We start from the raw sequence: 269,443 nt of genomic DNA, 5'->3' as shown, positions 1-269,443 counted from the left end.
GTGTGTGTGTGTGTGTGTGTGTGTGTGTGTGTGTGTGTGTGTGTGTGTGTGTGTGTGTGTGTGTGTGTGTGTGTGTGTGTGTGCGAGGATGGGGATGGGGGAAATAGAGATAGGGGTAGAGACAAATAGAGAGGTGGTTGAAGAGGGGGAGAAAGTGAAAGTGAAAGTTTGTGTGTGTGAGAGAGAGATGCTGAGAACGAGAGATAGGATAGAGAGAGGGAAAAGGGGGAGGTAGAAGAGGGCTGTGGAGGCGTGCTGATGGGACTGTGGGGTTTCAGTGGGAAGCTGTGGGGTAGTGCATTGGGGTGGTGGGAATGGTGGAGCTGTGTCGTAGGATAGTGCATTGTGGTAGTGCAGTGTGGTGGTGGAGCAGGGCAGTGGGGATGGTGGAGCAAGGCAGTGGGATCGGGGGGCAGTGTAGGGGTGTAGTGGTGTAGTGGTGTAGTGGTGTAATGCAGTGTGGTGGTGGGGCAGTGTAGTAGTGTTGTGGTGTAGTGCAGTGGGGTGGAGCAGTGTAGTAGTGCATGGTGGTGGAGCAGTGTAGTGGGGTAGTGGGGTAGTGGTGTAGTGGGGATGGTGGAGCTGTGTAGTGGTGTAATGCAGTGTGGTGGTGGGGCAGTGTAGTAGTGTTGTGGTGTAGTGGTATAGTGGGGTAGTGGTGTAGTGGGGATGGTGGAGCTGTGTAGTGGTGTAGTGTGTAGCGCAGTGGGGTGGTGGGGCAGTGTAGAGGTGTAGTGTGTAGTGCAGTGGGGTGGAGCAGTGTAGTGGTGTAGTGGTGTAGTGCAGTGTGGTGGTGGGGCAGTGTAGTGGTGTAGTGTGTAGTGCAGTGTGGTGGTGAGGCAGTGTAGTGGTGTAGTGCAGTGTGGTGGTGGGGCAGTGTAGTGGTGTAGTGTGTAGTGCAGTGGGGTGGAGCAGTGTAGTGGTGCATTGTGGTGGAGCAATGTAGTGGTGTAGTGGGGGTGGTGGATCTGTGTAGAGGTGTAATGTGTAGTGCAGTGGGATGGAGGGGCAGTGTAGAGGTGTAGTGGGGTAGTGAAGCAGTGGGGTAGTGGAATGGGGTGGTGGGGCAGTGTAGTGGAATGGTGGAGCTGTGTAGTGGGAAGCAGTATGGGTGGGGGGGTAGTGTTGTGGAGGTGAGGGGCAGTGGGGTGGTGGGGTAGTGTAGTGGGGGTGGGGGGGGGGAGCAGTGGGGTGGGGGGGGGTAGTGTTGTGGAGGTGGGGGGCAGTGGGGTGGTGGGGTAGTGTAGTGGGGGTGGGGGGCACTGGGGTGGTGCGGTAGTGTAGTGGGGGTGGGGGGGAGCAGTGGGGTGGGTGGGGGGGTAGTGTTGTGGAGGTGGGGGGCAGTGTTGTGGGAAGCAGTGGGGTGGTGAGGGAGTGGAGTGGGGGTGGTGGGTGGGGGGGCAGTGTTGTGGGAAGCAGTGGGGGCTTCTCACGGATGTGAAACCACAGACAGGACTAAAGCAGCAGGGAGTGGGCCCCGAGGCTTAAACCATCCCCACACTCATAAACACTCACACGCACACGCACACGCTCTCTCTCTCTCTCTCTCTCTCTCTCTCTCTCTCGCTCTGTTTCTCTCTCTCTCTCTCTCTCTCTCTCTCTCTCTCTCTCTCTCTCTCTCTCTCTCTCTCTCTCTCTCTCTCGCACACACACACACACACACACACACACACACACACACACACACACACACACACACACACACACACACACACACACACACACACACACACACACACACACACACACTGTTTCCTCTACAACAGAATCAAGCTAAAAATGAAAGGTGACAAACACCAACAAAAAAACTAGAACTGGTGTCTCTTTTCAGTATTTCCTACCACAGTACTACTACAGTATGATGAAGACCACACTCTAAGAAGAACAAGGAGTAATTACCATGCGCAAGTCAAGAGCCCCAACATTTTGGGTTTTGGATGCACCACCAAAACCGAGGTCTTGTCTACAGATAAGTGGTATATAAGGGGACAAACAAATTCTAGGTTGTTTCGTCCGGAGGCGGTATTACGTGCCTACGTCACAATAGCTTGTTGCAGACGACGTTTGATTCGTCGCCATGACAACCGTCCATACCGTCCCTAATCTTAACCCTAAACCTAACCTTAACCCTAAACCTAATCCTAACCTTAAATCGCTTGTTTGAAACTAGTGAGTCCCAGTGCAGTGCCCACTGCAGTTCGGCAACGAGGACGCGCATCACTAGTGACGTAGGCATGTCCGGACGAAGCACCCTAGTTTTTGTGAGTCCCGGTACATAAGATTGAGTATTTTTGAGTAAAAAATGTTTCTGTCTATCTCATCCCCCATGGCATTACATGATGGCATTATGGCCTCCTCACTAGGCCAGTGAAGACGTACCATCAGTCTTCGTCTTCGTTCATGATAGGTGGGAGAAGGAAGATGCTTACGACAGACATTTTGTTGTCCAGAGTTTTTTTTTTCTTTTGAAGTTGCTTGTGCTCATTTGTCATTAGTCAAATATCAACTGCAAATATCCCTTCACTTCAGGACACATGTCAGAATACAGAACCATTCAAAAATGTTGGAGGGTTCTTGCATTTCTTTGCATGATTCACTCAAGTTTGCTTCCGGGATGTTCTCGGTCATTTACAGTAGGGCCACATTTTTCTCATTATTGTATCATATTGTTTCCTGGCTGGATTACCGACTCAACAGTCTTCATAAAAGAACAACAAAAGGGATTTTAAGTGTGACGTGCCGACTCCTCACTTTGAAATCTATAGTCAGCTTTTCTCCTGCATCTCTTCCTAGGTTGTGCATCTTCACCTTCAACCACATTTTTCTCATTGCTCTGAACTTTTATTTTGAACCCCTTAAGACACTACCCCTGTTATAAATTAGCTGTTACCAGAATGGAAATGATCAAGTTGTGATGCATTACTAAAGGCTCTGTGTGCTGTCACAGTGGTGTGGTACTATGGTAGCACTGTAAAGTTTATTCAGTGACTATTAAACATTCAAAAAATGATGGGATGTTGTCTAGTAGTAAGGGGCTTCATACTCCTGCAGAAGGGCAAGAGCTCACACACATAGCAAACTTGTTGCTGCCCCCAGGCAGCACCACAGGGCCTATTCAAACAGCCTCCTATAGGAATCCAGCGTCCATGTCATGTCATGCCTACAGTCTGGAGGGTGATGGAGCACAGTAGAATGCAGGGGAGTGGCTCTGGGGGGTGGGGGTGGGTTGGTCATTATGCCGGTAGACGTGGCCTGAATAGCCAGTAAGCGCTCGGTCAGCCGTGAAGACTCGCGGACTGTCTGCCCTATACAGAGAAGGCTGTTCTCATGGGCATCGCTTAGCCTATGGCAGGGCCCAGGGTGTCAATCTCAAATTCACTCACAGTGGGCCAAAATCTAACTCTGGGGTGAAGTTGCGGGCCGAATTCAATGTTTATTCAAAAATGCACTGAAATTGTGCATACATGTTAATTATTGAAGCAATGTAGATAACACATTCCTGTTATACTGATACCATCGTCTACCTCTACGTGCTAGCATGTGCTGTTACACTAGTGTGGGCCCACTCATAATTCTTGTGATGCACAAAATGTTGTGTTCCAAGTAATATTTTCTATATATTTAATCGAGTATGTGCGCCAACTGTGATACATTTCAAAGATCTCGTTGGCCATATAAAATTGCTCCGCGGGCCAAATATAGCCCCCGGGCCTGAGTTTGACATCCCTGGCTTAGCCTATGATAGATAGATGAAATGGGAAAAAAAGTGAGAGATAGGTGGAAAGAAAAAGCAAGAAAGCAAAAAAAAGAGAGGGAGCGATTCCAAAATCTTGGGGAAGGAGATGTCATCAAGAAAACGCAAGGAAGAGAGGAATGAAAAAGCCAACATGGCCAGCACTAGGGCCACTGCTGCGGATCCAAAGTTCATCCAAGGTTTAGTAGTGAATGCGCTTGGAAGGAGCTCTCCTTAGGACCCTGAGAGAGAACCTGAGAGACATTGTGTTCCCCGTGTTCCCTTGAAGAGAAAGACGGCTGATTGCATAACAAGGTCCATGTAAAATGCTAACTGAAGCAGGTTGATTCAAGTTAGAAGATAGTCACAACACTTAGTTGCCAACTCTTGCTCTGAGAACTTTAAAGGTCTCTTAAAGGTAAACTTTGTAATATTTGCTTTACTTTACTATTTATTTCTGGAATTCATGCTGCCCATTCACAAATGCTACCTTTTTCATCAATATTTACCACCACCATCAAATTCCAAGTATTCCTTATGACTGGGGAAATTGCACTTTTCATACGTCAAAAGGGTGACCTTCTCCATTGTCCGCCATTTCGAATTTCTAGATATATACATTTTTAGCTGCAAAACTTGCTGTACTTTTGTCATACTAATAAATATTCATGTATTACTTAGTACATTTTCATGAACAGATCAAATTTGGAAGTAGGCAGTACAGTAGACACCATAGGTGCAATACAGTGGGGCGCATAGGTGCAATAGCCTACCTACTCTGGCCACCATCCCACACAGTGCACCTTTAAGTAAATATGCACATATTCAACACATAATGTAGTGTGGATCATGTGCCGTCACTAACACCATTATCATCAGACAGACACAGTACAATGTAGCCTACTGTTATGTGCTGTGCCCTCATCATGTGGTAGGCTACATGACCTTAGCTGTCGTCATGACGTCAATATTCCAGCTAGGTCAATGCATATGTCCACTGCACTGACCCAGATTATCATTTCAATACGCATACTTTACATTCCTGATATTTTATTGATTTTCACACAATTCAGACACGGTTCAGTAGTCGGATGTGTCTGTTGACCTGCTTGACCAAAAACCAAAAGGATGACATTCTTCGCATGGTGATAACAGAAATACTGGAGGCAGGGTTGCCGACAGGAACGGACAAGGGGGCAGTTGTCCCGGGCCCAGGAAGAGAGGGGGCCCATAATTGGTTGCTCATTACATTGTCTGTACTGGGTTGGGGGGCCCTTTCGGATTACTTTGTCCTGGGCCCAGCCAAAGCTGTCAGCGGCCCTGACTGTAGGTGCCAAATCAATGTGCTCCAGATGAATGTGAAGAGGACTGTACATGACTTTGTCCTCTGGCTTGATAGAAAATGATACAGCTACTCTACTCTATAAAAGCAGATCCCACAAGCATGTATGGAGCAACAGGGTATACGTTTAAACACTTTAGGTTTTCTTTTGCCTTAATACATGTAAAAGTTTTTATCTTTTTTATAGGTAAAAGATTAAAAAAACTACAGTGTTTAAGTTAAACAGTTAGACATAATGAACCTAATACATAGGGTATATGTTCAACAGGTACTAAAACTAGTTCAAAATTCAAAGCAATACTTGGCCCAGCCGGGGCTCAATAGGCTGGGCACTGCACTGGCGCACCGGCAACCGGGTTCGATTCCGGCCTGAGGTCATTGGCCGAGCCTTCCCCATCTCTCTCCCCACTCGTTTCCTGTCACCTCTCTAACTGTCCTATCATAAATGAAGATACAACCCCCTTTTTTAAAAAAAATCAAAGCAATACTTTAGTGCAGTGGTTCCCAACCTATGGGTCGGGACCCAACTTATGGGTCGCCAAAGATCCACAGGGGGTCGCGGAGCCCTCTTGATTTTAAGGGGATTCATTTTGAAATGTAAGTTATATAGCCCATGTTGAATAAATGACCTAGCATTTAACTAATATATGCATAGAAGCAACAAAATCTAAATGCTACATTAAACATTAATTCTATATTTGACCGAAGATAAGTTGAGGCATGAATTAACTAAATGAGTTTTCGCAGGAAAAAGAGGATATCTTGTGACTCCGTCTCTTGTGGGCGCTCGCGCGGTTGGGTCACCAAAGCTTACAATAGTAAAAACATGGGTCCCTTGAGAAAAAGGTTGGGAAACACTGCTTTAGTGAACTCTACTACCAATAATAACTTGGTCAGTCATTCTTTTAAGTGGACATAACAGACATCTGACAAGTGACACAGTGGGACACCTTTAGGAGACTATAGCATTCTCTTGCTGACAATCAGATTGGGCGTCCATTAAGAAAGAGTGGATTGGCCCATGGGTGGCCACCTTGTCCATTTGGGCAAATGACCATGCTGAGAGAAAGAGAAACCTAGAGAGATTTACAGTGATAGGACAGTTCCTCTTCCTACAGCGTGTCACATGAAGAAGAAAGTGGGCAGAAACAAGGCTAGCATACCTCTGCTCTGCCCATGCAAACAACACACAATTTAGGCTTTGAGATATTTGTTATGTCTCCAAACGCGGAGTGTTGTTCTCAGCTGACTAAAGATAGCTGAGTTATTTACTTGTCTGGGTCTCTGTGACACACGTTCCAGATTTCTACATTCCGCTTGAAACATCAGACAGGGTACAGCTCTGTTGGAAAGCTATAATATTTTCATGTAATAAAATATAAATGAGAGCATTGATTGGCCAATGAATTCTCAGAAACCTGAACAGCAGATGCCTCCAAGTATTATTCCATACACGTTTCCTACTCCTCAATTTTGTCACTTTCTACATTGTATCCAGCTTTCTCACTAAGATCTTTAACATTTTCAGATTCCTGTACAGAGGAAGCCATGTCTAATATAGTCATAGGTAGAGAGCAAACTGAACAACTGGCATGCAATGCACAGAAATCCATCTGCATTTTTTTTGTTACAGAGGTCAATAGTATTTATACTGGATTTCAATGGAAATTATACTTGTGGCTTCTTGATTTGATTTCAGGGGCACATCATTCGGTAAAATGCTACATGAGGGCTTTGTTCAGATTTAAGACGAGCCCTCTAATTGCTAGTGTTTTAACCACGTAATCTCCACCATGTCTGACTCAGCACTCCTATAATTGCATGTTTGCATTGCACTCGCTTCCAGACTGGAAACAAAACTCCATGCTTGGGGCTCACGAGAAGTTTGCGCCACATGGCCCGCCGTTTCACTGCACATGTGATTTCACACTCTCCAAGTGCTTTGGCACCTCTGCGGAGACTCCGCTCCTGGCTGAGATGAGACCATAAAGAAGGACGAGGAAGAGGATAGGCGACAAGACAGAACCACAGATGCTTCATATTATGTGGCTTCCTGCTTCATGATGGAAAGTGCCATGAGACTGCGACGGAGGTGAAGAAGCTTTGTTTGTGATGGAAGATGAAAAGGCTTTTTCACTGACCAAATCATTTAAGGACACTACAGTTGATCACTGTTACACTATAAGCTAATTGCTAATCACTTCACCACATGCTTGTGTTGTAAGCCACATTCGTTGTCATGGAACATTCTAGGATCCAGAATGTTAGATTCTTCACTGAAATTCTTGACTCTAAACCTCATGTCAAGGAGGGCATTTAACCTTCCATATCATGGTTTGGCACTGAGGCCTTTCACCTCATTGTGGTGAATCACATTTATCAAATACCACTCGCAGCAAAAAAAGGACCAAGGTTGAGGGATGAATGTTTTCCAACATGGTTGATTGTGTCTATGCTCTACTTTTACTGAGGCATGAGAAGAATCCATATGATTGTAGTACTTTTATGATACTCGGCCTGACCAATAAAATCTGACCTTATACAAAAGTCTAAAAGAAAAAACAACACTTTGACAAAGCCACAGACACATTTCTCACATCAGCATTCTGTATGAAGTGACTTAACATGCAAACGGGGAGAGTTTGGGATCGGTGCCAGATCCGAGCCAGACACATCTTTAGCTCAACAGCCAGCTGGAAGCACACCTCCATGCAAATGAGCGCTGGAGAGAGATTTTCCACTCCACAGGTGGCTACAGCAATGGTATTCTTGCTTTTTCAATAAACTGCAATATTTTTCCCTCAAATTTCAGCCTGTTATCTCGACAGTTTATTTCCATAAAAGGGTAGGGGAGCTAAAAAGATTTGTTAATCCAGTCGATTTATGCAGTACGGCTGGCCCTAGACATTTTTGTAAACACTTTGCTGTAGATTTATCTTTCCGGTCATCAGCAACAGAGGCAATCCACCAACAGTAGCATTAAATCTGTGCTTAGAGATCCTTGAAGACACCATCAAGCCAACAGAAGCTTTTCGTTTTTATACCACCAGCACTTGTATTAACATTATTTGTCCAAGTCAAGCATACCACTATGCTAAATTTGATATTACACACAACACAGTCATCCTCCCTCCAAGTGATCCCCAAAAAACTCCCAGCACGGCGTAATTTGAGTGGGATCTCTCAAATGTCGAGTGAATGTCTTCTAAGAGGCCTTGAACTGTGTTAAAACAATGGGAAGCTGAATAGTTAAAAAGGTTTATGCCTTTATGGTTCTGACCCCTGTGTAGAGGCTTCTCCCTAGACTAGACTTAAAGCCATGCTGGGAAAAGCAGCCTAGGGAATGATAATTCACAGCAGACTCTGCCATCAACACACTTCATAGACCAGTGTTGCCAGATTGGGTGGTTTCCCATCCAATTGGGCTGCATAGGATGGCCGTCTGTGGGTAAAAAGGACATTTGGGTGGGGTTTCAGCAGTTTTATGGGCCAAAGAAATCAATTGAATTTAGTTCAAATTGGGCAGGATTTAGTGCTTCCAGGTGGGATTTGAGCATTTTATGGGTTGGAAATCATCAGTCTCATCTGGCAACCCTGCATAAGACTTCTATGCAAGTTTCTAAATGAACACCAGCCAACTGACCAAATGCTGGTGAAATGTCAATTTCACTGGTAGACCAACACCAAGACCAACTGACTGAGTATGTGTTTGGCTAGTAAGATTAACATCTTCTAGCCATTTGGGCTGGTGTTGGAAAAAAAGTAAATTTAGGGCCCTGCTTCATAAGACTTCTATGTGATAAGTCTCCGACATGACCTTCAGAGAGTGTGCATGGACAAACTCCGCTGGCCATGTCAGTCAGTGGCTTATGCCTCTTTCCCACTGCCATTTTTCTGGTAGGCCTACAGCTCGACATAGCCATGTAGTGAAGGGGAGTAGAGTTGCCCAGCTGGGACTCGAACCCAGACCTTCTGGGGTAGTAAACTGGGGCTCTGACCGCCACACCAAAGAGCCACCACTTTTTGCTTTTCGATAGGGCACGACACAGCTCAATCAAAGAGCAAAAACTGGCGGCCGAGTCGCGCTGTGTCGAGCTGTAGGCCCACCAGAAAACCGGCAGTGCAAAAGAGCCATTAGTTAGCCTTCCCTCAGAAATAACATTGTAGGATCTTAATTAATGTAACTTTGCCGTTGGCATACTCATACACAAACTTGACACTGTTGTTCAGTCATATGAATAGCACTGAGAACTCGAGAACACAACTGTGTCGTCGGGTTCATGAATATGCATGACCATTAACAGCTGCGCCGCTGAATTCATTATAAACAAGGTTAAATTGAATGGCTCGCTTCTACATTGTTTGGCTGTGTGAACGCGAAGGAGCTGGGTTTTTCTCGGGATACCCCCAAGAGAATGACACCAGGACTCACGTCTAGTGGCATGTGCATGGGGAGTTAACATGCACATTTCATTTTATCGAAAGGTTACCAGAACGAAGGCTAATGCCAGACTCTATGGCATGATGTGTGTGTACTCTACTTAACCCTGTGCTAATTTACTAAAAAAAACGATTTAGCATCTGCACTTGTTGTTCTGTATATTTCCTGTGCACTTTGTATCTGCTAGTGATGTTGGCTATGATTATGTCCTCGATTGTAAGTCGCTTTGGTTAAAAATCGTCTGCCAAATGCAATGTAATGGAGGAGGTGAATATGAGGAGGGGAAGTTTTTTGTTTCATTTCCGGTCACCGGTCAACTTTAACTGAAATAAATGAACTAAATCCAAAACAATCAAGTCATAATGACCTTTACTACAATGTCTGCTACCCAGCTGCCTTTACTCTAAGGACAGAAGTCTTCTGAGATGGGAGGTGATCTAAACATGAACATCTGTCTGACTCTGCATGCTTTCTTCTACGTCAGTAGTTCTCAACCTTTTTTGAACAAATGCCCCTTGGACTTCATCATAAGCCTCCAAACGCCCCCTTGACTTTATCTCAAGCCTACCAAATATTAAAAAATATGACTGGACTAATGCCCCCAATGGCAACTAAGCACCAACTCCCCCCTCTCAACTGTTGCCTTCTCAATGCCCCCCTAGGGCTCCCCAACACCCCCGTTGAGAAACACTATTCTACATACTGCTGCTGGAGTGAGGTCCAATCAAATCTCCTTCTCCTGATCCCTAACCCTTAACCCTCTGCTCTGCCACACACAAGTGTAAGTGAGAGTGTCCAGCTTAGTGGGCCGAGACTAGCAGAGACACAAAAGGCATCCTGACTCTGGCTGGCAGCAGCATCCAGTGGGCCGTGTAGGCCCTGTAGCTTTCCCATGACCACAGGTTCACACGGCCGGCTCCAGCTGCAGTGTGCGACCTCTCTTCTCTTCTCTCTTTCAGCTGATGCCTCAGCAGCTCCTTTGTGTTCCCGACTCCACCAGTGCTGCCAAACTCTCACCCCTGACCCATCCCCCTACCCCCCACACCCTAGCCCACCCCCAAAAAAAGTTTTGTAGTCTACCCTAGGCCGTCTGTCTTTCACCTCCAACCCAACACCACCACCACCACAGCAGCAGTCTGTCCCACCACCACCACCACCACCACCACCACCACCACCACCACGTCTCCTTTAGCATGCTGAGAGAACTCTGTGGGCTCTGCACACAAAAGAGAAGTGACAATGCATCCTCGGCGCCATGGCAACGGAGGGGCCGACCGACTACTACGGCCAGTCTCCCCCACTCGCCCCNCGCCCCCCCCAGTCATCAGTGGCACACATTCCATATCTCAAAGATGATGCATGGCGATTTGAGGGAAGGGTCCCATTTGAACTTGGCTTTCTACTCACATCACAATGAGCCAAAGGTAAACACGCCTACCACGTAGCAGTGTAGTTAACAAGAACTTTAAAGTGTGAAGTCATGAAGGATGATCTTGTAAGCGAGAGCACAACCGTGCTCCTAATAGAAATCAAGGCTATTCTAAGTTTCTGTCCAATCTTATTTCTTCCAAATGTGCAAGAGTCAGACAGTCCGCTCTGAGCCCTGCCCTAAATTTATCTTGATTTTTTGGCCCTGACACTGATCGCTGTAATGTAGCCTGCAGCTATGGTTATTCCCATTAAGATAGATCACCATCCCTCACGTTGTATTAGGGACTAATGCTAATCTTCCATGCAATGTGCTCGGGTTTCTGAGCGCTGAAATGGCAAATGACTGAAGATGAGCATTCTGTGTGCTTTTGACCTTTACGTTGTTGGGGTTGTGAATATTTTCCCATTTCCAAAATCAGAACGCAATACAGTATATGCAAAGAAGATTTTTTTTCCCGGCTGCTTCCTCTTTAAAAGAGCAAAACTACTATTCTGGTGTTTTTCAGGAATGGAGAAAATAGTTTGGGCTTGACCACAAAATTTGAATCCGCTAATGAAGAACAGTAGAGGGAAAGACTGAATCACTCTCTGGCTTGACCATGCAGGGCGAACCATGAGACATAGGCTATAGCATGGTGTTGCAGAGCTCTCGACTGCCTCTCAACTGGCTAACATAACACATCAGGTCCATGTTGCTCTAACTCGAATGTAATTTGGTGTCAGCTGTGGCTTTGCAACTAGTTTTGACCAGTCATTTATTTTAATTGACAATAGATCAGTTATAGATCAATTGTTATAACGGTTTATGAGATGTACAGTAGTACAGTAGTATCTAGAGTAACATATATTAACCTCTTTTGCGCAGAGCCTATGTTATAACCCTACTGTCACCAAAATTGTAACAGCTATGACTTAACCTGTTACTTAAGACACTCTGCATTGTCGTAGCAATGTTGTTATGATGTAGTTGAGTTTTTTCAGCAAATAGTGAATAGGCCCGCCGGCAACCCCATCTGCACTGAGTGGCTACAGTACGCGTAAATACAGTCATGGCTAAATGGGGTTTCTGACACTGTTGCTTTCCTTGATGTAAATTCTGTATTGTTGTTAGGGTTTCCACATCACAAATTCCAGCAGTTCTCGGGTCGAGGCCTCATAAGTCTGTTGAGGGCCCGCCATACTTGAAATAGCTAACTAACAAGTGTGGCTTCAACCACAACATATGGCCTGTACTACTGTAAACATACTGTAGCTGTATAGAAGGTAACAGATGAACTTGAAAAAATGTCCAGAGTGGTGAGAGAGGCAACTGGATGACTCATGAAGGCAATGTAATGGTCTTTGGCAAGTTTACCAAGAACCCCCATTTTCCCACAATCTCTCATTTAAATGACCAACACAGAAGGATTAAGTGATCACATACCCCATACTCCTGAGAGTGATGGGAAATCTGGTCTTTTTTTTTGTTTTTCACCCAGCAATCTCCGTCCATTCCCAAGAAGTCGGAGTTGCACATTTTCTCCCCCGACACACTGACTATTGGGTTTCCTGCAGCTGTCACTTCATCCATGGAGAAGCTCAGCTATGCCAGAAATCCTCATCTGTTGGCCTCATTCACTTTTATGCCTGTTATGCTGCCATGCACGTCTCCAAGGTTGACAAACTAGCACAAGAGACATTTTTTAAGTGAGAATTACCACAAAATACAACAAAAAAAGTGCAAAAGTTTGTCCAATCAGAGGAGAGCATTGTGACCATGATCAGGGGTGCCGACAGAGGGGGGGATAAAGGGGACAGTTGTCCCGGGCCCAGGGAGAGGGCGCCAGAATTGGGTCCTCATTAGAGTATATCTACTGGGATGAGGGGCCCATTCAGAGGACTTTGTCTTGGGCCCGGCCAAAGCTGCCAGCGGCCCTGACCATGATGATCAATAGCCTAGGAAAACAAATTCCACAGTCACATGCATTTGAATCACCATGACCTGAACCAACAGCCTCGCGAAGATGAATCACGAACCGTGCCGTGAAGAATTCCCCAGACGGGCACAAACCGCTGAAAGATCTCCACAGCAGAGGGAAGATTAGTGAAGGCATTTTAAGGGGCCGCGTGTGTGTTAAAATGACACATCTGGCGGATGTTTGAATCCTCTCAAGGTTTATGATGTTTTGGTGTCTCGAGTAACAACAGTCATGTGTTTGTGTAGATGCATGCATGCATCTGAAAAACGTTTCCTTGCTATCTTAAGACAAGGAACATGTACAAATGAGTCTTTAATGCAAAAAAATCTCGAAGTTCAAAAACCTAACAGCCCCTCAAAGAGTTAAGCATTTATTCAGCAAGTTAATGCTCTTTCAGTGTCTCGCTGGGGATACTCGTCTGCTTTTGTCTTCCCCCTCAGCAGAAGAGGCAGCAGTAGCAACACGGCGGCAGTGGCTACAGATGAACTGGGCACAAAGGGCTATCTGTGAAGTGCTGAATGTGTTCCACGGGCACGTTGCCAAGAGCCGCGTCCTACTGATTTCTTTTAAAGCAACTTTGAGCCTACACTCTCCCAGTACAGAGGCAGCCTAATCATAATAGCATACATTTACACAATGACACATGACGTGCAGTCCTATACATAAACACATATCTTCTCCCTCTTCAATCCCTTTAAAGATGTCTCACTGTTCAGTCATTTTCTGCTCCAAAACAAAGCCCTCAGTAATGCAATTGGAGAGGAATTAGTTCAGAGCAAAGCAAATCAGGCATGGAAACTAGTGAGAGTCTGCTGGTTTAATATGGCACAGAGAATGAGCTATGCAGGCATCAAACTGGTACAAAATTGGAGCAATCTGTTCATAGATTCCACGTGAAAATAAAATGAGTAATGTTTATAGCAATAAGAGAATAACATTTCTTATTACTAATAATAACACTTTTCTTGACATTAATAGGATATTTTCTTGTTTTTCAACTGTGCAGATCAATTGACTTCATGGGTGTGGTGTAGCCCCTTAATGCACGCCGTACCTCCTGAGGCACGCTGTAATAGACATTGAAAGTTAACTACTATAGTACTACACTACTATCACAGTGCAAGGGGCCTTTAGTAATACATTACGACTTGGTCATTGCCATGCTGGTAACAGCTAATTTATAATGCCGTGTCTTAAGGGGTTAAAAAGCCACAGAGACCAAGTGAAGCCAAGCGAAGCCTCAGAAATGGTCCTCCACTTCCTCATCCCCCCCAGCTGATGAGCTACAGTCATTTGGACATGGCCATGGACACGGCCAGCGCCTGACGCTGAAGAAGGCCTAGGCCGAAATGTCTGTCTGTCATGCTAACCCACTAGAATAAAATACTAGAATTACACCCGAGAGTGCGGCTTTTCTACTAAATATGAACTTTGCTGTTCGCTCAAACCCGAAGACCTTGTGAAAAACAGTTGGGAGTTGAGAGCACTTTCTGAGAAAAAAAACAAAAAAAACAAAAACAAAACATGACCATGGACACGTTTCCCATCTCTGTGCCACGTCCAGTTGAGTTCTCATAAACAGGGACGGATCATGACTCCATGGCCCCCTGGGCCAGACAGCAAGAAAGGGCCCCCTCCAGATGTTAGAGACCCTATATCGTTTGGCATTCAGGTGTTTTCCCCCTGAAAATATGTGAAAATAGAGTTGCTAAAAGTGTGATTTTACACAACATGAGAATGGAAATTTAGAGGATTTAGCTTCAGGGCCCTCTGAACTCTTGGGCCCCTGGGCCTGGGCCCGGTAGTTCCCTGCAGTAATCCATCCTTGCTCATAAACGCTGCATGGCCCCTGGAAAACAATGCAAGCTCATGACGTCCATCCAGTGTATCACTCATGAGGATGATAATGGATGAGCTGTTATGTCTGTCAACATCCCACGACCTTGTTTCGTAGATATAATAGGGTCAATCTAGGAAGCAAGATTGATTTTACTCGTCGATGACGGCTCTCCACTTTTCATCCAGAACAAGTGTGAAGCAGTAAATGGACTTTCAGTCTGATGGACAAAATGTGTGCTGCTCATTGATGTAGCCTACATTACTATACAGTTTCATAGAGTATAGAATTGTGCTTAGTGACAACACATATCCATTTGTGGACTGTTAAGTGGCCTGTTCCATTTGCTCACGAAAACAGACACAAAAACAAAGCAAAACAAAACAAACTCACTCAAATATAGTGCCTACAGTCTTATGTGTATATAACATAATATGGCTCAATCAACTTAAATATACTTCAGTCCTCTGAAGACAACAGTATGTCGATGAAACAGCTTTTTTTTCAATTTTCAAATTTCTTGAACGATCAAATTGAGACTGACACCATTTATATAGGAATGCAAGATGAGTTGTTTGGATTGGCTATTTCCCAATAGGGACAAAATATATGGATTGGGTATTGACATGACTAAGCGTATGACCTCAAAGGAAAGTCACTAATGACTAGTATAATGATAATAACAGTACCATCCCTGTGCTTAAAACAGGATGCTGTATGTAAATAATACGGAATACCATGAGAAGACTGTAAACTGACCAGCTTAACCTTCCCCCCATAAAGCCCATTGGGAAACTCCAACTCCCATTGTCATTGTGACACAGCACTCCACAGCACACAAGTGATCACTGCACACTGCACACAACGAAATTGCATGTATGCCTCCCCCCCTTGCATAATGTGCATGCTACTACATTTACAAAAATAATCATGTCAGCACCCATTCCATACCATGGAAGGGTATAGGATATTCTTGGAGGGAAAGAGTAAAGCATGTGGATGCGCATTGCCATCTTAGCTGGCTCTGCACAACATCACTGCTCCACAGCATCACACTTGACGGTCAATTACAGGCCATGTGCTGTTCATAACTTTTTGAGTTACCCTGCAGACAGACAAACAAACAAACAGACAAACAGACAGATAGACAAAACAAACAGACAGACAGACAAACCAACGCGACCGAAAACATAACCTCCTTGGCGGTGGTAAAAATGCCATGCACAGTTTGTATGCTTGGTGAGGACCTATGAGGATCTATGTAGCCTGTTGCATTTCGAAGCTGACAATGTGTAGAGTAACACAAAGGTGTGTGTAACACAAAGTCTACATCATTTATTAGCAAGGGCATGTTCAGAGGTGCTACCATTCATTGCTCCGCTTTCCGTCTACGTCCCTTCATCAAGCAATGTGATAGACAGTTACAGCCTAACAAGGGTGCCCTCTAGTAAACAGGCAGGCTACACCCCCACCCCCACCCTAAAACCCTGCCAGCCATTGCCCATTCCTCTGCCAGCCCCTCGCTTGTCCCCCTGCCATTGGGCCCATCAGCCCCCACCCCACCCGTAGGCTCCCCAACCATGGGCCTCTCAATGGCCCTTTTAATGAAAGTGAGGGGAATTGGCCATGCTTGAGCAGACATTCCCACTAAAAAGGAACTCCCATTCCAATAATTTCATATCACAATTAACAATGTCCCTCTTTGTCAGTGCAGGCACTTATTAAGCTCGACAAAATAACCAAGAGGCTGCTGCTTCACAACAGACTCCCCAGTAAAAGTTGCCACCGTGCCAGTTCACTGGGAGATAGACATTGAAGAAGAATACAGAAAAGGTGTGAAGAAGTATGAGAGAAAAGAGAGAGAGAGAGGCAGATGTATACCGACAACCAAGCTGTGAAGGAGCTGAAGAGGACTTGTGAAGTGTGGGAAGAGACAGACAGAGAGAATGGACAAGAGGGTGCCTAAAGCGGTCTATATTCAACTGGCATCCCCAACAGGGATCAGATGCCGTGTGACTGGGCCGGCTCCATTCAGACCTCCTGCTTCTGCTTTTGAAGAGAACACAGAAGTAGGAATGCCCTGGTTCTAAAAGCAATACATGAAACTTACTGACCGCATCCTAAAATTAGACAAATGTCGGTAAGCTAACAATTCGTGTGCGATTTGAAACACCAGATGGTGTGTGTGTGTGTGTGTGTATGAATATATACATAAATACAAGTATAGAGAAGTAGTTAAGTCTTAGCGGGCCATTGATCCTTGCCCAACATCTGCTCTTGGGACAATGACCTTTTGCTCATATCACCAGTTTCTGTAGAGTCATTATCTCATGAAGTGTTTTTACAAAGTGTGTGCATCAAGGACACAGTCCTCCTCACGGTTGTATTTCCCCTCAGGATCTTTCCTTTCTCTGCTGAAGGCCTGAAGTGACACAATGTTGAAGGAGAGGATTGTGCACATCACAGGAAAAGGTGCAGGACGAAGGCCAACTGTAGTCTTCAAAGTGAAATCCTTTTTGTTGTCTTTTATTATTTCATGGCTCCAGCCATGAAATAATAAAAGACAACAAAAAGGATGTTAAGTGTGCAGAGTGTGGACTTCTGACTTTGAAAACAAACACTTTGACACAATGTATACTCACTGGAACAAAAACATGTGCTGCCTTACTTGCGCTGTTTATTCTTGTTGTGCAACACTTGATTAGGTGATTGGGGATTGATTGATTTAACATGAAAATCCAGATAACTCAAATGACAAATGTCAGTCAACCAACATGAACACCATCGTTAGTCTGAGCAGCGGTGCACAAAAGGGAAAACATTCCCGAGACAAGCTTTGGCAGATCTACTCTAACATGCAGATTGGCTAATGAAATAATACAAACAGTTCCTAGTTGTTTGACCTTTTAGACTTACAAATCATTTGGATTTGTGAACCAGATCATCTGCTCTCAATGTTTCCAAATGAAAAATATTTCCATGACTTTTTTCCATGGCCTACAACAGTGATAAACTTTTCAGTGATTGGAGACAGGGATGAACAATACCTTCCAGAAACAGATGAATGCTGTGTGAGAGAGAAACAAAAACCTGAAAACGGACTGTAAACATGGAGAAAGGTATTTTGAGATGAAGAGTTCCAGGGTTTCCATCAGGAAAAACAATTTCCCCTTTTCCAGTTGTCAAGGTCTGGGTTTAAGTCAGCATAGCACAACTATTCACAGTTCTGCCCTTAATTTTCTGAATTTGATTACCTCAACTCTTATAGTCACAAGACAGCCCTAAAACCTCTACTGGTATATGATTCAATTGCATCTCTAAGAGGGAAACTGACACGCTTGTAATTGTTCCTGCTATGCCTAAACCCAAAAAGAGTATTTTTGGAAGGAGTGAACCAAGGACTTTTCAACAATCAAACACAGTTTCTGGGTTGACAAGAGATTTAACAAGCTTGTTAAATGAAACATGTATAATGCGAGTTGTGGTATTGGAGTCTGTAATTCATTGTCACAAACCACATCTCCGTGTAGTATAATTTATGGCAGGGAAGCCAGGGGAAGGACGGGGCAGGACAGAGCTCAGTGATGCTTACAGAAATCCCTGATGCTTACTGAGTGAGTGGGCAAAGATCCAAAACTGAAGCCACACTTAATTCTTCAGAAACATATACATGTATTTGGATTTGGTCTGGCTTCATAGTGAGTCACAGTCAACCCATATTTTCCATCCATGTTGCTGGGTGGAAATGGGTCATCCACATCTGGGCCAATTGAACCGATCAATTCATGCAGCCAAAGACCATTAAGGCTTGTTATGGGTCATTGCTAAACAGCAGCAACAGTTTGCATGCATGCATGCGGCATTCGCAAATTGCTACAAGGCATCCTGTCTAAACTTGGATCCACCACCCCATGACACACACACACACACACACACAACAACCCTGCCGTAATTTAAAACAGAATGCTGAGGCACTATTTTCCACCCAACATAAAAGGAGGGCGTCGAACTACATGCTTGTATTGGTTATTGGGTTAACGCTCAGGCCTTTCAACAATACCACCATCAAGTGGATCGTAACTCAACAGAATGAAAACACGCACACTTAGTAATAGTAATCGCAAAGATGAAAAATTCAAGCTCAAAAGGCAACCGAAGATGAAAATTAAGTTATCTTGTTATTTGTTTATTTTACTGAATGGTTCTTTTTGGGTGTGTGCAGTAGATAGTGATCAATTGAGACACAACTGTGCATCGTTACACATTGGTCCACACAGACATACATACATGTATTTTTCTGACCACAGACTCTACTCTATGTGTCTCTTCACTGCTTAAACACAGCACTACATAAGCCCACTGAACTTGCCCAAAGAAGAATTGAGGAGCATATGAAGAGCACAATGGCACCACTGTGGGGACCACCACTAGAGGACCGATGAATACTCTGAGACATACTCGCACACTGAACGTATTCTAGCCCTATGTCAGCTACAACCAACCATTTACACTTTAAACACCACAGACAAAGTGTAGGCTATGCTTCAGTGCAATACCCCCAACGACTGGACGCAATACAGAAGACAGCACAATATCACATGAAACACACAATTAGGCCTACATTCAATCATAGGACAACGGCACGATTCAAAACTCAGGAATAAACATCTACTATACACTGTACTGCTGAACACTGAAAAAAACAAGTGTGTGTTGTGTCAGGCCAGGTGGAGGGAGCGGGAGTCGGGACAGAGGTTCCCTTCCATGTGAACCCTGGCCTGTCCCATCTGGCTACCAGGCTGTGAGTTCCTCAAAGCCCATAAGTCTACTGGGAACATTCAAGAAGTGATGATGAACACCCGTGGCATCAGCCTCCTTGTTCCTCACGGGCATCCGAGGGCTGGGAATAGGCTACAGATGGGTAGCACTTGGACTTGGGCTGGACGGACCTCATCAATTCACTCACCACACAAGATGCACGCAATACGTCTGAGGCTTTTTTTAATTTATTTTTTATTTTTTGTACACTTGCAACACTCAGAGCAAAGTGAGGAGGTTGTGAGTGAGTTTAAATAGTCAACTGAAGAAACATGTTTCAAATTAAATTGTCTGCCTTTTAAACACCCGCCTGTAACTCTGCAAAATGTGTTGCTTTGTTTGTTTGTTTGTTTGTTTGTTTGTTTGTTTGTTATTATTATTAAAGACAATCAAGCCAAGCAGTGCGCCAGCAAATGGAAATAAAGTGTTTTTAAAAAGCAAGCCAATCACCAGCATAAGGCTGCATGAACGAAATGACATAGTCCAAACGTAATGTTAATGCAAGAAGTACTTCATCAAACATAGCCTACACACACGCAAGTCCTCCACGAACTGACCTTTACGCCTACTGGGGTAAGGAAGGCAGCAGGGTTGCCGTCTGACAGTAGCAGGTAAATCCCTTTAGATTTAGCTCTAATCGCGTTGTCTTACACTCGTCATGGCGCTTCGAAACGAAACCGGGTCAGATAAAAATAAACTTTGCAGAAAAGTTGCAGACATTTGTGAAAGATGTCAGGCCAAACATACAGAGTCTCGTAAATAATTCCGCCAAAATATCACAGAGGCAGACGCACAAACAATTGACAAACAATTTAGAACGGCTAATCGGAAAGTATGATTGCTGACCACACTTACCCATTGCGCGTCTCTCCGGAACGTTCCCAAGTTGTGTACAAGTTGTATAAAATGTGATCCACGCTCAGCGTACGGTGATGATGAGTCCAGGGATGCACAGCGGACACTAGACTACTAGACCACAAAGTTGTTGCGCCTTGTCCCGTTTGGAGATGGGTGGGTGACGTCACTGGGTATTACTCCCGGTAGGATGGGGCACTTTCGACACTCGCTCCGTGTTAAAGCTAGGGAAACGAAAGTGTGATTGACAATCAGCACAGGATACTTTAAGCCTAAGCGCGCATCCTGTGAGAATACACGTTTTCCGGTGCAGATAACGTCAGAAAACAGGACAATTTTGAATGGCCCATAAAGAGAAGTCGAATGGACATAGCAACTACAGCAGTGCGCACCTTTCAAGCAGCCTAGGCTATATCTACATCTGAATACCAAATGTTGCAATTTTTGATCATGGTCACACAGCATGTTAGTCAGAGCAGTATATAGCCTACTCTATAAAATGCTGGTCCTACACTGAAAGAGTTTCCTATGCAAATCCCAGGAGAAAGGGATTTTGTTAGGTCAACATTTGACTGATTTTCAATTCTGAAGTACAGTAGGCCTATGTCAAAGTAATAACCTAATACAGCATCCCCTGATAACTATAGAATAATAACAAGGATATCATATCTAGCCACCAGACCCTCACAAAACTAGGAGAAGTTCAACCATCAGCCATTAAACCCCTTTTGGAGACACTCCAAAGCTGTGAATAGATTATTTCTTGCTTTCAGTTGGGCCAGACATTATGTTTTTGGATGAATGGCGTCCAAATGTTGTATATAATGAAACTGAAACAGAAATGTTATCATAAACTGACCTATATATTGAATTATTTCTTTCCCAGATATAATTCAATAACCTACCTTACAAATATACTTAATCTGATACAGTTTAAGTTGACATCTTTCAATCTATCCATTTGGTTGGTTTCATATAGGCTATGCTACCATATGTTATGTTCCTTTGAGCTTTGGAATAGTACTGTAGGAAATACATTATATTGTAGCCTACATGTGGATTGATCCAGAGACGTAGGTAGGCTAGGGTATAATCAGGCCAGGGTTTAGTTTGGAGTGCGGTGTGGTGCCGGTGGGAAGGCTGGATCCTGCGAGGGGGATATTTGAGCAGACCCAGGACGTAGCCATGGAGATGTGGACAGCTCATTTTAATTAGACCCACACTCACACAGACACAGAAACAAGTAGCCGGACAGAAAATCAAACATACGTGTGTTACTTTTGTGGACTTGTGAACACCAGTATTTCTCACACATAACATAATAAAGAAGAAAGTGGACACGCATGTGTCAGAAGTGAATCATGGCGTAGAGAAAGCTTTTTTGTCCTGATGTTATTGTTGTGGTTGCACTGCTCGTCAATCCCCTTCACGTGCCACAGTATAAAACACTGGAACAGATACAAGCAACTGAGAATAATAAGGATTCAGCAGAAGCCAAATGTAGAAAAATATGTATTATAGTAGAACAGTAAACTGTTTATGACACAACTGCGTGCCACGAACGGAGTGCAATTCAGCACAGTCGTGCTTTAAACCAAATGGAGGCCAGTTTAATTGGCATGCTGATCACTGCTCCATGCTGAAAAGAGCCAGCTAAAACCAACTTTCCATTGTGGCAGGACTTTTCTCTCTCCACAAGTAGGTGGTCTTTGGAGTGGCTGCCTGCGTGCAAACAGTGGCTGGATGGATCACAGCGTTGTGTTTCTCAAATTCAGTTTTTTTTCCCTCGCATGCAGGGACCCAAGATCCTGCTTGTGCATTTCTTTGCGTGTGTGGTGTACACAGAAGATTGCTGACCCTTCCCCTTGCAGTGTTTATCCACTGTTCTCTATACTGACATGTTACATCTTTTTTTTTTTTTTAAACTTACTTTGAAATGTGTGCATGAATAATTTGGTATAGCAAACCTCATCAGCCTGGACACCAAGTTCTGCCAACCCAGAAGCGAATTCTGAGGGGTATACTACGAAGCTGGTTCAGGAGTAAACCAGGTTAAGATAAGAGGTAAATCATCTAATAGAAGGGCATTCAGTCCTCAATTTCTATTATATGATTTACCTCTTAACTTAACCTGGTTTACTCCTGAACCAGCTTCTTATATAATAAGCCCCAAGTGTCATGTCAAACACAACAGGAACCTTTTTCTTTCAGGAAAAAAAAAACCTATTGAAATACTTGTGCAAAAAGTCTAACAATCTTGTCAAAAGGTGTTCAACGGCAATATTTTGTTTGAAAAACACAGCTGTAGGAATAGCTTACAGCACTGCAGACATCCAAAAGTGTCCTCCTGAACAATGGCTTGCTGTATTTGTGGAGTTTAGATACAGCTACAGGCTCCGCTATAATGCCTGTGTTGGCAGTATGACCTCAGTGCTGTTGATTTACATCTAGGTGACCTTTAAAGAGACAGGGTGCTTCCATTATCAACCTAACCTTTACATGTGCTACACCAGGGGGAGACCAAATGCATTACTTACTAGTATGGACAAAGCAGTGAAACACCAAATTCAAGGTCAGAAATGGTTTCCTGAAAACCACCCCTTTCACTTGATCAACTGTTGTATGAATAGACTATCTGTGTAACCATTTTCTTTCTTTCTTTCTTCTTCTTCTACACTTCAAGTGTGATTCAAGTAATAGGAGTTTCACCATGTCGCATTGAGAACCAAAACACTGACCTAGTTTTGAAGTCAACATTATATGAGGGGAACTCTCGAGCATAAACATCTGTTTTAATCATTTGAGATCCTATATGGGGGGAATAGCCAGGCTAGATTTCCACCCCATGTGTACCGTTTGTGAAAATCTAGAGTGCACGCTGCATCCACGTCAATAAAACATATATTGAGTATAATAAAATGCATATACAAAGTTGAAAGGCAGTGGGATGAGAACAAGTTGCCTTTTCAATATCTAAAAAGGGGGAAAACGGCCCTTGTCTAAAACAGCAAGCATGCATACATGCGTACAAGCATACAAGGTTGTTGATTGTTGTTGTGCGATGACCATACAACGTGTTCTCCAATATCTGGTATAACATTAGACATGGGGTGCATTCCAATATGCAGACTTCAGTCCTCCACTTGTGCTTGTGCCCTTGCATGTTGCTGAACCCCCTCCTCTGTGGAGAAAACAATGACGTTTTCCCGCTGTCAGCCTAGCTACAACAACTTTTGGGGGACTGTTCTTCATTCACCATCCCAATTGCAAATGAGGAAATGACATTAGAATTGTGCTTTTGCAAGATATTGAATTAAGTTTCTGACGTCGGTGACGTCATCATGAGGTCACAAGCAGGCCAGTCACCAAGGAAGGACGGCAGTCTGCATATTGGAATGCACTCATAATCTCATGGCCCTACCGTGGCTCTAGCGGTAGGGTACTGTTACACTGGTGACCCGGGTTTAATTCCGGCCCGGATCTTTTGCCAATCCTTCCCCGTCTATCTGTCCCCCCGATCGTTTCCTGTCTCTCTCAACTGTCCTGTCACAAAAATAAAGTCATAAAAGACCACAAAAAAATCATGACCTCATAATGTGCACCATTCCGCCAATGGAACTCTTCTCCATTGGTTGAAAAAAACATTTACTACCATAGTAACCATACTACCACTACTATGACATGACACAGAGGCCACAGTAAAAAAAATAGGACTTGGACATTGCCATTCTGGTAACAGCAAACTTATAACAGGGGCTGTGTCATTAAACACACATTGCACATGCAAAATAGTGACACAATTTAGCACTGTGGTAGAGGATGACATTTTTCGGGAATTCCCGTGGGTCCCGCGGATCTCGCAGGATTCCCGCGGGATGGGAGTCAAAATTTTAAAGATGAACGGGATCGGGCAGGAGCGGGAATAAAGATGAATGGGAGCTGGCAGGAACGGGAATAAAAATGACGATAATGAATGATTTTGAGTGGGAGTGGGCGGGATTTGGAGACATTCTTACAGGATGGGACGGGATGGGATTTTTTTTCTGGGACCGGGAAGGGACGGGAGTGAAAATCCACTGTGTCATGCTCTACACTGTAGCAATGTCCCCGCTCCTACCTCTCTCCCTCCCGCAAGGAGAAGAGTGGGGACAGGGCATGAGCCGAGAGGTTGGAGAAACAAAACGAGACGGGCCAATATCTGCATCTATATCCCCACAAAGCCCCCCAGGACAGACGCCATATTAAAGCATGAGCTCTAGGGATACATGAAGACCGTCTTAGAGTTTATGAAACGGTAGTTTGGGATAGCATAGCGGTTCTGCTGGTTATCAGGGAGGATGGGGGGGGCAATGCAAACACTCTGGCAAATGACAACATCCATGACAAATGACAACATCCACAACACCAACAACAGCTAAGCCAACAACAACACCTACTGCAATTGTTTGGTAAGCCTTCTGAAAGGGGGATGGACGTTCAAGTGGCATTATTCACTTCACATTCATACATGCCCCCGGCCTGCATAACAAGCTGATACAGAAGGCCCTTATTGTGCAGTCCGGCCAGACCACCTGCGCTACGGGAGCGTGTCTATGTTCCCGCAGCCCACTCCTCCCACTGCCCATTGGTCCCACATCACTAAGATTTTAACGTTGATTTTCAGGCCCATTGGTCCCACAGCCCATTGGTCCCACAGCAGATTCCTGCTGCTCCATGTTCTCACATTTCTAAGAATTTATTCAAATTTAGGCCCTATGCCCTATGGCGGGGAGAAAGGCATGTTCTCTTAGTTTACTCGGAAATGTGGGAACATGGAGTTGTGGAACATAGGGCCTACATTTGAATAATTTCTTTAAAATGTGGGAACATGGAGCAACAAGAATAAGCTGTGGGACCAATGGGCTGTGGGACAATGGGTGGGAACATAGAGCTGACCCTGCCAGACCACCTGCACTACGCACACTGCATGGACAAATCTCTAAAGGAGGAACAGTGACAAACTGAACTGGAGCACATGAGACTCAGAGAGTAAAACTGCTACTGCCTCATATCCTTGTTGTGCTAGGTTTTCTTTTGTTGAAAATGTATCTGACAGACATGTTCTGAAGCGCAAAGAACGGGAGGCCAATGAGAGACAGGCATGTGACTATGACAGGGCAGCTATAACTAGGTCACCGTAGCGGAGCTCCACCACGGAGGACAGGACACCATGAGTGCGTCTTAATATGCGACCTTGCCTCCTCCACTTGCGCTTGTCTCCTCGTCCCGTCTCCTGGCCCCTCCTCCGTGGAGAAAACGATAAAGTTTCCAATATCTGTGCAGCCACAAGCTCAATTGTTGAGGGACTGTTTTTCATTCACCATCCCAATTGCAAATGAGAATAAAAAACAGTCCCTACAATTGAGCTTTTGCAAGCTATTGAAACTTTATGCGTTTTCTCCACGTGAGGAGGGCCAGGAGGCGAGAAGCAAGTGGAGGAGGCAAGTGGAGGAGGCAAGGTCGCATATTAAGACGCACTCCATGGGTAACGAGGAGCAGGAAGGATTGGATTTTGCTTCATTAAAATATCCACACTGTACAGGAAGCTGCACAGTACAATCAGTTCCTTTCGAAAATACAACATTTTGGCCACTTACCACCTCTTTCAGCAGAACTGCCATTCTACAACAACAAGAAAAAAAACACAGAGCAGTCTCCACTCAAGAGCATCAGTTCATGTGATCAGTTGGCAGTCACTTACTGCTTTTTTGTTTAGAATTTCAAATGTAATCAGCACTTATTCATATGGACTCACCATGGATGGCTATCATTCTTGCTCTGGGAACTGGCAAAGATATGGAGGTTTATATACAAATGCGTTATGCAGGTTTACTAACTGAACTAAAATCTATCATCATGTGGGTAGGCTATAACAGATAAAACATTTTTTTTGCAACTGGCAAAAGCTTTAATCGAATCAATTGTGTACCAAGGATGTCAAGCAAAGGTTGAACTGAAACATGAAAAAAACCATGTCAAATTAATTTCACTTTTTCATTTAACTTTCTATAGGCCCACATGTGCTCTAAACAAAACTTCAGTGTTGGTCTGGAAGTCTAGAAATATCCCCAAGGTTTCAAAGGTTATAAGTAATAAAGCAATCATAATTGCTTCTTAATTACCTCAATTATTTAAATAATAATAATTTTCCCAGATTATCATCAGGATAATTTCTCCATTTCCAAAAGAAATGTCTTGGGTAATTTGTGAGTTGAGAATCGAGTATATTATTATTTGATGATATACTGCCCTCTAGTGAAAAAGACCAACAGCCTAAGCCAGTCTTTCTCAACCTTTTTTTAGGCGAGGCACCCTTTCAATTCATGAACATTTTCAACGCATCCCAAACCAATAAGCCGTAACATGGCATTGCATCCGATACCACACAAGCTTAGAAAGGTAACACATTTGGAGACGTCACACGACCTACGTTCGAAGTTACAGCTGACGGGGGCGACCTATTTTTACTTTATTGTGCGTAAATGGCAGATGAAAGATTCCACTGACTAGCATTAACTTTATCAATTTAGACAAATATGTATTATATTACATAATTTATTTATCAACCACGTTTCTGCGGCACCCCTGAGGTGGGCCCGTGGCACCCCTGTTGAGAAACACTGGCCTAAGCCACGGGTTCCCAAACTTTATCATGTCATGTTGTTGATGCTACTCCCCTGGTTGTAGAATAACATTTGTGACATGTTTACATATTTTTATTTTTGTTAATGCTTCTGGATAGGGTACTACAGAATGCATTGTGTTCAAAATTCCAACAATTCAAAGCTGACAAGATCATTATTAGCTTTCTATTAGATTTCAAATAAAAATCTGTGCACTTCACTTCCACAACATGCGCTCAGAATTTCATCTGACCCATAATACAAGAAATGTGAAGGGCGTGCACTTAACTGCCGCCGACAAGTGAAAGTGATTTTTTTTCTCCCCCTGACTTCAAATGTTGCTGTTCAGGAGGACTGGCATTTATCGGGAAGCTTGGCTGCAACAGCTGGGGACAGATTAATAAACATGCACTTCTACCAGACCTGGGGGAAATCATGAGCATATTGGCTTGTGGAGGACTTTTGGCCGTGTGAATGGTATCACCTCCATGCAGTCAGTCGCTCTCTCTTGGTGCGTGTCAATCCCCTCTCTCCCGGGCATAGCTGGACTGGCCATAAGGCGCACAGGGCATTTGCCTGGTGGACTGTTGATGATTTTGGCCCTCTCCTCAATGTAGTGTGATCAGTCCTCATGCCGCCACAGCTGACCTCTCCGAGTCAGATTTGCTGTTGTAGTCCAAATAGCTGGAAACAAATGACTAAAAATGTTGTCAAAGGCTTCATTGTCTCTCTCAATGCCTGGCAGACTGGTCTTGGCAAAACATTTTTTTAAAAAATGTTTTTTTTTGTCCCAGTCCAGCCTTGCTCCCGGGTGCTGTGCCTGTGCTGGGCGAACATGGAGATTGGGCTTGGGGATGGGCTTGGGCTTGGGGTTGGCTTCCCGACAGCTTATGATCAGCTAGTATGGCTGAGCTGATGGAGAAGGCAGGCAGCACATTTTGACATGGTGAATCGACGTCCTAGAACAGTGGTTCTTAATCTTTTTTTTAAGACATGCCCCGTTGGCCTCAGCACAGGCCTCCCCATGACATCATCATAAGACTGACAAACCCCCCAACACCCCCCCCCCCCTTAGTATTAGAAAATTAAATGGACTAATGCCCCCTAATGCCAACATAGAACCGCCCCCTCTCAGCTGTATCCTTATCAGGGGATACTGGGAAGGGTGGCTAGAGGGAGGGGATATGTGCAATGTTTTATGTGTATTTATGTTTTTAGAGTGTGAGTTTTTAATGGAGTCAATGTACATTTATGTTTTTATGGTGAGACGAAAGATAAATTTCATGCATGACAAATAAAGTATATATACTGTATATTCAGGCGAGTGGTGGCGGGGCTTAGTTTTCATTGAGTTGCATTAGTCTATTTAATTTTTCAACACTAAGGGGGGCGTTGGCAGGATTATGATGATGTCAGTGGGGAGGGGGGCGTTGGGAGGCTTATGATGATGTGAAGAGGGCTTTTGTTAAAAAAAGGTTGAGAGCCACTGTACTAATGGAGGCACACCAAAAGCAAGCCAACTAATGGAGTCCATATCTCATCTCACAAGGATCTAAATCAGCGTGTCTCAACATTTTTCAGATGGAGGACCACTCCCCCCCCAAACATTTTTTCAGGGACCACCTGTCAACTGAAGTGACAGTTGACGGGTGGTTATTTCGATGCAGATCACTTACTTTTTATTTACATTTACAAGCCTGTCTTATTGTGGTGAAAATATGACTTCAACTATTTAGCTTTGTAATAATGTTACTAATATATCCTACTGCTAGCTCGTCTTGCAAAAGTAGAACTCCCCTCGCGGACCACCTGAGCTCTGTCGCGGACCACTAGTGGTCCCCGGACCACACTTTGAGAATCACTGATCTAAATGTACTGTATATCACACAAATATATTTGCTTCAGGTGTGTTTTTCCAAAACTGAACAGCTCAAACAGATACATGTAAAAAATGACTAGTGTTCTGTTTCATTCTATGGTTGTTGTTTGATTAGTTGAAGTCTGCCATGGACCGATTGGTATAATTATTTGTAGATTGATTGATTGATTTATTGATTGATTGAGTAAGTCACTCATGCTGCCATCCTGTTTATTGTGGTCAACAAAATTGAGGTTAAAAAAAAAGAAAGAAAGAAAGAAAAAAAGACTCCAGCGTTTTGGGCCGGGGCATTCATGTCCAGGGCCAGACTGTCTGGCAGACAGATACTTGTCTGGCACGCCTCCATGTCCTCCTCTTTTACCTGGCTCCAGACTCGCCTGGGCCTGCTGTCTGCTCTGGTCTATTCTGCAGCCCTCTCCTCTCCTATCCTCCTCTCCTCTCTGAAGCCCTCTCCTATCCTCCTCTCCTCTCCTCTCCTCTCCTCTCTGCAGCCCTCTCCTATCCTCTCCTCTCCTCTCCTATCCTCCTCTCCTCTCCTCTCCTCCTCTCCCTGCAGCCCTCTCCTCTCCTCTATCTATAAAATGGCTAGATCCGCCCATGACTTAGTGAGAGGAAGCGGATCTAGCCATTTTGGGGCCCTAGGCGAGATATAAACATGGGACCCTCAAAAGTCATTCTTTAAACACGTCACCAATTGACATGGAAGGAGCGAGGGTGCTATTTTAGTCCTTTGTCTCGTATACATCTTTGATAACTTTACATATGTGACAAATTAGGATCAGGCCTACTTTTTGTGTGTGTTTATCGCGACTGGTGTGACAGTTGGGGGCCCCTATGGAGGGCCGATTTGGTCGAGGCCCTATAGGCGATTGCCTAGATTTGCCTAATGTCAAGTCCTCCTCTGCAGTCAGTGCTGGGCTGCATGGAGACTGCAGTGCCTCTCAGCAACGCTGTCTCCTCCTAATCCCTGCACCACCCACACGGCTTATCTGGGAGATGAATGAGGAGAGCCGACAGTGCTGCACATGTCACCACCGAGTTGATGCCATAAACATAAAGCAAAAAAAAAGGACGGCTGTAGATTCACCTCATGCAACTAACTACACGTACACATACAACTCTCCCATTTTATTGACATAGCAGACACCAAGAAAAAAAACAGAACCAGCTTTTAAATGGACATCTCAATTACTGAGCCAACCCCTGTTGGCCCATTCTGTTCTCTTCCAGGGATATCATGGGTGATTGGGTGATGACAGAGGCAATTCTAGGGTCACCTGGGGCCCCAAGCACAAATCATAAGAAATTTGAACCAAAATCGCCAAAATTGCAATTGTTTTAAGTGTGGGTTTTATTCACCACCATAGTGGCTTGGGGGGCCCCAAGCAGCTGTTTGCCTAGCCTGGTGACAAGATGCGCCTCTGGGTGATGGCGAAGCAAGCAGTGGTGTGACATGTCACACGACCATGGTCATTAAAAGTCACTAAATGGCCATGGGTCAGTAAAAATACTAATTCTCAAGTCAAGTCAAGTCAAGTCAGATTTTATTGTCACGTTCTTCATATGCACAAGTCATACAATTACGTTTTCTCTCTATACCATGCCAGGACATAGACATATACAGGACTGGCATTTTACAGACTGACATAAGTGCAAGACAGGACAGGTAACAATAAGTGGTCAATAATAAATACAGTACAAATGAACATTTAACATTTAACATTTAACATTTAACATTCAACATTTAACATTGAACATGTAAACAGAAGATAGATAAATATGAAAAAAAGAATGTTGACATTACAATAATAGAATAATAACAGTGACAGTAGAAAGTAGACAGTAGACAGCATTGTGTGCAGCATGTTGTATTGTCTTGTGTTCTAGGACTGAGGTTTCTTTTACCTCATTTGAAATGCACCTCGTCACAGAAGGTACAGTAAGAACAAAGGCGTAAATCTGGCTCATTTCTATGATGTCTAGGACGTCAAAGAGAAACAAAACATGACCAGGTGTCTCAGGTTCCTGAGGCCACCACTCTTTACCTGCACATCTTGTCAGCACACTTCACCTTTCAAAAAAAAGACAAACTGCATGGGGCTCATGCCTGGAAGATTATTCAAGTAAACAGTTAAACCTCCCTCAGTTTACTGATGAAGATGGGTATATATGTCACAACACAACACAACACAACACAACACAACACAACACAACACAACACAACACAACACGTGTGTCACATAACAACACAGCATGACATGACATGACGATCAGGCTATCAAAATTACTGGCTCCCCTCAACCCTCCCTATCTGATCAGGAAATCCATTCTGATCATCACAGAGGACCCCCTCCATCCCCTCTCCCAAATGCTTCCATCAGGTTGGTGCTACAATGTACCACTATCACACAACAACAGATATAAGAAATCCTTCATCTCCTCAGCTGTAGCCCTGCTCAACACAACACAACACAAGATGAACAATACCATCTATCCAGCCTGAACATACATGTATTGTCTTGTTATGTCTTGCTTTGTCATGTCTTTAATATCTATGAGAATGTCTGGAGCCCTGCCAAAACACAATTTTCTGTTCCATGTGTAACAAACCATTTAAAAAAAAATCTTATCTCTTTTTATAGTTTTTATCTTATCTCTTATCTTATCGCAACTATGTCCTTTATTAGGCCTATTAGGTCTAACATTATGAAAATAAAACAACATATTTCAAAGTATTTTATTGCAGTGCCAAAAATGTGTATGTTGTTCTCTCACATTGCACAAAGGGGAAATGTGTGATTTTTACCGTTCATAAAATTGCTTTTGACAAACCGGAAAAACCCAGTGCCCAATGTACTCAAATACACAAACATGAGAGAGGAGAAAGATTTGTTTCCTTTTTAGCACTGCCAAAATTCCGCCGACTCTGTCTTTGTTAAATTCAATTACAGCATTTTCACAAATTGCCAAGACAGGGCATTCTTATTCAGCTGAGTATCGAACTGTTGGCAGTGCACAAGTCAACTACAGTGGCCTAGATCTCACAGTCAGCAAGTCAAAACAGAGGAGGGGGGGGTGGGAAAATAATGCTCCACGTCTCCTGATTCTTTTCAAGCTTTATGAAAGATTCATCAGCACGTCTCATCTGAGTGTAATGCGCACACACTTTGCTCTCCTCTGCAAACACGCGGAGTGAAAACGAGACGCTTATCTGGAGCATGGGAGTGCTGTACAGGGGTGAGTTTCTCAAAAGAGAAGTTGTTAGCCTGTTAGCAACTCCGGTAGTTGCCAACGGGAAAATGCATTGAAAACAACAAAGTAGCTAATGTAGTAAGCAACTTTTCAGCTCTGCTGAATCCTATGGTGTTGCATTGCGTTGCTGTCAGGACTGGCCATAGTAGGGCATACAGGGCATTTGCCCGGTGATGGACTATTGATGATTTCGACCTGGCCTTCCCCTTAATGTAATGGTATCAGTCCTCATGCAGCTACAGCAAACCTCTCCGAGTCAGATTTAAAGATTAATTTTGGCATGGGGTCAAAATAACTGATATTAGATGACTAAAATTGTTGTTATAGGCTTCATTGTCTCTCTCAATGTCTGGTGGACTTGGTTGAAAATGCCCGGCCTGGTTTTTCATCCTAGTCCAGCCCTGGTTGCTGTTCTGCTGCTGGAGGTGGTGGTGGGGACATGGTGGCATTGGGCTGCAGGACAATCTGCTTCATCTGTGGCTCTGAAGACTCCACTGAAGACTCCTAGTTTCTTTCTCATCCTATTTCATCTGCCAGCCACCGCCGAAGATGACACTGTAAATCACATACAATCTCTCTATGTCTTTCTATACATCTCTCTCTCTCTCGAGATACATCTCTCTTTCTCTCTCTGTCTCTCTGTCTCTCTGTCTCTCTCTCTCTCACACACACACACACACACACACACACACACACACACACACACACACACACACACACACACACACACACACACACACACACACACACACACACACACACACACACACACACACACACACACACACACACACGTCTGAATTCAGCGCGAAAAGATAGGCACGCCTAATTAACCAGCTGCGTCTCATTCTCCACTGTGCCGTCATTTGGTGGAATTTCTGCGCACTGGAAGTTGGAACGCCTCTTTATTAACTATACAGCATTTATTCTCCACTCACTTGTCTCCTGGTCAGAAATGTTCTTTCTCGCTCACACCCACCACCTCCCCTTTCGCCTCCTTTCCACCGCTGTTCGATCGATTCGTCAGGTGCCTTGCCCTAGCTTCCTTCCAGTTCACCTTTCTCCTTTGCTCTCCAACAATCATCTGCCGGGGGGTGTCCGCTCAGAATTTGCACATATCTGCGGGCTAGGGTGCATCAAACGCCTCCTATGAAAAAAACATTTCATAGGGGGCATTTGATGCACCCTACTGCGGGTGCAGATACTGCCCAAGCTCTCAGTGGCGCCCCGTACTCCCGAGCTCAAGAATGTCTGCTGCATAGACATTTCTCGGCCGTGGCAGTACTTCAGCACCATGGCCAGCGATCTTGCCCAATACGCCACGTAATCTATCTCAGCTTCTTGAGTGCAGTGGTCCCTGTGGACCCCGTGAAGCACTTTAATGATCAGTCCACCGCGTGGACAGCCACTCTCCTGCGAGAGCGGCACGATCATGAGAAGTCTGTTCTCCAGCGAGAACAAAGATGTATGCATACATGCTCAATCTAACTTTCAGAGAGTGAACCAATGAACTAAGCCAGGGATTGATGAATTTGTTGCAAAATTGTGCCCAGACCAAAACCATCCCTAAACGTAACCTCTAACGGGGCGTTGAGGAGCTACACGTTAACTCGCAAAGGCGTAGTGCACACACGCAATAGCCAGTTCAAAATCGGCGTGTTATCTCACTTATTTGTCGTGATGCCATGTTGACAGGTAATAGGTAGGTTGGAGTGACAGCACTCCAGACTGTCTGGACACCCTGCACCACATGCCACCCTCTCTGCTCCCCCACTGCCCTGCCAGGTGCCAATAAGGCATTGTCCTCTGAGGGCTGGCTTTAATTAGAGAACAGAAACACATCAGGTCGCCAGTGGAGAATGATGAATGTGTTCATCACAACTACTGGGCACCACCACTGCTCCCTCTCTACAGGATCCAGGGTTGGACTGGCCATCTGGCATAGCAGGCATTTCCCAGTGTGCCCCGCACCCTTGTGGGCCCCTATTTTCAGAAATGTTTAAAAAAAAATAATAATAATAATTACATTTCTGAAAATAGGGGCCCATGAGGGTGTGGGGCCCACTGGTGAATCAGTTCTGCGCTGGTAACTATTAGGGGCCCCTTTAAGCCAAAAGTGCCCAGGCCCTATTTCTCCCCCCGTCCAGCCCTGAAAGGGGCAAAGGAAGGGGCAGCAGGCCAGACAGTGTGCCTCCAGAGAGGGGTGAGTGTCTGTGTTGGTAGGTGTGTTACAATGTGATAACTTTTGCCTCTTTTCCACTGTTGGTTTTCTGGTAGACCAACAGGTCGACTCGACCGCCACCTTTTGCTTTTCGACACAGCTCAATTGTGAAGCACAAAGTGGTGGCCGAGTCACGCTGTAGGCCCACCAGAAAACCGGCAGTGGAAAAGAGGCAATATTGTATGTAAAATAGTTAAATGTAGACTAATGGCTCGTTATTGGACACGTTTATTTAAATAAACAAAACAGTCTGTTAGTTTGTTTGTTTTTAATTTTGTTTATTTTTAATTTGGGCTACCTTACAAGGCCTGTGACATGAAATACTATACACAAGAGCAAAATGTTTGCCAAACCTGCCAATATGGTTAAGGCGATAGCTGCAGAAATGGTTGCTTGGCAACCACCAAATGTCAAGCTGCATAGTGACAACGAGAGTTTTCGAAACCAGAGACCTGCCTGTAGTGCCGCCACTAATCACAAAGCTGTCTGGGACCTGGCCCACACTCAATGTGAACTGCTAGTGTAAATGAATAATTCTTAACAGCAGGTATTTGTTCATGATAATTATGCATGATGATCATCCCTATAAAAAATAGCAAAGAACAGGTACATCACTTCCATTATGTGGCTAAACCAATAGGCCTACATCAATCATTCAAAACTAATCATTAAAAAGTAACCAATTATATCAATAGTCTACCAAGTCAGTCTCTCAACAATCATTTCACTTTTTTCAATTCACAGTATTATTATTTTTTCAGCATGGAGGATTTTGCACATCCTGATAGTGTGTTGACGATCCGATTTCTCTGACATAGCCACAAAGATACTGTATTCCTTAGCCTGTGCCTCGTGTTTACAACAAGACAGGCATTTCACCACTTTTTGTTGTAGATCTGACTCGCTGCATTCATTGGCTGGAGTTAATTGTGTTCACCAGCTGGGGCAGGCTTTGGCGCCGAGGATCCATTTGTCATCAGAGGGAGCGCGGAGCGCCAATCCGCTTATCAATGTGTGTCTTGGTGAAGTTGCCATGGCAACCATGTTTACGGCCAAGGCATTGGCTCTATAAAGGGAAGGCAAAATGATATTGGTGCCACCCAGGCCTGTGTGTGTGGTGTAACAAGAAAAGGAGCATCCACAGCATCCAGCGTATGCTCTAATATCAGGAGTCTGCTCTGCTCTGAGCTATTCACAGCATATGTGACGTGTTATTTAACAATGAATATGCCACAAAAAAATGTGCAATTGTCCACATGAGCAAATAATTAAGGCTGTCATATTTTGATGAGTTTGCTATAGTGAGTGTGTAGCCGATTGTGGGAAATGAGAGCTCAACGACCCTTTTAGCACTTTAGGGAATGTAAAGGGGGAAAAAACACATTTGGAATTGGAGGAGCTGTCGAGTGTCTGGGAGACAGCCAATTTAGATAGAGGCAAATGAGTAATTAAAGTTGACCTTGTGGTATAAAGACTAGCCTATTAGTGTGGCGCGCCAATTGTCAAAAGGAAAAAAAACTTGAAACACCATTACTTCCCTCTCCTTTGCAGACAATGTGGATTTCGCTTCATCTGTCCATTATTCAAATCATCTCTCTCTCTCTCTCTCTCTCTCTCTCTCTCTCTCTCTCTCTCTCTCTCTCTCTCTCTCTCTCTCTCTCTCTCTCTCTCTCTCTCTCTCTCTCTCTCTCTCTCTCTCTCTCTCCAAAGGTAGTACTTTTAAGATGGATGAATTCACTGGAAATAATCTATAGTCTCATGTAAGTAAGGATAGAGAGTATACGTTAAAAAAAGTAAAGTACAGAGACTGACACAAGGAACAACAAAACACAAAAAACCCAGAAGTAACAGGCACTGAAAAGCTGAAAATAGTCCACTTTGAATCTCAGTGGAGATGGTCCTCAAAATATGCTGCCAGCTAGGCTACCCATAGCTGTTATGATAACGTTACAACATGCAGTATTTTGGGAGGGATATTACAACAGAAGAAAAGGAAATGAAAAATGCCTGTGAGGTCCCACCAGCTTGTTACCTCCATTCTCTCTCTCTCTCTCTCTCTCTCTCTCTCTCTCTCTCTCTCTCTCTCTCTCTCTCTCCTCTCTCTCTCTCTCTCTCTCTCTCTCTCTCTCTCTCTCTCTCTCTCTCTCTCTCTCTCTCTCTCCTCAGCCCCTCGTCCCTCCACCCATCTCAGCAGCCTCTATACTGAAGCCAGTCATTCTTCAGTCACAGCACTGAAATGTGTTTGATGTGTTCAGAAAGCACACAGCCCTTTTCCCTGACTGTGCAGAGAACAAAAATAGGTGTCCAGGTTTAAGCCACAGTAATAATTCATAAACAAAACAAAAAACACCCAACATGCCTGTTAGCCTTTTTTTTCGGGAAAATGCTGAGAAAACAGAGCTGATTAATGCTAGTTTTGAGACATATACAAAAACATTGTTTTGAAGTCGGAAAATTGTCATATAATGATCCAACATTGATTTCAACTGTCATTTTCTGACACTATAATGGTCTTGGATTACAAACTGTAAGGCAGTCCAGTTTAGCTTTTGCTTTGTTTTTTGGTAAACTGAGTTCTGTAATACGCATGAGAACAATACTCAGAGATTGTCAAATCCAGTCAAGTCAAGTCTGTTTTATTGTCAATTTCTTTACATGCACGGGTCATATGAAGAATTTGAAATTACGTTTCTTACTTTCCCATGCAGACATAGATATACTTTAGGTATGGGCATAGACAGTATAGACATAGACTGTTTAGACATAGTACACATACAGATATTTAAAGTGCAAGACTGGACAACAGAAGACATGTAGAGAACATACATTAAAAGAGGTATTTGTTGTGCTTTTCTAAAAGTCCTATTGTGACAATCTGACATAGTAATAGTAGCATTGTGAAAAGAAAATAGATATTATTGTTGTCTGATGAGATGATGAATGAGATCAATATACCGACGGACAGACACAGTGCCAGACAGTGCAGGCTTGAAACCGTGACTCGTCCGACCCCTCGTGGGCTTAGATGGACGTCTGCCATAGGAGGACAAATGGCAGCAGAAGCGAAGGCTTTGCGGAAGCTATGGATTTAACTCTGCACATGTGTCGGGCATGCAACATGACACAATGGGCTTGGTGAGGGATTCCCTATCTGCTGTGCTTTCCCTGTATAGGGAAACACATAGGCTACTGGGGTCAGCACATGGGCTAAATTGTCTTGTTACAGTATGTTGTATACGTGGGGTTGGACCATAGGCAGCTAAGTGAATAAAACTAGCTTCAAGACAATAACAGGGCATAGTCTGCTTACTGAGATGGTGAATCACACTGCATGCATGTAGCAGCGAATCGAAATAAACTCAAAGTTTTGGGGTGTGTTGCCATAGCAACCCTTATCTTTTTTTTTCCTGCAGTCAAATTTGTTTCATTCTTGCACTGCTGTGATAATTTAGTCAATTAAGTCTGCAACAGTTCAAGCCCACAACTCTAACACTGGGAAGAAATTAGCCACGCTTGCCTTTTGACTGTTTTGGGTCTGTTAGGGGAACACTAATCATCTTATTCATTTCTGTGTGTTGGAGCTGCAGACATGTGAATGGTGCCATCTCACACTCTGATTCTCTTAAGCGATCTGTTATCTCTTGTCCTATTATAAGCCTGTAAGCCCCTGTAGTTCACATTATGACAATCATGAAAAATTAGGGTTTTTTTTATTTTTTATTTTAATAGAATGTTATATAACACACAAGTCATACACTGTATGGGAAAACTCAGCAGGAAAAACATTCTTACTCACACCCATGTTAATTTAATTTTGTCAGAATGTGATGTGAATGATCATACATCAGATTTGTTCCACTTAAGTGTCAAAAACGCAACAACATTGTTCAAAAAAATGACTACATTTGACAAGATTTAATTGAAACGCTCATGGTCTGCGACTCTGCCGAACTGCCACCATACTGGATTTAATATCACCCTCCTATATGGTGAACACAACAAGACAGTCGCCCATGGTTACACAAGCAATGTTTTCTCCAAATAGAACACACCGAGTGGAGATATCTAAAGCCATGGTATGGGGCTGTATTGTGTGTGTTTCAGAGATCCCCCCTCTCTCTCTTCCCTTGAAATAATCTGACAGCAACTATCAAGGGAGGAATTTCCTGGCTTCCTCTGGCAGTAGGAGGCGGATGTAACAATCAGTTGCATCAGCCAGCGAGGCTCACCGTTGGGATTCACACACTGGAATCATACAAAATGACTAAGGCAGGTTTAGGAATATCCAACTGGAAACTGCTTATTGTCTATTTGAATCATGGTGTCACTCAGACAGACGGTGCATCCACCAGTGTGGTCTCTTTTTTTTTTGGGGGGGGGGGGATTATGGCTACCACCATTATTAGTCATAACATGCTTGCAGACATGTCCAGAAAGATATCAGGGTTGCCAGATGAGGCTGATGATTTCCACCCCAAAAAATGCTCAAAACCCACCTGGAAGCACAAAATACCGCCCAATTATATTGATTTCTATGGCCAACAAAAAATGGGTGTTTTTTTCTGCTAAGTGCCATTTTACCCACAGATGGCCATCCTAAACTGCCCAGTTGGGCAATAAACCGCCCAATCTGGCAACACTGCAAGAAAGATATCAGGGATATGATCAAGGGAAGATGTTCCATCTGTGATTTCTTATGTTAACAGACTGTTCAGTTCAATAAATTACCAAGTTCCAAGTTGTTAAGCCAATAGATACTGGGCAGATATCGACCCAAACAGTGTTTAGTTTCTGTGTGAATCACTATAAACTCAGACATGCAAATAACAACGAAAACCTTTGGTGACAGGGGGCCGGTAACATGTGGAGATCCAATAAGAATCAACAGTGGAGGCAAAAATCCTCAAAATGCAAATATCACCAGGAGCATCTGAGATGCCCATGGTCCCTCCAATGAACCACAGGATTTTTTTTCTCGTCCACAGGGGCCCCCTTCTGACAAGGGCATGGTCCAGGCTCTATCCTCTTGATATCTTGAATCTCATGAATGCTGAGTATCATGTCTGTCTAGACGGAAGCTACTAAGCAGCCGTGATGGAGCCGGTGTCAAGGCCTGATGGGGCCCCTGAGTGAGGGGGAAAGACGAGGGGAGCAGGTGAGAGGGCACTGTGATTGACAAGTGAGTTTCACAGGAGACTCGACGTCTTCGCCAAAACTGCCCAACCCTCCCTCAGGCGATGTGAATGGTTACTCACCCAAGGTGCACTGGTGGTGCCGTAGATGTTTCTTGAACCATCACCCCCACAGAGGTAAAAACAATTCCAGACAAATCTCTAATCACGTTCAGGAATAAATAAAAAGACTTTAATACACGTGACGTATGGGTGGAATCAGTGCCGTGCAAAGACATTTTGGGGGGCAGGTGCTGAAGGGGGGTGTTGGGGGCATGTGGAGTTTCCGATTGCCTTGCTAGGCTTATAGAGGCTATAGCTGTATATTATATCTGGGCATTATTGCAACATGCATTTGATCGCAAGGCATTTGTAGATTATCATGTCCACATGGACCACAGTGCATTGTGACAAAAAAAAAAGTTTTTTTATGTGAAGTAGGGCAAAGGGGCATGTGCTTTAGCACCACCACGTCCCTATCTATGCACGCCTACAGTATGGATGGAATACTGCTTGACAAGGTTTCACTGCATGCCTGTATTGTGCAGTTCAAACTCAGGTCACAGAACAATAAACACAGAACACAATGATTGGCTACGACGCAACAAATGCCAAATTCAATTCTAAATAGCAAAGCATACAGAAGGCCTACATTCTACCATGGTATACCAAGGGGGGCTGTGCTGCCTTATTCTCGTCTCGTCTTATTATATGAAAATGAACCACATGAGGGAAAATCCTGCCACATCCTACTCGCATTGCAATTCCTGGCTAGAATGAAGACAAGAGGAGGAGGAGGAGGAGGAGGAGGAGAATCATTAAGAGGGATAAAAATACAGGCGATCGATGGTGCAATGGATACACTCCAACATTTGATTTGACCCGCACTACTGCACTCGAGCATCAGTGGCGTTCAGCCGTGTGGAGCCGAGCGCGTCGTGCTTCCAGGTGAGCTCATCGGCTGGCTGGTTGGACGTATCTTGCCCTGTACTCCTCTCCTCTCCTCTCCAGCCAGAGACCAGGGGCCGGATCAATAAAATGGAGGTTTCCTTTGACTGGGGAATGAATTAAGGCTTTCAGCAGGTGACTGCCTCGAGTATGTTTTGCTCCCATGATAATGTCTCACTGGTTTAAAGCAACACCGATCAAGCGGCTATTTTTTCCCCCAGCGTGACAAACTGTTGCCTCCTGACCACCCACCTGCCTGAGCAGTAACACAGCAGATCCTTTTATTTAGTAGGCTGATGGGACACCTTTAAAGGTGCACTGTCTGATATTTATAGCAGTTTATTTCTAAAATTCATGCTGGCCAAGTGGCCATTCATAAATGTTAACTTCATAACTTCAAAACCATTTGATTTGATCACTATCAAATTCTAAGTGCTCTTTATGACCAGGACATTTTGACTTTTCACACATGACAAGGGGCTTCTCCTCCATGTCCACCATTTTGAATGCCCAGAAATAGACATTTTTGTGGCAAAACTTCCTGTAATTTGGTCATACTAGTAAACATTACTTTATTGCTTAGTAAATAATAAATATTCTTAAAAAGATCAAATTTGGCAATAGGCAGCACAGTTTCAATGAGACGCATAGTTGCAATAAGGCTTCCTCTGACAACTACTTCACCGAAAGGATATACCTCACTGAAAGTGAAAGCGTGAAAGCCCATTGGGAAACTCCAACTCCCATTGTCATTGTGACACAGCACTCCACAGCACACAAGTGAACACTGCACACAACAAAATTGCATTTATGCCTCACCGGCCCGTGCAAGGAGGCAGCCCTCAATGGCGCCCCTGGGGAGCAGTGCGGCGGGACGGTACCATACTCAGGGTACCTCAGTCATGGAGGAGGATGGGGGAGAGCACTGGTTGATTTACTCCCCCCACCAACCTGGCATTTCGGGAGTCGAACCGGCAACCTTTGGGATACAAGTCTGACGCCCTAACCGCTTCGCTTACCCACTGCCCTTAGGGAGCCGGAGTTCCTTTGCAGGCCTAATAGGCAAGTCATCTGCAAGATGGCATTGACAGATGAAGATTTTCATGAAGATGAAGATGCTTCGATTGTTGGCTGAGGTTGTTTTTCCCCTTTGCTCAGAGATTTCCCTCAAAGAAAAAACAGAAGCCCCTCACTGCTTGTACGCTATCAAAACACAAGACTATAGAAATCAGGTGGCCGCCAGACCGCTAGATGCGTTTTAAATCATCAACAGTCTGGGATTTTACGGTATTTCTTGGCTGTTTATACAATTAATCTGAAAACGGCTTTATGATAAAAAAAGAGCTTTCAGGTGGATTTGAGTGTCTATCTTTAAATAATATATCAGGGTGAATATAAGGGCGAGTTTTGAAGGCAATTACCACAAAGAAGTCTATTTTCATGACTAGGAATAAAAAGGGCACACAACCCAGTATGACATGGAAGGCCAACCCTCAACTCTAATTGTCGTATTCCACTGCCTCAAACGCCATTACATATGCCACTTAATGACCATCTGAGCCAGCCTTTGGTGGATGTTAAGGTGTCTAGACCAATCCACCTGTCTAAGAACCCAAGGACACCAGCCCTTTTTCCTTGCCGAAAGGCAGAGCCTTATCAAAGAAGGGTAACGTGTTTAATGAGGTAGATTTCTCTGTGGTTGACTGGAGAAAATCTTTCATGCATACAGGATATTTTTAGAGTGGTCACAATTTATTGACAATGACATGTGTCTGCTATATTCACGTACGCACACAAACACACACAATCCTGTCATCGGCTCTACGCCCATGGATGTACACTGTAGATGTCAACCTAGTCTACACAATTATTGTCTATAAATACCCATCCACACAGACTGACTGACAGGCAGATAAGTCAATGTTATTTATTTTATTACACTCTGTTACTGGTCTGGTTTTGCACTTTAATGTCGGTCCTGTTAATGACAGTCCTGTATGTCTATGTCTTTACATGAAATAGAGAGAAATACAATTTCAATTTCCTTGTATGATCTGTGCACAATAAGAAAATGACAATAAATCCAACTTGATTTGACTTGATTTTACTTTTGGATGGTGCATAAAGATTCACCACAGTTCAAACACATTTGGAACATAACCCACTTGCTGGTCAAGTATCAAAAGAAACATATTTGAACTATACATTATTAGGACAGCAGACGACTACAAGGTTTACCATAGCCTATTAGGAAATAAAATATTGACAATCAAACCACGTCCTCCCACTTTGGAACGGTTGCGCTTGCGCGCAAAGGAACTTGGAGCTCTCCAAAGGAGGGTATTAGAAATATTGGACTTGCCGGTACTGGTTCAAGATTTGACACCTAGTGGATTGCTAAACATACGTCAACCTTGTCACGCCTACACCATGCGTGACGTTTCCCCGCGCCCGTGGGCAAGTCAAACCGTTCCCACCCACCGCTGCCACGGTACTGGATCCACAAGGAGCGCACCTTACGAGGTTCAAGGAGAGTGCAGTTCACGGAGAAATTTGGCTTCGCTGCTTGAAGTGATTTTCACACTGGCGTAGCGCATATGCATTCATTCTTCGTTGGCGGTTAACACTGGCAATATTGCGTCCTGTGCTGTGGCATTGTACAGGTTAAACTTATTTGTTTCACTGCAATTACGCATTTTGGTTTTTGTGGAGATTTAATTCCTCGGTCGAAAATAAGTCACCAGATGTTTTGGCAAACATCGCACACAGTTCAACGGTGCCGGGAAATCTGCGTTTCACTAGTTTAAACATGTTTCGTATTGGAATACAGCTCATCCGTTTTGTCTGCTCCATAAACACATTTTGCGCTTTGGTCCGAAAAAAACTACCGGAGGTTTTACCACCATTTTCATATGGAAGAATTAAATAAGTGATTTAACATCTACATCGGGAGGAATGAGTCGCCTTTTCACAAACATCTTTACGGCCTTAATTGCATCTTTAATTGGAATGGTCAACTACAGGTATGTACCCCATCATTACGCGCGGTGATTTATTTGGAAGATTACCGTTGGTGATCATTCAGACACAGTATTGGCATTAAGATGCACACGTTTTGAACACTAAAAACGGAAATCATTACAAATCTCAACATGGAATCACAGACGAGCTTGACACTATGATGTGATACTCTTAGCAACCACATCAAGACATTTGAAAACGGAACTTCGTGTCATGTCTAACTAAACAGATGCGTACCACACACACACTGTTGCATTGTTTCGCACCAAGCTTGATTCTTGCTGAAATGACACCTCGGTAATTCCTCAATAAAATGCAGTAGGCTACGAAACGTTCCGTTCGCAGCTGAGCTGACGACCTCACCATGAAAATGCTGTTGATGATCAAGAACTATGCTCAACCCCCATCCCAATTGCATCATAATAATTGTTCCCGGTCATTAAAAGTTATCAGCTGAAACCCATAGGGCCTACAGTACAATCAAGACAATCAAATTCGTTTTGACTTGAAGATCATATTTAGAAAACATGTGGACGTTGTCAATAAAATTGACGGCAGCTATCAAACTTTTCATTGCACTTAACCTTAGGCGCAAAACAAAAACGTTACCCCTTATCTCTTCTCATTTCCCTTCTAAGCATGGCAGATGCAAAGGAGTATGACACCAGATCATCAGCAAGAGCCTCAGCCAAGCAGCTGTCCCCATCTGACTTCCTCGATAAACTAATGGGCAGGACATCGGGCTATGATGCCAGGATCAGGCCCAATTTTAAAGGTATGGAAGTGCACACTAGAGCATGACATGGGAGTGGATTTTCACTCCCGTCCCATCCCGGTCCCAGAAAAAAAATCCCATCCCGTCCCATCCCGGACTGGAGTAAAAGAAACAAATCCCATCCCGTCCACTCCTGAAAATAATGTTTCCCAATCCTGCCCACTCCCACTCAAAATCAATCCCACTCCCGTTTCGTCAAAAAACTAGGCTTTTTTTAATGAAAAAATAAGCGAGCATTCCCGCTCCCTTTCATTTGTATTCCCGCTCCTGCCCACTCCCATTCATCTTTATTCCCGCTCCTGCCCGCTCCCTTTCATCTTTAAAATTTTGAATCCCATCCCACGGGAATCCCGCAGGACCCGCAGGACCCACGGCAATTCCCGAAATATGTCATCCTCTAGTGCACACCTTTACGCTTCGTTCATTTATTGTGTGTGGAGCTGAAAACATTTACAGTGACTCAGTCTCCACCTGACTGCCACAGGACACTCAGTGAATAACATTGGCAATTTATATAGGCCTGCCGTATGTTACACCAGTGTTGACCCTTATTATATGGACCACTGCAATTTCCCAAATCAAGATGGGCATGTAGATCATCCCTGATACTGTGTAATTAGCTGGTCGGAATGTTGTAGGCCTACTACAGTAGCCTACATCCCTGTAAAGGCATGACTTCAGTGCACAGAATTCAGGCTGCTGTGAGGCACCAGACCTTGGTGGGTTTAAGCACCCTGTCCATTTCACCCTGGGGATGAGCAAGAGGAGGAGAAAACAAGCACAGAGAGAGAGAGAGAGAGAGAGAGAGAGAGAGAGAGAGAGAGAGAGAGAGAGAGAGAGAGAGAGAGAGAGAGAGAGAGAGAGAGAGAGAGAGAGAGAGGCAGAGGCAGAGGTAGAGACAGACAGGTCTTCAGCATGACACATTTTGGAGCTGACTGTGAGGCTGTAACAGATCCTTGATCTTAGCCTTCACATCGCCATGGAGACTATATGGTTTAAATGAGCAGAAGGAACTCCTCCTGAGAGGGCCCCTACAATCAGACTCCAGTCAACACATCATCAAACCGGTCACAACTGTGCTGCCTACAGTGGTATGCCTGCCCTGGCTATGCTGAATCACAACACAACACATCTTTCTGTGTTAAATCAACACAGTGAGAACAAGGCCAACTGACAAGTGTTAAAATCAACCGTTTAAGTGTTGAATTCAAGGAGAATTCCTGCCAATTTACACATGCGGTTGTATTGCTCGGACTACCCTTGACTTGACAGTACCCGATGAAGTAACATTTTTTTTGTTCAGCCTTTCCTGAGATCCTGGCTAGTCTATGTTTGCTTATATTTACAGTATAATGAAAGTCTGAACATAATCCAACTATCATTCCAAAAAGCTTTTAATGTGCTTTTAAATGTCTGCCGCGCCGATGTTTCATAACCTTTGGGTGATATTTTTGTTGCTTTAAAAAGTACACAAACCATGCCCCCATTAGAATGGCTAGGATCTTGGAAAGGGCTGAACAAAATAAATAAATACAGTATAGCCTACTGCTGTGTCGTTGGGTATGAACAAGTCAAGGGTAGTGTGAGCAATACAAATGCATGTTGAAATTGGCAGGAATTCTCCTTTAACATTGACAGAATTACTGTGTGCACTGTATCTTTATGTAGGAGAGAGGAAAAACACAGACAGACTCTGTGTGCTGGACAGCAGTGAAGACCTCACGTTTTTCTCTGTGCCGTGTGGAATTCTGGAAAGGCGAGATATAAAAATGCAGACACTATATAGTGTTATCAACAGAGCAGGCTTGCTTGGTGGGGTTGGGCTGACATTGTTAAATGATAAGAAATGAATGGATTATATTAACTATTTGAGTGTAGATGTCTGCTAGAGACATGACTTTCTACATTGGTTAAAAGCAAAACACTGAGTGGCAAATAAAATGTATATATTGTTAGAAAGAGAGAGAGAGAGGGGGGGGGGAGAGAGAGAAAAAGAGAGAGAGGGAAAGAGAGAAAGAGAGAGAGTGTGTGTGTGTGACAGAGAGAGACAGAGAGAGAGAGAGAGAGAGAGAGGGAGAGAGAGAGACGAGAGGGAGAGAGAGAGCGAGAAAGAGAGAGAAAGAGAGAGAGAGACTCAATTCAACCACTCCACTTTCACCTATACCACCGCACCACTGACCTAGATTGATGTCCTTATAGTGCATGCTGCAAATGCAGTTGCCTGTCATTGCTTCTGAGGTGAATATTAATAGCAATGCACATGTAATATTTATTTGGTGAGCAGATGTAGATAACCATCACCAAGCTGAAATTGTAACCGCCCAATCACGAAATGTACGTAATTCCTATAGAGGTGGCCTTTCCACGTTTGAACGCCATATCACGTCATACGATAATCTTTACGCTGTTCATATCACGTCATACGATAATCTTTACACTGTTCAAAATGATCATCACTTTAACAAAAGTAAAAAGTAAAAAAAAATAAAAAATAAAACCAACAACAACAATATTCGGTGAAATTCAGTGAATGGTGTACTATGTAACCTTTGGCAAAGCATTATTGTGGATGCTGCCCATTACATTCTCATCACTAAACCTTATGTCATGATCAGCCATGTGGAGGCATGCATCTTTGATTGAACTAATTACCCGAACATGTGATGGATCATCAGCCTCCAGCCATGCCGAGCCAATGTATTAGTCAATAATGGCAACTAAATGAGAGAAAACACCCCACTATGGTACTCATGATCAACCAGGTGTGGTGTATGATCATGGCACATATTGATGTGTATCTTTGTGGAAAGACATGACAACAAAAAGTAATTGCGTGCCTTCATTTGGAAAAGAGATTCAGTATAGGGAGAACCAGAGGTGCAGGGCTCTAAATTAACTTTTTCCACCACCAGCCAATTTGGCTAGTAGACCTTTTTTCTTACCAGCCAAACAGGACTTCAACTAGCCATTTTTTAATCTTGCCAAAATAGGCTATGCGTTAGGCTAGTTGTGTTTTTTTCCATTATTATTATTATTATTATTATTATTATTATTATTATTATTATTATTATTATTATTATGGTTATTTTATTCAAATGTCCACAACACATAAACACTATAGGCCTACATACTAGGTCTATAATAAGCATATTATATATACTTTTTTAACTTCTTAATCTTATTTTTACCTCTGAAAACAATGAATCACATCACACAAGCCACACACACAACAGACCTTTAAACCAAACACACAGCCAAACACTACAAAACCTCTCGCTCCAAGGAATGAGAAGAGATGAGAGGAAGAGGAGGAGAGGAGAGGTCAACACACACACACGCGCACACACGTTGTGCAATAATGGATATGATGTCATGTGTGCTGTGTGTTTATGTGGCCTAGGCCTACAATATGACGCTATAGGCACCATTATTTCCTCCAGGAGCTCTTCTCTACCATGCGCAACAAAATAACAAGAAGCCTACGCTATGTTTAACTAAAAGCAAATAATATCACGGAAAAGTTAGCTTCCTTTGTTATTTCCATAGCGTACGTAGCGCACGTAGCCTACTCGCACGGGCATAAGGTCTGCCCTTCTTTCCGATGGCGTGGGCTTTCCAACTTAGTTGCGCCAGGACTTAAAACATTTCAGACGACAACTGACAGCTACGCTCACACTACTCTGACAGCCCGTTCTCCTCCTCTGCCCTTGTCGCAATTTCGTTCCACAACACTCCTGTTTTTGAAACTCTTCGGTCAGGTCCGAGCAGCTTAAAAAGGCAGCCTGCTAGAGCAAGGTGTGTCGGTGTCGGTGAATGCTAATAGTAACAGTAGGCCTAATAGTGACGTTAAAAGTGGTGGAGCGAAAGCGACAGGAGCAGGGGAGAGTTGCCTGTCAAAATACAGTAGTGTGAGCGCACAAGAGCTCTGAAATGCGTTCTGTCCTGGCGCGCGCAACAGCAGCATGAAGTGGCTGCTGCTTCGGAAAGCTCACGGTGGGGTGGGGTCATGACGGGAGTGTTTATGGGTAATGTAGGAAATCTTGCCGTATCGTTGTCATACAAGCCGCCGTTTACCGTTCACACTGTAGGCTACTCGGGCGCTACTAGCCAAATGGGCGGGTAGATATTTTTTTCTACCGGCCAAAATTAATTTTCACCCGTGTTTGGCGGGTTGGCGTGTGTTAATTTAGAGCCGTGCAGAGGTGCATCTTGTCACCAGGCAAGGCAGGCAGCCGCTTGGGGCCCCAAGCCTATATGGCGAATAACAGTTAAGACTTTAGTGGTGATTTGTTGTTCATTCTTTTGAATTTTCTCTTGGGGGCCCCAACTTTCCCTAGAATTGCCTCCGGGGATAACACAGCTGACGAGATGAACGTGGGAATAATGGAGAGGTGGAGTCAGTGGATGTTAAGTGGATGTTGCCCCTGTCCAGCCATTATTTCGATGGAGTCATTTCGAAAGGCTGTCATCCCTCGTATCTCCCAGTTTTATTTATGATGTACATTTATTTATATGACAACTGAAAACACTAGCTGCTTTGACACCCAATGGCAAAAATTAGGTCGTGAACTATTTGTTTATCTGTTGATCTGACAGCTACAATTATCATGATTATCATTTGATCTTGAACAGTGACTCCATTTTTGAACATGTCCTTCACAGGTTACACAGGCAGCCAGTTAACATAACTCCCACCTCATCAGCTAACTTGAAAACTTTCCTAATAAGGGATTCAAATGCACGAAATTGGTTGGTTGTACCGATTCAGCTTGTGTTAATCTGCACTTTCTTCCTTTTTTCACAATCATAGTCTCATTTTAACGACGCGTAGTCACTACCGTCACATACGTTTACAATTCAGATGTGAATATTGTATAAAGGTGAATGTGGTCTAATGTCACTGTTTTATTTGAAATGTTCATCGGTATGCATGGCCCCATAAATAAACCATTTCCATTCCATTCCATCCCGCAGGTCCTCCAGTAAATGTTACATGCAATATTTTTATCAACAGTTTCAGCTCTGTCACAGAGACCACCATGGTAAGTCCACAGATGTCTTTGACCTATCTGATTTCATTTAAAAAAACAATGTCGATTTGTGATTTATCATCCAACCTGCAGGTCCCCCAGTAAACGTTACCTGCAACATATTTATCAACAGCTTTGGCTCAATAGCTGAGACCACCATGGTGAGTTGGCTAACGAGAGAGAGGCGCCGTCATACTCAGCCTTGCTCATCCATCAGCCATACAGACTCATTTACAGCATCCTTTAGGGATGCTGCTTAAAGCTTTTATTGTTATTATTATTATTATTATTATTAATAAATATTTCATCAGCATTTAATTTTCTTTTTCCTCCATAGGCGTCACACAAGTGTGTTGTCTGGAATGTCTTAAGTGGCAGCTCTAGAACCCATTTAGAACCTATTTAGAACCACTTGAAAGCCTAACTTTCTTCAACAACAGTACTTAAGGCAAAAATCGAATTGAAATTCCCTCTACGTTGAAAGTGCATGTGTTGAATTAGCTTTTGTTTTAATAATTCAAAGAGAATGCCAGTGAAAGATTCACTTTAATTGCATCCAGAGCCAGGGGGGCATGATTGCTGTAGGCCTGTGATTCAAACAGATTGATTGCAGCCATGTCTGAATTTAGCCAAGTGGCTAAAGGGGTAAACATTTGGAAACCTTCTATTCAGCTTGGGCTGTTTTGTAAGAGATATCACTGAACGTTTGTGATGAACTACACTTCGACAAACAAAGATTAAGTTTCAGGGTATTTGGGTCTCAAATGTACTGTCGAATGCTGGTTTGTCAGAGCTGCCCTACCATGTCTAGTTTATGAAATATTTCACCAACTTATTATGACCATCTATAGTTACAGATGTGAAAATAAATTAGATTGTATTGTCACTATTTTAAGATATATGCATGCATAATTGAAGGAACAATGTTTGGCCATCGTGCAGGACATTATTCAATGTTGCTTTGATTCAACTCTAACTTCATCGTTAAATGTAAACACACTGTGTGTTACATTTGCCATTTTCTACGATATTTTCTAGCATGATGTATGTGAAAGGCTGTAACTGAGGAGATTTCACTAGAGGAATGTTATCTTTGATTTGCTCAAGGATTCTTTTTCAATTCGATTGAAAAACTTCATTCTTTTTACTAATGAAGTCATCAGGCTCGCACAAACAAAAAAATATAATTACACTTACCACAAATCTCTAGGTTTTGGTGGTAAAGGCTTTACTTTGCATGTTTGTTTCCCAAGGGAACTCCACCTGTCAAAATATTATGTAACTTAACTTGTGTAACTTTTAGAATATACTATGTAAACTATATAATATTGTTTTAACAGTACTCAATTCATTCACAGCTTTTAAGCTGCATGGGCATATTTCTTTCATATTACAACATAAGTATATGGAATTGGCAAGTCATTGTAATTTAAATACTACAAATGCCTCTTACTGAATGATCTCAAGACAAAGCCATAATTAATAAACCTATCACAGGTAACCTAGCGTCAGAAGCTGGAATCCAGTCCCCTACTGTATGTTAGATCCATTCACAAAATTGATTGTACCGTATGTAGCATAACTGTTGAACTCGGTAGGAGAAATCATCATTATAATCACCTGTATAGAGTATATGCACAGGTGGAGCAGGTGGGATATCTGAACCCACTTTACCCATTACTGTTGATAAGCGTCAAACTTGCTAATAAAGCACTTGGTCTCACTGTTAGCTAATAAAAGAGCCTGGAGTCCTCATTTTCTTAATCAAATGACATGTGGACGATCCATTATATATCAGTATATTACTAGGTTTATCACTTCATGTAGGTTAAATTAGTCAATTTTAACACTTAAACCAGGGGTGGGGAACCTATCGTTCTGCAGGTATTTACGATCTGTGAAGCTGTCTAATCTGGCCCCCGATGTAATTTTAACGGTATGCAGTTTCACATCAAATACAATATGATTATTATGTGTAAAGAAATTACATTTGCAATCCAATTAAGTTCAATTTTCAGGGGACTTAGCGGAGGTGGGGTCTGTTGTAAAAGTGTTCGCCTTCAATATAGGCCTAAAGTGCAGGGGGAAGTCCTGTTTGTGTTAATAGTACGGCCCTTGAAAGACTTTGTACAATTTGAAATGGCCCCTTGAATGAAAAAGGTTCCCTACCCCTGCTTTAAACCATGCCCTTGGAATACCTGGTCTCACTGGCACTTTGTCATCAGGACTACAGAGTGAACATCTTCCTACGTCAGACGTGGAATGACCCCCGCCTGTCCTACAAAGAGTACCCAGACTCCTCACTGGACTTGGACCCTTCCATGTTGGACTCCATCTGGAAGCCTGACCTCTTCTTTGCCAACGAAAAAGGTGCAAACTTCCACGATGTTACCACTGACAACAAACTTCTTAGGATCTTCAAGGACGGAACTGTTCTCTATAGTATCAGGTTCGTACAAGGCTGGCATATAAAAAGTAAAAACAAACAAATAAACCAAAAAAAGGTTACATTTTATTTTAATGGTTCAATATTACAGTGGATCTACCACATTAGCTACAGTGTAATAACCAGTGTAACAATATTTGATACCATGTAATAGCAGTGTAACACCATGTACCAATGTACTTACAACTAGGGTTAGGGTTGGTACGGTTTGTATGACACTGGTACTTACATGGTATTTAATATTGTTATATTGGTTATTACACTGAACCTAATGTGGTAGATCCACTGTAATATTGAACCATTAAAATAAAGTGTTACCAACATTTCTTACGAGTTATTCTTTAGTTATATTCTGACATTAGTAGGTGACAGTGTTTTATAAAAGGTGGCATTTATCTGACATTGTGTCTATCATTGGGCAATATATCAGTTGACAGAACTGATTGTGAGTATCTAAGGTAGGTGTTTTAGTCATGCAATGAGTGTCCTAATTGTTTGCGTGAATCATGACTGACTTGTAACGTACAACTTATTTTTTTTTAAATAAAACATTGAAAGGCACATTGGAAGAATCAATAGATAAAACCGGATAAAATGAACACAATTGGACTGTATTCCATACCACTGGTCTAGGAAAAGGTTATTGAGGAAGATCATTTTGAACCTTCCTCTCTAGGCTTGGCCATGCTGTACAACTGAAAGCATTACACTGCTATCCTATTCTGTGTCCAGAATATACAAAACGTATAACATTTTTACTGAATACTTCCAATTTTCAGTAATGGTTCTGTGCCATGGCCGAAATCCATCAAATGCATTTCCTCCCCACACACTCATTTCTATACAATCACATCTCTATGAAACAATGAAACAATGAAACAATGAAAGAGGATGGCTCAGACATCGAGTAGCACTTTCTATTTCAGCTCTATCTGCGGTGATAAGTGAGAGAAATGGCTGTGTAGAGCAGTGTTTCCCAACCAGGGGTACATGTACGCAAGCACACTACAGGGGGTACGTAGAAAAATGTAATAATAACAAATATTTGGAGCGAAGTCACTCTGAGATAGAGGAACAGATATAGAGCATGAATGAGAGGTGTACTCCTCATATGACAAAATTAAGGGGGTACGCAGGACAAAAAAGTGTGGGAACCGATGGTGTATAGTATAGTGCACCCAGGTGCAGTGTGAAAAAAAGGTGATGAGACGTGTTAAGCTGCCCTTCTCGGCTCATCATAGAGCTGCGAGAGAGCAGAGCAGAGCAGAGCAGAGCAGAGCAGAGAGGGCTCTCCGGGTCCTGCACCTCCCAGACAATAACCCAGCTAATGAAAGTGTGATAAGGTCTGGTTCAGGGCAGCCCTACATGAAAATACAGTGTGACTAACACAGGCTGTGCTCCCCTGGGGCTGTAGAGCATGCCGTATATGAGTGAACTCTACAGAGCTCTTATCAGTCGCCTGTAGACCCATGCTTGTTTAAGTTGCAATGTATTTTGCTGTTATATCTATTAGCTAAAGTGGAGCATCTTCAACAATGGCTACATATACATTGACATTTTTAATGCCGAATTAATAATTCTGAATTAAATAGTTCCATCGAGTTAACTTTGATATTTCATTTGATTCTGAATTGTGAAGTGTTCACATAATGTTTTCAAAGCGGAAATAAGCTTTATTCAGAACTAAAGTGAGTTCATTCTGAGTTAAATGTCTCATGTAAACGAGGCCAATGTGTAAGATGATGTAGTTATACTGTGCCATAGAAATATGTAAGTCCATAATGTAACATACCTTTTTTGTTAAAGTGTACCTAATTAATTGAGTGCCAGCCATTTTCAAATTCAGACCGGGGGTTGCCAGGCTTTTTTCAACGTTTGAGTGATATTTCAAGAGCCGTAAAAAAATTGAGTTCTTTGTCCATGTGAACAACAAACATACCAGATCGACATGTTAGGCCCCAACCCCCATAAAAAACCCAATGAGGGACATTAAAAAACGTGTAACTGGTTAGTCATGTAAAGTCCAAGTACATAACATTAAATGTGAATTTATGTAAATATACTGAAAATGGAATTGTAAAAGTGGAACCCATTTCGATGCAGGTTGCATTTTACTTGGAACTCAAAAAAATTTTTTTTACAACCATTTGCCGTTTGACAAGTATTGGTAATGGTATTATTAGTCTTGCCCTGACATTTTTGGCGCTTTGTTTTTTAGATAAGTCATTTATTTAAAATTAAAATTCAGCTTGTTTCCTGTAATGTTTGGTTTATTTTAGTTCTTTCTATTAATGGCTCCACTGTTGTATCTGCTGTAATTAACGTTGTCATTTCTCTTATCAGACTGACTTTGATCCTGTCTTGTCCGATGGATCTTAAAAACTTCCCCATGGACGTCCAGACATGCACAATGCAGCTGGAAAGCTGTAAGCATCATCTAATTATAACCTACTTCAAATGTCCTTCTTTCATCATGTTGAACCCCCTTTTAACCCATTTTCTGTTGCTCAATGTGATGGTTTTGCAGTTGGCTACACCATGAACGACTTAATTTTTGAGTGGACAAGCGAGGGGCCCGTACAGGTTGCAGAGGGCCTCACCCTTCCACAGTTCCTCTTGAAGGATGAAAAGGAACTGGAATACTGCACCAAACATTACAACACAGGTGAGTGGGGTTGTTCTAGTCTGTAGTGTCTAGAAGAAATATTTCATGTACAGCAAATAGGCTAAGCCTGAGACTGTTCAAAAGTGCAGCACACACACACACACATGCATGCATGTGCACATGCACACAGTGGAGCAGGGGTGTCGTTCAGGGGGGTAAAGTCTGACTGAGTCACCAGGGCCCCATGTACGTATGTAGGGGGCCCACACACAGTCCGATTTATGAAGATATACAGTACGGCTGGGGGGTCCATTGGAGCTAATTGTACATAGGGCCCACAATTTGCTGCTACGCCCCTGCAGTGGAGTGTTACATTTTGAGAGTGATTTGGGGTACAAGAGACATTATTTTTACACAATGGTTGGACACCATCATCCTGAAGTGAACCCTACTGAGGAGAATCAATCTCTGGATGGAAATGTTGAAAATATTAGGTTTAGGTATTAATAATAAAATAAAAAAAAAGGTCTACAGACCTACATCGCATGCATAACCCTCCAAAAGCAAAAAGATTTCCAATTGCAGACAACAGACCCACTGACCTACGTAGCAGTGGTGTAGTCTACGTAGAATGCAGGAATACGCAGTATACCCACCTCAAAATTTCAGGGATTCCAGTATACCCTCTTAAAATTGATTGATCCATTATTTAGAATAGCAAAAATATGCAGTATACCCACCTAAAAATGCTCAAATATACAGCATACCCACCACAAAAAAGTAGACTACACCACTGGTACGTAGTGACGTACAGACTCACTGCATGTGACTAAAATTTGCCATTCTGAGCAGAATTTGATGCAACACAGAATAATAGAAGGAGACTGGAGGCTGTGCTGCAAACATGCTGTAATGTCTCCCTCCAGACACCCAACTGGGAAACACTACTGAGTTAGCTTATATCCTAGTCCACTCCCTTTTCCCAATTGCACTGTAGGCTTTAGTCGAAGTGCAGTGCTAACACAATGCACAAAACCAAGTTGTCCTGGCCTCCCACAGACTAGTTCACCTGTATCAATGTTTTCATATTCAACCTTTCCCCATGCATACGCATAGAATGTGAACAAAATCTACAAAAAAAAGCAATGCGTTTCCTTTTTCCACTCGAAGCAGTTCACGCACACAGATGGCCCTACCCCACAGTAATCTGTTCCTTGGCCTCCCTCCCGTAGGTAAGTTCACCTGCATCGAGGTGAAGTTCCACTTGGAGCGACAGATGGGCTACTACCTGATCCAGATGTACATCCCCAGCCTGCTGATCGTTATCCTCTCCTGGGTCTCCTTCTGGATCAACATGGACGCCGCGCCGGCCAGAGTGGCGCTGGGCATCACCACGGTGCTCACCATGACGACGCAGAGCTCAGGCTCCCGCGCATCCCTGCCAAAAGTAAGATGGACACAATTAACTTTTCTTTTTTTTCCAACCCGACCTGGCCCCTCCCTCCGTCCAATAACATTGCAGACAATTGTATCCAATAATCTGGAATTGTAACCAATATAGTCAATATACTATATAGTATGTTTACTACTTGTCACAGAATTCACAATAGAAAATGAGGATTTCACCATTGTTTTTCAATATTAGACTACTTCCAGAGATTCTAGGAGTCAGACATGCTGAGTACTGTATTTACTAGGAGACAACAAATGTGTCAACATGACAAACCTGATAACAAAAGGACCCTAATAATTCTCTCCAACGAAAACCACATTGTTCCTCTCAGCACAACCAGGCGTCTTGATAAACATCTAAGTCAGCGGCCATGTTTGAAATATACGGCATAGTCTGTAAACAAAGCACAACACCACATGCATTGTGGCTCATTATTTTGTGCTCTGTGCTCTGCTTGACATTTACCTGGCTCATTTTCATGAGTATGGCAAGTTGTTCCTCACATATTTGAGACCTCGGGAAGGAACACATGCTGACTCCTGCAGTCATCCAGCAGTGCGAAATCACGCCTTCACTCTCTCCTTGGACGGCGTATGACCCACAAACAGCACGCAGAGCCCACATGAAAGGCAGCGGCGCGCTGTTAAATATTTAGAGAGCGGCCTCTTACCGGCTCACCATCCCAAACAATAAAGCTCAATATGCAGGACGTGTGCTTAACAGACTTCTCTGATGTTTCCTTTCCTCCGCTCCTCACAAAGCAAATCCTCTGTCGCCTATCTTGGCACAGGAGCATTTTCAGATAAAATTGTGAGGTGGTTGAGCGTAGAAGCTCCATTAACCCTCTTAAGATGCATGACAACAGTTTACTACTTAACCTTTTCTAAATCTAGACATACAGTATGTACAGTACATTACAGTACAGTAAGAAAGTGTAATATTACGTCACAAAGACAAAAGTGAATGTGTGTGAGGGTGGTTGTTGGTTGCTGTTTTGATGACATCCAGTTTCTTGAAACAACCCAATTTGCAACGTAATCAGAACACTTGACATCTACCTAGGTTTTGTCAACTAAGATATGAAATATAGAAATACTTTCATCATGAGCTGGTGATCATTTAAAAGGTTAGATAACAATGCTGGATAGAACCTAGAGTGAAGGGCACAGAGACGTAATTAGCTCATCATAAAATAGAACAATACTTGCATCACCTGCCTATCAATTAGTTTGCATTTCAGCCTCATTGATTGTGTGTCTTTGTGCAATTATTTAGTTATTAATTTCAGTGTTTCCCCCAGAACTTGTGTTAGTCAAGGTGGTGGGGCGTTAAAAGTATATTTTTTTGGCTAAGCAACTTTAGAAATTACATTCACAACAATTAAGTCTTTATCTTTTCAGGAGACCTAGTCAAGGTGGTAGGTGTTTCTTGTCAAGGTAGCCGCCTTAGCAATAAAGTTCTGGGGGAATTACTATTCATTTCCTCATTTCCTGGACAGGTTTCCTATGTGAAGGCCATAGACATTTGGATGGCCGTTTGTGTTCTTATTGTTAATTTCTTAATTTCCTGACAGGTTTCCTATGTGAAGGCCATAGACATCTGGATGGCCGTTTGCCTCCTGTTTGTGTTTGCTGCCCTACTGGAGTACGCCGGAGTAAACTTTGTCTCTCGGCAACAGAAGGAATTCCTGCGCATGAAGCGAAGGCAGAGAAGAAACAAGGTGGCGCCAGTCTCTCTCTCGCTCAGTCTAAAAATACACACTTATTTTTGCATTGTCTCTTCATGTTAAAAACTGTCTCTTTACCTGGCAAATGTATTCGGCAACCATCCAGTTTGACACCCCAATAGCTTCACCATCATACAAATGGACGCAGCAAAAAGGCATTTATAATACTGTCATTATTTCCTTCACCCAATAAGACACAGCGTTATAAATCTGCTGTTACCAGAATGGCAATGACCAAGTCATAGTGCATTACTAAAGGCCCTCTGTTATGTCATAGTATTGTAGTACTATGGTACTTAACTTTTCAATGACTATTACAGGGTGCCACTGGAGGTACGGCTTGCATTAAGGAGCTATGATGTACAAGTGTGTGCATTGTCAGACCCGGTTGAAACACATCCATAGCTATCTGAATAAAATGTGACAATTGTTTTATCACGCCAAAAAGGTTGGTTGTGTAAGGGTTTGCATTAGGAGTGTAAATCACATCCTCTATGATGATACGACAATATCGATTTCTTAAAGCAGGGATTTGATTCTTTTCAATACTTAAGAATTCCCTACGATACGATACAATTCGATTCGATTCGATTCTTTCCAATTACTTTTCCACTGCTATAATGTTCTGGAGCTAATGCATTGGACAAGAGCCAGGTATTCGATTATTTGCGATACTTAAGAATGCCACATGATACGATGCGATTTGATTAAATCGCCGGCCGATACATCAATGCATTTCGATTATAATTTACACCCCTAGTTTGCATGCGTTAATCATTTTCCATGTTCTGAATTTTATGACATGGCCTAAGTGTGTGACATCCACTCCAAGCGTAGTCTACAGATCCACATACAGTATCAGGAGGAAAAATCCACATATCAAGTCAAGTCAAGTCAAGTCAAGTCAAGTCAAGTCAAGTCAAGTCAAGTCAGCTTTTATTGTCACTTTCATCATATGCACAAGACATACAATGAAATTACGTTTTCTCTCTATACCATGCCAGGACAAGACATATACAAAACTGACATTTTTCAGACTGACATAAAGTGCAAGACAGGACAGGTAACAGTGATGGACTGGTAACAATGGACAATAATAAATAATAAATACAGTACAAATGAACATTCAACATTCAACATTCAACATTCAACATTTAACATTCAACATTTAACATTCAACATGTGACAGAGATAAGATAAATAAAGAATGTAGACACTACAATAATAGAAATACCGGTAATAACATGTAAAAAACATTTCTTCTCTTTCATGGAATAATAATTTTGCCTGATGTTCTTTTCTGAACATGTTCACGGCTGTGTTCTTTTCAGGAGGATCCAGAAGGTCGGTTTAATTTCTCTGGGTACAACATGGGCTCGTGTCTGCCGATGAAGGACGGTAACGTGATGAAAAGCACAATGACCAACGCAGCACCTGCGGCGCCCACGCAAAAGGAGACCGACAACATCAAGAAGAAGTTTGTGGACAGGGCCAAGAGGATCGACACAGTGTCACGAGCTGCCTTTCCCCTCGCCTTCCTCATTTTCAACGTCTTTTACTGGATCACGTACAAAATCATCAGGCACGAGGCATGACTTCACAAGAAGTAGCTCTCCTAACTAAGGACACGATCTGGGCACAAGCGGGTGTCGCAATCAGCCGTCAGTTTTTCAAGAGGGAAAACTGTACATGTGAGATGGCAGGTGAGGGACCCTCCACGTCAGCACAGGGGTTTGAAATGGATGTGAATCGACACATTCTTTGAAGAATAAAAAGTTTGGTTTGAGCTCTGAGATAATGGACAGAATACATACTGTTTCTGAGGAGATGTACACCTTTCAAGGGTCATGTTAAAGCAGACATATTGGCAAGATGTTGTAGCGCAGAGCACAAATGACCCACTGTCCAGGGAGTTTGAATGTCTGGAGACATGGAGGAGGGATGACTTTTAATAGGAGGTTTCCTAATGGGTTATAACATCGTTTTCTACACAGTGTTTTTACAGACATTTCTCCATTCACACTGTTGGTGAATCTTTAAATGGCGTTTGATTAGAAACCTAAAGCCTTAGATGTAATATGTGAGAAAGTTATTTATTTATTCATTTGTTTGTGTAATTATTTTGAACACATACAGTACATATAATATAATTTATGTTTTTGAAATGTTTTAAGCACAACTAGATTATTTTTAGTAAATGTTGGTATGAATGTTGCTATTCAGAGTATGTTGTGTGAATATGGTGACATTTTAGACAAAATGTTGACTCTTTTTCCATTTTCTATGCACAAATGTAGTTTTGTCTGCTGTAGCATGTGTTTTAAAGCTTCCATTTGTAAACACTAACTCAATCAAAATCTTCACAAATCTGTCAGGTACACTGGACTGGACCGTAGTGGTATGAGCTTCACAACAGAAACAGTTGTATAAGAGAAGTTTGGTTTTGAAAGAAATGATGCTAGAGACACTTATTACGGATATTTTGACCAATAGGCAAAAAGCTACACATCCTTCATGGAGAGACTGTATTGTGGTGATTTTCACAGCATGATTCTCAGAGGCTATGCATTATGTCCCATTGCCAATTATATGAGGAGAAATTATGAGTTGTACAAATACTGAGTGTTTCAGAGAATGTGACCTGTGGAAAGTATTATGTCGAGAGTTACTGTAACACTTTGGGTTAACATATAATTCAGAAATTAATTTATCTTTGTAAACAAACACTGAAAAACAATAAAATAAAATCAACAAGACACTACTGAATTTTGCAGCCAAGTACTCAGTGAGAATCATGAAGTAAACCTTACACGTGATGTAGCCTACAAACGCAGCCATCACGGACAACAATCAGGCTGGTCTGTGAGAGAAAAGTGAACGATAGATAGATAGCGAAAGTGCCTGCTGTCTGATCCTCTTACATGGCCAATGAATCACTTGGCCTGTCGCAGCACAGTGGGGCTGGTGGAGGGGGGGGTCAGCGCTGGTGACACGGGCGTGAGGTGACATGAGGAGCTGGATAATATCGGATAATGGGCTCCACAGCTGGCCATTGCCACCCCTGCTGCAGGGAGCGCTTACCTGCACACAGGGACGCTGACAGCTTTTGCTGGGCCCCGGACAAAGTCATCTGAAAGCCCCCCCCCTATCCAATACATACAATGTAATGGGTACCCAATTCTGGCCCCCCTATCTCCCTGGGCCCGGGACATTATACCCCTTTGTCACCCCCTGTCGGCGGGCCTGCCTGGACAGACACCATCTGAATGGGAAATGCCAGAACGCCTTCAGTGAGACGAGACATGAGATGCTGTCCGACACGACAGCCATTTAACAAGATAACCGCTTAACCCTCCCCAAGCGGACCCCGGCAGTAATTACCCATCAGACTGTAGTTTGGGCTGTTTTCTTTTTCCAGTTTCTCTTGTAGAAGGCTTTTTATTGGTGTTCAAGGTTCCACCCCAAATACCTCACTACCAACTGCTTACTTAAAGTCTCACCAAAACAATTTATATGTATGCAGGCTGTGTTGTATTTCTCCCTTATGCCACATAGTTCAATAGAGCTCAATAAAATATTGCAATTGCAATTCAGCAAAAAAAAAAAACAATCGTTTATGTTTGACTTCATTCTGTGAGCATGAAGAGCATTAAGAACTGGCAACGCCAATTACTACATGCGTTCTCTTGCACACAGACCTTTCGTCTAATGGATGGTTGGATGCTTGGAAGCCTATTGGCATGTCACTTCCCAATAGCTGCACATGCCACAAAAGTGAGTAATTTAACAGTGTGCAAGAATGGTCTGACATGACCACATATCCTCTTTCAATCACAGTCACAATTGTCAGTTGTGCAGACCTACTGCTAGGGTAACACCCACCAACATAATAACTTCCTACCAAAGTAATGAAAAAAAGTGTGCATTTCAGACGTAATAGCCTGGCCAACATAATAATTTCCTGCCAATGTAATAATTCTTGCCTCATGCCAATGTAATTCACAGCAGGAAAGTATAACGTTGGTGGATGTTACACTGCTACATACTCACCACCATTAGAGATGGCGCAGGGTGCTGGGTGACTCCTGATTTTCCCTCATCATCCTTCAGGTGTTCCACTGCCTCTGCGAAAAGGCCATGAGAAAAGATGATTGAGTTCAGTTCAGTGAGTCTGAGATGACAGAAGTGCTATCTTGTACACATTTCACTTAATATGATACAGGGTGTCTAAACATGATGCGTACTGGGTTTAAATCAGTGCTTAGTTCACACAACAGATTCAAGGAACTGTTTATGCAGAGGTGATCAGAAAAGATGGATTAAGGTCTTAACACTCGGACAAAAATCCACCCTTTTCTTCTCACGGTTAAATCAAAATAAACTTAAGATAAATTCAAATATTTCTTTCAATAGAATGGAGATGTAAATCAAAATTACCTGGCTTTCCTCAGCTTGGTTAATCCAATGTCACATTCTTCTTCTCTTGGTGTTACACGAAATCCTGTAGAAGCAATCGAAATTAAGTGGGCCCAAAATACGAGGAAGTGTGTTAATGAAATGTGGAATAGTTTGGAAACACCAGGCATCACATTTTAAGTTCCCTCATTTTACATGCAATAACTTTTATGATATATGCAAAAAAAGAAGAAAGAAAACAAAGACAGATGATGCTATATTCAATCCATAGAATATATTCATGCAAGTGACAATAAATAAGACTGAATAAAGCACAATGTTTCAAATGGTCCCTGCAACCTTGACCGTGATGTAGGCCTACCAGATCCCACCCAATAGCTTAACCAGTTAAGACACGCCGTTATAAATTTGCTGTTACTAGAATGGCAATGACCAAGTCATAGTACATAATTAAAGGCCCTGTATTATACTATGATGGTTAACTTTTCAATGACTATTACAGCATGCCACAGGCAGTACGGCATGCATTATGGGGCTACATAAATGGTGCTAGGTCTGGTGAGGGTCTTTCAATCAACTTGGGGAGATCCACTGATAGAGGATCTCAGCCTTACAAAAATGGCTAATCCATTTTACACTCCTTCCCATTTGCCATTTTGTGATTGTTGCTTGCTTCCTCTTTATATGTATTGCCATAAAACATTCTTTTAGCCATTGCAGAAATTACGTAGATAACTGATTATATTAAACTTGTCTGAACATGAAGTGCAAACATAATGTCAGATCTTATGTATTAAGTTCATTATGTCTAACTGTTTAACTTAAACACTTAGGGTTTTCTTTTGCCTTAAGACAGAAGAAGGCAAAAGAAAACCCTAAGTGGATAATGTCAGATCATCATGCAATTGAAATACAGTGCTCTTCATCAAATACCAGTGACCCTCTTTTGTTGGAAATGTGAGTGTCAGGTACAGACTAGACTAAATGAGAACAGTGAAGCGTCTCATACTACTGCTCATCATAGTATCTCACAGTGACCACGTTTACATGATGTTTTTAATTCCAAACTAATGACTCAGAATTTAATAGTTTATAGTATAAGAGTTTACGTAGCACTTTCATTTAATTTCGAAGTGTGAAGTGTAGTGTTTACATGATGTTTTCAAAACGTAATTACGTTTTACTAAGAATTTATTATTAATTCTGAATTTAAGTCATCATGTACTGTAAACGAGGCCAATGGAGTACAAGTTGAAATGAAGATATTTAACTGCTCATGTATACCTCAGTAGCGATGCAGTGTCTCCCGTGAAGCCCATCATCACCCACAGTAGCAGCATGGCCAGTAGCAGCCAGTGGCGACACAGCACGGGAGGACCTCCAGCAGGACAGGACAGAGGGCCACACGAGCAGATGGAAACACAGCAGCTACTGGCTCAGTAATGACATGGGCTCATACACCACATTCCCCCGAGCCTGAGGCAAACTCAGCAGAACAGGTCCAAATACACAGGCGAACTCTCCCACTCAACAACAAACATGCTCATCTCCCTGAAAATATTTATATATTTTTTTATATTTTATATTAAAGGGACACGGTGTGAGATTTTTAGTTGTTTATTTCCAGATTCATGCTGCCCATTCACTAATGTTACCTTTTTCATGATTACTTACCACCAGCATTAAATTCTAAGTATTCATTATGACTGGACAAAATTGCACTTTTCATACATGAAAAGGGGGATCTTCTCCATGGTCCACCATTTTGAATTTCCAAAAATACCCATTCTTAGTTGCTAAAATGACTGTACTTGGACCATACTAGAAAATATTTGTTTAATACTTCGTAAACTTCCATGTAAAGATCAAATTTGGCAATAGGCAGCCCAATTTCAATAAGCAGCATAGTTGCAGTACCTTTTTTGACCATTTCCTGCACAGTGTCCCTTTAAATATTTAAATATTTTCTATTTTTATTATTATCTATTTCTTTCTTTATTTATTTTTCATTTATATTATTTATATTTATACATATTATTTTATTATTTATATTTATTTCCATATCAGCCCACGGGACGTATGGAAATAAAAAAGAAATTCGTACCTTACATAAAATGTGTTACTGATGCATGTTTCTTTTTGTCCTCTGTAAGAAGACCACCATCAAAGACACATTATTTCCCTGCAGGTGTTAACCTGGAAATTGGGGAGAAAAAAATCAATAAGGTGTGAGAGAATCATGAACGTTTTCCAGAGGGAAGATACAAAAGATACAAAGCAAATACCGCCAAAAGCTTTATTCTAAAACACAGAAACAAAAAACAGAACCAAAAGAGCAAGAGCTTGTTATGAACAGTGCAAGTCCCACAGGGCTTCACACGCGTAATACACAGACAAAAGCCATCTCCAGATGCCGGAGGGCAGGAGCGTAGAGTGTTTCTGTCGAATGCCACCAAAATGTTAGAGGTGTGAACCCCCTTGAGAAGTTCAGCAGAGGGTGCGGTAACAGACAGCAGCGTGTTATAGTGTGGCTCCGCAGTCACGCAGACTCCCCCGAGGGCTGGGGGCGTTGAGGGGTGCCCTCTGTCAGACGAAGGCGGTTTCAGTCTAAAGTCATCACACATTATGAGGGGAATAGACGTGTCTACAAATGAGCCTGAAAAAACAGTGCAGCCGTGGTTGACTTGTCAATCCCTGCGAAAGTATATCTGGAAACAACATGGAGGAGGTTTTGTGTCGCAGGTGGTGTGAATCCCCCTGAATCTCATTGGTACATACAAGGAGACATCACTGAATAAACACAGACCTGACCTGCCTATCCAGAAGCACGTCTATATCCACCTGTAACTGCTCGCGTAGAACTCTCTGGACCAATATGTGATACCGGTCCACGGCCACTAGGGGGCCCGACCTCCTGTTGCTCCCCTCGATATCCCTCTGCCACTCCTCTCGGCGCCTCTGGAGCTCCTCAGCTGCCAGTTCGCCTGGGGCTCCAAATCCAGATGCCGTCGGCGCCATTGGCCCTGCACTGCCCCGCCCCTGCCCCTGCCCGCCCGGTTGTTGCCCATTGGTAAGAAGGGACGACAGTCCATCTCGAAGGGCCAGCACCTCCTTCTCCAGGGAGCGCGCCACTTCCTGACCGCCGCGGCCCTCTGATCCTCCCACCTTCCTCAGGGGCTGGACGTGACAGGATGCCGGCAGGAAGCCACACAGGGAGTGCAGGAATCTAAGCAAAGCCACCGTGCCACTGGAGAGAGATATGAAAAGAAAGCAAGCCAACATAAGTCAAATTCACCATGAGATTCACAAGCTGGGAAAGGTTTGTATTACTGTCTGTGTTGTTGTATTACTGTCTGTGGACCATGTCTGCAAAACACCAAGATGGTGTTGTGATATCTCACAGACATACTGTGCATACAAATAAAGACATGATATCACAGCATAAAAGTATAATAACAAGCAAAAGCGCATTACAGCATAGAAGTATAAAGCTCATTATGCCTAACTGCAAAATCAAATCTTAAAAGGTGCACTGTGCAATATTTTTAGTAGTTTATTTCCAGATTTCCCACTGTCCATTCACAAATGTTACCTTTTTAACAAATACTACTTACCAGCATCATTAATTTCTAATTCTTCATTGTGACTGGGAAAATTGCATTTTACATAAATGAAAAGGGGGATCTTCTCCATGGGCCACCAATTTCCAGAAATAGCATTTTTAGCTGCAAAACTTCCCGTCCTTTGGTCATATTAGTAAATATTGGTTTATTATTAATTAATATTCATGAAAAGATCGAATTTGGCAATAGGCCGCACAGTTTCAATGAGCAGCAGAGTTGCAATACCTACTCTGGCCACAGTCTTACATAGTGCACCTTTAAGTTTTTGTTTTATTTGTTTTGTTTTAGTTTTATTTGTTATATGTGAATGTTTCGATGGTGTAACTTCAACATCAGCTGATTTAAAAGCATGTCACATATCAACATTCATGTGTTCTCATTCTCTGATGAATACGCAAGTTACATCATCAAAACACATCAGGTAAAGACAAAACTTTTACATGTCTGAAACAGAAGAAAACTTGCAGTCACAACCTAATTTCACTCAATTTGTAACAGCTAGTCTCTGACCTGCAATAGACAATCAGTTCTCCTAGGAAGGGACTCTTCTGTCGCCAGTGGAAAACCATCACAGCAGATGCAGATGCTCCTGTGGGGTTGCACACCAGGTACTGGGGACTGGACTTGACCGTCTCGCACCCCAAGGCTTCCCGCAGCAGCTGGTCCACATCAAGCAAGGTGTGGTCCGGGGAGGAGATCTGGAGAGACCACGACTCCAATAACGCCAAGAGGCTGAGAAGGTCCTGTCTTAATTCATCTGAAAGAAAAGATGATGATAATTATTAATATTGATAATAGTAGTAGGATTAGATGATTAAAATAGAATAAAAAATAACAATAGTATTAGGAGTTTAAAATAATGCAGTATAACTGTTAGGTGTTAGCAGTGGCTGAAGTCGTTTTCACATTTCTCATGTGGAAATACTTTTTCAAATTAGAACAGCACAAAATCCAAAGCTCATTGAAGTGATTGAATAATGATTTCCTACAGTATTCCTCAATGATTCCTCCACATCCCTCAAGTCACCAAGAAGCACACCTCAACAAGAATCCCATTTTGATTGCACACTAATTTTCTAAATGAAAATCTGTGTGAGGAATACAATGTTGTTGCTTGCTATTACCTTGGGAACCATCAGTAGGTCTTTGAAGCAAGAGAGGATGATACAACCCGCGAGTCACATCTGAGATGCTGAGGGAGACCATGCCACACAGAAAGGCCTTCTGGGTAGGGGGGCCCTCGTCAGTCGCTTCTTCAGCCTGGACATAATGGAGCACCACCGAACATTTTACAGAATCGCCGGTCAGGAAAGGGGCCAGGTCACAGGCGGCAGTCAGCGTTAGTTTCTGCAGGTCACGGTCACCACTACTACTACTACTACTAGTACAGCCCCTGCCTTCAGTAGGGTTCAGTCTCTTTCTTTTCGCCACCGGCTCCGGAGGAGAGGAGCCGTGGGTGTGTGTGTGGGTGTGGAGCCAGTGTGCCGTGCTCTGGGTCTGGATAACTGCGGGGATGTAGTATCCCTGAGCAGCATCAACCAGCAGGGAGATGGCTGCACTCTTCAGGAGTCTGGACAAATAAGCAAATAAACACACACACACAAAAACAGTATTTAGTTGCAGTGCAAGGAAAGATGTTCTGTTCCTTTTCTTGTGCAGACATGCCCCTCTATAAAACACAGTATATGACGTGGAGGTGGCACTGTCCCCGTAATCTGTGAGACATCATGAGTCCTGCCAATCCTCATCACCTCGCAAGCTTCACTCCTGACCAATTACAGAGACACTCGTGTGACGGCTAAGGCGAAGCATGCAAGCAAGCCAAACTAGCACTGATTGCAAGCCACCAGCCAAGGGGGCCCTCATAAGAATACATAAATAAAGAAATAAGCACAAGAGCTCAGGCGACGGCTGTTGGAAACACAGTTACCATGGTGACGAGAAGGGCATGTCACCATGGAGCCTTTTTGGGATTTGTTTTCCCCAAAGAAGGACTCTGTCTGCATATTCACATCACAACCCTTGCCTGTATGAACACTCCACATACATTGCCCATCAACGAGCAAAACAAGATGACATCCGGTGGCGCAACGCTGTTGCGATCCAGGCTCAAGAGCTCCATTTCTTTATTATTATTATTATTATTATTATTATTATTATTATTATTATTATTATTATTATTATTATTATTATTATTATTCTTTGCTATGTGTGATCGGATGAGGGGAAGACCATATATGTTTACTTATGTTTTTTTTTGCTTTGGTCTATTCTGCCATGATTATTGCTATTTGTGTTGTCTATTGTGTTGATGTGTGAAATTTGTGAGACATTCATTGCACACAGTGCCCAAGAAAAAAAATCTCTCTTGAAGAGACAATAAAGGCTCATCCTATCCTGTTCTAAGAAATTACAAGCACAATTTGACAGAATGTCAACTGAGGAATATTCATGGTTTCTTCATTGTTCCCTGACTTAGAGTTCCTTCCAACATATGGCATCAGACCTGCCTTGCTGTAACATCTTCTGGATTCAGTTGCCTCTGTCATATCCATCAACTGGAATATCAGTTTAGCAAAATATCTAGAAACTTGTGTATTTGAGGACTGGCAAATAGACTATGTGTGACTGTAAACAAAGACATTATCATTATCATTATCATTAACATTATCATAGATTGATAATTTGTACAAACACTGTGTGCAACTGTATACAAAGAGGCGTTTTTTTTGCAGGCGCCTTAGGCTAAAATGGGTTAAATGAATGAGTTAATTGATGAATTATTAATTAGTACTTGGATGACCACATTTACTGTGTCACATGGATGAATCAGAGGAGAAAAGTATCAAAATGAAAATGTAAACTTTTCATTGAAAAAAAAACAAAAAACGTTGACGCTCCTGTAGGTCTCCGGCTCAGAATTACGGTAGTCTGTCAAACTTTTTTTGTCGCCAGAGAGAAACTGAGGGGGAAAATGATGTGGAAGCAAGAAGTCACCAGAGCGCAGGCAGGGCAACAGCCAGAGTGGAAAGTGACAGCTGGCTGATGAGACTCATATGAGCCATGCATGATTGGACACAATTAACAACGAGCGAGGGCCTACTACGTATATCATTATCACAGAGTTGGGGGCCAGTGGTCTGGTACAGATCAAGCTAATGATTCACACTCTTCACTAAACAGAAACAAAATGGAAAAGAGTTCAGTTAATTACCACCAAGCGATTTGTAATGAGATGCTCTACACAGGCTTCTATCTGCGGAGCTTAAATTGATATTTGGCTCACAATGCTCATAAAGACTGGAAAAAAAACTGTCTGCTAAGATGTGTGTCTCTACAGCCTGATTGGGGAGTAAACAAAATAGTTATCATGGTGTCAGACAGACACAGAGAGACACAGACACAGAGAGAAAAAAAGACATTTGGAAGCCGTTTACACTTATATGGATATTTTTGAAAACACGTTAGTTTTGGCTTCGCGTTTACACATAAGCAGAGGTTTAGAAAGTGCATTTCAAAAATCTGGTTTAAAAAAAGATCCCATTTAGAGGGGCAAAAACGCACCCGTCACAGTAGCGTTTTCATTTTTATCCAAATGTTGTGAGCCCTGAGGAAGGTCAGTAGACTGAAAGCTTGGCTTCTTAAAAAGAACACAAAGAGGATTTAAGTGTGCAGACATATTTCTTTCTATTTTACCCAAATGTTGTGGAAAAATTGGCATTTAAAAATATCCAGATACGTGTAACTAGCACCTTAAGGAGATCATTAGAGGACCTACATGTCATCCCGTTTCGTTAGCGAGACTCCCACCACTAGGCGTTCATCCATGATCCTCTGCCATAGCGCGTCCACCAGGAAAGGCGGTGGGGCTGGCTCTGTCTCTATCTGCATCCTCTCCTGCGGCTCTCCCTCCTCTTCCTCACCACCAGCCTCCATCCACAACGACACCAGGCCTTCCTATATGCCACACATGAAAAATAAAAACACACTTTTATCAATAAAGTGTTTTTGAATGCTCAGAGACTCATCATAAAGTATAAAACTAGTTCTACTACTACTAATAACAATAATAAATAAATGAATACATACTTTGTACATAAATTAAGAAAAAACAAACATGTTAGCTGGAGCAAAGCACAAAATCTGCTGGGTGTATCAATTCCCAGCTCATATACCGTACAGTTGCAGAGTACAGTGTTTCAAGGGAACAAAGAACTGACATTTTGTATGGCTCCAATAGAATAGTGCTGTGCTGAACAGAATTGTCACGTTGCCGCGGGTGGATGGAACAAAGATGCTACGAAGAAACACAGTGGAGTATGGGACATGAAAGAGCAGAGGAGCGGAGGAGTCATGACCTGTTCAGTCTTTGATACAGCGTAGTCTCTTCCTGACACCATATCTGACAGGGCATTGGTGGACTGCAGAAGAACCCTGTCTTTGACATCAAGATCTCTCTGAAGGTCTTGAAGCAAGGTCAGGCCACTCTGAGGATCAAAGCAAAAAGAGGAGGACGTGAAAGTGGAAAGAGCAATGCTGTGAGTAGAGAAGACTTCTTCTCAATAACCTTACTTAGTATGCACAACTTACATCGCTTAAAAAAACAAGCTTGAATTGCCAATATGTTGACGACGTCATTGTGCTATTCTGTGAATTATTCATTACAATAAACATTACATATACATATATCAGTAAGAAAATGACAGGACTTGCCTGTAATCTGGATTCTAAAGCCTGCAGAGTACAAAGGTAGTTTCCTTCAGAAGCATCTGAAGTTTCGAATTCCTCGCTGGTCTCACTATAGCCGTGCTGAAAAAAAATGTTCATTCAGTCAAAAAAACAATATAATATAGTACCATCTATCCAGAACGTGTAGGCCGAAATCAAGTAAATCCTACTAATCAAACAAAAAAGATTTTACTCACAGAATGCACTGTTCCACAGAGATCTGTCAAAATGAAGTTTGCTAGCGATTCAGGGGGATTCTGGTCTTGCAACACCAGAAGGACCTGGTCTGTCCCACATCCGACAAAATCATCAACAAGCACTGAACTCATGCCAGACCAATGTGCTGCAACCTAAGGTAAACAAGCATCAACTCATTTCAGATACACATATTTATCCCTATGCAATACCTACGAAATACCGATTATACAGTATGTAGAGGAAAAATCCAAAACAAAAATGGCTGAAAGGTCCACATGTTTCGTTCATTTTATTACTGTATACTGTACATAAGACCGTACCACACCTGAGATGGTGAATTCAAACCAGCCAGAGGATAGCTCAATTACTCGTCCATGAAATCAATATTTTATTATAAAGATATTCAGTAATCCCTATTCATATAGGCCTACCCGGAGAATTTCATGTTATTTCCTGTATGTATTCAATAGCAGCTTTAAAGTTGATGTATTCTTCCATTACATTACACTAGGCACTTTTATCCAAAGCGACTTACAATCAAAGACATAAACATAGATACAAAGTGCACAGAAAATACAAACAACAACGTGCAGATGCCAAGTAGGGTAAGTGGTTTTTTTTGTACATTAGCACAGTATGATGTATGCATCAGATCAAATAAGTACTTCGACACTGTCAGTTTTTAAAAAAAAAAGTGTATCATATCATTCCCAGCTATAGTACCTGAAAGGTATCTTTCCACACTGCACACACATTTCCATGGTTGAAAGAGATCAGGAGTAGGAGTCCACTGTTTCCAGTATTGGCCATCTTGATGCTCTCAGGTTCTTCAAATGGCAACTGGCAGACCTCTTTCAGATCCCCATTCTCAAAGCAGACCAGCTGCTTTCTATTGGTGGCTGCCAGCATGGTGACTTCTAGATGCCCTCCGACCTCCACCGCAGAAACAACGCAAGCACACTGCACCACGGAGCCGTATGCGTTTGGCATAATGCATGTTCCATCCAACACCTTTCCATCCTCAATGGAGTATGCTACTATTTTGTTTTCTTTTCTTATGTTTATGCCCTGTGGAACAATAGCTTCTTCTTCTTCCGCCACATGTGTTAGTGAGCCAAAAACGATCAACTTATTGGACAGCTCTCCCAAAAACACAACCGGCGACATCTGGACAGGAAGACTTCTGACTTCACCTGTGCAGGCTGATGCGTAGTACACGTTGCCCTCATGCCTCCACATGATGGTGGGGCCTTGGCATATTGAGATGTCATCTCGCAGTTCATACTGGGTGCTAAACTTGACATGCAGTTCTGCTTTGGTGGGGCTTGTCAACGTGATGAATTTGTATCTGTAACAGGAGCTTTTCTGCTTCCATTGTCGGAGCAAGATGCAAGGGACCACCGTTTTCTTTCTCCTGTCAAAAGCTGTAGAGCAATGTACCACGTCTACGTCTGCGGAGCTGTCTTTGTATATAGTCGTGTCACCATGTAGCGAGGAAAAACTATTGGTTTCCCTGGTGAATGACAGCTTCTGACAGATGAGGTCTGACTTCACCTGCTTGTCCCCATCTTGATCTGAGTATTTGCATTGAAAGAAAAGAATGTCACCATTTAAGGTGATCCGCTTTGTGTGTGGTCTTCTGGGGGTCATCACAAGTCCTTAACAGAACAGACACAGTTCTGGCCCCACATGCTCTTTACATGCATCATCTGAAAAAAAGAGAGACAGAACAGACCATGTGTTTAAATTGGACATGCATGCAGGTTTTCTTGCCTGGTGCCATGGTCAGTAGCAGGGCAGGATTAAAATGTGTGTGTGTTCTAGGGGCCCTACTGCACATTTTGGGGGCCCAAAACGTAAATCTTCCATGGGGCCCACTATTTTTAGTAGAAAAAACAGAGACAGAACAGCATAGAAAACATGTGTTTAAAATGGACATGCATGCATGTTTTCTGGAATAGCCTATGCCATGGTCAGTAGCAGGGCCGGATTAATGCACAGGCTAGATATGGCTGAAGCCTAGGGGGGCCCCACCTGACAGGGGGTCCCCAATTGGCTAAAAGTGAAAATCGCAGAATTGCAGATGTGATATTGAAAAAAATAATTTACAAATCGTGTTACTCCTCTCCACTTATTGGCAGGTATGTTATCTTTAAATCCTTTTCCTCGTAATCATATTGCAAATTTTCCAGGGTGGTGTGTGCACAGAAATCTGCAGCCTAGGGGCCCCAGGATGTAACACTTTCTTCCAATCAGAATCAGGAGTGATTAATTGGACTAATCCACTTTGCGCGTCTTTGGGTGATGATGATGATGTGTTGAATCAGGTAAGAACTGATGTGATAAGCTTGATAACTGTGGCCATGCAACGAGAAAACAAAGGATTTGTAATGAGAGAACACGTAGTCTAATTCGCTCACAGAGTAACATGGTGAAGATAAAGATCACCAGAAATGTGAGGTATGTCCTAAATTATCGCCTAATCTCAACAGTCAGTCTAGGTAATTGGTCGTAGATGTTCATAACTTTATGATGCCATGTCTAGTGATTAGCTGGTAACGCTTACATTAGCTAAATAGAGAACTGTCCATACAGAATATTACACCTAAATTAACATTCATTTCGAACAAAAAAAAACCCACAATGGCGAAGTTACTAGTTAGGTTGAGTGTTGAGAACGGAGAACTCACAAGTTAGTTGCAGTAGATGACAAGAGACATGTATGAGTCTGAAGTGAGAGCGCGCCACAATCTGTCAGGGGGCTGAACCTTTCACTGTATGTGGGGGCCGACCAAAAAGTGCCTTTGAGCGACAACCTTTTTCCTTCTGCATACAAGAACGCGAAGTTCTGTTTGGCAGAAGTATCGCCGCAGTTTCGCATGAAGTTTTTCGTTCAGTGTTTTGGTCAGCTGACGTCTGGGTGACTGTTCGCGTAGGATGCAAACTTCACCGACCGCTGTATCCCTAGCCTAGCAAACAGACTCGTGACAGAAAGTAGCACAGCTAGCCAGTCTGAGCAACAAACATGGCGGAGGAGGGCCAGCCTGAATCACAGCAGGTAACTTAACATAGCATTGTCAACTCAAACTCAATTTCAACGTCTTCTTCGCTGTAGCACGATGTGACATGTGTCTTTGTTTTTGTTGACAGAAACCGGAAAACAAGATCGAAGAAACGCGACAACGGTTTAAGAATGAATATGTACAGGGTAAGAATTTTAGCTACTCCAACTTCCTTGCTAGTTAGCTAACCACCTACTTTGCTGTCATTGTTGTCAACAACACTGTGCTATATGTAACTGAACAAACTCGCATGACGTGTAGCATCCAGTACAATGCAGAATGTAAACGTCCCTCATTTATGTAGTTAGCTGATTGTAATCTGCATATCTGCTTGTGTTCAAAGTATGCTGTAGTTCTATCTATCTCTGTTGGTTAAGTTTACAAGACAGGTGGAGCATGGCAGAAAGTGTTTTGATGACCAACCTGAACGCAACTAGAGCTCTACATACAAATAAAATCCAGGACTGTCACTCCAGCACGTTCACTTTGCTTTCTTGTTTACAGATTCATCAGACAAATATGATCCCAGAGATGTGGACCGACTCATGAAAGATGACAGTGTGGTTGAAGGTTATCTGACATGGAGGCAGGATGTTGTGGAAGATGCACTGAAAATGATTGATGAAAGTTTTCAGTGGCGAAAAGAGTATACCCTCAATGGTAGGCTATGTTGACCCCTCCATACCTACCTAGCCCGCAGCCATGAACCACTTGAAATAGCTTTACATGGTGGTTGTTGTGAATGTCTGGTTGTTGTGAATGTCTAGACTTAGACTTAGACTTGAACTTTATTTATCCCCGAGGGGAAATTTGTGTCCCATGTTGCTCTGCTTAGACTTGGTGATGGTATCTCTGGTGTCTTGTTTGTGTTAAAAACAGAAATGATGACTTTCTGAAAACGGCACAGCAATAGTAGCAGCATTGTGAAACATGGTACAGAGAAGTTCCTGTGCCTCTGTCCACATAAGCTGTGTGTGTGTGTGTGTGTGTGTGTGTGTGTGTGTGTGTGTGTGTGTGTGTGTGTGTGTGTGTGTGTGTGTGTGTGTGTTTTGTATTCTATTTAGATCTAACAGAGCGCCTCATTCATTGTCCTGCTCAGTTCCTGAATTTGGCCAGTGCCGCCCTTTGCTATGTTCAAAGCAGTTGGTTGCTAAACAACATAATCAGCATGTATCACTACATACAGAGGTGTCCAAGCGTACTTGAAAGAGATAAGTACTAGAGTACTGGAAAAAGATAACAATTGGCACTGAGGACCACTAAATTGATGTATTAAGTAAGCTTACTTCCCTGTAATATAACATTGAAGGTACACTGTGTGAGATTTTTAGTTGTTCATTTCCAGAATTCATGCTACCCATTCACTAATGTTACCTTTTTCATGAATATTTACCACCACCATCAAATTCTAAGTATTAATTATGACTGGAAAAATTGCACTTTTCATACATGAAAAGGGGGATCTTCTCCATGGTAGCTGCAAAAATGACTGCACTTGGGCCATAATACAAAATGATGGTTTATTACTTAGTAAACTTCAATGAAAAGGTCAAATTTGGCAATAGGCGACACAGTTTCAATGAGCAGCATAGTTGCAGTACCTTTTTTGACCATTTCCTGGACAGTGTACCTTTTAAGTATGATAAGAAGGAAAATGAGTATTTTAAGAAAGTTAATTTGGCTGATATGGTAGTCACTATGTCACTGTATGCTACCTGATACCTATGGCCGCTATATTGGGTAACATCGATGTTTTTTCTTCAATATGTAACCAAATTTTTGTCCTTTATCTACTCTGTAGACCTCACCGAAAGCAGTATTCCAAAGTGGATGTTTGAGACTGGTGCTGTTTTCCTCCATGGCTACGACAAAGAGGGAAACAAACTGTGTATGTATGCCGGCAGCATTTTGTTCTTATTCCTATGAAGACAAGGTGATCAAGCTAAGGGACACAGCTCAGTCATCATAGTGAAATGTATCTCATGGATAGTCTAATGAAGACATATATTCAGCAAACCATCGTCAGAATTCAGCTGTTGTGTTAATAGCTTTGATTGTTACGACAGGGCTGTCTAAAGTGCTAAGAAAAGATGTGCAGACAGTTTTGTACACAGGGTTGTTGTATTTCTATTGCATTTTTCAGAAAACATGTTCCTTGTTTGCCACCTCTCTGCTCACTATTACAATGTCATGTTTTTTTTCCCTTGCTTTAAACGGCCCCTTACCACAGTGACCACAAGCTTGCCTGTGAAAGTTAGTAAGCAAGTTTATGTAGATGACTTAGAACATAGACGATCCCCAATCACTAATAGAAGGACTAGATATTTCCTTTTTTTATCATGTGGTTGTGCTGAGTTGTTTGTGCAATGTCTGTTTCGTCCAGTCTGGTTCAAGGTGAAGCTCCATGCGAAAGATGCCAAGACCTTTCAGGACAAGAAGAAGTATGTGGCATTCTGGCTGGAGCGCTATGCCAAGCGGGAGCCAGGGATGCCTCTCACGGTGGTCTTTGACATGACTGAGTCCGGCATCAGCAACATTGTAAGCCCACCTTTTGCAATTACCTCCCCTGTTTCTCCCATAGTAGCAGCAAGGCTCTCAATTGACACCAGCCAATAGGCCAAATGGCTGGTGAAATTTCAGTTTGGCTGGTAGAAAAGACTAACTTACTTTTTTTGACATGTTTGAGTCTGGCATCAGCAACATCGTAAGCCCACCTCTTGCACTTACCTCCGCTGTTTCACCCCATTAGTGACACAGTAGCAGGGCTCTAAATTAAGTCAAGTGTACTTTATTGGAAAAAAAGCTATGTAACAGGGTTTGCACAGATAAGAAGTTTGGCGTTTGACCGATCTCCAATGTGCAGTTAAACTAAACATACATATAAAACATTCACAAAATCACCTACACACACACACGCACACACACACGTGCCAGCCAACTGGCCAAATGGCTGGTGAAATTTCAGTTTGGCTGGTAGAAAAGACTAACTTACCAGCCACTTTGATGCATAAGTGTCGTGAGCGTGCGCTTGGCTTGTAAGATTAACATCTACCAGCCTTTTTGGCTGGTGATGAAAAAAGTTCATTTAGAGCTCTGCATAGTAGTAGTTGTCAGGCAGAATATTCTGGATGTCAAGTTATCCAAACCTACTGTATCTTTTTGGCTTCATCTCTTGTCTATATTTTCTTACTTTTACCCTTTAACTATTCATTTGTCATCACATTCACATGGACACAAACGTGTAGGAATTTGCTATTCACCTTCTGGCAGAAAAATAATTGAAAAATGAACTTTGTTTAGGCTTTTTTTAGCATGTAGCTTTTAATTAGCACTTGCGTGCCTTTTAAACACTGCGCCACATCCTAATATCACAGGTTGTTTTTGAATCCAGTCTTAAACGGATTCATGGTGTTCAATGGTTTGACGTGGCGGAGATTAAAGCGACCTGTAAATCCGTTTGGTCAATCCAACTTGCCGGTCTAATCCACAAACTGACTTTGTTTCAGTCACAGTGCTCTCCTTACAGAAGGCACTTACCTCTCCTGTTCCATGTTCAGAGACACACACAAACACACCTTACTTTACTTTACTACGTACACACCTTTCCTTTACATCCTCTTCCCATACCTTTCATCTTCTCATGACGCTGCTCTATCAGACTATTGTCATGTTTCTACTGTCTTTTCTTAGCTAAATTGGCCTACTTAAAAGAAGTATTATGGGTTTGGTGAAAAGGACAATTCGAATCACGCATAACTGAAGAGCAGAGAGTGTGAAGTGAAAGGATTAGTAGAGAACAGTCAGTTCACTTTTTAAGATGATCAATACACATCTGTCACGTCTTTATTTTCCAGAAGAACAAAAAGGGAGAAATGTGAAACAAACATCATGTATTGTGTGAGGCTGATAAACTTGTTAACAATGTTTTGCTATTTTGTATTTAAAACATTTGTCTCATTTTTCAACGTAAACGTGTTAAGGAGGATTTCAAAGGTAAATCTGGGGTGAAAGTGTATCTTTTCTCAGTAATTGATTTGGAATCTAATGTAAATCTGTGTGTGCATGATCACCTCTATTTCTCTATTTCTCTCTCTCTCTCTCTCTCTCTCTCTCTCTCTCTCTCTCTCTCTCTCTCTCTCTCTCTGGTTGTCTAATGTAACTTGTCCGTTTTTGGAGATATGGATTATGTGTGTGTGTGTTTTCCACAAGTTTGGGAAAGTAATATGTTACGGAATTTGCAGGATGACGGGAAGTCAGATTATATACAGCAGCAAGTCTGTTGGTTATGATTATTGATTTGGTTATTGACTAATATATGTTTACATTGTGTTGTTTTGAAGTATTGATTTCATGTCTTTGGTTCAAGGGAAGACGGATAGCACAATGATGTAGCAACAACAACAGAGTGATAATGCTTGCTCAAGTTTTTTTTAGAGTAAGCATTGCGATTGTGCAATCTCTCTCGTAAATGAATAACAGTAACATCTATCGTTTGCTTGTGTCTTGTGTGGAGTGCTTTGACAGTTTTTATTTTATTGACAAACTGGTATTCCTGGAACTGAGGAGGGTGGAAATATATAAGGAATGGCATACCAACAGTGCCCTGCCATACCACAGAACTTGTGACAGAGTTTCAGTGTTTATGAACTGGGTCATTTCACAGCTTGGGGCAGAAAATATATCAGCCTGTGCAAACGGTTTCTTCAGTTCCGAGCTTATGAAATGGTGCTTTTTAAGGCTGAAGCCCGCTTTGAGCTTGTGTTGTATATATCCCTTATCTCCCTTTTCTCCTTTTTTTTCAGGACATGGAGTTTGTGAAATATATCATAAATTGCTTCAAAGTATACTACCCCAAATTCCTCTGTAAGTATATACAAATTCATTTGGATCAGAATACAGTCATTTACAGTGCTCATCAAATGCAATAATTCAATAATGCAGTGAAGTAGCTTTCTCTTTTCTGTAAAGTTTTATTTGGGTCATTTGAAGAATTAAAGGAGCCACGGTGTTCATTGTGTTGTTTTTTACTTCTTCCACTTTAGCCAAGATGATCATGTATGAGATGCCTTGGATCATGAATGGTGAGTGTGTTATGGGTTTTATGTCTTCTGGCATTATCCATGAAGGCACGTTGCCTTTGATGCTGTAGATCAGGGGTGGGGAACCTTTTTCATTCGGGGGGCCACTTCCAATTCATCCGAGGGCCGTAAAAGTCCTCAGAGGGCCGTACTATGAACACAAACCAGAATTTCTCTCTGCACTTTAGGCCTATATTGAAGGCAGCCAACTTTAAAACAAACGCCACCTTCTCTAGGTCCCCTGAATATAACTTAATTGTATTGCAAATGCATTTTCTAAGATTCCTTTACAAAATATGTCATTTCATGTGAAGATGCATAACGTTAAAATGATATCAGGGGGGCCGGATAAAACGGGCTCAAGGGCCGCAAATGAGCCCTCGAGACATAGGTCCCCCCACCCCTGCTGTAGATACATTGCTTCTATGAAGGTAATGATACACAGGCCTTTTTTTGGGGCAGTGTGTCTGGGCAACGATTCCATACAATGTTACTTAGACTGTTAATTGCATAAAATCTTTATCAAGAGAATTTAGGATTAGCAGCAGCAGACCCCTTTTCTTCAACCATTCCATCAGAAAACTTAAGTCTCTGTTAGTAGCCACTTGTTTTTGTTCCCTTGCCAGCTGCTTGGAAGATTGTGAAGACATGGCTGGGGCCTGAGGCAATCAGCAAACTGAAGTTTGTATCGAAAAGTGATATCCAGGGCTTCATTGACCCAGAAAACCTCCCGCCACACATGGGAGGAACGGTAAGTGCTGGCTTTATTGATTATCACAAAGCTGTCCTGATTGACCTTGTGCTGTTCTGAGGCCCATTTTGTGATTTGAGCATGTTTCCTACTAGGGAATCAATTCTATGAGCGAACCTGAAGACGCACTGGGCAAAACGCCTTGATCCCTCCAAAAGATAAAGAGAAAAAAAGAACAGTATCCAGTGTGTTTCATGAACTTTTTATATGAATCAATTATATGTTTTGGTGGTTGTTCAGCATACAGTACTGTAATATCCACTAAATAAGTGATCATAGGCACTTGATAGGATCATGGGAGGAACGGTATGCTCGCAAAGCTGTCCTGATTGACCTGTTCTGAGGTCACGGTTTGTGATTTGAGCGTGTTTCCTACTAAGGAATCAATTCTATGTTTCGACGGTGAGCATACAGTAGTGTAGCATCCACTAAATAAGTGATCATCATAGGCACGTCATAGAATCATGTTGATGCCTGAGCGAACCTGATGACGCACAGAGGTGAAACCCGTTGTTCGCTCTGAATAAAAGAGCATTAAGTCAAACAAGTGTGCTGTAAACGTTTTTCCTTTTTGAAGAGTCATGTTGATGTTCCAGGACTCCTTCAAGTACACCTACCCCCCGCTGCCTGACGACGACTTCCAGTCTCCCGTCTGTGAGAACGGGCCGATCGTCAGCGAGGATGAGAGCGAGTGCAAAGACGCAGAGGTGGACTGCAAGGAGAGCTTGGAATCCAGCTTCAGCTCCGAGGTGGCCACCAAGCCCAGAAAGGTATTTATAGTCAAGGAACTCAGTCATATATACATGCAGTACAAGCACAAAAATAATTTTCATCCACAGATGTACCAAGTAGAGGTACTGTTACGGCTGTAATTACTACTCTAGCAGTATGTTATTGCGTAGTTACATTCATGTAATATCATACTATTAGTGTTGTAATTATTTACATACGTAACAGTACTTCTTCTTCTGCTTTATACATCTCTATTTTCATCATGCGTATTTGGTTGACTTTTAAAGCAAATCAATAAAAAAGACTGACTATATCTCATTTACAACATAGCTCTTCAACAATCTGTTGAAAGCTAGGCTCCTTTAGGCCGACAGAAGCTTAACGGTGCCTGTTCCAATCTCTAATCGGCATGTGAGTCCACACTGAGAATCGGAGTGTTCGGGAACCTGAAAGTTGGTTCACAATGCAACCCGAAAAATATTTGTTTGTTTTTTTATCTGAGAACCGTGAGGGCAACATGGACGTCAGCAGGTTCATCCCAGTATTCATATTTACATGCAGAAAGAGCCCGGTATGCATGCAGGTGGTTCGCAGGTGAGCACTTAGGTTCCGAACATAACCGGTGTGGGAACGGGCACCAGCACCGTTCTCAACGGTCTGAAAACTGTATAAGCGTCATTCGTAGCCCCTTAATGCGCGCCGTACCTCCTGTGGCACGCTGTAATAGACAATGAAAGTTAACTACTATAGTACTACACTACTATGACAGTGCACGGGGCCTTTAGTAATACATTACGACTTGGTCATTGCCATTCTGGTAACAGCTCATTTATAATGCTGTGTCTTAAGGGGTCAAGATTTGTTTCCACGCTACCACAGCATGTTGGATAATATATTAGCAATCAATATTTGCCCAATATTAATATAGTATATAAGGCCAAAGGCTTCTGCCCTTGTCACAATAACAGTAGCAAATGAAGTCACAGCTTTGGGCTTTTGTGAGATTGTCTCTTCTTCTTTATTTTTATTTTTTTGGTTCCCAGTTTTGTTGTTGAAGATTACACCAGGTTAGCTGCACTGAAGAAAGGCTGTGAATTAGCGGGCGGTAATGCTCTGAATTGGCAGCGAGCAGGGAAGCTCAGGTCTATTGTCTGCTCCGCTTGGCTTAATCCACACGGATGTAGCCGCTTATCCACCCATATCCTCCAGTCAGGACTGCACTGGCCATCTGGCACAGCGGGCATTTCCCGGTGGGCCCTGCACCCACGTGGGCCCCTATTTTCAGAAATGTAAAAAAATATTTATATATTATTATTTTTTAAAATATTTCTGAAAATAGGGCCCCCGGGGGTGCGGAACCCACTGGTGAGTCAGTTCTAATTATGAAGAGCCCCTTTAAGACAAAAGTGCCCGGACCCTATTTCTCCCCCAGTCCAGCCCATATCCTCTAGTCATGCATTGTCTCATGACTCCGGGTCTTTAAAGAACAGTGAAAGTGCCTTCAGGGCCAGTGCAAAGGCTTATTCCTCACTGTTGGGGAAAACGGTTTGCTAAAGGCTGATCCAACATCCATCATTTTTAGCAGTGTGTGGCCTTCCTAAACACCCTATTTAGTGGCCTGTGTTTGACCTTGCTTGAAGCCAGAGTCCTGCGCTGTGTTAAGAGCGTGTTCTCTACGTGGGAGGGGTCCCTTCAGGTTGGGTCTGTCCGTCCCTCTGGACAAGGGATGCTTTAATGTCAGCCTGCTCTCCCTGACTCCCACACATCCAGATCCAATACAGACTACGGACGAGCCTGCAGTGCTGCCGTTAGCCTGTCTGGCTTCTTATCAGTATGTAGTCAGGGCGTAAAAAGCACAGTCTGCACAATTCATCCCCTCTTTTGTGATTAAGTGCTTGGGGTTGTTGTGAACTTTTGACTCTTTATTCGTAAAATAAATAAAGGGTCTCTGACAATGTTTACACACCATGAGTAGCCGCCCTTTCTAAGGCCATTCACATTGTGTTACTCATCATCCATTGCATGGTCAGTGCTCCAGCCTTAGGGAGAGAACTCTGACACATATTCTCTACATTTTCTTTAAAGGCCAACTTCCGATAAAACTCAGTTTTACTCACTCCTTTCGAAGATCGGACGGTCACCCCAAGTTAAACTCACTTGCAAGGCTCTCATAGCGGTGCGTCAACTCTCCTGGCTGTGTTTCCCGGTGTTTCCCAATTTACATAAATAATGCAGAGAAACGAGCGAATCACGAAAGCCTTTCTGTGTTTCGTCACGTCGAAAGAAGGCGTTGCCCACAAAGGTTTATATCGACCCATTTATCTAAAAAACATGTCGAGTAATTTTTTTCTGCTTGTTTTCAAAACAAGCAACGTCTGGTGGCCCGAAACATAGCTTAGCTTAGCTATCAGCTGGTTGCTACTCTCAGGTACACACACAGCACAAAGCCTCATACATAAAGCCAGCTCACTCTGGTTGCTCCGTGCCTGCAGCTCGCCTAGGGGTCGCTGTCGAAAGAGCACAGCCCTGAATGGAGCCTGCACGCCTCCGCTGGCGCCCCTATAGTGCAGTACCACCCGGGGAAGTGGCGACTCTGTTTCCCATTACATTCTCTCCAAGAACTGGAGGACTGAGCCAATCAGAGACGCGTTTCTTCGAGAGCAGGAGGAGTGAGCCAATCAGACACGCATTTCCACGAGAAACACGGAACACTCTCTCGTTTCTCCACAAGCCACCTTGCCAGCTTGCAAAAACGTCTTGAAACAAAGCAACCAGAACGTTTTTTAAAACAGGACCAACGCGTAACACATTCAATAACAATGGGGAACACGGCAATATTAATTAAATGACGTTGAGAGGCCATCTTTAACTCGTTCCCAATGAGGTTGCTAACTGGCTAGCAACTACGTTTTCTGAGAAACACAACCCTGAGGTGCATTTCTCGAAACCATAGTCGCTAACTATGCTGGCTACTTTGTTGTTTGCAGTTATGGGTAAGTGATATGAAGCAGGCTAATGTGTGTGAATTCATAGTTAGTGGTGAGTGCATTGCATAATGCATTGAGGTAGGTGAGTATCTGTGAAAATGTATTGTGTACATCTGAATCCTTGAATTGGCATGCGGAATGACATCATAGAAAGGAAAAAGGCCGGTCTTAGGTTGAACCTTCTGGTAGATCGTCATGTTTGGACATGGCACTTGTGCAACAGATGCTTCTGTTATGCGGTGGTACATGGACTAGAGAGGGTAGTATTCTTCAATAACTTTTGTGTAGATAGATGTAGAGAGAGCTAGGAAGTAAACTCCACAGTGATTTACTATTGAAGTAATTTGATTATTTTAATTACATTTTCATGTGATCTTTTCATGCGTTTGCTCTGTCATTGAATTTTTGATGACGTTTCTTCATTTGTTAATTGTTAGCCTGGATCTGTGGCTGTTCAATTATTTTTCATTTTCAACTTTTTATGAATGAAGATCCTCATCACCCATCCCCAATAGCAAACTCAAATAAGTTATTCCTTTACGGTAAATGTCACGCACCGCTAATCAAGTGATGCTGCCTATTCAACAGGACCTCAGTGGTGATTTGTGTTGAAGTGTATTTAGTAATTAAGTGGTTTGATTGAAATTGTGGGGTAATAAGATGTGCTTGTTGCATTTTCTTTGCCATCCATTTAACTTTCCATTTCATGCTAGTTCATTGCTCATTTTACAGTTTGAGAGGATGGATCCATAAATTAATTGTGTGCGTGTCCGTGCATGTGCGTGACATTAGCCAGTTCAGCACTTACTTCATTGCCACACCAGCGTGTGAGTGGATTATTTTAGCAGTCTCAAAGCAATTCCTGCTCTTCCTCTTGTCCACCATCTAGCTGTCTGTCCAGGCCTGTCCCATCCACTTCTACAAAAATCATAATCTCCTCTCTTCATTTCTTCAGCTTGTCTGCTGTCCAAAACAATCTGAACCCAATCGGAAAAGTTAATTTCCTGTTGTTTTTTTTTTCCTTTTTTTAAAACAAGGGCTGGTTCTGGTAAGGCATTGTACGGGTGTTGAGGTGCCGCGCAAGGAGAGCCGTGTGTTCCGGATGCTCAATGCCGTCCCTGAGGCTCAAAAGTGCCCCCCCTCCCGTCCCCTCCCTGCGTCCCCCAGAGTCTACTCCTCAAGGCAGACACATGCCTTCAGACTGTGGCCACGATGGTCACATAGTCTTCTTTCACCAGCAAATGCCGTTTTGATTTGTATCTTGCTGTTTTTTCCAAGTGATTATCTGGTGTGCTTTTAAATCTATTTTAAATCATTATAACATATTTGCTACAAGCAAACGCTGACTTGGGGCATTTCTCATTAGTTGAAGCTCAACATGCCAGTCACTGATTTCCTTGACATGAGGCGATGAATAAGCCAATGGGGAATCACCTGGTCTTCAGCTCGTCCGCCTAATTGGCCCAGTAACAGGGGTGATGTCATTAACCCTGACTTACCTCAGTTTAGCTTCTTAGTGTACTACTGTGTGCACTAAATGAATTGTGTCACCGTATTAATAGTAATGAAGGGTTGATTCATTTCAGCAAAAAAAAATGAAATCGAAATGTTCAGTGTCTGAAGTTTTAATACTAAACCTCTCTTTGATATTGAATGCATTGTCTCAGAGTCAAAACGCCATGGACAGTGTTAATGGCATTACTATACCTCAAGGCCATGTTTACTTTACTTTACCAGTTATTACTCCTAAACCGTTCACTACTAATGCCCTGTGCTGCTGTGTTTTAATATCCAACTAATATATTGACACATGACCCATTCCTCATGACATTTAAAGATGCACTGTGTAATATTTGTAGAAGTTTATTTCCAGAATTCCTGTTGCCCATTCAGAAATGTTACCTCATCCACCAATACTTACCACCCCCATCAAATCCTAAATATTCAATATGACTGCAAAAATTGCAGTTTCATACATGAAAAGGGGGAATCTTCTCCAATGTCCACCATTTTCAATTTCTATAGATATACATTTTTAGCTGCAAAACTGTCTGTACTTTGCTCATACTAGTAAGAAATATTACTTTTTATGGCAGTAGACAGCACAGTTTCACCATTGAACACAGTGCACCTTTAAGACAACTGGTTTTTCAACCGTTGTGCAGCTGGCCTGCATGGTTTTAAGAGCATGGCCACTGAATACTCCTCGTTAGTGGTTTGGTTTGTTACGACTAATCAAACTAAATTCTGCACTTACCTTTGACAATACTGTTTTTGCCTTTTTCATGTATGCTACGTGAGCATTTTTTTTTTGTGAACGATGGTTCTAGATGCATCTGTTTGCAGTGTTTTGCTGGCATTGAAGAATTTTGAAGTTGCCACATGACCACAAATCCTGAATAGTTTCAATGGGACAAAGTGCCTCAACTACACTGTCATGTGATGACATGACATGTCATGCCATTGAAAACCACACTCTGTGCCTTTCTCTAATCCTGACCTTCAAACTGGGATGGGAATGCTCAACATTTCATAAGAGACAATCTCTCTCTCTCGCTCTCTCTCTGTTTTGTTTTTTGATGAACTTTGTATCAGGTTTGGAATGGTCCACATTTCAAGAGAGTGTCTTTTTTCAGCAATTTTGCACTCAACTTTCAGCATCGTATATTGTCTAACTGAACAGGCCAGCTTACCTTTTGATGAGGGACATTCTTTCTATTGATTACTCTGTTTACAGCAGAATTGTTTTGCAGTTTACTCTTTTCAAGTACTGTACCTTGTATACTCCCATACTGTAGGTATGCACTAATGAGAATTTTAAAAACCAGTTCTCTTTGCAATGTCCACAAGTCACTGTGGTTAGAGGTCAGGAGATACAGTATCTTATTGCCTTGTACAAACAAACTGTATTTGGACATGTAGGGACTGCACTGGTTTGGCATGTCATTGCATTTCATTTTGATTTTACTAATCAATAAAAAAAACATTAAAAAAAACAGTTGGACTCTGTATTCCCTTATTACTATGATAAAAGCCATTTGCCATAATTGCTATATCTTTCAAACCTTGACTGGTCGTACTGCTTACGTAATGATCATATCCTGTGACCTTTGACCTCCATCCCCTACCTTACCCCCTCCTGCTTTCACATCTGCTTCCTCATTGTTGGGCCAAGAGTCCAGTTGCACTGATAAACAAATAGCCTGCACGGCATGCTGGGTCCACTGACCTGAGCGTTGGTTATCCAGTCGCTGCACGTACATGTACTGCAGACGTTGCACAAAGCATGTGGGTTCTCATGTGGGCAGTCTTGTGGTCACTGCATGTGGGTGACAACGGTGGGAGAGTAAAATATAGTATCTGGAAGCATCAGCAACTATATTCTGTGAAGTAAGGGTTTTTGTTTATGTGTGTGTGTGTGTGTGTGTGTGCGAGAGAGAGGGGGGGGGGGGTCTTGGGTGAGGTGTGTGTGTGTGTGTGTGTGTGTGTGTGTGTGTGTGTGTGTGTGTGTGTGGGGGTGGGGGTGTGTGTGTGTGTGTGTGTGTGTGTGTGTGTGTGTGTGTGTGTGTGTGTGTGTGTGTGTAGTGATCCACATTGGAAATAGATGTAGACTATCTTTCCTGATAGATGTTACTGGATAGTGATCACAAAAACAAGTAACGGAGCACTATTAACAACACCCAATGAAAATGGAACACTACTGATATTTAGACACCAACATAACTGACCAACCCAGTGGCTGTGTTTTAAGGCCTAGTCACAAGAAAGGAAGTAACAAAAAGGAACTCAATTTGCTGAGGGTTGCTCACGTGGTGTCTCGCAGGGTCTTGACTTTTCTGAGAGGCTATCAGGTCAAAGTGTATTAATTACACAACTGCACAAAGTGTATTCATTGATGTGTTTATAGATGTGAAGTAGTTGTCTAGATTAAATTTGTGTCATCTGTTACTCCTGTGTGGTTAAAAGGTGAACTTCTCGGAAGACGTCCTGAAGCCAGATGACTTGGACAAAAGCGAAAGCGGTGGGAGAACCAAAGGGGTGAGGAGGCCGCTGACCACCTTCAAGGGCACACTGCTACATATCAGGTGGGTGTGGAGAAGTTGCCTGGTTAACTCATTTCCAGCTCGGTGCCAGCCATTTCCAAATTCAGACCAGGGGGTTGCCAGGCTTTTTTCAACATTTGAGTGTTTTTTCAAGAGCCATAAAATATTGAGTTCTTTGTCCATGTGAACAACAAACATACAAGATCAATGTGTTAGGCCCCACCCCCCTTAAAAAAACGCAATTGACTTGATATCAAGTCTTTGGCCCTGTGCCATACATTCTGAAAAGACTCGTTTTTAAGTCCATGGCACTCAAAGAGCTACGTAACACCAGGCAGACGATCTTACAAGTTAGAGTCTGGAGACAACTTATGCAATTTCTCATAGGAAAATTGTGGTTTGTGATTGCTCATGGTCATTTATTGGGTGTTAGGAATGTGTCATTTGGCATGGACAATGCCCATATGCCAATCGTGTCAATTGTATATATTCAAACAAAACTGCAGTCAGCGCATTTCCACCCCTTCCCCCAAGGTCTGGAACCCTCTCTGATGGGTAGAATCCATGCTGTCTTTTCCAATGGAAACGATTTTGCAAAGCAGTATGATATTTCCCAGGCCAGTTGAGAAGATGCTTGCTGCAGAACCACTTGGTGTGGCTTGTGCAGTAAAGTCTATTTACGTATATCTAGTTATCACATGAATGTTTGTTGTATACTTAAGTAGTAAAAGTAAATAAATCCCAGAGCAAAGGGTAACAGGAACTTCATCCGTCTTATTCTACCGCATACATGTAATTGTCCCACTCATTACCATATTGCAGCGCCCCTGGAGGCTGGGTAGATACATCACACTGTTGCAGCAATCGCATGGCACTGTATCTGCCTTTGTAAGCCAGAGTACTGTAGTGGATTTCCTTAGTCAAAGTGCAGTAACTATGCCAACATTGACACTGAGACTGAGACTTTGGTATTAGGTTGGATATTGTAGTTACTGCACATTTGCCATAGTAATATCTCACATTTGGGACACGCATGGACCATATAAGGCTTTGTCAGATATAAGGGGGGGTAATGAAGACCATTTACAGTCTGAACTCAATTCTGACAAGTTACGTAATTACTGCACTTTGCCTTTTGTAGGGCAGATTGTTGAACTGTTTTTACTCAATGCTATGTGCACATACGTATGTAACTGAGGTGTTCCCGCGCAGTCCGCCCCCTCTGTGTCTTAGACTTGCCACTTCCTAGTCAACACATTGGTTCGGGTATGGGAGTCACAGTACGATACCGCTGAGCTAAAGGACCAGTGCGATAGCCCTACACTTCCAATACTGTATGAGGCTTTGGGAGGGAGCTTTACTTAAGGGCCGTACACACACATCGCTGCTATTTACTAGCTTCTCGCTTGCTCGCCTACTCGCCTGTCTTTCATGGAACGTTCGCTGAAAGTTCCCGCGGCTTTAACTGCCAATGAACAGGCGAGAAGTACCGAACTCTGCCTTCCAATTGGTTACTCGCTTACTCGCCTCGCTCGAAGATAAAATATTTTCAACTCGGGATCCGCCCACATCACATCGCTTGTACAGTACTCGCCTACTCGCCTGCTAGTCTCGCTGGAACACATTGACATTCTATTGAGTTCATTCGCTGAGCGAGTAACTAGCAGCGACGTGTGTGTACGGCCCTTAACATTCCACACCACACTCTTCTAGTTGTCCTCCGTTACACTCACCCCCCCTAAACCTCACTCCCATCCGGTTCACGGCACCAGTGTAACTGAGGTGTTGCAGAGCAGTCAGCCCCCTCAGGATCTCAAACTTGCTACCTCTTGGTCAACTCATCGGTTTGGGTATGGGAGGCACAGCACAATACCGCTGAGCTAAAAGACCATTCCAATAGCCTAGCGCTATCGATACTGTATGAGGATTCGGGAGGGAGGTTTTAATAACGTTCCACGCCACACTCTGTTAGTTGTCCTCCGTTACACTCACCCCCCTAAACCTCACTTTTATCCGGGTCATGGCACCAGTGTAGTTGAGGTGTTCCCGAGCAGTCCATCCCTCAGGTCTTGAACGCGCCACTTCCTAGTCAACGCATCAGTTTGGGTATGGGAGGCACAGCCCCGCTGAGCTAAAAGACCAGTCCGATATCCCAGCGCTACCCATACTGTATGAGGCTTCGGGAGAGAGGCTTACTAACGTTCCACACCACACTCTGCTAGCTGGCCTCCGTTATAAATATAATAATATTGCTGTATCCCAGGCTGCACCTGAGTGAACCAAAGCTTCTTGCTCTCCTCCACCCTGTGCTTCTGCCGTTGTGGCCACGTGAACTGTTTTTAAAGCTTTAGTGGGCAGATATTCTATATTCTGCAGAGTTCTTGCTAGAAGGCATTACGCTGAAGATTAAGCTGAAGTTTATAGCCTTATTGACTTCTTCACAACAACATTGTACATGGATCTCCAGATAACGTTGACTTCGAGGTTGGTAGGAAATCTGAAACACATAAATTATTCAAAGGGACATATTCGTTCTCCAGAGCCATACTTAAAAGTCTGCCCCTGGAAGTACTGTATGCACTTTCATTTTGATGTTTTTCTCCCTTGACTCAAGGCCATGATTAAAAGTGATAAACTAATGGGAGCTTATCCTTACTCGTAAGTGAGAATGTTTCTCAGGAGAAAATGGTCACAGAGGGTCTTTGATCATTAGCTGTTATTTTCAAGAGGTTTTTGCTTCCTTGCGAAGGGACCGCAAAATTCCTGTTACCTTGGGCTAGTGTTTACCACCCTATAGTATATCCTACTTTACAATGTTATACTGCATACTAGAAGGCAGAGAGGCTCTTGGAAGGAAGGGTGTTAGAGCAGTGGGAGGTAGCAGTGAGCCCCTGAGAATTCACATCAAGGTGAGCAGCAAATCTGAAAAGTTGGCCAGGAATTGTAATCCTTTGTGATGGTTTAAACATTGTAGAAGTAGTACTAAGTGTTTTTGTTGTTGTTGTTGTTGTTAATAATGTTTGTAAATATACTGGTGTATGGTGTGAATTGATTCTCTTTTAGGGAAGATCTGTATTGGATGATGGAACTTACTGGCGATGTCTGTTTTACATAATGTCGTACACTGGATGTATGATCATGCTCTGTTTTTTTATTGTTTATATTCCTATATATTATATTTTGCATCTAAAAAATGTTATGACTTAAAGGAAAGATCACATGACTTGATGGTATTAAGCCACATATGACTAATCTCAGGTAATGACTGACCGAACCTGATGACGCACAGAGGCAAAACAAACGCGTTGTTCGATCTGAATAAAAGAGCAAAAAGTCAAACAAAGTGTGCGGTAAACTTTTTTGCCTTTTAAAGTATTGATTACTCCTGCGTTTACCAGCACCTAGGTGTGCATGGATCTTTGAACTTTTGCATTGTAGAAGTACTAGTTTCGTACTAGGCTTATGAGTGTTGCAAGGGGCCACCGCTCTCTGCCCCCAACCCCCCACCCCCCCACGAAACACAATCTCACACCACACACAGTGATGCAGCTTGATGGGGCAGTTTTAACCCTTATGTTGTGTTCGGGTCATTTTTGACCCGTTTTCAAGTTTTAGTGTGAAAAAAACACACTTTCCTTTATTTTCTTGGAATAAGGCTTCATCTAATCCTCAGTCACAATCATTGCAACACACAAAAAATATGTTTGATCATTTTAGTAAATTTTAAAGGTCCAAAAAAAAAAAAGTTACATCTGTGGTGTTCAGGGTCAAAATTGACCCGGCATAGATTTTTGGCTGTTGTATGCATTTCTGAAAAGCTGTTGGTTGCCCCTTGTCTTTAGTTTGGTGATTTATGGTGAGGAAAATATATTTCTTGCCTGAAAATTTTTTTGCCAGCTTTTTCATATTCCAAATCCAATATGGCCGCCGGACAGTCCCATACACTACAATAAGTCATATCTCCTGTTGTGAAAGGAGTACAGATGTATTTCTGGTGTCTACTCATATGTTTTCATGGTCAGGGAATCCATTTCTGCATTATATAATGAGATTTTTTGCACATTTGTTTGCAAAATACATTTTTGCACATTATTTTTTCCAAAAAAACGTATCAAAAATTCATAATGGCACCCAAACATGTAGAACTGGTCTTATACTTTCCATAAAGTTGATGTGGCAATAACACAATGGTCCATGTTCATGGCATAGGGGATTCAGATGAATAGTGTGACTTTGTTCATGTTAATTGATGTGTTCATTTCCAATATCTTTGCATTAGATTGGTGGAATAGCTGTGACTCGGACAGAATTGTTATTTTGTATATTTACCACACTAAAATCATATAAATATTGAAAAACACCAAGTCAACATATTCAAACATTGATTTTATGCACTGAAAAACTAATTTAGTTGACATTTGGTCTTTATCCTGCTATAAATCTCTTTGGGTTGGTTTGGACCTCAACACCACAAATGCCACTATTGATGATATTTTTTTAATATTAGAGAAAAACCAATAAAATAAATGTGGGGGTTGTTGTACTCTCATATCAGCTGTAATACATGGACAACATAATCACTAATTGTATCACTTTAGGAGGTATTAATAGTGAATTTATGCAGATTTTGATAGTTTTGGTCATCAAAAACGATTTGCATAATGTAAGATAAAAGACCAGTAAAGTCAAAAAGATGAATACATAAAGTAATATTTCCATGGATATGAATACATACCAAGTTAGCCATGAGATGAAAAACAATATTTGATGATAACTAGTGTTTTGGGGTATTTTGTGGCTGAGTTTTGTTATCACGGGTCAAAAATGACCCGAACACCACAGGTGTATGCAGCTTACGAACACAACACAAGGGTTAAATTGGGCTGGAGGAGCATTTGGAGTTGTTTTGCCAAGAAGAAAATTCCACAGTTCCATAATTCTTTTGATGTTGTTCATGCTGTATGCACATAATTCTTCAGGAATGCCCGGGTGTTCATAATGAGTGGAGAGGATAAAAATGGTGCCGAGTCTGACCGTTTTAAAAGTGATTCGGAGTAGATCTTTTGAAAAGACACCATAAAAAACGCCACATTTTGACAGAGTAGAAAACGTTCTTAACATATGGAATGCCTCTTTGCTTTCACTGGGTTCATTTTGTTCCTGCTTGTCACTATATTTGCGGTGTTTGTAGGTTTGTAAATTGGTGATTTAAACCTTGTCCTGGATTCCATTTCTGGCGGCAGAGATGTTCTTTGTATGTAGTTCTTTCTGCTTGTTGATACAAAATCATTATTCAGCTTGATTTGGGTGTTTTTTTCTCTTTCTCAAATATAGCCCTGCAGAAGAACTGAGCTTTGGCTCTAAAGACACAGAGAAGAAATGCCTCATCATCCTCAGCAATGTTACCAAAAACCAGGTGGCCTTCAAGGTACGTGTAACTACATCAATCTGTTTTGAAAGTGATTGCAGTTTTGACATTTCACATGTATGTGCAATGTGGAGATATTTATTGAGACGTACCTGATATTTACTGAGACGTGCGTTTGAAAACTGCACGCGTGAGTGTGTGTTGTGAGTGAATGTGTCAGAGAAAGAATAGTACATTTGTGTGCGAGTGAGTGAGATTATTGTCAATGTCTTATTTATATGTTTTCGTTAACCTGCACATTGGAGACCGGTCAGACGCAATTTCAAACTTCTGTCATAACCGAGTTTTGACAATCAAGTACACTTGACTTGACTTGACTTGACTGTACCTGCAGGTTCGAACCACGGCCCCAGAGAAGTACAGGGTGAAGCCCAGCAACAGCAGCTGTGAACCGGGGGCCTCCATGGACATCGTGGTGTCCCTGCATGGAGGTAAAGTCAAATGTCAAAGTTCTTTATTAGCCATTTGTGCATGGACTAGTAGCCCAGGAACTCTTGTATATGCCCTCTGAGTCAATAAATAAATAGAGTTAAATAGAAAAAGGGAAAAGACATTTAAAAAAGTGATTTAAAAAATCAAAGGAATCAAAAATGTTCTGTCATGTTCTTCTTTGCTATTAGGTAGTGTACATTGCAGCACTTATTTCTGTTCTCTCTCTTTCTCTCTCTCTCTCTCTCTGTCTCTCTGTCTCTCTCTCTCTCTCGGGCGCATTTCTCGCTTCTCGCTCATGCACTTCCCAGATGCTTCTACCGTAAAGATTCCTGGTTGATCAGAAAAAAAGCCTCGTCTGAGAACTCTGGGAAAGTGCTGACAAAGTGGAGCTTTCTCTCAGTTTTCCCCCTGACATACATATTTTAGCAGTGATAAAATAATCATCTGTTATCTTCCCAAAAATGTGCCTTCAGAAATCTCCGTAAGAAGTAAATAAAGAGGTTGCAGCGAAGCAGTCAGACTGAAGGCTATGGTCCTGTGAGGCTGCAGCCCCCCAAAATGTTTTTTTTTCTCTTTCTGCCAATTTTCTGCAGGCCGCTGTGGGCGTCAGAAGCAAAGACATTTACTGATAAGACATTCAAAGGCCTCTGTGCGTTGAAGTGTTAGTCAAAGCTCAAGATGTGCCAGGGCCCGCTTTGAAAAAGGCTTTAAAAATGGCAGTTTTACAAAATATAGTCTTCTGTTATGGAGTCTGATTGATTCACTTCCATTTCTTCGCAGACGGAAACAGCAACATATCGACTCCCATCTTCCGCAGTTACTCTGCGAGTGGATAAAAAGCAGCTTTTTGTTGTTGTGGTTGCCCGTGTAGTGATGTTTTGATTTTTATTTGGGTGGCAGGCTTCCAGGCGTCACCACAAGACCGCTTCCTTGTCATGGCTGCTGAGATGGAGCAGAGCCCTGGCAACGCTCCCACGGAGCTCGCCCAGTTCTGGAAGGAGGTCCCCAAAGCCAAGGTCATGGAGCACAGGTAAGGTCATGTTGGAGGACAGCATCCCTTGAAGAGACACCACTCAAACTGTCTATTTCCACTCCAGGTTCAAAATAGGTCATGGAGCACAGGGGTGCATTTCTCGAAACCGGAGTTGCTAACTACGTGAGCTTCTTTGATGTTTGCAATGCAATTTCCTATCGGCATCTACCCAAGTTGCTAACTGGCTAAGATCTATACTTTTGAGAAACACACCCCAGGAGGACAGCATCCCTTGAAGAGACACTATGAACTACCGTAGGTTGTTCATAGTTCATAATCTTTCAAAATGAACGAGTTTGTTCATAGTTCACAAAATGAACTAGGCCTAGTTCAGTCCTCGTTCATTCAACTCGTTCAGGTACAACAATGACTGTTCTACACTCACTGTAGCACTACATTGCATGTCTTGATGTAATCAGCTGATTCTGAGCTGGTTGAATCAAATTTGTGGCAGTTCTTTATTACCATTATTATTTTTCAAAACTTATTTTCAGTGATGAAGCTTGCTCTCGTATTACTTGTCTACGAGCAGTACATGCTTTGCTATAATGGCAGTCATAATAATGGAGAAATGGGAGGCAACGGTGATGAACCAGTCTGCTTCAGATGCAATAAATGCAGCAACCGTCATCACCATTTCTCCACATCAGATCAGATACAAACCCCATTTTTTTGATGAGTTACCAAAAAAATGGCTGTATTTCTATACATGTAGTACATTTCGTTTTTGGCTTGACTTTGGCTACTTGATAATATTTATTGAGAATACTAAGGGAAAATACTATTTACAAAACAAGAGTTTTACTGATCTTTCTAAAGGCTTTTGAAGGATTGTGGGGGTTGAGGGTTTTTGAGGTGTATCTGAACTCTTCCCGTCTTCCTTCACTAGATTACGCTGTCTGGTTCTGGAGAGTGCTACTAAGCCCACCTCAATCCTCAGCACAGGAAGTGAAAACCCACTGGCACCAGGCACCAACGGACATCAGGATCTTCACACTACGGTGAGTCATGCTGTACACTAGATCTTTCAGATAAATAATATCTCTTTAGAGGAAGTGAAAGCCCACCTGCAACCCCCTTTGTCATTGAGACACAACGCTCCACAGCACACTGTGCACACTGCGAAATTGCACACTGTGCACTCTGCGAAATTGCATTCATGCCTCACCCCCTTGCAAGGAGGCAGCCCCAAATGGCTCCCCAAGGGAGCGGTGCGGTGGGACGGTACCATGATTGCTCAGGGTATCTCAATCATGGAGGAGGATAGGGGAGAGCACTGGTTAATTACTCCCCCCACCAACCTGGCGGGTCGGGAGTCGAACCGGCAACCTTTGGTTGATCAGTGAGTGCAGCACAGGTATGAGAGAAATAGTGGTGAGAGCATGGCTGGATTGGCAATATGGCATACAGGGCATTCGCCCAGTGGCCTGTTGGATGATTTTGACCTGTTCATCCCCTCAATGGCATCAGACCTTATGTTGCAACAGCAGACCTCTTCCAGATAATCAGATATTAATAAAGCATTTTGGCTGTTCAAAAATAGTTGGTCAAAATAGTTCATATTAGATGACTTAAGTTTTGTCAAAGGCTTCATTGTCTCTCTCAATGCCTGGTGGTCCTGGCTTAAAAATTCCCAACCTAATTTTTCATCCCGGTCCAGCCCTGGGTGAGAGTATTGGGTTTGCACACCAGTCATGTAAAGTCAATTATAACAACTGATGTATTCCGTGTGCAGTCTTGTTCAGGGAATGTTTGGGTTGTAAGAACGTTGTTCCACACATATACATTAATAACGGAATATTCTGGAAATTGTTTAAAACCGAATGCTGACGTTCTTCAGTTTTCTACTGTAATACTCCTGTGCATGTAGTGTAGGGCTGGGCGGTATACCGTTAAAAACCCGTAATAACGGTTTTCACCTACACAAGGTTCACTTTTTGATGAGAGAAGGTTTTTTTTTTTTTTTTAAATGTATTCCAAAGAAGTGATTAAAATAGAAATGGAGATTAATTAAAATTCAGTATTTTATCTCATTTTTAAATTTAATTTCATCCTTTTCCTCAGAAGCTTTGAGATGTGGGGGGAAATCACTGCTTATGGAAAAAAAAAAATGTGCAGAGAACCGTGATATCCATTTTCATCAAGAAAACTGTGATGTGCATTTTTTCCAGAACCGCCCAGCCCTAATGTAGTGGTGCTTAATTCTGTCTTTAAATGACAGGCAAGTATGTATTTTGTTTGTATGTGTTTTGCATAGTTCAACCAACAAGTCTCTTCTTTTTTTCAGCTTGTACGGGTCATGGCGATTAACTCCCGGCTTGAGCAGAAGCTGGACTCGTGTCTTTGGATCCAGAAGGTTCTGACGGCCCTGGTGTCCTTCCTCATGCTCTTTAGCTTCTCCACCATGTACCTAATGTGGACCTCCACCTCGTAACCCACTCCCACTCCCACTCCCCCTTATCTGACCTACTCATAGAATTTCCTTTGGCCACTCTTGGACCAGAGTTAACTTCTTATGAAAACTGTGACCAAAATGAATGACAGTAACACGTAACACTCTCTCTCTCTCTCTCTCCATTTACGGAGTCTGTGGACGTGGAAAACGTGCAGGCTATTGCCAGTCAACGCTGCAAAAAAACAAAGTTTGCTTCAGACGTCATTTTTGCCAGTCAATTCCTTGGTAATCATGTGGTGCAGAACAGGAGCTGGTCTCTCAGAGGACAATAGAGGCTTTGAGATGAACTAATGTGTAAGAGTCTGACCATGTGGTTTAAAAGTGTAGGTATTTTTTATTACTCATCATGATCAAATACTTATAATTTATAATAGATGTTGTATAGAGAATTTAGAAAAAAGACATTTGATTATGTGTACAGTATTAAATGTTAATATACAATGTATATGCAACATAAATAAAAATGAAACGGTTTTGGTACATTTTGCGTTTCATTTTTTTGTGGTATGAAAAGTGCAACAGTGTCATTTGATGCCCTCACTGAGTACAATTATTGTTTCATCTATCACACCAATTCCTCAAGGCCATTTCTTGACTACATGTGCCCGTCACATATCTGTCTACTCTACATTACTTGTACTGCTGTTCTCTGCACTGACCCCAAACTCTGTACTTTCTTGAATGTTCTCCTTCTAAGTTGCTTTGGTCAAAAGCATCTGTTAAATGCAGTGCAGTGCAATCTGTATAGAAGTCTTCTATAGAGATCTGTGGTGCCCCTGTCCTAGTTTATTTCCCATGTCAAGCTATCTCTCTCGGTCTCAGAGCAGCCCGCCTCTCTCCTGAGGCTCCTTGCGACTCTGATAAGAAATAAAGCTTCTCGGCACTGGCCAGGTCATTAATTAGAAAGAAAGTTTTGGGGGGGGGAGAAAGAAATAGCCACTTTTGATTTGACTCCTCAGCTCACTTGCACCACTAGACTGCAGGACATGCAATGTTTTGTACCATCACAGCTATTTGTTTTTAATTACTCTAGGCATGCGACTATAAATATCAAAGCAATTATTGTCATCAAAGTAATTAGGAAGTGTTTTGGAAGATATGTGAGTTGAATTCAATCCGGCTGCTCAGCGGGAGGCCGTGTGTATCTATGAGCAGATCCAGCTCCAGTGGTCATGGAGAGGCTCCCAGACGATGGGGGAATCACCACACCCCGTAGCTGATAGCATTCATAATCATAAAGCATGGGGTTTCATTTCATCATGCCGTTGTAGAGGGGAAGCACGATGGAAGGGATATACCTCTTGGATCATATCATCTGATGGCATATCCCCTCAATGTTATTCGAGTTATTCGTGCTCCTCAATGCTTTCTATGTCCATGTGGCATATCCCCGCCATGTTATTAGTGTTTCTCAGTCCTGTGTCCTACCAAGACCAAAGCTTCCTCAGTTCAGGATGTTTGTGTAACTTTTCCTTTCTTGTACTAAAAGGTTCAGCTTGGATCTCTTTTTTTTCTCTGAGGAAGGTGCATCCAGGTGAAAAACGTGCATTATTTGCCGTGGGCCATTATTGAAAGACAGCGCTGGCGGCGACTGGACTGGAGCGGAGTGCTAAGTGCTGCCGCATTTGGCAGTGCATGGATGGAAGTGAAAGGTTAGGCCTCATGGGGTTGGTGTAATGTAAAAGCTCTAGGAGGAGAGAGGGAGGAAGGATGTGAGGTTGTTTGGCTCTAAACTAAAGTGCTTCCCACCACCATGCCATGGGATGGAGGTCTGCTGGATCTTGGCATCAACTCAAGCTGAAGTGGTTGCGTATGAAACCATGGTCTCTGTGAGTGAGGGAGTGGCTCAATATTGCCTGAAATGTGTGACCACTGTCAGCTTAGGGAGCATGAATGCCTTTATTCGATCCATTCAATGATTATAGTGTTCATCATCTTTCCCAGGTTTTAAAGGTCAATGGACTGCAGCTACCCAATGGACACAACAGTTGAGATTAGATGTTTGTATTGAGGGAGGGTTTGGAAGGCTTATTTGTTTTTCTTATTTGTTTTCTTTCTGTGTGCAATGATGTACCTACAGAAACATAAAGAGAAATCAATAAGAGGCCACTCATTCTCAGACCTTTGGTGTAGCTTTGTGAGTTGACCCACACCCCCACAAGACAAATATTTATGTCAGCCCTTTCCCCAGCCATTTTGTATAAATGTGAGCTGATTTAACCACAGCCCAAGCCTAATTACATTACATTACATTACACTTAGCAGAGTTTTTATATTACCCAAAGCGACTCAGTTATTTCCAGGGTATTGATTACAGTCCCCTGAGCAGTGTGGGGTTAGGTGCCTTGTCTGAGGGTCAAGGGCACCTCAGACATGGGCTGTGTTGGATAGGAGTGGAAAGGTGGGATTTGAATTGCCAACCCTTTGATCCAAAGCCCATCTCCTTAACCATTAGGCCATAGCTACCCAGCATGACCACAGTCATGACAGCAGCTGATTTAATCACAGCTTTGGCCTTTTGATACACTGAGCTTTGTGGCAGGTGTGCATCATATCCAAGTCAAAAGCACTTCAACCTCTGGAGCAGTGGATGGATGCCATGATGTGTCCATTATCATCACCATCACCTTTGCAGGTAATGGTGCAGCTTCTTTCAGTCAATTTCTTGGCACTGACTGCAGTCTGAATGTTAGTGATAGGTTGTTTTGTAGAAACGTAGGGCCAACACCAAGAGGTGGAAAGTAACTAATTACTTTACTCGCGTTACTGTAATTGAGTAGCATTTTTGTGTACTTGTACTTTTTAAAATTTGTAATTTTACTTTTACTTAAGTACATTTTCTTTCGAGTAATGTACTTCGGTACATTTTACAGCACAAGCGTTACAGAGTAATTAAAAAAAACTCCTCTGAAACAGTGGCGGAAAAAAACGTGTTCTGATAATGTTTAAAGTTTAGGATGCTGAGCGTTGTGCCCATGCGCCGGCAGCTCTAGAATTCTAGCCTAGTTTATAAAGAGTTGGCGCGTGCGACCAGTGTCTCTCACCCAAACGATGATGGCTGACATGGAGATTCACTTAACTCAGAGGAGATCAACATTAGCTGTTCTTCCTCTAACCCGTTGCACCCCTTGCACATCACAGTAGAGGCAGAAAACGCTGATTGTTTAAAAAGTAACTTTTTACTTTTACTCAAAGTACATTTTAAATTATTTACTTTTTACTTGAGTAGATTTTTTGACTGGTAACTTTACTCGTACTTGAGTACATTTTCAACAGTGTAACAGTACTTGTACTTCAGTACAATATTTCAGTACTCTTTCCACCTCTGCCGACACCACAATGCGGTTCTGAATGGATTGTGTAGTGTGCATGGTAGGACTGCCATTTGCTGCTGCTGAGAGAAGTGGCGAGAGGCCTACTGTGAAATGCCAGGTGCCAGATGCCAGGTGTCAGGTTTATTATTCTTTCTTTCTGTTGATCAATACTGTATGCGGCTCATCCAGTTCAGTAAGTTGCGTATTTAAATGTATATAAGAGATGATGCAGTTCAAACTTGTTAATAAAAAAATAAACAAAAATGGCTAATAAAGACTTAGACCAGTTTCCTCAGACTGGTAACAGGAAGCCACAATTTAAATAATTGCATTTGGAATACACTGATGTGCCAAATACCCTACTTGCCTTAGACCTAAAAAAAAATTAAAAGATCAGTAAAAACTTGAAATCAACCCTGATATTTAAAGGGACACTGCAGGAAATGGTCAAAAAGGTACTGCAACTATGCTGCTCATTGAAACTAGGCTCCCTATTGCCAAATTTGATCTGTACATGAAAGTTTACTAAGTAATAAACATTCAAAAATTCAAAATGGCGGACCATGGAGAAGATCCCCCTTTTCATATATGAAAAGTGCAATTTTTCCTGTCATAACGAATACTTAGAATTTGATGGTTGTGGTAAGTATTCATGAAAAAGGTAATATTAGTGAATGGGCAGCATGAATTCTGGAAATAAACAACTAAAAATCTCACACAGTGTCCCTTTAAAGCATGATCAGTTTCGGTGATCCTTAAGAGGTATTACACCTCCCCCTTGTGGTCAAGACAAAATAAAATCTCCCAGATGACAAAGATACAGTGGGACTATTCACACCCTACTCTTCCTGTATTCTCTCTGGTGAGGATGCAGAAGGCGAAGGGGGTTATATTTTCGTGGGATTAAATTGGGTTGCTTAACTATTGTCTCCATTTTCTCCAGGGAGTGAAGACCTGTCCCGAAACCAACAGTGCTGGGAAAGTTACTTTTAAGATGTATTCCCCTACTGATTACACTTGTAGGCCTACACGATTCAAAATGTAGTTTGTAACATAATCCACTGGATTTCTAAATGTGAGTGACTGACATAATCTGAATACTTTAGATACTTTTTGATTATTAGTTTACAAAAAAATCAGGGCTTATGTTACAGATCCTTTTTTTGTTGGGAGTTTGTTCCTCAAGAAAATTTTAACACACTATGAGAATGGAAATATAGAGGCTTGGGCTTCAGGGCCCCCTTGACTCTTGGGCCCCTGGGCCTTGGCCCGGTGGGTCTGTGCAGTAATCTGTCCCTGTTCATATTTAATCACTAGTGCTACTTCTGTCTCCCCTCTATCAACTCATATAACAGACAGTGACTTGCCCTTCTAATCAGCAACACTGCACATGGCCTATTTTAGAGTTACAACGTTCATTAAAAAAAAAAAATGCTTGCTCTGCCACGCACTGTTGGATAGGAGAATACAAAACGTGAGCCGAGTACATGTGTGGTGCATCGACGACCTACTGTATGTTCAGTGCGTACAGTCTTTTACTCACCCTGATACCTATACCCACCCCACAATGAAACATTGGGCCAATGCAAGTGTTAACGTGTCCGTGTGTCCCCATAAATGTACTGTAGGCTTCGCTGTTCATATCTCATGAATTATTGACGTTCAATCACTAGCAAGGTTCTCTCTCTCTCTCTCTCTCTCTCTCTCTCTCTCTCTCTCTCTCTCTCTCTCTCTCTCTCTCTCTCTCTCTCTCTCTCTCTCTCCATGTAAGTGAAGTGAGTAATTTGAACCACTTGGTTTTAAATATGTCCATTTTAAATTGGTGTTGTGCCACAACATGGTTTATGTATGGGAAACACTGCCAAAGAGTAAAACTGAACACCTTGTATTGTGCCAAATGTCACCTTTTGTTAGTCACTTAAGCCAGTGTTTCCCAACCAGGGGTACGTGTACCACTAGGGGTACGCGGGCACACTGCAGGGGGTACTTGGAAAGATGTCATTATAATAACAAATGTATGGAGCAGTAACATCAGGACAGAGAAAGCGATATAGGACCTGAATTAGGGGGTACTCATGGCACAACTAAGAGGTTTAGGGGGTACGCGATACAAAAAAGGTTGGGAAGCACTGGCTTAAGCCACATAAAAAAAAATCACAAACCAAAAAAGACCCTGTAAATTAGACACCAAACTCAAACCGAGCAGTAGGAGTAAGTAGGTTTTCCACAATCCATTAGGTCATTTAAGAGGAAACTGAAAAATTGCCTTTTTTGCCAAATTGCACAATGGACAGACTGTGTGAATGTGAATGAGGCTGATCCTGAGGAGGAAGAGGATGAGATGGGGTTTTTTCTCTCTCAATTGGACATTGCAAATTAAGAAGCAACCCTAAAGGTAGGATGCACATTAAAGCATGCGACAGTGGTGAAGTCTACGTAGAATGCGGGTATACGGAGTATACCCACTTTTAAATTTCAGGGATTTCAGTATACCCATTTAAAATTGATTGATCCATTGTTTTGAATAGCACAAATATATACAGTAAACCCACTTCAAAAAATGCTCAAATATACAGTATACCCACCATAATAAGTAGACTACACCACTGGCATGCAATGATATACAGCATCTGCCATATTATTCAATAAGTTCACAAGGCATTCTGAATACTGCTGTAGCTATACTATGTGGACAACTACTTGCTCCAAGCTTCTACATGCATGTGTTAGTTATACAGCATGTCAGTACGGTCTGTACTGTTTTATATTTCTGTTGACATTGAATGTCCTAGATTTCACGTGCATGTCTTTTGTGTTTCTATCTTATCTGTAAAGACACCTATCTCTCTCTTGAACTGTGAAACCAGTTAACCCAGCAAAGGAAGTTGAACTTGATCACTTTGAGTCATGACCACAAGGGATAAAAGTAACACAGGTTTATACCAAACATTTTTTAATCCAAAACAGCAGTTACAAGCAGTAGTTATCAGGCTTACATCTTGTACTCTCCCAATGTGCAAAACATACCCTCTTGTGTTGTCTATCATCTTGAAAGTAAAATACCTGCACATTTTATTCACATTTTAATTAAAATACAAATTCTCCTGTTCTTCCTCTCATGTGGTGAGTGACATCAAAGTCTTAGAAATGTGCATTCAGTGAGATACTCATACTGTAGCACAAGGGTCAGTAGTGTTCAGGGCCGCTGTCGTGCCAAAAAGCGAGTCTCTACCAGAACACGACTGCCCTCATTGAAACCAATGGAAACCAATGACCAATTTTTCAGATATTTTTTACCCATTTTTGCAGACAAATCCGACACAATTTAGGATGGAAAGCCTATCAATAAAGCATCTACATTCCTTCTGGAAGTACTACAAAGAGCTGGTTACAATTTCAGTATTATTTCCACAAAAGAATTGAATAATTGTCATAACAAATGTTACGGTTTCATTCAAATAGCTCATATTAAGTGGAGGACGAGTAATGTTTCATAAGCATATGTTTAGTTCATTAATTATGTAATTCATTCTGCAAAAATGAGTACAATTTTCTCTCAAAAAATGTCATTGGTTTCCATTGGTTTCAATGAGGGCAGTCGTGTTCTGGCAGGGACTCGCTTTTTGGCACGACACCGCCGCTAGAGTAAGCAGAGTATACTTAGGACCTCACCCACTTTGCCCCCAAAATTGGGGCCTCCTAAAATGAGATTGAGTGAAAAACGTCATAAAATATTAAATTACATTACAAAAAAACATGTATTTATTACTTATCTAAAGGCCCAATCATTTTTCTTAGAATAAATGTGTAGGCCTATTCCATTACTCAATTCTGTCAAACTAACTGTTGTGCCTGATATAAACACCATCCTACATTCCCTGAAATGGTACAGCTAATTATGAGGGGGGCCTGTTATGACCAGTTATGCTTAGGGCCTCCAAAACCTTAGCAGCGGCCCTGGTAGTCTGCCAGCAGTTTCCGAACAGGGCTGTTATCGGGCGCCATGTCCACTGGCTGCTTGCCTGCTTTGTTCTTGGCCTTATGGTCAGCGCCATGGTCCAGCAGGGCCTTGACCAGCTCCGGGTTCGACAGCTGAGATGCGATGTGCAGTGGAGCTTCTCCGTTCCTACTGCTGTTAACACTGGCACCTGTGGGGAGTTATGACATTCTGTATGTAATTTCATACATCGATTGTGACTTTGTTTAAAAGCGTCTGCTAAATGTAAAGCATTGTAATGTCATGGCATAGTGTATTTTCCGTTCATTGGCTACGTTTACATGAGGTTTTTAATTCCGAATTAATGATTCAGAATTAAATAGTTCCGTCGAGTTTACTTTGATCTTTCATTTAATTCCGAATTGAGGAGTGTTTACATGATGTTTTCAAATCGGAATTAAGCTTTATTCAGAATTGAATGGAGTTAATGTAGTCATTGGAAGGGAAACTGGCATACCTAGTTGTAGAAGTCTCCTCACAGTGCCAAGGTGCTGATTGGCACACGCCGTGTGCAAAGGCGAGCCAGACTGGCCTGTGTTCAGGTCAATATCCACGCCATGCTCTAGCAAAACCTCAACGCACTCTGTGTGACCTAAAGCATACAACACTGCGGTTAAGCCATGTGTATAGTTTTTATATGCTCCATGCAACCCTTTAAGACACTACCCCTGTCATAAATTAGCTGTTACCAGAATGGCAATGACCAAGTAGTAATGTATTACTAAAGGACCTGTACGCTGTCATAGTGGTGTAGTCAGGGGTGTCGTACAGGGGGGTAAAGTGTGACTGAGTCACCTGCCATGTGTATAGGGGGCCCGAAACAGTGTCTGATTTGTGCAGATATAGGGCTGGGGGGGTCCATTGGAGCGGATTGTACATAGGCCCCACAATTTGCTGCTACGCCCCTGGGTGCAGTGCTATGGTAGTTACGGTTTTTCAGTGTCGATTACAGCGTCCCAATGGCGGGATGACGCCTGTTAACGGGCTACATCAGGGTTTCATCTATTGGCAGGCAGTAAGTCCATTTTATTTTAATACTAAAAGGGGTGTTGGGAGGCTTAGTTGGGGGGGCTTATGATGAGGATAAGGGGGCGGTTGTTAAAAAAAAAGGTTTGAGAACCACTGGGCTACATAATACTGCCTGAGGGGTTAGAATAAAGGAGGGTAACACTTTACTTGACGCTGGTGTCATAAGCATGTCATTACAGTCTGATAATAGTTTCATAAAACTGTCATAGATAGTGACACTTAAAGCCAACGGTCATTAAATGTTTATGACACATGCATAACTGTGCTATGACACTATTGTGACACTGTAATGACATGCTTATGACACCGGCGTCAAGTAAAGTGTTACCTAAAGGAGTTGACCTTTGACCTTTGGCGGCAGCCTGGTGGATTGGGGAGGAGGACGAGATGCTTCCGGGCCGCACTGAGGCTCCGTGCTGCAGCAGCAACCTGACACAGTCTGCTCTCCCATTGGTGCAGGCCTCTGAGAGGGGCGTGGCCCCGTCCACAGATGGAATGTTCACCTGCATGCACAAACGCAGCCTGTGGTCACCCACCCGCCCGACATTCTTGTCAACTTTGGATATTCAGTAGAGATATTTGGAGTATTCAGCATTGGAACGTTTATGTTTGGCTATTTTATATTTGCAAGTTATACATAACTCTACACGAGAAAGCAACTGCACCATTTCAACTGAAGAGAAACAAGACCCTTTATTTTCTACCACGTGACTAGCAAAGTTGCAACCCAATAGAGTGATCACAGATGGAGGGTTGCAGATTACATTACTAGCGTAGCGGCAAGGAAGGCACTTTTCACAGCAAAAAAAGTGGATAAGATTAAACATTGATCCTCACATTCGCCCCATGCTCCAGCAGTGTTTTGGCACAGGCAACATGCCCCTGCAGACATGCCAACAGCAGGGGAGAAACCTGGTCAAGTGTGACGGAGTTCACACTCACTCCCTAAAGACAGATTACAAATGTTAAACTACTGTAACTGTTTTACCATGGGGATAGTGTTATATAGCACAAGTGTCATATACAAATATATAGTACAAGTGTGATATGCAAAACTCAGGGCTCTAAATTAACACCAGCCATCTGGCCAAATGCTGGTGCAAATTCAGTTTGGCTGGTAGAAAAGAAGAATTACTAGCCACTTTCACTAATAGTGAGTGTATGTGTGGATAGTAAAATTTCACATTAATAGCCAAATTGCCTAGTGATTAAAAAAAAGTAAATTTATAGCCCTGTGCAAAACACAATGAATGTTTACGCGTTACATCATAACAGGAAGACGGGTGCCGCCAGCTAAACAGGAACTGCCTGTGTGGTGTGTGGTGACAAGTGACTTTACCAAGAACACAGAGCCACCAACCTGCTGAATAGTGTTCCTCAAAGACAGCAGCCTTCCATTGTAGGCAGCATCGTGAATAGGAGACCAATCGGATTCTGTGTCTAACAACAACCCGCAAGAGTAAGCACAAAAAAGGGGGCTAAACGTGGTCCACAGTCAGGCCACATCATCTTCCTTGGTCTACAGTATACAAACACATACCTGCCATCAGTGGGTTTGATATGAACACCATTTGTCCAGTTTGGTCCCTCTGACAGTCCCTGTTGTCTTCAAATTTGGCCATTGTTTGCTCACAGGAGTCAGACAGTGTCTTGCAGCTGAGCTGTCCACTCCACCTCTGCTGTCTAGACTAATGAGTGACTACTCGCCTCGACTGGTCCTGTAAGGTTCTCCCTCTCTCCCTCACCCCCTGGGTGCATTCCAATATGCAGACTTGCGTCCTCCACTTGTGCTTGTAGCCTCGTACCAGGAAGTAATATATCATGATGACATTACCGACAACAGCATTGTTTTACAATATCTCGCAAAAGCTCAATTGTAATGTCATTTTCTCATTTGCAAACTGGATGGTGAATGAAGAAAAAATGTTGTAGCTAGGCTGACAGCGGGGAAACTTAATTGTTTTCTCCCCGGAGGCAGGGCGTCAGCAAAACGTGAGGCCACAAGCACAAGTGGAGGAAGGGAGTGTGCATATTGGAATGCGCCCCTAGTTTGTCACTCATGAAGCAGCCATCCAGGGCATATTTCCCACACACATGGACCTCATTAGGACCAATGGAAAAGCAGTGTGAAACCACAAAGATATTTACCGGTTTGAAATCTGACACTGGCATTGTCGACTCACACACACACACACACCATCGCCTGTTCAAAACAAGGCAAAAGGGGTGGGGTGGAGGAACATTAGGGGAAAACTACCACAAAAGCAGGAAAAGTCAGATGCATTAAGTGGCTGCGTTTTGAACAAAAGTATGGTCACCGCAGGATGCACTGCTCTCTTGAATAACAAGATGACAGCATGAGGCATAAAGTCAGCCCAGAGAGGTATGTCGTAATGCTGCAGTTGCATATTACTTATTTGGAAGTTGGTGTGCTGTTGTTGCTTGATACAGTATGTGATTGGCCTTTCCATTTTGGTGTTGCTATAACAAAGTTTTACTTCTTTAACTCCAACAAAACATGGATCTGTTTTTCAATCGAAGAACATTCGTATCACGCAGGACACATTCATGAAAGCTGCATGCTGAAACATTTCTTGCATCACTACGGCTGATGACAAAAAATATATATATTTTAAGAGTGAAATCCATCTTTCTTCCAATATTATGCAGGAGAAGTATTACTCACAAATGGTATCGAATGGTTACTGAATTCAAGCTGTATGCAGAGTTTCAGAACAGAAACTAATCCAGTGTTCTGCTATTTGAGATGCTGTGAGAGAGTATCTTGCCATTCCAATGTAAATACTAAATACCAAAGGTGGTGGCACCTATCTGTAGTCTACATATTAATTATTCAATGTGTATATGTTACTGAAATTTGAAGTGCCGTAGTTGTCTCTGCTTCTAGGAGTAACCCCACATTTCGTGCCATTTATGCAATGCACATTCCACCAAGTGTTTTCTGTTGTAATAGCCTATTCATTGGATGTACTTACATTAAATAGATTAATACTGACATACAGTAAATAATCAATAAATAATGATAAACAAGCCAAATACATGCCATAAGCACTCTTTGGAGGCATCCCATTGCTTTTCCACAATACGGATTGAAATCCACTAGGTGGCAGTGGACACATAAAATTACAAGTGATTGTGGTAATCACACTTGAGGCGTATGGCTCGGCCTACATCTTCTAATTTTTCAAAGGGTAACGTGACCCTGTAGACTAGAAAAGGGCCAGCAAAACATTCATTGCCACATGGAATTAACAGGCCTACGTATTAATCCAACAGCCCAATCCAATGGTTTGGTTAAGCTTCCCATTCTTAAATTCCTTTGTTATTATTAACAAAATATCCAAACACTACTACTGTGGCCTACAACATATAACAATTTGTTTAATTAATATCAAGTTCTAGATATTTATTTAGTTAAGCAGCTACAGCAGTATCCCTGCTAGGTGGATTTGGTAAATCATAATCATTTTGGAGTTTTCAACACTGCAGCCTATGCCTTGATTTTAAAGTTAAGATGTGCTATTTCAATATCTGTTTTTGACTGTTGTTTCCCTCATCTAAGATAAGCTATCTTGTAGCCCAGCCTTTGGCTTTCAAAGTGTTGCTGAACAGTTTTTTCTTCTTCTTCTTTCTTTCTTTGTAGGCCTTCTAGTGTGGCGCGGTTCAAGCCCTACTGGAGGGCTTAAGGAGAGGCACATGATGCCCCAACCCGTGATTTGACTGGGAACTCAGGCCAGGCTTAATGAATGAATTTCCTTTCCCTTTTCTCCTGACAACTGCCTTGGACACAGACCCGCATAATGGCATCTCCCCGACTGGAGACGTTTTGTTGTCCAAATCGAGATGCTACGACGGAATTTGTTATCTCTTTCCAGCCTCTCTTTTTTGGGGCAATTTGCATAGGCAGTGCGGCATTCAGTGTAGTATTAGCTATCATACAAATTTTACCAAAGCGGAGAGGATACAGGCGGCTTGGACAATACCCACTTCCAAAACCCGCCTCTTCGTCAAGGATATTACTCATCATCAGTATATGTGACATTTTAGGGAGCGCAGGTAAGGCCACCTCTACTTCTTCTTATCTAAGGATCAGTGCATGTAAAAAGCAGTACAGCAGTTAAAACAGTTTGCCCACTTATTTAAGGAGGTAACATACAGTACATGTGTATATGGAGACAATTGAGATCAGTGCAGCCAAACACTTCTTCTACTATTACTTGCAATCTTATAGGCCTATCACCTAGTCTTTGGTATAGGATGAATGCACCGATGACATCTTGAAAAAGAAATAATTGAATAGTCATAGTGTAATAGGAATAACCATACATTTGGTTGGCCTAACAAAACCATACTCACCCAATGAAAGTGATACCCATAGGTACAGGCCGATCTGTTGACATACAATGGTGATTTTCTGCCCATGCAATATTCTTAAACAAATGGGCAACTAATTGGTGAATCAAAATAATCAGAACAAATTCTACAGTGTTATTGGGTGTGCAATATGTGGATAAGGCAACTTTCCTATGCACATTACAGTCTCAAATTAATTCTACACTGGTATGTTTTTTTTTATTAAACATTTATCTGATTTAGTAAAAGTTGCAAACAAGGAGAGTTGAATGTATTGTCTTGTTCCCAGGTATTATTTTGAGGTCGTGTATCTGGCTGGGTCTGCCAGACTTCGTCGGCCAAATCTCCCTGGTTAAAAACAATAATGTGTGGCCTGAGGTCTTCTGCGTGGGCAGTGCGGTGCGTATTACCCCTTCATTTGCAACCACTGGATGCACTTCACTTGAATATGTTGTTACTCTCTCACTCTCTCACAGCAGTAAACGAGAGGAGAGGGAGAGGAGCAGTGAGAAAAAGAGAGAGATTTTGTGATTCTCATGTGGTTGGAGAGGGGGGCGTTTAGCCAACCTCAGGCATGAGAACTCAGCAGTGTTGCCAGATTTGGGCTGTTTCCTGCCCAATTGGGCTGCTTAGGATTCGGGTGAAAAACGGGTGAAAAGGGCATTTGGGCAGGATTTTTGGCAAATCTGTGGCCATAGAAATAAATAGAATTTAGTTCAAATTGGGCAGGATTGAGTGCTTCCAGGCGGGTTTTGAGCATTCTTTGGGCTGGAAATGATCAGTCTCATCTGGCAACCTCAGGCATGAGGAGGCCTCCCCGTGGCTCTGGCTCTGGTTTTGCCTCTGGCTTGGAGAGCTGAAATAGCTGATTGTGGCGGCAGGGCAGGCAGGGCAGGCAGCTCAGTAGTAAATCCTGAACCCAGTGGAATGTCAGGGGAAAATAAGAGGGAAAAAACGAGCAACTTTATTTAGAACTAGAAATAGCCTCCATGAGTGAATCACCGTTGGTATTTTTGTGGAACACTTTTGTTCTAAAGCTCTATGGTGTGATTTTGGGCAACAATAGAGGAATGACATTTGGTAGTAGATACAGTCTTGTGGATGAAAGCAGCCAGTTGACTAGAAACAGGTAGACATCGTAGTCATCATTACTGACTGGGTATTTTGAGAGCAAGAAGAGTTGTGATGTTGAATAAGTGTCATATTGTGGCCTTGACAGATGTGGATCCAGTTGTTCTTCAGTGCATCCTTTTGGTGGACCTTCTGCTACGCTGTGGATGTCTTCTTGGTAGTCAAGAGGTCTGCAGGTATCAGGTATGTTTGGTCATATTTTGAGTCTGGTAAACACATAGACACAACTGACTCATCACAATTGTACAAGTGTGTTGTTGTTATACGCATACTTGTACTGATTGTTCACATACTGTAAATCAGTGATGGGCAACATGGATTACGAAGTTATAATCCAGTGCCACATATTCCAATTTACCTGCGTTTACCTGTCCACTTCAATCAGTTGATTGGCCTAATCACATGGCCTCCGTTTGATCGCATGTTTGTTTGGTTGCATTGATTGAACAGGTAAATCCAGGTCATTTGGAATATGTGGCACTGGATTGACATTTCTGAATCCAGGTTGCCATCAGTGCTGTACATGATTTGCCCTGATGCTGCTATCAAGTTGCAACCAAACTCTACCACTCAGTACGCTGCTCACCAATGGAACTCAAGTCATTGTTACTTTATCTATTGTTTGTCTGTTTGCATATTTAGAGTGCACGAGTCTTATACCTAGACATTTTTGTATTTTTTTAAATTAATACAGTGTTCATATGTTCATACCTTGCACTGTGTGCACCTTGAAAGGAGGCTTAAAATCTCATTGTACTGAGTATAATGACAATAAAGGTTTTATGTTCTATTCTATTCTATTCTATTCTATTCTATTCTATTCTATTCTATTCTATTCTATTCCATTCTATTCTATACACAGTAATGTATTTTATTGTATAATGCTGGCTTAAGATGACTTTGAAGAAAGCCCGGCGTCTGTCTCCCTGTCTTTCTCAGCACCATAGTGTTGTATCACATGATCACGTGGGGTCTGGCCGTGTTGCTGTGTGTGGAGGGTGTGGCCATGCTGTATTATCCATCCATCTCCAGGTGCGTTACATACTAAGCAAGTTGCAATGCATTACTAAAGGCCCTGCGCACTGCTATAGTGGTGTAGTACTATGGTAGTAAAGCTTTTCAGTGACTATTTCAGTGTTCCACTGGGGGGGTCTTCTACTTAGGTTGTTGTGTGCCTATTCTGTCCTACAAAGGCAATGTGCAGTAACTACGCCAACATTAAGACTGAGAAAAATGCCCTCAAAGCTTTAGTATTAGGTTGGATATTGTAGTTACCAGTCATGAGTAGGGCAGTCATGGGTAAGCGGTTAGGGCATCAGACTTGTAGCCCAAAGGTTGGACTCCCGACCCGCCAGGTTGGTGGGGGCGAGTAATTAACCAGTGCTCTCCCCATCCTCCTCCATGACTGAGGTACCTTGAGCATAGTACCGTCCCACTGCACTGCTCCCCTGGGGCACCATTGGGGGCTGCCCCCTTGTGAGGCATAAATGCAATTTTGTTATGTGCAGTGTGCAGTGAACACGTATGTGCAGTGGAGTGCTGTGTCACCATGACAATGGGAGTTGGAGTTTCCCAGTTGGGCTTTACTTCTCTTTCATGTGTAGTTACTGCACTTTGCCTTCGCAGGCCAGTATTTAGTGCTACGTATGTGATGGAACAAAGCACACAGCAAAGTGGGGTATGATGTGCTAGAGATTCTGCTCTGGTGTATTGTGTTGTATTGTCCTGTTGTGTTTTCCCGAAAAAAAATAATAAAAAAAGATAGAAGCACTCATTAGATAGAAATATGATGAGTGCGTCTTTATTCATTTATGTTTGAGATTTGAGTTTATTCGTTGACAAAGTTAAGCACCCAGTGAGTGTAGAGCATTCCCAAGGTGTTGAGCGCGCTTCCTAATCCTTCTACTGTTGTGTTTCCCCCCCAGCTGTGAGAATGGCCTGCAGCATGCTGTGCCACACTACATCACCACGTACGCTCCCATGCTACTGGTGCTCATCGTCAATCCCATCCTCTTCTCCCGCACCGTGGCCGCTGGTAAGGCCTTTCGTGTCTCATGACAACATGATCTCCAAAAATTCTGTGCTCCTGGACACGGATGTTAAGGACACAAAATCCGTGTCCAGGAGCACGGATTTTGCCAAAATTCCGTGCTTTTGGACACAAAATTATTTTCCGTGATGGACACACAGAAGTGCTCTCTCTATACTCCCACAGTTCTATGTTTCCACAGTCTTGTGTTTTCTCAGGATTTTTCTAATTTCAAATATTTTTTCTCAAAAAAACCTTTCTTACTGACAGGTTAGGGTTAGGGATTGTTTTGGTCTGGGCACAGCTAGTATTCTTTCATTCATTATATGAATTTGATAGCCTATCAAGACTGCTCATGATTGTCCCAATAGGCTACATGCGCAGTGGCGGAACCAGACATTTAGTCTTGGGGGGGCAATGGGGTAGCCACGTGAATTTCACAGGGGCATGCTCTTACTCAAAGAAAAAAAACACTCAAACACTACAGAATAGATAAAGAGAATGATTTTCTTGGGTTCTTATGACACCCGTCAGTGTTACCAGATTGAGCGGTTTCCAATTGTCATCTATGGGATAAAAAGGGCTTTGGGCAGGTACGTATTCTGTAGATTTGTGGTCATATAAATCCAGACTTCTGTTTAATTCTGGCAGGATTTTAGTCTTAAGGCATTGTTTTTAATATCTTTGGGTTGGCAATCATTGGACACATTTGGCAACCCTAGCACCTGCTGTAAGGCACTGTCACTGAATCCCTTCTAAAGTGCACCCAATAACTGCACCCTTAAGTTTTAGGTCTCCTCTTATGTGTTTTATGAATCTATTTATTTATCACATGGGCAATAGAGCATTATAGTACTGAAATCTTAAATGACACACAGCTAACTTTTCAAAAGGAAAATGAAATTAGTCTGGACTGAAATAAGCTGGGTTTTTTTCTAAGGCTTTTCTTGTTCAGGATGGAAAAGCACACATCTGCTTCTATGAGTCATTGCCGTCAGACCATACAACACAGAGAGTTCCCATGCATACCACTCGATAGAGGGAGTTTTAAGCTTTCGAATGGTACCCCATATGCCCAAATTCACGAGGGTGGTGTGTACCGATTTATGTGCTTCCTGTAACGCGAGTGGGCGTGGCCACTGTCCATTTTCTGGGGGAGCACCTGGGGTAGCCAAGCAGATTTCAGAGGGGTCAAATGCTACCCTAGCCACCCCTGTAGCTCCGCCCCTGTACATGTGGTAGCTTACAGACCACAAGTTTGGACACACATTGTCATTCAATGCGAACGTCTTTATCGTACATTGTACATTCCCATTGAAGGCATCAAACTATGATGAACATACAGTAGGCCTACGTGGAGTTACACTGTGAAAAAAATACTGTGAAAGGACTAAATAATTCCTGTATCGTAGTCTCTTGGCTCTTTCTTGATGGTGCTTCAAAACTTTTGGTGACCTTCTCAATGAGCTGAATGAGATCGTCACATGCAATAGTTTTCACTTCATAGGTATGCTTTGTCAGGGTTACTTTCTTTCCTTATTAATGAGGTCGGGAAAAGTTGCGTTGTGCTGAAGACACATTGGTGCGCAGCTAGCAGTCCTATTGGACAACTGTTGATTTTTTTTTCTTACGTACATTCTCTCACCATTTTGATGCCTTCAGTGAGAATCTACCATGTAAACAGCCATGAAAATAAAGAACACATTGAAATAGGACTGTCCAAACAAACAGCATCTATATACCAGGGTTTATACCCTCTGGACTTTGCGTGTCCACCTCTTGTTAACCTTTACCTAATAATTTATTTACAATACTTTTACTTTTCTACATCCAGATATGTGGAAGGTGCAAATTCAAGGGAATTACTGTACATCTGTGTAGTACAATATGCATTGGGTATAATGATATCATGATCTTGTACTAGTTCACGAGTTACCATTTAAAAAAAATATCTTTGACTCTTATCCAGGTCATATGTGAGTGATACACTACAGTATTTACATCAAACCTGAAGGCCAAACTTGAGCATGTTTTTTGATGCCACACAAGAAATGCCCATAGCGAATGAATGCTATATATTGACTGACCTCGAACATCAAATCAGGATGTGAATGTACCTACATTCATTCAAGCTACAGTACATGTGATTTAGGACGTGCCTAAGGTTAAAAGTTTTAACTTTTCATTTTTAATAGTGTTCCTATTAAGCCCTGGCACTTGTCAGTGCTGATTCTCAGCATATCAAGGCAATTTCTTCACTCAGATGTGCATTTGTGCCAAAGCTGAACGCATTTGATTTAGATGTACTTGGTTCTTGTCAAAATGGAAAAATCGCACACAAAATGATGATCTATGAGTAGAGTGAAGTAGAGTAGAGTAGAGTAACTTTATTGATGCCTGGGGGGAAATATCATAATGATTAGGGGTGTAACGATATCGAACCGAACCGACATACCGTACCAAAAAGGCCTGTACCGAATCGAACAGTGCTGTACCGAGTACCGAAAGGTTGAGTAAAAGGCTACTCTGTTCATGTTTTTACATTATGCTGCTACTACATACAGAGGCTCGTGCAGAACCCTGAGAAAGAATGCAAGAAAAAACAGGTGTAGAGGCTTGGTCTTTGTGAAACCTTGAGGAGAAAGTGCTATTTCTTACACTGAGTAGTAAGTAGCAGGTTGAATGCATTTCCTTATTTTTCATTTGTATTTTGACAATATTTTGGTGAAATTAACAACGTGATGAGGAAGAAATGGTTTTCTATTTTGTTCCCATATACTGTACCGAAAATGTACCGAACCGTGACCCTAAAACCGAAAACTTGTATCGAACCGTGATTTTTGTGTACGGTTACACCCCTGATAATGATATAATATAATTGTTATTAAGATAAAACTCACAACTCTATTATTGTAGTTCTTGCCTTTCTCAGTGTGACTAATCACAAAACAATTCGTGGCCATGTGCAGCATGAGCTGTGCCTAAGATCAATGAATTCCTATCATACTTTCCCCTGCAGTATTTAACTAGAATCTTTCATAGGCAAGTATAAGTATTAAATGCCACAGCCAATCCCATTGCAAACTACATTAAGCTACCTGAACTGAAACCCTTAGATTAGTGTTTCTCAACGGGGGTGCTACAGCCCCCCAGGGGGCGTTAAGGGGCCCTTGGAGGGGGCGTTGAGAAGGATCCAGCTGAGTGGGGGCGGGCTTAGATCCCATTGGGGGGCATAGTCTGTTTTATTTTTCAATACTAAGGGGTGTATTCGCAGGCTTATTATGAGGTTAAGGGGGAGTTGGGAGGCTTATGATGAGTTCATGGGGGCGTTTGTTCAAAAAAGGTTGAGAAGCACTGAAACCCTTAGATGGAATGGCTGTTATTTAATCAGGGGTGAAGTAGATCTTTGCCATCGCTCATAAGTTCTGAACAGCTCCTCATGACTTGTGGCCAACCTCCTCTTGCAGTCACGTCCCTGCTGAAGGGCCGACAAGGGATCTACACAGAGAACGAGAGGCGCCTGGGAACCGAGATCAAAATACGATTCTTCAAGATCATGCTGGTGTTCTGCATTTGGTATGGTTTCTTCTTTGAACATATGAAAAATAATGTGTACATGTGTTTTGTTTTGCTGACGAAGAAAAGTAAAAAGATCGGACCTGCTGTATGTTTAGATGTGCTTTTATGGTCCCTTCCAATCCAAATAAAGATGAGATAATCATAGCATGTTTCACAGTGCACTAAATCCAACATTGTATGCTTATGGGTTATATCAGGTTAAAACACCTGCAGTACCTTCCTGCCTGTGTTGGATGTATTAATGGATCAGGCCGTAGTCATTTGCACAGGGTTATTATTCTCTACAAAGCCGTAGACTTTCTCATTTCAAACAATAAAATGTGGTCTCTCACAAATCTAGCATTTTTATATGGTCTTTGAAAAAACAAAGATTCATGTACTGGTTTGCATAGTTGGAAGCCATGGTGCTACCTTTGACCTACAAAAATCCTCATTAAAAAGAAAATAATTGGTGTTGAGTACCAAGTGTGCAACCTGTACGTGGTTCTTTTTTTTTTTTTTAGAACAAATATGTGTTGCCTTTAGAAAACCTTGTAATGTGCTACCAGCACTTAATTGATGATGTTTTTATACAATCTCTTAAGCAATTCCACCACACCTATTTTTTTATTTTTTTTTATTTTAAAGTAAACCATTGTGAAATGAACCATTATTTTGTTTTACAGAAAGACAAACACTTAATGTAACCTGTGTGCTTTTTCCCATCTAGCTGGTTGCCTAATCTAGTCAACGAGAGCTTGCTGTTCTATCTGGAGATGCAGGATGATATCAAAGCCAGTAACCTGAAAAACATCCGAAATGCTGTGCTCATCACATGGTTCATCATGGTTAGTGCAAACACATTACATAACACTTAGTAATACCCTGTAATAGCTTGCAGTAACTTGTTATTAACTTGTAGTTATGTGTAGCTAACTTGTAGTTATTGTAGTACTTGTATTTATTACAGGGTATTGATTACAGTCCCTAAAGCAAGTGTGGGGTTGGGTTCTTTGCTTAGGTCCTTTGAACCTGCAACCTTCCAATTCTATTAAAGCCGAACCACTGGGCCACAGCTGCCCCAAAACACAATATCAAAAATGTCATCATAATGGGACTTGAAATATAAACCTAAAAAGCTGTCATGAGAGTGTGGGCCATTTCTGTTCTCCTCGAACTAATGTCCTAATTTACCTGCAACCTTCCCATTCTAATTAAGCCTGAGCCACAGCTGCACCAAAACACAAAAAAATCATGTGACTTGAAATATGAACCTAAAAAGCTGTCATTGTTCTCCTCAACCTAATGTCCTAGTTTGTGTTGTGTTCACCCATGCAGGCGATTCTTAACCCCATGCAAGGCTTCCTCAACACGCTGGCCTTCCACGGCTGGACGGGCTTCGACGTGGACCTGAGCCTGCAGCACCGGCGGGACATGACCTGGGACTCGGGCTCCACGTCCGTGCCCACCACAGGGGGCTACAGCAACGGCGTCATGGGCTCTACCCTCTTCTACCAGGGCCACGTGCAGGAGGCCAAGAAGAACATGGCAGCCAACGGCGGCCAGCACCACCACCCGCCGCCGTCCGATGGAATCAGCGTCCTCTCAGAAGGTAATAGTGATGGAGATGGAGGGATATGGCACGACGACCACAGCACACACGTGTACACAGGCTGGTGACCAAAAGCACCACCGGTCAGAAACACTCTACTGTACAGTAGCTGACAGGATCACCATGGCTGTAAAACGTGTCTTCTTATTGCACTAATGCAGGGGTGTCAAACTCAAATTCACATTGGAGCCAAAATCTACATTTTGGACAAAGTTGCAGGCCAAACTGAATATTTATTATAAAAATGTATTGAAATGGTTCTTGTGCCTGCACATATTCTAGTACTGTATACATAGGAGGCATCACTATTGATGCACTTGTAGGTTCTGTTACATGGGCCTGGGCCCATTCACAATTCATTTGAGTCAGTTCAAGTATTATTACCATGTATCAATGGTGAATGTGGGCCAACTGTTATACACACTTAACTAACGATTTTGCGGGCAAAAAGAATGGCACTGCAGGCCAAATTTCACCCGGGTTGGACACCCCCGCACTAATGTTTTGGACTGATCATTATGTCTGGTTCTGATCTGTGGCTAGTTTATCTTCGTCTAAGGCTTTGAGGCAACACTAAAGACTGTGGTTTGGTAGAGCTTTAATACATCAGGGATGATGTAGGTTTGGTGCATCAGTGATGATGAGGGCAGAATTGTTGCCAGGCAACAACATATTTGGCTCTGAATTTTAATATGTTGCCTGATATTGCCACTGACCTAGCGATCTATTTGAATTGTCCAATGTTCAATGTCCGGGTTAAATGTTTACACAACATTGGTTAATGGCTCAGAAACTATGCTCAAATAGATGCTGTTTATGGTACCAACGTCTCTTAAGATCTTTACTCTTGCATATACAATAACTGGATTTTAAAACTTAAAACATGGGCAGTATTGCAAATTACATTAATTTATAATTCGTTTGATATGGGTTTGTCATATTATCACACCTCACATCTGCCATGTAAACTGTATTGCACAAAACTCTAAGGGACATCATTTGTGTTGTAGATGGAACTTAAAGAGACCATTATATACCAATGAAATACCTTGTGCTGCTTGCTCAATAAACATATCCTCCCAATTTGTGTAGTTTCCTTTAAGTTAATTCACTTTCCTTTTTCACTCCACTCTCTAAATTGTATTGTTATTTGTAAAGCTTACTGTTACTATACCATCAGTTATAAAGCACTGTTTATGCTTGCTGGTAGGGGTCACTATTGCCCACCAAGCTACCAGAATTCATTGAAATATAATGGCATGTCTTGCACAGCTGTCAAAAACTGTATCGCATGTTTATCTGAGGGAACATACCATAATTAACATGGTTATTTGCCCTATTTTGTCTTGCTAGGTTCAGAGTCTAGTACTATTGAAATCCACATTTCCAGTGAGCTGCAAGGCTATGAGGATGTAGACGCTGATGGCGAGTCTCTGGACAGTCCGGCAAAGCACCACTAGATGTGGAAAAGAGAGATATCCTCCTACCGCGCTCCTGTACTTCACAATCTGGTGCGTCACTGGGAAAGGACTAGTAGCTGCAGACAAGGATGAGAGTCAACGGAGCATCTTCAGATGTGGAGACTTTACTGTTTTATTGGGCAAGTGCCGCTGCCACTGCCACGACTAATGTTTCAACGTTGTCACAGTAAAATCGCCACACCTGAAGATGCTCAGTTGACTCCTCCTTGTCTGCACTACTAGATGGGGCTCAGAACAAGAACCTCATACCAGTCTGTATGGTCTTTCGATATGCATGACTTTGTCCTTAGCGGCTGCATATTTTAACTCCTCCTAAAGTACCTAAAGGACTAATGCTGTTTTTGTGAAGTGCATACCACTTCCATCTTTTGAATTTCTGGCAGAGGATTTTGAGGATTACCACAGTCCCAAAACAGGAGTGCTGTATGATCTGATGTGTTACGAGACCTTAACTTATGCGTAACCTCATGGGACTGCATACAATTTCTTCCATTACATGACTGCTCATATACAGTAAGAGGATATATGGGCAAATTTAACCCATCAATGTGTAATAAAAGGTGGCAGTAGAATTGTTAAACCCCTGTTAGGGCAGCTAATTTGACAGATGTTACCCAACAACCCTTTTATATTGTGAATGTTGTTTTGTACATGCTTTATTAAAGATAGTCATTTCAAAGTTTGTAAATATTCTTCTACTTCATGCTACACTTGATTTTATTTCAAATTGGCCAAGTGGGATACATGAAGGACCTCAAATAAATTGCAGTTGGTCTGACAAGACCATTAAAAAAACATAAGACAGACACCATGTTCTGCAATATCAAAATAGAGTGATTTATTTGAGACACTGAATGTGACTTCATCATCATCATCATCATCATCTCAGAAACAGATGCCACACTCATAGACTGGGGTGAGGAATAGCCTTCACAGCTCTTGCTTAGCACCTGACGGGCATTTCCCAGCATGCCAAGCATGTGGTTTAGTGATTGAAGTTAACTCAGCGTACAGTAAGTTTACCTCCTAACAGAATAGGGGGCCTATACAAAGTAGGTTCAGGAGTAAACCAGGTTAAGTTAAGAGGTAAATCATCTAATAGGAGAGCCTGGAGTCCTCATTTCCTGAAGAACTCGGAGTCCAGGCTCTTCTATTAGATGGTTTACCTCTTTGGTTTACTCCTAAACCAGCTTTGTAATATAGGCCCTTGTTCATGCTCCAAGCAAGCCGAAGAGCTCTTCTACCAAGAGGTTTATCACATGCTCTGATATAACGTGCCCCACATGGATGATGATTGGCTAAACCAACGCTGTGGAGTAAACCCCATGATCTCTTCACATGCCCAGCTGGCAACCAACAAGTCCATTCTCAGTCTGACACAGACAATAACAGCTCTTTGTAAAGAACAAAATCAGAAAACTGTGAACCATCAATGAATGCTGGTATTTTTCCATCTTAAAAATGTCATAGACAGTGGTTTTCCTTTTTTTTGGTGGAAACATGAAAACAAAGGCTGACCCTTCTGTCCGAAAAAAAAGTGCACTTAACATTTCTTCAAAATAACCTTGATGCACTAGTTAATAAAAAAGATGGGCCCCTACCCCAAACAAGACTATTTTTGTGGGGCATGTGGCTTCCTAAATTAAGGTCCACACATCCCCAGTTTAAAAAATAAAATAAAAAAAAGTACAGTAGAAAAAAAATAAAGCTAGACTCCTCGATGTACGCATTTCTGCATGGTCAGTTCTGACTAGGGCTGGTGGCTTCATTTCGATCTATTCAGTCTCTGGGAGCATCCTCCTCCCCTGTAGCATCCACATCAATAAGGCCATCCCAGCCCATCTACAGCAGGCATTTGTTTCGCATAACTGGTCAGAGGCCGCAAGTCCAACATGGGGTGGATTCCAATATGCAGACTCCCGTCCTCCCTTGCCTCCTTGTGGCCTTGTGATGATGTCACCGACAACAGAATCTTATTTTAATATCTCGCAAAACCTCAATTCTAATGTCATTTCCTCATTTGCAATCGGGATGGTGAATGAAGATAGTCTCATTGAGTCTCCACAAAGTTGTTGTGGCTAGGCTGATAGCAAGGAAACTTTGTTTTCTCCACGGAGGCGGGGGCGGCAGCGAAACGTGAGGCCACAAGCACAGACAGAAGACGGGAGTCCGCATGTTAGCATCCTCCTATGGCCAGTGCTTGTAAGACCATTGAGAGATGTGGGACATGGGAGGGGCAGAGATCAGAGCTCAACGCCATCATCAGTCTTTTCATCTGGCTGTCGCTCCACAACGCCCAGACAAGGCGACAAGTAGCGACACTGTTCCAACTCATCCAAGACATTCCCAGGTTGTCTGGTTTTGAAAATAAAAAGAGGACAGAGCTCTGTGAGACATTGGTCATTGTTTAGTAGACTGCAAAATCCTGCCCATGGCAAGTTAGTCAAGAGGAGGGGTGGGGGTAGGGGAATCTAAAACGGACACCGGAGGAGATAGAGGTCTCCCCAGCTCCTATTGGGTTTTCAATGAAACTGGGGCGTTACATCAGTCACATGTGAATCTCCCGAGCCAAGTCACACACACACCATCAGATACCTCAGGTCTGACTGTCTAGAATCCCAACGTGGGGTGACGTACGTCATGAGAATGTACTGAGAGCAATGATACAGTAAGAGGTGAGTCATTGGCTGAGAATGAACCTAAATGGAATGGCATGTTTAACATGCTTCAGGTGGAACAGTACTTAGATTCCAAAGAAAAGTATCGAAGCGGTTTCTGAACCATGTCATTTGATTGACCTGTACATTAGGCATATATACACAGTATATAAATCTGTGTAGTCTTCTGTCTTTACATAGGTTTACATTCATTACATTTACATCCAGTGGGAATAACATACACGTATGGAACCCCCCTATATCCTCTATGAGCTATCCTCTGAAGCCCACAGCCGTCTCATTATCCTCCACGGGGAATAAAACATCTTTATAATATAAAAAACCTTTTGCGTCAGCAGTTTCAATTTCAATTCAAAAAGACACTGTTATACTGAATACAGCACATTCTGAGCCTTGAGATTTCTCTCTCTCCCTCCCCCTCCCTGATTTCCAAACCCCCTCAGCTCAAGGACTTTTTGAAAAGTAAGAAAGGAAAACAGTGTGTGAAGGCCAATGCTGACGTCACTCCTACTCCACCCTTTTGGAAATGGTCAGAATATAGTGCACACGCACACACCCAGACATCCATCCCATCCCACAGTGCCAAAGATCTCCTTCCACATCTTAGCCATCTCCGCAGCTGCAGCAGCAGCGCCTTAAAAGCCATGGCCAGCCCCAGCTCATCGCTCTCGGCTCCAATCCCCTTGGTGATCCGTCTTGACAGCAGACTCTGTGTTCTCAGCCCAGATCGGCAGCATTTTCTTTTTCTCTCTTTTTTTCCCCGGCCACAGACAAGGTGATCTAATGCAGCCGTGTGACTAGCGCTCTCCCGCGACACACACCCCTCCAGTCAGAGACACCCGTTGTTTCCTCAGTGGACCTGGGTCATGTTTGAGGCAGAGGGCTGTGGGGATGACACCACCTGCTGCTGTCATGTCTTCAGAGGCAGGACAGCCAAATCTTTTAATTCTTGTTTTTTTGTTTTTGTTTGCCCGTTTCAAATTTCTGTCTCTCTTTCATGCTTTCTTTAAAAAGTGTCTTCCCAACTCTGGCACAGCCACCCGCTTTAGTTCCCTGCCCCGCGTGCCAGACCCTTCAATCAGCCGTTCGAGTAGAGAGCAGATGGTTGCTGATGCCCCTGATCATCTCCAGTTCAGAGAGGTGTGCCGGGGCACAGATGTTCAGCATCCATCTTGTCTGCATGTGGCACAGATGTTGAGTATCCGTCTTGTTCCTCCTTGTGCATCTACTTTCGAAGATCAAGAACACACACCTGTACAAAAAAGGGGGGGGGGGGAAAGTTGATATGGTTAGATATCAAAGAAAGACAAACCCATGACGTTTTTTTTTTTTTTTTAAACTAATATCATTTTGTTGTTGTTATGGGGCCTATACTACAAAGCTGGTTGAGTATAAGTTAGGGTTAAGTTAAGAGGTAAATCACTTAGTACATGAGTCTTTCTTAAGAAAATGAGGACTCCAGACTCTTTTATTAGATGATTTACCTCTTAACTTTTCGACCAGCAAGGTCAAGTGTCACACCAGGTGGACCTGGCACCTTACACTTTTTTTACCTCTTAACTTAACCTCAACTCATCCTGAACCAGCTTTGTAGTATAGGCCCATGGTATTGTTATTTTAAGTAACAAGCAAGTAACTTACTGAACCATCCGAGGCACTTGCTCCCACTTTGTCGCCTGTGCTGTTCCAGCAAACTTCGAAGATGCCTCCCGTTCCTCTGTAGCTGTTCACCAATGCTCCACTCTGTGCAGGGCAAACACAAAAACACAACGTTAGACACGGTCCAGCTCACAGTAGCCTGGAAGCTAATCTGGAGCTGATTCTCTTAATATAAGACACGTGGAGGTTTAGATTTCAGTTCAAAACAAAAAAAAGCCAAGGGGCACTCCGTTACAAGATTTACCACTTGTTCTGGGCCAACATAGCTTGGTGAGTGACTAAATCTGCTATCTGGAATTTGTGTTTTTCACAATGGTTACATTACATTACACTACACTTAGCTGACGCTTTTCTCTGACACTTGGAAGTTATTTTGATACAGGAGTCTGGGAGACTGTAACAAGATTCCATTTCTGAAGTCAAAAAATAATGTGACCATTTATTGCGTCAATATCAATAGCAGCTTGCATTTAGGAGTCACAGGACATATTATAGACTATTTTTGACGCTTTAGAGATCAACAGAAAACGTTTTTGAAGGAATTTGTTGATATTGAAGCAATAAATGCTCAGATTATTTTTTGACTGGAGAAATGGAATCCCGCTATTATTCTACAGTCTCCCAGACCTAGTAGTGCAACTCGCTACTCACCGTGGTGTTCCAGATGTGGACACATTTGTCAAAGGAGCCGCTGGCCAGGAACTTGCCGTCGGGGCTGAAGGCCACGCTGTAGACGGGCTCCTGGTGCCGGGTGAGAGTGTGGATACACACCCCCCTCTCCACGTCCCACAGACGCACCGTGGAGTCAAACGATGCACTGCAAAAACAACAACAAGCAAAAAAATCCCAAGATGTGAGCTGACAGATTCTGCTGAGTGCAAAAAAACCCATGTTAAATTCATCACACTGCTGAATTAATTCCACATTGCTCATGCATAAAGTAATTTTATTCAAGTTCGCACATGTAAAAAAAAAGAGAAGGCGCCAGGGCGTAATACATCTGTGACAAAATGGAAAAGGCATTTTTAGCATCGGTGTTAATTGGAATGTGAGTGCTAATCATGTGAGATTTCAGACAGTTTTTTTTTTTCCATGAAAGTGGAAAGTGCTAACACGGTGTGAGCCAAATTTATTCTGAGCTGTTATACTCTGGAGGTTGCTGGCTGAACTGACTGGAATAATGTTGAGAGGATAGCAAATAGGATATCCGGTGAGCTTTGGAAGGGCAGAGAGAGAGGGGGACGCAATAGTAATTATTCTTGTGGCCAGAAGTGACCCCAGAGACCAGTAGCCCCATTCAATGTCTGCAGTGTGTGAATATTAAGTCTTTGGCGTCCCCACCCCCCCAGTTCTTTTTGAAAATTCAGTGTGAACTATATATGCCGTACTGTCATAGTACATGTCACAGCGCTTTCCACAACACGTTAGAAAAGGTCCACACAAATATTTAAAAGTACCAATCCCAGATTCCGACATTTTAAAAAACTGTCTATGCACTGACATTACTACAGATTGTGTCACCAAGTTAGAGCTGATCTATCCATCTGATGGTGTGTGCTCATTGGCATAAATTAGGCTAAATGGTTGAATAAAAAATACATTGGGGATTTTAATTGCCTATGTTACCAATGTATACTCATTCTATAATTTCCCACAGCACACCAGATCATCCCTCACGGGAAACTAGTGTCCCCAGACACAGTGGTTGACAAACGTATGTTAACGCGTTACCTGGCAAGCATGATGTTGGAGTTGGGGTTGTTGGTGCCAGGACCCGTGGGGCTCCATTTGATGGTGTAGATCTCCTTACTGTGAGCTTGGAGGTCATGTACGCACGAGTCCTGCTTCATACTCCAGATCTGACAGACACCAAAAAAAAAGAAAAAGAAAAAGAAAAGCACATCAATCAGCCTGTGAAGCCCATGCTAGATGTCCAACCAGATTAAATGTTGGTTCTTGTGTTACGGGGTGGTATTTCTTTCAACTAACCTAGCAAGGTTAACTCAATGCACTGCACGTGTTAATCCTTCAAATAGAGAGCGCCCCATGGCTTTGTTGTATGTGGTGAATATCGGCATAAGACCCCCATCCCCTTCTGTTCGAGGTTTTATCACTTGCTGATCCCAGACCTCAGTCTTACCTTCAAAGTCATGTCGTCTGAGCAAGAGGCCAGCAACATGCCCGACGGGTCCCATTTAATGGCGTTTACTTCATTCTGAAACACAAAAGCAGCACATTACATAGAGGCAATACAGCGCTAAAAGTAGAGTTCCTGTGCACAAACACTGTCCAAGTGCTGGTGATGGACAGTAAAAGTAATCCAAGTAAAGGAGATAAATCACTGCAAAATGGTCTTCTTTGCTGGTAATTTATCAGGTGAACGATGCGCTTTGCGTTCTTCACCTTATAAACTACCAACAAAGAAGGCCAGTGTGCTGTGATTTCTCTCCTTTACTTGTCATACAGCGCTGTTCTACATCATCCCCTTGTTTGCATGGGCTGCGGGGCATGGGACACGAGGATACAAGACAGGCTGTACTCCCCCCCTTATGGGGAACGGCAGATATTACTGTGAGAGCTTTGCTCACCGTGTGTCCCTGAAAGGTCTTCAGCGGTCGATCGCTGCCAAGGCGGCACACGTGGATGCACATGTCGGTGCTGCAGGATGCAAACGTGGTGTTGTTCTGCCAGTCCACATCCAGAGCTGGTGCTGAAGGAAGAGAATATATAATATATATATATTTTAATTTAGGACTTTTTTGCCATTATTTGATAGGATAGTTAGAGATGGTGACAGAAAGCAAGTGGGAGAGAGATAGGGGAGGATCGGCAAATGACAAACCCGGGTCGGCAAATGTCGAAGCCAGGTCGCCGACGTAGTAACCCAGTGCCCTACCGTTAGGCCACGGCAGGGCGAAGGAGGAGAATATTAATGTGATACTGTCCCATTTTTGGAAAATCGGCTCATATTACACCTCCCCTTGAGTTAAATAATTGAGTTTTACCTTTCTCCTGTACTTCCTGCCGTTCTCTGAGTACGGCAGTGCAAATTTTACCTCCAAGCTAGCAGTTAACATTGAGTCCTATGAGACCAGTTAGCCGCCAGCTGGTCTCATAGGACTCAATGTTAACTGCTAGCATGGAGGTAAAATTTGCACTGCCATACTCAGAGAACAATTGAAAGTACAAGAGAAAGGTATAACTCAAGTATTTAACTCAAGGGGAGGTGTAATATGAGCCCATTTCCAAAAATTGGACAGTATCACTTTAAGCCTCATTAATTGAAGTGTACCAATAATATGTGTGAGAGGTTGACATATCACCGCTTTGGTGACAAAAATTACATTATAGTATACAAACTATGTATACTATATTCCATAAACTGTAGTATATTCTACTTTAGAGCTTGTAGTATAGTTGGTATAAATCTTGTCTACTGCTCACCTGAGTGGAAGGGAAACTGTTGCTTGGCTTCACCGGTGTGCGCATCCCAAATGATTGTCGTCTGAAAAAGCACCAGTCAGTTTTGCTTAAGCATACAACTGTGGCACAATAATGAAAATTGTGAATGACAAATGTCTACATACTTTAAAGTGCACTGTGTAAGATGGTGGCCAGAGTAGGTATTGCAACTAGGATGCTTGCTGAAACTGCCGTTTACTGCCATATTTTATTTTTTTCATGAATATTCACAATTTTTTTTACTAATATTTACTAGTATGACCAAAGTACAGTATGTTTTGCAGCTAAAAATGCCCATTTAAAAATTGTGGACAATCGAGAAGATCACCCTTTTAATGTATGAAAAGTGCAATTTTCCCAGTCATAATGAATACTTTGAATTTGATGGTGGTAGTAAGAACTCATGAAAAAGGTAACATTTGTGAATGGGCAGCATTAGTTCTGGAAATAAACTACTAAAAATATTACACAGTGCACCTTTAAATCTTTTTCCCGGAGCCCTGAGGAAGGTCAGGCCATTAAAAAAAAGGATTTAAGTGTGCAGACATTTTTCATTCACAGTGTTCGTTTTTGTTTCACACCTTTTAATCAAGAGTGCGATGTAATTTGAATACAATCATGAAGATGAAAACTAAAATGCAGGTAAATCTCTGAATCCCTCAAATACAGAATGTTGAATTCATACTATATGTAGAGTAGTGTAATTTTATGAAATCACAGGGGGAAATTAAAGTGCCCAGCAGCATACTTACAACACACATTGCTCAAATCCAACAAACGTATGTAATACATGCATTCTGTACATACATTCACAAATACACATACGCACACACAATACAAAAAAATCAAGTAATTCTGTACCTTATCAACGCCAGCACTGAGGATGCAGTTGCCCTTCTTGTTCCATTTCAGTGCAAATATGGGTCCTTTGTGCTGCCCCAAGGTGCTGGCTAGATTTCCTGTGGATAATTAACACTACATTAAAGCCTGACATTTACAGCTATTAAACATGACTTGCCTGCATATATTCGTCTATCTCCCATCAGCAGTTCTGGTTTTTAAAAGTGTCAACGTACCGTCTTTTCTCCATATCCTTGCAAATCCGTCATAGGATCCTGTCGCGAGCAGAGTTCCATCGCTCTAAGCAGAGAAGAAAATGTGGAAAAACAGAACGAGGAAACAGATGAGGTCAAATCTGTAATTGCAGGATGAACTTCTTTGGGGATCGTGATCTCCTGAAAACATTAACAATGCAGCACATGCTAAGACAAGTCAATGATATTGGTCAGAGCCGTGCCATTCTAATGGTACTTACATTCCAGTCCAGAGAGGTGACGTCCTTATTGCTGGGGACGTCTTGGCCTCCTTCTCGTATGCAGTGGCGGAGCACCAGCTGGGTAGAGCTGCCATTGCTGTTCTCATTCAGGTTCCATATTCTGGCTGTGGAGTCTCCCGACCTATAGCGTGAATAAAAAAAAAAGCTTTGTGTAAAAAAGCTGTTTGTGATGTGAAGCTTAAATGACTTGTTTTTTTTGTCTGTGAACTATGGTAACAACATAGATGTCAACAAGTTCATCCAGGTAACAAACGCAACCCAGCACACACAGCAGGAACACCCCGCATGAAAACAGAACCCGAGGCCAGCATGTAGGGGTGTAAATCACAGCCTCCATGACAAAACGATACAATATCGATTCCTTAAAGCAGGGATTCGATTATTTTTACTTGAGAATTCCCCACGATGCAATTCGATTCGATTTTTTCAAATTACACTTTTCCACTTCTATTATGTTATGGAGCTAGGGCATTGGACAGGGTCCAGCGATTCGATTATTTTCTATACTTAAGAAAGCCCCACGATACGATGCAATTCAATTAAATTGCCGGCTGATACAACAATGCATCGATACATTTCGATTATTATTTACACCTCTACCAGCAAGTCACTGGTGGGGTTCCAAAAATGTAAAATATATCTTCGAAACAGAACTCCTTTATGCAGTTGTGTAGTTATTAAAGTGAACAGCCCCTAGCAGAGGTGCATTTCTCAACAACATCGTTGCTAACGAAGTTAGCAACTTACTTGGTTGCATTGCAATATCCCATTGGAAACCCAGTTCTAAGCAACAAGAAAGCAGTGAGTGCTTTCGAGAAACTGGATTCAGTACTTTTGTGAACCCTTATGCATCTGTGTGTGTGGCGTTGCGGTGTTGCGGCCATCTCACCCTGAGGCCAGAAGATCGCTGACAGGGTTCCAGGCGCAGATGAAGACCTCAGACTCGTGGCCCCTCAGCACTGTGGCCTTGCTGGCCGGAATCTCAACCTCCCCATCGATCTCCATCGCCTCCGAGTGGTTGTCTGCCAACAAAGCAGACAAATATTTACTTACCAATACTCAACCCTTGTCTTTCACTGCCCACACTAACAGGTGAAAAAATGTAAATAATATTAAAATAATAATGATGATTTTAAAACTAATGCACCTGATGGTTCTACCACCTGACTCCCGTCTTAGCCAATTCGTTGCTTTCCTGCGTGAGTGTTAATATTAAGTTACTCTGATGATCTGACTGACCAAAATGTCAGCTTAAAAAATATATTGTCCGGTTTGACCATAATTGTAACAGGGTTGGGCTTTTCCACAGCCTAAAAGTGATTACTCTAGAAATAGATGCACCTGCTCCATCCTTTGGAAAAAATTTTTTTTAAATATCCGATTCAATTAGAAAGTTGGTGGACTTGAAAATGAATTCATATGGTCCAACTAATACTTGATTAATAGTTAATTCACATTATTCAAACATCTGATGTTAATGATGCAAAAGCTTAAAATGTCATGAACAGCTTTTAATTTCCCACATACTACGTAGCGTGATTGCTTCTGTGCAAGAGTGTGAACGTTTTAAGATATGTGCTGAGCCGAGCCGAGCCGGCATTAGACTTCCCATCTCAGACGCTGTAATTTACACATCCAAACGAGCTCGGGTTGCGCTGATGCTAGTTGCCTACACCAGCTGTTCGTGGCACAGCCAAGGCCGTCGAGGTGAACAAAAGACATCTCACATTCCCCACCACCCAAACAGAAACTATAAGCCCTTTAATGGCGTAATCCAGCGGTTCCCAAACTTTTTTCCCTGCACACCCCCTTGTACATTTCAATGTGGTTCGCGCACCCCCTGAGCGAATATTTTGGTGTGCTGATTGCCACTCAAGTATGGCTTCACTGCACAAATGCAGTGCCATAGTGGAATCCTCATTTACAATATACCTGATGTTTCTTCCAGCATACAATTCACCATACAATTCAAAACTACTTACTGTATCATTAATCATGTATAAAAACACATATATTAGCCATTGCTCAACTCTGCTCACGCACCCCCTTGTGGCTGGCCACGCACCCCCAGGGGTGCATGCACCCCAGTTTGGGAAACCCTGGCGTCATCGTATCACATGCAGAGACACCAAACACCTATAGTGACATCGGCCCACCCTGCTTCATGCAGCACTGAAGCTGCACATGCTAGTCAAGATATACAGTCATCGCCAAAAAACTTTTGCGGTTCGTCGACAGTTTAAATCGTGGTTTTCATAAAATAAATCGCAGCAAGGGAGCTTGTACAGTGTGTGGACATTTTCACATTGTCATAAGGCAGGGATGGCAAACTCAGGCCCGGGGGCGAAGTTTTCTTCGGCCCGCAAGATCATTTCAAATGTGTATTACAGTTGGCCCACATATACCATTAATGTACAGCGTAACACAACTTGAACATGAAATTTGCTGTATCACAGGATATGCAGACACATTTGAACAGACAAATATGATGGAAAAGAGTATATGTGAAATTTAACTATGAGTATGAAGTGCATGCATTGCTTGCACAATTTTAGTCCATTTTTAAAAATAATTGTTGAGTTCGGCCGGCGACTTCGTTTGATTTTGGCCCTCAGTCAATTTGAGTTTGACACCCCTGTAAGACAAGGCAATTGTGTAGCAACAACGACACACATGGTCTATGTTCTCTCACACACAGCCCATGCCCTAGAACACGTTTCACTTTGGCACTATTGCACCCCGCACGCACGCACAGTATGGCCACTATCCAATTTCACGGCATGTTATACTTGCATATGACAAATAAATCTCTTTGTAAATCTTGTTTCAGGGTGCCTACAGATATTCCTAGGTTGAATTTACTACCTTTTACTACCTTTTTACTACCTCCAATTTTTTTTTTTACTACCATTACAACATCGATCTTAAACTGACTACAGAAATGAAATAGCTTTCCAAATCCTATTAATAACACAAATTAATAATGTTTTTTATAATTTAACAAGTTCATCATTGAGTGTATGTGTTAGTACAAGTTATTGCAGGTATGTTTCAAACATTTCTCAACAATTCGCCATTTATAATGGTTAACTAATAGTGCAGTGCACTTTTAACAGAAGAAGTCGCTCTTCTCAGAGAGTAGGAGGAGAGAAAGTACCAGCAGTGCACCTTGAAGTGGATTCCTGCAGTCAATGTCGACCAGGGCTCTGCTAACTTTTTGCGCTGGTTGCACTGGTGCGTCTAAAAATTGTTTTCAGGTGCACCAGCACAAAATCTAGGTGCACCCAAATGCCCCCCAACACCTGTGTGTGAGAGTCTGTGTGTGTGTGTGTCTTTAGCAGAATCAGAGAAAATACTACACAGGATATGACAAAAATGGCAGTCATTATAGTTATGGCAAAGTTTTCGTGATTTGGATAGGGAACACAGAATCCATAACCAGCCTTGACTACCCCTTAAGCCTAAGGCACCTGCAGAAAACGCCTGCTGAACGCCTAAACCAGGGATGTCAAACTGAAATTCAGAAAAACTAAACTTAAAATTCGTTATTTTTAAAAAGGGACTACAATTTCACATTTAAAAAAACACTCATATGGTAGCTAGATCGATAGATAAGTTGATTTTTGTTTGTTTAGGTGGAAACCGAGGTGAACTTGGATTTGCCCTTCCCCATTCTGGATCGCTCCGAATGATGATTGTGGCATCTTAGCAAGCGCTTCGAACAGAAGCGTCTGCGTCTCTCTATCGTCACACTCTCTCTCTGTCTCGGTGCATGAAGGATGCCTTGTCGACAGATAGTACGTCGCTATCAAAAACATCTGCGATTTCCCGGGAGACTTCGCGTGTCAACTCTTGACAGTGACTGAAACGGCCCATTCTTTGCGCTTGAACCTTGCATTTCGTTTCCCTCGTTACCCTCTCGTCCGTTTCAAAACTCCCTGATTTGGTTGAGCACCACCTCGCTAGTCGTTAGCACATTATGAACTCGGGTAGTCGAACATGTTATTTTGAAAAGTCGGGCTGCCTATCAGCGCAAGGTGCAAGGGGTAGAAAGCCAGAGCAGCGGAGTTGAAGTTCCAAAAACTTTTTTTATTTTTTGATGGGCTAATACCTACTAGCACTACTGCAGAATGACTAATGGCCATTAAAATGGCGTTTAGCATTGTCAATTCATTTTGTTTTTGGCTGGATGCACCGGTGAAAAAACATTCAGCCTCGCATTCTTTTACTCGACCGATTTGTTACATTTACCACCAATATTACGCACCATGTTACGCACCAATTTCCACCGCTTCTAACTTCATTGGTATTGTATGAACAACAGCTAATCTCACACAGACAGTCATCATGGAATTCATGAAATTATGTTTAGCAGACCTTTCACTGTTTCACATCCAACCAGTTTAGTCGCGTCTTGCAGAACGTAGGCTACAAAATGCCTAGCAGGCAGCTTCTGTGGCGCTGCTGATGTCTGACGCCTGTCAGTCAGCTGCTAGTTAACAACTACCGGTAGTATTAGCACAAAGCTAAATCAGTTCACCCAGCGTCCGTCCTTGCCGCTGCATAAAAATCAATTTGCCGAGATTTGAGATCATGGGCTAAAGGAATCCAACCAATTGGAAAACAAATAAGACCATGTTGTAGGGAGTCAGGGAAAATTACTACCAGTTGAGATGTGGCTTACTACCTTTTACTGGTCATTATTTTGGACTTTTTCATTTACTACCTTTTACTACTTTTTACTACCCCGCGGGCACCCTGTATTTAAATAAAACACTGCATGCTGTATTTTGATTTGGTCCTTACTCAGGTTGTGGGTGCCGTTCTCGTCTCCGTTGACCACATCTCCATTCTCCGCTGATTTCTGCTGGTTGCTGCTGCTGCTGCTGCCTCCGACAGGGCCGCCACTGCTGCCGCCGCCGCTGCTGCTGGTGGCTGGCATGGCTGCATTGGCCTGCTGCTGGGCCGCCAGCTTCTCCCTGAAGGCCTGCTGCCGCGTCTGCACCACGTCCGGCATCACCGCGTCGATCAGCGACAGCGACTCGATGGGCCTCCCGTCAAATACTGTACCATCCTGAACACACACACACACACACACACACACACACACACACACACACACACACACACACACACACACACACACACACACACACACACACACACACACACACACACACACACACACACACACACACACACACACACACACACAACAAATCAAGAATAAAATATTCATATTGCATATTCACAAAGACCCCGGTTCGAGTCCGGCTGGGGTCATTTCCCAGCCCTGCATCATCTCTCTCTCTCCCAATCGCTTCCCGTCTCCTCTCATACTGTCCTGTCCAATTTTGGGCGGGGGGGGGGGGGGGGGGGGGGGGGGGGGGGGGGGGGGGTTCTGTTGCGCAGCGCGCTGGGTAACCCGCCTGTGGATGAGCCCAAGTTTGAGTCAGACCTAGGTCCTTTCCAAGCCTTGCCCCATAACCAGGGGAGGATTAACGCACAGGCTAGATATAGCTGCAGCCTAGGGACCCCCAAAGGGGGGGGAGGAGGGGGATGAATATAATTGGAGAAATGTTTGCGTCTGCCGTGTCAACTAGAGTTATTTGTATTACTCCTCTTGGTTTGGAATTGTGACGCTGTCATTTTCCTATGAAATTTGCCTTCCGTGGGGGGCCCACAGGAACCTGTAGCCTAGGGGGTCCAGGCCTTCTTAATCCGGCCCTTGCCCAATCACTTTCTTCCCTTCATGTCCTGCCAGCCCTCACACCATCCTATTGAAATCAAGCCCTAAATCTACTCTTTACACATACATTTGCACACCCCAAGCTTATCTATACAATTGTACAGATAGCCGACACCACTTTACACTGAAAATACACTGCAAGTCACCGATTCGATTCTTGCAAGTTAAGTAAGCTAAGCTAAGCTAAACTAAGCTACCTATATTACTCTATATCGGAGAAAGAGAGAAAACTCTTGGAGAGGTCTCCAGGCTTCATCCCCTATGTAAATCAAATCTGTATGGCTCCTCTGTTACTCCATTTGTACCTTTCATTGAGGCAATGTTATCTGGGTCAGGTCATCAGTGCCCTGTACTGTACAGATCGTGTGCAGTGTAATGCAGTGATGAGCAAACTGGATTCAGAAGCTACAGCCCCGTGCCATATACTGTACTGTAACAGTTTTTCTTACGATATGAACATGAAAGTGAAAGTCCACCTGGGAAACTCCAACTGCCATTGTCATTGTGACACAACACATAGTGCTCACTGCACACAAACGAAATTGCATTTATGTCTCACCCGTGCAAGGGGGCAGCCCCCAATGGTGCCCCTAGGGAGCAGTGTGGTGGAACGGTACTACGCTCAGGGTACCTCAGTCATGGAGGAGGATGGGGGAGAGCACTGGTTAGACTGCGTTTTTTTTTTCAAGGTTTTATGTTTATTTATGTTTTATTTTATTATTATTTTTACTTTATGTTGTATCTTAATGTTTTAAATGTTTTTTGACTGTAATTCATTTCCTTCTTTCTTCCCTGTTTTCCTTTCATTTACATTTGTTAACTTTGTGAAGCACATTGAGTTGCACCTGTGTATGAAATGCGCTATATAAATAAACTTGCCTTTCCTTGCCTTGCCTTGGTTAATTACATAACCAACCCCCCACATATGGGAATATGCCCACATGTGGAATATGTTAGAATATTGTAGATTTGAATTGAATCCATGGTGGCCATCACTGAATACAGTGTAGCCAGTGACGGTTTAACCAATTTGAGGGACCTAGGTGAAATATGGACACGGGGCCCTCTTGAATATTTTTTTTTGCTGGCAATTAACCCCGGCGGGGCTGACTTTCTGGGGCTCCTTTAGAGGGCAGATTTGGTGGGCCCCTAGGCAACTGCCAAATCTGCCTTATGGGAAAAGCGGCTCTGAGTGTAGCGCAGTGCTGCTCACCTCGTTGATGCTGATCTCGGCCTCCACATACTGCAGGCCCTTCTGCAGGATGGAGATGAGGGCAGCAGGGGGCACTAGAGTTCCATTGATGTTGGACTGGCTGATGTGGCTCTCGATGCCAAAGGTGTACGCTGAGTGAGAGAAACCTACGAGAGAGAGAAGAGCAGAGCAGCCCACATCACATACACATACACATGCATAAACACACACAAGCACGCAGGCAGGCACGCGCACGCACTTACACACACTTACACACACGCACTTACACAGAAGGGAACTCTTACTACGCTGGGGGTGGGGGGGTTGAGTTAGGGTTACAAGGGTGTACTAAAGAGGAGACGTGAATAGTACTGAGCGTGTGGTGCAGAGTTGCCGCCTGCAACACCAGCTCGTGAAGCATATAAACAACCACGCGGCATATTCGCAGACAACATGACCACAAAGGTTGCACATTCTATTTTGGTGCGAGCTTGGTGTGAAGAGAGCAGTAGAGTTGTTATTATTAACGAAACACTCAACAGCTTTTTTTTTTTTCATTTCTGTGGCCCATATGACCGTAGCAGAAGGCGGGTGTGGGTGAGAGGCCGAAATGCTGAGCCAGCGCTTTCCTCTGATTCTCTCCTCTCTCTCTCCTCTCCCTCATTCTCCGCCTCCGTCTCCGTCTCTCTCAGGTGACTGAGCTCATCTAGGGCCATAACAAAAGAGCCATAAAATCCAGGCGGCACACACAGCTTCAATAATTAATCAGCTCATTGGAAAGAAAAAAATGAGTTGACATGAATGGCAAAGTGTTCATACCATGAAATGCAATAGGCAGACAGGGAGGAAAGGCCAGCCTGTCTAGCAAGTTAAGAAAGTCACTCAGGACGGTGAACACTAGATAGCTATCTTGTGTCCCGTCATTATCAATGAGACTCAATACGTAGGAGGTAAAGTAAAATGCATCAAAATACTGTACATTTCTGTACATCGTAGTCTTTTTTACGAAAGGGGTGGCAGTCAACGGCTCAACAAAGGGCTTTTGTGGAAGAAAAGAAAATATTTAGCGTATTCTAATTCTAATAATATCAATTCATTTTGTTTACGTGAAAAGCTGAGAGAGTCGCCCAAAGTTAATGAGGCAAGACTGAGAGATGGTTTGTTTGTTGCCATAATTATGGATCAAGAGGCTCTTCAGTGTGATAAGTGTGTTGTGATGACGGCTGTGTAGTTGGCCTGTCTGTCTGACAGGAGGGATCATCAGTGTCACGATTGGGAACACTCATCAACTCCACTTGACACCAGCCCTCAGTTTATATTCCCTTCCTCTCAGGCAACTGCTACACACAAGGCAACCTCACAACAGCACTCTAAATACTGAGTAAAGCATCAGGGGGGTATAACTAAGAGGTTGGTTCAGTAGTAAACCAGGTTAAGTTAACCTGGAAAAGGGAAGTCACTTGTGCGCTAACCTTCTTGGTGCTTCCAGTCAAGGACGGTAAACAGTGGAAAGCAAAATGGTCCACTTCTGCTGGCCTAGTCTTCTGAAGTGGACCAGTTTGCTTTCCAGGTTAAGTTAACCTTGTGGTAGAGGCAAGTAATCTAATAGAAGAGCCTGGAGTCCTCATTCTCTTAACTTAATGATGCCTGCAGGTACATCTATTAGCAGGTTTACCACTTCCAGTAGGTTAACTAAGCCTAGTTTATCACTGAAACTTGTTCTTAGTATGCCCCCCAGGTCATAGCGTAACAAACAATGTGCAATTCATTCCACTGTATTCAACATGGTTTCCAAGGACATAACCTTGTATCTGAAATTGTGCTATTATTGTGTCATTTATGTCAGTGATTATACCCACAGCTTACCTGACTCTTGTAAATATCTGTAGACCAAAAAGTTGACTTCATCACTTGTTATACTCATCTTCAGCAACCTCCAGGCAGGCCCCACTCTGGAAGAGAGAAGAGCAAAGAGACGGCATTAAAACACTCGATACACCATTGATCACATCACAAAAATGACTTAATTGCTCTTTAACTAATCAGTGTGCTTTTAGTAGGCCTACTTAGTTTTATGAGGAGTCATAACTGGGCTAACTCGGTGTCAAGCATGGGGATTTCATGGGAATTCTTCACTTGTTACTAGGCCTGTAAAGGTACAATGTATTGTATTTGTACCGAACCGAACAGTGCTGTACCGAACCGAACAGACCTGTACCGAACCGAACAGACCTGTACCGAACCGAACAGTGCTGCACCGAAAGGTAGACTGACAGGCAGCTCTGTTCATTTTTATACATTATGCTGCCACTACATGCAGTGGCTCATGCAGAACGCTGGGAGAGATAATGCAAGGAAAAACAGGTGTAGAGGCTTGTTCTTTGTGAGACCTTGAGAAAAGTGCCATTTCTTACACTGATGAAATCTCCCACCCAAAGTAGCAGTTTGAAGGCATTTTCCATTTATATATACTGTACCGAACCGTGACCCCAAAACCGAGGTACGTACCAAACCGTTTTTCTATACGGTTACACACCTACTAGTGACTGATCCCCTTCAGGGTTGAGGAGGGAAGGCAAAGTCTTATAAGGTGGTCAGCCCCTTTGCTTTTCACTACTGTAACTGTGCCACTACATTGTTCACACTGCTCTACCGCTGTGTGTGTATCCAAGGTCAGTGATAAATCTAGACAACATTACAAGAAGAAGAATGACAACAAACAATAGGCCAAGGACACATCTTCTATTGGCAGTGGTACGCACACATTATATTGTGACTCAAGCTGTCAATGTCAACAATCATGAACTGGCAGGAGCGTATTAAGACACTGTGGTGCCCCTGGGCACTACACCACACAGGACCCCCCCCCCCCCTTTATGAACAATATTTCTAAAGTTTGACTTGCTGTAATTGGTTGGTGCCCCTGGCACTGTGCCCCTGGCCCTTATGGATAATCCGGCCCTGTGAACTGGTGAGATCAAACTGCAAACTCGACACACCGACATATGATCCCATATATTTTCAAAAACATGGTAAAAAAAGTGTGCGGAAATGTGGATAAAATACAGACTAATGTTCAAATAATTACTAACAGTAATGAGAGTCCAGACCATATACTACCCTGTTCTAATGCTGTCGGGCCCAAGGATCAAAAGAAAAATTGGGGGCTGGGATGACGCAACACAAGAAACATGGCTAAAGCACTATCCAAAGATTGTGTACGCTTAAAACCATACTAGGGAATTCAGTTTAACCCATTTTAGGAGACACATATACACTGCATTCAGGCTCTTGAGCTTTGAGGGATTCTTATGAAAAGTGTGGGTATGTTAGAGCTGAATGAACACGTTCTAATGCAAAATGAGGGTCCTAGCTTTCAATGCAACTTATTTCATGTTTGTATGTGCTTCGGAGACTGATAAATTTAGGACTTTATAGGCAGAGGGCATCCTTTCCCAAAAAGGGCTTAGGACAAAATGGGTTAAACCACAATAGCATCTGCAATTTTGTAGCATTGCTCAAACAGACACATTCTTGACATTTTAATACACTTCTACAATTTCAGAGTGACCAGTATCTGTAATTTTGTGCCATTGCTCCGAGAGACATTCTTGACATTTTTAATACACTTCCAGGTTACAATTTACATGATTCAGTTTCAGACATGACTATAGGACATAAAGACACTACATAATAATGACAGTCACCTTCAAAACAATTCAATTACACAACAGTAATTTAAGTCTTAGGGGTTTTGTTTTGCTTTTTACCATTCAAAGCAAAACAGTCCTAACCTAATTCCACAATGATACATTTCTGTAAAATCTTCAAAAATCTATTTTAAAAGCCATTTTATCTACTTGAAAAGCAAAAGCTATTTTAAGACCTGAGCTTTCTGTACAACTGACATGAAGCTTTTCAGTGCAAGATACGTACACACTAGTCATCTAAGCACTTCCTGACACGACTGGCAGCCAGGGTTCATAGCTACAGCAACAGCAGGCAGGCACACCTCAAGTTTCATACCACATACTTTCACAAGTCACACCAGAGTTCCCATGCAGTAGCGTAGCAACCAGGAAAACCCACAAAACAGACAAGAAGCTAAGCTACGCTGTCCCAATTACAACTGGGCAGCGCGCCAGCACACTTCAACATGCCCTGCCATATGAATAATTCATCCTGAACCTTGGGATATTCTTTCAGACGGACTTGCACTTTATTGCAGAATACCGGACATTCTCCAGGGCTTAAGCACAAGGCAGGCACCAGCCATTACATTTCTGTGAGGATGACTCCTGGGGCAAGAAGACGGCTGCTGATCAGAGACATTGCACTTTCATTGCACTTTTTTTTCCACAGCACAAAACGTATTGGCCCTGCAGGCTCTACTTAGCCTTTGCCAAATAATTCATTTCCATGTTGTGAACGTAATGACTAGTTATGGCTTTCATGTCCTCAACACTTACTAGTATTGAGCATATGATTATTCTCTTAGTAAGATTCCATGTTCTGCTATATCTTCTGCTGATATTTTTAAGATGACACATTTAGTAGTGCACAATGTGTGTTAGTGGCCTTGGGGGATAATCAGGGTTTCTAAGGAACCCTTGACAACAAATGCCTCCCACCTTGACCAAGTCACCTTGACTATTAAGATTTTGTGCTCTCAATGTAATTTCCAATATTGCTTCACCACGGTCAATAGTTTCAATATCTTATTTCAGATGAAACTGCACAGCATAGTCTTTCCAAAGACAGCCCTGTGTCTTTAACACTGGCTAACCTCCACCACCTTGACTAGCGAAAAGTCTGTGGAAAATACTAAACACATAGTTTCATGTTGAAAAATGCACAATTTTCCCTCGATGGAAAAGGCATGCAAATAAGATATTTTTCACTGTTATTAATTTCCTTTTTCAGACATGGCCTACTTGACAAAACAATACTTCAATGACAAAAGCAGGTCTCATATTGCATGCGTCACCATCGTGTCCTTTGCCAAAAAACAACACACAACACAGACAAAGAGGGCATTTACCATATATAGTGAACAGTGCTCATCACATTTTTGTTGTGCAGCAACAGCACCATTTCAAAGCATCACAACCATATCAAAATGGAAAACACCTTTGTGGTGGAGTTTAATCCTATACTTTAATGAAAGTGTATTTCACAAACTAGATCGTCTCTCATGCACTGGTTGACTCCACAGTCCACACTTAATTGGTTGTGTCAAAGTGGCCCCGTTGTCTCCTATGGTCACGTGATGCTGCAGCTTCCCTTGCTTGATTACAATACAGGAGATTGGCATAGTATACAGGGAGAGGTGGGCTGCCACTGCACCAAACCTCAAAGCTGCCACCATAACAATGCCTGCCACCCTCCCTCCCCACGTCAACCAAACAACTGCTAACATAATTAGCCGGTGGCCCACAGGGAACGGCATCCCAGCGGAGGAGGCTAGCCCGCCGCTAATCCATGTATCAGATGGGACTCTGACTGCAACATCAATTACTCAAATCCCACAGCGTTTACACTGCCTTCAACAACACACTGCCTCTTATTGGGAAATCAACACAAATACCAGAGGAAGGATTTGCCGAATTAAGATTACAAATCGGGTCAGTTCCTGGTTCCAAGATGATCGCCCAACGCATGATGGACCACACAGACCTGTTTACAATAATTGATCAGCATGAACTAGGCTAATACAGACAGATCTTATCAGTCAGGGAGAAACTCGTAATACCTCCAATAGCTAATAAACTCATTACCACACTTTGACGATACCAGGTGACGATACCAGATTTTGTTACAAACCTTTCTACCACCACAGAGTTGGGCAATGGATAAAAAATGTAGAAAGAAATTACAAAACAGCATCTGAAAGTCGTCCTTGTTAAACTTTTTCCAGACTTTTCTGTTATCCTTAAATTAAATCAGCCGTCTTCCCAGCAACTACACCCATATTAGATACCAGCCCCAGGCCTGTATAAAAACAAAATGAGGAACTGGTTGCAAGAGGGAGAGATATTCAGAAGGCTCTTCTGTGCCTCATCCTTCAAGAGTGTAAATAAATAAACACTCGTTAGCTACTGGCTCAACACCTGGAGGATACATCCTGTTATCTTCTCAACGAGACAAGCACACATTAGGGATGGATTCACTCTTACTGCTCATGGTTGCCAACTAAAACAAAGGCAGCCTCAATGTAAAACCGAGAATGGTCCTCAAGGCCTCTGCTCAATTTACACTCTACAATGGCGAATGGCTTGGGGCATCACCACTACCAGGCCAAATACAATACGTTTGTTTGTCACTTTGTGTTGAGCATTTCTCAGGGACACTAAGTGGAGGGCTGCCTGCTGCAAGGGCCAAAAGCGTTAGTGCCCCCTGCCCTACAAACCCTGCAGTATTTTGGGTGGCTACCAGCCTGTGAAACCAGACTTTAAAATAAAAAGAGTTTAGTCTGGCAAGTCACAGTTCAAAAAGCTGAAAGCAAAAGGGTGGGAAGAAACTGTTGTCGTTCAAACTGCCTCGGCACGCTGTGCATTGCTATTACCAATCAGAGTAGCAGTGATTAACCTGTCCAAACAGTGACTTACCCATCCAAATGATTAAAACAGGAGAAAAACCCTTACACCCATATGGGTGCACTGTCACGGTCACTTGTGTCTGACCCCCAATAGTGCAGTCCTAGATTTACTGTCTCTTGGCAGGTACTGCAAAAACCGAAAGCTCTCAGATCAGCAACCACATTCCAAGTTCACCCACTCCATTTAATCACAAATTATTAAAAAATCAAACTTGTCCATCAACACAGCTATGGTAAAACAGCAATTGAAAATGGGGGCAAACCCAAACAAAGTCGTCAAACAGGAAATTAGGTTATTTCTCAAAACATATTTGGAGTTTTGCTACCAAAACCTTGAGGGTTTCCCCTTAGACACAATCAATGGTGTACACATAAAACATTATTTCGTTTCTGGAGAGGTCTTAAAATAAAAAAAGATCAAATTCAAGGTTTGGCAACACTTTCACACATTCAAACTCGACAAACAACGAACCTTCAAACCCAGTGTAAATTTGGTGACCTTTGCCCTCAGGGGTAGCTGCAGGGTAATTTCATGTGAAATCAGACAGTTTGGGGCCCGTCCGATCACGATTTAAAACAACTTCAGCGGCAAAGAGTAGAAATAGAGAAGTGTTTGAGGAGATTAGCCCACCTGACATGAGTAGGCCTACCACACCTGACACTCCACCGAAAATGCTAATGCTAATTTGGGCAGAGTGTCAGGTCGGGTAACACTCAAACACTACTCTATTACAGCTATACTACAATTTCCTTAGTCTGTTTCTGTTTAATATTGTGGGAGATTCATGCTAATACAGATCTGGGTTTCTAGCTTGCCATTGAAAAGGCACGGCAAGTTAAATTAAAATCCGGGTCGGTTGGACCTCAAATGACGCATTCAGGCCGACTAAAACCGTGTTGGTCTCACACCTTGTTGCAAACGGAAAAATACTTCATAATTCTCTGTAACGACCAAGTGCACGTCAGCAGGTTCATCCAGGTAACACACAGTCACATGCGGAAATTTTCAGAGCCCGGTATGAAAGTGGATGGTTCTCCGTTAAGCACTTAAGTGCCGAATGCAACTGGTGCAGGCACAGGCACCCAGACCATTCTAGTCAGCTTGAAAGCAATACAAGTGTATGATTTGATTCACATGAAATGACCCAGCAGTACAATCACAAATGAAGATATGGCTTAAATTTCTACAATTAGTTGCTGGCAGATTGCATTTTGGATAATTACGGATTAAGAGAACATGAATTGAAATCATCTTTCATGAGGTGTTGGCAAATTGTTAGCTGCATACGGACTGTTACAGGGCAGGGGGAGAAAATAGGTGGAGAGGGTAAAATGTGCTTAGCCTCGCAGAGTCTCTGGTAGCTGCTAATCGCTATAATCAAATGTTAAGTATGGGTCATGATGAATACCAATGGGCCTTTCATTGTGACAAGTCAAGAGCATCACTGCTTGACCATAAGGAGAACACATTTGTCAAAGGTGTTTAGCCTTGACGTGGTCGACTATCCTTGAGGAATGCAAGCACTTTGTTTGCAAGGTTTGCAAGGTGTTAGTGATGAATTCCTTGCCATTTTTGTTGCCAATTACTCTGTGGTTCATACCACTACCGTTAGAAATGACCAAATGAGGTTGTGACATCATTATTGGATTTCTACCACAAGCTTAATTTTGCTCCTTGTATACCATGACATGTCATGCAGCCGCACAAAATGTGGCACCAGAAGACGACATGAAGATGCACCTTGTAGTGTGAAACAAGTGCCCATGACATTATTCACGTCATTGTACACTTGCCACACAATGCACAGCGCAACAACCACATGGCTATGTCCCCATTTTAACATGACCACAACGACCTTGCACAGTACCTCTTCTGGGTCATAATGCCATTGGCACCCAGATTTGAAGCAATTAAGCTGCTTGGCTTACCCACCGTAGCTAACAATGGGCAAATATGTTTTCTTAAGACATTAGGGAAATCATATTAAGCTTATATCTAGCTGAGCGACCTATATTCGACCTGATTCCCAATGACAACACAGTCATACTCAGAAATTGACTTCATACTAGAGACCGACCGATCGATCGGCCGGCCGATTAAATCGGCCGATTTTTGCTATTTTGTAATTAATCGGCATCGGCCGATTTTCTCATTTGGTTGCGCCGATTTTAAGGTCGAGGTCACGTGCTTAAAATTAGTGAAAAGCGAACGAAATAACAATCGAGTGGCACCCCCAGCTGTGATCCTGTACCCTAGTTCACTTCAGGGAGCCGTTCAAAAGAACCGACTCGTTCGTGAACGTCACACCTCTCTGTCAGGCACACCTGTCTATCAGGCACATCAGCGGGCAGCTACTCGGAGCCCCAATACTGGTGGTAACCAGTGTGAAGTTTAGCTCTAAAAATACAATAGTAAGTTAAAATCTGAGCGAAATGTTAACAAAAAAGGATGCATTTCTGACATGTGATTGACTTTCACCCCATGTCTATTTGTTTTCAACGGCAACGGAGTTGAAATCAAAGCTGCTTGTGGTGTGTGACCACGATGCCTTTTACTGACCTAAGGACTATCCCTGAAATTGAGACGCATGGATTTTATCTATTAAATCGCCATTGCAACTTTCTGGAGTTGTTGGGAGTCTTTTGAAAATATACTTGAATCTGTGATTATGTCAATCCCAATATTGTAGATGAACTAGTTTGCAAAATGTGTCACTGTTGAGTTCATGACAGGCTGGGAACTAAAGCATGATGCTAAGATATTTTTCAAGTTTCAGTCGGGGCCGAGGTAGTTTGGGTACTATTTTATCACCTTGTTAATAAAACAAAATGTAATCGGCGCTTTGGTAGTAATCATATTATGTCATTCATTGTTATCACCGTCCGTCACCAAATAACAGGAGCCAGTTACGGCAACAGTCACCAGTCAACAGCTGTTTATAAACACTCCAAACTGAATAGCGGTTAGCGTTAGCGATTGCTTAGCACTTTTATTTGTGACTTTAACCCACAGTTGGAATAGTATCATGCTGTAATGTAAGCACATTTCGCAAACGTGACATTATTTTTTGATAGCTTTGTGAATCCATCCTGTAAAATTGCCTCTTTGAAGGCTGTAGCAAGTTAGCTAAACATGCTAGGTTACGACAGAACTTGCTCATTTAAACTGAGGGAGGCACAGAGAGGAGAGCTGCCTTTGTTTACATCGCTGCCTGCGTGAATGTGAGATAGAGGCACTTGATCTGATTGGATCAGCACGAGTTTCACATTGACCCATTAAGTGCCGGGGAACAGCAAGTAGTGGTGGCTATAATAAGAATTAAATACAAATTAAACAGCTTATAAACATGCATTGAATGATTGTAGGCAACAATAAAATAACAAGATAATAATAAATAACAATTAATAATAAGCTTAATTATTAACCATGTACATGTGGATAATTCATACACTGACACAATAATATTTATGCAATTTGTGTTTTTTCTTACATTGCCTCTTGAAAATATTGGAAATAAATCATGGGCCACCAGACAGCTTTTGCCTCCCTTGTGTATTTGTTACATTGAACCGGTCATCACACAATAGGCTGTCACCGCTAATGTGCGGCCCGGCCCCTTGTTTATTTTCCTGTATTCTGCCCTCACTACATACATAATACATAATATTTCTACTAGGCCTATATTTATGAATATTAAGTGTGTAAATAGAACATGTTACTTTTAATTAATAAAATACACATGTTATGGATAAATAAATGAAAAAGAATATTGTTTATATACCGGTATATTTTTAGCATGCCAATTAAGGATAATATGATAGCATATCGGCCTCAAAAATCGGCCCAAAAAATCGGCCAGTCACATCGGCCATCGGCTGACTCTGACCTCTAAATATCGGCATCGGCCATAGAAAAACCCATATCGGTCGGTCTCTACTTCATACTCACTCAAATATGCTCAATATGTCTAAACTTCTAATTACACACATAGAACTGTAATCTCTTTATCTGATCTGAATGCATGATATGCCTCATGTCAATGTAATATGCCAAAAATGAAAGACAGACACCCACCTTGAGTCATTCTGTCTCAAGATTTTTCTGCACTACATAGCCTACTATGTTTAGCAATTTACATTAACACCCACGCATGTTGCCATCTCCCTGTGAAAACCAACTCATCCACATGGGCATCACTTATGCAATTGCTAAGAAATCAGATGTTAATATCAGTGTGCAGCCGCCGGGGGATAGTAAAGCCAAGCCAGCATCCAGCAGCTGCTGCAGCGATAAGGGTCATAGAAGAATGTGGAGAAAAAAAAAGAGGAAATCTCACTCTCAAAGGCTCATGCTCAATTCTGCTGGCTAATCTGCTCTAAAAATAGACCCGGATGGTTTTGTTCAAAGCGCAGAACTCAAGGACACTCCAGCGCTGCTTTTAACCAAATCTATTTTAAAAACAGCATTGTTCACCCCAGCAAGAATGCCTTACCACATAGTCCATGCTGTGATGGGTCCACAATCAACTAAATCTAGGCAACACATTCTGTAGCAATTCATGACAAGAAAACGATCACAAATACTGACATGCATTATATAAAATGGCTCAGGATAGAAAAGTGTTATTATAGTAACAACCTGAACAGTTACATTAGCTACAAGGAAGCTATTATGAGAGGAGGAGGAAGAGGAAGCGCAATCATAGGCAAATGCTCAGATCTGAGGAGGACAGCATTGCCAAAACCAATGCGAGGGTTTGAGTGGCTTAACGTTACTGATGGAGCATGCCTCCCCCCACACATATAGAAAGCCACTAGCTACTTCAACATGCTTTAAAACCCAATTTTCTCACAACTCTTGCCTCATGGCCGATGTGGAAACAAGACCTACAGACAGCAGCCATTTTCTCTTGAACTGCTCTGTTGAAAAAAACCTTCTTTTGAAGCCTCTGGATGCACCGCAGTCTCAGAAGCAGGGGGGGGGCAAGGAGAGTATAACTAATGAGTAACAGGTAACTAGTACCACAGTCATTCTAGATGTCTGTCCCCGCCACAACACGGGTGAATGAATCGGCCTCGACAATCACAGACAGCCACAAGGAAGCCGGGGCAGTGAGTGGGGGATGGGCAGTAGCTATGGTGTGGGGGAGGGGCAGGGATTCCCAGTCTCTCTCTCAGGGAATTGCCTCTTTCTGGACGGATTCAATTGGGGGGAGGGGTTGACCCCAGTTAAAAGGATCCTACATTTACATCAGTCACTACTACACAGGCATTTGTTGACTTTTAGTCTTGAAGAGAATCAAATGTTCTTGAGAACAAAGCACACTGACATTTTTTTAATAGTTGCTCTGGTATTGTCAATGAAACCTGTTCACATTACATACCACATGCCTTCTACTCCACTGATTGCTGACTGTTTATAGATATTTTATGATATTTTACAGCGATACAGACCTTTTAGTCTTAAATGCCCCTTACTAAGTACGAAAGAAATGTACATTCAGTTCCACAGTCCGTTCATATGACCGAGGTAAGTTTACACATCTGTGGCAGTGAGGTCTGAGAGTGTTCAGATTTCTTTCTGTGACACACAGTAGATAACTATAGAGTAGTGTTTCTCAACGGGGGTAGCACAGCCCCCCTGGGGGTATTGTGGAGCTCTAGGGGGCGTTGGGGAAGGATTCAGCTGAGAGGGGGCGGTGCTTAGTAGCCATTGGGGTGCATTAAGGGCAGGTTATACTTCCTTTCAGTGCCACGGAGTGAGGTTGTCCCTGCCATGATGCAGTTAATTTTGGTTTATGCCCTGCTTTGAAGCGCCGTCTGCGCGATGTCATTTCAGGCTCAAACTGCCTTCAATACAAAGAGTAATCTAGACGCCTCGGTTGTTTTTCAGCTTCACAGAGTCGACGACAATGAAAATGAAACATTACATATTTATGTCACGTGCATTTTTGATCGCACTCGCAGCCAGCGCATAGTTTGGAACCAAGAAGTGGCTCATTTGTCGAGGATAGGTCGCACGAAGCAGAATGTTTCCTCTACCTCGGAACACTGTTCAACTGTCCAAATAACTTCGGCTCAATTCGAAACAGCGTCGTAACATGCAAGCGCACGTGTTGTCTTTGGTTCGTGTAAATAAATCAAACGACAAAGCACGGGCAACTTATTTAAGGAAGAGCTCACAGTCCGTAGACCGACGAAGGTTAGAACAAGGAAGTAGCTTGTTCTCTCGACTCGAGGACAGAGCAGGCTGGTCGAGAGGACCAATCAGAGACCTATTTTCGCCCTCCACGCCGTCGCTGTCTGCATTATCCCTGCGTCGAGACACAATTTCGGGGAGGTGCCCCAGAGTACCTGCGTGATGGGGGGGGCTTCACTCCCGGCATCATGACGCAGGGACGCTGATCTCGAGGCATAAACCACCCTTTAGTCCATTTAATTTTTTAATACTACAGGGGGCGTTGTCGGGCTCATGATGAGGTCAATGGGGCGTTGGGAGGCTTGTGTTGAGGCCAGAGGGGCGTTTGTTCAAAAAAGGTTGAGAACAATTGCTATAGTGTAGACTACATCTATCTATTCACATGCATCAACAATCTAACCCCTTCCTCCCCACCCCCTGCAATAAAATCGGTCTACTAGAAAATGTGTCTGGACCCCGTCATGGGTATGGGAGCCTCTGGTCTAGACCAGTGCTTCTCAAAGTGTGGTCCGGGGACCACTGGTGGTCCACAACAGAGCTCAGGTGGTCTGCGAGGGGATTTCTGCTTTGCCAAGACAAGATAGCATTAGGTTTCAAATTATGTTACAAATATAGACTAAACATAGCCAAAGTCTTATTTTCACCACAATAAGAATGGCTTGTATTGTGAATAAAAAGTAAGTGATCTTTTTGAAATTAGCAGTGTCAAATTAGCACCCATCAACTGTCAAAGTTGACAGGTGGTCCCTGAACATTTTTTGGGGGACAAAGTGGTCCTCGGCGTGAAAAAGTTTGAGAATCACTGGTTTAGAGTTAAAGAGTATTTTTCCAATATGCAGACTCCCATCCTCAGCCTGTGCTTGTGGCCTCGCATTTTGCTGACGCCCCGTCTCTGAAGGAAAATAATAAAGCTTTCCCGCCGTCAGCCTAGCCACAACAACTTTTGGGGGGGCTGTTCTTCATTCACCATCCCATTTGCAAATAAGAAAATGACATTAGAATCGAGCTTTTGCAAGATATTGAAATACAATTCTGTGGTTAGCGACGTCATCACAAGGCCACAAGCAGGAAAGTGAGCAAGGAAGGATGGGAGTTCGCATATTAGAAAGAACCCAAAGAGGCGGTTGCCAGGGAAGCTAAGGCTAAGGGCTATTTGGCAGTCTTGGGACTGCTCTGCCCTACTCTACTCCAACTGATTGCTCAAATGACCTTTATTGCTTCATTGAGGCGGCTTTGATTACGTCTCCCTCAGAAACCCAAAGCCTACCACCGCATTTACAGGTGTGAATTGATTCAATGGGGCGTTTGTAAAAGGCCTGTTAAGACTTGCTGCCGTCAACCTTTCTCAGTTTACCTGTACATTTCGTAACTCCGGTTATGTCTCTCTACAGATGTTTTGCACCTATATGGCATGCCAAAATGCTAAAACTGATACCTCGTTATCAAACACAGATTTTTCTAAGAGGAGCATATTAGTTAAGATGCTGCATGTGACACAATGAGCGATGGCACTTTTTGTCATCCTATGCAACATTCCATTCTAGGTTAAACTAATTAGTAGGGCTGTAAAGATACACTCAACTCACGATTAAATTCTTATCATGATTTTTAGCATACTATTTAATACACCCCATGATTTTAAAATTTAACTTTTTGATGATCGTTTATAGGTAGAATCGGATACAAGAGGCTACACATAATTTGAACTTGAACCTTTGAAAGGGCACATCACGATACCGCCTTCTTGCATCACGTTACAGTATCATGACTCTCTGCGCATCACGATTTCTCACTTCAATCCATTATTGTTACAGCCCTAACAATTAAGACTCATGAATAAAAATAATAGACACTGTAAACATGTATCAAGCCTCACAACTGTAACAGAGCTCTTCAACAGAATTCTTCAAACCAACATGTACCAGATTTTATAAAAGCCTTCTTATAGTTGCCTGGCAGCAAAACACCTATGGATGACAACAGAATTTTCTTTAAAAAAAAAAAGACACTACAATGTTTTTGATCATCCATTGTCCAGCACCATTTCCATCACGTATAATCTTACAGCTCACACCAGATGACACACCCCCTCTCTCTCAGTCCAGTAAATAACTACTTTGTTGCCATAGTGATCTGAAAGGCTGTGCATTTCTTGTCAACAGCTGTGAGTGCCACCCAGAAGCACCTCCCGTCCCGCTCCACTTTATTCACCACCACCACCACCGCCGCCACCACCACCATTCATGCTCCCCCCACCCCCTCTGCACCATCTGACATGAAGGTCAGGGAGGAAGAAATGGGAAGAGATTGAAATGTTAATCAGCATCCTCAGTTCAACCCAAGCACAGCACTCCCAGGCAGGCAGGCAGGCAGGCAGGCAGCCATGCAGTACAGTGCATGCTTCAAAAGCACAAGGAAGACACAACAAGTGAGAAAACATTAGGTGTTGGGAATAGCTGACATACAGTAGCCTACAGTAACTGAGAGACATCATTTAACACACATTCTGGACTCTTATCAAAAATAAAATCACTACATCAAATGTTAAAAAAGAAAAAAAAGATATGCTTCATGTGTGCTTTTGGTAATGCCAACAATTGTAAAAAATGATGGGAATATTGGATGGCAATCCAAATGGATTTAATAGCTGGTTTACTTTATGTGAATACTTGCTTCTATAAAACCATAGAGGACTGCTGCTCCTGTCACATGTGTGTAGGTATTGTACCTCTTTCTGTCAGATATAACTTAGATGTTTTCAGGATCAGAGTTGAATGGAATATAAATATGCCGTTATTTTTCCCCCCTCAAAATGTTAGCCGTTTAATTTGCATTAAGCAATAGTACACATTTTCTTGGCGTCTGAGCTACCTTTCAAAGAAGAGCACTACTTGTTTAGATATCAAGACATAAAGGCTATCTTTTCTAATTGATTCATTCCATGATGTTAGTTTTGTACATTTTGTATTCAATTAACCAAACCTGGTAGTCAACCGGGCTTTTAATGCTTGTTTAGGATAGTAGCCTACAGTGAAGCGTGGGACAGGAGACTACTAGGAGAGAGATGGGGAAAGAGTTGGGACACATACGACACAGGCCGGACTCAAACATGGCTTCCACCTGGCCTGGCACTTTTGACTTGCCATGGTGTGAATGTCATTCTTGCAAGAGGTGACCTGGGCTATTCGTCTCTGCACTGGCTATGCACGTCAGTCTCTTCATAAAGGCTGCTTAGCAACAGTTAGGTTTCATAGTTTGTCTGCGCCAATGATCTGAGAGGTGATTAGGAGGATGGTCTTTTACAACGCTTCAAGAAGTAGCCTGGATCACAGACTGAACAGCGAATCAGTAGCATTTGATCAATGTCACACAGCAGAGGTCTATGATAATTTACTGTTTGAATCATTTGGTTATATACTGTGGCCATTAAGCTTATGGACATGCAAAGAAAGCATATATACATTCCTCTCTGGTGGTGCGGCAAGAAAAGAATCTGGAACATGGAACATGGAAATGTGTCGTCACAGAAGATAGTAGTGTCAGACATTCCATGGATTGAGTGCATGCTTTTCCACAAGCCACACTTCAAAATAGAGATGCACCGGATCCTGATTTTTAGGATCCTGCCGGATACCGGATCCACTGCCTAAGATCCTGCCGGATCCGGAACCGGATACCGGATCCTACGAAAGGGTTGAAACACATAGCCTACTCACACACGTGGGCCCTTTTTATCACGTTGGCTCAAACTATTTTGACTGAAAAGCCTCGGCTACCGGATCCTGGAACCGGATCCTGTGAAAAAACCTATTATCCTGCCGGATCCGGATCCTGATCTTGGAACCGGTGCATCTCTACTTCCAAATCAAACTTTCCCAGCTGCTTCAAGACGGTCCATGCTCCTTTACCAACACCAGGAGTGCGTTTTAATATGCGACCTTGCCTCCTCCACTTGCCTCCTCCACTTGCTTCTCGTCATGATGACATCACTGACAACAGCATTATATTTCAATATCTTGCAAAAGCTCAATTGTAAAGTCTTTTTCTCATTTGCAATTGGGATGGTGAATGAAAAACAGTCCCTCAAAAGTTGTTGTGGCGAGGCTGACAGCTGGGAAACTTTAACGTTTTCTCCACGGAGGAGGGGCCAGGAGGTGGGACGAGGAGACAAGCACAAGTGGAGGAGGCAAGGTCACTTATTGGGATGCACCCCAGCTCTCTAATAGTTGTGTGGCGCTAGCCGTATTTCAAATGCTACCCACAGCCCATTTACTCTCTATTGTGGCCAGAAGAGGAAAATAACACAACAAAAAGGCAATTGAACACAAGTGGAACTGCTAAGCTGACAGACAATACTTCCACTAATCAAATCCTTCAGTGTCGTTGGTTATCATTACATTACATAACACTTTGCTGACGCTTTCATTTTTTATCCAAAGCGTGAGAGTAATCATGTAAGAATCATGAGAGTAGTCATGAGAGTAAATTGAGTTATTCTAAGATTTCGGTGTTTGTTGGCTGGGCTACCCCTATCTACATATCCAACAACAAACCATGGAAGCAATTGAGGTTCTTTACCTCACATTGCCATTTGATATAGATATCTATACACAGTGCAAATATCAACAGGTATAAGTCACCATGCAGCCATGGGAAACAAGCAAATGGGGTACTGATGATTAGCATATCAGTGCCTGTCTGTAGTAAACTATCTTGTGTCCTCTTCCAACACCTTTGACCTCACAATTCAAATTCTACTGCATCTCCACCCACACAGGTTCCTCTCAGGTGTACAGATTTGATGATGTTGTAGTGAAATAGACCTTCTCTGACCCAGGCTTTACAGCGAGAGATTATTTTTTTGGCTGGCGGGAAGAAGATTCCTTAACCAAAGTGGGTTTCTCGCAGTTTGTAATTGGTGGACATGTTCTTCTGTCCTATGTAAAGTCACTAAGCAGATAAAAATATAGATGTGTCATTTCTGAAGGATGGATTGGCTGCCAGTTGACTGCTGTTCTTCAAGAAGTAATCAGACATAATATATTTTTAAAGCAAAATATATAGTCTGTGTATGCTAAAAAAACCTGAAGATATGCAATTAAACACCTCCCTCTCTCCAAGCAAAAACATAGGCCTACAGACTTGCCAGAGTTCTCCACTCTCACTTAACAAATTACAGCATGTTTTCTCAGGACACCTACATTTCCAAAAACAGCTTAGAGAAGCGCAGTATTGATTTTACAGTAAATATGATTATTGTTGGGTGACAAATTGAATAGAACAGCATGTGCTGTCAACAGCTAGTCTACACCTCAATGATAGAGGTTAGAGGACCCAGACAGAGGCGTCATCTCATCAGAACGAACCCATGACAACATAGTAAAGGAATACCACCACAATCTTGGCAACTCCCTGTTGAAGGCATCCAACCTCAATTTTGTCCATTATGATGAAGCTAGGGATAAGAACAACTTGGCACCACGAGGCCTGATCAACAGGTGATGAAATAGTGACCGTAGGCCTATAGCCTTAGTAGGCCATGTGCTCTGCAGTAGCCTAGGCCTCAGGAGCCTTTTGGAAATGCATCGGTGCATTCAGGCCAAATTCGAACTACTAGACCAAGAACTACACTTAAGTTAGGGGTTAGTTCTTCCCCATAACGCATGCTTTAACAGTTGAATGTGAAACAGGCTGGGATAAAAGTAGGTTAACAACAACAAAGGACTTCCTTACACTTCAACTGCACGCGCATACTGATAACCTTACAAGAAGGATATACCAACACCACACAAAGTGGATAAAAGGAATACGTGTGATCCATTTGATAAGGGAGACAAACGGTTATTAGTTATCGCGTAAAAGTAAAGAGACCATCATGCAACGTCAAGGAAGCAAGAAACAGTATCTGCTGTATTTCAACGTTACTGAACCTTCCCCTCCCCCACGCTTGCACTTCCGAACTGTATACATGGACATTTTGCTTTACAAATGGGCTATTTTAGATTATTGGACAAAACGTGTTGGATACTTATGGAAACCACCATGTGTAGCCTATTATACCAATATGTGAAATGCCAATAAAGGGTCCACGACACTGCACAGGCAACAGATCATTTACAAGCTCGTATTGTCTGTTTCAAAGTGTGTCCACGTCCGAATAACTGGCATACATTCGGGTTAAAAGTGTGGATCATTTTAAATGTCCACTAAGAACATTGCAATGATACAATGTACCATTCAGTGTTCGGTAAGAACTTGGGTCTTACGTTGGCTACAATAAGTAATAGCCTACGGATACTTTGGTCTTCGAGTGAAAACTTAACGCCAACCAAAAAAGAGAGTTTCTTACCTTTCAAAGAGCGAGTGAGCTCGTGGTACTCACGCCACCTCCTCTTTCACTTCCACAAGGAAAGACCCAACTTCAGTGCGCAAACGACGAGTTTCCCCCCATTTTCGCCGTAATATTTTAACTATGACAAACTGACTCCTTTTCTGCTGCTTTTCGCGGCTAAACGAAGACAGAATGACCGCGAATCTCGAGGTAGGTTACTTGGTACGCCAGGGGTATTGTGGCAGCTAAAGTGTGCCTGAATGAGCCTTGAAATGACTGGAGTTTTCGGTGTTTCTGAGAATGGAGCTGTAAGACTGCAGCTTACACTCTGAGAGTGAGCGGGAGAGGGGAGAAAGGGGCGGAGGTGGTGGTGGTGGTGGTGGAGGGGCGTCAGTGACCCACAATGGAAAAATCAGCACCTGACCTTAAACCTGTTTATTTACAAGGCCCACATCTTTGGAGCAAATAAACATCCAGACCTGGCACAGAGTCTTCTATAACCCCCACAATCAAACAGTAATCGGAGGCGTCTTTGATCTATGCACCCTCTTGTATGAGGCTACTGTAGCGAACAAACAAAAACACCTAGGCTATTACAATGTAGCGTGCCCTGCGTTACATTGTTGCACATTGTAGCAGATGCATTGCAGTCACGCTAGCAAATTAACCTACATTAGCAGCCTACCGCCTACAAAAACGACCATGCATTAAGTTAGGCTACATTTTGTGATAAAAACACTGCTTGCAAAAGTGAATCCTCTCTCATAGGCCTACACTCCAACCTTTTAACTCCTTTGCCTTAGCTTCATTATCTGCTCTTTAACGGTTCTTATCCAATAAACTGTCGGGGACATGTGTTATATTGAGTAAATAGTAACTATTGTCAAATGGTAGCCTTTAAAAAGTGTAAAAATGTAACTTATTACTTGACCAGCTCTACAATATAACCTTCTATCTAGAGTAGATTCCCCTCCCCCATGCCTCTCTTTTCCGCCTGCCGGGTCACATAGTGGTTGATTAATTCTCTCTTCGCCTTGCTCAGTCATTGAGATTTGGAAAGTAAATAACAAGTTGACATCATTACAGCTCTACATTAGTGTGACACATTCCTCTGTGTGCCGTATGTATCGTAATATCTGCGCAAATATTCACTCATTTTTTCCATTATGTAATTACATTGAAGAACAATTATGATACAGTAATAAAGACTATGGTACATTCTTGAATTGTCAAAATGTAGTCAATCTGACTGGGCTACATGTTAGAACAATCCGAATTGTATTGTCTATTATTTTCTATTATATTCTATTCAAGTCTATTCTATTCTATTCTTCAAATGTTCTAAGCACTTAAAAATAGAATAGCATATGATGTGATGGTGTGTCATAGGCTATCATTGGTGTGCTAATAAGAGATACAGATAGTCTACAAAATACATTAATTTCATAGAGGAATGCAGGCTTTGCAGGACTATAATGGTATATATGTCAACACATGATTTCTGCAGTCCATACAAGTTAACTTAGCAGGCACTCATATAGCCTATTGTATGTACTGTATATGCCAGGGCAAGCTCTGCACAGCTAGACAACTTGTCACCCACATGTAATAATGACTACTAGTAAATGAAATTCAGCACATTCATGTGTACAACACTACATGTTTTTTTTGTTTTTTTTTTAAATGATGAGCAAGATTTTCTTGGTAGCCTAATTTCCCTGTGCCCAGCTATTTGGAGGACTGTGGTAACTCTTCCTGCCATGAAGCTCGTGCTGACCTCCTAACAAAGAACAGGTTCAATCTGCTCCCCTCCCCCACCCCTGGAGACTGATGGGGGTCACATGACCTTTCTAGACAGCACAGGGCAGGGAGGGAAATATCTGGTGGTGGGGGATGGGAGCTGAGTGTCACACCAGTTCCCCCAACCCCCTTCCTTCACTCGATGGCTGTGCATGTGTGTGAGTGAGTGTGTCTGGTGTGTCTGTGTGTGCTGCAACAGTCATCGACACATTGGACCTAATCCACATAGCTTTGTTCATTCATTCGGACATTGAACACAAAACATGATGGGGGGAGAATGAATCTGGGATCCAGTGTTGAACAATACTCCCTTCAAAGATTGTATGTTTGAGGCCAGGCTTTGTGTAAACAGTAACACTATACACTGCCCATCCCCCATTCACCGGCGGCGGCGCCCATCCCCCACAGCCAGCCTCAGATGGGAGGAGACGCATTAAGGGGTTTTATGATGTTATGTCATGCGACCTTGTTTTGCTATACGGGGAACTGTGTACAGAACAAATGTACACTCACTCATGGGAAAGCATGATCTAGCACCAAATGCCTGTCTGTGGTTTAGAAGACATGGCGAAAGAGCTCAGCTAAGCTATCGATGCCATTCATGACAGTGGTACTTACTTGAATAAAGAAAAAGAAAGCAAGCCTATAAAGACAATGTGATATCTGAAGGATTAGCCCACAGAAAGCCAAAACCTTTAAATAGATAGGCCTATTTTAAAGATTTTTTTGTATGTCATATTGCTGTTTGCCCCATAGAGTATTCATGGCACGCTGAATATGTATGTGTACACACATGTATGGGCCCTGTTCATGAATAAAGAGTATTTCTGGTTCTGTAACGATATTGTATCGAACCGAGAAATCGCACAGAGTCATGATACTGTATGGAGGTGCAAGAACGCAGTATTGTGATATGCCCTTTCAAAATTCTGCTACCCTTCACACCAGGAAACAACCACATGTGTGCTTCCAAGCTTCAATATTCAACATTCTGAATCTATATTTTAACAGAACATGCGGACATATGGAATAGAATTATTATGTGTCTTGTCATTAAGCCTCTCCATCAAATATTTCTATGTTTAATCTTTAATGATAACACAGCCTTCATTTAGATGAAGTAATGAACACATTATGAATAATATTTCTCACTTAAAACATTACATTGAATTAAAATCAGCTCAAAAGTAGAACATGTAGGGACGATGTCTAGAGAATGAAAAAATGCCTGAAAATAATAAACCTTTAGTAGGCCTACACCATACTGCCCTACAAAGGCAAAGTGCAGTAACTACGCCAACATTGAAACTGAGAAAAAATCCTTCAAAGCCTTGGTGTTAGGTTGGATGTTGTAGTTACTACAAATTTGGCATCAATATGTCTAAAAGGGACATATTTGGACCACAAGGCTTTGTCACAAGATAAAGGAGGTGTAATGAAGACCATTGTTAGTCTGAACTGAAATTGTGACAAGTTACGGTAGGCCTACCTAGTTACTGTACTTTGCCTTTGTCTGCTGCATAGTGGTGGTCAATGACCTATTATCAACTTTTTTACTTGTTAAGTAGCTACACAATGAACTTCCAAGAATATCAACAAAGCATAATGATAATGCAACGGCCTTGCAAAGGAGTTATCACTTAATCAAAATAATCCATGCCGTCAATTGGGTCTGCTGTTTATTCTGTGGTGTGAAATGCTGTAAGCTTTCCCATAAACACAGCTCAATCAGTACATGACCCTGTTTGTATCATTGATACTGAATAACCAGCATACCACAATAATAAAATACCATAGTTTTGGCATTAACCGTCTGCTTGGGTAGACATCGTAATGGCACTAGAGGAGGACCTTTGTGGGCACGTTGTCCACATGTGAATGTAATCCCAGTGGTCACTGTTAGGTCATTTCTAAGACAAATCAGGTATAGGCATAATGCTCAGAGGCCTTATGCCTTGCTTCATTATTTTCACAAGCAAACAAGAGGGTTGTGGGATTTAGGTGGACTCACTGTTGCAAATGGCAACATTGCCACCTGCTGGTCTGTTACTGTACTGCAACAACTGTTAAGCACTTCCCATATTAGGGAAAGTCACTGAGTTGTCATGACTTGAGAGGGTAAGATTTTCTAACAGCAGTTGCTATTTCCACATTTGCTCAATTTTTTTGCTTTTATTATGTATTGGTTAATTGATTGGCAGGCAGATTGATTTGTTTGGTTCATTCATTCATTCATTCATTCATTCATTCATTCATTCATTCATTCATTCATTCATTCATTCATTCATTCATTCATTCATTCATTTATTGAGCATTAATGTGGAGCAGGGGTGTCAAACTCAAATTTACAGTGGGCCAAAATCTAAATCTGGGACGAAGTCGCGGGCCGAACTCAAAATTCAAAGAGTACTGAAATTGTGCATGCGCGCACATGCTTACAATACTCAAATGCTTACATCTTAAACAATCCCAGCAGATATTGTAGTTCAAATGTGCCTGCACAGTCTGTTGTAAATGAGTAGAAGGTATCACTGATGCACTTGTGTGAGCATTTGACGCCCAAAATTTCATGTTCAAGTCATATGAAAATACATTAATGTTGGGGGGGGGGCTGTGGGTGGGGTATTCATGGACAGAAATGGAACAAATGTGTACTTAATTTTACAATTATGCCCTTTAAGGGTACCATAAATATTATGATTCAAAACACTGCATTCGGAACAAGTTTTCCAGACCCACAACCCAACCATAATAAGGAGGCGGCATACAGAGATTTGGACGAGGTGTGCAGGAAACTGTTCTGAAAATATTGATTAAAAAGCAAAACACATTTATTTATGAAGTGAGTAGTTGAAGCTGATACAAACAGCCCAAAACTTGGCATTTGCAGGCGCAACTTAATAATTCAACCCAAATCACACCATAATGTGACATGCAGCATGGATATCTGGTTGAAATGCAGAACATGAAAATTACTATTCTCAGTCAGGAGAGCCATGCTGCTATGGGATGTGTGCAGAACACTTCATAGTGTGTAGTGTATCTTATTGTTTTAACTAAGCCTTTGTTGGTTTAAATATTCAATTAGTTAAAAATGATTAGGAAAATGAAGTTGGTTTTGGCCGACCCATCAAGACAAAAATAAGTTTATAGTGACATTCTATCCAGGCCCGCCGACATCGGGGGAGAAACAGGTATGTTGTCCTGGGCCCAGGGTTGTAGGGGGGGCAGAATTGGGTCCCCATTACATTGTATGTTATGTATTGGGTTGGGGGCCCTTTCAGATGACTTTGTCCTGGGTCTAGCTAAAGCTGTCAGCAGCACTGAATCTATCGACTATTTGCATGAAAACAAACACTGATATAAGTAACCCAGATATTGTGTGCACCACTGGAGTGGTGGAGTTCCCCCTGGTGGTAGGAAGCAAAATTGAGTATTCATACAAGCAGTATGTAAATTTAGATGGATGTCAGGCAAAGGCACTGAAATGTGTGGTGCTATATGTTCACTGCAATGTGCTATAATGTGTATTAGGTCTTTGTGTTTGTTTTCTATTCGTGCAGGGGCTTGGCTGGGCCCAGGACAAAGTCATCTGATAGAGCCCTCCACCCAATACATTCAAAGCAATGAGGATCCAATTATGCCCCCCCCCCCATCTCCCTGGGCCCAGGACAACTGACCCCTTTGTCCCCCCTTGTAGGCTTCCCTGTATTTGTGTATCATTTATGTAAGCTGTCAGACACCTTAATTTCCCTCGGGATTAATTAATAAAAAAAATACTTTATCTACTCTACTCTACTCTATTCTACTCTGCTCTACTCTATTCTACTCTACTCTACTCTATTCTACTCTACTCTACTCTATTCTACTCTGCTCTACTCTACTCTATTCTACTCTACTCTACTCTATTCTACTCTACTCTACTCTACTCTACTCTACTCTACTCTATTCTACTCTACTCTACTCTACTCTATTCTACTCTACTCTACTCTATTCTACTCTACTGTACTCTATTCTACTCTGCTCTACTCTACTCTACTCTGCTCTACTCTACTCTACTCTACTGTACTCTATTCTACTCTGCTCTACTCTACCCTGTTCTGCTCTACTCTACTCTGTTCTGCTCTACTCTACTCTATTCTACTCTACTCTACTCTACTCTATTCTACTCTATTCTACTCTGCTCTACTCTATTCTATTCTACTCTGCTCTACTCTATTCTACTCTGCTCTATCAGATCTGATGAACGCTAGGGGTGGTCTAGTCCTCTGCACTGTTTTCCTAACTGCCATGAAGAGGAACGGCTGACGGGTTCAAAAGGATCCTCTGCTCTTATCATTGTCTACTCCATAAAACCGCACAGGTGTGCCTCACAATGGCTGCACCTGCAGGACGGGGATCAAAGATAGCCAAAGATGCCTCAGACAAAAAGCTTATCTAGAAGGGAAAAGCTCATACGTGCTTGACGGTGAAATAACAACGTTAAAAGATCTGCCCTCTTGTGAAATAGTCCCACATAATATCCAAACCATTCTGTCTGGTATTAAGCAGAGTGGCGAGAGAAACGTTGTGAACGGTGAAACAAGAACTACCTTGGGAAACGCCATTGATTATCTAGAAGTGGTGTGTTACTGCTGTCTTTTCTGGCAAATGAAGTGACTTATACATTCCCTTGATATGCAATACTGAGCAACCTGAATGCATCCATATGAATTTATTATGTGCTGGGACATCTAAAGCTGACTGTCATACATACACATATGTATGTTCTTCAGGGGATGACTGTAGCAGGACAAAAATAAACAAACTGTGAAGTTTGAACTCATTGCTTGTCCAAAAGATTTGTGTTACTACTCATGCAATGAAAATCCTTTTTTTCTAATCTTTTTTTCTTTTAAATACTGCACGGTTTGACACAACTAGTTGAGACATGTACTTTTTCAGCATGTTCGTCACTGCATGCAGAGAGCAATCGGTGAAGCTAAATGGAAAAAATAGGATTGCGCAACCTTGGGTAATGATTGGATTATATTCACATGTTAAGAACAATGACATGAAAGAACCTTGCTTACTGATTCCTTCCAGTAGCCTAATGTGGCTTAAAGATAAACCCCTGTACAGGCCAACATTTCTTTGTGGAACTTATGACTGACTGCCTGACATAAAATAGGTTAGTGAAGTGTGTTGGATATATGTTTTTAACATAGGCCTAAATGTTAAAAATGTTTTAAGCAATGATGATTTGAAATAAACGTTATTTATTGCCACAACAACAAATCACAAAGGCTATCAAGGGAACTTCATATGAAATACTAACACACAAATACTTTTACATCTACCTATGTACAGGGCTCTAAATAAACTTTTTTCATCACCAACCAAAATGGCTAGTAGATGTTAATTTTACCAGGCAAACACACACTCACTAATGGATCAAAGTGGCTGCTAAGTTGGTCTTTTGTACCAACCAAACTGACATTTCACCAGCATTTGGCCGGTTGGCTGGTGTTAATTTAGAGCCCTGCCTATGTAGCTTGGTCTTGTGAGGTATTGGTCTGTCAAACACATCTTACTGAAACATATTATGCTGAAGCATTTACCGGTAGCCTAGTTGATAAAAAAGCCATTGCTATGTGATCAGTCACATTGGTTCTGCTCATCAAACACTCCCTAGTAGCCAAGATGACAATATAGAGTGTTTTTTCCCTAAAATGTGACACAAGTATCAGGAATTACATGGAATAAGGAGGAGAATCTGTGTTTATTTGTGCATGAAAACAGCAGTTACCAATGGAAACCATGAGGCAATTAACATTCTAAATTGACTGTGTGACGTGTATAGTTGAAATGAAGTCCCCCCCATCCCCCACCCCCTACTGCCTAGATAAACGCCTCTCCTTGCGCACGGTTTACAGTCTGAGTTCACTGTTGGCAGAAGCCCTTCCCAGTCAATGAAACTGTGCATGCCGTCTAAAAGATGCGTGTCCTTCGGGCTGCAGGAGACATTAGGACCGCACACAGCCTGTGTGTGTTTCCCTCCGCACCGACCATAAAACCCCTGCCACACATGGCTATAATAAGCCAACAAATTAAACCATTACACAATTTTTAAGGTACACAGACATCCGTGCTTAAAATATTTTAAGACATGGGGGAACTCTCTCCCCAAACAAATTCCATTATGCTGGAAGACCACCAGGGAATTGACCAGTCAAAGGGGGCACTTGCTGTAGCCTACAACAACAAAAATGGACATTATGAAAACACAAAGTAGAACTCTTCATCACATGAAAATATTTGACTTGTGCCCATGCTGATTTTACATGTTGGAAGGTTGGACGTTTCAGCAGTGTTTAGACCAGGGTTTACATGCATGGCGTGATCATAAAAGGATATCCAACTAGTAAAGGGTCCTGGCAAAAAAAGTCCCCATTTTTCCTCCTTTTGCGTTCCACTATGTACCTATTTCACAAGGCTTTATTAACGCAGCAGTCTCATTAGAAGGGGAAAGACTGAAATGCTTGGCAGGCACACAGCATACTGTAGCAAGGCTGGCCTACGGCACTCAGAGTGTATCCTGGGCCAAACCGGCTGACTATGAGAGAGCCTGTGTTTCTTTTGCTGTCCTGGGTTGCTTGAAAGACACACCTATAAATCCTCATTAGCAGGGCCGGATTAAGATGGCCTGCATGGGGGCCCTAGGCTGCAGATTGCTGTGGGGCCCCCCCATAAGGCAAATTTCGTGAAAACTCTACGTAGACAGTGTCATAATTACGGGCTAGAATTTCAGGATGACATGTCTACCAACTGTACCCGACACGATGGATGATTTTTTTCAATATTTTGTCACAATTCTGCAGTTTTTCACTTTTGGGCACTTGGGGGCCCCCTGGCAGGTGGGGGGCCCTAGGCTGCAGCCGTACTTAGCCTGTGCGTCCGTCCGGCCTGCTCATTACATTACCAGAGCGCTGCTGGGGTGGAGCAACAGAGCACACTGCTCTGTGAGCAGCAAGGAACGGAGACAATTTATTAAAGCACTTGAAGAATTTTTGTATTAAAACCTCAACATGGGGAGGGATCCAGTATAACTCCCATCACACATTCTGTTCACCATTTATCTGTTATTTTCACTCCAAAGGCCATAGGAGACGACCTGTTTTGAAAGCATGTTAAGCAATAGCATCATAATGAAGGCCCCATTAATGCAACAAGTGTAGCCTACACAGGTAAGGTGAGAGTGGTCAACTCCTCAAATCTGATTACAGTGATTTAGCATATGAAGTAGGTTAATGTCTACATGAATCTGATTAGCATTTCTATATACTGTAATTATCTATTGCAAATTATTTTTGTATTATTTTCTCATAGACCATCAGTGGGACTGAATTGTGTTTTTTCACCAGCATTTAATAGATCCGACCTACCTGCTGTAGGGGACTGGTCTGCTTCGTCAATCACCTTCAGCTTCACCAATGGCGAGCCGCGCGCTCTCCTGACTCCTCCCTGGTGGGTAACTGAAGTTTCTTTAGTTTCTCCAACGAACTCAGAGCGCATAGTAGCACCAACTCTACCCAGATTAACAGTGGGGTCGCACAATGTCCAGAAGGAATGAAGTGATGTTCTTTTCCCTTTGTTTATGGATTATAGTTCTTTCGGACCTGGGGAATGTCTGTGCGAAGAAACACGACGAGTCCTTCTTCACTGGCAGTATTTACCGAGCAAGATGCGCGTCGAGATGTCTCAGCCTTCACATCACCCGCATATCGGCGTTCTTCAAACACTTTCAGGTAATTTTTTTGACTCGTTAAGACATTAAAACAGTAGTTTGTGTGATGATAAATTATTTGAAAGTGCCCTCATGTCAGTGCATGATCAACCGCTCAGTAAATGCAGTGATGGCATATTGCGAACCTCTGGCCACCCCATGCGCGCATTTAGACCTGCAGTGGGTAGGACAACAGTGCATTTATTGCGATTTTGTTACCTGTTTACTCCACTATACCATTGCAAGTTATATTTCATGCTTTTGACGATTTGGGATTTTATTGGGCTTGGCAGTGTAACCTGAAACGGACAGGAGCTGGATTCACAAAGGATGTGAATGGAACGCCTACCTACCTGTTCAGTTAGTCATGGCAAAAACATCACCAATTAAAAAGCTATTACATGAGACATTAAGACTGAGAAATGCTTGGACATTGGAACATGTTTCTCCATTGAGAATGTGCAGACTGTGCTTGTTCTATATCCTTGTGTACTTCTCATTCTCAGCCAGAGAGTTTTTTGGCAACTATTTGAATTTCTTCACCCTACTAAGAATACTGAGGTATAGCGGAGACTGTTTTTAGTTAGAGGAGTTTGTGAATAAATCACTTTTCTCAGAGGGAACAAAACGCCTGTCCTAATTCCATCTTGGCATTACAAACTGTCAAATTTCATAGCCCTGGCGGAGTAGACAGGTCACTTGATCTCCCAGGCCCCATCAGTCATTCTTGGTGCAGTTCGGAAGAATAACACATTGTGTTGTCCCTGTTGTACTGTGTCTTCAGACCACTTCATAAGTGAAGGAATCTGGCTGCTTCTCTGGGCTGGCTGGTGTCAGAAGTTGTTTTTCACCCTCCGCTAGACACACTGTTCTCTAGCAGGAGCTCACTAAAGAGCTCTGCAATAGATATTTTCTTCTCCTTACTTCTCATTAGCTGTTGTCCTCTTTCATAGATCAATGGCATTTGCATATTAGCTTTGTTGCTGGCTGCATTTGTTTTCCTGGTGCACTTGTTCATGTGTGTATTATTAAATCTTTTGATTGTAGTTGAACACACACTGAAAACGGGCTGGTTTTTTTTGTTTTGTTTTTTTTGGTTGGGCAGGGCAGCATTACATTATTGCATTTATATAAGCTATATACACACATAGAAAAGGTCCATTGAGTTACCACAGCACTCACATTTAGTTTTTAGGAGTAGACGACTTTTCGTGTCTTTTTTGTAGCTGCAAGAATGAAAGGAGTAGCCTACACAACTGATAGCATTCACCTGGACTGGAGTAATTCTTTATTCAGCCATGTAACCCGAAACAAGTATGGGCCGGATAGATATGCAAATAGAAGGGACTGGAGTTCCATCTAAAAAAGAATAAAACATGATCTGTAGTGAGGATGGTAGGCTACCATTTGTTCACTTGGTGTGACTGTTGCCTTTTGCTGTTGGTTTTAGCGGCACATATTTATTTCCCAGAAGCAGGAAACAGGACTGTGAAAGAAGAAGACGATGTATTTTTTTCTTGATAAGGGGGCTGGTTGGAGTTGGACAAGACCGAACAGCCACTAAGAATAGAATGCAATTGTTGTTGATTCTGTGAGAGGTCCACAGAATGGACTGTGTTCTCAGGAGGCAGGCCTTTCATGTCAAAATGGGGGTCTGGTCAGCTGGAACAACAACCCCCCCCCACCCCCCCACCTCTCCTCCCCTCTCCACCCCCTATCCCTGTGCCCCGCCACCAAATGCCACCGTCACACTTCATAGGGGACACTGTGTCTCTGCTTTTGCGTCGGTGAGGTCACCTACCCTCAAAAGCGTATAGTAACCTCATGTGATCGGCACTCCTGTAAACTGTTTGTGGGACACGCATGCTTTCTTGCTGATCATGGCTGCACAATTTTGATGAGGCAGCAGCAGCTCCAATATTTATCAATATTGCTTTGTAGAAGCTGAAACAGACATGTCATAAGCTAATGTGATGTATCATGCATGGCATGCATGCTCTGGGGTCACCAGGATCTCGGAAAAGGCTGAAAAAAAAAGAAATTCTCAGGTACTGACAATTCCAGGATAGTGTGAGCATTACAACTGCCTGTCGAAATTGGCAGAAGTTACCCTTTGATTTGTTTGCTTTTAAATTATGGCTGGTTACACTTACACATTTTGCCCTGTCCAACTTTTTGCTGCAAAGATACTGTTTAGCGTGATCATGGATCCTTATGGTCATCTGCACCTGTACTCTCTGTTGGTGCTGTGAGTGACACAGATGTGATTGTTCTGTGGTGATTGACTGTGGACTGTCTCAGTGGCCTTTCTCTTGCAGTACCTCCAGTGGCTCGTTGTAATAGACACTGAAATGTTAACCACCATAGTACTATACTACTATGACATAACACAGGGCATTTAGTAATGCACTACGACTTGGTCATTGCCATTCTGGTTACAGCAAATGTATAATGCCGGGTCTTAACGGGTTAAAAGTAGTGCATGGCAGTTGCTCCCAAACCTTTTCCGCAGGGACCCTCTTTTTGGACTTAAAATATGTCTGTGACCCCCCCCTCACCATAGCCTTACCATAGCAATGAATTTCTACCAATGTTACGGACAAAACTATTACTGGAAAATATAGAAATTTGTTTGTCCATTAATATTGCTAGATTTTCCAGTAATAGTTTGTCCACTAATATGGCTAGATAATCCACAGGACAGCAAATCCATCTACAGTATGAAGCATACAGGTGAATACTCTTATTATTAACCAAGTTATGGAATTATTGTAAGCTGTTAGCTGTAACTTAAGGATTTCACGTTTTTATGCAATGTTCCTTCTGTCCCCGACTCATCTTCAGGACCTCTATGACCCCCTTAGGGGTCCCAACCCCCAGTTTGGGAACCACTGGTGTACGGGATGCGTGCACATCTAACCAAACAGGTGCCGGATAGAGAATGAAAGGATGGAAGAATGCAATGAACGTGGAGAAGAAAAATATGCACACTGTTGCAACTCACCAATTTATTTTTCACAATGTTTTGACATCTGCCGAAGACGTGTGAGGTCTATACGTTGTGTGCAATAAGTCAGTGAGCAGCAATGGCTGACGGATTTTCTTCTTCTCTTTCTCTGCATGATAACGTGACTCCTGTGGCATTTCTGTGGACTCACTCCATCCCATTGGTCTGGTGAATACAGGCTGTCACGGGGAAACTCCTCTCTGGTTTGGACTGTGTAAAGCATTGCATTTAATAGTTAACGAATTGAAGCAAATTGAAGCAAAATGCTTTGTGTTGATCTATGTATAGGTTGCCTAGGCTAGTAACAAGTCAGATCCACATTAAATAGTGTTTTTAGAAAATGTTTCGGTAGGATGTGACAGACATTTTTCCTACTGTAGAAGAGGCAGTCTCCCTGCTGTAAATATTGTGGCTGACAGAGTGAAGTTAAACAGGGGTTTTGTCCTCTAATGCGCTCTTTAAGTACCCACCCCCCGACCCCCACCCCCCCCACCCCCTTCTTCCAATTGGATTATTAATGTGTTGGTCTATGAGGAGACCCAACCAAAAAAACAAGGTGTGTCAATGAGGTCCTGTTTTTTCCATGTGTAGTCATAAAATGTTGCATGTTAAATTCCACCCTTCGTTCCCCCATATTCATGTTGGGACGTTGAGGCGTTTTTTTCCCCTCAGTGTAATGTGTGGCAACAGTGGAAGCTGTGTTATTAACCCCTGGAAAGAAAAATCACTGGAAAGTACTTTTGCCGCGTTCCCTTGTTTCATCTCCGATATTAAACAGCGCAGGGATGATGAATCAAACCACAGCAACAGTCTGTCTCATGTGTGAATGTTTTCAGTCATGTTTTGGATCGTGGGGAGGGATGAATGGACTCCTATGTTGCCTGGGTTCACCTCTCCGTGGGGCCTTTCTAACTGAGACTGTCTCGTCCAATCTGTGCCCCTAGTCCTCACCTGAGCTCACCACAAGCATTGCACGACTTCAGGCCGGCTTTCAACTTTTTAAGTGACTTACTCTGAATTTCCTCTGCCTTAGAGGTTTGTAAATGTGTTTTAAAAAGCAGATGTGCAGAGATTTTCAGTGATGTTGACAGAGGATGAATGGAGAGCTCTGTAATAAGCAGCCACCCCCCCCCCCCCCCCCCCCCCTCGCTCCGTAAGGCCCGTTGACCCAGACCATTTTCCTCAATCTGAGCTCCTAGAATTGCACGGATGCTCCATTTCCACTAATTCCATACAACTTTAGAGACACTCGCTTTTTTGAGTGATATCATATGTCCATTGACTGAAATATGTCCCGTGTGCTTCTTTTAAAACCTAAAAGACCTTAATAGGAGTGGGGGTGAAGCGTGCAGGTTAAGTGCATGGTCCGCAGATGTGGAGCAGACGTGGAGAGGAGAGGATGGGGTTTGTGCTCTTTGGCCTGTCCTAGGGATTGGTTTGTTTGGATTACGGGTGTATGTAGGAAGCTTATCTTAACTGCTGTGTAATCAAGAGACTCTAAACATGCTGCACTGAAGGCCTAGTAGGAAAAAGTGGAACGTGTGCCTCAGACATTTGCCATGCGCAGAACGTTGGAATGCAGCTTTTATTGTTCACAGTCATGCCGGTTTCAGGCTGTCACTGTATCGTGGAAGACAGTTTCTATGGCCTAATGAGGTGTTATGGAGGAGGAGTGTATGGTTGATAACGAGGCTTAATCACCTTCTACTGATATTCTTGTGAGCTGCGGGTGGAGTATGCCTTCCTGCAGTGGTGTAGTCTACGTAGAACGCAGGTATACGCAGTATACCCACCTACAAATGTCAGGGATTTCAATATACCCACCTAAAATTGATTAATCCATTATTTAGAATAGCACAAATATATACAGTATACCCACCTCAAAAAACGTTCAAATATACAGTATAGAGTGTAGTGGAAAGTGCGCACATCCAGCAAAAAAGCATCAGCAGGTGCCAAATGAAGAAGATGCCTGAAGATCTATGATCGAAATGTTGCTCCTAATAAATTAAGTCTTTTGCAAGCAGTGTGCAGATCCTTTCCCACATATACAGTATACCCACCACAAAAGAAGTAGACTACACCACTGCCTTCCTGGTCGGATCTCAGTTTGCAGCAACAGGCTGAAATACCACGAGAGGAGAGCTCTGGCTATTATTCCTCCCTGAAGTATCCAAACAGGAAGACATCAGGTCACCTGCTCTAGGTCCTGGTGGTGGCTGACAGGGACCATAAACTAAATGCTGTGCATGCTGTGTTTACATGTCTATATCAACACGGCTTAAACAGGCACTCACTCCCAAATGGACTGTCATTTAACTTCACGCAGGTTGGTTTTCGTTTTTTGTGTGTGTGTGTGTGTGTGTGTGAGTGGCATCTACAGTGACGTAATGGCCCAGCAATTATGATCTGCAACTGAAAGGAGCGTGGTGCAGCGGCCCCGGCCCTGCGCATAATGTTCGGGGCCAAGCAAGCGATCAGGAATGTCTTCATGAGCGTAAGGGGTTGCGGAGCTGACCTATAATTATCCTTCCTCGGCCCGTGACATGCAGGGGTCAGGTCTGTAACAGCTGGGGCAACATCACGCTGAGCTGAGCTGAGCTGAGCTGAGCTGAGCGGAGGGGAGCGGAGGGGATTGGAGCGGCCATGCTACAGAGATGCTGTCACAGATCAGAATGAACCCCGGCCGGCCCGTCCGTCCGCCACACAGCCCCCATCCTGCCCCGCCCGCCTCGTCTGACTGATGACTGATGTGTTCCGAGAGGTGTCAGAAACACTGGCCATGATATAAGGCTTTGTCAGTGGCTTTGACAAGCCATATAAATTACGCTGAGTGATGGCTTGACGGATAACCAAGAGGACTGTTTTTTTCATTATTATTTTAAACTCTCTTTCTCTCTCTCTCTCTCTCTCTCTCTCTCTCTCTCTCTCTCTCTCTCTCTCTCTCTCTATGTCTGTCTGTCTCACCATCCCACTATCTCTCAAGCATTCTCTCTCTCTCTCTCTCTCTCTCTCTCTCTCTCTCTCTATGTCTGTCTGTCTCACCATCCCACTATCTCTCAAGCATTCTCTCTCTCTCTCTCTATGTCTGTCTGTCTCACCATCCCACTATCTCTCAAGCATTCTCTCTCTCTCTCTCTCTCCAGAGCTGTTTCTTTTTCTTGGTCGTTTATCATCAGAAGATGCAGGTGCCACAGTGGGATGAGAGAAAAAAACCTTTAGAGTTTTTAACTGAAGTTTCCTCTGCACAAAAAAAGGGAAATTTGACTTATATAAAGAGTGATGAGGGAAGGTGATGCATTCAATTTAGCCTTTGCCCTGTGGAAATACTCCTGAATGCTGTGGAGCGGGGCAGTGCATGGCCTCTCCTCTGAAAGTGGGACTGTATCTACTTAAGAGGATAGACTCTGGTTTAGTCGACTCTTAGCCATGGATGGCTTTGAAGCCTGTTGACCATTATCCTTGACACCGGCTGCACAACACCCAGCGGAGCTCGACGGCAAATGAAGTCCTTTAATGATAAGTTCTCTCTCCCGAAGGTTTCACAGGGAATTTCCAGTGGATTACATTGTTTGAGAAGGCTTTGAACTTGACATTGAACTGAAGCAGACTGACTTTTTTTTGCATCACAGTCTAGCTAAAAGTTTGGCCATGTCCCCCCTCAATGTATAAGGAACAAAGCCCTGATTCATTGCCTGGTCTGACCTTTATTAGCCTCCCCCATTTGTCTGAACGAATACGTTTTGCCAAAGCATTTTATTACCAGACCCCATGTTCCCCGAAGTCAAATCTCCAAATAGAAATAAAGAAAAAATAATGAATGAAATGCATAAAGTAATTACCCGGTCTGTTCGGTGAACATCCAGAAATGTGCGTGATGATGAAGTGCTCCATCATCACGGGCAGCCAACGTGTCCTGTATGATGTTGTGTACTTGTATTTCATATCTGCACCAGAGGTGCCCTGCCAGGGCTGGAAGCTAAGGGCTTGTGTCTCTAGTCTCTCCCAGTTGGAACCCAGGAAATTGCTGCCTGTAATTGCTCCACCATGGTTCATTTGAAAGTGAACAGGAAAAAAAATGGCATTGTTACTCAGCACACTTTAGGTCGGACAACATGTCTGCATTCATTGGGAAACCGTAACTTGGCCCTCTCTCTCTCTCAGAGAAATTAGAGAGTGGTGTTGGGTGTTTGTGCTCCGCATAAGTGTGCTGACACAGGTTCCTGTTTGAGTAACCTCTCGGGTGTCAGGAGGTTAGCTAAAGCAGCCTGCCATGAAAGCTGGGGGTCATCGTGTCCTCTAGCATCCGTGAAACGGACCGGCCGCAGTCTGTCTCAGCCCTCAGTCTCTGTCTCTGGCACATCTTTCAGCCATCTGTGTGGAAGGATAAGGCTTCCAAACCGGGTGTTGCGTTCTCCTAATTAATTACCATAGTCTTCTTAGCTAATTACTGTGTGAGTGTATAAAATGTATTTTAAATGCTGTCTAATTTGCAAGGAAATTGTGCTACTGTCTGTCTGTGTTTGACTGTCAGCGGAGATAATAATTCCTTTAACAAAGGTAGTTTTACTTTTTTCATACACTATGCATTAGAGCAATTTCTAAATGCACAGTAAATCCTTGTAAATGCTGCAAGTCTAACCCATAGTAACCCCCCTTTCTCTTTCTCTCTCTCTCTCTCTCTCTCTCTCTCTCTCTCTCTCTCTCTCTCTCTCTCTCTCTCTCTCTCTCTCTCTCTCTCTCTCTCTCTCTCTCTCTCTCTCTCCTTCTCCACAGAGTAATGGATCTTTGGCATGGTGTCAAAATCACAAGCAGTGCTCAAAGGTAAAGTATAACAGGCCGTCTAAGTGGGTTTGCTTGGGCACTGTGACACGGTGCTATAAAATGTAATTATGTCTAGCAATTTACCACAACAATGTTGGTTGTTACAGCCACAGCTCGTTATATGGTAGATCAATGGTGGCAATATAGAGTTTTAGATATAGATACAACAGCCCTCCGATAAGGTTGTGCGCTGTGCAGCGCAGACAGACAGACAGCCCAGAAGCCATGCTGTCTGTCTGTCTGTCTGTCAGACGAGGCTAATCGCTGTGCATGCGTGTGGCTTGTCTGCTGCCCAGAGTCTTATTGTGCCGTCTCCTGCTGCTTGCACAAACATCCTGTGCAACTCACAGACTCACAGGGGGTTTATAGACTTCATTTATGAATGCAGCACAGATTCGCAGCAACATCTTTTATAGTCGGATGCAACTCAACTGCTTTTCTCCGATCACAATAGGTGAAGTCAGAGAGCTTTTGGCTGTTTGTAACCCATGTTGTCAAATCTTGTTAAATGTGCCACGTAGTAGGTAGTAGGTAGTCGGGAGCGGATCGCTGCTCATTAGAATTCTTGTCATTTGCTTAGCAGCTGGGCTGGCTGGTGGAATACTGTGGCGTGGTGGTGTCTCTCTGCAGAGGCTGGGGAGGGAGGGGTGTTTCGGGCCGGCTCAGGGATGGTGTTGACATGTTCTCTCAGCCCTCTCCTGAGCTGTCGACATCCCTTTCGCAGTTTTCACGAGCCTACCGTGGGCTGCACTGCACATTCAGGGGGAGAGGAACCTGCCTAACAGGAGAGATCGTACTCTCACGGCCGCATGGGACTTGGCCAAACTCTGTGCTGTAACGCTGCCTGTTTTTCTTGTCTGCGCTCACATGGCACCGGTCTGCATATTTTTGCTGCAGTGCTTGTCAGAGGTAGACTCTGGGTTTTGAAAATAAACTGTGCATAGAATGTTGTCTTTTACGGGTGCCCCAGATGTTTTTTCTGTGGTGCCACGAGATTGTATGAGTGCTTATGTTTTGATTGCCGTGTTTTATTTTTTCATGTTCAAGGAGTTTATAGTTAATTGTACTTTTGATGAGGTGGTGACACAATTTCTTTCAAGCGTATCCGTATTACAACCTTCATAAACAGAAGATGAAGTAAACACAAGTGCTGAAACAGGCACTTAAACTCACATTTCTTTTGGATTTCACCATAACAGTCAAGCTAGATTTTAAGCGCAGTGTTATGTTAAAGTAAGCATGTGCATTGAATACGAGTGGTACAAAGATAATGTAGCAAAATGATAGTTGTGCTGAACTGATGTGCTGAACTGATGCAATGCATGCAAATTACCTGGACTGCCGAATGTACCAACCATGGTGTTTTGTCGTCCTTGTCCACACCATCATTTATGAGAACCATGAGAGAGGCCTTGTTTCCAAGCCCTATTTAGGCGGTGTTGTTGTGTCACATTACCCTGACACATGGACATCTCTCCACTTTCTCACTTCAAGGACTCAATGAGCCACACACATGCAAAGGAGGGAATCTGACATTGAAACATGGATAAAGACGTCGATACGATTGCAACACTCTCTCTAGCACAGCCTCATTCCATCGTGTTACATAATGCCATGGTTATGACATCTATAGTGTTGTTTATTAAGCAACAGCTTTCTTCAAATCATCGAGTAGAACAGTGAGAGCTGCCTGCCTGTTTGTGCAAACCCTTTCGATTTTATTTGTCCGTAAGCCATTTAGTTCTACCCTGGTGTTTTTTTTTTTCAAAACTGCTAATGTGTTACTTGTGTCTCCTGATAAACAATTGCACTCGCAGGCTGAAAAATATGGCTTATACAAGAGGAACAGTGCAGGGCTGCTGACAACTCTTTGCCAAAGAGCCTCGGGTGCAAAGAGGAAATTAATTTCATCCAGCTAAAAGCAAATGGGGTTTTACGAGGTCAAGACTAATGAGCTTGTCTGGGCGCATGGAGGAGGAGATAGAGAGAGCCATCTCGCTAGGCTATATTCTGCTCTCTTCGATGCAGGAAAACTTTTCTTCTCCTTTCTGGGGAGATAGCAGCTATAACCTTGAGTTCTGCGTGTGAGCCAACTCCAAGTCATTCATCAGGGAGTTTTTATGTTTGAAAAAGATGTAGCTGAATAACGTGTCCAAGCACAGCACACTGTTTTCATAATCAGCCATCTATGTCACAGAAAGTCTTTAAAATGTCTGAGATTATTTTTCTCTTTTTCCTCCATGTGATTATATTCCCCTACTACTAAAACAAGCAAGTCAGCTTTTGCCATATTCACTTTGTGTGACTATAAATAATATATATTTTTGGTATGAATGAGACACAGATGGAGGTGATGTAATTATTTTCTGTATACGCTCGGCAGTGCTATCTGGCATTAACCCTGCCAAAATAACTTGGGGATTCTGTCATCAGCCCCCAACAGATCCAAGAACGTAGAGCTGTATTACTTCTTCGGTTATGCCAGTGTAGTATATTATTTCTCTCCAAGTGCATAACATTTTATGGCAGCATTATGCGTAGAGAGACCCCATAAACTCAACTCATCACACAAAAGTTGAATTTTAAAACGTAACAGCTAGATCAGTTGTTTTCACAACTGTGTTTATGGAGTTCAGATGTACTGCCCTGATCTACATAATTGACACCGTGCTCTATTGAGGTATTCAGTGCGAGTGCTTCACATAAAAAAGGCTTTGGCCATTGTGGCCGTGCTGAACAATTCCTTGGCCCTGGACCAGAGTGTTACAGTGCCGTGTGTGTGAATAGGCCAACAGCTCCCGATTAGCCTCCTCACTTCATAAGCAGCCCACAGCATCAGTGGAAGTCAAACAGGACCACAAAGGCATGGGCCCGAGCACACCCCCCTGAGGGCTACCGTGGGGATCAAGTCTCTAACACTGAAAGGTTTGTCAAAGGCCCCCACTGGGGACTGCTGGTCAGATAAAGTGTGGAGAGACTGGTTAATTATTTAAACAAAGATCCTGACCCTCTCTCTCTCTCTCTCTCTCTCTCTCTCTCTCTCTCTCTCTCTCTCTCTCTCTCCCTTAGTCTGTCAGCACTTTTGGAAATCAAAGCGTTGAGCATTAATTTGAGTGGGGGGAGAAGGTAATCTTGGCCACCAGCTCGTATGCGATGTGCAGCGTTTTTGCCCAACTGGCCTGCGCGTCCATTGTTATGGTAATTAACCTCGCTGCCCTCTTTGCTGGAGCAGAAAGAGGGACATTCTGGGCCGCTGGGAAATCATTAGCATTGCTTTAGCATCCCCATTTCCCGATTGAGCTGGGAGACACTGGGAGGCCGGAATGCTGCTCATTGTGAACAGTTTTGTCATGTGGCTTCTTTATCTTGACAAAAAGAGAGTTACAAAAAAAGAAAAAAAACCTAGACTCAGACTGGGCTTAGCCACCAAAGTTTGGACATGTTTGTCTCTTGATCACTGCAAAGTGTAAAGGAAGTGTGCTGACAACAACCAAAACAATCTGGAATATCCCAACATTTCGAAGATGCTGAACACAATAGGAACAACTCTTTGCAAGAGTGAAGCAAAGATTCAAACACTGACTGGACTCGATTTGCAAAGTGGGTATTACTCAAATGCAATTCAAACGACAACATGCATTATTCAGTTTGGCCAGAGCAGTCTCAGGAACCTCTCCAAATATAATTACATAGTTTCCTGAAAATGTTAAATCCAACTCTTTAAAAATTGAAGAAGCAAGTAGGAGACGTGTTTCTCTTTTTCTCCCAGTGAAATTAATATGTCCATGAACAGAGAGGCCCCTGTTGCAAAACCAGGAGAGGATGAATTCATTCATCTCAAACTTGCTCTCCCTTTGCAGCGAGACCGTGCCTCCTCTATCGCCCCTTTCTTCTACTTCCAAGGTCTTCCTCATCAACTGAAAAAAGATCTTCTAGTCTGTAGGTGGCTTGTGAGAAGCTATGGCTGTTGTTGTTTAATGGAGTAGTAATGCCCAGGTGTGTCTTTTATAAGACCATGCTTTTAGCAGAGATGGCCATTGTATCACAAAGCCCAGAGGATATGCTTTCTTGTGGGATGGGAGTGTTTATTCAATGGCAACACTGTCGAGGCTCTCTTTGAATTATAATGCACAGTGGGAAAAGGTCAGGATGGAAATCAGGACTCGGCTATGACATTCACTGACAAGCGGTTTTAAAATATAGAGATTGAGGAACTGTCCCTGATAAAGAGGCTGTTGCAAGCGTAGCCTCTTACTGCATATGGGGGTGGCTGGTGGGCCTATTCACTATTTGCTGAAAATACTGAACTACATTACAACAACATTGCTATGACATTACTGAGAGCCTTTAGTAACAGATAAAGACATAGCCATTACAATTTTGGTGACAGTAAGTTTATAACATTGGCTCTGCGCTAAGGGGTTAATCAGTTAGGATAATGACATTGGTAGCACCAGTACAGTGGGCATCTTCATTAATCTCAATTTAAGCAATAACTCCTTGGGTGGTAAATATCCCATTCCTCGCTCCATTTGCTACAAACTTGGCCGTCTCAATTCCTGACATTTGACCGTGAAGAGGTCTTTGTGTGGTCATCTTTTCTTTTGGCAGCCCAGTAGCCAGTCATAAAGGATCCTCTCAGAAAGAGCTAGGTGCTAGGTGGGCTGGTTTTATTGTGTGGGCAAATTCTGGTTTCCTCGCCTGGCAGGAAATGCATCAAAGCACCTTTTGGTTCTCTCCTCAGCCAGACTCTCACACCTTTCTCCCCACCACACATGCACGAGGTGTGCCACCTTCATAGACCAACTCCACTGCAGCTGAAAGTCAGATGATTACGGCAGTGTGTGTGTGTGTGAAGCGATCATTTTCCTCTGCTCAGTTGTGTTGAGACATATCTGGCTTGGACCCAATTCTTTTTGCAGTTTGAAGATGTCAAATACAACTCCCTGTGTAACTCCAATTTCACCCTAATTCTCTCGCTCTCGCTCTCGCTCTCTCTCTCGCTCTCTCTCTCTCTCTCTCTCTCTCTCTCTCTCTCTCTCTCTCTCTCTCTCTCTCTCTCTCTCTCTCTCTCTCTCTCTCTCTCACTCCCTGGTGTTCCATCTCAATAGCAGAGGTCTTAACATGGGCCATTTATTTTTTAGTATTTCACAGCTCTTCACAGTGGCTTCACTAAATATATTAATGCATCTATTATCCATTAATATTAACCTCCTCTGATCTGGTGTGTGTGTGTGTGTGTGTGTGTGTGTGTGTGTGTGTGTGTGTGTGTGTGTGTGTGTGTGTGTGTGTGTGTGTGTGTGTGTGTGTGTGTGTGTGTGTGTGTGTGTGTGTGTGTGCGTGCGTGCGTGCCCGGGTGTGTGTGTGTGTGTGTGTGTGTGTGCGTGCGTGCCCGGGTGTGTGTGTGTGTGTGTGTGTGTGTGTGTGTGTGTGTGTGTGTGCGTGCGTGCCCGGGTGTGTGTGTGTGTGTGTGTGTGATAGAGACCCTGTAGTAGTCTGACTTGACTGAGACCTGGGTGTGTGTGGTGTGTATTATTATGTGTATGTAGTGTATGTGGGTGGCGGCACAGCACAGTGCCTCAGAGGGCCAGGTCAGCCTCGGCAGGGAGGAGTCGCTCTGGACATGGCTGTTAAGTTTCATTGGGTGAAGGAAGTGCTGTAGTAGCCTGCTATCTGTGGAGCTCATTATTCACATGGTGGGTGGCAAGGATGGGGGGTGTAAAAAAAAAGAGAGAGAAAAGGTTTGCAGGGTGTGAGACATACGGAGAGGTGGAGTCCTCCAGACCAAGACTCAGCAGTGACTCCCAGGGTCATTGTTCATTTCACAGTAGTAGTGTCTGAAAAGGAGTGTTGTGCGATGCCTTTAATGTTGAATTGTATTATCAATCTCAAAGTCTATAGCTCGCTTGTTTATTGACATGGAAAAAGGTTAGCATATGGGTTGTCTGTTTTCAATATTGCAATGATGAATATGTACTTTTAGGCTATAATTGGCATTTTCAGATTATTATCCTGATTGAGAAATGCTCTATTTTGATACAACTGTCACAAACTGATGTGTTCATGCTAAAAAAAAGCAGCTTGTTTGATTTAGCTGGCATGCGAGGAGGATTATCTGAATTGGGACAGCTTGTAAAATCCTCTTTAAAGCAATAATGACTTGTCACAGCCAGAATGTCTGTAATTAATTCTTGTGTCAGAATTGGCGCTGCTGCTTCTTCCCATGGTCTATCTTGGTTATCAGCCCCCACAAGCTCCTCCGATTGTTGTGTCTGCTCTGTGCACGGCACGCTATACTTGGAGATGATGCTGAAAGGACAGAACGAAATCCTCCACATGGGAAAGATAACATGAGTTACAGGTCAAACATTGATGGATGGACTGCTTTTTTCTGTGTGATTCAGTTTTTTTTTTTAATTGACAGTGATTTACTATTGAGAGCATAGTGATGGCAGACTTGCCAAAAATGGCTATGATGAAAGCGAGTTCGCAGGCTTTGCAGAATATGAGCAAAATTGTATGGATTTTATATGATTGTTTTGAAAAATGCTAGTCTTGAGGTATTGTGCTGTAATAACATGTTGGAATGCTTTCAGACTGCAGCGTAGCCTGGCCTACCATTCTTTGCGGAACACAACAGGACAACTGGGGGGGGGCACTCACTGACATTTGTCAAGATTTACTAGAAATGGTTCAGTGACGTGAAGACTGCATCATTATCTGAAGCCTCCCAGCTGTCTGTCTGGTCAGCAGTGTTGCCAGATTGGGCTGTTTCCCGCCCAATTGGGCTGCTTAGGATGGCCGTGTGCGGGTAAAAATGGCATTTAGAACAAAAAACAGCCCAATTTTTGCCAGGATTTTGGTGGGATTTTGTGCTTCTAGGCGGGTTTTGAGCATTTTTTGGGCTGGAAATCATCAGACTCATCTGGCAACCCAGTGTGTCGTCCGTCGGGGGAGTGTGTCGCCGGCCAGAGAGTGCCTGGTCCGATTACTCACAACACCCAATTTATCACTAATCGAAAAGTTATCCATTCTGCCGTAATCCCCTGGCTTGATCCTCTGGAACGTGCAATGCCTTTAAGTCCATTCCGTGAGTGAGCACATTAGTCTGCCCCGTGGTTTCATCTAATCTAAGTTGAGGCATAATGAAGCATGTTAATTATTTTGGAGGCCTAAAAGCTCCCTCAAGTCGGCCTCAGTGCGCTAGCTCTAGCCACATTCTCTAGCTAGCAGATGATTGATTGTGATTGGCCAGACAGCGGCATGCTCACAACACGACACGTTATTAAACTTAGACCACAACTGAAAAGTCCTAGCCATAGGCACACGCAATCTGGTCTGGAGGGTTTTTTTTAATTATCGAGAGCTTCAGCATGGCGAACAGAATCACACATGTGGAGGTTTTGTTTCGTGGTCTTCGTCGAATGCTGATAATTCCTCTGTCGTTGTCGTAACCTCTTGGATAATATTGACAATAAAAAAAATACTTTTTTTCCCTGGTAGTGTTGTAGAACAGAAAATCTCAACGGATTTGCCAGACAGGAAGACCCAGGCAGGCTGTGCTCTACTGTGAGGTCTGATTTTCCCAGGGTTTGTGGCCAGGGGTGCCGACAGGGGGGCACAAAGGGGACAGTTGTCCCGGGCCCAGGGAGAGAGGGGGCTCAGAATTGGGTCCTCATTACATTGTATCTATTGGGTTGGGGGGCCCTTTCAGATACCTTTCTCCTGTGCCCAGCCAAAGCTGTCAGTGGCTCTGTTTGTGGCCACCCTGAACAACTGCCAGGCAGGCGGGCAGGCAGACAGGCCTTTATCAGCCATCAGAGCCCCTCGTGATGGATGTGTCCTGTTGAGTCTAATTGTCACAGAATGTAAACGGAGCCTTGAGAGAAGTGATAAGTCCATCTTGTGCCACCGAGTCGACTGGCGTCCGTCTGGAGTAGCTCCACGCCGCCCGCCCCCCACCAGTTTATCAACACCAATTAACCCCTGCTCAGCTCTCAGGGCCGTGGCACAAGTGGCTTCATGATGCCACCACCAGCAGCAGCACTCTCTGGCAACTACAGCAACAAAACAACAACAACAACAACAACAGGACAAGACCAACTGTTGAATGTGCACAGATGTAGTCTGATCCATTGCAAGGGGGGGTGCAGTGAGGGTGAGTTTGAGGAAGGTTCTTGTCTTGCACAGTGCCAAATCATTAAGAATTAAGTGAATTGGCTATTGCATTCCACGGCAGACAAAGTCTTACTTGCGCTGCTGTGGCTGTTTTGCTTTTTCTTTTCGCCAGCTCATAAATAAGACAGGCACCTCTGACTGTGAGCTGCATGTATAATTCATAGAGCTCCTCCCCAAAACTGCCACCTCCTACCCCCTCTCCTCCCCTCCCCGGCCTCCTCGTTTGCCTCCCTCCCTCTCTCCCTACTCATTCTGGCAAGATATCCCTCACAGTCCTTTTGTTGTCTGCTTCTCCAACTGCATTTAAATTAATAATTGAGGTGATACTTCAAGAATGTCTGTTTGATACCACCTCCTAGGCAGGCCACTCAAGTCAACGCTGTTCTACTTCTTTCCATTAATGCGCTGAGGCGATGTTTCATCTTGGCACCTTAAAGGATTCAACATGCACATTTGGTATGTAGACAAGAGTTGGTATGATAATACATGCAAGACTACGTAGTGAGGTAATGGTTAGATAGTATTGGTTGGATTTTTTGCCAGCACAGTAAATTTTGAGGTTAAAATAGAAAGGCTGAAAAATCCATTCAATCGTGTAAAAATAATTATTTGTTTGTGGAATTACATGCATACTCCGTGCATGTATATTTTCAAATCACTACATTTTCATACTTCAGTTTAAAGTCTTTGGCGCTTTTTACCATATGAATGACTGCACCACAAACTGAGAAACATAGTCACTCTGCTTCAAAAAGTTGGCTTTCATGCACTTCATTTGGGTCTCATTGACATAACTGGATATGTGTTGGATGTGTGGATAGATAATTGCTCAAATAAATCTTTTGAAAAGCTGAATGATTGTAAACATCTGAGTCAGATTGACAATTCACATCTAAGGACAACTCGACGATGAAAACCAGACACCCTCTCCCTCTGCCTCACTGTCCCCCTGAACTAAAGGCTTTGTATATGTCAGCAGTCAGGCCAGCTGACAGGCTGTGTTGTCCCAGGCCCAGGGAAAGAGGGTGCCCAGAATTGCGTCTTCACAACATTGTATGTATTGAGAGCGGGTCCTTTCAGATGATTTTGTCCTGGGCCCAGTCAAGGTTGTGTAGCAGCCCTGTCAGTAGTGGTGAGGTCCACATTATTGAGCATAGTGAGCAGGGCTGTAACGAGACATTTTCAAATACAGAGGTCAAATACTGCGTACTGTACTGCATACTGTACATTTAGAATGCTTCCAACACTTCAGTCAAACTCTGAAGTTAGTTTTCATTACTCACTGTCTTGAGGATAAATGGGGGTGGCATATACAGACTGAATTTATCATTGTTGATCATATATCGATTTTCATCATAGATACATTTTACATTACTGAAAAAATACAGAGGACATGACCTCTGTGTCCTCAATGGTAGCTACGGCCATGATAGTGAGCTCTATTGTACGGTGAACCCAATGGGTCCACGTCGCCACGGCCACATGATTCATGATGGAATCCTTGGTAAACACTTGCGAGTCGACCAACACAAACTGATCTGAGTGAGTTGCCTTTGAAGTCCCAAGGCAACTTAAGTCAAACCAGGGCTTGAATCCTGATGAAAGATGGATGGGGGGGGGGTGGTGGTGAAGGGAAGGGGGGTTGGGGTGATGGAGAGTTGTGCTATGGAGTCAGGGGTGGAGCTATGGGNGGGGGGCAAGCAGGGCATTTGCCCCTGGGCCCAGGCCCCCCCTGTATTGGTGGGTGGGGGCCCTATTGTGACCATGGCAAGTCATATGGAGGTCCCTATAATAAGTGTCTTTCCCTGGGGCCCTATCTGCAATTGTTCTGCCACTGTGTGGAGTGTAGAGTATAGCACAGCTAATCAGTCGTGCTCGCTCCACAACCTTGACATGCCTAATCCACTCACACACTTCACAGTGCGGCATGTTCAGACTGCTTTTGCAAACACACACCTGTGTTGATTTACCAGTAAAGGCACATGATGCTATGTGTGATGTGCTATCCTGTGTGTTTCCATGCCTTTTAAAACATTGAACTTCGTGATAGAATATCTGTACTATAAGCCCACTGAGTGCCTGGCTTCCGCACAATTCCACAAGACTCTCAGACGATCAAGGCATTCGCAAGTTGCTATCAATCTGTACCACTCATTCTTACAGTACACAAACCACAGTTGGAAAGCGTTCCTGACTGTCGCTGCGAGGGTGTTGCAAAATTGTTTGGAGGGAGATAACACAACTGTGAAAGAAAGTCTCAAGTGTTTCTTTGATGGCAAGATATAGAGCGCAGTGCGAATATGTACAGTAGGATAACTGCAGCCATGTATATCCCAGCATGCCTGCTCATTCTTCAAGAATCTGTGATTTCAACCGGCTGTGTTCACCGCCCATGTGCTCAGTGATACATACATTTTTAATTCCTTCTATGCCTGAAAAGCTCTCTTTAAGCATGGGCAAAGTATAAAATACCTGACTTGCAGTATATGGATTTGGAAGAGAATGAAACCGACTTTATGGTATGATAATGTTGTTGGAAGGCAGGGTCCATGTCATGAATAAGAATGAGCCGTTGTAAAGGAGAGACCCTGGGCTGACAGGGGAACCATCAAGAGTAATGGTGCTTACAGCTTTCTCCTTCTCCGTGTGTGTGTGTGTGTGTGTGTGTGTGTGTGTGTGTGTGTGTGTGTGTGTGTGTGTGTGTGTGTGTGTGTGTGTGTGTGTGTGTGTGTGTGTGTGTGTGTGTGTGTGTGTGTGTGTGTGTGTGTGTGTGTTTGGTGTGTGTGTGTGAGAGACATAGAGAGAGAGAGAGAGAGAGAGGAAAGCGGTGAGAGAGATAGATAGAGAGAGAGAGAAGGGGTGAGAGAGAGAGAGAGAGAGAGAGAGAGAGAGAGAGAGAGAGAAAGTGAATGAGACAGAGAACAAGAGAGAGAACAAGAAAGAGGTCCACAAAATGATATGAAGCTCAAGGATGGAGTTCGCCCTAGGAGGCCGTGGTGGGTCGATACACCCGTGGCGGCGAAGCGAAGGTTATTGCGGAGAAAGAGTGAACAGTCATAACTCTGTGCTGTATAGTATCAAGTCTGGCTGAATTTACAGCAGCCGATTAACAAAAGAGAGGTCCTCTCCCATGGTCGGCCCCTCCCAATGCACAGCCGCCCGCGCAGTGTTGCCAGATTGGGCGGTTACCAGATTGGCCGTCTGCGGGTAAAAACGGGGAAAAATTGGCCATTTGGCGTTTCTGTCTGCAGTTTTGTGCCCACAGAAATCAATGCAATTTGTTGAAATTTGGCGGAATTTAGCACATTTTGGCAGGGTTTTTTTAGAACCTTTTGGGCGGGATTTGATCAGACACATCTGGCAACACAGGCGCCTGGGTCCACGATGGAGGAGCATGATCCTACAGCTCACCCCTCCGTGATTCCAGTCACACTCCATAAATTTGCTGTCGCTCTGCGGCGAGCTGACACATAGCCTCACCACTTTGTTTCAGGGAGATCAACATGTCGCGGCGGTGGAAGTGAGAGAGAGAGAGGAAGGGAGGAAGGGAAAGAGAGAGAAAGAGAAAGAGAGAGACAGAAGGGATAAAGAGACTGACAGAGAGAGAAAGGGATAGAGAGAACGTAGCAGGAGAGGTATGCTGGAGGGAAACTTTTTTTTTTTTTCATCTGGTGCAACTGGTGAAAAAAAGAGAGAGATGGCCTTCATCGATCTCATCTGGTTGTTCTTAACAAGAAAAGACCATTCATAGTTGCCAGACATTTGAAAAATGATTCAGACATAGCGGTGTGCGTGCATGTATCTGTTTGTCTCTCTCTGTGAATGCATGCTGGCATGTGTGTGTTTGTGTGTGCGTGTGGGAGTGAGTGAACCGAGCGTCTGTCTGTTGTCGAGTCTGGCCACACACATGCGTTTTCTCTTGTGTGAGCTTGTTCGGGTGTTGCGTGTGTAGTATTCCTCCCGTGTGATTCAATTTCAGGAGCTATGCGCCCATTATTATGACGGCTGCTGCAATGTGTATGGCGAGGGCCCTGGGGCGATCCTCGCTGGTAGCACTTCATGCTTCATTAAGCAAAGCAAAGCACCTCCGCCGCCTTTGCTACATTCATCTCCGCATAGTTGATGTCGCTGCTCCAGCCGGCCCCCTTTAGGACGTGCATGTTTTCAGGAGGACAAGACGGGAGATAATTGTGTGCTGCCAAAAGGGAAGTTTGGCTTTGGATGCTTCAGTGTGTCTTCTTTTTAGCAGTACCCCCACCCCACACACACACACACACACACACAATCCGTCCCCTTCCCCTTCCCCTTCCCTTTCCCTTGCCTTTAGAGAAGAAGAGCTTGCGGTGGAGCCCGGCATTCAAGTCTGACTTTCACATCGGCCGCCCGCCCGCGCATAAAGCCTTTCAAGGTTTCCCCCCAGTGCAACAACTGCTGCACTTTATTACAGCGTGAAATGGGGAAAGAAAAGAGCCCAACGGCAGAGCCCTGATTATCCATGCAGAATGTGTCACTTTTTGGGGGGGAAGGAGATAGCGGCGCACAAAGGAAGAGAGAGGGGTGAGGCGCAGATACTTTTTGTTTGGAGGCGGCTCTACTAGCCGGCATTCACTGGGGCGTGTGAGCTTCTGGTAAAGCCGTCAAAAAAGTGAATGTTTTGGGGTTCCGTGCAAGGAACTAATGTGGGCTTTTTCAATACCTCCCGCCTGGTTTACCACTGCTTTCGCACAATAAAATGGTAGTGCTTTTTACTATCTCACCAAGTAGATTCAGACGCTGGAACAAAAACCTTCTCGTGTGGACGATCCGAGAGCAGCCGGCTATCACAAAAAAACACCTGATCCTGACAATCAGCACTTGCATTTGTGAATGAATGCAGTTGTAAACGCGTGTTTTAAAAAGGCATATTTTTGATTGATGCGTGTGCCTTTGTAATTATATAAAGCGCTCTCCTATTTGCTTTGGCAAGACATCTGTTGTCGCCCTTCTCTTCTCCTCCTAAACTGTCAGGGTGTGGGTGGGGTTGTTGGGAAACGCTGACAGATTGTCAGTTATCAGCACACCTGTGCAGCTGGAGATTTAGAAAGCTCACTTACCTGCTTAAGTTGCGACACACCTTACTGCTCTGAAATGCTAAAAGTTTGGCGACCTCTGAGTAGGAAATTGAGTTAAATTTATACATTTTGCCAGTTTTGTGGCTGAAAATGTGCCTTCGCATAGGGTAAAACAAGATGACCGCTAATTGACTTTGACTAACTGACCCATTCCTTTTTTTATTATCTATGGTAATGCCTTCACATCCTGTGTATACGTGGAGTCACTCAGAGAGAGAGAGAGAGAGAGAGAGAGAGAGAGAGAGAGAGAGAGAGAGAGTGGGCCTGATCCTGTGGTTTATGTGTGTTTAGAAATTTGTAGAAGGGATTTAGAGCTTTGGCGTGCACATGTCCACGTTTCCTGAGTTTTCCCCATGGGAAGGGGGGTCAGATGGAGCCTTACGAGTCATTGTTCAGGTATGGCCTCCGAGACACAGTGAAAATCAAATTGAGGGTTGCTGCTGTGTTACTACGTAGGGAAGAGGGGATAAATCACTCTCTTCGTTTCTTTTTCCAAAATATTTTTTTTCTTTTTCGACTTTATTTGATAGGACAGTGTGAGAGGTGGGCAGGAAGCGAATTGGGAGAGAGACAGGGAGGTGTCGGCAAAGGACCCTGGCGGGGAATCGAACCCGGGTCAGCTCAGCCACATGGCAGGCGAATGCCCTACCGGTTGGCCACGTCAGGGCCTGCTCTCTTTTCGTTTCACGCTCTTGCCTTGCTCAGCTCTGCTCGGTAGTTCTTTTTTTGGGGGAGGGCGGAGTGGGGGGAGGGTATCCACATCACCAGGCAGTTTCAGCTTCATCTGCTTGCCATCAAATTTTCCACCAATCTACCGAGATATTGGCTCTCACTCACCTCTGGAGTTCTAGATCAGTGTTACTTCTGCTGCCCAGGGCTGGATTAATGCACAGGCTAGATATGGCTGCAGCCTAGGGGCCTCCGCCTGCCAAGGGGCCCCTGATTGTTCAAAAGTGGGGGAAAAATGCGGAATTGTGACAGGATGAAATATTGAACAAAAACATGCAATGTTGGGTAAAGTTGGTAGACATGTTATCTTTAATTCCTAGTTCGTAATCATGTCACTGTCTGTGTAAATTTGCCATGAAATTTGCCTCTCCAAGGGGGGCCCACAGCAACCTGCAGCCTAGGGGCCCCTGGCTATCTTTAACCCGGCCCTGCTTCTACCCCAAGTTTCATTCCCTCAAGTCTGTTGCTCTGATGTGGCCTCTCTTTGGATCCTGGCTCATCATCATCATTAGCGAGCACTTGCATCGTATTCCAGGAAGCCAGCAAGGCTGCCCTCTGAGCGAGCACATCATCACCTGGGTTTGAGTTGCTGAGACGCTACATAAGCAAAGCGGACAACTCCCTCCCCGTGCTTGTTCCTGCCCAAGTCATGTGTTAACACCTAATGCCCACTTAAAACTCAGTGCCCCGCGCCTGCCCAAGGCCAAGTCATGTGTTAACACGTAGTGCCCACTTAAAACGCAGTGCCCTGTGCCTACTCAAGTCATGTGTTAACACATAATGCCCACTTTTAAACACAGTCCCGGGCCTGCCCCAAGTCATGTGTTAACATGTAATGCCCACTTAAAGCACAGTGCCCCGCGCTGCCCAAGTCGTGTTAACAACACGTAATGCCCACTTAAAGCATAGTGCTTCGCGCCTGCCCAAGTCATGTGGTAACACGTAATGCCATCTTAAACCACAGTGCCCCGCCCCTACTCAAGTCATGTGTTAACACATAATGCCCACTTAAAACACAGTGCCCCACGCCTAGACCAAGTCATGTGTTAACACGTAATGCCCACTTAAAACACTGTGCCCCCGTCTGTCAGCACCACGCCTGCCTGTGAGTGTGCAGCTTAACACTTTGTGCTGCCAGAGCGAGGATGTCCCACTCCACACACTCCCCAGAGACAAGACACGCCAAGCGCTAATTAGCAGACCGCATACTGCTATTAAACACTGGCAGGCAGGCAGGCAGGCAGGACCCTGTGTGTGTGTGTGTGTGTGTGTGTGTGTGTGTGTGTGCGTGTGTGCGTGTGTGTGTGTGTGTGTGTGTGTGTGTGTGTGCGTGTGTGCGTGTGTGTGTGTGTGTGTGTGTGTGTGTGTGTCAGGGAGGCCACTCTGTGTGCAGGACCCTGATTTCAGTCTCACAGGAGCCCGGCCCTCAAGCTCAAGCATGCGCACGTCCGGCCGTACCTCCTCCTCCGCACTCCTCCTCTGCCGTAAAAGCCAAATAAACGTCTTCTGTGGGAATGGCATAATAACGATGGGCCCGTCTAATGAGCAAATTAGAGGCTCGTAAACAACAGCAGAAAGCCGTACATTAGATGAAATCAAATATTTAATAGTTTGGTTTCTTCCTGGCGTCACTCTCTTCGTTTTCAAATTTTTGAATGTAGGTATTTCGTTTAGTGCTACCTAAGCCTGTCTTCAAAATGAGGCACAAAAGCTGAACCTGACATGGAGTGCTTCCCTGGCTGTCAGCAGGCAGTAAGGTGCTGCTCATAACAGGACTGGGGCAAGATGCCGACTCGAAATGAGAAGGGGGGCTGCCTGCCTGCGTTCTCTTTGGCTGCTGGTCTGCTTGGTGTGGTTTGGTTTGGGTCCAGTCGCTGCACAGAAGCAGCCCCGACCACAGTTTTCCCTGTGAGGGAAGGAGCGAGCGTGCGCGTGCACGGACTCCCAAGGTTTCTCTCTCTGAGCTGCCGGCACCAGGAACACATGAGGCGCTCCCCCACTTCAGGGGTGCATTTCTGGAAAGCGTAGTTGTTAGCTAGTTAGCAACTTGGGTAGTTTCCAATGGGAAATTGCCTTGAAAGCCACAACGTAGCTAATGAAGTTAGCAACTATGGTTTTCAGACATGCACCCCAGCCCAAGTTTGATGATGCTCCGTGTTTGCTGTGGTGGAATTGTCAGGATTCTATCAGACACGCATGATCTTTCATGTTTTATTACGTCGGCACACATTGGATTTGATTTTGTTGTGGGTGAGGAGCTGCACTTTACAAACTAAAAGAATATGATCATATTGATACATTTCATCTGCTCTTCTCATGTGCTGCTCATGTTTGACTTGACTGGGTGTCTGGCATTGTTGTTCCATCACGGAGCATTGCGCTTTTATGTGCAACCCACACAAAATAGCCGTCAAACGACTTCCATGTGTGGCGCAAAAACAGGGAATCCCGGGGAACATTGAAGCGGAGTGGGTGTATCATCCATTAGACTGTTCTCCTGGACGTGGTACAGAGAGAGGAGAAGCGGTGTGCTGCTGATGCCAGACACTATCAGGTCCAGACATGAGCAGGATCAAGTGCTGATGCGTTCCCTGAAGGATCCTCTGGTGGCCAGCGCCAGCCAGCCCAAAACGCTATAGACCGCATGCAACTGAATCTCTTCTGCTGAACACTCAGTGCCTCTCTTCCCCCTGTGTACTCAAATGCATCCCTTAAGTTGTCTGGTTAATATTAGAAGACCAAGTGTCCTGTGAAGGTATTTTCGGGGACATGTTTGCCTTGTAGGGAGTGCACTGCTTGATGTGGATAATGTCGTGTGTGAGCGAGGAAGTGGAAAAGGGGGGTAGGGGGATGCACAAAGGTGTTTGGCAGACGATCTGGAGGCAAGCAGGCAGGCAGGCAAGTCAGGATGCTTTGATGTGGTGCTGTCTTTGAAGCGGTGGCTCTCTGTCCTTTTGTCACTGTCTGTTCTCTTTTTTCCCCCGCCTCTTTCTCTCCACTTCTCACTTGTTCCTCTCCTCCTCCACCTCCTCCTCCTTCTCCTCCTCCTCCCCCCTTCACAGTGCCTTGAGCCCTGCAAAGAGTCCTGGGACCTGAAGGAGAACCAGTGCCAGGACTTATGCGAGGTAAGTGTATGTCACATCGCCGCTGTATGTACCGTACGTATGTCTGCCGTGTTTTTGAGCGCTCCCCATAGGCATGCTGGGGAAATTCAATAAGGGAAATTCTGAGGGAGTGAATTGAGTGAGGCTGCACTGAACTGGAAGCTCTCTGTGTTCCCTTAATGGCATGCCGTACCGTACATTACGGAATCAAAGGAGTATACCCACCCACCCATCAAACCCATGAGTCATGCGCTGCAATGTAAACAGGACTTGTTCCTGTAATGGGGGCACCTCTCTGACCTCACAGGCGGCGCTGCTGCAGCAGCAGCATTTTGGCATCTCAAATCAATCTGACATGGTTTTTTCCTTTTCCTTCAAGTAATATTTATTTTCCTCCCCTCCCCTGTTCTTTAATCCTTTCTGTCCTAAAAACAAAAAAAAAACAAAAATCCCCCTTCAGCCACTTTTCCCCAAGAAGCACTACGAGTGTCTGACGAGTTGTGAGTTTCTGAAGTCGGTGGAGTCGGCGAAGCAAGGGGACTGCCCCGCCCCGGAGAGGGCCAGCGGCTTTGCTGCGGCCTGCGTGGAGAGCTGCGAGGAGGACGCCGAGTGCTCCACCGTCAAGAAGTGCTGCTCCAACGGCTGTGGACACACCTGCCAGGTGCCCAAGAACCTCTACAAAGGTATGCACAAACTGACACACACACACACACACACACACACACACACACACACACACACACACACACACACACACACACACACACACACACACACACACACACACACACACACACACGTGCCAGGTGCCCAAGAACCTCTACAAAGGTACGTATGCAACGACTGACACATTCCTGTGTCACACATACGTGTGTGTGGTGTGTGTGTGTGCTTGCCTAAAACACTTACCTGTACTTTACTGTGACATTGTAAGAATGTTCAACCCCTATCATACTCTGTACACTGCCTACTTCTACATACTATACTATATCATAGATGTATCCATCAACACTTGTTGTCTACCTTAACTGACAGAGTGTGTTTTTTCTGCTTTGGTCTATCCCAACTCACAGAATGTCTTTTTGCACAATTACCTTTTCTACATTTATCTCTATTATTTTATTTTATTTTCCCCACCCTGATGACTTTCCTGTGTTTATTTTTGTCTTGAAATGTCCATGTGGGCTTTTGTGTATTTGTGTATTTATGTAAGCTACTGGATACCTGAATTTCCCCCTGGGGATCAATAAAGTTACTCTACTCTACTCTACTCTACTCTACTCTACACGCGCACACACGCGCACACACACACACACACACACACACACACACACACACACACACACACACACACACACACACACACACACACACACACACACACACACACACACACACACACACACACACACACACACACACACACACACACACACACACACACACACACAGGTTTAAAACGACCTGAGAAAGACACACTGTATAATCCAGGATGATATGCTTCTGACACGACATTTTACATTACAGAGATACACTACTATAAATACACTACACTACAAACACATTCGTATTACACTTTGCAAGCTATTATACACATTTGTGTAATCATAATGAAACATGTGTGAATGAGTGAAGCATCTACCCCAGGGAATCAGTGATGAATAATTTGGGCTGAGCGTTACGACCGTGGCAAACAGAAACAATGCTATGTCTTCATTTATTGATTGCGTGGCAGTTCAGCTTACACTACAGTACTAGACAAATGGAGACAATGAACTATGGGGCTGGAGTCGACGAGCCTTTTAGGCCATGAACCACAAGAGGATTATAGAGGTGTTTCGCAGCAAAGCTTTGGAAAGGGAATCATTTGGTTTAAACTCTTTGGAGAGATGGTAAAGCTGAAGTGGAGCTTCTTGCTTGTGTATATAATCTAAGCACAGTGTAGCCCCAGGCCAAAACAAGGGCTGTAAAAGGAACAGAGCTGTAACTGAAAAGAATAGAAAGAGAATGCTGCTGCTGCTGCTGCTGCTTTGAAAACCTTTTGGTGACAACCTTGCGCCCATGCTGATGAGGAAGTGTGTGTGTGTGTGTGTGTGTGTGTGTGTGTGTGTGTGTGTGTGTGTGTGTGTGTGTGTGTGTGTGTGTGTGTGTGTGTGTGTGTGTGTGTGTGTGTGTGTGTGTGTGTGTGTGTGTGTGTGTGCGTGCACGTGTGTCTGTGCGTGTGTACGTGTGTGTGCGTGTCCGCGTGTGCGTGTGTATGTGTGTTTCAAATATGTTTCCAATAGATGTATTTTTGCAGTCTGTCCTTGATAGGATTCGTTTCCCTGGGTCATTGCAATTACATGTCCTGCAGTCAGTTGTGAATGAAGCCTTATTCCTTATGACAGGAAATATCAGGACCCTCTGGGGAATGGAAGAATAACAATGACAATATGAGTGATTTATGTTCCTAATATTCGACCCTATAATATGTTTCTCTCATCATCATACCCGCCCAGGCCAGGTATAGACTTTAATTTGTTCCTTGATTGAATCGCCACTTCCACAGTCCACAGTGAGCAAACATCTAATTATTTGGCCGGCGTTCTGAAGCTGTAATTGTTTCTACGTGTGCAACAGCCTCCCAAAAAAAGGGGAGCATGGGGAGGGAGGATGATCCATAATGCTGGAAACAATTACTCCATCGTGAGTGGGGTGCAATTGAGCGTTGCACAGGGTTGAGATGGTTCTCAGATGTTTGCGTGCCGTGCAGGTGAAGGTCCTCCTGAGAGAGCATGTCCCTGACAGAGAGAGAGAGAGAGAGAGGAGGGGAGGACGGACGACTGGCTCAAAAGAATCTGCCCTCTTTGTACGGAGGATATCTTTGAACACGGAGACAGATCACCCCATGCTGAGGTTTTGTTCGACAATGCGTTGGGGGGTCTTCCTCTGTTACATTTGCAGGCCCTGAACTGGAGCAGCCCTATACACCCCAGTGGTTCCCAAGCTTTTTCTGTGGGGACCCCCCTTTGGACCTTAGAATGTTTTTTTTGTTTTTCCGCTAATATTGCTAGAAATCCACAGGCAGCTAACAGCTAACATGATTCCATAATTATGTTAGTAACAGTATTAATGTGTATGGTAACCATACACATTAATACTGTTACTAACAAAATTATGGAATCATGTTAGCTGTTAGCTGCCCATAATGCTGGAAAAGAAGAAAATAATTTTGTTAGTAACAGTATTAATGTGTATGGTAACCATACACATTAATACTGTTACTAACAAAATTATGGAATCATGTTAGCTGTTAGCTGCCTGTGGATTTCATGTTTTTTATGTAATGTCGCTTTTGTCCGCGACCCCCCTCAGTATCTGCGCAGTCTCCCCGCCCCCCAGTTTGGGAACCACTGCGTACACAGTGTTGTTCCTTCTCCCCGTTTTCTGAGCAGCCCTATACCTCCCATTTCTTCACCTATTTAGAGCCTGAGCCTCAGTTTACATTCATTAATAGAGATTGTGTAGGATATTTTCTTTTCATCTTGTTCTTTTCTGCCTTTTTTCTTCTTTTCTGCAGTGCTCAGATTATTTGCAGAGGATTTGGTTCTAATTACGGAACCTCATAATTGCAGAAATTAATGCAGAAATGATGCTGCGATAGCCAGAGAGCCTTTCCACATTCCCAGCCTCTCCTTCTGTGCTGTAGGCAGTTCTGGATTAAGGTGGCCTGGGTCCCCTAGGTTGCTCTAGGTTGCTGTGCCCCCCCCCACCCCCCCCCCCCGAAATTAAATTTCTGGCAAATTTAGCAACAAATGTGTGTGTCAAAATTACTTCCTAGGAATTAAAGATGTCTAAAAGGTGTCTACCAACGCTACTCAAATGACAGATGTTTAGATTCCATATTGCATCATGTCATAATTCTACAATGTTTCCCTATTCACCAATCAGGGCCCCCCTGGCAGGTGGGGGGCCCTAGGCTGCAGCCATATCTAGCCTGTGCATTAATCTGGCCCTGGCTGTAGGCTTGCGGACTCGTCCTCATTAAGCCAACATAGTTTTCGAGCTTCAGTGAGGCTCGCAGCTGATGAAGAGCACATTAGAGCGGTTTTCGTTTGTGGCATGCATTTTGTCTCAAAGGGTTTTAGTAAGCGTGCTGCAAGGAGATTGGCTCCTGTAAGTTGTAAGTTGCCAGATGCAAAAAAAAAAAACCTCTTCAAGGAGAGACGGAATGTTTTGGGGCACAGAGGAATGTGAAGCTCCAGATTCTGTCCTGCTCCATACGTTGTACTCTCTGTGGCTTTTGTTTTTAAAAGAAAGAAGGAACAAAATAGTTTGGAAGTTGTGGAAATATGTGGATGTGAAATATTTCAGGGCGACAGTTGAATGCAATGTGGATCCAACAGTTGATTTTCAGAAGTTGGTTCAAGTTTTGTAGGTCACATTTAGATATTCAAAGAGAGATTGCTGGAAAAATTGCACCAAAGTTGCGCCACCGTGAAGTCGATGTGACTGGCACACCATTCTTGCGTTGATTGGTTTGAGTATTTGACTTCATATGTGGTTAAAGAAGCCTGTAATCTACAAGTGGTACCGCTGAAACTCGATCGCAATGAATAGACATTTTTCCCCCCGATGGAGGTGATGTTAGTGAGTGAGGTAACGTGAGCTGCATCTCAAGTGGTGGGGGCTGCTGCTGCACTCTCTCTTCAGCGTGTGGACTGGAACATGGATGGATGGGTGGATGGATGGCGCGGCTATGATTCTTGGAAGAGGTGCAGCATGGGAAGGGAGATGGCCAAGTTTGGGGGCCATGATTATGATTGGCAGACCGTGTTAGCATGTGGGTGACTGCTGGAGCGCTGCAGAGCATGGGCACGTAACTCTGCGGCGTGTCTCCTCAAAGATGGAAGTTTAGGNGGGGGGGGGGGGGGTGAAGGGGGGGGGGCTGGCTGTCAGCCGTGGGAGGAGGAAGAGGAATGCTGCGGTATTGTTATTGCGTTACACATTGTGCCGGGAGGTGTGACACGCGGCTCGGGCTGTGAAAACCACAACACAATGACAGGCAGCTGTTCGCCCCGACAGGCCCAGGCCCTGGCCCTGCGAAGACGGACAGAGGGGAACGGCCCATATGGGCCAGTCCAAGGCCTCTGTCCTCCTCCGTCTTTATTTAAATAAAACATCCACCCCTGTAGAATAGCTCTTTGTTGTCGAAGTTCACTCCCTGATAGAGCTACAATGACGTTTTCCGTGTCTTAACTCAGTGGTTCCCAACCTATGGGTCGGGACCCACCCTATGGGTCTCCAAAGATCCACAGAGGGTCGCGAAGCCTTCTTGATTTTAAGGGGTTTCATTTTATAACCATATATAGCCCATATTTGAATAAATGACAAAGCATTTATTTAACTAATATGTAAAAACATTAATTCTATATTTGACCAAACACGAATTGAGAAATAAAATAACTAAAATGAGTTTTCGCAGGAAACAGAGGGTATCATGTGATTCCGTGACTCAAGCAAGCGCTCGCACGGTTGGGTCACCAAAGCTTACAATGGTAAAAACATGGGTCCCTGAAGGAAAAGGTTGGGAACCACTGCCTTAACTTATGGAATACATTAAGTGGGAAGTTCTCTTAGGACTGGAGCGGCACACAACGATCACCTCACGGACCATTCAGTCCATCTTAACTGACTTATGGACGGTGTTTATCCACTTCCTCCCACAGCAAACAGTAGAGGAGCTTTTTTTTGTAGCGTTAAATATCAAGCGCTCCATTATTCCATCAAAACCTTCGTGATTTATTGGCGTGGAATTCGGCATTCCTTTGCACTTAAAGAGCTTCCTTCCCCTATTTCCATTTCATTAAACTTGCGGGCCGCTGCTCAATCAGTGGCGCGGCATATCTTTCTAGTAATAAATTGAGTGGAGAGAGTTAATCTGTCATGCTGGGATGGGTTTGTATTAAATCCCTATGCTTAATATATCTATAATTTATAGCACGCGGACACATTTATAAGCGTTTTGTGCAGGCTGAATGAATGCGGAGGGGGGGGGGAGACACAATGAGGCGAATGGAGTGTGTGTTTGTGCTCCCTCCCTCCCTCCAACAAAGAGGAGCTCTCAAGCCCACAATACCCCAGATAGCACTTCTCTCTCTAATCCAGATGTACTCATATCCCAACAGCGCACACACAGAGCATTTGTCAAAACATGTGTTTCTTCCCCGAGGTGGAGAAGGCACTCAAGCTCCATGGCAGTGATTAGAGTGGGTGGTGTTTTACGGGATTATTTGCCCTCAGTCTAGAAAAACACAACAGAAACGTCTACAGGTTTAGAGGGATTTTTTTTTTTTTTGGTGCAACACGCTACCCTACTAGGACCTTACCTGTGTGTGTGTGTGTGTGTGTGTGTGTGTGTGTGTGTGTGTGTGTGTGTGTGTGTGTGTGTGTGTGTATTTAAGATGTCAGACACTTTAATTTCCCTCGGGATTAATACAAGTGTTCTTACTCTACTCTACTCTAACCAACCTCTAAATGTGCAGAATGTTGATGTTCTCTGTCTCTCTGTCTCTCTGTCTCTCTCTCTCTCTGTCTCTCTGTCTCTCTCTCTCGCTCTCTCTCTCAGGAGCGCCCCTCAAGCCCAGGAAAGAGTTGGTGTTTCTGGAGCTCCCCGCTGGTCAACTGGAGATCCGCTGGTCTTCCAAATTTAACATCTCTGTGGAGCCTGTCCTCTACGTGGTCCAGAGGCGCTGGAACTACGGGATTCACCCCAGTGAAGATGACGCTACGGAATGGGAGACTGTTGCACAGGTAAATTATTGATTTATTGATAATATTGTGAATATTATTGATTTTGACACATACAGCATTTCCTCTGAACTCTTTTTTTAAACTTTCTTTGTGAAAAGAGATCAAAAAGGATGGCATCTGCGTCTTAACTTGGAAACGTGTGTTGCTTGGTGCGACTGCTCACCAAAAGTAGCAATACTAAGACAGTCAAAAAAGACGAGGCGTACACATGGCTTAAAGGGGTATACCACTATTTTGGGGCTTAATACAGTTAAAATGGCTCCCTCTTTTAACTTGTCTTAAAACAAGACAACAGCTTACATGAAAAATAAGACACTTTACCACCTTTATAAACCCTGGCGAATGATTTTAACTGTATTAAGCCCCAAAATAGTGGTATACCCCTTTAAAGTTAAAAATGTGTATTGTAGCCGAAAAATGACAAAAGCAGTCATTGGACAAAGCTGGAGCTACAGACGTTTCGGACCTAGTCATTGATAATGCAAATCTGTCATTTTGATGTGTTTTTAATGATTTTTTAAATGATCATTTTACATTCCCGGCATGCATGCAATGTCTTTACTGAACTGACAGGTGTAGACTGTGCACAGTTTGGCGGAAACAAACAGTTGAGATTCAGCAGTAAACAATGTGACCTCTGACCCCATCCAGCCATGACCTTTGACCTCCTGGCTAACTTTGCCCCTCTCTCTCCATCTGTCCTCCAGACTACAGAGGAGCGCGTGCAGTTGGCGGACATCAGGGCCAGCAGATGGTACCAGTTCCGAGTGGCCGCCGTCAACGTCCACGGGACCCGCGGCTTCACCGCCCCCAGCAAACACTTCCGCTCCTCCAGAGGTCTGTGTTGCGTTGCCAGATTGGGCGGTTTGGGCTGCTTACGATTAAAATTTTTGGCCATAGAAATCAATAGAATTGGGCAGGATTTAATGCTTCCAGGAGAGTTTTGAGATCATTTTTGGGCTGGAAATCATGAAATCATGAAAACCTCATCTGGCAACCCTGGGTCTGTGTTGTGTTGTGTCGCCCGTCCGCCTGCCTGGGTGGCCTTGCTTTGATTGTCAGTTCCTGTCGCACTGGCCCTGACACCTAATCCTCCTCTGCTCTAGTGTTAAGATCCCCGGAACAGGTGGAACCTTTGCGAAGGGGATTTTTACAGCGAGCCTCTGCCCCTGCAGAGCCCAAGTTTAGCATGGGTGTTGAGTGCACCCCAAACGCATAGTTGCAATGTGTGTCAACTGTTGATGTTCACATGTCCATAGGTGGTAAATCAGTTTGTAGTGCACCAATGTTAGCGCTAGGAGTGACAGGGCAGGGCCTGAGTTTTTCTCTGTCCTCAGTCAGTCCGTCAAAACACACTTGTATGCTATTTACAGAATTCACGCTTGAGTCTGCAGCAATATATATGCTACTGCTCCAGAGCTGCATGTGGAATGGTACACAGCAATAAGCAGGGGACGGTAACACTTTCTATGAAGCCCATATCTATAGCGCATTATGAGCGTATTTATAACAACTTATAATGTGCATCATAATTAGTCATAGTGCAGTTATAATGTATTATAAGCCCCTTCACTGCCCGTAGTTTATAACCACTCACGAGCACTCAAAACACCCTAAGATGATAGATTTATAGTTATTCATGACTGATGATATACTCCATCATGAAGCGTTAGGAGGAGTGTAGTCATAATGCACTATAATTATGATGCGCATTATAAGTTGTTACAAATGTGCTCATAATGCGCTTTAGATATGGGCTTCATAGAAAGTGTTACACAGGGGACTAATTCACCATGATAACTCAAGCGCTGCAGCGTTTTGAACATTCCCGTTCTCATATTGTAGCGACTCTTGCTTTATCTGCCTGCTTGATTATTGGGGGTGGGCCGGGTGTTTCCCTCTTTACTGGCATATAAAGTGTAATGTGTTTGAATTAGTATGGGGTTTTGCAGCTCTCGGATACATGTAAGGGTAGCCTGCGTGCCAAGGGGAGTGAGGTAAGAGAGTCTGCTTCAGATCTGGGCTCAGATTAGTAGCATGCTGATGGCAGGAGAGGGCCGAAGGGAAGGCAGATTTAGCACACAGCTCTAAACACCAAGTGACACTGAGGAGATTTTTTAGAAGAAGTCCATGTGTTTTTGAAAATGTTTCTGGCACTAATACTTTTTTTTGTGCCGTCAGGAAGAAAGCGTGAGGAAATGCATGGTCTATCCATGAAGTTCAACGTGCACCATAGAATGGAATTAAATTTCATGAAAATGAATGTATTTCACTGTCATTTTAGTATGGTCAAATTAACGATTGGCATTTTATTTCGTTTTAAACACTTTTTAAAATCGGCATTACACTAGTCTGTGCTTTGGCCTATTTAGTGTTGTTTTCTGTTAAACGCAAAAGACATGAGACATCCATTAGCCTAAGGCAGTGTTGAAACAGTTAATGTGTTTGCTTTCTGTAGTGTAGTGACTCACCCATATGTCTGCTATGGAACTGTGAGCAGTTAGAACACTTGTTGACGTCTCCCTGTTGCACACACCCACACTGGGAGCCACTGAGTTTGTGTAGTCACTACTAGTGCAGACTCTAGTGCAGTGGTTCCCAAACTGGGGGTCGCGGAGGTAATGAAGGTGGTTCGCGGACAAAAGGGACATTGTATAAAAATGGGAAATCCGCAGCTAGTTAGTAACAGTACACAGACACACTTGTATAGTTAATAGATATTGGCCTATTTGTTGTCCTGTGGATTTTTAGTAGTATCAGCAGGCAAACTGTTAATGGAAAATCTAGCAATATTCATGGACAAAAAAAGTGTCCATTACTATGCTAAGACGTACAAATATTCTGTGCAAAAGTCCAAAAGGGGGTCCCCGCTGAAAAAGTTTGAGAACCACTGGTCCGATGACTTTCTGTCGGTGCGACATGATTGGCTCTTTATGCCTACAGCTGGTTCTCTAGCACTTACTCCGCCGAGGACGTATATACGTTTCTTTAATGGTTCAGGGTGGGGTGGGGGTGGGGAGGGTCAGCCAAGTTGATTGATTTGTGTTTGGTGCTCTTTGACGTGATGAGGTTGACAGAATAGATGATCGTGTCAAGGTGTTGTTTTTTATGTAATCCACTCAAAGTGCATCATCTGACTCCAATTTCTCACTTGCATAATTTGCAGGAGCAATTTGCTGCGACATTGGTTGCTTATTTATCTTGTGCGGATAGCGCTGGCCAAGCTATCCATGGCGCGATGCATCCAATTGCTTTCCAGCAGCGGCAGCAGCCCCAACCAAATGTGTTTCAGGTGGGAGCAGGCACGCTAAGAGAGAGAGAGAGAGTTTGCCCGACTCCAAGTTCATGTCATTTTCTCATTAAAACCCAATCCCCTGCGGTCTGCGATTTGGCCCCTCGATGGCTGGCTCTGCTCCTCTGACATCATTGGTCAGACACACGCTAGTCGTGGCAGCCGGCAGCAATTCACGGCTCAGTCCGTCTGTCAGAGAACCTGTCCAAATATGAGTCCTAACAGCCTGTTTATGCAGTCCATGTGCTACGCCAGTCAGGTAGACTAATGCTAAGAGGCAAGAGCAAGCAGAAAGCTCCAGTTAATATATGTGAGCTAGAGTTGTTCATAATCGCCATGCGATCACTGCAGCCATTCACAGATATGTTACATCAGACATCCCCAAGGAAGAAGTGCATTATACTATCATTATTTAAGTTTCTAGACTGACTCAGGATCATGACCTAACTTACAGAATACACATTTTGTTACACTGACAAGAGTGCGGCCAACAGCCTTACCGCCCATCAGACAAGTTAAAACGGTGATGACACCTAAAGAGTTTACAGATTAGATCAGTAAATGAGCTAAGTGGAAAGCTCGCCCCTTTTTCAAGGGATAGAAGAAAATTCAGTCTGAGAGAGGAAAGTAAGAAGAGAGAAAGGGAGAAAGGAAAAAGTTGGAGTGTGATCGAGTCAAAGGTTGCAATAAATCACGGTTCTTGGAGTTTTTTTCCAAGATTGGACCTCCTTAGCCGCTGAAAGCTCCTCTCACACTGCGGTGATGTTTTTCCTACAGACCCCTCCGCTCCACCCAGCCCGGCCAGCCTGAAGGTCACCAACACCACAATAGGCGCTGACGGCCTGGTGACGGCTTGTCTCAACTGGACACTTCCCGAGGAGCCAGACATCCCCGTGCACCACTTCAAAGTCTACTGGAGCTGGACCGTTCCTGGCAAGTCCATGGTGCCGTCCAAGAAGAAGAGGAGAAAGACCACCAGCGGGGTAATCCTTCCTCTCTTCCCCTCTTCTTCTCTTCTTCTCCCCCTCTTCCTTCCTCTCTTCTTCTCTTCTTCCCCCTCTTTCGCTTAAGCAGGGCCGGATTAACGCACAGGTTAGATATGGCTGCAGCTTAGGGGCCCCCACCTGCTAGGGGGGGGGGCCCAGTTGGCTAAAGGGGGCCCCACCAGCAGGGTAATCCTTCCTTCTTCCCCTTCCCAGGGCCACCGCTAGGACATAAGCAGAATATGCAGAGCGCTTAGGGCCTCACTCAACCACTTTGCCCCCCAAAATTGGGGCCTCCGTCCTAAATTGAGATTGACAAAAACAAACAAATGCGAAAATGAAAATGTCATGGAAAAATATGAAACTACATTAACATTTTTCATGAAAAAATTTGTATCCCATTACCCAATTCAAGATTAGTAATTGAAGAGTTCAGATGCAAAACCCCCTAAGTGCCTTTTCAGAAAATATTCTTAATTCATTTTTTATTTAATACAAAGCGATCAAAATTACATTTTTTTTATTTTATTTATGTAATATAACTATTTATATGTATTATCAAGTACATGAATGTAAACCAAACCAACAACAGGGTTCTCTAAAAATATAGAAGTGCAGGTCTTCAGAAATGGAGTTAGGGGGTAATTATTATTATTCAATTATGAGGGGGGGCTCCTGACCAGTTATGCTTAGGGCCTCCAAAACCTTAGCAGCAGTCCTGCTTCTTCTTCCTCTCTTCTCTTCTTCCCCCTCTCTCGCTTATGTGTGTGTCGGTGGATGGTTAACACCCCAGCGTCTGGGCGGGACATCTTTCAGCACTAACATGTCAGGCTCGAGTCCTCAAACCACAACGGCTGTAAATAAGAGCCAGTCCCCTCCACAATGGAAATGATACACATTACACACATAGCAAATGGCAAATCACTGGGAGGATTGTGTAAACTGTTTAAGACCATTGTTTATGCATAAACACAAGGCCCCGTTATTGTTTTTTTTTACTGCCGTCTTCAACAAATTAAAGCCCTTTCACATGGATGGTTAATCTTTTTGGGGGAGTAGATCATAACATTTATGCCTCATTCCCATTAAGGTATGCAGAGAAGGGGGCATGAACATGTGTACTTTGGATGGACCACAACACCACCCTCCCAACCCAACCCAACTCAACTTTCGTTTAATTTGTTTGAGGAATATCTAAGGCAGGGATGGGCAACTGGAGGCTCGGGGGCCACATGCGGCCCGCCTCCTCACTTAGTGCGGCCCGTAGATAAACACAATTTAATTTTGTGCCAGCATTACAGTAAACCAAGTATTTTGCTCTTTCTTTAAAACTAAACATTTTGTCTTGTTGCTTGTCAAGGATGTCATGTTAAAATGCCATGGTGTAATAAACATTCTGGTATAAGCGTACAAAAAAAGCTCATTCATCATCTTGTAGCTTCTTGCATAGTTGAAATGCGTGGCGGTGGTCATGTGCCCCTCTGATGGCTGCGATGGAAAATGTTGGCCCTCTTTATCAAGAAAGTTGCCCAAGAAAGTTGCATCTGAGGCAACCAAAATTACAACTCGCTTACTGTTTTTTCCCCGAGATCTGTGCTCATCAGCCTTTTAGCTCTGATACTGTTCTTCTACAAATGTGTTATGCGAAATAGGTCATCTCACATTCCAGCTGAAATTAGGGTTTGTAACGAGCATCAGATGTGTCCCGGTGGCCTGCGGGGCAAGGCAACATTAAGACCCCCATGTGACACCACGTACACCGCTGCTTTTCACTTCACCACCTCCGTGCCGGTAGGACAACCTGCTGATGCCGGAATGCCAAAACAAGCACCGTCAGTAATGAAAGACAATCAAACGCACGCTGTTTAAGGAATGCTGAAACCAAAACATTAGGTAGCTAGGCACTCGGGGGGTGATAACACTGCCTTTCCCACACAGTTCTGAAGAAGCGGTCCTCAGAGTGGTAATTCTCACCATGTCAGCCTGACACACACACACATACACACCCACCCTGCATATGCTTCCAATAATCGGGCTTCCCAAAGGCCCCGGTTCTGGTTCCAGAGTCAATTGGGTTTGGGTGACACTGACTAGCTGCCACAGTTTGGCTCCATGATCAATGCTCTCTCTCTGTCTCTGTCTCTGTCTCTGTCTCTGTCTCTCTCTCTCTCTCTCTCTCTCTCTCTCTCTCTCTCTCTCTCTCTCTCTCTCTCTCTCTCTCTCTCTCTCTCTCTCTCTCTATCTCTCTCTCTCTCTCATCTTAGGCTAAAACCTCGGTGGAGCTGGAGGGTCTTCTTGCCAACAGCAGCTATACGGTGGAGCTTCAGGCGGTGACGTACTGGGGACAGGTGCGGCTGAAGAGCCCCAAAGCCTCTCTTCACTTCAGCACGGCCCTCTACAATGACTCAAGTAAGCTCTGCCAGTGCCAACCAGCTAATTTTGTCAGTGGTGGTTGGGCTTTTAAATTCCAGCATGTGAAACGGCAGTGATGTGCCATGTTATGAACTCCCTATGCTTATGGTTCTGACAGTGATCTCAAGTACTCTACCATACCCAAACGCTGTCTTAACAAACCCGTGTAAGAACTGTAGCTGTTGTTTATTGCTTTTTTGCAGATGAATTTCAATGTTTATTTTTTTAGCACCAGACTCCTAGTATATGTGTGTATTTGCAATTATTGAAAATGACTGTTCAGAGGTCCTATCACCTTTGTGTAAATTCTTGCCATTCAAATACAAGTGTTTTGAGAACATTTTTCAACCTATATAAAATGCATTTTGCAATGGAATGCCCAATACAAAAATGACAATTTCCCCAACATTCTACAAAATGGAGATTTTGCAAACATACTTCATATTCTACCCATCTTCCTTAGCAGAGTCCCAGTCCAAAGCGAAGAAAGAGGACGCAATGGTTGTCAGCTCGCTGCCAGGCAAACGACCAGCGAGCAGCGCTCTGGAGGTGGGAACTCCCTTCTACCAGGACGGCCAGCTACAAGTTCGCATTTACTGGAAGAAGAGAGGAGGTACGGAAGATTGACATCTTTGTCCCCTTAGTTCTCATGCCAGCACGAGTCAGTTTAATGGCTTTATGGAGTAGTGTGATACAGTACAGGGTGCCTGCTGCTCACATGAATTGAATAGCAGAGAGAGGGAAACAATGGTTGGTTGTGGCAAGTTAATTAGAAGTGTAAATGTCGCTCTTGCCAAAACAGGGTTTACATGTGTGCAATCCAGTAATAAGCACTTATTGCATGGACACGGCATTTGGAGTTTATTGAAAGCACAGTTTTTTAATAGATTGTGCTCTCCAAAGCTGTTCCTTGCCCTAGTGTTGAAACAGTCTATTTTGTTTTACAAGACTTGTCGATATGCCCGAGCAACACCAGAAGGCAACCAAAAAAAGGGTTAAACAGCGATATTTCCTGCATAGCACCATACACATACCCCGTCCCACTTATTAGTCGCGGAGTGGAAACACTGAAACCTTGAAAGGCACGCTCCAAGGGTAGCTTGTCAGGTCTCATTCAGTGGTCTATGTTACGTTACTAATATATGTCATCACCCAAGCCAAGCTCCACATAACGCAGTCAAGAATGCACCGGCCACGGGGAGCCTGTGATGGAGTTTTCGTGATGGAGTGGCCTTCTACGGAATCCTAATGAGGGAAATTCTTCCTCGTCTGGAACCGTTAGCCGAGTCGGGGGCTACACTTAGCGCAGAGTGCTTCTGACTCGGCACGGGCACGTTTTCAGCCCCGAAAGAGTTTATGTACGTACAGTACGCTCCGTGGCCCCCGGTCTGTTTCCCCCGGTGTGGGTGCTGCTCCTACTGCTGATGGTGCTGCTGGAAAGCGGTGGACGACCAGAGGCGATTCTAGGGTAATGCGGGGGCCCCAAGCAAAAATGAAAGGGAATTAACATTTGAAACAAAATCGCCACTACCGTAGCAAAGTGTGAGCTGTTATTGACTATAAAGGGGCTTGGGGGCCCCAAGCGGCTGCCTGCCTAGCCTGGTGACAAGATGTGCTCAAGACCAGTGTGATGCGAACAGGCAGGCAGGCAGGCAGGCAGGGGAGGCAGACAGTCAGGGCTGGGCTTCTATGGAGGGAGGCTGGGGTTAGTAGACAGCTGTGCTGTGCTAGCCAGCTAATCCCTCCACGAATGGTATCGAGTTTCTCATCAGAGCCTGAGGCCCAGGGCCCGAGGAGCAGGTTCATTTAGTGCTGATTACAGCACTCAGTCATCCCTGAGGCACAGACTCCGCTCCTCTGCTCTCTCTCTCTCTCTCTCTCTCTCTCTCTCTCTCTCTCTCTCTCTCTCTCTCTCTCTGTCTGTCTCTCTCTCTCTCTCTGTCTGTCTGTCTCTCTATCACTCACATACACACGCAGACACACACACACACACACACACACACACACACACACACACACACACACACACACACACACACACACGAACATGCCATTTCTTCTTTTTCTCGCTGTATGTTTTTCTACCTCCTTGTCTCACTCTATCTATCCCCCCACCCTTCTCTCTCTCTCTCTCTCTCTCCCTCTCTCTCTCTCTCTCTCTCTCTCTCTCTCTCTCTCTGTCTCTCTCTCTCTCTCTCTCTCTCTCTCTCTCTCTCTCTATCACTCACATGCACACACACACACACACACACACACACACACACACACACACACACACACACACACACACACACACACACACACACACACACACACACACGAACATGCCATTTCTTCTTTTTCTCGCTGTATGTTTTTCTACCTCCTTGTCTCACTCTATCTATCCCCCCACCCTTCTCTCTCTCTCTCTCTCTCTCTCTCTCTCTCTCTCTCTCTCTCTCTCTCTCTCTCTGGCTATCCGTCTGCAGCCTGTGCTGTTTCCAGAAATACCTCTTGATAGTGAGATCGTGAGGCAACACGGGGACAAAGCCATGTTGTGGTACAGACACTCCAACATGTATTTGGCTGAATTACACCGCACTCTCGATTAAAAGGTGCCAAACATAAACAAAAACAGGGCCCCTGAGGAAGGTCAGTAGACTGAAAGCTTGGCATATTAAAAGAACACAAAGAGGATTTAAGTGTGCAGACATTTTTGTTTCGTATGTTAGAGACACTCCAACATAAATTCATCATCCGCACGGGCCGTTGGGACAGGAAGTGGCTGTTCTTCGTCACTTTCCTTCCTCACGCCACCATTTCCCTGATTCGCCCCTTTGCTTTACATGCCGCTTCCTCTCCCTATCTGTCAGCTGTTTTACATGTCTTGTTTAGCTTCACCTTCTTCCTCCTTCCTCCTCCTCGCCTGGCCCGCCTGAGATCTCTCTCTCTCTTCTCATGTCTTGTTTAGCTTCACCTTCTTCCTCCTTCCTGCTCGCCCAGCCCAGCCTGCGATCTCTCTCTTCTGCTTCCAAACTGCTCTGAGCCACTTGTATTGCACTGCACCAGATCCGTGTCTAAGCCTTCAAAGGAAGCCCTTTTATCTAGCTACCCCAATCTAGGTCCCTGTCAAGGGCCAGCGCAGCAGCATAGCTCAATTATTAATTTCAGCAGTATAATTTTTGCATCCAAACAGCGCGGCTTGATGAATAAAACATTCTTGCAAATAACATTGGGCACTGTGAGCATAAACACCCCTGATTATCCCCACTGATGTACTACTGTTTAATGATAACCAGCGCTGAGGGGGGAAGCAAGTCAAGTAAGGCCATGTCCTACTGTGACATTTAATGGGGATTTTTTTTTTTTTTTATCGAGGAAGAAAATGCTACTGCCTAGATATCGAAGTCGATGTATGTCCCACAAAACAGTTCTTTTATTAGAAACTACAGTCTGCTTAGGCAGCGTTTTCCTTGGGGAATTGCCTTTTCACTGGCATTTTTTATGCGGAATCATGCAGTTATCTTGCTGCCTGAAATGTCTTATCCATGTGTGGCAGATACATTTATAGTGGGAGCGATCGAAAGAGTCGAGTGCTTCAAAAACGGGGGGTTGCAACGAGCCAAACCTCTGCCACACACGGCAGCATGGTAGTCATCTGCAGAAGATGGGTTGGGTTTTTATGGAAGAATTGTGGGCGCTCCACGCCAGGATGACTTTGCTCAGCAAGTTTTATAATGGGATTTTGTTTATTTCCTTGGCATCGCATGGCACTTAACCAATCAATTCTGCCCTTTTCTGCTGCTGGCTTTAGACCCACTTGTGAGTCGCTACCACGTCCAATGGGCACCAGAGTTCTGCAGCCACAATGAAACCAGAGGACCGGAGAAGTCCGTCACCCAGGTAGGCTACATTACTTATTTGCATGGCACCGGAGTCACTGATCTCACTGCAGTGTACTGTTCCCAGTCAGACTTCTCCTTGTATAACTTAATTAGCCTGGAACTGATACCTTTTTTAAAAATGCTGCCTGAAAAACTGAAATGCTCACTCACTTATAGAGTTCCCTGATGAGGACGAATCAAGCAAATGTTGTTTTTCTAATGACTTCGGTTCATGTGGTCAAACATGTGGTGTGTTGGCTAATAAAACGCATTCTCCAAAATAATGTTTCTGGGAACCAGGATTAAACCTTGCCTGAACCCCCCCCCATCTCAACCCCCCCTGCGAGCACTTTGCTTTGGTGCAGGGGGCTGGGTGCTGGGGGCCGGGGGATGGGGGGGCGGTGTCTGTTGGGCCTCAGCCTGATAGAGAATGGCAGTGGCCTAGTGATCAACACATTCTTCTGAGACCTCTGCTCCGGTTGCTAGGAAATGCACATCCCTTTTCTATAGACGGCTGGAAGGGGAGCACCCAAATGCGGGTCTGTCCCCTACACTCTGTTCTGTATGAATGCCATGCCTTGCTGCTTGAATTCAGCCGGGTCTGCTCCATATCACAGTAGAACATGTCCAAACCCCCCCCCCCCCCAACCCCCCTGGTCTTCTGGCTCCCAGAGTGTTGGTGTAAAACTTGGGCTGCTATAAATATCCTCCAACGTTGTATCTTCCAGGGAAACGAAACTAACCAGATTGCTTGCTGTGAATGCTAATTTGTTAAAATGTCTGCTTACTTAGCAATATGACTCGATATAACTGCATAACTAAAATATATAAATTAGTGCTAATTGTCAATGTAGGACTAAGTCAAAAGACAAAAACCACAATAAACTGTTACTGACTTAAAATGCACTTGAATTGAATTTCATTTAAAATTTTCACATGAAAGTCACTGATCTCTTAAATATGTTCTGTACTTAGCATTTAATGTAACCCAAATTGTGGCATGGAAACCAATTCAACAACATTCATGTTTTTTATTTGATTCTTGGATGTCTCTCTCGGCACATGACTCATGAGAAATGTCAAAGCCGTCCATGCCTGAAAGCAATGTTTGTTTTGGTGCAGGACAATTACATCAACCTACCGGCTCTGATGTTCTCCTGCAAGTACAAAGTCACCGTCCACATGATGAAGTCCAAGAGGCGCGCTAAGGACGAAAGTGTCGTCTTCTTCACACCGTCTTGTGCTACAATCAGGAGCAAAAGCCTCAAGCCAATCCACTGCCCAGGAGAACCAGGTAATGATGAAACAATCATATCCCATAAACGTTTAGTCTTATTGACAATAGAACATTAGAACTGGATAATAATTGAACAGACCATAAGATGTGTTCCTTAGTAACAGCATTTCACAGTAGTTCCAACAGTTTGTGTCAAACTTGGTGCATTTATTGTAACAACTAGTTAGCATATTTTCAAGAAAGAGAAAGAGAAGACATTATTGTCACATTTATGCAATTCATTAAAGTACTTACATTTACCATTATTTACGGTAACATCTTATTTTAGTGTTCACATATCTTATACGTATCACATACCTTATCTTTTTTAAGTATTTTGGGGGGGCTTTTTGGCCTTTACTATTAGGCCTACAGGACATTATGAGAGTAGACAGGAAATGATTGAGAGAGAGAGAAACGACCCCGGCCGGACACGAACCGGGGTCCCCATGGGCATGCAAGCCCAAATGTGGGGGGGCTTAGTGCGCTGCGCCACAGCGCCCCCCATATTTTACCTTATTAATGCCTCAAGAAGTGACTTGTAATGCATGTACTAAGCAAAATCAAACATTTGATACACATGTATTCACAAATGTCTTGTTTTTGCATCTGTATTTACCCCTCCCAGTCTTCCCAGGTCATCCCAAAGTTCTGGCCAAACCAGAGAACCTGACGGCGGCCTTCTCCATCCACGAGGGGAACATCACGGGTCACTTCCTGTGGAGAGTGTCTCGTCCTCAGCCACACCAGCACCGCATCACGGGGTTCCAGGTGACGTGGGCCGAGGTCACCACCGAGAGTCGGCAGAACAGCCTCCCCAACAGCATCATCTCCCAGTCGCAGATCCTTCCCCCGGTACGCACGGATATCTCCAAATAGGGGGGGAGGGGGGTTGGTGACATGTTTTCAAAGATATTTCAAGTTTTAAGTGTACTTTATTGTCAAGAATATATGTAAGAGACAGGGTTAGCACAGATGTTTGAAATTGTGTTTGACCAGTCCCCAATGTGCAGTTAAATAATCTCTCTCTCTCTCTCTCTCTCTCTCTCTCTCTCTCTCTCTCTCTCTCTCTCTCTCTCTCTCTCTCTCTCTCTCTCTCTCTCTCTCTCTGTCTCCCTCCCTCCCTCTCTCTCTCACACACATACACACACACACACACACACACACACACACACACACACACACACACACACACACACACACACACACACACACACACACACACACACACACACACACACACACACACACACACACACCCTTTAGGGGTTTGGTGACATGTGTGTTTTCATGTGGTGTCGGATATTATGTCTGCGAGGTGCTTTTGAGGTGACAAAAGGAGGGGGGGATAGAGAGCTTCTGAACCTTCTGAGGGTTCGTATGAGCCAGGGCAGTACTGGGGGAGAAATGGGGCCTGGGCACTTTTGACTTAAATAATTAGCTGCGCAGAACTGACTCACCGGTGATCCCCGCTCCCTGGCGGCCCCCTATTTTCAGAAATGTTAAAATAGTATTATTTACATTTCTGAAAATAGGGGCCCACCAGGGTGCGGGGCCCACCGGGAAATGCCCGCTAAGCCAAATGGTCAGTCCAGCCCTGGTATGAGCTGTCAGTCACAGGCGTTGTCTGTCTGAAGATATGAATAGTTGTGCAAGGCAGAGCAGAGGTGGTGTGAGATGATCACAGAGGGCGAGTGACTGGAGGCCCTTCCACGTCTTCCAGCCTTCTTTCTTTTCATCTGCCGACGAGGCGACGAGGCCAATCTTTTTCATCTGCCAGGAGCGCTGTCTGAAAAAAAAAAAAAATCCCACACGTTTACATAATGTCCCCCCATCAACATCACCCTCTGCTCTGCTCTGCTCTGCTGGCACCACCCAGCGAGATGAGACCGTCTAAAAATAACATCCAACACGCATGCAGACAGCACTGAACCCACCGAAAAAGAAGGCAGACAGAGATGACATTAATGACAACGCATTTGTTTATTTACCACTCATAGTAAATATGTATCCAATCTGCCTCTGATTCAAACACCTTTCTCTTCACCCCCCCATCTGTTACGAACCTGCATCCATTAAATTTGCTTTTAATTGAAACACCTACTGCTCTCTAAACAGGACTGTATATTACAGTTTTTCTCAATTGGTTTTGTACATTTCTCACAACAGAATAATAATTCTCAAAACTTCTTGTTCAATTGTGACTTCCTGCTGTTACCTGTGCACATGGTAAAATACGTTTCTCGTAGTTTTCAGCATTTAGCAAATGCTTTCATCACCATGCAAATGGTTGTGTACAATTCTCAGTGTTTTTGTACATTATCAATTGATTTTGTCGTGTTCTGCAAAATGCTTTGTTATGATAATCCATGAAAGATCTCACTCCCCAACACATTTACACAGTGACATAACATTTTGATGGCTCTGACACGTTCACAGACACAAAAACCTGGTTTTGAGAGATTGGCCAAGGGTTTTGAGCAAGAGATTGGGTTTTGCAGGTCATCCGTGGTGTTTTGCCACTTGTTAAATCTTTTTTGGAAATGAACGTGATGTTTTTCAAAATGCGAGTAAGATTCGTGAAATGTACAAAACCAATTGAGAAAAACTGTAAGACACTGTGGTGGCCTCCGGCACTGCACCTCACAGATGCCCCCTTAAAGGGACACTGTGCAGGAAATGGCCAAAAAAGGTACTGCAACTATGCTGATCATTGAAACTGGGTTGCCTATTGCCAAATTTGATCTTTTCATGAAAGTTTACCAAGTAATAAGCTAATATTTTCTAGTATGGCCAAAGTAAAGTCATTTTTGCAGCTAAAAATGGCTATTTCAGGAAATTCAAAATGGCGGACCATGGAGAAGATCCCCCTTTTCACGTATGAAAAGTGCAATTTTTTCAGTCATAATGAATACTTAAAATTTGATGGTGGTGGTAAGTATTCATGAAAAAGGTAACATTAGTGAATGAGTTGCATGAATTCTGGAAAAAAAACTAAAAATCTCACACAGTGTCCCTTTAATTAATAATATTTGTTACGTTTTTGTCATGTAGTGCATCATAAGTAACCAGTGGTGTAGTCTACGTAGAACGTGTCTATACGGAGTATACCCACTTCTAAATTTCAGGGTTTCAGTATACCCACTTAAAATTGATTGATCCATTGTTTTGAATAGGACAAATATATACAGTATACCCACTTCAAAAAAATCTCAAATATACAGTATACCCACCATAAAAAAGTAGACTACACCACTGTAAGTAACTGTAAACGGTTTGTGACCCCCCCCAGGGGCACTGTGCCACTGGCCCTTATGGATAATCCAGCCCTGTCTCTAACCCATTATCTCTTTTGTTGTGCTTCCTTCTCCCTGTGCAATAGGATCATAACTTGTTGGTGGTGGCTAACCTGAGGCCGGCCACATATTACCGTCTGGAGGTGCAGGTGATTACAACGGGAGGGGAGGGCCCCGCCACCATGAAGACCTTCCAGACACCCAGCTTGGCTCCCTCTCTGCAGCATCGTAAGTAGGGCTGCCTGCACAATATATCGAAAATGTGTCGAAATCGCGATACCAAGAATGGCGATATGCGTATCGAGAAAATGACCTAATTATCGCGAGCAAGTAAAATATTTCTGTGCAGTCCAATCACTTGCTGAATTTCAACAAATGCGCAAGAAGCCTGCCATGACCAAAGCCACGCCCCCCACACAGACTGATAAATTAGTGACAAAAAACACTTGGCTATTTCTAGATATTTTTTAAATACCGTTATCGAGGTATTGCATTCCGTTACCGAGTATCGATTTTTTTCTGATATCTTGCAGCCCTAATTGTAAGCACAATCTCACCTCAATCTCATTATCTTATCTTTGCTAATTTTCCCAGTAGCTTCAAAATCCTAGAAGAAGTGCAACTGTGCTAGTCAAGGTTTAATGTCAGCTTTCACATTAAAACCTTGACCGTAATTGTAGCACTGTTGCGCTTCTTCAATAATTTTCAAGTGACTTCCATTGAGATAGCTGCACCTGCAAAAAAAGATTCAAGGTGTGCAGGACACCCCCTCCATTCAATTTCCCAGTAGTTCCCACATTATTTTTCAGCGAGGACAACCTTTTGGAGCAAGAGCATTTCTTGAACCCCCTTCCCTGTCATATTCCAAATGCCAAACATTTTTTATTTGAAATTCACCACAGGAAAAATACACTTAACACGTATGAATCGTTCAAGTTAATATTGTTGTTGTTTCACAGTGTTATAGACATGTATACATGTGTATGGGATTAATGCAAGCATTCTGTTCTCCTTGAACATTTTTACTTCAATCCCTGATTTACCTATGTAGCCCCATAATGCACGTTGTTCATCCAGTACTACATAGTACTACACTACTAAGACATAACACAGGGCCTTTAGTAATGCAGTACGACTTGGTCATTGCCTATTCTGGTAACAGTTAAACTCAGGACTGCAATGAGCTCAACTCAAACAAAGTAAACAACTGGGTGCTCATTCCTCGAGAATATATAAATTAAAGAAAAATCAGGACAGCACTCCAAGTTTATGTGGTTTATTGCCCGTCATTCTGGTAACAGCAAATTTATAACGCAGTGTCTTAGCGTGTTAAAGGCTGCATGATATTAACAATATCATATAGTACAGCAACTGTGTACACAAAGATGGAAAGATTCGAAAAGGATTTGAAACACTGTTTGAAAAAACATGCTGTATTACACACAGACTTTAGAGCAAATTGAGATTTGAAGACTGAATTATGTTGGTTGTAGTTCAAATAAAGATTCAAAAAGATTACAAAAAATGTCTGGAACTGCTATAACAACAGTTGTGCAGGGGGGAATAAAACAATTGCTTTGTATGTGCTTCTGAATGCCACAGAATACCACAGAACTGCACAAATGTTAAAGACAGTGGATACATGCTGTCAGGGTCGCTGACAGCTATTGCTGGGCCCAGGACAAAGCCATCTTAAAGGGCCCCCTACCCAATACATACAATGTAATCGGGACCCAATTCTGGGCCCCCTATCCATCTGTGCCCGGGACAACATACCCCTTTGTTCCCCCCTGTCGGCGGGCCTGCATACTGTAGCTGTGAAGTGGCCACATATTGAACTGGCATGAAGCATCTGGAGACAGCAGTCTGGAGACCAAGTTCTAGTGCATGTTGGGTAGTAGGGCATTGCCATATGGTTTGCAGATTGAAAGCTGAATGAGTAACAGCGTGTGTACACACTTTACTTCCCCCTACAGGGCCGAGACTCAGGATCCACCATGAACACCACCACAAGCCCTCGACAGAGAAACACTGAGGGGGACGTCAGACGCAGACGTACGCAGATGACCGACTCCGATAAAGCAGCTGTGGCAGCAGCACCAGGCTCTCATCCACAGGCCCATCGCAGCACACAGATCAACCCAAAACACTGCGGGACAGGACTAGTAAAGTCTGTCTCCTCCCTCCCCAGCCCCTCCATGGCCTGGCTGTCTGCCTGCCCACCCCGGCCCCCGCTCTGGCCTCTCATTCTGTGGAGTACAGCTCAGTGCTTTCAGGAAACACAAACATGGGGGAGAAGGCTGCATTTCATTTCAGTGCTTCTTCCTTCTCTCGCCCCATCCTTTCCCTTGTTTTTTTTTTCTGTGCAGTGCGTGTTTGGCATCGTCATGGATGGTACAAACATTTCTGATCAGCAACCCCTTTGGGTCATTCATCATCATTTTTTTTTACCAAAACCGGTTATGAACATTTTTGTTTCTTATGCCACGGAGAAAAAAAAAAACATAAATATATCAGGGGAAACACTTAATTTTTTAAAATGTAAAATGTAAACCTACATCAGTTTCACATCAACGGTATTGGACTGCAACGGAATGAATACCATGTGAGTATTGAATAGACATCCATCTTTGCAACAGTGAGAGAAAGACTCCACCTTATTTATTTTGTGGTACCACGCCAAGTATGCCGCCCAGGCTCACAGAATATATGAGTCATGTAAGTTAAAATGATAAAAAATGTAGTTGACCTGAGGATATTATAACGTTAGGTCATATAAATAAAAAGGCTGTGTTTTTGACCTAAGGATATTACACTTAAGTTGATATTGCATGTAGAAGTCCATCTCATTTTAAGCTGTAAATGTGTAAACTGAATGCTCCTATCGGTTTTGCATGAGAGACCCCCTGTGCTCAGTAGGCATGGGGATTCATCTGTGTCGCCACTTATGAATATTTTAGCAATATTTCGTTAACAAATTAACAGATAATTATTTGGAGAGTAATATGTATTGTATTATTATTAATGAAATTATAACTTTTGTGTGTGGACATGATGAAACTGTATATGTTCTATGGCTGTAGAAATATTTGTTGTTAAACAGTCAGTGAATGTTTCTATTTATTTATGTGCGTGTATTGAGTTTGATACGTGTGTATGTGTGTGTTTTTTGTGCTCTTGTCTAGACCTTTCCTGAACCAGTAATTCTGTAAAGACATTTTGTAAAAAATCAAATTGTAAATATAGTCTTATTTTACGTTATTTTTCCATGGTAGACCTTGTACATACTGTTAAGTAATAAAATAATCCTTAAACTCATTGCCAAACACTGAGCCTCTCGTGTTTACATCTTCTTCCACGGAAAGGCCATAATGTTGGCTTTTAAAGTTTTCTCTAAACATTTCGCCTTTTGGCACACAAGCCTGCTTATTTAACACACACCAAGTGCAACTCAGCATATTTGCACACCTCTCTGAATTTTATTAAGCATGAGGCATCTACTGGAGAGGGTAAAATAAAAAGGTTATTCAGTTCAAGAGGAGCTGGGCGTTCCAGACACTAACTCATTAAATATGATCGTGGTGTCATTGTTTGTTTTCACATGACTGCGGGGGTGCTAGAATGAAGCCCTCTCCAAATATGAACAGAACACATTGCTCTCAAGACCAAGAACTCTCAACCACTGCTTCACGCTGGTTATCTGAAATAAGGGGCCCATAGTACAACGCTGGTTCAGGAGTAAACCAGGTTAAGTTGAGAGGTAAATCATGATCTGAACCAGTTTTGTAGTGTATGAACATGAAGTGTGTGTTCACCACAGGGCATGGGTGAAAGTGGAATACTACATTTTCTCTGCTGTTTTAAAGTGACCTGAGATGGGATGTCACAATGAGGTTGTGCTGCTGTACAGTACACACCTGGTTGATTTTGCTGTGTGCTGAAAAGAAAATAAAGGTCCGCAACACTGTAAATGCTTCATCAAAGTGCAACTTTTGTTTCGTTGCACTTTGATGAAGGACATTGAGTCTGAAACGTCGTGCCAATAAATCTTCTGGGAGCATTTACAGTGTTGCGGACCTTTATTTTCTTTTCAGTTATCTTACGTTTGGTCCAGCACCTGTGCCACTGATGTGCGCGCATTCTTTGACTTTCTGATTTTGCTGTGTGGACATGAAAGTCATTAAGCCAAGGTGCTGCTCACAGAGAGTAAGCATGCTTCTGTCTCAGGGGTTTGGCTTCTTTAGCCATCACATCGTTTTGTTTTAGACAAAGCTGAAATGTTTGCATGCTGTAAGCTGCTTGTGTGTTTTATTTTTTCTCTCTTTGACCTTTTCACGTGTGACCTATAAACATATTTTCTTTCTTTCTGAGAAACATGGGCTACTGAGCAATATGTGTTTACATGTTCTCATGCCAGATGCCATTGAGCTACTTGGGAATGAATGCACACGGTTCATTCAAATGTATCGTGCATGTCTCAGAGCCCTACAACTTGTTGCACTACAGAAATTCATATTGGTTGAATACTCAAAGCATCGTCTCTAAGCATACATAGGGCCTATATGTAAAAGGTGAAACATGCAAAACATGATTGATCCATGCCATCCATGTATTGACATACAGTATCTTCCATTGCTGCAAATGAAAGAAAACACAATATGTATACCATAGCTCTGTTTTCATTTCATCTCATTCAACACACTCCCATGGCTGCCCCATATCTCTGGTATGTTATGTTTGCATTTTACCATGGCCGCTGCCCGAGAGAGTGCCTTATAGGAGAACAGAGTTATTATGGAAGGCCTTCACCTTTAAAGTCCTACACAACCAAGAACTCAATCTGGATCCAGACTTAGCCAAAGGCTTCTCTGGCAGCCAGGCAGATATAAGCAATCCACTCTCCCACAGAAACACATGGTTTTGCCCAGCTCGCCTGCTTGCTTTCTTTTTTTTATCTACACTCCGTTTCTCAGGCTCACTGTGTGTGTTTGCTCAGAATGTTCCTTTACATTCCTCAGTATTAGGAAACTGTTGAATGGCAAGTCAGTTCAGGGTAGAGCATTGCATTGGAGACAACCACATTACTGCTTCAAGGTCTGGGCTCCAATGGCAGTGGACTCTGCGGCAAATTGGTCGGAGAACTTGTTTTCACACTCTACCCATCTTGTCAGTCCTTGAACACTTTAGCCATTCAGCGTGTTTATGTACAGTTCTATTATGTCGCAAGAGATTAGTTCCTCTCTGTCCATGCAAAGTAATCCTCTTGTCTGTGCTGCTACCCTGGCCGAGGCTTAGCCAAGGCCCTCTCCTCCTAGCCAAGCACATCCCTCCCTTCCACAGCCTCTCTCTCTCTCTCTCTCTCTCTCTCTCTCTCTCTCTCTCTCTCGCTCTCGCTCTCGCTCTCTCTTTCTCAGCCTCAGCCCCTACAAACAGCAAATACCATTGCCCTCAAGTGTGAAGACATCAAAACAAAGGCTTCAAACCTCCTTTGAAGCCCCACAAATAGCAGCTGTGGGGGCAACGTTTCGGAGTGGGACAAAAGGAGCGAAGCGCAACAATGGAATACATGCACATATCGGAACGTGAGGAATTATGGAGGGGAAAATGCGAACACGCCGACGCCGTGTAAACAGGATTGTTCATTGCACGGGCATGGCATGAAAAAAAAAACTGCGCTCAGTCAAATATTTACTCTTCTCGCTTGTTGACCTGTGTCTTTTATTTGAGAAGAGAATGTTGAAACACTAACTCATTTTTTTCTTCTTTTCAATAGACCAACAAAGCACAACCCTGTCTCTTACAGATTCTGTTCCAGTCCAGCAGCTCTCGTTCTGCAGATTAGCAATGCCATATTTGCTGTTCATCAAAGCTCTCACGCCATTGCTGCCCCTTCCAGAATAAACCTCATCACGTCCCATTGTCAGGGCCGGCTGACAGCTTTGGGCCAGGCCCGGGACAAAATCAACTAAATGGGCCTTGCCCTGACCCAATACATATGATGTAATGAAGACCCCATTCTGGGCCCCCCATATCTCTCTGGGCCCAGGACAACATTCCCCTTTGCCCCCTCCTCATGTCAGCTCCCCTGCCCATGGTGACACGCATGTCAAAGTGTGAGACGCTTTCATATGTGCTGCTGGAACAAATGCTGATGTTCTCTCCAGCAGTTGGTGTGATTTTCAGATATAGCCAGCCCTAAAAAAAAAGAAGCAGATCATGAAAAGGCACTCACTGTGTCAGAAAGTGGCAGTGTTTTAAATCTCCTTTTGTTTGGCTTGATCAATTCACTTCATTTATTCTCCTGCACATCTGAGCATTTCTTCTTTTTTTAAATCTATGAACTAGAACCAAGTATGGCATGTCAGAAGAGAAAACGTTCTGGAGCCCCTGATCCTTGATAGGCCTACTTCTGAGAAGAGACGTGATATCCTGTGCGATTGATAACCCCACCCACCCCCACCACCCCCCTTCATTAGATGTTTTGTGCTGGCCAGGACTTTGGTGACCTTGCCCTGAGGTCCAGTGTGTTTTTGGTTAGAATGCGGTGAGCAGGGGCAGGCGGACCCGCAGATGAAAGCCTCTCTGTTGGGCCGGCCCGGGGAGGATGTTCCCTCCAAGTCTAATGAAGTCCAGAGTGGTTATGCACAGGCACAGCCACACACACCACATCACGAAGCACACTGCCGCCCACAGACACATACGCCCACATAAACACATCAACTTCAATCCATCCTGCCTCATATCATACTTTCAGACTTCACCACTCACTGAAATTGTGTTGTGATGTTGTATGTGCTTTCAGTAAGACTGTTAACAGGGCACCATTGTTTTCCTGTCCATTCACCTAAGACTAAACAGTGACTAAATGGTCCGATACTTATCCAATACCATGTTTTCATCTAAGGCATTTCTTTTATAATAAAAAAGGGGGGATCCCACTCTACGTCCATTAGTCTTTGAAAATCAGGGAGGATATCTGCTTAGCCAGCCCAAAGCAAAACACACTTAGTGACAGGTCTTTTTGGTTTGTGTAATCTCTGTATATTGACTGGGACTTAAGAGGCACAAGACCACTGCCTTCCTCACGGCTCTTCCCAGAGGCTAGAGAGCGTTTCTATCAAAGCCACACACACGGAATAGAAAATCCTTTTCTACCGCAGGGTATTTCGGCTTCACCAAGGCCTGCCAGGAGCGCTTAGGTTCCCCCTAAGCATTATTCAGTTCCTATGAAATATAGTTAAGCCCTCTCTCTGCTCTGCGCGCGCAGCAGTCAAACGCAGAACGCTTTTAATGACTTTTACAGCATCGCTCATTCTGTCACTACGGGAAAGAGCCGTTGTCATGAGAGTACATTTCCGTAAAAGCGGAAGAAAAACAGTTTGCTTTTTAAGACTTTCACAACCAGCAATAAAGTATTAAGAGGAATTATTCAATCGAAGAAGCCAGAGCCCATTCAACGGTGTCTGTCTAGTCTGAGGAGCGACCGAGGGGTGACTTTCCACAATGAATCGGGGACAATTTCAGCCAAAGTCTTGAGTCCTTGTCCCGGCCGGCTCACCCATGTGCTGGAGGGAATCATAACAAATCTTTTGCAGGAAAGTCATTCATGCCTGCAGGAATAAAAAAAAAGTCATGCTCCTAAATATCTCAAAGTCCCACTGTGTCCAACGCGTCACACTGCAGTGCATCAGAGGGTGAAGGCCACAGGGTGCTGTCTACTGCGCACACTAGTCTGACGGGAGTTCTCTTGTGATGTTTATTAAGATCCACAGGTCTCCCTCAAGATGAAGGCTCATCACCTCCGCCAGGGACATGTGTGTCACATTAAAACAGATAAGGCATGGAATGGAATCATGGCTCCGGAACACTGCAGGGACTCACTCTTCAGTGGAAAGTTGAACAAAGCAGTGGGCTGTGAAAACACTGCAGCACTGCCCTTGGCGAAGATCTGTCCATGCCTCCGAGACAGAATTACCTAGATCTCATTTGCCGAATCAACACATCTTCGCGTGCCATGCTTCAAAGGCTTCATGATGTATTTTTTTTGCACTAGTATGTAGTATATTAGCAAACCATTATATTAGGACATGTTTTAACCATTATTAAACACACCTCCTCTTCCTCAGTGATTCAAATGAGCCGAAGCCTCTTAGTGCAGATTGGGTCGCCGGCGGGCCTATTCACTATTTGCTGAAAATACTCAACTACATCATAGCAACATTGCTATTTTGCAATTTTGGTGACAGTAAGGTTATAAGTATAGGCTCTACGCTAAGGGGTCAATATCCACTGAGTGCGTTCCTAAAAATCACATCAATGGAGATGGAATGGTGAGGTGAACAATGCTCTGTTTCTTTTTCAGGTTTAATAGACTCCATTGAATCCTCCATTGAGTCCTGCTGCCCATAGGCCAGGCCATTGTGTTTTTGTCTATTGTGGCGGTGATACGGCTGGTGTTGGGACGGGGCAGGTGAAGGGTCACCAGGACACAAACGGCTCTGAAGTGCAGTCACGCTGAAGTCACAGCAGGGCTGGACTGGTAATCTGGCATACTGGGCATTTTCCTGGTGGGCCAATGCTGTCCTCAGGGGCCGATGCTGTTTTTTTTTTTGGTGCTATTGGTTTTTTTTCCAGACCGGCCCGACATTTAGAGAAGGTGGCCCGTTGGTCCATCCTTAATATAGGCAAGGGACTAGGTCAATCATAGCGTAGATAAAACATTTGGGGGCTTTGTGAGGGGCTGGTCTTTGCCGAAAATATCCGGGCCATTAAATACAAACAGGTAATTGGAGTGCTCCCGGGTCTTCGCCTTTTCACCTTGGTGCTCATCAGTGTAGGGGCTCTGAAACTTGGGCCAAGTACTCTACTGTAGAGAAGATCTGAGGCACTCAAGGCTACAATTTTTACTTTTTATTTTATTTCTATTTTATTTCATTCACTTTTACAATGCTTACGTGTTTCGGCCCTCATGGCCTTCTTCAAGGCGTAATGACCGGGCCGTTTTTCGAGCCCAGACCAGCCCTGAGTCACAGGCAGTGCAGTGCAATGGTAGTAGTAGCAAGGACCTCCAAGGCAGGTCAGAAGGTCAGCTCCTCTCCGAGGGGGGGTGTGGGGGGTGGTGCACCGCAACAGGGGCCAGCAGCAACCTGGCTCTGGGACAAGCACGCGGTCACGGGGTCGGGTTCAGCTCAAATCCACACACGGGAGATGTAATTGAGTCTGTCGAGAGAGCCTCATCTCATCTCAGCTCTCCCTGCTCTCCTCTCCTCTCCTGGCATTACGCAGTTACACAGAACTTCCCCTGAGAGGGAGGTGAGGGCTCCATTAGGGAAGAACAGGCTATTGGAATAACAAAAGAAACCTGAAGCTGGTCATTAAAGCTTGCAAAAGGAAACTAACATGGGTTGAGGAGGGCAAGAATCTGCTTGATGTCAGGCAATGGGGGGGCTTCTGGCTAGAGGACTGAGCATTGTTAAGTGTATCGCAAATGAATTTTGATCAGATGTGCACTTTTGTAAAATATTCTCGATAGTTGAATCTGATCACTACTTGTGCCGTATTAAGGTGAAGAGGGAGCACGTCAACATCCCCCGGAGAAGAAAAGAGGCCAAAGGACAGAGAAGAGCTGCAATTTCCCAATACCTTAAAAGCACTGCACACATGGCCGGATTAATGCACAGGGCTAGATAGGGCTGCAGTATAAGGCCCCCCACCAGCCAGGGGCCCCCCAGTTGGAATTATAACACAGTCTCTGTAATTTTGTTATGAAATTTGCTTTCCGTGGGGGGCCTACAGCAACCTGTAGCCTAGGGGCCAAGGGCCTTCTTAATCCGGCCCTGACTGCACACACAAAGACGAGGGAGAACAGACCTGTAAGGTCTGAGGATTTCGGCTGTCTTTGGGAATAATATCAAATGTCGTTCCTTGTATAATGATTGACAGATGACACAAATGGCTTGTGAAATATTTGATGTCTGACACATGGATCAAATAAATGTGTGTACGTACAGTACATCTGTTGATCCATATGGCTCCTCCTTAGGCAATGTACCGTATGATGGTATATAATCCTTAAAAATATGGAAAGAGCTAGCCAAGACTACATCCAGACGCTAGTAAAGTCTCTTTACAACGTCATGCCCAATACTCAAATGGATTGTCTTTGTTGATTCTTCCATTGTGTTATTTTATGTATAAAGCCTGTTTAAAATCAATCGAGAGACATCATGTGTTTTCCGATCAGAGCGGTGCATGATCTTTATTCTTCTTTCATTAGTGTCTAATACACTCGAAACTTGAATGGCTCGATGGATAGCATGTTACGCCGTTATAAAAGTTCGGCTAATTTATGTTATGAAGGGTCGCACAGGGAGCTTGGAGGTGAAGCATAACAAGTCCAGACATTCCATTATTCTTTGCACAAACACAGGAAGGGGGCTGTTTCATTTGATTGACTCCTACATGCAAACATCAATGGGCTGTGTTAATGTGATTTGCATTATTCCAGTAAGTTGTGTGTCTAAATATAACGGAGAGAGGGAAACCAACACATGGCTTTGGCAAACAGCTGTGTTTAGAAAAGGGGTGCCGGGGCCGCAGTCACGGCCTGTGGGAGAGGGGTTGTGTGTTGTGTGACATGCATTCTCTCTTTCTCTTCCTCTTCCTCTTCCTCTTCCTCTTTCTCTTTGTCTTTCTCTTTGTCTTTCTCTCTCTCTCTCTCTCTCATTTTCTCAAAATTCTCTCTGTATGTATGTGCACGTGTTTGCATGCAAATGTGTCTCTGTCTGTATCTGTTTACCATGTACCATGTACATGTATGCATCTGTTTGTGTATCAGTATCTGTATATGTATAATATATACTATATGTGTTTGTCTCTCTCTGTCTCTCTCTGTCTCTCTCTCTCTCTCTCTCTCTCTCTCTCTCTCTCTCTCTCTCTCTATCTATATATATATATATATGACTCTCTCTATCTTGTCTCTCTCCGTGGTGTGTGTGTGTGGTCTCTCTCTATCTTGTCTCTCTCTGTGGTGTGTGTGTGTGTGTGTGTGTGTGTGTGTGTGTGTGTGTGTGTGTGTGTGTGTGTGTGTGTGTGTGTGTGTGTGTGTGTGTGTGTGTGTGTGTGTGTGTGTGTGTGTGTGCGCGCGTGCGCGCGTGCGTGTGTGCACATGTTTGTGTGTGTGTGTATGTGTGTGTGCGTGCGCGTGTGTGTGAGTGTGTGCGTGCGTACATGCATGTGCGCTCGCGTGCATGTGTGTGCCTGCATGTGTGTGTGTGTGTTTGTTTGAGGAAGTGTGTCTACACAGCACAGCACAGCACAGCCAGGCCCTGAGCTTGTGTCCACTCCACTCCCATGATCACCGGCGCACCATTGATTGTAATCACAGCGAACAGCCTGTTCTGCCCTGTGGCACACCAAGGAATCTGGACGTGTTTAAAGCACTAACTTTTATGTTTGCTAGACATGTATGAAGTTAAATTCTGATGTTGGGGGCAGCTGGGTTTCATTAGCCAAACATTATGTCAAACAGGGGGCTAGGCTGGGCTGGGATACATTTCTCGAAAGCGTAGTTGCTAGCCAGTTAGCACCTTGAGTAGTCGCCAATGGGGAAAAGCTTTGCAAACAACAGAGTAGCTGGCATAGTTAGAAATGATGGTTTCGAGAAATGCACCCCTGGGGCGTGCTGGGATGGCTGACGGATGCTAGCAGCTCTCTCTTTCTGCTTCACGGCCGGGGGTGTGATTGAACCCTTCCGACCGTCCCACACAGGTACAGTAGGCTCCCAAGTTCCTCTCCTGGGCTACAGCCTACAGCTACAGCAGCTGGCTTTCATGTCAAACAAATTGCACTGGCCACAACTCAGCTTTTCATTTCCAGCATCAAAATGGCCCAGCACTTACTTAGCGGTTAGCTTGCGAGGTTACTGCATTGGGGGTATCTTATGCAGATGTTCACATGCCACAACTTGTTTGTGGTTTTATTTTGGATTTTTTTTTTTTTTTTTGGGCACTGTACTACTGATTTCTAGTGTAGTGACTATCTACTACACTAATGCTTGAGCTGCCTTAGTCCCAGGCCAGACTGTATGGCATGATGTGTATGTGTGTGTGTGTACTCTACTGTACCTCAATCCTGTACTAATATACTTTTTTTTTTTTTTTACAGTAAAAGAAAGAAAAAAATACCCTACTTAGTATCTGCACGTGTTGTTCTGTATATTTCCTGTGCACTTTTTTTTTATCTGCTAGTGACGTTGGCTATAATTTTGGTCTTGATGGTAAGTTGCTTTGGTTAAAAAAGTGTCTGCCAAATGCAATGTAATGTAATGTGATGTGATGTAATGTAATTATATTATGCTGTCCCTGGGGACCTGTGGATTTCACATTATGCGGATGCTTGCATGTTTATGTCACATGGATTGTGGCTCTGAATTGCACTAGTATATATTGTATTATCCCTTGCTATTGATTTAAGCAGACCCCGTTACAGTAATACTTCCTTTTATAATGTGTTTATGTCATGTGCATTGTAGCTCTGAGTTTCATGTTTATGTTTCACAATTTCTTGGTAGTGATTGAATCAGGCCATAGTACAGTAGTGCTTCCTTTGATAATGGGCCTATCAATATTCATTCTGACTGGAAGCCTTTCCAATGACATAAAGCCAGTGCCAAGGCCGTATCTTATCAGAAGCTGATTCGAGGTGTGGAGAATGAATTAGGTGCTGGTTACACATACGCAGATATTTTTAAATGCGGATATTTTTAGCCATTTATGTGTAAACACAACATGTAGAGTAGAGTAGAGTAGAGTAGAGTATAGTAGAGTAGAGTAGAGTAGAGTAGTATTTATTACATAATCCCGAAGGAAATTAAGGTGTCTAGTAGCATACATACAAACAGATAATTTCACATTAAACATCAAATACATTAAACATCAAATACAAAAACAACAACATTGTGACAGGTGCGTTTTAGCCCCCTGAATGAGATATTTTTTAAATCAGAGATTTGAAAGGCAAGGCAAGGCCAGGCAAGTTTATTTGTATAGCACATTTCATACACAGGTGCAACTCAATGTGCTTCACAAAATTAACAAATGCAAAAAGAAAGGAAACAGGGAAGAAAGAAGGAAATAAATTAGAGTCAAAGAACATTTAAAACATTAAGATAAAACATAAGGTAAAATGATAATAATAATAATAATAAAATAAAAAATTAAATAAACATACAAATGAAAAATAAGAATTTAAGCTAAGAGAAAGTATCTGAGAACAGCTTTGTCTTGAGTGTAGATTTAAAGCTATCAATAGTGGGTGCATTTTTTACATCATCTGGAAGCTGGTTCCAAAGCTTTGAAGCATAGAAGCTAAAGGCTGCCTCTCCACACTTTGTTTTGACTTTGGAATCACCAGCAAATTCTTCTCCGTTGACCTTAGTGACCTGGTTGGTGCATATATCCAGTAGATATGTGGGTCCCATTCCATTTAATGATTTAAACACAAGTAGCATTGCCTTGATATCAATTATGTAGCTTGCTGGGAGCCAATGCAGCGATCTTAAAATTGGAGTAATATGGTCGAACTTCCTTGTTTTTGTAAGAACCCTTGCTGCTGCATTTTGTACAAGTTGAAGCTTTGATGGTCTTTTTGGGGGGGCCTGTAAAAAACTGTTACAGTAATCAAGGCATGTAGTAGCTTCTCCAGATCATGTTTAGACATAAGGCCCCTAAATTCAGAGATGTTTTTTATGTGATAAAATGCAGACTTAGTAATAGCTTTCATGTGACTGTTGAAGTTTAGGTCACTGTCAATGAGGACCCCAAGATTTTTAACTGTATCCCTTGCTTTCAGTCCCTTCGTTTCAAGGATAGTAGCAATCTTTTGTCTCCCCTCTCTTTTCCCAAATATAATTACTTCAGTTTTATCTGCGTTCAGCTGGAGGAAATTGTGAGACATCCATTTGTTAATTTGGTCCATGCAATGATAGAGTGATTCAAGGGGGGTGTAGTCATTGGGGGACATAGATAAGTAGAGTTGGGTATCATCCGCATAGCTATGGTAATTTATGGAGTTATTCTTGATAATGTGTCCCAGTGGCAGCATATACAGATTGAACAGTAGTGGTCCCAGAATGGAGCCCTGGGGGACCCCACAGTTCAGAGACATCAGTGATGAGGTATGTCTTCCAATGGCGACAAAAAACGTCTTTGTTGTAAGTACGATTTTAACCAGTTGATCACTATGCCTGTAAAGCCAACCCAGATGTTCCAGTCTATGTAGTAGTATGGCATGATCAACTGTATCGAAAGCGGCACTTATGTCGAGTAGCACCAAGACGGATGATTTGCCAGCATCAGAATTCAATCTTATGTCATTCATAACTTTAATAAGAGCTGTTTCAGTGCTGTGGTAGGCACGGAAACCTGATTGAAACTTATCAAGGTAGCTATTAGACATTAGTTAATTGGTTAAAAGCAATTTTCTCTATTATTTTACCAATGAATGGTAGATTGGATATGGGCCTATAGTTGTTTAGTGCCAGTGCATCCAGGTTGTTCTTTTTCAGTAAGGGTTTCACAACTGCTTCTTTCAGACATCCTGGGAATATGCCTGTTTGTAGTGAGGTGTTGATTTCTGATTTCTTCATTTCTGAAGTACATCAGAATTGAATTGAAAAGCAAATTCTAAAACTCTGCGTGTAAAGGAGAGGCCAAAACCAATGTGATTTTTAAAAATCCATATATAGTATGTAAACAGCTTCTTAATTCAGTCTTTTGTGCTGCATGGTAGATGGTACTCAGGTGTGTGTGAGAAAGCCAATCAGCACAGCATCTGCTACCCAGCTGCTCGTAAGGGACGACCAGCACAAAGCAGCCAGATTTTTTTTTATCACTGCCAACAGCTGTACTACTGTTTACCACAGCTACATACGTACACCACTGCCTCCTCATGCCGTGCACTGGACTTCACTGGTGACCCACGCAAAAAAAAAAAAAAGCTGGCGGAAAAAACTGTGCGGTGGCACTTCACAAGGCAAAGCTATCAATGGCGCGGGTTGCTATTCAGATCTCAGAGTTTTATTCTCTGTTGTCAACATAGCAGTTATTTTGTGTGGGGAAAGCCCGATGCATGTGGGACGATGCAGCTTTTTTGCCAGAGCAGTGGTCGGGGTGGGCCGTGCTGGGGTGGAGGGAGGTGCTGAGACAGCTGGAGATTTATAGTGGCCTAGGAGGCCCTGTGGAGGGGTGTGAGGAGCAGGAGGACAGCATGGCCACACTGCTGGAGATGAGATGAAGAGGCTCTAGAGAGAGGAGAGGAGAGGAGAGGAGAGGAGAGGAGAGGAGAGGAGAGGAGAGAATAGGAGAGGACAGAAGAGAAGAGGAGAGGAGGGGAGGAGAGGAGAGGAGAGGAGAAGAGAAGAGGAGAGGAGAGGAGAGGAGAGGAGAGGAGAGGAGACGAGACGAGATGAGAGGAGAGGAGAGGAGAGGAGCAGAGGACAGCACAGTAAAATAGAGGTTGGAAGAGGAGAGGAGTGCAAGGGAGAGGAGAGGAGAGGAGAGCATAGGAGGGGTGAGGAGAGAAGTGGAGAGGAGAGGAGAGCAGTGGAGGGGTGAGGGGAGAAGTGAAGAGGAGAGGAGAGCAAAGGAGAGGGGAGTAAAGAAGAAGACAGCAGAGAAGAGGAGAGGAGAGGAGCAGAGGGAAGAAGAGAGGAGAGGAGAGGAGAGGAGAGGAGAGGAGAGGAGAGGAGAGGAGAGGAGAGGAGAGGAGAGGAGATGAGAGGAGAGGAGAGGAAGGGAAGGGAGAGGAGGTGTGAGGAGAGGAGTGGAGAGGAGATGAGAGGAGCAAAGGAGAGGAGCAGAGGGAAGAGAATAGGAGAGGAGAGGAGAGGAGAGGAGAGGAGAGGAGAGGAGAGGAGAGGAGAGGAGAGGAGAGGAGAGGGGCAGAGGAGAGGAGAGGAGAGGAGAGGAGAGGAGAGGAGAAGAGAGGAGAGGAGAGGAGAGGGGCAGAGAAGAGGGGTAGAGGAGAGGAGAGGAGATAATATGTGGGATATGTGTTAGCTCACTGCACGAGTTGGTCTGAAAATTATCTCTTTCTCCCTCTCTATCTTTCTCGTCTCACTGCTATGGCCATGGGCGGAAATAAGTCTCCCACCCTGCTCAGGGGTAGATGCTGTTTCTTGTGGTCCGTCCGCCTCATGCCATATTATTGGGCTGCTTCACTCGTTTGAACATATTCAGTTGCCTGGTTCAGCACACACAGCAAAAAACTACACTTTATTTAATATTTTATAAAAACAGCAGCATGGGAGGTGTGCACAGTAGTTTTGACAGAAAACAGAAAGCCCTGCTGTAATCTGAAGTCTGAGGTTTTCACACTTTGATATATTCAACAAATAGGAAGAATAAATAATAGAGGGAAATGAATTAGAAGTAAGCGTTTCCATAAGAACCAGAGCAGGCGGCGCGTCGCAGGTCATTTAAAAAGCACTGGGTGGTTCCTCATACAAGCATGATAAAATCCCACAACACGTCCAGAGTTTATGAATCATAAATGGTGGTTCCGAATAATGTGACTCTATGATATGACACCATGAAGCCTTCCCCCGGCGCACCAACAGCTTTTCCACTGGATATTTTCAAAGATGATAAAAAATGTTTAACCTTAAAACAGATGGTCCTTGACCTAAACGCATGGCTGACCTCCAGATCCCAGCACATATCAAACAGCCCTGAAGTAGCAGAAATCTCACTGTCAGATGAAGTAGCAGATGAAAAAAAGGAATTGGCTTTACAGGAATTGGGAATTCTCTATTTTCTTTCAAAGGCCCAAAGAGCTGCCCTGGGCCATCTGAGGTCTCTTGAAAAACATGGAGACATAAGGGCATTAAGTGGAACAACAATAACTCAGCGTGTTCTTTTGGCGTCCAAGGAAAAGCCCTGGATGAAATGTTACTTCCATTTTAACCGTCAGGCTGCAAAATATTTATTTGGAATATTTACATGAGTAGAGAAGCTTTTGTTGTGTGTTGTGCTGCTTGTACCTATCCCCTACGGTTTGCGAGAGTGTGTTATGTTACGGATTATGATACAGGCTCTTCCAATCTTCCCCTTTAGGCCTACCACATGCATGTATCATCTCATCCTCTCCCTGGCAATGCAAAGGGCCAAATACATGTAAAATATTGTGTGTTCTGAAAGGGCTTTTTGTCTTGTTTTTTTATTTCATGAGAACCTTACGGTTCTGTTGGGCATGTATCATTTCATGTTTCAACTATCTGTCTGGAGCGTGTGCTCTGTTAAATTTAAATGTACTGTCATCTAGAAGTCTTAGTCATCGCCACAAGAGCAAGACAGCTGGTATTTTTCTCAGAAGAATCCATTGGTAACAAGGAATCTTGTTTATTGTGAGGAACGTGCCTTCCATGAGTTCCCTGACTTACCCTAATGCATCACAGACCCATGTTCAGCATCTACACTTCATAATGGTTTCGCAGCCCATCCTCCAATGGCTTTTATATGATACAAAACCTACAACACCCAGAGCCACTACTACACTAATTTAGGCTTTATGATCATTTATTCCCTTTGATCGGTTGATGATCGGCTAATAAAGTCAAAGTTGTTTTGTTTTGCATTGAGACACTTTGTTGAATTTCAAGAAGCTGAAGCACAGTTGCAATGATCCCCTTGCATTAATTAATCCTGCACTATAAGGCTTAACAGGCCATAAACGGCAGCTGAACTGGAGACTTTTCATGCCAGGGCTTGAAGTAGCAAGGCTAATGATCTCCCGCAAACAAATCATTTCATGTAATTAAAGCAGCGGTTTTGCGCCCGGCTGTTGCCGCTCTACTCAGTGTGGACCTCGTCGATCTGCCAGGCTTGTGCGGTTTTACGCCATTCCAATCGGCTGCTTTAACCAAAGGTTGAAGGCCTACACTCTAGACTTTGGTGATTAACCTAATTAGCCCGGACAAATACGAACCAGGAAGCAGCGATATGTAAAGATAATACAAAAAACCCAAACATTTTATTAACAAACCACGGCATTGGTCTCTCAAGAATTCCAGCGGAAGACGTCTAGCCTTGTGATCTGTCTTTCATAGAGGACTCAAGCTGCCGGCCAAGAATAACACTCTCTGCCTGCCTGGCTCTTGTTAGCAAGGGATTGGTTCTTCTCAGAATCAGCTTCGCAGAGGAGTGCCTCCTTGGGGTTGGCTTCTGTTCCTCATCTGTTATTCGGAGAAGGGCAGTGTCCCATTGTGTGAGAGCATCCATTGACTGATATGTCAGGAAGAGTAAATGACACACCTCCAGTCATCTGATGTTGTGCCATGCAGGGTCGAGTGAGTTCACTTCTTATTTCATTAAAGAGAAGCAGGGAGGAGGCCAAATAAAGCCCAGATGTCAAAACTACCCAACTGACATTGCCCTCTTCAGCTGGAGTCGCATCGTCTTTGTCCAGAAACTTGTGATATGCCATAAGAACAGATCTAGGGATCACTAATGCCTCCTTTCCACTGCCGTGTTTCTGGTATTGCCTAGGCCTACAGCTCGACACGATGTGACTGAGCTACCACTTTTTGCTCTTTGATTGAGCTGTGTCATGCCCAATCGAAAAGCAAAAGTCAAGTCTTGCTGTGTCGAGCTATAGGCCTACCAGAAAACCAGCTGTGGAAAAGAGGCATTCGGTTTTATCAATTAAAAATATCCCCCTTCTCTGCCTATAGACGTGATATTTTTTTTCATCTGCCTTTTTGAAGCTGGGGTCTCAACGGCTGTTCAGGAGTTGGGACAGAGCACATGTGCCTTTAAATATCATAGTGCGTTCAGGCACACTCCATTTGCTGATGACAAGAGGGAATTAGAAATAATCCACCCCCTCCTTTAACTGCACCGTATCCCCATTCAGAAATCCCTAAAAGAATAAGGTTACACATTCACAGCCAGCTACCATGAAATATGGTGGAGGGCTCTTCTTTTCCGTCTCTGCTGTTGCTTCAAAATGTGTGCCTGCAAAGCTGTGTAACCAATGACACCTCTAAAAACGTCTTATGAAAGAGTCCACGTTTAAATGTCCTTATTATTAAGGACAATGATTATAATGATGGCAAAGGGTCTCTTGCCAATGGTGGTCCTTTGGAACTGTCATAACCAGGGCCGTAACCAGACATTTTCAAATACAGAGGTCAAATACTGCGTGTTGTACAGTTAGAATGCTTCAAACACTTCAGTCAAACTCTCAAGTTTGTTTTCATTAATCACTGCCTTGAGGATAAATGGGGGTGGCGTATACAGACTGAATTTATCATTGTTGATCATATATCGATTTTCATCATAGATACATTTTACAATACTGAAAAAAATACAGAGGACATGACCTCTGTGTCCTCAATAGTTACGGCCATGGTCCTAAATCTGACACCGCCGCCCCACAACCCAAATGACGCCCCTGACTCTAAGTTAGTGACCCGCTGAGGACCCAACAGGTACTTGCAGTTTTGAGTCATATCATTCTAGCTTTAGTGCATATGATCTTGGACTGTGTTTTCATGACCTATACTGAGAGAGCCGAGGGTAATGTAATCAACTCTTCTTTGTGTCTGTCCACTCACGTGACTTTAAAGGGGCACTGTGCAGGAAATGGTCAAAAGGGGTACTGCAACTATGCTGCTCATTGAAACTGTGTCGCCTATTGCCAAATTTTATCTTTACATGAAGGTTTACTAAGTAATAAACAAATATTTTCTAGTATGGTCCAAGTAGAGTCATTTTTGCAGCTAAAAATGGCTATTTTTGGAAATTCAAAATGGCGGACCATGGAGAAGATCCCCCTTTTCATGTATGAAAAGTGCAATTTTTCCAGTCATAGTGAATACTTAGAATTTGATGGTGGTGGTAAGTATTCATTGTCTGGTTAACACCAGACCTAATCACAAGTGAGATTTCAGATCGAAACGATTGTGTAGAACTAAAGGCAGTATGGGAGTTCCCAGGCTAAAGTATTCATGGAAAATGTAACATTAGTGAATGGGCAGCATGAATTCTGGAAATAAACAACTAAAAATCTCACACAGTGTCCCTTTAAAACTTTATTCTGTTTTAAATCAATACAATGCAGAGGGCTATCTGGTTTCTCCTGGCCCGGTCAAACAAATCAGAATCAGCATGCACGAGTTATTTCCACCTTTTACTATTCCAACATGGGACACTAGTCTGCTGTTGCTCATGTGAAAAGGGTTTATTAGACCTGGGGCTATTCTTTGAGAGGGGAAAAAATCAATTGAAACAATCCAGGTTTTGACTTAATGTCACCCATGTGCTAAAGGATTAAAAGGCATTTCATAAATGACCATAACCATTTCATTAAATCTCCTCAATCATTAAATTTCCAAAATCTATAGGTATTTACTGCAGATGTGCCAACATAGACTTTTAATTACAACTGCCATGCCACATGTTTTTTTTTTTTTTTTTTACAAGATTTTTTTTTTTTAAGAACAAAAACACCTGACTAGTCGGACACCTGCCTTGTCTTGCTAGTGATGGTGATAACAGGAAATAAAGCCAACAATGGAAAAACGTTCCTCCTTAATTGATAAGCCTACATCTCCACATTTTCACAGGCATATTCGGCATAGCCTACAGTACGTTACAGAATTTGGTTACTAACTCTGGCTTTATTTAAAGTATGAACGTTCAGCTTGTTCTCCTCAGTCAGATGCTGCCAAGCATATGGTCTGCTATTTTATGGGCTGATTGTCCACATGGTTGGAATATGCACGTTGGCTTGCTTGCCAAGGGCCCCATTTCTTCACATCAGCAGCTGCTGACGGATGACCATTTCAGATCTTAAATCCTGTAATTGAATAGATGGCGGCTGATTGATGTTTTAAGGAAGTTCGTTTCCTATTTAAATATTCATGTGTACTGTACTATGGCCTGCAGGGGTGCAGCGCAGCTAGGGAGGGACGCCAAGGCAAACCTGTGGACGGACAATAACAGCATCTGACTTCCACTGGCTGCTTTTCATTACTCACCTGATCCTGGCCGTGTGTCCGCATTGCATTCTGACTGTACCACACTTCTTACACAGGGGTGGGGAACCTATGAAATATGAAATATTCATGAAATTCATATGAAATATGAAATATTTTGTAAAGGAATCTTAGAAATTACATTTTCAATACAATTAACTTATAGTCAGGGGACATAGAGAAGGTGGGGTCTGTTTTAATGGTGGCTTCCTTCAATATAGGTCCCCTGACAATATAACTTAATTGTATTTCAAATGTAATTTCTAAGATTTCTTATTTCTTGTGAAACTGCCTAATAGTAACAGGTTCCCCAGAATGCCTATCCCTGTTCTAGCAGTCCCTGCCCCAACAGATAGGACCCTGGGCTTGGTCAACAAAAGCAACAACAATAAAAGATGAAATTACACTGCTGATGACCAATGCCTGTCCTGAATGAACCCTTCACAGGGTTTTAGATTTTTTTTGCTGCCTGCATAGTCTTACCAGGTACAAACTTTCCATTTGTCAGGCAACGGAATGCGTGTGCAACTAATTTTTCCATACCTTATGTCAACTCTGTTGAGTTGATTTGCGTAGATGAAGCAACAATGTAAGCGAGCAGCAGCAGTGTTGACACTGCCTAATTCCATCTGTTTGGACTTGCAGGGTACCAGAGTAACCCAATAGAGTTCCTTTGATCTTAACCAAACACACATATTTGTTAAGTGTGAGTAAGTGGAAACTGATTACACCTAACAAAATGGTATCCACATGAAGCGAGCCGCTTTTGGGGGCAAATAGGAAAAGCAAATTACAACAGAAAATGCTCCCTTCTTCATTCACTTATTTACTTGTCTCTCACTGAGTTCAGCTATCAACGGTAAGCTACAAAGCAACCCATAGAGCAGTGGTTCCCAAACTGAGGGAACCTTGGGAGGTCACAGTGAAAACATTCTTAAGTCCAAAAGGTGGTCCCTGCTGAAAAAGTTTGGGAACTGGTGCCATAGAGCAGTGGTTCCCAACCTTTTTCTTCAGGGGCCCATATTTTTACCATCGTAAGCTTTGGTGACCCAATCTTCCAAGTGCCTACACGAGAGGGAGTCACATGATACTCTGTTTCATGCGAAAACTCATTAGTTATCATTTTATTCCTCAATTTGTGTTCAGTCAAATACAGAATAACTGTTTAATGTATCATTTACATTTTGTTGCTTCTATGCATATATTCGTTTAAATGCTTTGTCATTTATTAAACGCGGGCTATATATGGTATTAAAATGAAACCCCTTAAAATCAAGAGGGCTTCGCAACCCACTGTGGATCTTTGGCGACCCATAGGTTGGGTCCCGACCCATAGGTTGGGAACCACTGCCATAGAGCATAGAGTTCACAGCCTCTTTCAAACCTCCCTCTATAGCCTGGGAATGCACTTGCACATCGTGGCCCAAGGACATGGCGTTGGATAAAGTAGGCACTTCTAACTTATTCAAGATGAGATATTTTTTTCTTTTTGATTGAGTGTTGGTCTCTATCATAGAGCTCTTGGCAAAAAAATACGAGAAATATTTTGGGTTTTTCATCTAAACCTTGAATTTGAAAGTGGCAAACCTTGAATTTTGCAATAAAACGTCCCCCACAAAAAATGGATGTAGGCTATTTTACAGTAAATCTTTATGTGTCACTGGAATAGCCAATATTTCTTAATTTGCACAAATATTTTCCACTTGCGTCCTTGAAATGCACTGCTGTGGGGCAAATCAGTGCCGGCAAGTTGCAGTTAATGGTGTGAATCTTGACTGCCTTTTTTTTTTTTTTTTACAGGGGAATAAGAAACAAATGAACTAAACTAAGCTTCAATTAAGCAGGTTTGTCTGGGAAACATAGCAGCACATTGTACAACTACATCGTTTTGTTTCCACTTTCCAGAGTTGAAGCAGATGGGTGCGATTCATTCTGCTCAGTTCTGGCATCCTCACCATCACGACCCTGAAGATTTTCTCACAAGTCTGCCGAACCATGAAACAGCCATGGAGGCATTTAAGGGACAACAAATTTATTAGGGCCTACTGCTATAATCTACACCAGTTTTGGTCTTATTTCACCTGTTTCTGAATGTGGCTTATAGGCTACAAGCATTTGCAAAGCATTGGAACTCATGAGCAATAATTGGAACATGAGAAATAATTCTGACAATGTGCTATGTGTGATGATCTCAGAGCGTAGGTGTGTGGGAAAACCACACAGTAGAAGCTGTTGTCTTTATCGCTTTCTTCCGCCACAGAGTCGGAGACGGGAGTCGAGGCCGCAGCAGATAAGCTATAAAAGGCTGTGAGGTGTTCAGCGGGATACAAGTCCTGATTGCTTGGCTTGCTATAGCGAGGCCCCAGCAACACAGTGCCAACACTGTGTTTTTTATTGTTGATGTTGCTCTGACAGTCAGAACTAAAGCAGAGGCTGCTGCGGAAAAAAAGTTGTATCAATTTAAATGTGCGAAGCTTTGAAGTTTGGCGATAACGTGGGGGTGGTGGTGAGCCATAATATCCTCAGGGGTTCAGTGTTAGTGTTTAGGAAAATAAACAGTTGTCGACCAGGTCTCATCTTGCGAGACTGAAGACAAAGACCTGGGAGAGATGCCAGTTCTGTTTTGACAACATAATTGAAAAGACAGGAATTTAGCATGTGCGCATCAAACACGGGTGTTGCATAATGTTTGTCTGACTGCCTCAATCAAGACAGAGATTAATGGGGCTGGTGCAGGTGATGAAGACTTAAGAAGGCATGATGAAGAGTGAAGGAGTGTGCTGTGTACTAAAAGACCTCTGGACACATAATAAATAAAACACTGCCTGGCAATGCCACAGACACATACCTGTGTGATTCTCGTAATACACGCAACAGATGATGGACATATGGTTCAGGATCTACAGGCATGATCTTCAGGCAGTTTCAAGTATTTGCAGGGACGGATCATGACTCCATGGGCCCCTGGGCCAGACAGCAAGAAAGGGCCCCCTCCAGATGTTAGAGACCCTATATTGTTGGGCATTCAGGTGTTTTCCCCCTGAAAATATGTGAAAATAGAGTTGTTAAAAGTGTGATTTTGCACAACATGAGAATGGAAATTTAGAGGATTGGGCTTCAGGGCCCTCTGGACTCTTGGACCCCTGGGCCTGGGCCCGGTAGGCCCTTGCAGTAATCCATCCTTGAGTATTTGCCATATTCTACAGAAGAATGAAAACGAAAAGGCCTAGCATCCGTTTTACAATATGTATAACAGAACGTATAAGCACATTGCAAAAATAATTGTGATTTCCTGTGAGTTTCCTGTGAGTATTGTGTTACAGTAAACAACCGTAGATGTAAAACTTCGGAATGGAAGACGTGAAACACAATGGCAAACAGTGCAGCCTCTTGCTGTTATCCATTGACAGTAAATAATAATAATAATAATAATAATAATTGTATTTGTATAGCACTGTGTCATACAAGGCATGTAACTCAAAGTGCTTAACAAATGGGAAAAAACATTGTTAGAGATAGATTTAAAAGGAGAGGTATAGAGGAGAGGCAGAAAAAGCAGGAAGGCAGAGGAAGAAGAGATAGACAGAGAATGTAGAGTCATAAGGTCAACGTAGGTTAGGACCAGGATTCTTAGATGTGTAAGGTCCATAGTGGCTGGGCCTATCATAAGTCATAGATAGTCACACAGAGATTGGGCGCTCAGGTGCGGCCCCTGGTGGCATCAGGGGTGAGGAAAAACTCCCTTTCGCTTGATTCATAGTTTGTGAGGGGGAAAAAAAAGCTCAGTGAGGTCTGAGAAAAAAGACCCCCTGTAGTCAGGAAGAAACCTCAGGCAGAGACCAGCGGCCACCTAGGGGAGCCCCCTGCCAGGGCTGGATTGCGAGTAGTAAGGGCGCTGCGGCGGCTGGGACACTATGACGCCTGGGCAGCTAGGAGTTGGCAAGGATGAAGAGGTGGGTCTTCAGCTGCTTCTTAAAGGAGTCGACGGAGGTGGCTGATCGGATCTCGATGGGGAGGGCGTTAGATAAATAAATTCTACTTACTCTCAATGCTGTTATCCCATAGACCTCTGTCTCCAGGGCAACCTCAAAACACAAGAAAGAAAGCACATGGCACTGTTAAAGAGCAACATAAATGTCTACCTCTTCCTTAACCCCGCCACACACGCTCTCGCGCGCGCGCGCGCGCACACACACACACACACACACACACACACACACACACACACACACACACACACACACACACACACACACACACACACACACACACACACACACACACACACACACACACACAGAAAGAGAGAGAGACAGAGAGAGAGAGAGAGAGAGAGAAAGAAGCAGAACACTACTACAATAAACCATTAATATCCATATCCTCAGCTGCCTCAGGTAGGCCTACTTCCTCATTATTAGGCCTATTCCTGGCCTAGTTACTACCGTGGGGTTGGAGTTGGGAAAGCCAGGCTATATGCCGAGTTACCACCCACAGCTGTGCGTCTTCCTGTCCCATGTGGTTGATGCTTTAACTAAATATTTAAGCTCTGCTTCTGGAAACGTTTTGTCCTTATCATCTTTACTGTCTGTGGCGGACGCATGTGGTCAGTCGACTCCAGCTTGCCAGACTGCGCATTAAAAAAAATGCAATGCTAATTCAACACCTAGAGAGTATTCCGGGACCAAATAGGCTACACTCAAGATGTTCAATCACCTGTCTAAGTGTTGAATTAACACTGCACTTTGTGACTAAAACCATGATATTGAGCTGTTGACATGTCAAAACAAGGCATAGAGAACTTTGGTAGCGCACAATTTGTTTAGAAACTATGGCATTCTTACAGGTTGCGCAACAGCTGATAGGCCTATAGCCTGCGCCAGAGCCAGTTTAACCTTTAAGAGGGTGGGTTTTTGAGCATTCTATGAAAAGAATGCGTTCTATAACAATGCAAGATTCTACTATTCCATATTGTATTGAATGACGCCCAGAATTCTATAGAACTTTCACTGCCCGAACATTACCGTCACACCAGTGTGACGATACACTCTTAAAGGTTTTAACAGTTAAACACTGTCCACTCACTAGTTTTCCGGGTGGTACTGCACTCTAGGGGCGCCAGCAGGTGAGTGCAGACTCCATTCGGATGAATGGGCTGCATATTCTCGCCAGGGCGGTGAACTGCAGGCATGGATTGAATGAGGGGTCGGTAAGAATGACATTGTTTCTAAACAAATTGTGCGCTACCAAAGTTCTCTATGTCTCATTTTACATGTCAACAACCCCGCGATTCAACAGAATGAAGTTTGTAGCAACTTTGAGAGTCGTAAATGGGTGGAAAATAGAGATTTATTACAATGGCTAATTCGGTGCTGACTTACTTGCTGCAAAAGAGAAATGTTAGCAACAGCTAACTATATCCGGATTTCTGAATGCAAGGGACGAAGGTACTTGAGGTATGTGCCCAGAGTTAACCCTCAGTATTATGTTTTAACACTATTTCAGGCAATTTACATCGGATTTCCCCTTTAATAAATGATAAATGATACTCCACTCTCTCTACTCTCTATTTGTTTAACACAGTTGCTTAACTTACAAAGTCAAGTCAGCTTTTATTGTCACTTTCTTCATATGCACAAGTCATACAAGAAAATGGAATTACGTTTTCTCTCTATACCATGCCAATAGACATATACAAGACTGTCATAAAGTGCAAGACAGGACAGGTAACAGTGATGGACTGGTAACAATAAGTGGTCAATAATAAATACCAGAGATGTGGACTTGTGACTTGTGACTCGGACTGACTTGTGACTTGAGTCACAAATGACTCGACTTGAGACTTGACTTGCTAATATTAGGAGTGACTTGTGACTTGACTCGACTTGTACGCTATTGACTTGAGACTTGACTCGACTTGACAGTTTTAGCTTGCAATGACTTGCAATTGTGCTCCAAGTCAATGAATACATATATTTTCATTTTGTGTGTGAAAAAAATGCATGAAAGAAAGAAAAAATAAATGATTTACCTTCAATCATAGTCAAAAACCATGCTAAAAAATATATATGATCAAGTGTGGGTTGCATGGTCACCCAAACAAACATGAAAGCTTGTCTGCAGCCGTGCTGTAATGGTTAGGGAGTTGGGCTGGAGATCACAGAGTTGCAGGTTTGAATCCCACCCTTAAACCCACCTCTTCCTACATCTCCATCCATGACTGAAGTGCCCTTGAGCAAGGCACCTAACCCCATATTGCTCAAAGGACTGTCACCAATATATGCGTTGGATAAAAGATAAAAGTAATTTAATGAATAATTATAAACCGTGGTAAAACCATGGTTCGTTTTCAGAGTAAAACCATGGTTCAATTTATAGTTAAACCTAGTAAAACCAAAAACCAATGCCGAACCATGCTCAAAAAACTGAAATCATAGTATACCATGGTTGATTTTCGGGACATGACTGGCGAAGGGGGACATGCAAAGCAGTGTGGAGAGGTAATGAATTTATGACCAAAGGTAATTGTCAATATTGCACATAGAATACAAGGTGACTTGTTAATGACTTGGAAAAAATAAGACTTGGACTTGGACTTGACTTGGCTTTGGCACGACTTGGACTTGGACTTGACTTGACTTGGCTTTGGCACGACTTGGACTTGGACTTGACTTGGTCAAATGTGTTGTAACTTGCGACTTGACTCGGACTTGATTGGAAGGACTTGAGACTTACTTGCGACTTGCAAATTAGTGACTTGGTCCCATCTCTGATAAATACAGTACAAATGAACATTTAACATTTAACATCCAACATTTAACATTGAACATGTAAACAGAAGATAAGATAAATATAAAAAAAGAATGTAGACATTACAATAATAGAATAATAACAGTGACAGTAGCCGCATTGTATGCAGCATGTTATATTGTCTTATGTTCCAGGACTGAGGTAGTGCAGGTAAGGTGCAGTCCCATGGTACAGTACCGTGTGTGTGTGTGCGTGTGCGTGTGTGTGTGTGTGTGTTTGTGTGTTCTTGTGGGGAAGTGCAGGTCCAGCACTAGTGGAAAACAAAAAGTCAAGGCTGTGCTGTACTACACACTGTGCAGTCCACCATGGTCCATTGTAGTCCAGTGGTCAAGTAGCAGCATTTAGCATTTAGCATTTACTTTCTTACAAACAGGAATACTATGAAATACTGTACTAGGAAACGAAAGAAGTGAAAAGGTTTTGTGGAGTAACCAAAATGCAAGTGTGATTCTGTGTATATGACAGAGAAAAAGGGCAGCTTTTTGCTCATAGGCTACATCACATAATGTTGCATGACTTTACTAATACCCACCCTTCCATTTACGGGAAATATTTTCAACTTGCTATTCTCTGTTTCGAACTGACTTTTGTCATCACATAGCCACTATTCATATAGATTGTGCAGCAGAGGCCAGTTGGCAAAATATGAATGTAGCCTACTTACAAAAAAAAACCCTCGCAATTAACATAAAATAAAACTGAGCTCGCCTCATATTATTAAATTACATGATGAAATGGGTGTTCAGTGACTTAAACTGCTATGGTCCCTGGAGGACTATGCCAAAATAAAAAGGATGATTCTACATTACAACAGGACGATCAAAACACAAAGGGTGTTGAGAGACCCGGGCACACTCCCACAATGGAATAAAATGGGACAAGACACTCTCCTATGACACAAAAAAGGCATTTTTGAGACAAAACAGGCCACTATGCCAAAAACACTCTTACAGAGGCATGAACTGGCAAGGTCCTGTTATCCACATCTTGGGAAATAATCACTACCTTCTGGTTGTATTTATGAGGGCAATGTGGCCTGGTCTATGACGCTGAAACAATACATCATGAAAAAAAAGTGCATAGAGAGCAGCTGATCTCTTTCACACTAAGGCAGTCAGGCCTTGTGTGCAGATTGGGGGTGGGGGGAGGTTGGGCCTGCTTGAAATGATGTAGTTTAGGGCGAAATACACTAGTGCAGCCTTGAGAGACATCGACAATCCCCTCTTCATACCAGCGTGGCTTTCATTTGCAATTGTAATGATTTATGATCTACATGCAGTGAAATTATTCGCAGAGACTTCACAGAGCTGGTCCTCCACTCTTCATCACAACTGTCACTCTGTTTTTTTTCTGCGGGGGAGGGGGGGGGGGGTGCTCAATAGGAGAGGTATCCGTTTCGTAATTGAGGAAAGAAAGAGATGCAGGCAGCGCTTTCCTTTATGACCAGCCTGTTACGTATTCATATGCTCGAGGTACGTACTCCACACATATGCTTCTGATCAAGTCCTAACAGCATATATTAAATAGTCCTTGAAAACCATATATTCCAGCAGCATATGTGGGCGTAGAGAGGTTTCGCTGTGAAACGAAATATTCATCACTGGGCACAGGGAGATTGCGTTGTCCCAATGAAGCAGCATCTCACGGGGAGCAGCACCGACCACGTATTGTACTGCCACACAAGGAAGACCATTTTTCACCTCTCTGGAGCCAAGCCCACACCCATTGAGGTTGGACAGTACATGCACACACCACATGCAACCACCTCTAAAAGCACAGTCCAGGATCTCAGCAGCACATGTTGCACTCCCGGGACAAGTAGGGCAAGGAACAACCGCACACCGATGAGCTCCCTTTTTAGATATTTTGTTGGTCTTTTTAGACTTTATTATGGACAGGACAGTATGAGAGGTAGACAGGAAGCGAATGGGGGGAGAGATGGGGAGGGGTCGGCAAAGAACCCAGGCCAGCCGCATGGCAGGCGAGTGCCCTACCGGATGGCCACGGCAGGGACGAGCCCCCTTTTCAATCAATTTTATTTTCGTGACCTTTCGGGACACTTGCGCGGCCCTCCCTCAGAAAAAGGAAGCTCATGGGTGTGCGGTTCTTCCTTGCCCTACATGAAATTTATGCATTGACCCTGCACCCTGCTAAAAGGAATTGGATGATAATGTGCGTGAGATCTGACTGGACCTTCCAGAGCAAAGTACCTGAGCTTTTCTAAGCCCTAAAAAAAATATTCTACTTGTGTCAATAATACATCGAAAAATGAAACCGGATGTTTTCACTTGCTGTTCTTGTCACTTGCTGTTTGCTCCCTTTTATCGGATGTTTCCATGGGGATTAGGTAGCACATACATTTGTAAACAATACACAAACAACTGAAATTATTCTAGAATGTGTTTCTTCATGTGGCTGAAATGAAAAGCTAAGCAAAATTCTAGTGACAGGATTTTCTGATTTTCTCCATTATTTGGGTTCACAATGTTTATTTTTCTGGTCCACTGAGGAGAGGCCTCAAGCAAAGCATGTTTGACAAAGTCGTGCAGAAGTCATGCACGCGGTCGGACTAACATGACAACAAATGCTTCTTTGGATTTAAATAAAATTCTGTCACAGAACAGCAGAATATTCCTATGTCAATATTTTCTACAGCACCGTATTATATAGATGGGTTTGAATACCTCAGTTTATTGCACTTTGGACAGACCACTTAGACAGATGGACAATGTTTTTAGCACTAGAAAGGCTGTTGTACAAACTCTCCTATTCTTCACACTTAGATGAATTTACAGTACTAGATTGTAGTATTATCCAGTTAGATTTTATGTCCTTTTATTTTCATTTGTGCTCTTCCTCTTCCTAGGCTGACATAATAACAACAAGAATTAACAAGAATTACACATTAATAGTTGATTATTAAATATGTGATATGCATATGCACTCATTTGAAATCTATTGAACATTTTCCATTAAAATGAGCAGGTTTAGAGTATCTGGCTATGAAAAAGTACTGCATGTCCTTTTTGATTATGTGCCAGACTTGAACCTCTCCCTTTTTGTTCGGTAGAGGATGCAGCAGTGATGTGCTGATGTCACAAATAAGCAAGAGGATATGGCTGGCTTGGCGAAGGGTGTTCCCGCTCTATGATCAATGTACGTCTACTGTACCTCCATTACTTATCCAGGCAGAAGAGAGCATATTTATGAAGAAATCCAACATGACTGAGAGGGGCTGGAATGGATAGTAGCTATCTGCTCACCATTGAGTGATATTCGGAGGTTACGCTTGCAAAAAAAAACCTATCCAGTTTTATAGCCATACAATGACCCATTGCCAAAATCATGAGGGGACCGAGGAATGTGGCAGATGGAAAGTCCAGTATGGTCAGAGAGTACGTATCAGCTGGTCTTTCAGAATTACTCTCCACTGAAATAACACTTAGCCTGAACTTATTTTGCTTCTATCACTATAGCACGATTCTGATTCCCGCAGCGCATGAAACTTCCCACTGCACTATTGTTACTCTGAGTTGTCAACATAAATCAAGAGGCCTCTCTCCACAGGCCTTTTCCTCAAGTCATGAATCTTTGGAACATACACCTGATTCTCCCTGAAAAAGGTCTCATACTCATAGTCCTTCCCAAGTTTTAATGTCTGCAACTGAAATCAATTATTCTTCACTGACGGATATCTCAATCATTCTTGACAAAAAAAAAAAAAAACACTTTCTTAGTCTCACTGCTGACTGACTGACTGTCGGGATGAAAGAATTAGAGTGACCATTGTGTTAAAGTCCACAAGAAAACTTTATGTGTCTCAGTGAGCTTGTTAAGAGGCGAGAGGGAATGCCACGGAAAGGAACACGTGTGGATATACCATTCCCAGATGAGCTGCCGGCAGAGAGTTTTAAGAGGCCAATGTGTGCGATTACGTCTGCCAAGTTTTCTGGAGTGAGTGGCCACAGCTATCAGTGCATTTCATTAAATATGAAATGAGTTTTACACTCGGCGGTGCCAATGGTCAGAAGTGTTATGGAAAGCCTTTTCCTGGAACACCACTCGGAAGTGCTATAAAGTATGTTTGTGTGTGTAACTCCTGATAGGCCGCGTGTTTTGCGAACATGATTGTTCACATTTTCCCCCCCATTGTGAAAAACAATTCTCTCTCTCAGTACTTCTATAAATGTTGGTCTAAAATAACATGCCAAAGGGAATTGGTTTAAATCACAATTTGTTCCGTGTAAAAGGTAAATGTTGGCAACACATGCGATCTGTGTTACAGTGGCCGGCTATTTATAAGCTGTGTGGCAAAACATCCTGATAACATAACAGTTATTTAATATTTAAGAAAGGAGGATCAGATTCATTTAAAGTGGAAGTAAACGTGCATGGTCTATTAATTGTTTTGCAAATGCAAAATACACTATGGCATAAAATGTTATGTGATCATTTATTTACATGAAGATACAGTGATGTCAGTTATTAACATTAGGTCTTATGGCCACATACTGTAGATATTGGTGGTTATGTCAAGTAAATTCTAGGTTCATTTCAGTAGGAAGAGCCCATGTTTCCTTTCCTGATTTTTGGGTGGCAGGTATGTCAAATGTGAGAAAGTAATAGCTTCAGTATACTTGCTAAATGCAATTAAGTGTACTTCCATTCTTGCATACTTCAATGTACTGCACTTGAATTCATATGTCCTGCTGCTCATTTGCATCACTGTGTGCTGTGGAAATGGGCCAAAACATTACCACTTGCTAGAAGATTGGCCCTCACCAACAGCCCATGTCCAACCCTGCCCATTTTCTTCTTCAGTTGGTCTTCAATTTAACAACTATATAACAGACTTGTCTGCTACCACATTTCATGCAGACTTCCTCTGCTGACATTTATAACACCCGAGGTAATAGCAATGGCTATAGCAGGCCTCATCACAGATGCGGAGCCGGAGACCAAGACCTTCCTGTCATCTTGTGTGCGAACTGTCTTACTATGTGTGGAAAGTCCACTGAATAGAATTCACAGGCAGTGTAGTGTAGTGACACTGCCACCAGGACCGGATTACCACACAGGCTATGGCTGCAGCCTAGGGCCCCCCACCTGCCAAGGGGCCCCCGGTCGGCCAAAAGGTTTTTTTTTGTTTGTTTTTTTTAATGCTGAATTTTGACAAGATACAATATTAGAAATTCATCTGTTGTGTTGAATACAGTTGGTAGACCATTGTTTGGCAGTTGATAGACACTGTCTATGTAAATTTGTTCCAAAATTCGCCTTCCGGCCGGGGGGGCCCTTAACAACATGTAGCCTAGGTGCCCCATGCAGGTCATCTTAATCCGGCCCTGTGCACCATTGCAAAACTGAAAAGATCATCTGACGTCTGGACACCACGTGACTCTCCGCCGGCGCTCAAGGCCTTTGCTTGCATGGCTTTCCACGGCAACAACCTTGACTTCATTCATCTTCGGTGGATCATTTATCATTCACCACATGCTGGCAGAATGTGCAGAGTGCAAACGTTGAACTCCAAAGACTAAGGCTTTGATAAGCAAAAGATGCGAACGCAGCCTCATAACCCTGAGGTTCCGTTCCAGTAGATTGGTAGGGGCCAACAGCTCAGGCTAATGACTTTGATTGTAATTGCAACTCACGCAAGCAAGCACACAAAAGCGTTACCTTATGTTATTTCTGATTGGATTTTAATTTCGTTTTCAAAGGTATGAAGATAAACAGGCCAGAAAATCAGACAAAAACTGACAAATTACCAAACTCTGGAACCAATCTATACAACGTACGTCTGACCCCCATTGTCAGGAGGTATCAATGTGACATGACAGCCGTTGTTGTGTTGTCGACGGAATACCGATGTATCAACCTGATAACTGTCACCTCTCCTCCCTACTTCAGGAAAAAAACACTCTGACTGTCATGGTCCTCAGCTCTGTGGAACAGGGCCAACATGTGCAAACAATCTGTTTCAAATAAATAAAAGGACTATTTATGAACAGGCTGTACAGCTGTCAAGAGTCACAGTGGAAATGTGTCATTGTTTTGAAGCATTTTGAAGAGAAGTGCATCCCCCCCCCCCCCCCCGCCTCCTGCTATGACTTTGAGCGACAATCTTCTGCTGTCAGAAATAAAGGGGGTGAAAAAGATGTTTCGTCAGATACAATACCCCAGAGTATAAATGGTCCTTCGTCAATCCGTCAAACAAGAGGTGAGCGTAGCTGCTCTGTCGAGAAAACTAACCCATGTCCCTGAACAATCACTCAGAGACCACTCACACTACATGTACTGTAAATAGACACAGATATACATTCACTTTCACAAGTCTCCCAATGATACGAGACTTGGGATCTGAGTGACTAAATAGAGACATGTGTTGTGATTCATGAAGGGTTTTTGTTGTTGTTTGGGAGTGGCCCTCCACTTCCCCCCAGTTAAACAGATGTAGCATTTGAACGTTGTTTAAATGTGTGAGACTAGTGATTTATGTGCCTTTATTAAAGCCATTTAGTGTGAGTAATGTTCATCAGATGAATTTTTCAGACTTCTTAAGTACTCTGAGATCTCGTCTGGACTTTGTGGGAAAGGCTTTTTTCTTCGGAGTAGAGCTGTTCATTTTTCAGAGAAGGCAATGAAGGCTGAGGGTTTGAGGACATACGTTCCTGTAATGTGGACATACCTCAGCACTAGTACAGAATTCAGTTCATAATCACATCTCACAGCAAGTAAGCTCTTCACTGGGAAAGGAACTGTTGCCTATGTCCAAATCTGTCATATTACACATGGCATCAGATAGGTTTTCCACTATGGAAAACGATATGGGCCAAGGTGGTACTCATCAGCCACAAGTCCAGACGGATTGAAATGTAACGGTAACACTTTATAATAATGTTCCTTAGTAAAGACTCAGTAGATAATTAACTAATGATGAATAAAACATTAACATTTTTTTATTATTATTATTAACTAAGCTTTATTAATGCTTTATAAAATATCTACAAATGATATCTGCAAGATTTTACACACCTTATAACAGAGTATTTTATTCATTTACAAGCAACTTGTAAATGTTTGATAAATATAAAATATTAACATACAATACATACATTTCCTAGTCATTCACAAGCATTTGTTTACATTTCCTAGTCATTTACAAACGTTTGTTAATGTTTTGTTCATCAATAGTTAATTATTTATTAAGTCTTTATAATGCTTTTTTGTATCCATTATTCTAAAGTGTTACCAATGTAACCAATGAGCTGGAGAATTTGTAGATAAATTACAATATATAATTTATATTTTATAACGACTTAATATTTAATGTATTTTATGGCACCTTTCATGGAACCCAAGATTGCTTTACAAAAGGAGATGGGGCTAAGGAATTGACAAAAGAGTTAAAGACCATAGGCCTCAGTGAAGAAATGGGATTTGAGATGCTTTTTGAACGTTGCCAATGTGAGGGCTTGGCGGATGTGGAGTAGTAGACTGTTCCAGAAAGTGGGGGCAGCAACACTGTAGAGTCTGTCACCAAACATCCATAGCCTGGAACATTGGCTGACAAGCTGGACTGGACCTTGCCAGAGTACCTCAGGGACCTTGATTGGGAGTAGGGATGGAGGAGATCAGACTGTACTGGGGAGCAAGGTCATAGTGATTTGTATGTGAGGAGTGTAGGATTTTGTAGGTAATGCCAGACTTCAATGGGAGTAGGTGTACTATTGCATAACACATGAAACAAGCAAATTAAGTTGGTCATTCAGAAAACCTTTTGTGATCTGGCCTGGAGCTGGATCAGCCCTGGTCACCCGATACACAAAGCCTATAAGACCTGCAAGAATTGAAACTGATGACAAAACCTACAGATGCACATGCACATGTGCGATAGCAGAAAAAATGGGCATAGGTTTATATGCCTTTCAAAATCAGGAGAAATTCAGGCTCCACTACCTAATATGATGCAACATTTTATACTAGGCCTACTAATGCCTTTTCAAAAATATGTTGCAGTCTCTAATTTCATATTACGCAGTGAGTTGTGGATCCTGCTAGAATAAGTAAAACACATCTTGTAAACCACAGCTTTCCTCCTCATGGTTATGTGGTGGGGATCAGGAGCAATAAAGGGAATCCCAAACTCTTCAGGCGGCGCGGCAAGGGAGGCTCCAGAGACTAGTGCAGCTAATTGTTTTCTGCAGTGAGAGAAAGAGAGAGAGAGAGAGAGAGAGAGAGAGAGAGAGAGATACAGAGAGACAGAGAGAGAGAGAAAATGGAGAGACTGAGAGAGAGAGAGAGAGAGAGAGAGAGAGAGAGAGAGAGAGAGAGAGAGAGAGAGAGAGAGAGAGAGAGAGAGAGAGAGAGAGAGAGAGAGAGAGAGAGAGAGAAACATGTTGAAGGTTATACAGATTGTATATCCAACCACATCTGTACTTGTATGCATCACGCCATATGCCCTCAAGATTGCTCTGCAGTCAGATTTACGGTTGGACAGTGGCCTGAAGAGGTGTTGGATTAAATGAAATACAAGAGAGAACATCTGGAAAGGCCATTGGTGGGAGTTTGCGGTCCTGTTTGATAGGATTGGCTTATTGTGTGCCTGGAAAACCAGACCAAATTAATGGATTATCAATCACTTCTTGGTCGAGAAGTGGTATTTTCACACCGATAAGATAAGATGTCAGAATTGCCCAAATCGTTTTGTATCATATGGACGGATTTTTGTATCTGACCGACAGGTATGTTTTACAGGTATGTTGAACTTAGAGTGCCTTGTGTTTCCAGGACCCCTGTTTCTCAAGTGAGGCACAGGTAGAAGAAGCAGCACATTGAAATGGCGAGAACGAACACAGTTTAGAGTGAAATATAGTAAAACACTGGTGTTTTATCAGTACACTTGTCCAATAGAAACATCCATACTTAACCCTTGTGTTGTGTTCGTAAGCTGCATACACCTGTGGTGTTCGGGTCATTTTTGACCCGTGATAACAAAACTCAGCCATAAAATACCCAAAAACACTAGTTATCATCAAATATTGTTTTTCATCTCATGGCTAACTTGGTATGTATTCATATCCATGGAAATATTACTTTATGTATTCATCTTTTTGACTTTACTGGTCTTTTATCTTACATTATGCAAATCGTTTTTGATGACCAAAACTATCAAAATCTGCATAAATTCACTATTGATACCTCCTAAAGTGATACAATTAGTGATTAATGTTGTCCATGTATTACAGCTGATATGAGAGTACAACAACCCCCAAATTTATTTTATTGGTTTTTCTCTAATATTGAAAAATATCACCAATAGTGGCATTTGTGGTGTTGAGGTCCAAACCAACCCAAAGAGATTTATAGCAGGATAAAGACCAAATGTCAACTAAATTAGTTTTTCAGTGCATAAAATCAATGTTTAAATATGTTGACTTGGTGTTTTTCAATATTTATATGATTTTAGTGTGGTAAATATACAAAATATCTGTCCGAGTCACAGCTATTCCACCAATCTAATGCAAAGATATTGGAAATGAACACATCAATTAACATGAAAAAAGTCACACTATTCATCTGAATCTCCTATGCCATGAACATGGACCATTATGTCATTGCCACATCAACTTTATGGAAAGTATAAGACCAGTTCTACATGTTTGGGTGCCATTATGAATTTTTGATACGTTTTTTGGAAAAAATAATGTGCAAAAATGTATTTTGCAAACAAATGTGCAAAAAATCTCATTATATAATGCAGAAATGGATTCCCTGACCATGAAAACATATGAGTAGACACCAGAAATACATCTGTACTCCTTTCACAACAGGAGATATGACGTATTGTAGTGTATGGGACTGTCCGGCGGCCATATTGGATTTGGAATATGAAAAAGCTGGCAAAAAAAAATTCAGGCAAGAAATATATTTTCCTCACCATAAATCACCAAACTAAAGACAAGGGGCAACCAACAGCTTTTCAGAAATGCATACAACAGCCAAAAATCTATGCCGGGTCAATTTTGACCCTGAACACCACAGATGTAACTTTTTTTTTTTTGGACCTTTAAAATTTACTAAAATGATAAAACATATTTTTTTTGTGTTGCAATGATTGTGACTGAGGATTAGATGAAGCCTTATTCCAAGAAAATAAAGGAAAGTGTGTTTTTTTCACACTAAAACTTGAAAACGGGTCAAAAATGACCCGAACACAACATAAGGGTTAAATTCTAAGTTTGGAATTTGTAAACGAAATGCAGCAATAGTGTCTGCTGTGCAATTCTAGCATAGTGAGGTGCCTCTCATCCCAGTAAAGTATTTCAGCACCGATTTTTCCATTCCAGATCACATTGATGGAGTAAGCCTTGCTGGAATGGTATGATGGCTGCTAAAAAAAAGCGGATGGGAATAATAGTCAGACAACAAGCAAGACAACAAAATGAGTTTCGGTTCCCTTCCAGTCTGGTGATACAGCTAATTGCTGCTTCGAATAATTACAGGTTAAAGCTGAACGCCGCATGAATACACAATGGCTGTGCTAACCTGCACTACTGGATGCAGAATGGAGCAAGAGATGTCATTGTCAACCAGGGGTGCATTTCTGGAAAGCGTAATGGCTAACTATGTTAGCTAATTTGTTGGTTGCAATGCGATTTCCCATTGGCAACTACCGAAGTTGCTAACTGCTAACAACTACGCTTTCCAGAAATGCACCCCAGATCTGTTTGCTGATTGGCTCGCAAATGTACTAGCTGTTAGCTACTACAATGCACCCACACAAAACTGGATCGTTTGTGTTACACATTGGTGGCTGACAGAGAAACAGAGTGTGTGTGTGTGTGTGTGTGTGTGTGTGTGTGTGTGTGTGTGTGTGTGTGTGTGTGTGTGTGTGTGTGTGTGTGTGTGTGTGTGTGTGTGTGTGTGTGTGTGTGAATGTGGAGGAATGGAGGGCCGTGCCAGGAATGGAGGGCCGCAAATAGATGTTTTCCGCTGTCAAAGGATCAGTAAATGAGTAAAGTGCTTGAAAACAACAAGTGCAAATTGATTGGTTGATGGATTGATTAATTGGTGGATTGATTAGTTGGTGGATTGATTGATTGATTGATTGATTTTATTTGATTATTTCTTGATAAACAACATGGAACAGTGCCCTCTACCATACGTCATATAGGCCTACTGTATACATTGAAAGAACAAATAGAGATGACACAGTGCAGCCTTCAAGCTTATTTCCATTGTGGTCCTGTGAGGTTGGAGAGCATAATAACCACACACACTGCCACCTCTGCCTGCATCCAGGGACGGATTATGATTCCATGGGCCCCTGAGCCAGTCAACAAGAAAAGGCCCCCCTCAATGGGTATTGCTAGTTTACGAAATGATTCGGGGATTCAGGCCAACTGTGAGTGTCTGCGTTGTTCTGTGTTGTTTTAGGAGGCTTACCCCCGAGATAATATTTCAAAATACAGTTGTTAAAAGTGTGATTTTTAATGTAATATGACAATGGGAATACATAGGCTAGAGCTTCACCCCCCCCCCCCCCCCCCCATGACTCTTGGGCCCCAGGGCCTGGGCCCTGTAGGATCGTGCAGTTATCTGTCCCTACCTGCGTCAGGGCCTGAGCTTGGCCTGGCCTGCTTCTCATTTAGGCCTACCGGATCTTGTACTGTACAGAGTGGCTGTGGTGCTGCTCTGTGTGTGTTCTGCCCCGTCCCTCCCTGCAGCGTTCGCTCATTAACACAAGGAACATTTGGGCTGCTGTCCTCAATCACATGACTTATGTATTAGTGAAGTCGCCACAACACCCCAGGTTACTGCTGCATGCACGCACAACCGTTCACTCTTAATGAGTCTTCTAGTAGCCTATAATGTCTGTTGGATTTTGGAGACGGAGAAGAGAGTGAGAGGAGGAGGGAGGGAGCAGGAGCAGGAGCAGGAGCGATGGAGATGGGGAAATGAAAGAGTTCCTGTGTAGCCTCTGTGAGCTCGCTGAACAAGAGCACCACAAAATGCAATAATAAGTCTGCTGTATAGGACGAATAAGGTCATTTTGAACAATTTCATGAAAGGAAGGAAGGTAGTCTGCTGTGTAACGGTAAAGTATAAGACCATAACAGACACTGACATTTACTCATGGGTCAAAGTGGTCATACATTAATGTGTATTGAGTACTCCTCCTGGTCATGAAATTTGAAATGGAAACTGACTTCCAAGGTTCATTCTTTGTGTGTTCAGATCTCTGGTGCATCTGCACGTCCAACTTGTGAACTCTCACTAAATTTCAATTTCCTGTAGGTGTATGAAGTCGTAGAGTAACAGAGTAACAAAACAAAAATCAGCATAACTTTATGCTAGAAATGCTCTGAGCAGTTTGTTTTGATCAAAGTGAAAGATTTTTGTAAAGCTCTTTGTCTTTTTGCAGTTCTCTTGTTGATAATGTTTGTGAAGTCTTTGTTTTTCCATGAACGCCAAACATTTCCCGTTGATGATGGTGACAGCTCTGGCATGCCAGGGAGTGTGCCAGGGAGATGCAGAGCATTGCTGGTGAATGGAGGGCAGCTGTCACCTTGACGATTATGAATAAGACAAGCCATCTGGCAGTTCAGGTCCTGTTTTGGTTGAGGACAAACATCTGAAGTGCCTGAGCTAAGCAGTTCTACAGCGCTGTTTTGGATGATGACTGACTCAGTCTCTGGAAACTCTCCAGATCAATTATGTGCTTACTAGAGAAAGAGCCACACTGTAAAAATGTGAAAGTTCCTCAAGTTACACTGTGGGGATTCTAAAGGTTCCCTGAGGAACCCTAAACATTCTCTGAAGCACCTAAACTTTCTGTGAAAAAAACAAGGTTTCTCAGAATATTGTAGGGCAGTGGTTCTTAACCTTGTTTGAATGAACACGCCCTGGGCCTCGTTATAAACCTCCCAACACCCTCTTGACCTCATCATAAGCCTGTCAACGCCCTTTAGTATCAAAAAATAAAATGAACTAATGCACTTAGCACCGAACCCTCTTCGCCGTATCATTCTCAATGCCCCCCATGTTAATGAGCTGCATAAGCCTACGGTTACACAATTTTTTGTCTGCTGGGATCCCCACTTTGGACCTAAGAATATTTTGAGGTTAATCACCCCTACAAGTGGATACTGATGTTAACCAATTTATGGAATTGTGTTTACTGTGGTTTTCCCATTTTTATGCTGAGTTCCTTCAGTTCACGATCCTGCATCGGGGTTGTGACCCCCCAGTTTGGGAACTGCTGATATGGATGGTCTTTGGATGCTAAACAATAAAACTGGCATATTTTCTTGCTATCAGACTTATTAATATGATGTTTTATGATGACATTTCATAGAATGCACAAACAATGGACAGTACAGAGTGTGTACAGAATATTAATATGCCATTTCCTCACATGTGGGGATCATTTGGAGATGTCCAGTTTCGTAATCCTATAATGAAGGAGGATTCTCCCTGCTCAGCTGTGTTCTTGGCTCTAGGAGTAATTACTCCTAATTATTGTGTGAACTCTCAAGCGTTTCATATTCAATCATCACTTACGTGCACTCAAAGTTGACCTGTTTACACAACCCATACATACATACATACATACATACTAATGTACAATATTAATACTCAAGATGCAGTGAATAGGTGAGAGCGATACAAAATAATTAGCTGAATGTATGTTATGGTATACTAGCATGAAGATAAACAAGCTGGAGTGGCCAGACCAGGGCCGTTGACAGCTTTTGCTAGGCCCAGGGCGAAGTAATCTGAAAGGGCCCCCTACCCATCCATGTATTTGCCCCCCCATCTCCTTGGACCCTACCCCTTTGTCCCTCCTGTTGGTGGGCCTGGGCCAGACTCACTCACTCTCTGTATACTTCTGTCTTTGTTGTAGGTGTTACAGACATTTTCAAGAACAGAGTTCGCATAAATATTTTTGGACCATGATTCCAGAGCAAATTTATGTGAAGAAGAAAAAAAAGCTGATGCATGTCTGGGGATGGCTTCCATGGCCAGAGTTTGATTCTCCCTCTGGCACAAACTACCTGTCTCACTTGTTTCAGAGTGAAGCAGATCCAAAGCCATTATCCTCTTAGGTACACCAAGCCTTGACTTCACGGCAACTCTCCTCTTTTTCTTTTCAACAGTTGAACAGACTTTCTATCTATACCCAAATTATGCTACCAATAACAGCGAGCCGCCATAACCATATATAACCAAAAGCAATGAAACGTTTGCTTGATTCAGACTTGCTGTATAATGGTGACAACATGTCCCTCATTACTGCTGACGTATTTCAAGGTTGCTGCACAGGTGCTGGACTGGGGGAGAAATAGGGCCCGGGCACTTTTGGCTTAAAGGGGCCCCTCATAATTAGCGGCGCAGAACTGACTCACCGGTGGGCCCCACACCCTTGTGGGACACTATTTTCAGAAATGTAATAAAAAACCAATATACAGTATATATATTTTTACATTTCTGAAAATAGGGGCCTGCGAGGGTGCAGGGCCCAGCGGGAAATGCCCACTATGCCAGATGGCCAGTCCAGCCCTGTTGCTGCATCCAGGCCCTATGGCTCCCCTGTCGACCATTTCTGTCCTGTGCTGTCCCCAAAAGCCATAAAGTGCAGGCCCTGTTCTTGGCTGGGCGTACGAGAGTCGTGCCATCTAACTGGTGTGAAGATAGCTACCATAAATTAGCCGCATTTTCTGCAATTACCCATCGAGATGGTGCCAGCACATTTTTTCCAACCATTATCAGCAGGGATGCCTGTTAAGTTTTAACACCGAAAGTAGGGATGTGTTAGGTTTAGTTTTTTTTTTTTTTTTACAGGTCTGGACAAAGGGTCCTAGTGTTGTTCTGTGGTATAGGAAAAACCTGAAGCAAAGAGCTGACTGTAGTTAGACTAGACTGCGTCTCTGAAGCAGTGAGCAGTGGCTATACTATTGAACAGTGTACTGTATGTAGTATATTGGAGGAGCATCTGAGCACTATTGAAGTACAGAGTACAGGACGGAGAGAGAAAGGTCATCTGGCATCAGAGACACATAACCAGGCCCGCCGACATGGGGGACAAAGGCATATGTTGTCCCGGGCCCAGGGAGATAGGGGGCCCAGAAATGGGTCCCCATTACATTGTATGTATTGGACAGTGGGCCCTTTCAGATAACTTTGTCCTGGGCCCAGAAAAAGCTGTCAGTGGCCCTGCATGTAACACAATGTAAAGTCAGACTGTGCTGGTCCCCTTGGTAGTCTTATGATGTAGCACTGTGAGGAGGGAAGAATTCTCGAAGCTGAACTAAAGCTGTCTCACTTTACCAACACGAGTAAGCTTAAGGCAGTAATGTGGAATTTGAATATTTTCCATGTCGTTGTTGCTACAAAACGTTTAGGCCCCCAGTGAAAAAGCATCAAATTGCCTTTCTTTGATTCTTGTTCAAATACAATCTTGGAATTCAATGGAAACTGCACATCTCTAAACGAAACACATTTTTGTATTGTATGACAAAAACAAAAGCAATATTAAATGGTTTTTGCACAAATACTAAAAGCACTTTGTTGTTGTGGCATTCTTTCACAATGTCCACACCAAACACTTATTGAATGCTTTGGTTGGAGTATAAAAATGTTGTGCATATCCTGCACAGGACAAAGTCGGAGTTGTGGTATATATCACAGTGACGCCGAATGATGTTTCCACCGCGGTCATCCTCAGATTCACCACACTCACCTTTTCCTAACTATACCAGCCAAGGTTATCTATTATGAGTGCTAAGTGGGCAATGTGAGAGAATGTCACAGCGACCAACTTGGTTTGAGTAGAACAGTAAGACCTCATTATGAAGTTGCTAACAATTTGAATGACTTGATACTGTAATTTGAAGGACAACATTTAAAAAAGAGAACAGTTACAATCATAATGCTTAATGATTAAATGGCCATGAATAATGGTAAGATGTAGTGGTAAGATAATGGTAAGATGTTAACATATGATGGTAGAGATGGTAGTATAAATATTTTGGCTGACAATAACATAGGAAGCAAATTCTGTATAACTCAATCATGTCCTGTGAACCTACATCTGTGAAAAACTGGAAACATTTCGGAAGCATATAAAAACATACACAGACAGAGAACTAGCTTTGAAAAAAAATATGTTATTTACACTTTGAAATTGAGTTTACTGTAAACGTTTCCTGACCAAAAAAAAATCCAGAAGCTTGTGTGACTAAAACTGGACCGACACAAAGGATCTACTTGACATCAAAGTCTACGGAAAACCACAAAAGCATGTTTTTGAAACATTGTCATTTGGTTTAGGCTGTCCAGGATGATAAACAGTCTACCGGGGAGCCTCACGCAAACTTGCTGTATATGATACTGGAGTGCCATTGTCCGCCATGCTTCAGACAGTGGATGCTTTGTTGAGATTTAGCAGTGGTAGCGCTAGTATTAACAATAATAACTGAGAATGCAGTCTGCGGTTCCATAAACACAGACAGTTTTTTTGCATCAGGGTTCTAATTAAAAGGACAACATTGCAGTAAGCACATGTCAATATTTCCATGTGTAAGTATTATTAGTGTAATTGCAGAATGATGGAATCTCCGCTGTTTAACATTCAGAATGACACTGTATACAATACAAGTAGTTTTAGTCTGATGTTATATACAGTACTGTACGTACAACTGTGTGCGTGTGCGTGTGCGTGTGCGTGTGCGTGTGCGTGCGCGTGTGCAGGGCCGGATTAAAATACCCTGGGGGCCCTAAACTGCAAGTTGCTGTGGGGCCCCATCGAAAGCAATTTTTGCCAAAAATGAAAAAAGAAAGTGTCATAATTACAAGCAAAGAATTCAGGATGACATGTCTGCCAACTGTGCTCAACACAATACGTGTTTTTTTTTTTTTCAAAACACAATTTGCACAATTCTGCCATTTTTCACTTTTGGGCAATCAGGGGCCCACTGCCAGATGGGGGCCCCTAGGCTGCGGCCATATCTAGCCTGTGTGTTAATCTGGCCCTGTGTGTGTGTGTGTGTGTGTGTGTGTGTGTGTGTGTGTGTGTGTGTGTGTGTGTGTGTGTGTGTGTGTGTGTGTGTGTGTGTGTGTGTGTGTGTGTGTGTGTGTGTGTGTGTGTGTGTGTGTGTGTGATATTTTGCATTGCAGTTGCCCGTGTCCGTAGTTCGTAATCTCTCACCGTCCATTATACGCATCATATTGCTCAACACGTTTTGGTCATTCGGACCTTCTTCAGGTGTGTTTACTCTTTTGTCTATGTCTGTCAACACCATAACAGTAATAGTTGTCAAAAGGTACTGTCCAGAATGTTGTGTGCATTCTTGTATTTGTGTGCATCTTGGGATGTTGTTACCTTAAATAGGCTCTTAGCTTTCGAACAACAGCTAATAATAAAGTAATTACATGAAATAGCATTGGAGACATGTTCATTATACCATTATCCTATTGCCTGTAGTATGCCTAAATGACGCATGCTGTCATAGGGAGTTGGTAAAAAAGAAAAAGGAAATAGAGTACCCTCTGCACTTTTATTGAACTAAAATGAACTGATTCATCATGGGCTGCGAGATTAGACCTCATGGGCTTTACCTTTTGCGCTGCGGTGGAACAAAGCCAAGCCTCCATCTCAACCAGGGCTGGACTGGGGGAGAAATAGTGTCCCGGCACTTTTGGCTTAATGGGGCCCCTCATAATTAGCGGCGCAGAACTGAATCACCGGTGGGCCCTGCACCCTCGTGTGCCCCTATTTTCAGAAATGTAAAACATTTTTTTTTACATTTCTGAAAACAGGGGTCCACGAGGGTGCGGGGCCCACCGGGAAATGCCCGCTACGCCAGATGGCCAGTCCATCCCTGATCTCAACCCAGTAGTATAAAAATAAATGAGAAGCGCAGCGCAGGGCCCCGACTCGAGTCTTAAAGCCAAAGGATATTGTTCGTTCGATTCAACCTCAGCCCTCTAGGAGGCAATTTAAACAACTCTGCATGCTAATCAGGCCTCTTATAAAAGCACATGCTGGAAGCTGTCCCATTCCCCCTGCAGCAGCAGCGGAGCCGAGGGGAATCGAAAAAGATCTGACGTGAAACTCAAATTGGGCCCCCCGACCCATCTGTGAAAACATTGCACTCCAAAGGGGAGACAAAACACAAAAGTACGAGGTGGAAAAAAGGAAATGAGGGTTTTTGTTTTTGGTGATATATTTCACCCGTTGATGGTGGTTCTACTGTAGGGTTGTCCAAATGTGCTTCCTCCTCAAAGTGTGCTCTGGTGTACCACACCACAGAATTGCCCTACCCAAGGGCTATGTCAGGCTCCGTGAGGGATTGTTTTGAAGTGGTAACCGCCACATTGTCAGCATCCCCTAATGGCTATTATTCATTTTTTTCTAATCATGTTATATTTCCAATCACCTGCGTCTCCTTCCTGAAGGAGTAGACTGTAAATCTTCATTAGCATCTTTTGAATGTGATTAGATTTTGATGAATGGTAGATCTCACTGGTGCAGGCGGCGCACACTCTCAGCTTTGGGGAATTGAGACGAAGGCAGCGCTCATAACATTCCTCCTCTATACTGTTCAGAAATCCCGGATTTACAGTGTGCAGACTGGTGTGACTCACCGTGTTCAAAGCTCCAGGCAAGGCTTATAGGGGGTCTGATGTGTGCTTGCCCTCTAAGATGAGTCTTTTTGTTTTACTTTTTGTTGCGGTCATGGTGCAGTATGTGGTCTCGATGTTAGCGGAGGTGTCGGTTTAAGCGTTGTGAATGTAGTTGATAGATGAACTTAGGCATCAAACAAAAGAAATGCCCTCTTGGCCCTATTGTGGCTAAATGGTAGGGCACTCGTATGCTATGCGACCGACCCGGGTTTTGATTCCGGCATGACTCCTTTGCCGATCCTTCCCTGTCTCTCTTTCCCAAACGTTTCCTGTCTCTCTTTCATACAATCCTGTCACTAATAAAAATTCTAAAACACCAACAACAAAAAGGAAAAAAGAAATGCCCCCTTCCTCCTCCTCTGCTCCTTTTCAGTCACCACCTCCCGTGAGCAGTGACCAAGGTCGAGGGGGTGTGGGGAGGGCAGGGGTGGGGTGCTTGGGGGGAGCCATATATGTGTACCAGCTCCCGAGATAATTCAATAAATGAATATTCCCCTTGGTATTTGTTGTGACCACTGACATATGATACTCTTCATCCTGCAACGACAGCACTGGACCCACAGGTCAGCTGGTGCCAGATCAGAGGCTTGCTTGACTCCTTTGACTTAAATAAATTGGGTCTGACTCTTTCAGGAGGAAAAAAAAGAGTTCTCCTTTGGAAATCAATACCCCCTTGTTATTTTGTTTCAGATGGACCTCCAGTCTTGTTCTTTTCATTAGCCTCTGAACTTAGGTCAAACAGAATTGTTTTTTTTTGCGCACTGTTCTTTTTCTTCAGTCCAGTGACTTCTGTTGTAACATTTATCAAGCTAATGGCTGATGACAAGTCATGGGAGCTACCAATACAAAGTAATTAGGTGTTTTAGTGTGTCTAATTGCTCATGTCACAAGTGAGCAAGTACTGTAGAAAACTAAATGTTATGCCAGATGAAGTAAACACATTGTGATATTTCATTTTCCATTACAATAGGACTCCTTGTATTTGCATTAATAAGGAATATGTCTTATTTTGAAAATTCTCTGTTTACTTCTGAAACTTCTTGTCTTTTTTTCTCAACGCAGGCCGCATGGAGAGAATATCACACCACGATGAGTGGCTGTTACCCTGCCGTGTCAAAATGAATGAAAAAATATCTATGAGAGATACTTTTCTCTTCCAGAAAACACTCCCACCCAGTCTTCCAGTTTAAACCTCTTTATCTGCTTCAACTGAAGAAATCTCGCCACAAGATATTATCACAATGTGGAAATGACAAAAGAATACTCTGTTCTCGTTTCTTTAAACTTCGTGAAACAATGATGAATCCAGCTCCAGGATGTTCCTGGCCTCCCATTTGTTCCTCATGTTCCGCAAAGGAAATCTTCATACGTTCATGTGTCACATCTCTTTTTATTTTCCTTGCGGGCTGTCTTGTTTTACTGTTTGAAGGGATTAGGAGACCATTTAAATGGGATCACACATCACTTAAATGGGACCATTTCATCACAGACCCAAAGCGCCTAGCAGTAGACCCTCATAGGGTCTCATGCCTAGTATCACAATCATCTCCACGCTAACGCTAGCATGGCTTTCAGTGTTATCAGAAGGAGTGAAACTGCAGCCTTTCTCTTCTGAAACAGGCCAGGGCATGGCCTTGACGTTCAGAGATCAGGCTAAGAAAATATAATGGCACACTGACCCCTACTGTTCTATTGGAGTGGCTCAGTGACTATACTGAAGGACCCTATACGGTTCACGGCCTAATGCTTTGTTATGCCTCATATTATTAAATTCAATTGTGTTCTAATGAGAGAAGTGTTTTGATATGTTTTGATATGTATTTTGTACACCTGTTTTGCCAGGGATCATTGGTGAATGTCAGAGTTCCCAACTTCCCAACATCTAGAAGAAAGAGCCCTGAAGAAATGATTATTTTATGGCGTCAACAGTTTCACAGTTGATATTTGCTGAAACAAAGCAGTGGTGCATATCTCAGAAACACACACATGATGATGGTGAACTATTGAAAAACGCTGGTCTGAATCACATGACTCCACTGGGACGCATTAGCGCGGGGGAATGGTGCCATTGAAGATCCGTCCAGTGCTGGACTGGGGGAGGAATAGTGACCGGGCACTTTGGGCCCCTCATCATTAGCAGCGCCGAATTGATTTCCCGGTGAGTCCTGCATCCTCGTGTGCCCCTATTTTCAGAAATATAATTTTAAAAAAAAAGTTTTTTTTGTTTTGTTTGTTTTTTACATTTGTGAAAATAGGGGCAGACGAGGGTGCAGGGCCCACTGGGAAATGCCCCCTATGCCAGATGGCCAGTCCAGCCCTGGATCCATCCTCCTCCATAGTGTGATGATGTGGGACTGGGGAGCATCAAAACACTGAGATGATTCCTTTGAGTATCTGCCATAGCCGCACATAATTAATATAATACTCAAACACGCAAAGCCTCCAACCCAACAAGATGGTGACAATGTGAATTTGATTGCTAGCAAATAATTTAGGGGGACCATCCCCAGAGGACCTTGCATGCAGTTTGTCTGTTCTTTTTATGTGGCCTGGGGTTTCTAAGGGAATGGATTGATCTTGAATGGCTGTGCTAGAGAGACAGAACCCAGAGTAAAGAAAGAATATCGCACACAGCCTTGGGGTGCGGCCACATGCTAACCTTTCCATGGTGTGACAAGCATTCAAATGAATGTCTGAGTTTGAAACATTCATGACGTGGAGCAGGAAATGGAGGGCTGCACATGTTTCTCACTTTTTGGAGTTCATAGACAAGACACATACAGCCAAACGACTACAGTTGACAAGACTGCAAATACAGATCGCTCTCATAATGTAAAATAAAGACTAACACTGTGGTTAACTTAATGTGGCACTTCTGGAAGGAATAATATACATAATCAGCATCATTTAGACGCTAATGAGTTTTATGTAAATGCATGTTGGGCGCTGTATACATGACAGGCAAGGTAAGGAGCGTAAGGCTCAGTCCAAAGCAAACACAACATTATCCATAGGATGGAATCTCAACAGCAGACACAGCAGGAGCCACAGCCTAAAACAACCCAAATGTTATGGTCATGCCTTACAGGCGACTTGTGTATATTGTATAGTGAAGGGCGCACCCTAGTGGAGGAGGCAAATATGGCAAATTGTAGGCTATTACTAGTTCAGTTGAACTACACTCAAAAGAGGCTGAACATTCCATTCAGATAGTCATGACAGGCTAGTCGTGTTTAAAAATTGGCAGAAAGTATTCTGGCAATAATACAATATTTGGAACAAATTATCTTCTTTTTTGGACCTAATTCTTTTCAATGACATTTATACTTTTTGTTTCGGAATATTCAAGAGTCGTGCCTTTGTCCTCAAGTCCTGTCATTATGTGGTAAATGAGATATGTTTTTAAAACTGGACACCTCAGTGCGTTGTGTCTCAGAGAGATAAATATGTTCTCAGAGAATTTCTTGTAGGAACCTGAGATGCCTCATCTGCACAGTGTTTCGGCACTGGGTCAATAGAGGGGAAACGAGCATTGCACTTCAAAAAGTAAGCTTTTGTTCTTTCCACAAGATGCAATATGTATTTAATAACTGTCATTGTAGGCTGATTCATTTCTCATATTCTTGACATGAAAGTAAACAGTATCAGTTTCAGTTTCGGTTTCAGTTATCAGAATACTGTTGAAATTTTGATATTCCAATGTTTTCTACTTCTTCCAGAACAGGCCATGGAACACAATCAGGGGTGGACTGGCAATCTGGCAAACCGGGCAAAATCCCGGTGGGCCGACGCCCCTAGAGGGCCGGTGATGTCGGTTTTAAAAAATAATTGTTATTAATGTTTTTTAAAAAATTTGACCGGCGGCCCACAATTTCGTGCTGACGGCCCTCGGCCCTCCTCCAATGACATCAGCCCACAAGTAAAGGGGCTAGAGGGAGGGGGTGTCCCATTGGTGCATCTGAGTCGGACTTAACTATCCATTGCGGCCCCACCCCTACCATGCATCGCGCGCAAATTTGAGACACAAGCGATGGAGAGACTAAAACTAAAAGGTGGCGTGGAAAAGCTTGCGGAAAAGGGATAAAAAAAACTTGCAGCAGTGGCAAGATAATGTGTTCACGCATGTAGTGTTGTAGCAGCAGGAGAGGGACAACAACTTTTGCATGTTGGAAGTGAAGGAGCACGCTAGGAGACAGCAGGTGAAGCGGCAGTAGTAGCCTCTACGAGCCCTGACAGGTATGAGTCTTTCAAACCTTAGGATACTCCATGCCTCTCCCCAACTCTCACTTCAGCATTGAACATTAATATTAAATAGGGCATTAATTCCCACCACTATAAGTGTGCTTGAGTGCTTTGAACCGGTCGCACGACTCACGGACATTTGAGAAGACAAACATTCCATACACCAAACCACTGACGTGAATAATATTAACAATATAGTAGCCACCGCAGTGTGCCAAATGTATAGCATTAAATGGAACACCAGTGGTGTTGTTCTAAAGCATTCCGTGTACCAAATGCGTTTCGAAGACTGTCAAACTCATGCCTACTCTCACTAAATATTCAGCGATCGTTTGCGTAATCACATTTACCACGCAGTGAAAATGTCCATATGTCGTGTAACGGTTGTCGCGTCTCGCGTGTGGAAAAAGTTTGCCAAACGGATTTTTTTTTTTTTAATTCTTGGAGCACAATCAAACCATATTCTGTAGGTAAAGACCTAGCATCTCTCTCTCTCTATCTCTCTCAGCTGTTATTTTATCCAGGACAATTAGAAATGATAAATGATTGAAGAATTTCTTTTGAATAAGCTTTTGATACAGTTTTATCTGTAGACTATTTTATGTAGCCTACCACTTTCAGCACTGCTCATTTTGAAACTTCAGTATGTTAATGCTTTCTTAACATATTTGACACACTAAAGCATTGTGGTGATAGGCAGTTCATGATTTTCTTTCATCATTCAAGCTATTAAAGTAGCTTCCTTATGCAATGAGAGATGCATTTTGATAACAGGAAATTAACCCCTCTTCTAATGCACCTGTTAGAAGAAACCCTCAATTTAACATTAATCTAGGTCAATTTATGAGTAGGCTATACACTCAGGATTGTACAGGTAGCTGTTAATACGTGCTAGGCATTGCTGCCTGTCGCACCTCCTCTGGTGCCCATGGGTCAGCAAGAGAAAATAAGACTTGTGACACAAACATCTTTATTGTATAAATTACTAGACAAACAATGCACTGAATACTATATTAATTTGAATATTTTGCAAGTGCTGCATACATTGAGAAAAATAATCTATCTCCCTCTTCTCATCTAGTCAAACCAGGCCAGGATGAGGTTGAGTTAGAGAGAGAAGTAGAGTAGGCCTAGACTACTTTTGCTGTGAGTGTGGTCATCTATTGCATTTCTAAACCACTGCCCAAACTAAGATTTTAAATAAATAGTTGATATAGTCAGCACACATTTCCTGGTGTTTTCTGGTAGCTGAAAGAGAGATTCATGCATGAATATTGCGCCTTTTCGCATAGGCCGCTTGGTCAATAAGTAATCGCATGTGCTCCGCTGATTATGAGGGGCCGGTCTGGGCCAAAAATGCCCGGGCCATTTTGTTCTCCCAGTCCAGGCCTGAACACAATTATGCGTAACAAAATAAAACAACAAATATATTACCAAAAGGCTTTATCCACAGTGTACCCATGTTAATCCAAGTATTCAGCATGGACAGGTTTGCACAAAACCACAAAATAAGAGACAGTTGTCCACACATGATGTGTTTCCATCATCAGTATATGTGGGAGGTTAATTACTGTTAGCATGAAGATGATGTGTTTCTCCTGATTACCTGTGTGGTATTTTCGTACCTCTGCTTATAATAGAAGCATGTTGAGATTGCATTCAGCATTGAATGTTCAAGCTGTCACAGAGTGAGATCCTCTGGATTCACATCAACTATTACATGGCTGACTCCACATGAATGACTGTATCCTATTAAATTGCAATATTTTCAAAATACTTGTCACTAATCAAATTAATCATCATTTTTTTTTTAACATGAGGCAAAGCAACCACCCAACAGCCTATCTTAAAAAAATATACAGTAGGCCTAATGGTATAGAAGGCCATTTGGTATGGAAAACCCTTGTGGTTACAGTGGTAATGGCATACCTTCAGGACCTTTTGATGTGTCACAGCAAAATGAGCCTTCAATGGCCTATGGCCACCTACTTCACGTCTTACTCTCAATCCCCACTCAGTTATTCTCTTAATGCACGCCGTACCGTACCACCTGAGGCACGCTGTAATAGCCATTGAAAGGTTAATTACCACTACACTACTATGACATAACACAAGGGCCTTTAGTAATGCACTACGACTCAGTCATTGCCATTCTGGTAACAACAAATTTATAACGACGCGTTTTAACGGGTTAAATCAATTTTACCACCACTTTGTCAATAAAACAGATGGCACACCTTGGAACACACTCATTCATCAAATAAATGCTTTATATCACTGTTTCTTAACTGGTGGTTTTAGGTCAGTGTTTCATTAGTGGGTTGCGGAGGGATCATGGGTGGGTCACGGAGCTGTGGTGTGAAAATGTAGACAGTCCCAGCTGGAGGAAGTGACGTCGACGGATGTTTAGCAGCAAGAAAAGCTAATCGTCTCGTGTGTTGTTACTAATAAACTCCTGGACTATGTACAAAGTTTCAAATTCATCTTTTTGTGAGTACAAACCACATTTGTTATACTGTAGAAGTTTGGCGTCATGACATGTTATTTTTTGTGGGGAAAGTTTGGAGACGGTGCCCGGGATCCATATGCGCTTGAGTCAAGCTATCCGGAATAAACATCGAATAACACGGCAACTCTGTTGATGTAAGTCTGCGGCAGAAAACACTTCGGGTGTAAAGGTGGATGGGTGTCACGGTTCAAATGGCATTAGGGTGATTCTACTCCGAACCATCCCTTTAATTCACCCTTGTGAATGTCGAAAAGAGAGTGGATCATGGTTTATAGTCCTCTCCACTTTGACATACAGTATACATATAGTGTATGCATGCTGTATATCAGCATGCTATGCAAATGCTGACATGTGTTATCAACTGCCTGGATATAGGGGTCAGTTGTCCCAGGCCCAGGGAGACAGGGGGCCCAAAATCGAGTTTTCATTACACTTTTATGTATTGGATAACTTTGCCCTGGGCCCAACGTCTCGGGGTTTAGGAAAATGACACACAAGTTCAATTAGCAGCTGAGTAAAGGAATGGGTGGTCTTATCGATTTTATCGATTGACAATGCTAGGCCAGACTAAATGCTCTCGGAGCTTTGAAGTGGTCATAGTCAGGCTAAGACTCCCTTGGACTGCTCTGCATGCAGGGCTGGATTAAGATGGCCTGGGGCCCCTAGGCTACAGGTTGCTGTGAGCCCCCGCAGAAGGCAAATTTCACGGCAAATTTATATAGATAGTGTCACAACAACCGGGTAGAAATTAAGGATAACATGTCTACCAACTGTACCCAACACGACAGTATTGCATCTTGAAACAATTCTGCCATTTTTTCACTTTTGGCCAATCAGGGGGGGGCCCTGGCAGGCGTAGGCCCCTAAACTGCAGCCATATCTAGCCTTTGCATTAATCCAGCCCTGTCTACATGTCTGTCCAGTGCTCTGTGGCTGTCGCCAGGGCTTCTTTTGCCTTCATTCATGGTCAGTGAGGGATGATGGTAGTTCTAGTCCAGCTGTGAAAGCACGGTCTGTGCATTTGGAATCCTCTTCTCCAGCACCAAAAGAGGGCAGCATATCTCCACTGCTCTGTGAGAGCAGTGCCTGTAATGCAAATGTCCAATACTCTGGCAGAATATTAACCTGCACATAACATTATGCACACTACAGCACATGCATGTATATGAAGTAGGCATTTGTACAGCAGCATGAATTATACCGTAGGTCTACGTTGCTGAGGCCTATACAAAAATCTCAAGGCACTAACCATTCTGAAAAATAACATAAATAACATCTAAATGTCATTGCCCTATATACTATAGCATTCAAGTCTTGTGGAGATGTATTGTTATTATTTTCATTCTTCAAACTTTTACTTGCTGCAGTGTTTCCAATTAGTTGTTGCTGAAGTGCAGCGGGTCATTTCCGTCTCTCAGTTTTTTTGAAAGATGCTTGGAGATATAATTTTGTTTGGCAAGGGAGGGAACACATTTCCCTGTAAATGTACTACATACAAATAATGTGGAGATCTGTTTTTCTACCTTGGCACCCATCCAACTCTGTTGCCTCTTTTGCCAAAACACGCCAAAATAAATCACAACTGCCAACGGTTGTTGGTCAAACTGTCACATCTTTATTGCATTAACTATGCATAGTATGAAGTATTGAAAAATAATTTTGAAATATAATGCTGACAAGCCACATTAGATAAGGGCAATATAACAAATTGAGGACTTTCTTGGGAATCCAGCTGTTTTTCTAGATAAGCTATTCACCTCTTAGCAGAAGTTGCATCGCCGGGGAGACCGGAGGACCATGGTTCCTTAGCAACAGCAAAGTTTTAGAAGCTCATTGGTTATCCAGCATTTTGCTGTGATCATTCAGATGTCCTATCTTTAATTGTAGGGGAGAAAAAAAGAAAGAAAACGGGGGGGGAAATTAAGATAAAGTGTGCACTCATTAACTTTTCAAAGAAATTAATCACCCAGAATGATGACCATTATGACACACAAAGAACATGAAATTATGGGTAATGGCTCTCTATTATGCTTTCTCATCCATTCAAAAAAAAAAACAGGCTATTTTAGAGCACGTTGCAAGTGCAGTCTTTCCCTCTCCATCACTTTTCTCTTAAAAAGCCAAGCGGTAGCCTACAACACGTAGTCCGGCCATCACACTGGATAGGCCTACACCTCTCTTCTCTTCCCAGTCTTGTCATGCCCTGTCCGAGGGCCAGTGGGACCATTCACCCACAGTTTAAGTCAAAAGGCATAGCCAATAGGAGGGAGTGCAAATCAATACATCCCTCTCTGCACCCCCCGAGTCAGCAGAGGGCCTGTTAGGGGGCCCCCTCCGCTCCGCTCCGCTCCACCCGGCGCTGCGCTAGTTCGCTGCCTCACCTCACTCAGCGCTCCATCTCCCTGGCACTTCACCCAGGAACTCTCATGTCCTGCCTTCTCCCGGAGACAGGCACATCAGGGCCCTCTATCAAACCGACAGGGGAAATTCTCAGTGAGCCGAGCCTCCTCTTCAGCGGCAGGCAGCCTTTTAAATTACACCGCTACAGCCAGGGCCGGATTAAGATGAACTGGGGCCCCTGGGCTACAGGTTGCTGTGCCCCCCCCCGGGAGGTTAATCTTCCGACAAGTTTACATAGACAGTGTCATAGTTATGAATCAGGAATTAAGGAGAACACGTCTACCAATTGTATTCAACACAACAGCTGAATTTTTCAATATTGTGTCTTGTCACAATTTTGCAATGTTTTACTTTTGGCCAATCAGGGCCCCCCTGGCAGGTGGGGGCCCCTAGGATGCAGCCATATCTAGCCTGTGCGTTAATACGGCCCTGGGTAAAGCAATGCCTCCTCAGGTGCCGCTGAACTGCCTCGTCTGTGTGTAACTGAAACACTTCCCTTCCAGACGTTACGGTACGATACGCCGTGCCTTCCCTGCTCAAGCCTGCTGTCTGCTGATCACGTACTGGCTGGGGAGGAGAATTGGAGCCTTTGGAGGGCCCTTTTGCTGTGTGCAGTGTCAATGTGTTTAATTTGACAGTGCACATTGATACAGTTATTCGGATATGCCTCCAGAGTAGGTCTCTATGCTGCTCAAACCGCGTTTGCAGCTGTGCAAGCCTCAAAAACAGTCATTTAGCACATTTGGCTGTTATGTACTCAGGCTACCTAGGTATATCTCGGTAACACTTTACTTGACGCCGGCGTCATACGCATGACATGACAATGTCATAGCAGTGTCATAATGCAGTCATTCATGTGTCATAAACATTATGTCGATGTCATCATAGCAGTGTCATAATGCAGTCATTCATGTGTCATAAATATTATGTCAATGTCATACATGTAGTTTAAAGAAACTCCCGCACACTGACCATTTCGCTGTTCTTTCTTTAATAAACGACGTTTCGGTACTAGACCTTCATCAGGCAATGTGCAATGGTCAGTGTGCGGGAGTTTCTTTAAACTATTGCTGAGTGACCCATGGTGCCATCTCCGACGCACCTGCCAGCTGAGGTGTGCGAAAAAAGCCGAAGTTTAATGTCATACATGTAAACATTTTATGACTTTATCATTAAGTGACATTCGGTTATGACGCAGACAGCCCAAACAATGTCACCTTTTCATGACTATAAAACATTTATGACACTGACAGTGTCATGACACTGTTTTGACACTATTATGACACTGTTATGTCATCTGTATGACAACTTGTATCTCTGTCTAATGGCTCTATTGCTTCATCTGTTTCCTTCACGAGTATGCTGTCATATCTTTCGCTGCATTTCGGGAACAATTCTCGCATATCAATCAGTTTGGAGTGAAAGTGGAATAATGGACTCATTACTTCATCAAAGAGAAACTAGTAGTTTAATATCAACTTTGGTCATTACACCGCTGCTTGCTATTTTTAATTAGGCATGTTAATTAGTAGATGGACCGCTTCACAATGGAAGCCACAACTCAAATTTCTATCTCGATCAATGAGTCAAAATTCAATTACATTCATACTGGACCTACACAGTAGTGCTGTATGTCTTCTTCACAGCTATAGAAATGACATTATATGCACACTCCTGTCTCCAGAGTGGGCTATGTTAGGAATGTGACTACCATGCTCATTATTAATAAAAAGAAAGAAACAATTACTTTAACACTTAACTGTGAGGAGGACAGGCTAGGGGTTTTCATATGGCCAGAGTTAAAGAAAAGTAAAAACGCTGGGACAGTGGAGTAAAAGGTGTAAGAACTATGTACTCTTGTACTGGTGTACTTACACGCGAATCATGATCTGACTTCTAATTTATACACTTGTGCACACGAAGGATGGGTTGCGCTTTACTTTATGTTGTATTTTTAGTGTGTCTACTATATCTACATCCCAATACACATTGCACACATTACCGTCTCTCTCTCTCTCTAGGTCGTCCTCAGACGAGCCTTCCATCGTTGCTTCCTGTCATCCCGATTCCCCATACATCTTTTCAATTCACTGGTACTCTGGGTTCCTGCGTGCTTCTTAAGTATCCAGATATTAGTTAAGTGGTCCACATATGTTAGTGTGGGGCGTCCTCTTGATTACCGTGCAAGTAATATAACATGTTGTTACATAGGTTAACCCCTTTGTGCATAGCCTATGTTAACCTTACTGTCACCGAAATTGAAATGAGCAACTCTTAATCTGTTACTTAAGGCGTCTGGGTCATGTCATAGCAATATTGTTATGATGTAGTTGAGTGTCTTCAGCAATGAGAGAACGGGCCCGCCTGCAGGCCCATCAGGGCAAAGAGGCTACTGTGCCCAGGGCCACTGCCAGCTTTCCCCGGGCCCAGGACAAAGTCATCTGAAAAGGCTCCCTCACCCAATACATGCAATGTAATGTAATGGGGACCCAATTCTGGGCCCCCTATCTGCCTGTAAACATACCCCTTTGTCCCGCCTTGTCGGCTTCCCTGACTGTACCCAACTAACTTAACTGGATGGTAAAGTGAAGTGTAAGCAAATGAAGTAGAGAGGTGACGTGTGGGGAATCCAGTAGTAGACTATGGCGTGGTGGTTCTGCAGCATTGCAGGGGAGGCAAATCCTTTCACCATTGTTGTTCTGTATTGTGACAAAGGCAAGAGCCCCCACTGAGCTTACAAGGGAATTGCCTTTCTCCAAGAACTGCGTGGCCCTAAACAGTAATCAAATTGCAATGCACGGCGGGGTTTGTGCACAATAAATCTCCACTACACCATGGTTCAGCAAATGGCCTAGTTCATAACTGGTCACAAGAAGAGCATTTTTGTATTATTTTTTATGTATACAAGCCTGTGATTGATGATGAATTGAAGGCCTGTTATGGTCTCTTATACATTTCATCTCTTCTTCAAAGGAAGCAGTCTTAACAACCTCCCCTGAGTCTGAAACACAGTCCTATTAATCAATC

General features: G+C 43.1%; 8 protein-coding genes and 1 long non-coding RNA gene across 13 annotated transcripts in view; 4 read left to right on the top strand and 5 right to left on the bottom strand.

Moving 5' to 3' along the window:
- Positions 1 to 20,623, bottom strand: part of gpm6bb (glycoprotein M6Bb) — a 39,390-nt gene extending 18,767 nt beyond the window's left edge. The window contains exon 1 of one of the 2 annotated variants that reach the window (XM_063213298.1): positions 20,416 to 20,623. In XM_063213298.1, coding sequence (XP_063069368.1) covers positions 20,416 to 20,419 — 4 coding nt within the window. In that variant the 5' untranslated portion in view covers positions 20,420 to 20,623. The remainder of the gene's footprint in view (positions 1 to 20,415) is intronic. The other variant, XM_063213299.1, reaches the window with a different exon arrangement.
- A 23,639-nt stretch (positions 20,624 to 44,262) lies between these two features.
- Positions 44,263 to 59,769, top strand: glra2 (glycine receptor, alpha 2). The gene is made up of 8 exons (XM_063214476.1): positions 44,263 to 44,344; positions 49,468 to 49,535; positions 51,600 to 51,823; positions 54,164 to 54,246; positions 54,348 to 54,485; positions 55,658 to 55,872; positions 57,452 to 57,598; positions 58,936 to 59,769. The coding sequence occupies exons 1-8, from the start codon at positions 44,296 to 44,298 to the stop codon at positions 59,197 to 59,199; spliced, it is 1,188 nt and encodes a 395-aa protein (XP_063070546.1). The 5' UTR covers positions 44,263 to 44,295; the 3' UTR covers positions 59,200 to 59,769.
- On the bottom strand, positions 55,779 to 63,339 carry LOC134461585 (uncharacterized). The gene is made up of 4 exons (XR_010037335.1): positions 63,305 to 63,339; positions 62,042 to 62,105; positions 61,655 to 61,728; positions 55,779 to 55,863 (listed from the first exon to the last, which is right to left on the bottom strand). It is a non-coding gene; the product is annotated as an uncharacterized LOC134461585 (long non-coding RNA).
- A 963-nt stretch (positions 63,340 to 64,302) lies between these two features.
- fancb (FA complementation group B) lies at positions 64,303 to 73,399 on the bottom strand. Its single transcript, XM_063213295.1, has 9 exons — positions 73,260 to 73,399; positions 71,293 to 72,278; positions 70,569 to 70,721; positions 70,357 to 70,452; positions 70,002 to 70,130; positions 69,422 to 69,600; positions 66,768 to 67,213; positions 66,154 to 66,400; positions 64,303 to 65,267 (listed from the first exon to the last, which is right to left on the bottom strand). The coding sequence occupies exons 2-9, from the start codon at positions 72,217 to 72,219 to the stop codon at positions 64,808 to 64,810; spliced, it is 2,637 nt and encodes an 878-aa protein (XP_063069365.1). The 5' UTR covers positions 72,220 to 72,278; positions 73,260 to 73,399; the 3' UTR covers positions 64,303 to 64,807.
- mospd2 (motile sperm domain containing 2) lies at positions 72,949 to 97,050 on the top strand. Of its 2 annotated transcripts, none has more exons than XM_063213297.1 (15): positions 72,949 to 73,029; positions 73,720 to 73,777; positions 74,136 to 74,291; positions 75,433 to 75,519; positions 76,015 to 76,169; positions 78,434 to 78,494; positions 78,674 to 78,712; positions 79,336 to 79,460; positions 80,057 to 80,230; positions 87,146 to 87,264; positions 92,557 to 92,650; positions 92,985 to 93,081; positions 93,983 to 94,112; positions 95,005 to 95,116; positions 96,403 to 97,050. In XM_063213297.1, the coding sequence occupies exons 3-15, from the start codon at positions 74,177 to 74,179 to the stop codon at positions 96,547 to 96,549; spliced, it is 1,455 nt and encodes a 484-aa protein (XP_063069367.1). In that variant the 5' UTR covers positions 72,949 to 73,029; positions 73,720 to 73,777; positions 74,136 to 74,176; the 3' UTR covers positions 96,550 to 97,050. The 2 variants fall into 2 exon arrangements, with proteins under 2 accessions (XP_063069367.1, XP_063069366.1); XM_063213296.1 differs by lacking the exon at positions 72,949 to 73,029 and adding an exon at positions 73,266 to 73,627.
- Positions 97,051 to 103,516: 6,466 nt separating this feature from the next.
- On the bottom strand, positions 103,517 to 106,617 carry LOC134461583 (ankyrin repeat and SOCS box protein 9-like). Its single transcript, XM_063214475.1, has 6 exons — positions 106,451 to 106,617; positions 106,271 to 106,350; positions 105,748 to 105,855; positions 105,260 to 105,413; positions 104,339 to 104,473; positions 103,517 to 104,032 (listed from the first exon to the last, which is right to left on the bottom strand). The coding sequence occupies exons 1-6, from the start codon at positions 106,530 to 106,532 to the stop codon at positions 103,830 to 103,832; spliced, it is 762 nt and encodes a 253-aa protein (XP_063070545.1). The 5' UTR covers positions 106,533 to 106,617; the 3' UTR covers positions 103,517 to 103,829.
- A 523-nt stretch (positions 106,618 to 107,140) lies between these two features.
- On the top strand, positions 107,141 to 119,732 carry gpr143 (G protein-coupled receptor 143). The gene is made up of 10 exons (XM_063213294.1): positions 107,141 to 107,293; positions 108,575 to 108,987; positions 109,574 to 109,683; positions 110,504 to 110,598; positions 111,355 to 111,447; positions 112,341 to 112,450; positions 115,912 to 116,020; positions 116,733 to 116,850; positions 117,341 to 117,614; positions 118,968 to 119,732. Exons 2-10 carry the CDS (start codon positions 108,732 to 108,734, stop codon positions 119,072 to 119,074), a joined length of 1,272 nt encoding a protein of 423 aa, XP_063069364.1. The 5' UTR covers positions 107,141 to 107,293; positions 108,575 to 108,731; the 3' UTR covers positions 119,075 to 119,732.
- Positions 119,733 to 122,061: 2,329 nt separating this feature from the next.
- On the bottom strand, positions 122,062 to 154,945 carry tbl1x (transducin beta like 1 X-linked). The gene is made up of 15 exons (XM_063213293.1): positions 154,318 to 154,945; positions 137,038 to 137,123; positions 135,193 to 135,338; positions 133,037 to 133,304; positions 129,120 to 129,252; positions 128,210 to 128,351; positions 127,971 to 128,034; positions 127,756 to 127,853; positions 126,877 to 126,937; positions 126,021 to 126,142; positions 125,573 to 125,647; positions 125,164 to 125,291; positions 124,084 to 124,249; positions 123,415 to 123,516; positions 122,062 to 123,025 (listed from the first exon to the last, which is right to left on the bottom strand). The coding sequence occupies exons 2-15, from the start codon at positions 137,093 to 137,095 to the stop codon at positions 122,999 to 123,001; spliced, it is 1,590 nt and encodes a 529-aa protein (XP_063069363.1). The 5' UTR covers positions 137,096 to 137,123; positions 154,318 to 154,945; the 3' UTR covers positions 122,062 to 122,998.
- Positions 154,946 to 163,652: 8,707 nt separating this feature from the next.
- LOC134460757 (anosmin-1) lies at positions 163,653 to 214,049 on the top strand. 3 transcript variants are annotated; one of them, XM_063213291.1, is made up of 14 exons: positions 163,653 to 163,886; positions 171,648 to 171,695; positions 188,776 to 188,838; positions 189,278 to 189,500; positions 195,425 to 195,609; positions 196,317 to 196,446; positions 199,679 to 199,884; positions 202,149 to 202,293; positions 202,763 to 202,909; positions 206,090 to 206,178; positions 207,282 to 207,453; positions 208,064 to 208,290; positions 210,818 to 210,959; positions 212,708 to 214,049. In XM_063213291.1, the coding sequence occupies exons 1-14, from the start codon at positions 163,695 to 163,697 to the stop codon at positions 212,764 to 212,766; spliced, it is 2,028 nt and encodes a 675-aa protein (XP_063069361.1). In that variant the 5' UTR covers positions 163,653 to 163,694; the 3' UTR covers positions 212,767 to 214,049. The 3 variants fall into 3 exon arrangements, with proteins under 3 accessions (XP_063069361.1, XP_063069362.1, XP_063069360.1); XM_063213292.1 differs by having other exon boundaries at positions 202,760 to 202,909; positions 208,073 to 208,290; XM_063213290.1 differs by having other exon boundaries at positions 202,760 to 202,909.
- Positions 214,050 to 269,443: the final 55,394 nt, after the last annotated feature.

This window comes from Engraulis encrasicolus, chromosome 13, assembly GCF_034702125.1.
Source record: "Engraulis encrasicolus isolate BLACKSEA-1 chromosome 13, IST_EnEncr_1.0, whole genome shotgun sequence".
NCBI classification, from domain to species: domain Eukaryota; kingdom Metazoa; phylum Chordata; class Actinopteri; order Clupeiformes; family Engraulidae; genus Engraulis; species Engraulis encrasicolus.
This window is presented reverse-complemented; position numbering and strand designations above follow the sequence as displayed.

Excerpts from the sequence above, each read along its gene's own strand:
- glra2 (XM_063214476.1), top strand. The coding sequence starts at position 44,296 with ATGGGCAGGACATCGGGCTATGATGCCAGGATCAGGCCCAATTTTAAA. Across the intron at positions 54,247-54,347 it reads CACAATGCAGCTGGAAAGCT|TTGGCTACACCATGAACGAC; the intron begins GTAAGCATCATC and ends ATGGTTTTGCAG. Across the intron at positions 54,486-55,657 it reads CACCAAACATTACAACACAG|GTAAGTTCACCTGCATCGAG; the intron begins GTGAGTGGGGTT and ends TCCCTCCCGTAG.
- fancb (XM_063213295.1), bottom strand. The coding sequence starts at position 72,219 with ATGACCCCCAGAAGACCACACACAAAGCGGATCACCTTAAATGGTGAC. Across the intron at positions 70,722-71,292 it reads TGTGGAAAGATACCTTTCAG|GTTGCAGCACATTGGTCTGG; the intron begins GTACTATAGCTG and ends TGTTTACCTTAG. Across the intron at positions 65,268-66,153 it reads GAACTGATTGTCTATTGCAG|TGGCACGGTGGCTTTGCTTA; the intron begins GTCAGAGACTAG and ends ATCTCTCTCCAG.
- mospd2 (XM_063213296.1), top strand. The coding sequence starts at position 73,595 with ATGGCGGAGGAGGGCCAGCCTGAATCACAGCAG. Across the intron at positions 92,651-92,984 it reads AAAACCAGGTGGCCTTCAAG|GTTCGAACCACGGCCCCAGA; the intron begins GTACGTGTAACT and ends CTGTACCTGCAG. Across the intron at positions 93,082-93,982 it reads CGTGGTGTCCCTGCATGGAG|GCTTCCAGGCGTCACCACAA; the intron begins GTAAAGTCAAAT and ends TTTGGGTGGCAG.
- LOC134461583 (XM_063214475.1), bottom strand. The coding sequence starts at position 106,532 with ATGGCCAAATTTGAAGACAACAGGGACTGTCAGAGGGACCAAACTGGA. Across the intron at positions 106,351-106,450 it reads ATCAAACCCACTGATGGCAG|ACACAGAATCCGATTGGTCT; the intron begins GTATGTGTTTGT and ends GGTTGTTGTTAG. Across the intron at positions 105,414-105,747 it reads TGCTGGAGCATGGGGCGAAT|GTGAACATTCCATCTGTGGA; the intron begins GTGAGGATCAAT and ends TTGTGCATGCAG.
- gpr143 (XM_063213294.1), top strand. The coding sequence starts at position 108,732 with ATGGCATCTCCCCGACTGGAGACGTTTTGTTGTCCAAATCGAGATGCT. Across the intron at positions 111,448-112,340 it reads TATTATCCATCCATCTCCAG|CTGTGAGAATGGCCTGCAGC; the intron begins GTGCGTTACATA and ends TTTCCCCCCCAG. Across the intron at positions 116,851-117,340 it reads TCATCACATGGTTCATCATG|GCGATTCTTAACCCCATGCA; the intron begins GTTAGTGCAAAC and ends TCACCCATGCAG.
- tbl1x (XM_063213293.1), bottom strand. The coding sequence starts at position 137,095 with ATGAGTATAACAAGTGATGAAGTCAACTTTTTGGTCTACAGATATTTA. Across the intron at positions 128,352-129,119 it reads AGCGATCTTCTGGCCTCAGG|GTCGGGAGACTCCACAGCCA; the intron begins GTGAGATGGCCG and ends TTCACGCTATAG. Across the intron at positions 123,517-124,083 it reads TCCACATCTGGAACACCACG|AGTGGAGCATTGGTGAACAG; the intron begins GTGAGTAGCGAG and ends TGCCCTGCACAG.
- LOC134460757 (XM_063213290.1), top strand. The coding sequence starts at position 163,695 with ATGTCCAGAAGGAATGAAGTGATGTTCTTTTCCCTTTGTTTATGGATT. Across the intron at positions 199,885-202,148 it reads GGAGAAAGACCACCAGCGGG|GCTAAAACCTCGGTGGAGCT; the intron begins GTAATCCTTCCT and ends CTCTCATCTTAG. Across the intron at positions 202,910-206,089 it reads TTACTGGAAGAAGAGAGGAG|ACCCACTTGTGAGTCGCTAC; the intron begins GTACGGAAGATT and ends TGCTGGCTTTAG.